The sequence below is a fragment of the Ictalurus furcatus genome, chromosome 20, assembly GCF_023375685.1.
Source record: "Ictalurus furcatus strain D&B chromosome 20, Billie_1.0, whole genome shotgun sequence".
NCBI classification, from domain to species: Eukaryota; Metazoa; Chordata; class Actinopteri; order Siluriformes; family Ictaluridae; genus Ictalurus; species Ictalurus furcatus.
The window spans coordinates 18,035,469-18,301,504 of NC_071274.1; the positions used below are offsets into that span (position 1 = coordinate 18,035,469).

General features: G+C 38.6%; 18 protein-coding genes across 32 annotated transcripts; 12 read left to right on the top strand and 6 right to left on the bottom strand.

Annotated features, from left to right (window-relative positions):
* Positions 1-31,119: 31,119 nt before the first annotated feature.
* On the top strand, positions 31,120-48,193 carry LOC128624285 (protein APCDD1). 2 transcript variants are annotated; one of them, XM_053651814.1, is made up of 6 exons: positions 31,120-31,534; positions 39,592-39,778; positions 40,763-40,973; positions 42,516-42,830; positions 46,770-47,091; positions 47,343-48,193. In XM_053651814.1, the coding sequence occupies exons 1-6, from the start codon at positions 31,468-31,470 to the stop codon at positions 47,798-47,800; spliced, it is 1,560 nt and encodes a 519-aa protein (XP_053507789.1). In that variant the 5' UTR covers positions 31,120-31,467; the 3' UTR covers positions 47,801-48,193. The 2 variants fall into 2 exon arrangements, with proteins under 2 accessions (XP_053507789.1, XP_053507790.1); XM_053651815.1 differs by having other exon boundaries at positions 39,595-39,778.
* A 4,652-nt stretch (positions 48,194-52,845) lies between these two features.
* On the bottom strand, positions 52,846-76,369 carry vapal (VAMP (vesicle-associated membrane protein)-associated protein A, like). The gene is made up of 6 exons (XM_053651816.1): positions 76,142-76,369; positions 62,010-62,162; positions 60,100-60,203; positions 56,662-56,742; positions 54,581-54,763; positions 52,846-54,015 (listed from the first exon to the last, which is right to left on the bottom strand). The coding sequence occupies exons 1-6, from the start codon at positions 76,197-76,199 to the stop codon at positions 53,854-53,856; spliced, it is 741 nt and encodes a 246-aa protein (XP_053507791.1). The 5' UTR covers positions 76,200-76,369; the 3' UTR covers positions 52,846-53,853.
* Positions 76,370-80,242: 3,873 nt separating this feature from the next.
* LOC128623822 (zinc finger protein Xfin) lies at positions 80,243-95,146 on the bottom strand. The gene is made up of 7 exons (XM_053650924.1): positions 93,669-95,146; positions 91,670-92,371; positions 89,784-90,779; positions 85,048-85,082; positions 84,026-84,353; positions 81,799-82,173; positions 80,243-81,132 (listed from the first exon to the last, which is right to left on the bottom strand). Exons 1-7 carry the CDS (start codon positions 93,928-93,930, stop codon positions 80,243-80,245), a joined length of 3,588 nt encoding a protein of 1,195 aa, XP_053506899.1. The 5' UTR covers positions 93,931-95,146.
* A 1,375-nt stretch (positions 95,147-96,521) lies between these two features.
* On the top strand, positions 96,522-108,923 carry ncstn (nicastrin). Its single transcript, XM_053652121.1, has 17 exons — positions 96,522-96,617; positions 96,950-97,051; positions 99,342-99,465; positions 100,135-100,253; positions 100,362-100,507; positions 100,919-101,069; positions 101,440-101,552; positions 103,203-103,355; positions 103,457-103,561; positions 103,636-103,713; positions 103,825-103,994; positions 105,148-105,250; positions 105,464-105,562; positions 105,685-105,787; positions 105,890-106,050; positions 107,145-107,357; positions 107,505-108,923. Exons 1-17 carry the CDS (start codon positions 96,560-96,562, stop codon positions 107,625-107,627), a joined length of 2,121 nt encoding a protein of 706 aa, XP_053508096.1. The 5' UTR covers positions 96,522-96,559; the 3' UTR covers positions 107,628-108,923.
* Positions 108,924-113,107: 4,184 nt separating this feature from the next.
* Positions 113,108-116,920, top strand: LOC128624462 (uncharacterized). 3 transcript variants are annotated; one of them, XR_008388770.1, is made up of 11 exons: positions 113,109-113,564; positions 114,578-114,627; positions 114,705-114,770; positions 114,897-114,940; positions 115,016-115,085; positions 115,173-115,259; positions 115,711-115,809; positions 115,939-116,019; positions 116,130-116,228; positions 116,344-116,636; positions 116,708-116,920. XR_008388770.1 is itself a non-coding variant. In XM_053652137.1 (10 exons), exons 1-10 carry the CDS (start codon positions 113,432-113,434, stop codon positions 116,351-116,353), a joined length of 708 nt encoding a protein of 235 aa, XP_053508112.1. In that variant the 5' UTR covers positions 113,108-113,431; the 3' UTR covers positions 116,354-116,477. The 3 variants fall into 3 exon arrangements, 2 of the variants coding, with proteins under 2 accessions (XP_053508112.1, XP_053508111.1); XM_053652137.1 differs by lacking the exon at positions 116,708-116,920 and having other exon boundaries at positions 113,108-113,564; positions 115,939-115,988; positions 116,344-116,477; XM_053652136.1 differs by having other exon boundaries at positions 116,344-116,920.
* A 3,150-nt stretch (positions 116,921-120,070) lies between these two features.
* On the top strand, positions 120,071-131,878 carry si:dkey-10o6.2 (uncharacterized protein LOC100124608 homolog). 6 transcript variants are annotated; one of them, XM_053652131.1, is made up of 18 exons: positions 120,071-120,158; positions 121,726-121,832; positions 122,021-122,086; positions 122,777-122,822; positions 123,778-123,919; positions 125,058-125,332; positions 125,437-125,561; positions 125,644-125,710; positions 125,812-125,965; positions 126,304-126,379; positions 126,500-126,601; positions 128,326-128,601; positions 128,706-128,830; positions 128,913-128,979; positions 129,081-129,234; positions 129,880-130,025; positions 130,516-130,626; positions 130,729-131,878. In XM_053652131.1, exons 12-18 carry the CDS (start codon positions 128,446-128,448, stop codon positions 130,906-130,908), a joined length of 939 nt encoding a protein of 312 aa, XP_053508106.1. In that variant the 5' UTR covers positions 120,071-120,158; positions 121,726-121,832; positions 122,021-122,086; positions 122,777-122,822; positions 123,778-123,919; positions 125,058-125,332; positions 125,437-125,561; positions 125,644-125,710; positions 125,812-125,965; positions 126,304-126,379; positions 126,500-126,601; positions 128,326-128,445; the 3' UTR covers positions 130,909-131,878. The 6 variants fall into 6 exon arrangements, with proteins under 6 accessions (XP_053508106.1, XP_053508104.1, XP_053508105.1 ...); XM_053652129.1 differs by having other exon boundaries at positions 122,777-123,919; positions 126,500-127,261; XM_053652130.1 differs by lacking the exon at positions 123,778-123,919.
* A 3,332-nt stretch (positions 131,879-135,210) lies between these two features.
* On the top strand, positions 135,211-143,376 carry fcer1gl (Fc receptor, IgE, high affinity I, gamma polypeptide like). The gene is made up of 5 exons (XM_053652138.1): positions 135,211-135,370; positions 136,721-136,812; positions 138,523-138,543; positions 138,984-139,016; positions 142,259-143,376. The coding sequence occupies exons 1-5, from the start codon at positions 135,319-135,321 to the stop codon at positions 142,322-142,324; spliced, it is 264 nt and encodes an 87-aa protein (XP_053508113.1). The 5' UTR covers positions 135,211-135,318; the 3' UTR covers positions 142,325-143,376.
* Positions 143,377-144,561: 1,185 nt separating this feature from the next.
* On the top strand, positions 144,562-161,549 carry nectin4b (nectin cell adhesion molecule 4b). Of its 3 annotated transcripts, none has more exons than XM_053652124.1 (12): positions 144,562-144,945; positions 145,109-145,183; positions 146,044-146,238; positions 146,355-146,522; positions 150,002-150,280; positions 151,684-151,801; positions 153,679-153,830; positions 154,958-155,126; positions 155,264-155,339; positions 156,823-156,885; positions 157,040-157,165; positions 158,658-161,549. In XM_053652124.1, the coding sequence occupies exons 1-12, from the start codon at positions 144,903-144,905 to the stop codon at positions 158,910-158,912; spliced, it is 1,719 nt and encodes a 572-aa protein (XP_053508099.1). In that variant the 5' UTR covers positions 144,562-144,902; the 3' UTR covers positions 158,913-161,549. The 3 variants fall into 3 exon arrangements, with proteins under 3 accessions (XP_053508099.1, XP_053508097.1, XP_053508098.1); XM_053652122.1 differs by having other exon boundaries at positions 144,565-144,945; positions 157,040-157,228; XM_053652123.1 differs by having other exon boundaries at positions 144,567-144,759; positions 157,040-157,228.
* On the bottom strand, positions 161,422-164,580 carry LOC128624459 (zinc finger protein 200). 2 transcript variants are annotated; one of them, XM_053652128.1, is made up of 2 exons: positions 163,959-164,580; positions 161,422-162,541 (listed from the first exon to the last, which is right to left on the bottom strand). In XM_053652128.1, the coding sequence occupies exons 1-2, from the start codon at positions 164,233-164,235 to the stop codon at positions 161,616-161,618; spliced, it is 1,203 nt and encodes a 400-aa protein (XP_053508103.1). In that variant the 5' UTR covers positions 164,236-164,580; the 3' UTR covers positions 161,422-161,615. The 2 variants fall into 2 exon arrangements, with proteins under 2 accessions (XP_053508103.1, XP_053508102.1); XM_053652127.1 differs by having other exon boundaries at positions 161,422-162,544.
* Positions 164,581-166,106: 1,526 nt separating this feature from the next.
* Positions 166,107-173,266, bottom strand: LOC128624458 (zinc finger protein 12-like). Of its 2 annotated transcripts, none has more exons than XM_053652126.1 (4): positions 172,880-173,266; positions 170,614-170,753; positions 170,321-170,405; positions 166,107-170,116 (listed from the first exon to the last, which is right to left on the bottom strand). In XM_053652126.1, the coding sequence occupies exons 1-4, from the start codon at positions 173,091-173,093 to the stop codon at positions 169,065-169,067; spliced, it is 1,491 nt and encodes a 496-aa protein (XP_053508101.1). In that variant the 5' UTR covers positions 173,094-173,266; the 3' UTR covers positions 166,107-169,064. The 2 variants fall into 2 exon arrangements, with proteins under 2 accessions (XP_053508101.1, XP_053508100.1); XM_053652125.1 differs by having other exon boundaries at positions 166,107-170,122.
* A 1,384-nt stretch (positions 173,267-174,650) lies between these two features.
* On the top strand, positions 174,651-185,420 carry si:dkeyp-68b7.12 (rho GTPase-activating protein 30). The gene is made up of 14 exons (XM_053651996.1): positions 174,651-174,684; positions 175,720-176,094; positions 176,274-176,376; positions 176,491-176,635; positions 177,926-178,008; positions 178,115-178,222; positions 178,332-178,462; positions 178,593-178,758; positions 180,135-180,229; positions 180,365-180,436; positions 180,733-181,443; positions 181,518-181,681; positions 181,862-182,553; positions 183,464-185,420. The coding sequence occupies exons 2-14, from the start codon at positions 176,007-176,009 to the stop codon at positions 184,956-184,958; spliced, it is 4,053 nt and encodes a 1,350-aa protein (XP_053507971.1). The 5' UTR covers positions 174,651-174,684; positions 175,720-176,006; the 3' UTR covers positions 184,959-185,420.
* A 585-nt stretch (positions 185,421-186,005) lies between these two features.
* Positions 186,006-191,649, top strand: si:dkeyp-68b7.5 (zinc finger protein 614). 2 transcript variants are annotated; one of them, XM_053652144.1, is made up of 5 exons: positions 186,006-187,119; positions 187,990-188,054; positions 188,147-188,216; positions 188,638-188,694; positions 189,085-191,649. In XM_053652144.1, exons 1-5 carry the CDS (start codon positions 186,846-186,848, stop codon positions 189,636-189,638), a joined length of 1,020 nt encoding a protein of 339 aa, XP_053508119.1. In that variant the 5' UTR covers positions 186,006-186,845; the 3' UTR covers positions 189,639-191,649. The 2 variants fall into 2 exon arrangements, with proteins under 2 accessions (XP_053508119.1, XP_053508118.1); XM_053652143.1 differs by having other exon boundaries at positions 186,007-187,119; positions 188,144-188,216.
* Positions 191,650-193,234: 1,585 nt separating this feature from the next.
* si:dkeyp-68b7.7 (adult enhancer factor 1) lies at positions 193,235-197,689 on the top strand. Its single transcript, XM_053652116.1, has 2 exons — positions 193,235-193,732; positions 194,808-197,689. Exons 1-2 carry the CDS (start codon positions 193,483-193,485, stop codon positions 195,749-195,751), a joined length of 1,194 nt encoding a protein of 397 aa, XP_053508091.1. The 5' UTR covers positions 193,235-193,482; the 3' UTR covers positions 195,752-197,689.
* Positions 197,690-207,132: 9,443 nt separating this feature from the next.
* Positions 207,133-214,413, top strand: LOC128624152 (inositol-3-phosphate synthase 1-A). 2 transcript variants are annotated; one of them, XM_053651550.1, is made up of 11 exons: positions 207,133-207,230; positions 207,472-207,595; positions 208,732-208,893; positions 209,547-209,676; positions 210,109-210,302; positions 210,407-210,556; positions 211,586-211,801; positions 211,913-212,077; positions 212,553-212,666; positions 212,943-213,160; positions 213,559-214,413. In XM_053651550.1, exons 2-11 carry the CDS (start codon positions 207,482-207,484, stop codon positions 213,746-213,748), a joined length of 1,653 nt encoding a protein of 550 aa, XP_053507525.1. In that variant the 5' UTR covers positions 207,133-207,230; positions 207,472-207,481; the 3' UTR covers positions 213,749-214,413. The 2 variants fall into 2 exon arrangements, with proteins under 2 accessions (XP_053507525.1, XP_053507526.1); XM_053651551.1 differs by lacking the exons at positions 207,133-207,230; positions 207,472-207,595; positions 208,732-208,893 and adding an exon at positions 208,964-208,972.
* A 98-nt stretch (positions 214,414-214,511) lies between these two features.
* tpgs1 (tubulin polyglutamylase complex subunit 1) lies at positions 214,512-218,915 on the top strand. Its single transcript, XM_053651552.1, has 2 exons — positions 214,512-215,713; positions 216,894-218,915. The coding sequence occupies exons 1-2, from the start codon at positions 215,415-215,417 to the stop codon at positions 217,438-217,440; spliced, it is 846 nt and encodes a 281-aa protein (XP_053507527.1). The 5' UTR covers positions 214,512-215,414; the 3' UTR covers positions 217,441-218,915.
* Positions 218,916-223,953: 5,038 nt separating this feature from the next.
* Positions 223,954-227,070, bottom strand: plekhj1 (pleckstrin homology domain containing, family J member 1). The gene is made up of 6 exons (XM_053651553.1): positions 226,539-227,070; positions 226,336-226,403; positions 226,161-226,227; positions 224,940-225,030; positions 224,774-224,837; positions 223,954-224,310 (listed from the first exon to the last, which is right to left on the bottom strand). Exons 1-6 carry the CDS (start codon positions 226,630-226,632, stop codon positions 224,233-224,235), a joined length of 462 nt encoding a protein of 153 aa, XP_053507528.1. The 5' UTR covers positions 226,633-227,070; the 3' UTR covers positions 223,954-224,232.
* Positions 227,071-228,345: 1,275 nt separating this feature from the next.
* sf3a2 (splicing factor 3a, subunit 2) lies at positions 228,346-234,269 on the top strand. Its single transcript, XM_053652011.1, has 8 exons — positions 228,346-228,409; positions 229,026-229,289; positions 229,378-229,424; positions 230,307-230,416; positions 230,525-230,574; positions 230,677-230,817; positions 232,055-232,123; positions 232,381-234,269. Exons 2-8 carry the CDS (start codon positions 229,092-229,094, stop codon positions 232,663-232,665), a joined length of 900 nt encoding a protein of 299 aa, XP_053507986.1. The 5' UTR covers positions 228,346-228,409; positions 229,026-229,091; the 3' UTR covers positions 232,666-234,269.
* Positions 234,270-236,374: 2,105 nt separating this feature from the next.
* LOC128624389 (uncharacterized) lies at positions 236,375-243,562 on the bottom strand. Its single transcript, XM_053652012.1, has 7 exons — positions 243,109-243,562; positions 241,162-241,259; positions 240,679-240,707; positions 239,195-239,258; positions 238,038-238,172; positions 237,665-237,768; positions 236,375-236,716 (listed from the first exon to the last, which is right to left on the bottom strand). Exons 2-7 carry the CDS (start codon positions 241,256-241,258, stop codon positions 236,375-236,377), a joined length of 771 nt encoding a protein of 256 aa, XP_053507987.1. The 5' UTR covers position 241,259; positions 243,109-243,562.
* Positions 243,563-266,036: the final 22,474 nt, after the last annotated feature.

The window sequence follows — 266,036 nt, forward strand, 5'->3', positions numbered from 1 at the left end:
GTGCCCCTCCAAAGAATCCAAAGATATAATAATATAATATAGATTTCAACTGAATCTTTACCTACCACATCTGTCACCTATACTCACCAACCACTTTTACATCTGCTCATTCATCCAAAATTGGACAGTTCAAGATTGGAAAAAGACCAGGTGACCCAGTTTCTTTGCCTACTGTACATTTGGATTCCTGTTCTTGGCTGGCCAGAGTGAGATGAGTGGGCTTTTTTGCTGTTGTAACCCTTCTGCCTCAATGTGTGATGTGTTTTGATGTGCTCTGTGATGCTTTTCTGCTCACCATGGTTGTACAGTTGTTATCTGAGTTACCATAGCTTACGTCTGTCAATACACCTCTGACCTCTTTCATCAACAATGCCTGTGTGTTTTTCGGTTTTCACACCATTCTGTGTAAACTCTAGAGACTGGTGTCCACAAGATCAGCAGTTTCAAACCAGAACTACTTGAACCAGCCCATCTGGCACCAACACCCATGCCATGGTGAAGGCCACTAAGATCAAACCTTTTCCCCATCGTGATGTTTGACGTGAACAGTAACTCAAGCTCTTGACCTGTATCTGCATTATTTTGTGCATTGCACCGCTGCCACATGATTGGTTGATTGGATAATCGCGTGAATGAGCAGTTGTCCTGGTGTTCCTAATAAAGTAGTCGGTGGGTGTATGTGCCATTACAAAAAAAACACAAGGAAATAAACCATGTTGCCTTGAAACTCATTTATAATGAAAATCTCAGGGAAGTTGTTGACTTAAACATAAAGGTTTTGAAATGAAACAGACATGAGAGAAAGCTGTAGTTTGTAGCAAGTAATTATGGTAATTATGCTTAGGCTTACACAGTGGAGTACTTCTTTAAGTCCAGAATCTGACACAGCAGCTAATATATTATCACATGCTACTATTTTGATCATTTTTCTACAGTCAAAAAATAAAAGTTGTAGAGTCTATAACAGTCTCTGAGTAAAAAGATAGGTGATTTAATTTGTTGTATTTACGTCACAAACAGCCTGTAGATTATGTGTATTTCACGGAAATTGGTATATGAGTGTGTGTGTGTGAGAGCAAGTGTCAGAGTATGTTCTAGGACATTAGGAGAGTGTGTGTGTGTGTGTGTGTGTGTGTGTGTGTGTGTGTGTGATGGAGAGAAGTAAAATATGGGCCAGCAATAAATCACAGTTTGCTGTGCTGACAGACAGGCAGGAAACACTTCACATCAAACGCACAGGGTCACATACCTGAGCATGTTGTGTGTGGATGGGCGTGTACTTTCAGTGTGTGCGCCTACAAAGACTGCGTGCTCGATAAAAGCACTGTGGGAGACCCAACGAAAGATTATATGCCATACCATGAGCACTGAGCACACAACACAGTTCTCAGCTCTTGGGCCAAAGCTAATATTTCCCCTTCACTGTTTTCGCTCATCTATCACCGACCTTTGGCACGCTTTCTTCAGTTTCTAATACATCAAACAATGAATATGTGCTAAACCTTGGACAAAAGCTGCTTAACTTTGCCACATCGCTAAGCCAAGCATACCATGTAAAAGGATTTCAATTCTCGAAAAGGCTTGAGAGTGTGTAACACCTGTGTGTAGCAAAAGTTATATATCTGATTGGGTGTGTGTCCTGGCAAAACACCTTTTTAAAGAAACACTTCTGTTTTTCTTCTCAGGAATGTGGCAGTTCTTTTTTCTGGCATTCATAGATGTGTATTAATCAGTCTTACTCTTTCCCCATCTATCAAGCTCATTCATGAATATCACAGTGCAGTCCTGCAAGTAACAGCTTCTCCCTTTTCTTGCGTGACTAGATTTAATCTTCTTAGTGTGAATCTAGAATCTAGGCCTTAATGTAAAAATGGGTGACAGTAATGAATCATTTTTCCTTCTTTCATTGCCTACCAAATGTAACCTAACTTACTTAAATCAACAGTAACCTAGCTAGCTAGCAGAGCTAGCAAATGAATGCAGAAAGAAGGGGCTAGCCAGCATGACTGCTAGTTTTAGTTAAATGCAAATAAACATTTTATTTAACATTAGCTAGCTTGCTAGTGAATATCGAGACTTACTCAGACCCGCTGAAGAAGTTATTTTAACATTAGCCAAGTTATATAGTTAGTTGACTAATGTTAGTACAGTGCTGTCTTTAGGTAGCTAGCTAGCATACAATAGCTACTTTTGGTAACTGCTATACAGGTAAGCACTATGTCAAGTCAAAAACGTAAATAAAGTCTAGGGGTTATATAATCAAGTTTGAGCTGGCTTGTAACTTAATGTAACTTAAATGTTAATCCATGTCAGTGTGATCATGTGTAACTTGGCAAAAACAGTTTGAGTCTTGACGTGAAGCCCTACTAATGTAAAAATGGATGACTTTTTTTCCCTGTGCAGTCACATTTTGCAGTCAAATGTCACAGTGGCCCAAATTCAGAAACATCAACATGAGCTCAGAGCTGAAAGAGTAGGTCCTCACTGATTCTCATTACTGTACTGTATTGTACATCTCGTATGACGATCACAAAGAACAGAATCGTGCTTTTTCAGTCTTGCAGTCTCTATCTACAATTTAATGCAATTTATTATATTGAGAAGTGATTTGTTGTCCTGAATAACTCCTTTAGACAGGGTTTCCACCTTCTCATTTTCATATTAATACCATGCAATGTGGACAGCATATCTAAAATAACATAATATGAATGCCCTGATTTAAAAAAAAAAAAAAAAAGCAAAAACATACAAATAAAAGGATCAGTAGATTTGTTTAGTCTCATATTTCCTCATACTGTAAACATCCTCCAACTGTTTTCTGCAGTGTCTCAGACTGTAGCCAATCAGGAGTGAGCATGTGATGTTTAAAGGACCAACCCTTTCTGTTTTGAGTTAATGCTGTTGTGTTTCTGATTTGCTGTTTTTTTTTTTGTTTTTTTTTACTGTTGTGATTTCAGATATGTTGTGTTTCTGATTTACTGTTGCATTGTCTGATTTACTGTTGTGTTTTCAGATTTACTGTTGTGTTTTCAGATTTGTTGTTGTGTTTCTGATTTACTGTTGTGTTTTCAGATTTACTGTTGTGTTTTCAGATTTGTTGTTGTGTTTCTGATTTACTGTTGTGTTTTCAGATTTGTTGTTGTGTTTCTGATTTACTGTTGTGTTTTCAGATTTGTTGTTGTGTTTTCATATTTGTTGTTGTGTTTCTGATTTACTGTTGTGTTTTCAGATTTGTTGTTGTGTTTCTGATTTGTTGTGTTTTCAGATTTGTTGTTGTGTTTTCATATTTGTTGTTGTGTTTCTGATTTACTGTTGTGTTTTCAGATTTGTTGTTGTGTTTCTGATTTGTTGTGTTTTCAGATTTGTTGTTGTGTTTCTGATTTGTTATATAGTTTTCTCATTTGTTGTTGTCAAACAACAATCGCTATCATATACCAGAGAAGTCATTTTAAAGATTTAATGAGCAACACAATATCATACCATACAGTTATACCATACAGAGCTAGAAAATGATCGCGTAACATCTGGTGATCAGATGTAGACTATTTCTGTCTCACATGTATTTTCCTCAGCGTTTTTTTTTTACTATTACTCAATTAATTGTATTTATTTTTGTTATAATTTAAATCTCATCACCTCATAGACCTGCATTGGTTTTGTTTTTTTTCCAAGAGATTTTCTTTAAGATATATCATGGAATCAGAGGTATTTAAAAAACAAAAAATGTCTGAGTCCATAGTATATAAAAATATACACTAAACTACAATTTAAAAAATTAAATATATATATACTCATAAATTCAGTCTGTCTATAACAGTGACATTTCTACCAAAAGTCAGCTGACCTGTTAAAATGAACTTTGTCTGATGATCAGTGTAATCTAGTAGAGCTAGCAGAGAAATGGGCTAGCCAGCTTTAATAGCTAGATTATCTAGTAAGATTGGCTACTAGTTTTAGTACACAATAAATTGTTGTTTAATGCTAGCTAGCTTAACATCTGCTGAAGAAGATATTTTAACATTTGATAAGTTATATAATTAGCTCACTAATGTTAGGTAGCTGGCTAGGATAGTTACTGTACTCGTAAGCCTACGTCATACCAAAAATGTAAAGAAAGTCTAGCCGTTATATGCTCAAGTTTCCAGCTGGCTGGTTAAATGTAAATTAACTGTTCATTAATCTCAATCCATGTAAATTGTGTAACAAAAACAGGAAGTTCAAAAGGAGAAGGACACATCAAACAGGATATCAGTTCATCACAAGGTATCACACACACACACACACACACATACTCATTTACTCACTCACACCTAGGGTAATTTAGAAGAGCCAGTCCACTTACAGGCCTTTTTAAGAGGTGTGAGGGAACTGGAGACATTTATTCAGTGTTTATAACCATTTATCCAATTCATGGTGTGTTGAATGTTGTTTGTGCTTCTTGTTATCCATCTGCTCTGGTTGTGTAATGTCACTGTTTGTATTGAACATTAATCTGGACCTAAGGGTGGCTAAAAGCATTTTGTTACATTGTACATCTGTGTATGTTTAACATATAACTAAGTTGACTTAGAGTTATTAAGGGAAAGAGAAGAGAAATTAACAACACCCTAATTTCTCCATCTGGGGATTAATAAAGTATTATCTTATCTTATCTTATCTTATCTCATTAGTAAGTGTGATAAAATCATACCACACTGCAAAATAATTAATCTTAGCAAGTAACAATATTTTGATATCAAGGTATTTCCACATGCTAAGACATACATTTTTGCAGTGCAGTGTATGAACATCCCTCTATGTAAACGCTATCACCCACTTGCCCTATTGTCGAGGGGGAGAACGAAGGAAATCAGCTTCTCTGACGCTTCCCCACATCTGCTGAGAAGAAGAGCCAAATTAAAGAGGGCTCTTTCAATGAAATGCATTCTTCACCCTAACATACAGGACAGAGGGAGGGACGCGAGGAAGATCAAGTCTTAGGCAGTCCTATAATTTAGTCACTTGGTTCCTTTGATTCTGGCATCTCCCTAATCATCTCCCAACAGCCATGCTCGGGGGACCCTGAGGGGGTGTGTGTGTATGTGTGTGTGTGTGTGTGTGTGTGTGTGTGTGTGTGTTTGTAGTTAACACACGTGTTTCTGAGCTGCCTTCAAGGGCACTGGCCACATGTCTTTCAGCTGCTATCACCCGGCTGAGTGTCTGTTGGCGACGAAACCCAGCAGTCTCTGTTTTCCTGTCAAGAGAAAGAATGCAGACATTACCGAGGAGGGGAAAAAATGGAGCAAAGGATGGTGAGGAGATAAAAAAAAAAAACAGAGCGTGGGTGTCGAGCTAGAGAAAGAGCTTTTCACCCTAAATTGACCTTTTGGTGGGAAACTGTCAGAGGCAACAAAAATTATAGCCAAGTAGCTTATAGATTCGCTAAAAATGTCAAATAATTTTAAAGGAGAAATAGAGACAGACTTGCACACATAGTCCTCTGACATCTGCCTGTGGCTTACCGGGGACCAGCAGGACTGAACATTTATTTAGCACTTATAGATTAATATACATGTATATGTGTATGTATATGTATGTATGAGTTTAAATATATTTTTTCCCACCAATTAGAAGTATAGACTTTTCACTTTTATGGATTTTTTTTTTCTAGCGAACATTAAGTAATAAATACATCTTGATGGCATGTTCTAGCGTTTTTCGAATTAATCATTATTTATTGTGTCTTAAGTGTATGTACGATAACTACAGAAATATTTTACCCATGTTTTACTGTACTGACGGAAAAAACACCACCACCAAAAACAATATCAAGAATCCTGTTCATTTGCAATTTATTTATGAGTGATGTCTTAAGTCAAGTGTTGAATTCCACCAATAAACATTTAAGCTTATTAAAGTACATTGTTGATTAATTCTTCAGTTAATTGTATTTTAATTAGAGTCTAAATCTATCTATTTTGTCCTTTCAGAATTTTTTTTTTCCCCCAGAAAATTGTAAGCAACTTTTTTTATTATTATTATTGTACTCATACAGGCTTGGAAATATGGATAAAATTACTATGGTAAGAATTTGTTGATGGAGTTCAACAACTGCCCTTTGACATCCATTAATACATTTCTGGAAAACGAGAAAAAATTTCTCAATACAGGTAAACATGTCAACATTCTCGTCTGTAGTAATCACATATACTGTATATAACAGATGCAGTGAATCGAAATATGATTTCAGTATTCCTTTAATACTAAGAATCACCCAAACAGACTGTAAACAACATGCCTAACTATTCTACACAATGCTGGTAAAGTGTTTGTGGATGAATTGGTAAGTAGGTCTCCCTCTCTCACTATTTCTCACTCTCTGTCTTTCTTTGCGGAACAGATGCAGGTGATTAACTGGGGCGCTGTCAGATTAGCCCCTGTTTGAAGTTCAAGTTCCTTTTTTTTTGTGTGACATTTTCCTCTTCTCGCCCACTAAAGCAGTGTAATCTGAGAACATAAAACAGTGAAAGGGCGTGGGGGAAGGAGAGAGGGATGGAGAAAGGAGGTAGAGAGGGTTCACTGGCCATACTGGGTGGTCTGGTCTGTTGAACGGGATCCTGGCTATTTGCGCTACAGAGCCAGAGCCAGTGCTCAAACAAGCCTGTCAATGTTTGCAGCAAACTTATACAATTCTACTTTTTCTCTTCTACACAGATGAATGTTCTATCTATAGCAACGGATCTCCAATTCAGTCCTGGGTATCCACTTCCCTGTACAGCTTGAAGTTTCCCCTACCCTTAACAAACCTGTACAGGGTAGGACTGAAAATCAGTACTCTGTGAAGTATACTTATAATGTTAATTTACATTAAATGAGCTGTTTGTCATTTTTACAGCCCTTAAAAAAAGGCAAATGTAAACAGAAGCTTTAAATCCCGAAATTACACATATCTGTTGCATAGTAATATAATGAATTACATGTATTTCCTAATATATGTTTGAAATTATATGGATTTTATTGGAATACAAAGAACTCTAAACATTAAAGAGTACACCTTTAACCATCCGTGCACTTGTCATGCTCTTATGGTTGTGTTGAATGTGACCTTGAATAAAGATGTGGACATATTGGCTTAATTAAGGCCTGGGAGTTCGTGCTGTGTTTGAATATGATTATGCCATCATAGGAAGTTTGGTGTGTCAGCATAATGACTGTTCATTCAGAATCATTCAGAATATATGTGCTGACATGGAAAGACACACACACACACACACACACACACACACACACACACACACACATGAATGTTTATACGAGAGAAGAGCGGCAAGATTTTTTCATCTGTGGTTTTTGCTTTGCACAGGATGAAGCCAAGAAAAGTATTCCACGTCTTCCTTTAATCAGATAAAAGCACTACAGGCCAAGGCTTCAAATGAATGAGATCAAGTCAAGCTTTTATTTCTTTTCATTTCATTTTAACAAGCAACAAAGACAAATGGTAATTATCTCACAAAGAGATAATAGACACAAATAGTGACAGATACTGAGTGAAGCTGAAATTTATTTCACAAATAACCTGTACAAGTCTGGATTTGTTAGTAATCCTAAGACCCTTAAGAGAGGGTGGATAATTTTTCTGCTGTACTAAATACCACTTCTCATTGCCCAGAAGTAATCTGACCCATTCATTTTCAGATAAAGTCTTCACAGTTAGTTTCATGCACAGATGTTTACAGGACACTTTTTGCAAGGTTGAGCTCTTTATTTAACACTCAAACTGTTAGCTGTAGGTGTTTTATAGCACATAAGTAAAACACTGCTTTATTATTTCTAGGAAAAGCCCTGTAGTGCACATTATACAGGGTACAGACTTAGTCCTGTGTAATGTCAGAAACTATACACATCATAACTTAATTTTTTTTAAATGATATCACTCTAGATAAATAACACACTTGCTGTCCAAACTAGACAACATTTCTGGGTGTGTTTTAATGTCTGTTATAAAACTTGAAGTTTGAGGTACTATAGCATTTCCGTCATATCTATCACAGTGGCAGTTGTTTTGTATCCAAATATCATTTTAACATTCTTTTTGTGCCAGGGGATTTCTAGGATTAAAAAATAATAATAAAACAAGACTTGTAGAGGGATCCTATTTATATTTTAACATATCCAACTACCATTTTCTAGCTGATACTTATCTTATTTGAGAATACGAATCATTCGAGTACTTATAGTGTTTCTACTGAAGATAAGAGTCATTGAGTACTGATAGTGCTCTCTGTAGATTATGAGAATCACTCAGTCTATTAGTACTGTACTCTATTGAGGATGAGATTCACTCAGTCTGTTAGCACTGTACTCTTGAAGATGAGAATCACTGTCTATTAGTACTGTACTCTACTGAGGATGAGAATCACTCAGTCTATTAGTACTGTACTCTATTGAGGATGAGAATCACTCAGTCTATTAGTACTGTACTCTGTTGAGGATGAGAATCACTCAGTCTATTAGTACTGTACTCTTGAAGATGAGAATCACTCAGTCTATTAGTACTGTACTCTATTGAGGATGAGAACCACTCAGTCTATTATTACTGTACTCTTGTGGATGAGAATCACTCAGTCTATTAGTACTGTACTCTATTGAGGATGAGAACCACTCAGTCTATTATTACTGTACTCTTGTGGATGAGAATCACTCAGTCTATTAGTACTGTACTGTACTCTATTGAGGATGAGAACCACTCAGTCTATTATTACTGTACTCTTGTGGATGAGAATCACTCAGTCTATTAGTACTGTACTCTATTGAGGATGAGAACCACTCAGTCTATTATTACTGTACTCTTGTGGATGAGAATCACTCAGTCTATTAGTACTGTACTCTATTGAGGATGAGAACCACTCAGTCTATTATTACTGTACTCTTGTGGATGAGAATCACTCAGTCTATTAGTACTGTACTCTATTGAGGATGAGAACCACTCAGTCTATTATTACTGTACTCTTGTGGATGAGAATCACTCAGTCTATTAGTACTGTACTCTATTGAGGATGAGAATCACACAGACTATTAGTACTGTACTCTTAAGGATGAGAATCACTCAGTCTATTAGTACTGTACTCTACTGAGGATGAGAATCACTCAGTCTATTAGTACTGTACTCTTGAAGATGAGAATCACTCAGTCTATTAGTACTGTACTCCATTGAGGATGAGAATCACAGTCTATTAGTACTGTACTCTAGAGGATGAGAATCACTCAGTCTATTAGTACTGTACTCTGTTGAGGATGAGAATTACTCAGTCTATTAGTACTGTACTCTTGAAGATGAGAATCACTCAGTCTATTAGTACTGTACTCTACTGAGGATGAGAATCACTCAAATGTTTTATTTTTATTGATACACGATACTGTTCCTAATTGAGGATGAGATTAATTCAAGGTACTGCTACTGACTTCTGCTGAAGATGAGAATAAGTCATGCACTGATAATGATCTTAGTTGAGGGAAAGACTTACTCCTATGTCTGAGCTCTATTGAGGATGGGAATCACTCAAAGTACCAAGGTTGTATTCTACTGAGAATGAGATTATCTCAGAGTCAGATACTGTTCCTGGTTGAGGGTCAGTGTCACTCTGTCAGGTGGTGGGGACGACTGCAGTTGCAAGTAATGTTTTTATTCAAAAAGACAGGCAAACAGAGCCAAATCTTCAGGCAAAAAAATGTCAACAAGAAACAGGCAGAAGGTCAGGTGATCAGCAAACAGAGTTAACAGGGCAAAACCAGAATCAAGAAACCAGGAAACCAAAAACAAGAGCACATACCAGAGAATCACACCCTATATACAAAGGCTTATTATGTCAGGTACAGAACACTGTACCTGTACCTCACATTGTTTATGAGCGCTTTATATATGTACACCTGTACACCTGATCATTTATGCAATTATCCAATTAACCAGTCATGTGGCTGCAGAAAAATGCATCAAAATCATGCATCAGTTAATGTTCACATCAAACATCAGAATGAGGAAAAGTGTGATCTCTTGGTTGTTGATGCCAAATGGGCTGGTTTGAGTATTTCAGAAACTTCTTATCTCCTGGGAATTTCACACACAACAGTCTCTAGAGTTTATGCACGCTTTCTTAGCATCCTGAACTGTCCATGGCAGTCACAGAACTGACAGACTCAAGACTTCATGGTCTGATAGCTAGTAGAAATTCCCAACATTTTGTGTTTAGATGGAATCTTGGGTGTAGCTATAACTCTTAACATTGACTGGTTTATCAAAGGGCTTATTTTCCATGTGTATGGAAAGGCACTTTTCTTGTGTCTGCATCTCATTAACCTAAACACAAGAAAGATGACACTAATGACCGCCAGGTCTTTTCCATCTGGCATACATACGTTTGGATCTGCATACACGCACATATAGTGCTACAGAATGGTATAGGTCTTCATTCTCTTTGAAGTGCGTAGCTATGCTGATTGGGTCTTGATTGTTCACAGTCGTGTAAAGGAATCTACAGCACGTCACACACAGATACACACTAGAATGGGAGGGTAAATAATGAAAAGTGTGTCTCTTCACATTCAGAAAAGCAAATGTGTATTTATGTGTGCATTAAAGGAATAATCAAGAGTGTTTTTTTTTTTCTCAACTTGAAATGAATACAAACAATAAGCAAATTTTTACTGAGAATAGAACAGACAACTGTTTATTCACTCAAAATGGAAGTCTAAGGCAGTTGTGGCAGCCATTTATATTGAATGCTCTTTCTGAGGATTTTTATTTTTTCTAGAGAGAAACATTTGCCGTTTTGTGTTACATGTGTAAACGCATGGAGTTGGAGTGCCTCCAATTTGCCTGATCATGCATCATTACCATAAACCTTTGGGAAAGCATAGATAAGTTTGGTAAAAGTTCACAGAAACAGCTTTTTGTAAAACATTCTTTCATGTCTGTCTTATCCTAAGGCCTTTATTGTTTGAGTTTAACAGATGTAGCTTTGAATACACGTTATTTGTTGCATATTTTAAACATTTTAATGAGTTTTGAGTAAAAATAGGTTTTACATTCTTTTCTCATTATAGGTAAACAAAAGGTTCTCGATTTTGGTTAATATGCATTTGCTGCAGATTAGATTGAAAATTGCTGGAGTATTCCTTAAAGTTCCCTGAAATCCAAATTGGTGTTTCAGAAATGCTTGTGTCCATCCTATAGTGTTACGGTCACTAAGGGTGCATCTCAATCAGCTCCCTAGTTCAGTAGTCAGGGTACTGATCAGGGAACCTGCCATTTTAAAGGCTGTCTCAATCACAAAATCCTTCCAGTGCATTGGAATGCTCCCTCCCTAAAATAATCCCACAACGCATTGAAAAAACCAGGGAGCATCAAAGCTCACTCTGTTCCTTTACTGGAAATGATGTCATGTTTCCTGAAGCCTCTCAGCTCAAAACAAAACGGGAGATGAACCATCAGCCAACTTCATTGTACAACCTTCAGTATTTTTAATTTTATTTGATGTTCTATATACGGTTTGTTTGAGTATAACGACTTTTAAGTGTTTAATGATTTTTTTAAAAAATCCACTAGCTTGCTTATAATCCTACTTGAAGTACCATGACAGAAATGTGTGTGATTAAGCTAACAAACTGATATGACATATAAAACTTCAATATTTTTAAGTTAAAAATTTTTGGTGATGTTTTACCACGTGAGTGTGTAGTCATGTCACCAGAAATTGAGTTATCAGTGTCCCATTGTGTAGTGAGCCAGGTGCCCAAATTCATGTACACAAATACTGATTCACGACCAAAAGAGCTGATTGGGACACACCCTAATACAATAATATATCTAGAAAAAAAAATATTTTAAATACTTTTTTTGTTTGTTTTTTTAGATATACCCATTGTACTTTCATAGTTCATCACCTCCAGGAAAATGATTACGTTGTTGTAACGTTATTGGTTAAAAACTGGAACTGACGTTACCCTAGCCTACTTCGTGGGTGTGCAAATATCAAAAGTTAATTGACGTTCTTAAAAACAAACCAAGCCATGGTATGATGCCTTCTATACTAAGCTAAGGTTACCTATATTTAGGTATCTAGTTACTTACTGTCTGAAAAAAGCTTGTATGTTCTGCTGCACTTTTCTACGCTTAGCTGCTGTCTCCATTTCTTGCAGACTGTGCGGCTAAAATATATCAACGAACTTGCGTTGAGTATGGGCGCAACCAAGAGTACAATTGGAGGGGGGCACACACCGATTTTCCTGAACAAACAGAAATATATTAAAAAGGAATAGACATAAATAAATAGAATAGATGAAGAAAAGACAGCTCCGTTGGCAGGGTTCATTAAATGGGGACATATAGAAAATATTTGTACTGTATATTGGGGGGGACAGATTGGTATTTCCTCAACACTGGGGGGGACACAACCCCCCCCACAGAATGCGTGGTTACGCCCATGCATTTTTTTGCTGATTCAGCCTGTACTAGTCTTCTGTTCATCTAGTTAAATGGTCTCTGGAATGTATATATCTTCTGGTGCAGGTCTGTCACAGGGCAGCGTAACCTGCTTGGAGGAAAGTGCTATCTATTGTAGAGCAAGACCTAACTCGGGCTCTTGTTAAACTCTTCACAGTTCTCCGTATTTAACTAGTTTGCTAATTTACTGTCAAGTTTGTTTAGATTTAGTAGGGGTGTGGCATATCTTGAAAGCTACATTTGTAAATAAGTCAAACACTTCGAAATTCCGTCACTCCGACTTCCTGTTTCAAAGGGAAATGCCTCAACATACGGAATCAAATGACCAGACAGAAATAGTTCATTGAATGCAATATGACAGACGAGCGCTTTTTGCTGATCTGAAACCAGTTCTGCAATTTCTCCTACAATGTTTAGGCTAGCGATTGCAGGCTTAAAAGGGTTACCATGTTAATACCATCACTTCCCTGCTGCATCCCATAGCAAGCGGTGCCATCCGGGCCTGATGACAAACAGGCCTGAAATATGACATGTTTAATCCAGACCTGCATTGTATTGGGTGTCTCTGATGGAGGCTTGATCCCAGCATGCAGACAAGGCTGCGCTTGTATAAAGCATGACGGGCACAGAGCTTCTCTTCAGCTCCCCGAGATGATATCAACCCTCGCTGTCAGCACCAGAGCCGCAGGCAGCCCAAACAGAGCTTCATACTCCTGCGCCACGCGTCAAGGATATTTAGAGATATGACACACAAAGCACACTTCATCATCGGGAGACGCATGGAATATTTTATAACAGATAAATATTGACTTGTGTGTTGTTTGTGGATGAGGTGGGACTCACACCTTGACGTGCAATAAGATGGAATTTTTTTTTTACTAAAAATATATTTAGTAAATGAGTCACAGAGGCATTGCAGTCAAAAGTCAGTCAGCAAAGCCAAAGCATACAGTAGGTAAGTATCCATGGATGGTTCCAAACTAATTCATACAGTATTTCATCTGTGTCTCTGTTGAGAAGCAGTTTTATTTGACAAGCAGTTATATCCTGTCTGTCCTGATAAAACCACATCTTGACTTGTTTTGGTTTTGCTCTATAAAAGACCTTTGAAGAGAATGTGTAGATTTACACAAAGTATGGGCCAAACTCTCTCTTTCTCTCTTTCTCTCAGATTGCAGGCTTCTGGACATGTTCTGCTGTTGATTTAGCATCCACTAAATGCATTCTCTCTCTCTCTCTCTCTCTCTCCATTCCCTCCAGGATTTTGTGATTTTGCAATCGCAGAAATTAACGCAAAATCCAGGAACTTCTGCAGTATTCGGAGGAGCTTGCAATTTTTCTAAATTACCTCATATTTTCCGCAGATTTGGGCCAATACGTGTCATGTAACGTCACCACAATGCACATTCAGTCAAAGCCCTCTTCGATTCACGTGCATTGAACATGAGTACAGCTAGAATGTCTCATCTACCAAAAAGAACATCACTGTGAAAGACAATTCTGAAAGACAATTTTGTGCAATTGCAATTTAACCAATTCAAGTGGTTTTCCACAAAAAGCCACAGCAAAATCAAGCATTTTTTCCCACAACAATCCTGTACGGACTGTCTCTCTGTCATGTCTTTCTGTGAACATTCTTGGCCTTATCCCTAGCACTAAGGTTGTTTTCAAGTTGTAACCAAGTGTCTCTCTTGATTGCAAATGGCATCAGGATAATGCCGTACATGGACTACCACGTGCCCCAACAATAGAGCAAGCCATCCAGGACATATCCAGCCTGCTTACCCCCATTACAGCTCTGAGTCTCACTGTGAACACGCAGAAGAGATCCCTAACACTAAAATGTGTGAGGGATATTATTATGCTTGCCAATCAGAGTCAGCCAGGCTTCTGTTGAGTTTGCTAGACTGATGACGGCAGCCTCGTCTCTGATCCCCCCCTAGGCCTGCTGGAGCTGTGGACATTCCACAAGTAAGTTATCAGCCCGCAGCTAGAACCTAAAACACCACAGACTGAAACGTGTCCCTGTCTCAATGAAAGGAATCCAAGCATTGGATCACTGGCAATGCAGGACATTCCAAACAGAAAAAAAGCCCCACTGTAGAGGTATAATTACCATTATCACTTCCCTTACAGGCTGGCTAGCAATGTTATCTTATTTTGCTGCTTTCTGAGAGCACTGTGCTGCTGGAAATGTGTACAACATTTTACATATTATTAACATGTACTGGATATTAACAAACCACACAATGACTTGTGAAAATTCCTGCATGCTTTTCTTGTGTTAGCACTAGCACTGTTCCAAAGATGCTGGCTAGCTGCCACAGTACTATCAATCACTATGAGATATGGCATGCCCCCACAGGCAGAAAATAGCTTTTCTGTAGTTTGAATGAAATTGTAGTTAGGTGGCATGGTGGTGCAGCACATAGTCTTGCTGCCTCACAGCTCCAGGGTCCCTGGTTCAAACCTGAGCTGGGGTTACTCTCTGTGTGTAGTCTTGCATGTTCTGATATGCCCCCATGGAGTTTCTCTGCGTTCTCAGGTCTCTTCCTACCTTCCAAAAACATGCATGTAGGTACATTGGCTATGTTAAATTGCCCCTAGGTGTGAATAAATGGGCATGTGCATGGTGACCTGTGATGACCCATCCAGGGTGTATTCCCAGTTAGGTTCTGGATCCACAGCAATCCTAACAAGGATAAAGTGGTTGCTGAAGTCAAATGAATGAATAAATTGTAGTTAGTGATAAATATTTCTTCAGTCTTCTACTGATAAATGATCTTCAGTATATTAAGATATATTTTTTAAGTTCCCATTAAAGTTCACCGGCTGACTGAAATGTCTTAGTAATCATGCTGGATTCTTTTTGTTGCTGGATATTTCTGTGCAGTTGTTCAAAACCACAGCAGTCATTAAAACACCTAAACCCCCCTCCTCTTAAAGTATTTAGATTGAATTGTACAAGAGTAGTTTCCCAACTTGCTAACTCCTGCAAGGCGAACGTGAAAATGTATCCCATCGTTATTTTCGTCATTATTTACATCTACTCAAAATCTTACAGTCTGCAATCTGCAAATCTTATGACCACACTTCGTCTGTGACATGTTTAAGATAAAAAAAAAACCATGCCTCACTCCACCTGTGCTGTGTGAGAGAATAAAAATGCCAAAAGACGAATGGTGGGGGAAAAAAGACAGGAGGGATGTAGGAGACTGCTGAGGCTGGCGGGCCGCAGCTCATCAGTAACACACTGTTTGACATGTCGAAGAGGCCCTGAGGAGGAGAGAGCGACACTGCAGTAATCCACACACACACATTTCCCTCCCAACCTTTACCAGTCTCATATATAACACTTTATATATCACTACATACTCTTGTCTGTTTACACAGCACTCTGATAGATATGGCCATCCCTGGAGTGTGAAGGAAGTGGGGTGTTAAAGTCTTGTAAAGGACACCGCTATTGTTGCTAAAAGGTTGTTTGGGGTTTTTTTTGCAGTACAAGATCGCTTGGCCTAATGAAATCTTAGAAAAATGAGAAAATTTTTGAAAAATGAGAAAAACAACATTTGTTGCTAAAGAGACTGCCATACCAGGCAATAATCTGTAATTTAGTTGTATATAATGTGTTTTCTGTTTGTGGTCTTAAGGGATATTCAGTGTTTATAATAAATGTGTTTGAAGTACATACAGGAAATACAGAATGCTATTTTGTAATGTGTATATTTTGTAAAAACTCCTGATTCATCAGAGAGGAAATGGAAAGGTAGTAATGTGTCCACTGCTTCAATTCTATCCCAATTTCAATCAATCTATATTTAAAACAGTTGATTAAAAAATGACTGATGTTACTGGATGTTTTTAAAAGGTGACATGCAGTATAACAAGTCCTTTGTTATTCGCATGCTAGCATGCTAGCTAGTCAAGGTGGATGCTAGCTATCAAGCAAAGCTACTATGATCTTGTAGCTATGCTATGCTCTCCCCAAACAGATGGGAGAAAAATATCAACAGGTAAGCATTTGTGGCACAACAAATTTGCAGAAAATGACTGTATAATCGAATGACCCTTCATTATTTAATGCACACTGGTTTGTGAAGGACACCTAGTGCTGCTGTTAGTTATCTTCCACCAGAACATTACCTCAAGTGAAATATCTCAAAATGCTGTATTTGCGATTTTTTTTTATTAGATGGTGTTTGTAGTATGTATCAGGATTTTAATGTATTTTTGTTTATCCGTGGTCAGAGCTATAGCATTAAGACTACTAGTCTGAGTATGTCCAAGTGTTTGAGTGAAGGTTTGACCCAAGGTATGGAAAATTCAGGCTGAAGTGTGTTAAATCGAAGTGACGGATGTTTAAAGGACACCGTATATCGTCCTACCGACCTTCAAGAATGTCATTACAAGAGGTGGCTAATTTCTTAAATCAAAAGATCAAATGTTCAGGCTTGAATCCAGTATCTGTAGTAACTATGATTTGTTATGGTACAATGCAGAACAATGAATAAAAATTGTTATAACAACATTTCAGATTTTAGTCGTAAGCTGGTTTTACACTATACAGTTTTGATATTTTGCTGTCACAGATGAAAATCAACAAAAGAATTCTTAGGTCATGAGTTGAGATTGGCTGCCTGAGAACATATAATGTGGCCCATGTGACCAGAGGCGGTTGGCAGAATTTTTTTAAATGACTATATTAGTGTGTGACCACTGCAGAGCTCAATTAAAATCCACCAAACAGGAGGATAGCATAGGATAATGCGAAACTCACAGGACAACTACAAATACGGTAATGGCGATGGAGATACGTAAGCAGAACATGCTAATGAACAGAAAATTTTGATACCAGACCTAAGCATAACATAATCATTTTCTTTAATCTAAAATCTATTGAGGATCTTCACTGTATAATCTGACATGTAGAACACATGTTATTGCACTTTGCCTGTTATAGAACTTTGGCCAAGATTTTATTGAGGTCATCTCAGGAATAATGACAAGTAATACTCTTACAAGACTCTTGAAATCACACAGTTTAAAACCAGCTTTAACGTTTTCCGTTGGCATTTTCATAAGTTAAGAAACATAAGTCACAGCGAATGGCACTATAGATTGTAGACATTTCATCTATAACCTCATGCACTGCATAGCACACTGATTTAATAAGCTGTTTTTCCCCTTCTCATGATAAGTTTATAACACAGTCTTAATAGAAGACAGATTCTGCATTCCCCCACCAAGGCCTGGGCTCTGAAAACATATTGTTCACTATAAACTTGAAAGATGTATTATTTTTTTAAATGACTGTCCCGTGGTCTCAACGGGAAAAACATGGATCCAACTGTTTCCAGAATGTATCTGTGGAGTCAGCATTGATTGCCACATCCATGAATTGCTTTTAATTACATGATGAATACCATTTGGTTTTCAAATCTGTTACATATTTTGTATGATGCGTCATTAGATGTTCAATATATTCACATAATCACCATCATGGCTAGATGGAAACATTTCGGTGTGTTCAGTGGGAACACAATTATGGCCCAATGAATACTAAAAGTAACTCAGATTTCACCTTGAGTCTTGATGCTTGCTATTTTTCAACCTCGTCATCTACCTTCTCTTTAGCATATGGATGATTACAAACAAAGCAAACAAAAACTTAGACACATTTAACCTGTACTGAGAAAAGAACAACAACAACAAAACAAAACATATAAGAGAAGTCTAAGGGATTCTGTTGAAAATATTTGACTATGCAACACAAATTCAAAACTACAACCATTAAACTTACGATCAAACAGACATAGGAGAAAGTTTTCAAATCTGTTTTGGTTTTATCCTAATTTCCAATACTGGAGCAATAATGTAAAAAGTAATTCTGGTTACTTGAACTTGATCCCATGAGTAAATGCCTAAGAATTTGCAAGAGTGAGGATTTTATTTCATTTGGTTTCATACAAATAAAGTCATAAGTAAAGGTATAAACACTACCGCTGTGCCAAACCCTGAACATAACCATAAATTCTTCCCTGAGACGGGACGGAAAAAAGCAGTCCCATATCTGAAGAAATTTCTTCTGAAGTATTCGCTGAATCATTCTATAATAGATGTACATTAACAGTTTATTGATGCCTCAACAATAATAAATGACTTTTAAGTAAAGAGGTTTTCTGTTCAATTCTCAGTACAGGGAAATGTGTCTCTATTCTCGTTTTGGTAATCACAATATTGGGAAAAAAAAACATGCTGGTGTAATCCTTTAACTACCTTGGTATCACTTATATTTTGGTGTCACCGTTAACTGTCATTTAAGAGACATAAAAGTATTATATAAAACAGCTTAACACCTACGCTATCCTTTATTAGTTCTACTCATTTATTAAATGCAGGTCTTGAATTTAAAAAAAAAAAAAAAAAAACCTACAAAACAAGTATTTCACAATTTACTGTAGATTTTACTTGAAAAACTGTTATATACACTGACCGGCCACTTTAATCTCGTGGGTTCTTCACACACAACATTCTCTATAGTTCACACACAGAATTTTGCAATTAAAAATAAGCAATAAAAAAATAACAAAAAGCATCCAGTGAGAATTTCTGTGGTAGAAATGCCTTGCTGATGAGAGAGTTCAGGAGAAAAAAACTAAGTAACTAAGAAAGTAACTCAAATAACTACTCTTTATAACCATGGTGAGCAGAAAAGCATCTCAGAACACATTTTTCATTATTTTTCAGTCTATACAATTTTCTTTACTTAATGTTTCATAGTATGTAATGTTGCCTTACGAGTCTTTCAAAGGACTAAATCCAATATATAAAGTTTAGTTTAGTTTAGTTTAGTTTAATGATTCAAGATTCAGTGCATTGTACATTAGATACTTTCGAACTGACCCTAAACCTCTGGAAACTCCTTAAAATACCACAAAATCTAAATTTAGAGATGCAAGTGTTAATCACATTTTATATTACACTGTCACATGCTCCTTCTCTGACCAAGATAAGAGGATTTTTCCCAGGATCTACTGATATACAGTGTACGTTGAGACACATACTTCTCTCTCTCTCTCTCTCTCTCTCTCTCTCTCTCTCTCTGTCTTTCTCTCTCTCTCCTTTTGTCTCTCTCTCTCTGTCTCTGTCTTTCTCTCTCTCCCTTCCTCTATCTGTCAGTCTGTCTGTCTATCTCTCTGTCTGTCTTTCTCTCTGTCTTTCTCTCTGTCTCCCCCCCCCCCTCCCCCTCTCTCTCTCGCTCTGCCATGAGTTTCTTCTAACTTGGTCTTGCCATTTATGTGGTCAGGTCATGCACAGTGATATATTGCTTCCTGACTGAAGCAAAACACTAAAGTATCAGTGAAGAACCATGAATCATACAGTAATGAGATTTTATAATGGTGGTAGTGGCCTCGTGAATAACCAGAGTGAAAGAGAGAGAGGGAGAGAGAGAGAGAGAGAGAGAGAGAGAGAGAGAGAGAGAGAGAGAAAGTTTGATTCAGGCTGTGAGGAGCAACTCCCACTCGTTCTCTTTTTCTACTCATCTTCTTTGCTCTGTCATTTACTTGTTTCTCTATAAAAGGTCAACTAAAGCTGTTTCTTCATTTTCTCATATACAAAGCCACATATTCATCACATATTAAAAAGAGACCAAATAAAAAATAAAATAAATAGAGAAATCTCCTATGTGCTACAAATAAAACTGAAGAGAGGATTTATGAGAGGATGAGGTTGGCACTAATATTTGTTTTACATTAGAAACATTTTGTTTCCATGGTAGCACTGGGGTCCTGAAGGGGTACGCTTGGGCAGAACTAATTTTGTGGCTAGAAAATGTTTTGAATATATTTGCTCTCTCATAAACACTAGGAGGTTTTGGGAGGGGAACATAAAAGTAAACTGCATTGGCATGAAAGGCTGTTTTTTATTTATGTATGTAGACTTGAGTCCTCCGGTTCTAGCCATGCTCCAGAGCATCTGCTGCTGCACAGACAGCGGTTCAGACCATGACTGAGGAGACACAGAGTAAGAGGGAACAGGAATGAGAGTGAGAACGAGAGAGAAACAGGGACAGGAAGGAAGAGAGGAGTCTGGGAGAAATCGCTGTTCACTCAACTTGCAGTCTGCCAGGACTTATGGAAGTAATTGTGGTGCACATAGTTTAGGTCACACTGTGAATCGATAGATTCCAGAGCCTCTGCCACTTGACATGCACAGATCAGCTTTGAGGGCCTCCACCAACTTAATTTGGCTTAAAGGTTACACCGCTTTGAGTTTTGAGCAAAACAAAGAGATTTAGTTGGACAATGGGTAAATATGTTGTAATTACATGTCATTTTTGTGCACACATAGCATACATATGATTTTAAACTACATAACGTAAACTTATGTTTAAAGAAAAACATTTGGGTGTTACATAATGAATAAAACACTAAAGCGGCATGTTGTTTTAAGAAAATAATCAACAACAGGGCATTTGATGAAACCGCAACGATGACAGGTTTCCATAAACATTATCCTGCAGTGTTTTATTCCTCTTGCACCACAGTAAAATTACAACAGCTTAAAAACAATTAAAATTGTTTGTTTATTTATTAAAGAACAATACATCATACATTGTATGATGTACATACATCTAAATACTACCAAATCCTACCAAAAGAATTGAATTAAAGAGCTACCAAAAGCTGAAAGTGCTTGAAAGTGGATTTGCTTGTATTATTTTGATTGTTTGTTTGTGTGTTTTACCCATTTTTCATGATTAATATGCTTTCAAATTAAATTCTGCGTAGACCTCTTTTTTGAGTCTCTTTGTATGCTGTATGCTTGAAGCATCTCCAGGAAAAATATGACACTAATAATTACCTACCTTTTAATTACAGTGCATATTGAAAACTCCACAGCACTGCAGAATTCCCCCAAACATCTTTTCACAGTATCTTTACAGACTGCCACATTGCTGTAAACACACACACACACACACACCCACACACACAGATACACACACAGAGCTAACTGCAGGTTCCTGCCTGCTTTACTGTCAGGTATAAACTGCAATATAATTACATATATGCAGAAGTCATAACAAGTGAAAAGTGAATATTCTTATATGGAAGATGATCAGTTACATTCAACCGCCATCATCTTTCTGTCTCCAGTTAAGCCTTCATCATCGGAAATGTTTAAGATTGCACTGGCATGCTCGGAGTGTAATAAATCAAAATACATACACATGCTCACGCACACACATTACTAAACCTGGCAGAGTCTATATCTGATAGTGATCAATTTGAGTCATCATCCAGACAGGAGTATGTTGTATGTTGCAGGCACTTCAGTACTGCTTCAGAGAACTGTTTCCTCTTTGCCCCCATCATGTCTGAGCCTTTGACCTGCAAAGGGGCTCATCACCTTTTGATCTGAGTAAAGTCCTGACACAAACTGTTAATAATCAAGAAAGAGTATATCAGACATTTCTGGGTTAAGTCACAGCAAAATCCCCAGTGTTGAATTAACATCTATGCAATTTGTATATGTCTAATTGGACACTAATGAACTCTGAAAGAGTTAAATCAATGCTCTAGGTCTTAATTCAACACTGAGGATTTTGATGTGTATTCACCAATGACATTTAAAGGACAAGACCTACTTCCACCAAAAAGGCCAGTGTTACTAATAGTGAATTAACATAAATGAGTGGCAGTTATGTGCAAATGCTAATTCATTAATACACTGGAGTTAGCTACATTTACCACTGGATAGATTATGAAGTCTATATGAAGTTGGCCTGACACAATTTTAGCATAGATTTCCCAATCACCGAATTGAGGCTTGGGCGAATCTGCTTTCATTCACCACAGATCTCTGAATCCAGTTCATCATCTTTCTATTTGTATGTTAGGGTGAGGACAAAATGTAAGCACAGTAATAATGCTTCTATAAGAAATTATTTGGCATGTCATACCAAATGGTCATTAGGAACAGCAAACAGAGTTTGCATGTTCTTCCTCTTCGAGGGTTTCCTCCAGGTACTCCAGTTTCCTTCCTCCAGTCCAAAGATGTTGTCCAGTAGGCTGTTTGGCATTTTAAACAGCGAATGTTGTTGATGTGTGAATGTGTGTGCGATTGGGCCCTATGATGGGTTGGTTTTATGCCCCGAGTTCCCTGGGATAGGCTCCAGGCGACCCTGCGACCCTGTGTAGGATAAGATGTATGGAAAATGGATGGATGGATTAAGTTTCAGTTCTCAATGAAAGGAAGAGACAATCTCCTCAACCAATATTTCATTCACAATCTTATCTTTTTTTCTTGATTCTGTACAAAATAAGTACAAATAGATTGAGAGCACGTGCATTTATTTTTGAGAAAGCAGGATTTGGGGATGAGGCATGCTTCCTTGATGATCTCTCCTTATAAAAAGCAAAAGTGAAAGGGAAAACTCTAGTAAAATGTACCGTACAATACATTTACTGTAAAGTACAGTAACAAAGTAATTGCACTTGTTTATGTTCCACTTCTGCTGTGGATTAAATCTTGGAATTCTGTATTTCTTTAGTGAGCTAGCGAAGAAAATTAGCCTTTTACAGTTTTCCCATTTCAGGTAAACACTGAGCAATCAGACAATTACTGTAAACATCAGCATCAAAGCGAGCACTCCAAGTTTTATAGGAATGGCATCACCTGTGAAATAGAGAACAGGCGAAGGCTCAGATGCAGATCCAGTGCTTGGCTAAATCTTCCCATTAAACCACATCAAACAGGAGAGAAAGAGAGACGCTTTGACAAAGCTCACCCACGGAGGTCTGAACCGTGCAGGGCGGCCGTGGTGGGGCATTGTGGGATTGTGGCCACACTACAGAGAGATTCCATTTCTGGAGCAGGGATCTGGCAATGGCTGGCAAAGAGCAAAAGTGAAAGAGGGGTCAGCTCTCTGTCTCTCTCGCTCTCTCTCAGTGGGACGTTTGAAAGGGTGTGGGCTGCTGTGTGAGGAAGATGGAACTTTAGATGTCTCTCTCTCTCGCTGTCTCTCTCGCTCTCTCTCTCTCTCTCTCTCTCTCTCTCTCTCTCTCTCTCTCTCTCTGAGATATTTTTATTTGCTGTAATGTTTGTGAACCTAGGTAAGATTGTGTAGGCCCACATCACCAGAATCTCCTCTCTCTATCATTGGGCTCTCACTCTAAATCTGGATTTGTTTAAACAAGTCTCAGGCTTACTCTGCGCAGATGCTGGCCATATTGAAGCTCAGCTCTGGCTTGATGACTGCCAAACAGTGTTGATCTCATACCCTCTTCCTTCTCCTCTTTTTCTGAGCTTTGAGGGCTTATTGTTCAGCTATCAGCTTCTCCAGAAAGTTCAGTTCTCCTCCAGTCTTTTAATATGATTGATTATTATTTTATTCTATATACTGATTATTACTGCATATTTACAGTATTTGGTTTCTTTCTTTGTCAAAGTCAGAAAAATTGTTTTGAACAGGCATGTTCTGTATGCATACTGTTGCGATGGAAATGCAGTATGCCTAAATATGGTAATATATAAAAGACTAATAAATATGTCTATACTCTTTACAGCTCATCTTAATGATATCTTGAATATCATTATGATTTAAAAAACAAAACAAAAAACAATTGAAAGCAAGCCACTATAATAAACAACGTTATTATCTTTGCATATGAAGCTTAATTATTTATCTGAGGTTTGGCTAAACACATGTCCATGTTTCATTGTTTTTCAGGACCACCAAATACACAAGTTGATACTGTGCCTTCAAACTGACACAAATGTACTCACATTAATGGCACAAAAACAATGCTTTTTACAATAATTTTTAAATATTTTATTTAGCTATTTAATTAATAGCTACATTTCTTAATATCATTTGTTGTGTTTTTATTTTGCCAATTCTGAATATGACCCATACTGGGCAAAAAACTGTGACGTTCACTTGTGCATTAGCAGTACAAGCTCAGAAGTCCAGTGCTAGTATCTCAAAGGTTTATAAGTTCAAATCCCAGGACTACCAGAGAGTTGGAGTCTTAACTTTTCAACTTTCAAACACTGTGCTTGGATTGTATCCTGTCTCACTTGTATGTCGCACTGAATAAAAGCATCAGCCAAATGAAAAAATATACATGTAACCTCTGAATGAGTTATAGCGTTTTATAGCAAATGTTGGTCAATGTGTCAATGGGTCAACAACAATATTCCAATCTCTCCACAATTCTTCCTACATGAAAAGAATCCCTGACTTAAAAAGGCTACATTAAGTCTCAGTTAGGTTTAACTTAAAATGCACCTTAGATATTCTCTAGCAAAGTGAAAACAGGTGCTGTGGCCAGATGAAACTAAAAAAAAAAAAAAAAGCTAAAGTTTTGGATGTCCTCCAAAATACTATGTCTGGAGAAAAGCCAGTATAGTTAACCATCATTTAAGCAGTAAAACACAGTGGTGAGAGGATCCTGTTGTGCAGGTGTTTCTTTTTAGCAGGGAGTGAGGTACGTGTCAGGATTTAAGGGAAGATGGATGGCACAAAATACAGGCTAAGTTTTGAAGAAAGCCTGCAGCCCTCAGCTAGGAAGTGAGAATGAGAAGATCACCTTTCAGTGTGACAAGTTCAACAACAAAGCAACCGTACAGTAGCTGCAGGACAGAAACGTCAGAACGTCCAATTTTACTGAAAAGCAAATGTTTCATGGTGACAAGTTAAACACCCAAGCAATAACACAGCAGCTGACGGACAGAAAGTTGAATATCCAACCTCAATCTTAATGATTTAAAAGGGGCAGTTAATCAACAGTCACCACACTTTTTGACAGTTTAAACAAATATAAGATGGAATATAAAATATTTCTTTTCATTTAATTATATACATTGAGCAGCCATAACATTAAAACCACCTGCTTAGTGTTGTGTAGGTCCAACTTGTGCCACTAAAACAGCTCTGACCATTCGGGGCATGGACTCCACAAGACCTCTGAAAGTGTGCTGTGGTATCTTACACAGAGACGTTAGCAGCAGATCCTTTAAGTCTTATAAGTTGTGAGGTGTGTCCTCCATGGATGCTTGATCAGACTGAGATCTGGGGAATTTGGAGGCCAAGTCAGAACCTTGAACTCTGTGTCATGGTCATCAAACCATTCCTGAACAGTTTTTGCAGTGTGGCAGAGCACATTATCCTGCTGAAAGAGGCCACTGACATTAGGGAATACCGTTTCCATGAAGAGGTGTACTTGGTCTGCAACAATATTTAGGTAGGTGGTACGTGTCAAAGTAACATCCACATGAATGCCAGGACCAGAGCATCACACTTCCTCCGCCAGCTTGCCTTTTTCCCATAGTGCACCCTGGTGTCATCTCTTCCCCAGGTAAGCGATGCACACACACTGGCCATCCACATCATGTAAAAGAAAACATGATTCATCAGACCAGGCCTCCTTTTTCCATTGCTCCATGGTCCAGTTCTGATGCTCACATGCCCATTGTAGGCACTTTCAGCGGTGGACAGGGGTCAGCATGGGAATTCTGACTGCGGTCTGTGGCTACTCGTCCCCATACGCAGCAAGCTTCGATGCGCTGTGTGTTCTGACACCGTTCTATCATAGCCATTAAAGTTGGTTTATATAGAGTCAAGATTCTGATTCAAAGCAAAATGTGTAAGGAACAAAACACAACTTGGCGTTCAATATCAGAAAGTCCTATAGTGTTTTTATTCCTCTTTTCCCACAGCAGAAGGATACACCTTCTGTCTTAAAAACTCTTCTGGGTTGGAAAAACTTCTGACCATTACAAAGTGCTGACAGTGCTGCCATAAAAATGTTAATGTCTGCTTAGAGAAAACTTATATATATATATATTACTGATTTGAATCGCTTTATTCGTCTATTTATTCTGTTCATTATTAGCCTTAGATTATATAGATCGTCCTCCAGACAAGTTCCTGTGAATTAGCTGTTGCTATGAAAACAATAATGTATTAGAGCAAGCACATTAAAACAAACCTGTGATTTTCTGTGCAGATGAAACTACTGTCAGAGATGTTGTTATAGAAAATGAATCACACACTGACCAATCAGTGACAAATCAAATTCAGAAATTCAATAGCACTGTGGTATAATATATGTTATAACACTTGTATAAGGTTAATTTTAAGTATCGAGTCTTAAAATATAAGCATACATAATTATTCTTTCTATAGAAACCTTGTTGTATAACTTCTTTAGGCATATCCTGATTCTGAAAGAGGAACCGCAGAGGCTTTGATTACTGAACGCAGACATGGTTAACACACCATGACTACTCTGTTTCCCTCGCTCGCTCCCTCTCTCTTCCTCTTCTCTCATTTCTAAACCAGGCTGCTAAATCCCTCCTCTCTCTGTGAGCATTGTTCCGGATCCTGCCTCCTGCCTATCCGTAATCTGGGAAAATGTAGGAGAGAGGGAATGAGGGGATGTTGGGAGCAGAGCGGAGAGTGAATAAGGGAGGGTGAAACCATGACTAACTCCATGGTAACGCAACAAGAGAAGAAATCCCCCAAATAATAAATTCAATTAGACACTCTGGATGTGGGCCAAAATCACTTAATCACTATTTTATGAGAAAAAGAGAAAGATAGAGACTGACTGGCAGACAGACAAACAGTTTTAGGGGGGAAAAATGTAGAAAGTGTCAGCAAAGAAGAAGGAACCAAAACCACTTATACTTACTTTCTTATATGTTCACCTGATGTCCTGATTCCCAAGTTATCATTCTGAAGTCTGTGCATTCAAATGTACTGCTAATATTAGTAATCTAACCTGATCTATTTTTGAATCTTCCTCACATTTCTTCCTGTCTTAAAAGTCTACATAATGATTATAATATTTATTGAATTATAATAGTTGATTTCTAAAAGAAAGTTAGCTTTAACAAAAAGATAAACCAACTAGACTTGAGGGTGGTCCATCTGGCCCTGAAGTCCTTCTTGCAAGTTATCAGATGTGACTGTTCTGATCCACTCAGACCATCAGCTTAGCCCATAGATGGGCTAGACGCCACTCTCTGAGGATCTCCTGCTCATGGGGCTTATTTAGAGGTGTACCACACCAGGACATCTGGGCTGCTGCTACCTGGGTGTCATTGTGCACCTTCTCCAAGTGTTGCAAGGTTAACATCGCCCCTCTCGGTAGTGAATGTGTGACGGTCATCTATGAGCACCTTTCAAGGCAGTCCTAGGGTCAGGCCTGTTCCTTGTGACATTGCTGGCGGATGTAATCCAGGTGTTATAGCTTGGATTTAAACCTGAAATGGGTCCCAGTCCTAGTCCTGATACACACCTCTAGTCTCCACCAGATGCCATGTGAACCTTTCTCATAAGCTTTTTAAAAAATTTAAAAAACAATAACATGCCTTTTATTCATATCTGTATTTGGATCTGTTTAGAACGCATTATCTGGTCATTCTGAACCACAGTTAAATAAGTAGCTAGCATTATTATAACTTTCCTTTGACCAGCATCCATTTTGGGCAGACTAAAAAACACCATGGTAATGTGTACATGGCTACATGTCACTATGTAAACAACTATATAGCATGTCTTATTTCCAGCATACACAGCCAGCCATGGCGTTATGACTGTGAGCTGCAGACCAGCAGGTTGAGTTAGTGCTCAGTTAGCGCCCAGAGTAAGGCAGGAACTCATCTCAGAGGTCTCTCTAGTGCCTGGGGTGTTTCTCTAGGCTGGTGTTTGTTTTGGATCTCGAAACACACATATGGGTTAAAAACATCAGAGAGGGTGTGTAAAAGCTATTCATGGATCAGTGCTACAGGTCACACAGATCAGGGGTCAAAAGTCAGGGTAAATCAAAGTGTGTGGTGCGGTCTGTAAATGAATTTTTGCTGTGCTTGTATGGATCTCCACCATGGAGGTATCAGAGAAGACTAATAAAACTGATAGATTAGAATGTGCACCAAGCCTTGACACATACAATCCTCCCAACCCTAAATACACACACAGACACACACAGAGTCTTGGCTGAAATAATTACGACTATAAAAAGTCACTATATTTTCAAGAAGAAATGCAAGAATGTTTCCTTGAGAGGTTTTTAATATTTTTATTTATTAACGGGATTAAAATATGCACTGATTTATTGTTAAAGGTCCATATTTATGCTGCTTTTACTCTCTGAAGAGAACTCTCCATACTGAAGTTAGCTCATATCCAGGGTGAGGTCACTGGAAATCCACAGATAATAAGCTCTGTAGGCTTTTTCATCCCTGCCAAGTGGGGTTTTTTTTTTTTTTTTTAAATCTCAGCTTGTCTTTACTTGTGATCTCAGATGCTATTCACTAGAGAACACTCCAGAGAAGTGTGTTTGAGAGAGGGGTGGGGATGCCACTTGTTCTAATACCTGTGGTTTTACTACGCTGAAAACATTTAGTTAGAACAATGGAGAGGGTGAGGGAGAAAAACCAAGTTTGACAGAAACGGATATGTATGAAGTCACTACTTTACAGACACCATTACAGCCTCTCTATTTTCTCACTTTTACAGCTGCAGGGTCTCTCAAGATGGCAAGAGACATAGAGATAAAAAGAGAAAGAGAGTGTGAGAGAGAAAGAAAAGCCATGTCTGATTGTGGCCAAACTTTGAGATTAAAGTCTTTTGAATGCATAGAAACCAAACCCAAATTTTGGACGCTTGTACTTTTTCCCTTTCCATACGGTCACACAGTTATGACAGTTGCAGGAAATTACACAGCTCTTCCCTGAGGCACTGCTGTCTTTAGAATACTTATGCAACTATATTGTTAATACCACAGGGAAAGAAATGAAAGGTTTTAGATCGGATAGTGAGAGTGGGGGACTTTCTGTTTTCCTGTACAGTACCAAAATGAAATTAAAGTTTTAAGATAAAAAATTGTTAGATAGGTTTTCATGTTTAATATCATGTAAATTACATTTGATTGTGGATATATTAAAAACATATATACATACTGTATGTAATTACAGTATGTAATTACATACAGTACTACATAACTGTATTATAATATAATTTTAGAAAAGTCCAGTGTTTCCAATCCTGCTCATATAGGATCTCTATATTTTAGAGATTTTCAGCTCTTATATTCCCATTTTCTAATTCACAGAAGAGTTATCAATGAGCTGATGAGTTGAATTGGGTGTGTTAGAGCTGAAAAACATTCAAATGTGCAGTGCACATTGGTCACATGACCAGATTAATTTGATTTAAATATGTACCCAAGACTGCAATAGGTTGGCACCCCGTCCAGGATGTCTCCCGCCTTGTGCCCCGAGTACCCTTGGATAGGCTCCAGGCTCCCCTGGATAAGCAGTACAGAAATGGATGGATGGATGGATGGACGTAACTGAGAAAGATGATGTCTGTATCAGAACTCTATAAAAGGAATTATGTAAAACCTGTTATAAAACAAATAGGCTATGTTTACCTTATTTGGTAAATGTAATTTTTAAAGGGGTTGTTATTGATTATTTTAATAAAAAAAATTGTAATGAGTGCCACATTTATAATATTCTCACATGAGCTGTAAACGTGAAGAGTCACAGGTGAAACTGGTGGAAACACCGCAGCTCACTGCTCATAGATAATTCTGACTATCCACATTATATATGTATATTAAATGTATCAACATTAACATTGTGGTTAGTTTGCAACATGAAGAAGAAAAAAAACAAGTTAGTGAATGGGTTTCATTTTTAAAAACAATTGGATTTAATTGTGTATGTTTTGAGACTTTCCTTTCCTAGCGGTCACAATTGCGACAGTACATAAATCGTCCATCCAAACATCCATCCATTTTCTGTACCGCTTATCCTACACAGGGTCGCGGGGGAGCCTGGAACCTATCCCAGGGAGCTCAGGGCACAAGGCGGGGGGCAACCTGGACGGGGTGCCAACCTATAACAGGGCACAATCACACACACACACACACACACTATGGAAAATTTGGAAATGCTAATTAACCTACAACGCATGTCTTTGGACCGGCGGGAGGAAACCGGAGTACCCGGAGGAAACCCCCAAGGCTCAGGGAGAGCGTGCAGGCTCAACACATATAGGGTGGAGGTGGGATTCAAAGCCCCAACTCTGGAGGTTCGAGGCAAATGTGCTAACCACTAAACCTCCTTGCCACCCCCCAAATAAAACTTATATGTACACAAATGTATAGTTTTTGAAAATGTACACAGTTTGTACAACAGGGCTGTAGGATGCACTCATAACTGGGAGAAACTGGGGATTACTGTAAACTGCTTAAACTCTATTGTCAGTAGACTATTGGTGTTAACTGTTGTTACATAGACATAATAAGAGGATAAAACTTGTGTGGATTATTCCATGGTTTAGAATTGTAGCCTGAGCCATTAGCCATGTAGAATTGAGTATTTTGGTGGATGTATATATATATATATATATATATATATATATATATATATATATATATATATATATATATATATATATATATATATATATAATTTTTTACAGTAGTAGTAATCTACTTAGACTATTTTGAATAGTATGAATAGTAGTCTATTTTGGATTCTTCTCTGAGTGGTGAATCAAACGAATCAACCCTAGCATGATTCGATTCACTCATAGCATAATAGTATGTTCAAAAGAGTCGGATCAGTAAAGTGAATCTTGTCACTATAGTAAAAGGCTCCGATTTTAGAGATCAGCCTCCAGTGGTGATGGCGAACTTGGAGTTGAAAGCACGCTAACGGAAGTTGTCTCAGCTCATCTAGTCCCGGTGCAATGCGCTCGCTCTTCTCCGCGGTCTAACGACTCCAAACACTCCAAACACCGACACGGTTCTTCGGCTCATCGGCGCTGCACCAGCCGCAGTTCATCGGGTGATTCGGGGCTCTGGAGGCTCCCTCTGAACCCGCAGAGTCCCCAGCGATTTCACTGAAGTCTGGATGCGCGTTTTGATTTGCGCTTTATTTTGGAAGTGCATGAAGACACAATGAGGAGCTGTGATTCATGCTGCAGGAGAATGGACGTTACTGTAACACTGCTGCTGGTAACCTTTGGTGAGTCCGAACCACTCATTCATGTTTCCGACGTTACTGAACACATTCTTTTAACAGTCCAACCTTTCTAAAGGGGTTCTACCCTTTTCTCAAAGTTGCAGAGTTATCCAGGACAAACAAACAAAAACCTTAAGGGTGCTTAAGTACCCAATATCTGTATATAGGATCATTCTGTTGGACACAAAAATGTGCACATGTTACTATGCGCAAATGTGCAGGGTATGCATGCAAAAAAAAATAAATGAGCACATTTGGAAAATTGCTCACTTGTTTGTGTGTTTAACTGCTCTGAATAAACCTTTTTATATATATATAATATCTGATCATAGGCTATATCCATCAAAAATGAGGGGTGGCATGTTTCATCCACCCAAACAGAAGAGTCAGATACATATATTTTTCTTTATGTTATGAATAAGACTAAGATTGTAGTCAGGCTTTGGAATATTTTTTTTTTATTTCATTCTCAGTTAATTCTTAATGAAAATTTCACACAACAGATAACCCTGTAGTCTCTATAATCCAAAGAGTGTTTGAGACATGTCACATCAGTAATGCTGTTTTCTTTCTTTCAATCTTTCTTTCTTTCTTTTTTTTTTGCCATAATGCAAACTACTTTTCATCTTCCTCAAATCCCATAATAGATTCTTCAGAATTCACAATTTTTTTGGCTCACAATGTGCTACCAAGTCATTACGCATCACATCATAAACTGCTGTATCTCTGTAATATGTAAAGTAATATCATAAGTTCTGCATTACAAGATGTGCAAACTGTCTCATGGCTCATGCAGACAAAACATGTTACAGACGTAATGCATAACTTTACTGCTAGATGATCTTCAGTAATTTGTTCCTTATTTTTATCGCACTCTCTAGATGTTGATGAAATCCAAAAGGCATCCTAAATTTATTGATATTAGTCTTCAGTTGTTTTGTATAGGATCCATTTGGCTAATGTGGTCAATCTGAAGAGGAACAATTTTTGAAAACTGTTTTCTAGACTGTTGTTTGGAAAGATGAAAATACTGGTGGTCTGTCATTTCACACAAAAAAAAAATCTGAGGAAAAGTGAACCTTTGCTTTTGATTCTGTCCTGCGTTCCTTCTCGAAGCCTGCACTTTGGTGATGTTGAGGGGTGTGAGTGATCACACTGATAAAAATTTAAATGGTTGCATCATGATGAACTCAGCGGATTGCGTGTTGTAGTTCTTTCTAAAACGGAATACGATTTATAAATGTGTAGGCTATACAGATTAATTAGATCACTGATCACACTCTGTATAATCAATTTCACATCAGTTGTTACTCTAATGGTAAATGCTGCTTGATGGCAAGTTAAATGACTAACAAAAGACACATCTTTTTCACTGTTGTTGGCTTTAATGTTGCTGCATCAGCCTTACAACTCATCTGCAGTGATTGGTCTTCGATAATTGCAACAGGTTTTGGGTCATAGACAGCTGTTGTGTCTGCTTCAGCAGGCTCAGTAAGGTCACACAGAGGGTGCTCGTGAGCGTCCGCTGGTTCTGGAGTCGCCTCCTGTCTTGAACATTTTAGCATTTTCTCTGTACCCAACACACCTGATTAAGTGAACAGGCTAATTACCAGCATTTACTGAGTTGAAGTGGGTGTGTTAGAGCAGGGGAAACACCAAATGTGCTGGACCAGGGGTACCCTACTACATCACTGACTTTTCTTCAGTATTGCTTTCTCTTTTCCAAAAGGCCTACAAGCTCACATTTGTAAGAACAATGTTTCCACGCTATGGAGGTTCAATGGGGAGATTATGTTTAAATCATTTCTTTTCAGAGGAAGAGACAGTAATAAAGTGCACTCCCTGGGGCTCTTGGGTAGATGAGGGTCATTCAGGAGTTGAAGGCTTCACTTTAGCACTCTGTAATGCTGGCCTGGCATGGTAAGCACAGATTACTGCATTGCCCCTGACCCGTTCCATTTGCTAGAAAGGACAGCCGGAGGCCAAACATTCAGCTCTCACTTCAAATGGGGCCCAGAGATAAAAAAGTGATATTCTCAAATCCACTGAACTCTCAAGTGTGTTTAAAGGAATCTAACGTTCAATTAAGTGGCACGTTATTGCAGCCTTTCCTGGCACCCATAAAACTGCCGATGTCAGGCTGGATTAGAGTGTACTGTAAATTTATGGGGGGGAAAAACCTCAGGATAAGGTCGAAGAGAAACCAAAGGAGCAGCTTAGAGCTCGGCTTGATGTTATGCAGAGCCGTTTTCCTACACACTGACACTAAAGTTGTGAAATCCTACTCAGTAGACTAAGAGGCAAAAATAATTAGGCTGCTGGCACATACGAGTTAGCAAATCTCAATAAAATGTATAAAGTAACATTAAACAAACATAAAAACAATATTCAGTCCAAATCTAATTAGACACTAAGCAAAACAGACATGAGGCAATGTAATCTAATACATACACTTACTCCTGTGCACATTAAGATCTAATTCTTTTTTTATATACATCCAATAAATTTCCTGTGGATACATAAAACTTGTGTATATAACCTGTATTGACACAGGAACTAATAAACGGTTTCTTGAGAGAAGGCTATCAGAGACAGGCTATCCCTCAGACATGAAGGGAGACACGGTAAAGTGCTTTAGAAGAGAAGCAGCATGTCACCGAAGTCCTGGATTTCTCTCACCAGATTTGGTCGATTCAGAGCTCGTCTGTCTGTTTGTGAGCTGTCCCAGGACTGTTAGCTCACTGATGGGATCCGTCCAACTGGAAATGTTCTCGGTGGTTAAAGCATGGGGAACTGAGTGGGTGCTTTGAATTAGAGCTTGAGAAAAAGTGGTTATGAGCCTCAGGCTGGAGTAGAAGGGGCTATTTGGCTTCCAGGTATGGAGGTTTGACAATTAACCTCATATGAAGGATTTTAAAAAGCAGATTTGTTAAGCGAAAGCAGAAAAACAGGCAGGGTCAGACACCAACTCATTTGTGATACACTGGTAACATTTAAGAGTACAGTAGACAAAGGCTGGCAGCATACTCATGCATGGGAATTATAATGAAATCATGTCCAGTCATGTCCTCTCTGTACCCAGGCTGCTGGACGCCAGTAGGTTGTAAATGCCCTCAATGGGTCATGGGTCATAAATACACTCCATGGTTCAGTGCCACTGTATATTTATACTGTAGGTTTTGGCATCATGTATGCGTTCATAATGCTGGATGATCTTATTTATTCCAGTGGCTCATCACTGTACTGGCTTTATTCTGTCCATGAGCGTCATGCAATATCAGATTTACATTAATCTGTCTAAGTCTCTGTACCAACGTCAAGTCAGGTTGGTTCAGATTCCTAATGAGTCCATGGATATAAACATAACATCAAACTTTACAATCTTTGAATAAATAGCAAGGTTTTCTGTTTTTTTTTAAAAAAAAATACTGTGAATACAAAATTGCCTTCCTTGAAAAAAGTGAAACTGTGCAACTCAGTGACAATGCAGGGGGCTAACATGCCATTAGAAAATCTCCCAACAGCAGACATGTCAAGTTGCCTTTTCATGTTATTGCAATATGTTTACATAATAGAAGCCTTCCGGGTTTTGCTGTGGCCAACTTCTCCACAGTGGTTTCAGATATCACAGTTTAGAATTATTCACTTGGCAGGCTTGATGAGTGGGAGTAGGTGCAGGTGCAAATGGAGCCGGTATGTCCTCAGGGTGAAGAGAGAGAGAGAGAGAGAGAGAGAGACAGACAGACAGACAAATGGGGGGGGGGGGGGGGGGCACTTGGGACAGAATACTGTACTACTGTTATTTTGTCCTCACTGGTCAACATGCTGCTCACTCTATATGAAAAACTATGGTTCTAAAGCCCTATCTGGATGGGATTAGTTTAGTTGAATAGGTGCGGTAATGTAATTATAACCTAAGAATCTCTGTGATTTTTGTTTTATCTGGATCTGCAATAGCATAATTTTTCATGGACTGCACGTTCTCATATGTGGAAAGATTATACTGTCCTTTACCTACTAAAAAACGATCTCTAGAAGTAACTCCAGGTAATTTAAATATCCGCTGCAAATTTACACTCCATTATATCCTATGCCTTTTTCTTAAGCATGGAAAGTGCTGTTTTTTTATTGTGTCTTGCCTAAACACAACTGAACCCTTGTTGAATATGGTAACCAGAGTTGGGTAAATTACTCAAAAAACGTAATCCACTACAGATTACTAATTACTACTTTAAAATTGTAATCTGCTTACATGACTGATTACTGCGTGTAAAAAGTAATCAGATTACTTTCATGTTACTTTCAAAACCTATCAAGCCTACAAAAATACACTACAAAGTGAAATTCATAGTTCTATCAGTAATTTTAGCGCGTATCAATGTATGACTCGGGTATTGTTACTGCTTGTAGGACTACCAGAACGATAAAATATTAAAAAACTTTTCTACCTAGGCTAGTTTGGTGTCGCTAGCCAAGGGGAGGCACAGCTAAGCTATCATGCTACTACTATTAGTTGCTACAGTGCTATGCAAAGTACAGTTGTGCCCAAAAGTTTGCATACCCCTTGCAGAATCTGCTAAATCTTAATACTGTTAACAAAATAAGAGGTATCATAAAAATCTCATGTTCTTTGTATACATATGGTCCACAAGACAATATAATAGCTGAAGTTATACAAAATTACCCCATTCAAAAGTTTACATACCCTTGATTCTTTATACTGTGTCGTCACCTGGATGATCAACGACTGTGTTTATGTTTTGTGATCGTTGTTCATGAGTCCCTTGTTTGTCCTGAGCAGTTAAACTTCCCACTGTTCTTCAGAAAAATCCTACAGGTCCTGCACATTCTTTGCTTTTCCAGCATCTTCTGCATATTTGACCCATTTCCAACAGCGGCTATATGATGTTGAGATCCATCTTTTCACACTGAGGACAACTGAGGGACTCGTACACAACTATTACAAAAGGTGCAAACATTCACTGATACTCAAGAAGGTAAATGGTAAAATAAATGGTCTGCACTTATATAGCACTTTTATCCAAAGCACTTTACACTGTGTCTCATTCACCCATTCACACACACACTCACAGTAGCAGAGCTGCCATGCAAGGCGCTAACTTGCCATCGGAAGCAACTTGGGGTTCAGTGTCTTGCCCAAGGACACTTCGGCATGTGGAGTCATGTGGGCCGGGAATCGAACCACCAACCCTACGATTAGTGGACAACCCGCTCTACCACCTGAGCCACAGCCGCCCCAGAAGGTAACACGATACATTAAGATCCAGGGGGGTGTAAACATTTGAACAGGATTTGGGTTACATTTTAATAAAATGTTTGCAAGCTGATGCAATCACAATCACAGACGAGCTTGTATGTTTTGGATCATGAGCAGATCCTTTCTTCCTCTACACTTTGTCCTTTCCATCATTTTGATAGAGGTTAATCTTGGTTCCAGAAATTTTTTGGCTCATTCCTGTATTTCTTTGCAGATTTCAATCTGGCTTTACGATTCTTACTGCTGATGAGTGGTTTGCATCTTGTGGTATAGCGTCTATATTTTAGCTCTCTATGTCTTTTTCAAATGGTGGATTGTGATACCTTCACCCCTGTCCTGTGGAGGTTGTTGGTGATGTCACTGACTGTTGTTTTTGGGTTTTTCTTCACAGCTCTCACAATGTTTCCATCATCAGCTGTTGTTGATTTCCTTGGCTGAACCATTTGGTGTGTGTTGCTCAGTACACCAGTGGTTTCTTTCTTTTTCAGAGCATTCCAAATTGTTCTATTAGCTATGTCCAATGATTGATTTTCCCTCTTTTCTCAGCTTCAAAATGGCTTGCTTTTCTCCCATAGACAGCTGTCTGATCTTCATGTTGGCTTATGCTTTTTAACAACAAAGGCAGTCTTCACAGAACCAAGAGTAGTTGTTCAGAGATATTTATTGTATAAACTATCAATCTAACAGGACACACCTGGGTAACAAGAAACACATGTCAGTCACATACATTTACATTTACATTTATTCACTTAGCAGACGCTTTTATCCAAAGCGACTTACAAATGAGAAAAATACAAGCAAATGTTCCAATATTTTTGTTATATGTTCTATGTTGTTTAACACATCTACATATAAATACCGGTAAATAAAAGCTAAACTCTCTTCTCATATTCATCTTTTGATCTCAAACCCGAATGGCTTCAATCAACAGCAAAAATAAATGCTGTTGCCTTGCTGTTCCAATAGTTTCTGAGGGGACTATAGCTCAAAATACTGTTATTAATGCAAATATTTCAGCAAGGTTAATATTGGCTTACTTTCATTTTTTGTGGTAAAATATGACAAACTTTTCCATTCCAGAACTGTATATTTCCAACACATTGCATATTTCCAAAAATAATGGCTTTCAATAAGGGGGAGGAAGGCAGCTAAGACCGCTGCATCCACAAGAGCCCACACACCTGCATCTCCTAAATTTACATTTATGGCATTTGGCAGATGCCTTTATCCAGAGTGACTTGCATTTACCTCATTTATACAACAGAGCATTTGAGGGTTAAGGGCTCAAGGGCCCAGTGATGGCAGCTTGGTAGTGATTTGTGGGATTTGAACTCATGACCTTCTGATCAGGAGTCCAATGCCCCCATCCCATTATTCTCCTAAGCCTGGTATGAACTGTTCTGCTACAACCATTGTTTACAAGTCAGGGAATGAATGCAAACTATAAGTGGGGTTTTGCCATTCAGCTACATCACTTAGATGCAGTACTATATCTGAAGTTTGCTTTAAGATAGATTTTAATATCCTGTGGAGATAACCTTTGGTTAGCCTGAGCCTGTTTACTCCATGTTACATGCTATTTGCATGCAAGTAAATGTTGGAAGACATAAATTTTGGACCTGTTACCCCACATGCATGGTCACTAATGATTTCACTTGAGCTGGTGAGATTACTGAGTGCTTTACACCATGGAAAACAGACTATTTAATCCTAAAAAGATAAAGTTGTGTTTGAAATGCAATCATTTGAAGGATATACTATGTTTTAGCTCTTTAGAGAGGTCTCAAATGTGCTAACAGTGTTCACTGTGTTTTTTGAGAGTAGCACAGACAGACTAGCATTGTCTTTGGTCAGCATTGGCACACAACTATCCCTAATAACGATTTCCAAACTTACAATAATCTTGGTGTATGAAAGACATCCTCACACATGGATTTTTGCCCAATAGCCTCAAGCTCTGATGCTCTTTCATTTCGGATATGTTTGCCTTTAAATTCCTCAGCTTTTTGGGGCTTCCTGGTAACCACAGAGGTGATTGTAATATATGAGGTAAGAAATGTGCCCAATGTTATCCCAAAATAAAAGTTCTTAGAAAATAATATGAGTCCATATATCAGCAGATGTGATATAAATGATAATCTAATAGCTGACGTCTACACCTTTCAAAACTCAATACTTTCCAACTCACATTTTTGAATCATCACAAGAGTGGGCTGTTTTGAAGGGTTCAAAAAGTGTTGCTTACAGAACCTCACACTGGGAAATCAATATGAAAGAGTCTATCATTGGGCCACTGTGGTCTGCCATTAAGTGTTAGAACTGCTCTGAAGATTGGAAAAGTACCAGGTGACATTTTTCAAATCTTCAGCTGTCCAGTTTTGGTGAGCCTGTACCCACTGTGGCCTCAGATTCTTGGCTGTGTCATGTCCTGCTTTCTGAGATGCTTTTCTGCTCATCACAGTTGTAAAGAGTGGCTATTTGAGTCAGCCTCCCTATCAGCGCAAACCAGTCTGGTCATTTTCCCCTGACCTCTCTCATCAAGGTGTTTCTGCCCTCAGAACTGCTCCTCAATGAATGTTTTTGTTTTTCACACCATTTTGTGTAAACTCTAGAGACTGCTGTGCATGAAAATCCAGATCCTAATGAAGTGAGTGTATAGAATCAAGTCAGTACATCCCACTTAATAAGCAGTGCTTTATTTTATAACCCTTAAGATTATGACTTAAAATAATACAAAATAGGCAGAGGGCTAAGCATGTCTTTCATGTGGTTGTGTGTTCAGCAGGCTGGACAGTGGGTTCATCTCTGTATGTCGCGGATGCTCGATCACCTCGTCTGGCTCTGGAGAACAGCTTGAGTTGGCCGCCCAAAGACACACAGTGCCAGCACATGCTAAAGCGTCTCCATAATGGAGCACGTGTTACTGTGCCGATGCCCCCTAACATAGATGGCCTCTGGGTCTCCACCAGGTGAGCATGTGACCTGAGATCAAATCTGCTTCTGACCTGTAATAGTGAAAAGTACTGAATGTGAAAATAGATGCTTAATGCCGTACAGGTAATGAAGAAAATGATGGATTATTTAAGGAATATCTAACCCACATTGGCTTTCACTGTTTGTTTGGAACATTAATATTTTATGGTACAGTCTGGCAAAGACTTGGGCATTATGTAATTCACAATATAAAGAGGTTCACTTGGATTTTTTTTAGCTAGAATGATTGTTTATTCTGTGGAAGTAATTTTAGGTAGTAATGACAATTTTCGTCAAGACATTCATTTTCCAGATATACTGTAACTAGAGTGGAACCACAACAAAAAAAAAATTTTTAAAACCATTATTCTCAACAAAAAAAAAAATTATTCTAAATTCAGAACCAAAAATCTCTGTTTTTAGATGATCTGCTTTCATTCCTGTTCCTAATGAGAAGGATATTACAGAAGAGTTTCCCAAAATTGTGATTATCACGTTAGATTTTAAAGTAAAAATAGTGAAAAATATTTTTATAGTGTAAAGTATTTTTTACACGATATTTTCTTGACTAAATAATAAAGAAATTATTTTCCAACAAACTTATCTTTCAAAGTTGTCCATTGAGAGCACCTTCACAGTGAAATAAAAAAAAAAAAATTAAAAATCATTAAAATGTAATATTTTACTGTTTGAAAAATTACATTTTTGAAGAAAAAAAACCCAATATCAATAACAATATCAGCCATCAATTTTCAGAGATCACATCTGGTGTCTCACGTTAAAGTGAAATTAAAATCAATAAAAGGTCACATTTTTAAAATGTATTTTGAACAGTTTTTAATTGTGCATTAATGGTATTTTTTATGACTTCATATAACTGATAGAAAATAGGAACATGTGTGCTTGTACACTTAGTTCTAGCTTCCTTTCTAACCCTCCACAACTTGTTTCCTCCATTCATTTTCTGGTTTCTATGGCAGCTGCGAGGTACGTCCTGGCCCGGAATTCATCACCCGCCTCTACCACTTCCAACACAACCACACATTTCAGGCCCACCAGTTCTACTACGCTGACAACCACTGCACGGTGCCCACCTACACACTGGTGATCCAGGGTCTTGTGCGAATGCGCCAGACTTCATGGGTTATTCGTGGTGGCACAGAGGCTGACTACCACATCCACCGCATTCAGGTGAGACAGCATGACGTTACACTGTAATAAGGAAATCTGTAACACCATTAATAATGTGCTATAGGCTATGAGTAGATGGGGATTTTACAAAAACATTTCTAAAATATAGCTGCGAGCAGCAATGGCGGATTCCTCCCCAAGATTGCGGACCATTTAAAAAATTTACATGGTAGAGGAATGTATCCCACAGATACAACATTTCAACGCATTTGGATCAATGGCAGATTTTAAGTTTATTTTTGGAGTTTTCCACAAATGATCATTGTAGAGAAAAATCAGGTGTCAGTGAGAATTTTGGAGCACGTGCGGACTATAGAGGAAGGGAGACATCCACTGGCAGAGTGTAATAGCATTTAGCCAAGCATGCATATTTCAGATATTCACAATAGATCTATTTTTCATTTTACATTCAGCCATTTCTCAGATTGGCTACACAACATTGTCAAGAGTCTTCATATAAACTGGTGATTGAATCGGAGTATCCGTTTTATGACTAGCGGATGTGTAAAGCATTATTTTAGCGTTATCAATAAATTATTATTCCTTTTAATGCCATTGTTTTTAGAGATATGAGGTTGCCATCGCACATGGTAATATACAGATCAAGTCCATGGGTTAATGTTCCATTGATTTACGGACACAAGAACTAGTTGTCAATTGACAGTTGACAGTTTTCAATTCACCAATATGTAAATAGTTCAGTCAATTTATATTTGATTCCTTATTGCTTATCACCCTATAGAAGTACATGTTTCCCCACACATATGTACCACAGTTCAAGTCAGTTGGACCTACGGTTCCTGAGGAGAAGACTTTTTGTAGTTTTAGACAAATTATCAATGTACCAGAAAATCTATCATGGCAGATTTTATGGGTCCCAATGGCTTTTTTGTTCCCCATGAGAAATGGGGAAATGAGAAATAAGGCATGTATACCAATTTTCAGACATTTTGGACTTATGGGGCAGAGGGAAAATCACATAGATTTGGGCATGGCCTGTAGCGCCACCTATGTGCTCATGTGGGCCATTTGTAGTGTGGGAGTTACTCGTGGCCTGTAGTATCAATGTGCCAAATTTAAAAACTTTTTACTATTCAGATCTTAAGTTTTTGGGCACTTTACGGAGATAAGGAGAATAATAAGAAGCAGAAGAAGAAGAATAATACTAACAATAACAATAGGTTTCCTCCTGACAGAGGAATCCTAATTAGATGTCCTTTGTAAATATGAGAGAGAATGGTATATATTGTTGCTCAGACTAATTTAGTGAATATTCACCTTGCTGTTGCAGGGTTTCATGACATTTAATGTTATATAAAGCAACAACAAACAAAATTGAGGCAAATCAGACCACTAGTGGGTTTTCCTCCACAGAGTCTATTGTTTCAGATATTAATACACTTTTTTCTTCATATATACCATGTTTTGCTTACTCAATCAGAGTTTAGCCGATGTTTAGCCAATCAAAGACTGTGGCTAAGGTTTATTGTTATGTATATGTGATGTTATGAGTGATTTCTTACCTTTCTAACCATAATAAAGGTGGTATGCCACTCTACGGGCACGGCAAAGGAGCTGAGCAGGCGTTTGGCACAGAGCTGCGAGGGAATGAAAGGTGCCTCCTTGGAGCCAAACATAAGTTATGAGTTGTGTAGCGAGGAAGGAAGCTGCAACTGCTCTCACGGCCTGAACTTCGCCATGCACGAGCTGCAACTGCTGCGTGTTGAGAAGCAATACGTGAACAGGAACATGGAGCAGCCCGTGGAGGAGCTCTTCCTAGGTGATATCAATACTGAGCTGAGCCAGAGGATGAGCCACAGGCCCTCCAGCTATCAGCCGCCACTGCAGAATGCTAAGGTCAGTGTGTGTGTGTGTGTACGAGTGCATATACGTACATTCATGCACTTTTCCATATGTGCATATAAAAATACTGGAAGGTGATTTGAGAACTTCGTGACTTGACATGAGTTGAGGAGTGCATGAAATGATTTTAATATTGCAAATCAGATTGAAATCATATGTACGTGTCTGTGTGTGTGTATGAGTAAAAGTGGAAAGTATGCCTTCCCCAGCTGTTGAGGCAGAAATTGGAGGGAACAGGCAACCAGCTGTGGTTTTAGTATCATTTAGTCATTTAACTTCATATAAAGACATGAGATATATATATATATATATATATATATATATATATATATATATATATATATATATATAAGGAAGGAACTCACAACTTTGCTTCAAATGAATCATTAGGATTGCTTCGGACAGGATGTTTGTTTGTTTGTTTATTTATTTATTTATTTATTTATTTATTTGATTTTTTTTTTTTGCATAGTTACTTCAGTCTGTTTACCTCAATAAAATGAACCCGCTACAAGATCAAAGTTCTCAATAAAACTTTAGAAACACTGGTTTTTGTTCACCACACTTTGGCACTGCTGTTGCTATGTCAAACACTCAAAATAAATCGACAGTGAAATTACCCTGATTTGAGCTTTGATGAGCATTTCGGTTGGTTTACACTTTGGCTCATACTCTAGACCTTCACAATCACTCACATTGTCTGTCTCTTTATCCCCGAAGACAAGTGTGTGCATTCCTGTCCAGCAGTTGTCTCATTTGGATACATGTCATAGCACAGGTCACATCATTCACTAGCCCCACATTAAACAGCTGTCTAAATAAACCGAGCCTTGTATCAGATGATTTCGATGATTTAACGTTTTACAGATCAGTATAGGGTCAGTGATGTACAAACAGGGTGGGAACAGTGATCAGATGTTATTTCCAGCGACAAGCTTTGCAGTGTTAAGCTCCTCCATGCAAGGACACGAAAGGCGAATCCTATCCTATCTCCCAGAGCAATCAACATGTGGTATTTGTAGAATTCACGCGGCCATATGAATTATTCCGGCAAACACATTCCGGGTCTGATTTCACACATGCCTGGGGCAGTTTTGGAAAGTTCTCCGTTTCTCAGCTATCGCTCTCCCTCTGTCTTTGTCCACAATATGAAAATAAAAGCCTCATTCAAGTCTGGCCTTTGAGTTTACAGAATATAACACCTTTCAAGTGTTTGACATGGGATCCTTCAGAGACACAGCAAAGAACAAGCAGACTGGCCTTGGACACAAGAGCTGTACAGTAAAAAGATTTTTTTTTTTTTAAATATATGGAAAACATTCTGCATTTAAAAAGATGTTACTTTTTTTAAGTCTGGTATAATTTCAGATCTGCTTAAATGAGACAGAAAGCCCTCCTTACAGAAACGATATCCACATAAAAAACGGTTTACACAATCCAGCCACATGGAATTCCAAACAAGAGTTGCTCTAAAGACTAAGCCAAGGAGAAAAAACCCCCAACCACCGTAAATGAGCTCCGAAGCATGTGGCACTCATTTTCATTCTAATCAACCCTAACGATTTGGTCTACACTTTGATGCATTGTGACCACATCAGCCAAACATGGCAGAACCATGAATAAAAGACATTTAATTAACAACTCCGCCATCCACAGGAGGAGGGATCCTTCCTTTTTTTTTTTTTAGATCTTTTATTGCTGTAATGACAATTCCAGCCATAAATCGCAAATAGCTGCTCATGCCCAGCTCCGGATCTGTTTTCAGAGGATTCGAGAGTGCCACTCTGTTCATTTGTGGTTATTGGGTGGATCAGAGCAGCCTGAGCAGAGGCCAGTGGCAGTCACAACTGTTTTCCTCTCGTTTCCCATTCCTCTGCCACTGCTTTCCATTGTCCCGTCCCAAACCAGTTTGGACCAGTCTGCAAGTGGTGTCAATTGTTAATTGACTGGCACAACTGAGTAAGTCAGCGCCCAAATGAGATGTTGGCGTTATCATGTTTTAATGGTGCAGAAAGGAAAATATACGTTGTTTTTCTTATGTGGTGTTTTTAACTACAATAATCACAACTTCCAAATGACTTTGGATAGGCTTGGCTAAATGAAACAGAAACTGGGGCCAGGCAGAGTGAGACAGGGAGAGAGAGTGAGACATGTTGTCAGATGTGTTCCATTGCCAGAAGACCAGGGATTCATCAACTGAAATGTTCATCAGCAGGATGGGGTGAACACATCTTGTCCACACATGCAGTCTGTCTTTTCTTTTCTTTCCATTGTTTCCTGTGTTGGAGTCTGTACCGAGTAGAGACGCCTCGTTCTAGCACATCATTAAATATTTGCTCGAGGAAAGAAAACATGCACACCATTTACTGCCATTCCATAAAATAAAATAAAAAATAAAATAAGCGTAAAAGGAAGACATGTCCAGCTCTCTAGTCAAAACTGTTTTTCTTCTCCCAGACAGAACATATAATCCTTTGGACACACACTGGCATGGGTCCGTTAGACACTGCAGCCTGTTTAAGCATTTGAACAAAGACTGACGATCCTGTTTCACAATCCGTTTTTGCTTGTAAAGTCTAAACATGTGGCCAGTTTTGTTTGACCTTAACTGTAACACATATTCTTTCATATTCTTTTAGCATGTGGGAAACACGGACTAGAATTTTAACATTTCCATATTTTGAGAAAACAACAGATAACCCGTTTGCACTAAACTCTGTTATAAATGATGTCTAATGGCAGATGTTGAATTCCACTGATGTTTATGGGAAACATATTTAGAATGCTTTTTCTTGGAGGTGGCAAATCCTACAGTATAGCTGTAGCATTTACGATATTTGATTCCTTCCTACTGCAATACAGGAGCCACCTGAAAAAGCTAAAGTAGCCGAGCAAACACCAATAATATGCCAGGAACGCCAAATCACTCAAGGGGAAAGGACCCGGAGACCTTAAGGGCACACTATTTTTTGGTAGCGATTCATTTCACTTTTTACACTGGTGACCTTTGACCTGAGAATTCATGAGCCACACTCTTTTCAGCTAATATAAAACAAGTGGGTGCAAATGTGGTATCTTTGTTCAGAAAAATAATGGACCTGCTTATTATTAAGTAGTAATCATAGAAAAAGTGGAACTTTTGCCTTGTTTTTTTATTTTACTGATGCTTGGCTGAAAAAAAAGCTACCTTTTCAGAGATGGGACTACTTTTCACAGTGAAGAATTTGTGCTTGTTGTCTAGGTGCATGGATACCACAGGAAAGCAAAAAGTAAAAGTTAGATAAAATTAGCACGTAACTTGTCTCTCATATCTTTTTCATCCTTTGTTAGTGTTTAGAATGTTTAGTTATGCAAAACTGCCTGTAGACTTTCCTTCCGTTCAGCATCCAGGTGTTAGACACTGTCCTTGGTGGTTATCTGGATTTTATAAAAACAGCAGTTACTAGTGTTGTGATTAAATGGGATTTCCAATATTTTTCTCACGCCAATGTGTCGAAATTCTTGAATATGTGATAATCACCCACATGGCCTGCATTTGTAAGTCAGTGTAAGTCACAATGTTATGCAAAAGTGTTTAAAAAAGTGTTCGCCATCATATAAATTAGCTTAATAAAAACAAAATGAAGAGTCAGGATGAATTTGCAATTCTTTTGGGAAAAAATGTGCCTCCAGATATAATGTGCGTTCTTGTTCTGGTAGATCATTAAATACTTGATCCTCTTTTGTAATCATCCAGCATTTCTGAATCTTGAAAATATTTCTGGACATTACCACCATGCCTATGCATACCATTTAATGCCTTTAAACTAAGGATCATTGTTGCCAGCATGCTCAAAAGAAAGCAATTCTAGCTGTTAAATTGGTAAAAGATTTCATTTCTTTGTCAGATTTTAGTTCTGATCTCTCTTTCTCCACCTTTCTTGCCACCTTCAGAGTCACGAGCAGAACTGCATCGCGTGTCGGATCATCTCGCACTCGGACGAGTTCCGCCCTCCAATCCTGCCGCCACGGGCCGAGCTCACTGTAGACCTGCATGGCCAGTGGGTTTCCCAGCGGTGCGAAGTTCGGCCAGACGCACTGTTCCTCACAAGACATTTCATCTTCCATGATAACAACAACACATGGGAGGGTCACTACTATCACTACTCAGATCCCGTCTGCAAGCACCCGACGTTCAGCATCTTTGCCAGGGGGAGGTACAGCCACGGCGTGCACTCCACACACGTCATGGGGGGAACCGAGTTTGTGTTTAAAGGTAAGTATGGGTAAAACTTGTTAGTTAGTTCACTGTGAGGCATCAACTCCCCTTTTTTGACAAGATACAGAGTTTTCAGGGGGATGATTTCAAGGCCCTGACTAGACAGGGTACCCCACAGAACAAAAATTGTCTAGTATGGGAGACCCAACAATCCTACTGATAATTCAAAAGGAATTCATATTTAATCTATACATCAGTGTAAAATGAAATATAGATAATATTATCTAACTCGCTCTGTCTGGTTTTAGTGAACCACATGCGGGTGGTACCGATGGACCCGGGCACTACATCTCTCCTGAACATCTTTAATGGGAATGAATGTGGTGCTCAAGGCTCGTGGCAGATTGGGGTGGAACAGGACGTGACATTGACCAATGGCTGCGTGGCGCTGGGGATCCACCTCCCACACACCGAGTATGAGCTCTTTCACATGGAGCAGGACATTCACGGTCGCTATCTGCTCTACAACGGCCAGCGGCCCAGCGACGGCTCCAGTCCTGACCATCCCGACAAACGTGCGACCTCCTACCAGACGCCGTTGGTGCAGTGCTTGGCCAACAGCCAGAAGTCAGAGGTCAACCTTGGTCACCATACAAAACAGCAGCAAAAGTTGAATAACCGCTGTTACCCAGCTCACCAAAGCTACTTGATGGAAACTGTGGTTCTTGTGGGATTAAACATGCTGATTATGAACTTCTTTGGTTGAAAGAACACCACCAGAAGCTGAACTGATATTTCTGTACATGTTTGTACATATTGACACAAGGAGGACCAGAAAAACGAAAGAACGCACTCTGGCCATTTGGGAACAAGTTTACTTGACACACTTGGGCATTCTGCTCATTTTTCTGGTTTCTGGCCTACATCAAGGGTAGATTAAATGGAGATGGAGAAACGTGTGGAGAGGCAAGATTTCTTTTTTTTCTGCCTCTGTATTGAAAAGACTGCAAAGAACTGAAACTGCTGCACCACAGTAACTGCACTTTAATAAAGCATGACTTGCAACTTGTACAGTTTCAATGAAATAAAAAACAGCGTTTGATAGCCCTTATCTTATCAGCTTCATCAAGGAGGGTTTCCTGTTTATTTTCTCAACCTTTACTGTATACATATATGCTAACAAAGAGATATTTTTCTATGATATGATGAGCGTGAGAGTGTGCAAGTGCATTTGAAATAACAAAATGAACCAATTCAGGGTTGTGTAGATAGCAAGGGAATGACAGTGTACCATATTGTCAGTGATAAATAAACTCGTACAGCACGGTAAAGAATTAACATTTGTTTTTCGTCTGTGAAACAGGAAACTGTGAAGCTGTTACACAGTGTTCATGTTTAGCTTGGAGCAAAGCTGGAACAGGGCGGAAGAAGAGTGCCAGTTCTGATTTCCTGATGGTTTGTGATGTCTGCATGCATGCTGTAAGCTATCATTTTTGCTTACTGTATTTGGTTATGGCATAAATATTCCAAGCAATTGTGGCTTCGGATGTCCCACCAAAAAACTGACATTCTTCATTGCAGTTTCCAGGACTGGATCGGACATGAACCGGCAATATTAATTTCCCCCACTGGTATGAACTGTATTGGCTTAAAAAGCAAGCAGAGTAAAACATGATACTCCTTTGAGACAGAGAGGATGTGAGGCATTCTAGATTATGTTTTGTTTTGATACAGAGTGCTATATTGTTACTAAAGCCTATGTAGATCCACAGCTGAACTACATGCATAATTACCTGCAAGTGCCTTAAAAAGACATTGTCCTAATAACTGGATTGTAAGAACAGAAATAAAATATTTGAATGGGTTGTATATAATGATTATTATTATTTATCTTTAAACTGTGGTAATAACAAATGCGCCTGGAGGTAGTAAGATTACTAGTAATAATAATAATAATAATAATAATAATAATTAAAGCTACATGCAGTGTTTAACGGGGCCAAGCACCAAAGGCGCAGCAAGCGCAATGTGGAGCCTGAAGAGCACAAACAGGAGAAATAGAATGTACATGAATGAATAAAAGATAGGTTCAGAAGCACAGCTGAGAATAAGATCGAACAGGAAATTAACAGAACAGAGGCATTTATTTGCATGCCAAGAGGTTGAAATGTTGAGCCACAAAAGAAAGGAACCGAAAGATACGTTACACAAACTTTTAAGAACTTGCACCACACATTAATTAAACCCAGGACTTTCGGAATTGGTGCTTGTCGCTTATCACAGTGCACCACACAGAGAATGTACATTTGTTTTGATGCTGAGGAGAGCTTCCAAGGTGAGAATGAGCACACAAAATGATTAGTTAGAATGTTAACAGATACTGGATCATAACTTTTGAACAAATATGAAAATCAAAATTCTGCTGTCATTTTTGTGCACTCATCATCTGAGCTAATTTTGGTAAGGGTTCTTTTAACAACAACAAAAAAAAAAACCTTCTCTCTAGAACACTAGGTGGCGCTGTGTTAAAATTTCTCAGGTACCTAGAGGACATGCTATGAACAATCACTACCAAATTTTGTGCTGATATGTGAAATATTTTAAAAGAGATTACAATATGACAAATTTCAAAATGGCACACAGGAAGTTCGTCCGATCCTGGCAAAATTGGTGTCCCTGGATTTGCCATGACCCAATGAATCCGTAGACACCAATATCATAATTTTCTGACAAACTATTCAAAAGTTATGAGCAAAAATTTTTCATTTTTCAAATCTCAAGACCTGTAGGTGGTGCTGTTCTCAAATGCAACATGCACCCTCAGATCATGCTGCTGATGAAGTTTTGTTAAAATTGATCAAAGTGTGGCCAAGATACAGCCTCTGATCCAATTTTGGGTCAACATTGTTAAATTTGAGACATCATAACTTTTGAACACATATGAACATCAAAATTATATTCAGTCATTTTTGTGCAGCTCTGTCCTCTGATCATCTGAGCCAACATTGGTAAGAATCGGACAAAATTTGAACGAACCATAACGAAAAAATTGAAAATGGTGACTGCAGTAATGGGTGGAATCTTAATGTAATATATGGATTGTGATCAATGTGAGAAGATTAATCTGACGAACTCAATTTCTTTCTCTAGGACAAAGTGTTCAACAATTATAACCATTTGAAATGTGAATTTTTGAACTACTGGTGGCACTATAGAGTTTGTCCTAGAGACCCCATAATTGGTACTCATAGTATCAATAGATATGATACTATTCATGGTCATATCTATGAGTGGGCCAAATTTAATCATTTTCCTACTTACAGTTCAGAGGGCTACCACAGACTCCCAGTGGGGAAGAAGAAGAAGCAGAATAATAATAAGAAAACTAACGGATACGCACACCTTCAGTGCTTGGCCCCTAACAAGAATTCCTTATATTTATATAGCACTTTTCTAGGCACTCAAAGTGCTTTACATTGTATGGCGGGGAAATCTCAACCACCACTAGTGTGTAGCACCCACCTGGATGATGTGACTACAGCCATAGTGCGCCAGAACGCCACCACACACACCAGCTATTGGTGGACAGGAGAGGAGAGAGTGTTGTAGCCAATTCAGGGATGGAGATTATTAGGGGGGCCATGATAGTGAAGGGCTAATGGAGATATTTAATGACCTCAGAAAGTCACGACCTCGGTTTAATGCCTCATCCGAAAAACAGTGCTGTTTTTACAGTATAGTGTCCCCGTCACTATACACAGACCACAGGGTGAGCGCCCCCTGCTGGCCGCTCTAATACCACTTCGAGCAGCAACCTTTGTTTTCCCCAGGAGGTCTCCCATCCAGGTTCAATCCTGCTTAGCTTCCGTGGGAAACCAGGAAAGAGCTGCAGGGTGATATGGCTCTGGCAATAGTAGCCATGTTTCACTTTTTAACCCTATATTATCTTCTCACAACTTCAAGACAGAACCCTGACGTCCCAGCCGGACACGAGTTTTACTTTTAGTCATATGCTAATCACAGGTATTGCTAAGTGACATTGTGATGAAACTATATAGGGTTAAACCATGAAAAAAGGCACAAATTATGGAATCACCACACTTAGAGGCTCACCCAGCTTTTTTACTTTTGTAGCAAATAAACAAATCACAGATATCACACAAAACGTTTTTTGTTTGATAGCTGAACATTCTTGCTTCATGAAACATAACGCAAACAAATTAAAATAAATTACTTTCATTAATGGCATATTTTTCCCCCAGATAAAGTAGAGGAAAAAATTATGACAACAGAATTTTTTTTTTTAAATCATAATTAGTACGTTGTTGTCCTCCTCTGGCTTTTATGACAGCCTGAATTCTTTGCAACATGGACTTCACTAACGAAAAACAATATTCTCCATTAAGCTGGTTCCAAGTTTCTCCAATAGAGGCTGACAGTTCAGCTTTGCAGGACAGAGCCTTGTCATGGACCAATTTTTTTAAATTAGGAGATTCGGACTGTTTGCTGGCCAGGTCACGGAGTTGTTCAGCCTTTCCTGAAGAAACACTTTAACACACTGCTCTTTGGCAAGATGCATTATCATCCTCAAAAATGACTTCATCACCAAACCTATTTTCTATCGATGGAATGAGAAAAGTGTCCAACATTTCAATGTACACCTGTGCATTGACTGTTGAGGTCTCTCCTGGTCCTCTACCTGACATGCAACCCCATATCATAAATGAGTGGGGAAGTTTGATGGTTTTCTTCTGGACCAGAAAAACATTCCAGCATCGTCTCCTTGGCAAATGTAGATTCATGATTCAACAGTGAATATCACTTTCATCCAATCATCCACACTCCATGATTGCTTCTCTTTAACCCACTGTGACCTTGTTTTCTTCTGTTCAGGTGTTAACTCTGGTTTTCATTTGGGATTTTCTATACGTAAATCACATTTCATTCAGCCAAATTCTTACAGTTCTGTCACAAACATTGACTCCTGTTTCCACCCATTTGTTTTGTTGTGCATTTTAAATTTTCAAGGCATACTGCTTTAAGTTTTCTATCCTGATGCTTTGAGGTCTTCTTTGGTCTACCCGTATGTTTTCCTTTTATAACCTTCCCATTTTGTTTATACTTGCACCAATTTTTAGACACAGCTGACTGGGAACAACCAACAACTTTTGCCACACTCCGTGCTGGATTTCCTTCTTGAAGGCATTTTATAATCCTTTCCATTGTTTCAACTGACAACTCTCTTGTTGGGGCCATGTTTCTTTTCAAAAAGTCCAAGGTTAACGTCTGTAAGCACTCTCTTTTAACTGCAGACTAATTTGCACCATTAACCTTGTGCTGGTATTTGTTTTAGAAATGCAAATTACAAGGGGATTCCTTAATTTTTTCCTCTACTTGATCTGGAAAAAAATATGCCATTAATTAAATTATTTCATTTATCTTGTTTGAGGTATGTTTCACAAAGCCAGACTTGTTCGGCTATTAAACAAAAAATGTTTTTGTGTCATATCCGTGCTTTGTTTATTTTCAATGAAGTAAAAAACCCAGGTGAACATCCTCAGAGTGTGGTGATTCCATAATTTGTCCTTGGTGTTGTAGTTACTTGACAACCTAAAAAGAGCTTCAGTGTTGCAGAAAGTTCTATTGCATATATACACAAGTGAGTTCTTAAAGTTTTACACAAGGAGACTATGGAAGATAGCCATCTGAAATTCTTCTGGAAACTTAAACATGGTGGTTTGGATGTGTACACGCGCATACATGTAGAAGAGGACATGGATGGATCAGACAGAACACATGGGGGGAAAAACCCACAGCTGTACAAATGGAGTTTTTTTTTCCCACTTTATTTATTTCTTTAATGTTGAATAGCATTGAACAGGACAGGAGAGGTGTAGACTCGAACTTCAGTCAACATTTGCCTCAAGTAGGGATAAATGCTTTGTATTGAGGGAAAATAAAGAACAATAATATTAATAATATGATATAACAGTAATAAAAGTCTGCATTGGTATCGTTAGGGACAGGAAAAAAGACAAATGTACAAAAGGAGGCATCTTTGTTCCCAGCCCAACTGTTGACGTTCCCGTGGAAATGGAGAGGCAGCGAAGGGTAGAAATATCTGCCGTCTTTCTGAGGCTGCCGGGGGTGAAAAGGGTCACAAGGTCTTTTTTGTTTTGATTGATGTTGCTTTTCCTTTTCTTAAAAAGGATTAAAATTACATTTACAAGACACCTAACATTCCATTGAACTTTTAATAAAACGAGAAAGAGAGAGGCGAGGAGTGTGGTGGTGGTTGTAGTGGTGATGTGGGGGACAAAAATATTTATATTAACACATTTATAATTTGGATCTCTGAGATGTGTCTTTTTTCTTTGTGTGATGGTCTCAACACTCTCTCAAACCATTGCTGTGTTTTAAGCCTGTTTGCTGAGTTACCTTCTGTCCATTGCACAAAGAAAAGAACGGTGTGGGAATAAAAAGAGACAGAGAGGGGAAAGAGACTTACTTCTGCTCCTGCTTTTTGTTCTCTCTTTCTCTCCCTCCATCTCTCTCTCTCTCTCTCTCTCTCTCTCTCTCTCTCTCTCTCGTGTGTTGGACTAACCGTATGTGAGGCTGAGGACGTTATGATGCCGCACAGATGTGTGTTTCTGCCGCTGGCCCAGCTACCAATGATATGGCAAAGTCAACAGAAAGACATTCTCCTTTCATCCAGGCCGTGTGAGCTCTCCCTCTTTCTTTCCCTCTCTCATTCCCTCCCTCTCTCCGGAACCGGTTGATAGGCAGGCAGACACATCAGACTCCCCTCCACGCGTCCATCTACAGGATGAACTTGCCGAGGAAGAATCCAATGAAGATGGCTGCTATGACGACCAGGAGTGATGGGATGGAGCTGGTGGCCACCTCTCGGCCAATCAGAGAGCTGGAGTTGGCGGCCGTATGCTCGGGTCGCTGAGCTTTCCTCAGTCTCAATCCATCATCCTGAGAAAGTAGGGTAAACACAGGATGTGATTTACACACACCACCAACCGTTTTTCACTTGAAAGTTATAAAATTATGGTAACATACCCAAAGCCAACAAAATATTAGAATGCATAAGGGGTCTAATGTCATACTCTATTAAACTGTGCCAAATAGTAAGCCAAATATATTATGTGTAATACTCCTTAATATTCATCACAGCGTAACCAGTTTTTCTGCCATAATTCCACTGGCTTGTCTTCTCTTTACTTGTGTATACTTGCAAAAGCATAAACACAAAGCCACTTCCTGATTGGTCAACGCAAGTTAAAATGCTATACTGACAATCACACACCACAAATTCAAGCAGACAGCACTCAAATCTTTTTGACATTTTAAATTATTATGAGGCTATAAACCACTCCGGGTTTCATACTGTTATGAGTTCCAGTGGTCTCAAAGTGGTTGAAAACTGAACTCCAATTCCAAGTTATGTTGGTTCATGTTTAGGCCTGTTTTTATTTATACAATTCAGTCAAACATTTTTTAACTCCACCTCCTCAGGGCTGTGGTCTCCTGATGTTACCTTAAGCTGCCGGTTCTCCTCCTGCAGCTTGATCATTTCCGTCTGCAGTCGCTTGCACTCTTCAATAACCTTCTTCATCTCCGTGTCATCCAGGGCAGCGCTTGCGGGTTTGGGTGCAGACGGTCCTTCCACCTTGGAGGAGGCTAACACGGGGGCAGCCTTGTTCACAGCATCCACATCGTTCTGTGATCGCCATTAAAAGCACAGCGTTAATAAGTGTATAATGGTAGTAAGTCAAAGTGTCTAGACTTGAATAGTACTGAAGTTTCAGATTGGCTGAAGTGAATGAAAACTTTCATTAAATCCAGTATTACGCATGGCAATGAAAGTCATGATAGTCAAGGTAGTTAGATTAGTACTTATGCCACTGCTGTGTATTTAAGATGAGGAAAATAATGGAAACACATAGAATGGGGAGGGGAATGATGCAACAATCTGCTTAAATGATATTCAGTACATTCACAGACCAAGCCAAGACACAACCTCATCTAGAGTCCCAAACCCACCACATCACAGAGGCAGGGAGGGAAATCTGTCGCTCACACCATGGGAGCGGTACTGGCGCTAGAAAGTCCCAGCTTGCAACTTGATGTGGGCCGTTGCCAGGGACAATGCTCATGATGACATCACACTGCGAAAAAGTGGCCGTGAAGGGTAAGAATGCCTTTTGAATAGTAGGTCAAAGTTTTGCTACTTTGTTATGGAGATAATAACCAAACTTTCAGCCACTGACATTCTTTTTTATTAAATTCTTTTTTTTTTTTTTTCAGAATGTCTCCTGTCTGTCAATTACACTTTGTACTGTATTTGTACACCGCCTCATCTTGACTGACTGACATAAAACTTGACCTATGACCTACCCTGTATCCGTGTGCCAGCCCTGGCCCTGCTGCTTGCCTGCCTGTCTGACCCTCACTCACATGACCTCTCCTGTTCTTGATCTCTGAACTGGGCGCAGTCCTGAAGCCCTGCAGATCGCTCCTACCACTAAGGCTGCTGGAAGTTGGGGGGAATGGGGGGCGGGCTCTCATCGGGGTGAGGAACTCGGCCCAGGTTGCGGTGGGTGTGGCAAACAGGTGAGGGGGCTGCCGTAGTGGCCTCTCAGTGCCAGGCTCAGCTGCATGGGGCACAGGCACGGGAGTTCCTAGGCCAATCTGTAAGAACTGAGACTGAAATGAAACACTGAGGGGCTTAGAGGAGAAAAGGTGAATAGAAATAAAAAAAAAATTTAAAAAAGTGTGTGCAGTGTCTATGGTATTATATAATATACGCGCGCACACACACACACACACATAAAATAATGAATGTGGAGAAGAAACTCCATGTATGTGGCTGATGAGTCAAATCCAATGAATCCAAAAATCGTTCCCTCTATTTATTTCCTACACCTCTTCCATTCTTTTCTCTTTGATTCTGTCCCTTCCTTTTTTCCTTCCTTTACTTCCATACCTTCCTACGTACATTTCGTTCTTTTCATTACTTCCTGTTTTATGCTTCACCTTTCCTTCGATTTTACTTGCCCTTATTTCTTTCCTACACCCCTTTCCATCTTTCCTTCCATGTCCTTCCTTCTTTTGATTCCTTCCTTCCTTTCAATCTTACATTTCATTTCTTATGTCTTTTTTTATTCCTTCTTTCCCTTCCATCTGTTCCTATCCCGGTTTTCCATTCCCCAGAGTTTTGCTTCGCTCTCCTTTTCATTCCTTCTTTCCATTTCTGAGCTTCCTTCATCCATTTCCTCCAATTTCTCCCTTTCCCTCCAACTGTCCCCCCACACTCTTCCTCTTTCCATCATTTCCTTCCTTTCCAATATTTTTTATTCCCACCTTCCATCTCTTCCTTCACATCCCTCCTCCATTTTCCTTCTCATTTTTCTTTCCTTGCTCCCTTTTTCAGCCCTTCCTTCCTTCCTCCATTTCCTTTTAAATTTCCCATTTGTACCCTTTTTCCCTAACTTCTCCTTTCCCATCCATTTCTTCATATTCCTTCCTCTATGTTCCTCTTCCTTGAGTCCACCCTTTTTTTCCTCCTATTCTACCATTTCTTCTCTGTATCCATGTCTCCATTACGCATATACTCACCATTTTATCGTTTTCAGAAGGCAGCTCAAACACACATCTCAGTTTGGAATCCATGAGCTCATCGGGTTTTGCGTCTTTCCACTGCAGGGTTGAAACACAGACATGCAATTCATCAGCCTCGACAAGCTAGCAGCTGGAACCTCATCCCACACACATGCACACGCTATACAAGCAGTCACAGCAAAACAGTATCACATCAGACACACCACATGTTTACACACAGGCTTGTGCACAAGCGCACATGCCAGCACACCTAGTTTAAACCGTGCCTCCCCCCCAACCAGCAAGGAAGAAATACCACTGACTATGTCTTTTTTGTTCAAGTCTGAGGTTAAACTGTAGCCAGGAAAATGTCTGACACGTTACTGTAGTGCAGGTGCAGTGAATGGCTGAATAAGACCCAGCACCCACAATTCTATTAAATCAGTTAAACCACTCACTGTGGTGTGGTTTTGATGTGTAGACTTTCTCTATATCCCCAAGTGGAACTTTGGCTCAATGTAAAATGTTAAGACAATTTACCTTTCAGTCATTCTTCAATAACAGATATTAAGGTATTAAACTGCATATTTTCCTATTGCACTCGGTCTGCGATGGGAGACCTTTAGCCCACAAATTTTACAGAAATGCAAATAAATCCACCATCTTGTTATGCTTTTAAATAAAGCATTAAATTTGATTATGTTTCCAAAATTAACAGATCTCTTTGATCTCAACATTGCACTTGCTTACATAATTTCTATCCATAATTTTCTAAGGATGTAACAATGCCCGAGATATAAAAGTGTCATATAAAGACACGACGTGCGTCTTCTTCAGCACAATAACTTGTGCGTGAGCCGTTCCGATTCTTAGCAGCATATAGCTCTCTGTAGCTCGAATGCGTTTTTGAATCTTGTTTGTTTTGCAGATGTATCGATTCCTGAGCCTTGCATGGAACGATAGGGTATATGGTTACACCCCAATACACTCAATGTAAATGCTTTACACTGTGTGGTAAGAGCGGTTTGAGTTCATTCCATGCCACACAGGACAAGATGATACCAATAAAATCTTCGTCAAATACTGCGGCAGACTGTGTGAGATCAGTTATGGTCACGTGCGCCGCACATCAGATTACACGATTCAGATCCTGTCATGATAGTCACATAATGCAACATTGACATGTACATTCCGAAATGTCTGGCACTGCCATGTTTTGTCGACCATCTCTGATTGAGAAGGCTCTAAATCATATCAAGTGATCTGAGACCAAGGATGTTAACTCATGACAAGGAATCCTTTCATGATTTGCGACAGCATTATCGTTATGAGAAGTCGCAGTGTAAAAGCTGATATGTATGCTTTACGTGTAAACAAGAGTGTGACCTCTGCCGAGTCTGACGAACAAACAAAGGCACACCGCTGTCTAGGCTTTGTGGGTTTATTATGGAGTGGTGTCAGGGAGTTTTCCTGAGCTACATTTAGTCTAACTGGCAAAACAGTAAGAAGTGTGATTGGTGTGATTTACAGTCTCCTCCGGAACAGCAAGACCAATTTATTTGTTTCTGCTGTACACCAAAGACATTTGATCAAAACACAGAACAAAAGATGGATTTCCTGGTATTCACTTCTAGGTGTTAAACAGCATAAAACCTTTGTATTAGACCACCCGATGTTTAGGCTGTATAGGAACAGAAGTTCTATAGTACTGTAAAGGAACATAAGTATTGAAATAAATGAAAGTAAATAACACTTAATATTTGGTTGCATATCCCTTGCTTGTAATACCTGCATCTGAGACTCATTAACTACACCAAATTGTTGTTTTCTTCTTTTGTGATGTTTTTCCAGGCTTTTACCACAGCTGCTTTCAGTTGTTGTTTGTTTTGTGGGGTTTCTCTCTTCAGGAGGTGAAATGCTGCACAGGTGGGTTAAGGTCTGGTGATTGACTTGGCCAGTCTAAAACCTTCCACTTTTTCCCCCTAATGAAGTCCTTTGTCGAGTTGGCGGTGTGTTCTTCCCAATTAATTTGGATGCATTTCTCTGTAAATGGTCAGACAAAATGTTCCTGAAAACTTCTGAATTCATTCTGCTGCTACCATCATGAGATACATCATCGATAAAGATTAGTGAGAACGTTCCAGAAGCAGCCATGCAAGCTCAAGCCATGACACTACCTCCGCCATGTTTCACAGATGAGCTTGTATGTTTTGGATCATGAGCAGATCCTTTCTCGCTCCACACTTTCTCCTTTCAATCACTTTTGCAGAGGTTAATTTTGGTTCCAGAACTTTTGTGGCTCGTTTCTGTATTTCTTTGCGAATTTCAATCTGGCTTTCTGTTACAGCTTATGAGTGGTTTAAATCTTGTGTTTTGGCCTCTATATTTCTGCTCTCAAAGTCTTTTTCAAATAGTGGCCTGTGATACCTTCACCCCTGCCCTGTGGAGGTTGTTGGTGATATAACTGTCTGTTGTTTTTGGTTTTTTCTTCACAGCTCTCACAACGTTTCTGTCATTAGCAGCTGTTGTTTTCCTTGGCCGACCCATTCGGTGTCTGTTGCTCAGTACATCAGTGGTTTCTTTCTTTTTCAGGACATTCCAAATTGTTGTATTGGCTATGCCCAATGTTTATGCAATGCCTCTGATTGATTTTCCCTCTTTTCTCAGCTTCACAATGGCTAGATTTCCTCCCACAGACAGCTCTCTACAAATATAGAACAACAAATATAGTCTTCACAGGTGAAACTGAAGGCTAAAACCAAGCAGAGATCTTCGAAGCTATTTGTGTTTAAACAATCAACAGGACACACCTGGGTAACAAGAAAAACCAGTCAGACGCATGTTCCAATATTTTTGCTCGCCTACAAATTGGGTGGTCTGATACAAAATGTGCCATGTTCCATGTTATTTAACACATCTACATATAAATACCAGAAAATAAAAGCTGAAATTCTAAACGCTCATGTTCTGATCTCAAATCCAAATGTCTTCAGTCTACAGCAAAAATACATGAATTGGCCTTGCTGTTCCAGTCGTTTCGGAAGGGCCTGTATGGCTCTGCCCGGAATATTTAATGACCACCTAAGCTTGGTGGTATGGACACCTGAGAATGTTTATTATCTGCACTGAAAATGTAACTGTCTACTGAAGATAAATTTGCTACAATGAGCTTTCCATGCTGTTCACACCCACTTGATAAGCATTCAACCTTCATTCAGTGATGAAGTTCAGGACGTCATCTTGTTAAACATGTTCTTGTATGTTTACAAAATTTCTGTCATTTTAGTTGGCATAAAGTACATTTCTTATTCACAAGAACATCTGCACATATCCTGCACAAGACATCATGGGACTCTGGGATATTGTTGATAAATACACAGGGCCACAGAAATGTCTTTGCTGCCCTCTACTGATTCAGAAGGAAGAATACAACGCAGACCTCCACTTCATACCTACCATGGTCTCTGTGTCTGTGATGGCGGCCGGTGCAAAGATGGTCTGCACCATGAATTTGTGTTTACTTTTCTCATTGGGATCGTAGTCAAAGGGCTGTAGCATAACTGCAGAAAAAAAATTAATAAAATCTGAATTAATGTAAAACAGATGGGACACGTTTCTAAGCTAAACAGTTTTGACACAATTTAAGAAAACACTCCATGTTTACTAAAAAAACATTAACCTCAGTATCTAAATACGTCACTTGGATACAAGGATCACCTGCTTCCCTGTCACGTCATGTGTTGTTTTTTCTATACGATACTGTCAGAGTAATACCAGCTCAGATTCAGCTACCCATGATCATACTTTTAACACCTCTATGTATAGCAGCCAATATAGCTACTAAAAATCTGTAGATCCATTCAGCTGTTTTTCCCCCTGAGAAATAGTGCTGCAATTTTGCTCAGTGTTGCTCAGCACTAATTCAACCATTTTAGAACACACAGGCTTTACATTCGGTTTATTGCTTTAGATATGTAAATCTCAATCAAAGGAGACTGGTCTTTAGTCACACTGGGCCTTGTTTCCCAGTCTTTTAGTAAAGCTGTGTGTAAATGTTTTCATAGGCCAAACCCAACTAAAACTTCCCACCAGACTTTTTTTAAAAAAATTTTTTAAAAAATAAACAATTTGGTAACACCAATTCCCTTCGTCTTCACATGCACACATTGTTAAATGGCCAAGCACGTTCACGGTAGATTTACATTTAATGACATCCACAAAACTCCATAAAAGGCAAAGCTCACGGAGAGCTGAAAATAACAAGACGACGACTAAACGGTGAAAGAGCACCTCTAACATGATATGCTCTAAATCTTCCAGTAATGCAGCTCAGACACTGCATCAGCTACACAGTAAATAGCCACAAACTGAATCCTCCTCCTTTTATAGGGTGTGGCTATTCCTCCTCTTTTTCTATTTTCTTCCCGGAAGGTCGGAAAAACATGACAGTTTCGCGTTCATTTTATACGTGCAACTGAAATAAATAAGCGATTTAAACTTGACAGCATAATCTGCATCAACTTCAACATATAAAATACAAAACACTATAACAAAACTGCTGTAACTCACGCTAACCACAGGATTCGAAGCCGCTCAATCAAGGTTCATGTTCATGAGCATGAACCTTGATTCATGCTCATGAATCAAGGTTCATGAGCAGGTCTGTATTCGTAAATACAGACATGCTCAGAAGATTTTTGTAAACTACAAAAGTGTTTCCAATCTAAATTGGATTTTCATGGATAGCACGTTTTCTGTGTATGTTTCATGTTCATATTCAGATTGATAAAAGAAGACCAATGTGTGATAATACACCATCGCAGTTGATTATGTTTAACTGACTGAGAAGTGATCAATCGTGATCATGTTTTAAAAAATTTATCTGTAATAAGGTAATGTTTGAATTTCACAAAAAAAAAAAAAAAGAAACCTAACAACAAAATCCTAGAAATAAACCCAGTGACCATATACTTATAAATTTTATACACATGAAGGACGTGGATACATAACAGCATTAAAAGAAAAAAAATACAAAAAGAAAAAACAAAAAGAAATAATAAAAAGTGATTAGGATTTCAAACCAGGAAATCCGAGTGTTACTTGATTAATAAATGATGACGTTGCAGGTATTTTAGTGGCTCGGTAACCAGACTGCATCAGCCTTTTGAATATTCACAGAACAGCAGTTGAAATATTAATTATTCACATTTCTTTTTAGTGAATTCTCAGGCACTTGCAACATTTGGATGTAAACATCTATGCTTTTTCCAACTCCCTTACGTAACTGGTGGTTATGAAATATGATATTAAAGTGAGATGAAAGGACACTGAAATACACTGGTTTAAGAGCTACATGTGAAGTTGACCTGAGATGCTGATGGAGGCGCCAGGGTCAATGGCGCCGCTGTTGGGCCGTACGCAGTACCGACGTGGTGCTGTGGTCTTCACTTTGAAACACACTCTCTTGTCTGACGGGTTCGTCAGCTTCAGGGTCGCCGTGACGACATCTGTGAACGGACCTGAGGGGATAGGAGAAAATTTAGGTCTGGTTGTTGCCATTCAGTCATGACAGTTCCCTTTTAATGCGTAACCATTAATAATTAATTTATAGCTATAAATAAGACATTGATTTAATTATGTGGTTAATGTTTTGTTTCATAGCAGCGCTTCACGTTACATTTGAATAGAGCCATGCACTGCGAGTACGATACACATTAGTTTGAACTCAGAATAAAACACAATACTTTGTCAATAAACACGTTCATCTTTAAAACATTTTGTTTTCATCATCTATTTTCTTATAACAAAGTTGTCATTTCACTAATCAGCGTAGAGAGGGTAAAAGAGAGCAAAAAAACTCTATAACATTCTCTTACTAATAACTCTTGAAGAGCTGCCTTTAGCGGAAGAATTTATGTAAAACCGCGTGTGATTGGCCGCAAAAAACGTGCAAGAGCAGACCTGATACAGATTCGTGTTTACAATTCTACAAAATCGCTGACAACTATGGCCAGAAATACTTTGCTGGGTCCACATCAGGACAGCCATCCACCCTCAGATACCGGTTTCTTTCTCCAATTAAGTAGTATTTCATGAATTTTTATCGCATTCCTGCTTTCTGGCACAGTACAAAAACTCGACTGATCATTGTGGAAGAGTCCAAGCAGATTAAAGATATGTTTATACTCTAGAAGTGTACAGCTTCAGAAAAGCAATCATACACGCTAAATTGTTTGCGACTAAATACGTAATTACATATTCTGCAACCGGGCTAAACAAAACAAAAAAAACACCAGCAAAACATGTAGTCAAAGAAGTACAGTTCACAAATTTCACCCGGGGGGGGGGGGGGGGGGGGGGCACTGCACTTTCAGCTTGCACATACTGAGTCCCTTGTGCTCTAACAGCTTGCAGTTCAGTGTTACTCACGTAATTACTTCACAACCGTGAAATCTCCATTTCACGCCTATTTGGATCAGTGGTTACATTTTGAGAACTCTTGAAGAGGTGTACTGGTCACCATCTGACTGTCTTTTCACAGGCTGAAACTGCTGTTACTCACACCATCTGAGGAGCCCCGATGGGGAAAATTTACTGAGAAAACCCCAGAGAGAAGTGTTCAGGTTGAATTTGTTTACACTTCACCAAACATTGTTAGCCTATTCCTAGTGTATTCTCTCACGCTTTCTTTTCCTATTTTTTTGTGAGCTATTCAGTGCTTGGTGTGAATTGAACATAATCTGGCAGATGGAAGAAGTGCATACTTGCCTCATACAGCAGTCATGCAATGGTCTCTAGAATGAGATTCACCAGTTTAAATACTGGGAAAACCCAATCTGATGATGGGTTTTGAAAGTAGAATTTTGCGGGGGTTTCACGACCAAAACAATTAAAATAAGCACTACACTACTGATGACTTTTATTAACCTATACGTTAATAGCTAGCAGTCGACTGGTTGAACGTGGGAGATTTCCAGTACTTCCCAATGATGTATTTACTTACATCATGTAATGCCAGAACAGTAAAAAGAGAAACACCAACTACTATACAAAATTATGGGTTGTCAATGCTATAGAGATACAAATGTTGAGCTAAAGAATATTACATTACAGTTAAAAATTATATATACACACACACACACCGTACCAAGACATGACTAGCACAAGTACTCTAAAATAAAGCAAGTGAGTTACTGATCAACAGTCAATGTACGAATATGAAGTCATATAAAGATTAGATTATATAGGCAAGGAGGAGAAATCAATTTATTAACTAGCCTAATGGGCAAGTGGACATTCTAATATGCTTGTGCAATCTCTGTCAAAAATGGTAACTAATGTAATCTAATACGAAGTTAACGGTCTTGTCATAAATTGAGTATGTTGACACAGACTAAAGGAAAAGAATTTTAGACATATGTTTATCCTGTTCAAACAAAGTTTGTAATATGCCATTGTGTTTGAAACCTCGACAAAAAGTCAGCTGGGAAATGTATCGGTTGTGTTGTCGGAGGTCGCAAGTTTGAAACCCAAGGATGCCACAGCTTTCAGTAACCAGGAGAACAAAACAAGCGGTGTTCGAATTACACTCTGTCCTCTGTCAATCACAGCAACACTAGCCAATCACAGGAATCTGTGAGCTTATGTATGTGGAAGAGGGTAGATGCAGCATGAGCAACAGTTTGGGGAGATGCACCTGGCTGGCTTCATGTGTCTCAGAGGAAGCACGTTAGCCTTCGCCCCCCCTCAGGTTGGATGGGACATCAAGTCAAGGGATGTCATGAGAACCGATACTTCTGTACCAAGTTGGTACCAACATTCTTAAAGCGTGACGGTACTTGTTTTTCTGCAGTAGCGTCCTTACCGGTAGTAATGAAGGTACAGAGGTTACAATTCTTCTGAAACTGATGGGGGCAGCGTATACGCGCAAGTGTTTTAGTCGGTCCACAAGTGGTAAAGAAGAACGCCTACAAACACACAAGAAAAACTACAGAAGACGGCGACAATTTTAGCTCTGCCCCGACTCGTTGAGAGGAAAAGAGAGGAAAGGTAGCATCGGTTGACGGTGTGCAACCGATGCTATCGTTCATTTCAAACAAAGTGAGGAAACAAATGGAATTTGGCAAAACACCTGAAAGTCGAGCCCTATATTATTTTTGTTTGAGGCAGCTGGCAGCCGTGAAACCAGCTAAGGTTATGCTCCATGTAATGTTTGCCATAGCCAGTTATTTGTTAACAACGCTAACGCATTACAGTGTTATAAACTACCTCCTAATGGGCCACCATGCATCTCCATTCAGCCCGTGTCCTGTCAGCCAAATGTAGCCTAATGTCACTAATAATTATTGAAATGTTAATGGTTTCAATAAATCTTTTTGGCCTGCCACCATATCAGTGAATTTAAACTAATGCTTGCATTCAGAGTATAAGGTAGGTGTGTGTGTGTGTGTGTGTGTGTTTAGGAGTGCACCTTAGCACTGTTTTATTATTCATTGTCAGACAGTGTTTGATAACTAAAATATCCCCATCTCTCTCTCTTTTCGCCAGTATTATCCAGAGGAGGATGTCCTCCAGGAGTTTCTTTATGTAACTTTAAACCACACCGTGGTATCGCCTTTACCGACTACTAGATTTTTGGTATCGTGACATACCTATTCAAGTCTAGTGGCTAGTGTTTTAATTTCCCAAAATGTATAACTGCAAGCAGCACAGTAAGGTAGGAAAACATCCAAGTCCAATTGATTTTGTTTCATCATTAATCAAAGTTTTCTCAACCTCTAAAAGGTTAGATAAGAATCAAAAGGGAAGATAAGACACCTCAGAAAGAACTGCAGTAAATGAGTCAGCATGCCATGTTAAATCATTAAGGGTTAATCATTAACCCTGCACATTAAAAGACATGAAAGAACTATGTAGTAATAGATTATAACAATCTGAAAAAAAAAAAAAAATGAAGCTATTCTTGTTTAAGCAGAATATCCAGCTATATTCAAGTTTCATTAAAAGATTCCTTCACTGAAAATATATTATTGTATAACAGACACTGTATGCCCAAAGGTTTGGGGACACCTGACCATCACATCCATATGTGCTTGTTGAACATCCCATTCCAGATTTAATCCACCTTTGCTGTTATAATAACCTCCACTCTTATCCAAAGGTGTACAGTGGGGTTGGGGTCAGGGCTCTATGCAGGACACTCGAGTTCTTCCACTCCAACCTTGGCAAACCAGGTCTTCATGGACCTCGCTTAGTTCTTGTGTGGCATGGTTTGTGGTAAAACGTTGTGGCAGCAGTTTGGGGAAGACCCACATATGGGTGTGATGCTCATGTGTCCATAATCCTTTGGTCATATGGTGTTTTTTGGTAGTGGTGGAGAGTGCTATGCGCGGGCTCATCCTTGAAGAGACCATGCTCATCAGGATAGAAATGTTTCATCATAGGACAAAGGTGATCAGTTGAAGGATTTGCAGTGACTTTTCCCACTAAGCAGACAAGCTGCTTTACACATAAGCCAGCTAAACACAAACAGCATAGCAGAACCAGCGTTTGTTTTGCGTAATTTGTCCTGTGCCTGTGGAGCAACTGATAAAAATAGTTTAAAATGTTACTCATTGACATACTGAACGTACGGTTTAGTGACTGCTGAACCAGCCTCATTGTTTTCCAGCGATTGTTTGCTTTACAGTTGGGTGTGGTGAAGGAGAGGGTGTTTCACTGTTGACATTCCAACAGTGTAGAACTGTGCAATGAGACTTGACTCCAGAATGTGCTCTGCTTTGCTCTAGATGGCACCTGTCATCAGAAGATGCTAGGAATCCAAAACATTGACAAACTTTCTCTACAGAATATAAGCAGACACCAAGTTGCATGCTTCAAGAATAGTTTTGAAAAGATTTTTTAACCCTGCCTGCACGATGACATCCGTGTTACTACTAATAAAACATGGGCAACCGGACCCCACTCAAAATTTGTGAGACTTTACAGAAGACTACTCAACTGTTCATAATTTACAACACATCAATTAAAGACAAGCTAGCTATCCTGGAATCAATGAGTCACTGTATATCAACCTTTAATGTAGTTTAGGTAGTAAAATCCTATTATACCACACTGCTGTTGAATTCTCAATGGTGATGAGTCAGAAGGTTGATTAGTTTTTTATTAAAGCAGCTCTGACAGTAGCTCCGGCGGTAATTCCAGTGAGAGGTTTACATTAATTCTTATATGTTCTAGTTTCTGTAGTAACAGCTTACACAAGGGCTTGTATGGTGTGTATTTGATTTGGTAAAGTTTTCTCTAAGGAGATGATTGTAAGCATTTTTGGAAGGAGTCCAAAGCGTTAGCGCTTTGAAACAGTCTGAGATAAAGCTTTAACTAAGGCTTCATGATGGAGGGCTTTGCACTTTCTCTGTATGATGACAAACTGCATTTGTGTCTTATTAACTACAAGAGAGAAGAAAAAAAAAAAAAAAAGAGGCTTTATTTTTGTTTATATCTGCTGTAACATAAGTGTTAACAGGAACTAACTCATCTCATGGACATTCCACAACTTTAAACGTAACTGTAAACATATGATATGTTCATTAATAAATAAATAAAAATGTTAGTACTGGCAATAAGTATAAGTGGAATAGAACATTTTCCTGACAGCGTTAAAGGGCACCTCCCTGAAAAGATATTGATTATTTTCCCATCACAGCATGCCCTGTTGAGATTTATTCCTTACTTATTAAATCAGTAGCAATGTCTGAACGTTCTTATTCTTTCTTTTTACACCAGCCACCACTGACACTGTCCAGTGATTCAGACAGACGGTGGTGTTCAAGAGTGTTAAGGTCCATCAGTTCAAATCCATTAACCTGATCTCAACACTTATGAAATGGCCTTACTGATTCAAGCTGTGAGAAATGTTGTGACCATGTGACTATCGGTGTCTATATTCTGGTACCGCATTAATCATTTCTCAGTTAGCAGTATACTATTACTTACAAAATTCTCCTCCTCTTTGGTTCTCAGAGTCTGCCAGGAACGGCTTTAGATGTTGATCACATAACAGGATGTGCTGCATATTGTTCACACCCTTTGTGGTATTAGACTGACCCACAATACCCATTTCATTTTATTCATGAAGCTTCAGAGGTTTCCATGTGGAGGATAATTAAGTATCCAGCAATTCGATACAGTCACCGGTACACTGGATACGCTACAGTTTAATAAAAGGTTTCAGAGAAACCATCTCACGGTCTTACATTTCCAATGGAGAGATCGATTTTTATTTTTTTTTCTTAATATACATTTCCACTTTTAGCTGATTTAGCTTCCACTCACAAATACATACACACATACATCCCTTCTACTGAGCTCCACGCCAGTGACCGGCACGTCAATTAATTCAATTAAAAAGTTCAATTAGAACAAATCTCTGGATCTTATGACCGAGCATGACTCGTATTAGCATATTAGCCACCATCTGGTGCACTCCAAAATGATCAGATGACGTTAGACTTGTTTTGAAAATATAGAGCTGAACGTTTGATGTTCAACTTTGTCAACTTCAGAGAACAAGAACGCTTGTGTTGTGCAAGCACTAAACAAATTTACAACACATATTTAATTTTAAAAAATGTAAAAAATAAATAAGTAGTGTAATAACATCATCATGAGCTACTTCTATCTAAACAAAATGCCCTACAGTTCTCTCCCTCAGTTTAGTTTGTATCTTGTCCAAAATATGCTGCATGCTCGGTGCAGTTGGCTTGATACAGGGTTGACTCGCTAAAAGAGCTAGAGTTTCCTTGCTGGTGGACCGAGACAACATCGCTCTGGCACTTCTGCTCCAGTTGTTTTGGTTCACACCGGAGTGTGATTGTTGTGTTCTCACCTGCCCAAACAAATCACGTTTGATGACTGAACCTTGCAAACGTGAAAAGCAGCCTGAAAGCTGAAATCCTGTCCGAGCAAACAAAAAGGAGAAAGTACTGTTGAAGTTATATTAGTGCCAGGTCTAAGTCTGCCAATCCCACCCAGCGAGTAACCGCAAGCCCACCCATTACGGAGTCATCACTCAGCACTAACATCTGTAATAGCTGAACGGCTGATGTTAAAGCTAAACTGCATCCGCACATAAAAGACACATTAGCATGAATGCACTTGAAAGTTGAACTTAAAAAAAAAAAATACAATAAAAAATAGCCTAATCACCCTGGAAGACCACAAACACTGGTCCCATATATACACTTACTAAAGGGGAAAACAAAAGCTACATTTTCTATCAAACTACCCCGAAGGCATCCTGCACTATCCAGAGTTAAATGAGCACACCAAACTGGTAAACAGAAAGAAAACGAGCCAAGGATCACAGACTTTTTAGATGCTCAAGTAAAACAGCAAGCATCATTAGAGAAGAATTCTTCAATCGTGTACAGCACTGACCATCTTGGACTCTCTCGGGTCATGGCACAGCGATTAAAGGCATTCCAACCGATCCAACAGTGGATGAAAGATCTCCTCCTACACTACATGAGGAAGCAAAAATAATTGGACAATTAATAACTTATTTTTAAGGAATAACAGACAGCAAGGTGTTCGTTAACATTAATTAATTAGCTGGGCTGGTAACATGGCTACTATATGATCCGAATACACTGCCTAATGTATTTGTATGAGACAGATCGACAAACTGGTGTGTTTTGGTTCAGGAGGAAAAATGCACAGCTCAAAAAAATAAAACAAGTCACAAGATTGTAGCATTTGCCTTCCTTCCAAAGCCTGAAGAGGTGCTAATTCCAGCCACAAGATGTTTAGATGTCATGTTTCATAAAACTAGGTCGGAGATGATTTGTAGTCAGACTTTTTTTATTCAGTCTATTTATGCTCCAGTGTCAAGGATCTTCTGGGGAAGATCATGATATGTAGTATATTTCCACTAAATAGCAAAACACAGCTTGTTAATAAATCCGAACTAGCCGCGTTCTGGTCGAGTGTGTGTGTGTCCTTTTCCCATTACATAACACTACCAGTGAAAGTTCTAGTGATAGTGATGGGTAGGAGTAGTAAAATGCTTCTCATAACTCCAAAAAATTATATAAATCTGGCTGTCTGGTTAAAATGTGTGTGGCTCAGCCACGTCTCTCACAGGATGAACCACTCAGTCTGATGCAGTTTGTTTTTTTGCAAGAACATGCAGCAAGAAACTAGTGGGCCAATACTTTAGGATTCACCTGAACAGCATTTAACAGGTTTAGATTGTATTGTAAAATCATGATATGATACATCTGCCACATTGCCCATCCCTACATCTGTATTCCATTACTAACCAGCATATTAACAGTTAATATTAATATAATAATAGCATCCATTTTCGATATAGTCCTTTCACAAACCACTGACAAGTGAAGTGAATAACGTTGATTATCTCATTACAATGCCACCTGTCAAGGAGTCGGATATATTAGGCAGCGTGTGAACAGTCAGTTGTCAAAGATGATGTGATGGAAGCAGGAAAATAGGCAAAGGATCTGAGCGACTTTGACAAGGGCCACATTTTGATGGCTAGACGACTGGGTCAGAGCATCTCCAAAATAGCAGGTCTTGTGGGGTGTTCCCGGTATGCAGCGGTTAGTACCTAACAAAAGTGGTTCAAGGAAGGACAACCGGTGAACCAGCGACAGGGCCATGGGCACCCAAGGCTCACTGATGCATGTGGGGAGTGAAGGTTAGCCCGTCTGGTCCGACACCACAGAAGAGCTACTGTAGCACAGACTGCTGAAGTTGTTCATGCTGGCTATGATAGAAATGTGTCACAACACACAGTGCATCACAGCTTGCAGTGTATAGATAGGATAGAATTCCCATGTTGACCCCTGTCCACTGCCAAAAGCACCTACAATGGGCACGTGACCATCAGGACTGGACCATGGAGCAATGGAAGAAGGTGGACTGGTCTGATGAATCACGATTTCCTTTACATCATGTGGACGGCCGGGTGCATGTGCATCACTTACATGGGGGAAGAGATGGCACCAGGATGCACTATGGGAAGAAGGCAAGTCGGTGGAGGAAGTATGATGCTCTGGGCTCATGTTCTGCTGGGAAACCTTGGGTCCTGGCATTCATGTGGATGTTTGACACTTTCCACCTACCTAAACACTGTTGCAGACCAAGTACACCCCTTCATGGCAATGGTCTGCCCTGCTGCCACAATGCAAAAATTGCTCAAAAATGGTTTGAGGAACATGTCAGTGTGTTCAAGATGTTGACTTGGCCCCCAATTTCCCCAGATCTCAATCTGATCGAATCCAATGCGTAAGATTGCTGGACAAACAAGTCCGACCTATGGAAGTCCCACCTCGCAACTTACAAGACATAAAGGATATGCTGCTGACATCTTGGTGCCAGATACCACAGCACAGCTTCAGAGGTCTTATGGAGTCCATGCCTTGACAGGTCAGAACTGTTTTGGCGGCACAAGGGGGACCTACACAATATTCGACAGGTGGTTTGAATGTTATGGCTGATCAGTGTTTTACAGTAACTACCAGGCACTTGTATACACACTAAACTATGCAACTGTACAACCCTGTATATAAATGCACTTTGGTTACTACCACGATGGGCTTAACCATGCAATTTTAATGCATCTATGCTGAAAGGCACAGGAGTACCTACAGCATTTGTAATCACTTTCCTATTATCAGGACCATTACAACGACTCGTAAAGTGTTATTTCTGACACTTCTGCTTTCATCTTTTCTGCCAAAAAATTGCTGAGCTAGATCAGTTCAATTTAAGAAGGCTCAAAAGTGCATTTTGAAAATATATCCAAGTAGTACATGTGATGAACTGTCTAGACTGAAAGCTGAGCCTCAAGTAGAAAAGACCATAAAATAATTGTCATTTCAAACATATAAATCAGCTTAGCATACACTTTGTACTTAGCCAGGTGAGATGCTGTCCTGTATTAAATGCCACAATTGATGACCAGGGCAATCAAACCGATTCACATTTCCATACTAGTCTTCATTCCTCTGAAGGGTCTGGGTCTCATGAAGCAGCCTAAATATTTTTTTGTGAAGGATTAAAAACCCCGTGACTCACAGTGTTACACAATGCAACAAGTTATTTTCGTCACCGTAAGTCTCTTTACTCTTCAACTTTCTTAAAAAGAATAAGAATGATTGTTTCACACATTCGGATCTGAAAAATCGAACATGCCAAACCTAGGGCTCGGCTCATTACGACTCAGACCATAGCCTACTACAATCACAGTTGCTTTCTAATGGTCAGATTTGTAACAGATAATAAGTATACTACTTAAGGATGAACTCTTGATCTCACAGAGATTTGGCTTTGGTCCTTCATCCATCAGTGTAGTATCCATTCTTTATAGCATTCCTACAGTCATACAAACAAATGGGACTTTACAGATCTGCACCGTTTCCTCTGTAACATGGCATCCACTGAGTCCTCTATTATTTGTCTTTAGAGCTCCTGACAGAAAACAAAACCTGAACATACATACCACACAGAAAACACTTTAGTGTTTTGGTTGTGGATAACACTACGATGGTACGATGTTTTCTGGAATAAATGGATTGGAATTTCTACGCCTCTTCAAAACAACGCCACTCTTTCCTCAAGTGGTCTCCTAAGTGGTCAGTTTTGCATGTATTTTTATACAGCATACTACACAACATGTGTGATTTATATTTTTCCACCTTCTGCTTTTGCCTGGTCACCCACTTTTACATTTTCCAGCTGGGTAAATTATCCCAAAAGTGGTTCTTTTGCAGAATTCCTAGAGATAAGAGTCGGTTGATTTTTTTTTTTAATGAGAACCAAGGTCTCGTCATTCTGGCCTGTTAAACCACTCGTATCATGAGGTGAGGTCGATTCGCAGTTCCCTTCCAGTTTCAAATCGGACACTGAAGAAAAACAGGGTTCGGAAACCTGCCCGTTTGATAAATGGATTCATGATTAAATTCAGTTTCCATTTGTAAATTTAATTCCTGAGAAACGTCCGTGCCATGCCACTTAGTGAGCAAGTCCACTAAGATACATGCTTGTGTGCTGGTTACTCATCTTGCTCTGCGTATAATGTGTTATAAATGCCCACACAAGGCTGGGTAGGGGGCAAGAAGATACCCTTATACATCTGAACATTTTGTCTTGTATCTAGATTGTATACCGATAAGATTTTAATTAAATCCAACTAAAATCTGATTGGTGTATGGCAGGTTAATCTGCAATTCATGTCATTACATTTGAAGAAAATATCAGTATCCTATCTGGATATAACCCTGAAAATCAAGACGAATTAAACAACCAATATATTTCTTCCTTACCTGTAGTCTACAGTACACTAGAAGCTGTAACTGTATATATTACTGGATATTCTGTCTCACAGGAGGACAACATTGCAAAACTACTCTGTACTAAGCAGCCTGTGTCCTTTCTCTACGGCGGCTTCACCATCTCCTCCACTCTCACTCGGTACCAGTCTCCCAGGCCTCCCTGTCTCTATAAATAACACCGAGGGGGAGAGGGAGACTGAGGGGGAGAGAGAGCACGACAGAGAAAGACAGACAGACAGAGAGCACAAGAGAAAAACACACACACACACACACAGAGAGAGACTGATAGCAAGAGAGATGGAGAAAGACATGAGACTCAACGAGAAATAGGGGGCATAGAGGGAAAGAGAAAAACTGAGAAAGAGAGGTAGATACAGAGCAAGAATAAGACAGAATGAGTCCAAGTACTAGAGAGACAGAAGAAATTAGACACACACAAAGGAGAACTGATAAAGATAGAGAAGCAGACGAAGATGGAGAGAGAAAGAAAGAGTGGATGAGAGAGAGCGAGAGAGAGATATCTCAGTCGCCTGGAGCAGTCCTGCTGCTGTGCTGCTGTTTTTAGCTCAGTGGACACAGCCGCTCGGGCCCGCTCGGGCCCTTCCAAAGCTCGAGCAGCAGTTCGGTGCTGAGAGAATCGTGTAAACAGGAGCTAAACAAAGCCGCTCCCCCTGGACCGGTGGACTAGGGGAGATCTCTGTGTTAAGTGATGCAGGGATACTCGAGTCGACCTGTACCTGTAAGCAAGGTTCACTGCCAGATCATGTAATTAATGGTGGAAAACAAAAGCATGATGGGTGGGGTCAGTTAATGTATGACCACAGGGATGAAATGGTTAAAGTGGAATTTTAGTAACGTTGTAGCGTAGTTTTTGTGTTGGTGAAGCGGGGACGAGTAATTCAAGTGGGTCACTAAAAAGATTAGTTCTTTGTTTATTTCTTTTCCAGCAGAAACTCAAAACATGGATGACCACAATTTTGGGAAGTACCTACAATCTGTAACATTTTACACCATAGATACAAGGCCCAGACCTGTAGAACAGCTACATTAGGCTACAAAGTTTGCAAGTGAGCTGAGGTATTGAGCATCATGTTGAACATCATTAAAGTCCTAACCACCCCATGACACTGATTATAGAAGAAGACAGAGAGAGAGATTGCCAGTGATGTCCAACAAAAACTCCTCAAGACAAGGTGTCTCACTAGACCTGATCAACTGATTTCCTGACATTCTGGTCTAAGTACATGTACTTGACCAAGACTTGGTCACAAACATTTGTTAGTCAGCTATCTGACAGCATGGAAATCTCATTGTGAATTATGTTTTACATAACAGCAAAGTCCAATCACAGTTCTTAAGCATTTGTCACAGGGAACAGTGATGTATGCCATGTTTGCTGCTGCTGGAACCACAGATACTGCAGTTAGACAAGGTCCAGCTCAATGTCCGTACATAAATACACAGTCTACTGTCCTACCCTGACCTGCCTTTATGATATTTGCAACCATGCTGTTTTTGTTGCAAATCCATGACATCAGCACAAACAAGACAAGTAAAAAAATAAAATAAAATAAACTGAGTTGACCGGTTGAGTCACATTTACAAAAAAAAATCTCTTTTGAAATCATATACATGTCTGATAAGATCGGATTTCACGTTCATGCAAATGAGATATGCTATGAAAATTTTTTTTTTTTTTTTTCTGGATTTCAGCTATCTGACAAAATCCCTGCAGAATAATGTGTCGGGCACAAATACCAACGTGAAGAATTAATGATGATCTAAACCTATAAATCTAAATCCACTAAACGTTTTGAAAATATATTTACATTTTCTAATGGTCCGATTATATCTGGAAATAATTTCCCATTATAAAACCTCTTTTTAATTATATTTCTTCTCGTTACTGCGTTGATCACGTGACAACCCACACCGTGACTGGTTAAAGAAGACGTCATGTGACATGTATAATGCGATTTAATTGGCTGAATGTTTACGTTGTCCTTTTCGGTCATATTCGTGCATTTAATCTCGCATATTAACCTAATAGCATGAAACATGGCATACAGATGATGATCCTATATTACTTTTATTGCTCGAGTAACTGTCAGCGATGTTAAATTACAGGTTTATGAGCCTGTGTCTTATCCCCCCAGACTGCGGATCTTGCATAATTTAAAGCCAATCTACAGACTGCTGAATGTAGGATAAATGAGGCGTCTGTAATGTACAGATGATGATGAGGCAGAATTGATCTGTGCACACACCCTGGCTCCATGCTAAACCCATCCTGCTAAAGTCCCATTTGGCTAAAGAACCCCGCCCTCTTCAGATACTTCATTAAGGCGAGCCTCCTAGCTAAATTTAACAATTAAATTACTTTTATAAATAAGCATAATAACCAAATGTAATGGGGACATAAACACAACAGGTTTGCTTCAAATTAATATGAAACGGGAATATTATCTTCTTGTAATGCACCTTGTCTTGCATAGCATCAAATATTTATTGAGCTATACTCGCTATCTGACAACCTTCAATTCAAACCCGAAGAGTCTAAACTAATTAATTAAACACACATTTTGTAAAACACACGTCGTATTTATTTAAGCATACAATTGTGTGTGAAGTGTACAACTGTTTTTTTTTTTAACTTTGCTAAATTACGACAGCAAAGTAGCCCACATCAGCACCTGCTAGTTAGCTAGCAACATCCACGTCGTCCCTGTAACCCTATCCACACTGACTAGCTCGTGCTAACGCTAGCGTCAGATGCTAGCTAATCAATTCGGTGCCAAAAAAAAGAAGCCGGGCACGGAAATGACCAGGGTGTATTCAGAGAAAAAATGACCAAGAAATGACATAAGATACCAGTCTAGGACCAAAACAAAAAAATTTGTATCGTGTTTGCTGTATTGTGTAATGCATAAGCCGAGCTATCCGGTGAAGCTAGCCGAAGTAAGGTGAGTGCTGGGCCGCATAGCGACGTCACTCGAGCCCGGGGATCCGCAGTTGCCCGAGTTCCCCTGCCTCAAACATGGCGGCGGGTGCAGGCTGTGGGAGTGTGAAATCTGTGGTTTACTTTATTAAAAACATTCTCCAGATCGGATGTCAGTTGCGGGTCGGAAGCGCTCTTGCCTTACCTTTAAATTTGAGATCAGTCGGAGGATCGAGGATGAGGACCTGCTCCAGCTTGGACATGTTTGCCGGGGGGATTTGCAGCGCCGGATCGCCGTTTCTAGAGAGCCACCGAGCGGGAGCGCGGAGAAATCCAAGCCCTCAGCACTGACACACACACACATACACACGGGAGCGCGCACGCAGATCCCACACGCCAAAACACGCGTACAACAACACTGCTCTCAATTATCTTATACCTCTGTAGTTAAACAAACTCAATTTATCTATCTAAAATCCAATATAGCCATTTCCCTAATTGTGTATAGACTGTAAATACATGGCCAATAGGCTTATTCTCTATTCAATGTAATTAACTGAACCAGTTCACTATATAGTGTCATATTATATAATGTATACTATTGTATTGTTTGTATATTATATTTTAATATTGTATACTAGTCTTATTCCCCAAGTCATATATGTCTGAAAGGTAAATCATTTGGATATATATATAGTGTGATATTATATAGAGAGATATAGTGTGGTATTACACGGAGAGATTTTTCTTTTTTATGAGAATATAACTGTGCTCAGGAAATCCAACAGTGCCCTGCAATGTGTTACTGTATAATAATTTACCCCTCTGTAAAGATTTATTTGACAAATAATTATTAAACCGTTATTTAAACATTATTTAAATGTCTGCGTTATTGTTAAAATGGTGCAGCAGGTTACAGTTATAGGAACCCAGGTTCAAGCCTGACCTCAGTCTTCATGTTTCCTCTGGGTTTTCAGGTTTCTTCCCACTTCCCAAAATCATGCATGTAGTTGGACTGGCTATGCTAAATTGTTGTTAGGTGTAAATGAGTGTGTGAATGTGTGTGCGCATGGTGCCCTGTGATGGATTAGTGTTCCTGCTTGCACCCTGGAATAGGCTCTTGACCTACTGTGACTCTGATCAAGATAAAGCAATTACTGACAATGACTGAATTTTAAATGTGTACAACACTGTTTTGTCTACTTATTGGAGCCAGGGTGTTTTTTCTGTGCTTTCCGTCCATGAAACCTGTTTTTTATTATTAAAATTGTCATTAGAGTCCAGTTATGTATATGCATAAATACTTAATTATACACAATTTTACATAAATGCATAATTGTGGGTTATGGTTTCCACCACTATAAAAAAAAATTAATAAAAAAATTATAATTTAATGGTGTGGATCCCATGGCTATGCTGGACAGCATCGCTGAATCGAAATTTTGTGTTCTGCAGGCAATGGGCATGGCTATAATAAAGAAATACGATGATACACATGCCTCATGATCATAAAATATATCAATCATGAGGGGCTCTGTGACTTTCAGTATTATTCATTCATTATTTGTTTGTTTGTTTACACCGAAAGGGGCATCTGACTGCAAAAGGTTTAAGAACCCTTTGGCCATAGTAGACTTTGTCATTTGTGGTGAACAAGAAGTAGGGCATCATTTCAGACCCATGGCTAGTTCCTTATCATAGAACACTCTTCACTACACAAAGTTATTTATAGAGCTTCAGGAAGACCAATCCAATGTTCGGTAATAATTACAAGACACATGTTATATGCAAATATATGCTATTTTGTCAGAGTCATAGTGTAATTGCTGAAACTATTTACATAAAAATCTTCCACTTTTTCTAAATATATCTATTTTATTCAACAGAAGAAAAAAATGTTAGACATTTTGACAGTATTCATTACAGGCAATGCAAATTACAAATAATTTAAAGCTGTTACGGGAATATGTTATTCATGGAACATTTTTTCTGCTTTTGAATGCAGAAGTCTGCTTCCACTTTCACTATTTGATTGGTGTCAAGCCTGCCGCTTTGTCATATTTTACGATCCTGATTGTGAGTTTGATGTGACAAAAAAAGACGCCATCCCATAGGTCAATTTAAAAGGTGTTTTGATGAGAACAGATGGTGCATGCTTTTTCCTTTGACACCAAGAACACATTACACATTACACTTTGATCATATCAGTCTTTGTCAGCGTCCAGCATTTCTGCATAGAAGGCAGTTAGTTAATGGGCCATGTAACTATATCTCTCTATATTGTTGTAGTTCATATTTCAGAAAGTTTAAAAACTGGTTCTGTTACTCTGTTACTGACGGTCAGAAAAGCACTGACACTGGAGACTCCTTCCCCCTTAGCTTCGTCATTGCATATTAATTGTCTGTTTTATATGTCTTGGTTAAATAACATGTTTTTTTTAATCCATTTATTATTGGTCTTAGTTGACATGAAGCATCCACAATACAAGTCCCTGTGAATGAGTTGTTACCATAGTAACAATGCCATATTAGAATAAATGCATTAATATAAACCTGTGATTTGAATTACAGTCTGAACTACCGTTAGAGCTAGAGCTGCTGTTATAGAAAATGAATCAACGTCACATTAAAGAATTTAACAGCACTGTGGTATAAATTGTGTTATGCACATTAAACTGCTTTTTGTATGAAAGGTTCTGTATAAATAAAGATTTGTAACATTTGATTATTATTATTATTATTCCTTATATTAACATCATATTAGTAAACAGTTGCTGTTAAATGGTTTATATTATATTGGCTAGGATTATTTCTGTTTAATGTATCAGCACACATATTTCTGAATGTTGAGGCCTGCCACATACCTTACATGGTATTTTCTTCCTGTTCTTATTAACATTCACACAACTCTAAAACTATTGCATGGTTTTTTTTTTTATTACAATGTAAGCTGTGGATTCCTGTAGTGTATTATCCTGTTTTGTTTTGTTTTACTATTAATTTACTGTTAGATTGTACTTTTACTATTAATTTAAACTTAGAGACACATCCCTCATGCAAACAGAAATACCTTGTTTGCACATATGACAAGACTAATAGACAATAGCTTCCTGAAATACCAGCGTTTCTCTGGAAATACAATTTTACATTTGATCTGTTCAGAAAACTGCGTGCCATCTCTTTACTCATATTTACTTATGACACATGTTTCAAACACACCATATAATAATGAGATCACATTAATTAAAAAAATAAATATATAAACTATCATAAAAGCATCCTAAATATAAATACAAGCTAAAACGTCTGAACATTCAGGAAAACAAATTTTGAACTACAGAATATTAAGAGTATTATTAATAAGCATGAATTAACCTTGTTCAAACCGATTTTTATTTTTTTATTTTTTGCAGTGAAATGTCTCCATCTAGTGGTGCTTCACAGAACACATGTTTTTAAGACTGAAAATATGAGTATAACCTGGAGAAACACACAAATAAAGAAACCATGTGCAAAGGTGTGTTTGAAATATATATATATATATATATATATATATATATATATATATATATATATATATATATATATATATATAAGGCTATTTATTTATATAGTGCATGTTTGATTATGAATTGGTCATTCACAATAGTAATTATCAGCCTCTGAATTTTGACTGTCATATGTGTTGGAAGCTCCAACTGTCATATTAACAACTGGGAGTAAGTGCCTAGGAAGAAGTATCCCAAATGTCTGCTTCCAGAGTCAAAAAGCTGAGAATGTGTAAGCAGTTTTGTGGATAAAGCGCCCACTATGGAAAAAAGTCCAAGAACTGCAGGAAGTGTACCTACAAAGTGCAAGGTGACAGTGTCAATGTGCTTTCCTCGATGTAAACTTTTGCTTAAAGTATGATATTTACACTGCAAAAAAAAAAAACTTTCGATGTATTTGGATGTCATGGCACGTCTTTAAGGCTCAGAAGCCTGAAGTATCGGACAAAAAAAATAGGAGAAACATCTATTAACTAGGTTTATTAGTCATTATATTTATTAGGATAGTCAATTTTTGATAGTGTGTTTTCTAACAAACTAAGACACTCATTCTAGGCCTTTCATAGCATATTATCTGGACTTCCCATTTCCTGGTGAAAGCTTCCTTTGCTAAATAAAAAATTTTAAATACAACCACAGTTACATTGAGGTACATACAGTATTATAGTAAGTGTTTGTTTTTTGTTTGAAAGCCTGTGATGGTCTGCAAGACAAAACCTGGCCTTGAAGATGTTACTTACAAAAAACCACAAATGTAATCAGGAGTTTTGACCATTCAGAAAGTGCAAGCTGAGGTGTCTTTTGAAAGGGTAGTACCAAGCAAACGTCTTGTCGCACAGAGAGCAGTGAAAAGGCCTTTCTCCAGTATGGACACGCTGATGGGCCCTTAAATTGGAGCCATGGGCAAAGGCTCTCCCACACTGGCGGCAAATGAAGGGCTTGCTGCCACTGTGTGCCCTCTCGTGGGTGACGAGGTTCCCCCTGAGGGAGAAGCGCTTCCCACACACGGCACAACCATACGGCTTTTCACCTGTATGAATGCGCTGATGTCTCTTCAGGTCAGCACCACTCTGGAAACTCTTAGGACAGAACGAGCAGGAGAACAGCTTATGCCGCATGTCAGCTGTTGGCAGAACCTTCGCTTTTGTCAACATTGTGGACACAGTGGAGTTCTGTCTAAGTGCCGTGGTTTGAATTACATCCTGTATATTTCTTCCGCCTGCCTGTTTTGCTTCAGGCTCAATTATATACTCAATCTCACCAGTCATACTGAGATGAAATGCAGGGTGTTCAGGGTGGGAAGCATGTATAGCCTGTTGTAGCATAGAAGAGCAGCCTGGACCTCCAACACTTACCGGATAGTTCACTGAAGTCAAAGACGGCCATGTCAAAGCCTCGCCGTCTATCATTCCACATGGTGCCAGTTCATTTGCTGTCTTCGTTAAAGGCTCCTCATTCTCCTCAGTCTTTAGAAGCAAACCATTAGGGTTCCCTTCATTGCTCCGATGCCCATTTATATGATTAAAGTCTGTCTCGTATTTGTAGTTTGATTCTTCTTCAGAGAGTTGTTTGCTGTTATGGAAATGCGCTGAATAATGAGATTGTGGCCAAAGCTGTTCTGCAGAGCCAAAGTTATTGCTGTTGTCTCCTAAAAAACATAATACGAGGTCAGATTTAACATACTGAGCTCTACTACACAGTAAACAGTATGAAAATTGTCAACAGCAAATAAGGAACAACTAACAGAAACCTAATGAGAACAAACTGGCTTATGTGCAAACCTGACAGGATTTCTGAGAGGATTTCAAGTCACATTCATGTATGATAATAAATAGGCTAATCTGACAGGATATTCAAAAACATTCATGTTCGTCACTGCTACAGTGAGCCAGTTAGCTAACATGAGTGAGCTAGCCTGACAGGATTTCAGAGATTTTTAAACCATATGCAAAAGCATTCACGTTCTTCACTGCTACAGTGAGCCAGTTAGCTAACATGAGCTCATCTTGGAGGTTCTCTGACAGGATTTTAAAAAAAAAACCCACCACAGCTTAAATATCAATATATTTTACATTTGCTATGGTGGTACTGATAATGAAATGCATCACTCTTGCATTTTGTTTCAAGATTCCTGAACTTGTTGAAAACAAGCCAAATGTCACAAACTCTCATCAGTACCTCAATTCAACTTAATGACTTGCAATACTTACACAAAATTCAATATCTTTGTTTATAAGGATTAGTGTACCTGTGTGAATGTGAAGGTTGTGTATATATGAAGGTCCTGCATGATCCCTTTGGATGGTCTACCTACCTGCTGCATGGCTGTGTGTGTTTGTGCATTGCTCATCGTTAGCTTGATAGACCTCTGAGACACACTCGGTTGTGGATACAAGTGGACTCGCACCCTCCACCTTTATAGCTGCAGTGTTGAGTCCTCCAATGTTGGCTATAGCTTCAGTGGTCAATGAGTCCATAAGGATTTGAGATTCCTTCAGTGGAACTCCACTTTCAGATGGGGAAAACGTACTCGTCTGATTCAGTTTACACCCAGAGCTTGGAAGAGAATTCCTGCTTCCTTGAACCTCATTCTCCTGCAAGTTCTTCATTGGTGCTGGAGTATTTGTTTTCTTAATCCTTTCTTCATTCTGACAATCAGGCGCTGTGCTGAGATCATCAGCTGTCTTATCTAAGGAAGATGTTTAAACAAAACAACAAGAATTTTATTACTAGGGTTGATAATGTGGGTAATGAAGGAAATTGTTTGCCAGTGAAAACAGACTGACATGTCTATGTAAGGCTTTAAAAAATCAATTCAAAATGAAGCCAACTCATTACAAAATACATTTTGGACACCAAGTCATTCAGGGTGGATCAGTGTTGCCAACAAGATTTGGAGACTTTTTAGAACTCTTTAGCAACATTATTTTTAAAATGTTAGTGACTGCATTCGATACAGCTCTCCAGCTCACATCACAGCTGCTGGTTCTACAAGTTGAGAGAGCAACTTACCACAAATGCAAAGCCTGACTGAATTAAGCTAGCAGTTGACGTACCCTGACCAATCCCTGATCACCACTGTTCCCAAATACCATTCACTGATCGCCACTGTTCCTAATAAACAACCACTGATCATCATTGTTCCCAACAACCAAATCACTGATCACCATAGTTCCCAACGACCAATCACTGATCGCCATTATTTTCCAATAACCAATCAGTGATCGAAAATTATTTCCCAATGACCAATCGGTGGTCGCCATTATTTCCCAATGATCAATCACTGATCGCCTTTCCCAATGACCAATCAGTGATCGCCATTGTTCCCAATGACCAATCAGTGATCGCCAATAATTTCCAATAACCAATCAGTGATCGCCATTATTTCCCAATGACCAATCAGTGGTCGACATTATTTCCCAATGAGCAATCACTGATCGCCATTGTTCCCAATGACTAATCACTGGTCAACATTTCCCCTCCCCCAATGACTAATCACTGACCACTATTGTTCCCAACAACCAATCACTGATTACCATAGTTCCCAATGACCAATTACTGATAGTCATTGTTCCCAACAACCAATTATTGATTGAGATCATTCCTAACAGCCAATCACTGATCACCACTGTTTGTTTCAGCTATGCATTTCTGTGTTCTTCATTTTAATCTTTCTTCTTATTTATATTTACAAATAATAAAAAATTGTATTCCCATCTGTAACCGTTCCCTTCATATCAATTTACAGACTGCTCACTACCACAATTGTATAGTTTTTTTTTAGCAAACGTGTAAATAGTTACATTGACCAAAATCTTATAATCTATTAAGTCTTATTCTGCCGATTTCTATTCTTCAGAAAATCTTCCTTCTTCTTGTAATTTTGCCGACGAACACGAGGATCAAATGAACATGCAGATTAGTTCATTACGCCAGTGGTTTTCAAAGTGGGGGCCGCCAGGGGGGGCCCGGTTGGCCTCAACAATTTGGTGTGTAAATAAATAAATAAATAAATACATACATACATACATACATACATAAACATTACTATATGTTATTTATAACAATACATATTAAAATCACATTTGCTATACCTAACTTTCTAATTGCTAAACAGACAAAACCTCAACGTAAAAAAGGGGGATATATTCAGAAGTCTGTATTTTTCATGTGTTTTAAAGACATCTTGCAAAATGGGGGCCTCGGTCAAATGTTCATGCCATTTGGGGGGGCCTTGCCCTGGAAAAGTTTGGGAACCCCTGCATTACGCCATCTGGCACCTTCTAGCGAAATTGTTGGAGCACGCATTATCTGCTTGCTGGTAACACTGGGATGGATTTTTCCTTCGAGTCTGTTGTAATGTGATCTGGGGTTGCATTCGGGGTAGAAAGCCTAAATTCAAGGTTGGCACCTACCACCCAGTGCCAGCCAAATGGACACGCCCCTGGGCCAAACCTACTGAGATTATATTCCAGATGTTTATTTATATAGAGAACCCGCATTTGAGTGAAGGAGCTCTTCAGGTCTTAAATGAACAGTACCTCCATCTCGCAGATTTGCCTGAGGCTCGATTAAAGACACTGCGACCAAAGAAGGATTTTGCGCTTCTCTTTTCAGATCCCGTATTTTCCCCTTCAAGGCTTCGATCTCTTTCCGGCCCCTGCGGATCTCTAACCGCATCTCCACACACTCGGTGTTGATCAGTTTACAGATCTCCGCCACCGCCGCTTGGGTCAGATTCTCCATCACGGAGGAAATCTGAGTCTCCAGAGTCACACACGTCGGCATCTTGTCAGTCCTTATTGCATTCAACACTCCTGTGTCCCTAATAAACAAACGTCTCCGCCACAGAAATTGGGAGTCCTCTGTCTTTTTTTAACCTGCATCACTGGCTTCTTCCGCTTTACGCAGGCTGCAACCAGGGTTGCCAGATTGTTCTGACTACCCCACAACGCTACAATACACCGATCAGCCATTACATTAAAACCACTGGCAGGTGAAGTGAATAAGCTTGATTATCTCATTACAGTGGCACCTGTCAAGAGGTGGGATATATTAGGCAGCAAGTAAATAGTCAGTTCTCGAAGTTGAGGTGTTGGAAGCAGGAAAAATGGGCAAGTGTAAAGATCTGAGCAACTTTAACAAGGGAAAAATTGTGATGGTTAGACGACTGGGTCAGAGCATGTCCAAAATGGCATGTCTTGTGGAGTGTTCCTGGTATGCAGTGGTTAGTACCAAAAATGGTCCATGGAAAGACAACCAGTGAGCCAGTGACAGGGTTATGGGCACCCAAGGCTCACTGATGTGGGTGTGGAGCGAAGGCTAGCCAGTCTGGTCTGATCTCACAGAAGAGCCACAGTAGGCTGTGATAGAAAGGTGTCAGAGCACACAATGCATTGCGGCTTGCTGTGTGTGGGACTGTGTATCTGCAGACCAGTCAGAGTACCCATGCTGACCCCTGTCCACTGCCGAAAGCGTATCTAATGTGCACATGAACATCAGAACTGGACCATGGAGCAATGGAAGAAGCTGGCCTGGTCTGATGAGTCATGTTTCCTTTTACCTTATGTAGATGGCCAGGTGCGTGTGTGTCGCTTACTGGGGGAAGAGATATAGTGAGTGCAAAAATTTGAACACCCATAACTTCAAAATGAAACCATTTAACACGAGATTTAATATTTTTTTTATTTAGATATTTCATTATTAACAGTAATAAAGTGGTAATTATATGTAGAAGTAATAAAGCAATCAAAATATGTTGATGTAGGCCTAATTATTATTATTTGGAAATCATTTTAAAGATATGACCAAAACAAACGAAGAAAAGTAGTGGATGGAAGTAAAATAACTGAAAAATGTTGATATGTTGTAACAGTTTTCCCACAGGAAACACTTTTAAACACCTTATCTTAAAATGTGCGTGCTGCACATTGTTGAACCATTTTTAATGGAGTTGTTGGATTTGTGTAGCCGAACCAATCTGGCAACCCTGTCAAGTGTTACGTTGACGAAGAGAAATTACCGTAAAACCTTGAGTGTGTGAACTCGTCCACCGTAATTTCACCTCATTTTAATCCCGAAAACTGTACAATTATTATCAAACACGAAAGCCACCATACGAAGATATTAGTTAATTGTGGAAAAAAATAATACTTGAGATAAAATTCTGATATGTTTTCCATCTTCTTCGTTCAAAATCTGACTCACCTTGGAGTTTTTATTCCTAGTTCAGTTTAAAGCTAACAGCTAACCTCTTTATGTTTACAATGTGTAGTGTACACTATGCATTCAATTCAAATTTCAGTAATTGGCTTCACCTTAAGACAACCACCTACAACGTTTCTTATAAGAGTGAAAAAAGTAAATAAATCTCATTAGCCTACATTATATACCAGCGCAAAGCTCTGAAAGCTGAACTGACAGTCAAACATTCTGACCAAACTATAGTGCCCTCCACTAATATTGTCACCCTTGGTAAATACGACCAATGAGGGTTGTGGGAAATTGAATTTATTGTTTAACCTTTTGATTTTTGATTTTTTTTTAATTTTTTTTTTTTTTTTTTTTTAAATCACAAAAATACTCTTCTCTCATGAATATCAAACAATTGCAAACAAAACACAGGTTTATCCAAAATAAAAATTGTTAAATGTAGGTGTGCAAGAATTATTGATATTTAAACAATTTTAGTACACCTGGGTGACTAGGAACAGGAAATTGGTCAATCATGAATTCCTGTTCCACAGGGGTATAAATATGAAGTAACACATAGGCCAAATTCCCTTAGTCATTCATAACAATGGGTAAGACCAAGGAATATAGCTGTGATGTGCAGCAAAAGGTTGTTGAGCTTCACAAAATGGGAAGTGTCTGTAAGAAAATAGCACAAGCACTGAAAATGCCCATTTCCACCATCAGGGCAATAATTAAGAAGTTCCAGTCAACTGGAAATGTTATGAATCAACCTGGAATCATACAGTGTATGTAAAGAATGAAACACAACTGGGTTTGCTGTTACAGGAAATTAATCAATGACAGGGTGCTGTGATGTGTCCCAAAATGGCTTTATTCGTCTTGTGCCACAGTGATTTGCTAACAGTGATTTTTAATTTATTATTGAATGACACATCATTTTTTTTATGATTCATTTAATGTGGTGGAATGTCTGCAAGTTAGTTCCTATGTTCACTTATATTATAGCAGTGAGTATAAACACTTGTTCCGTAACCAACCTCTCTTTTCAAGTTAATAAGGCAAAAACGCAGCTTGTCATGTTACTGAGAAAACAGAATATCCTGTCCTGAAGACTTTCCCTTGGTGTAAAACGTATTAGCCTACAAAGCACTGACAATGGAGACTACTTCCATGAATGTTAAATAAAGGTCTTCTTACAAACAGCTTCACCATATCAACAGTTATATTTTTTTCTTTTTTTAAACGACAGCACATTTTCTTAATCTGTTTAATATTTCTCTTATTGTGGAGCATCTGCCATCTGCCATACAAGTCTGAATGAACTGTTACTATAGAAACGATAATGTAGGCCTATTAGAACAAGCACGTTAATATAAACCTGTGTTTGGAATTACAGAGCCGTGCCTTTATAGAATATTAATCTTCAGATTGAAAAATTCAACAGTGCTGTGGTATAAAATAATGTCTGTCCATGTTGCATGGGGAAAAAATAGTCAAAGTATTCAAAGTCAAAAGAAACCTATTTTATTGACTTTAATTGTCATTGTGTCTGTTGTGCTTAGTCAGTCAAAAAGATAGAACTTATTTAACCAAAATATTTACATCATCTCCACAATTATTCATCCGTGAACGTGCAAGATGATTGTATAAACATAACACAATGATTTACATTTTTCACTTGAATAAACTACTTCGCTTTCTTCTAATGAGAAAATACTCCTCATAAGGAATTATTTTAAATAGTATTATTATAGTATTTTAAATAGTTTTTTTTATCTAATAATGTGTGAACAAATTATTGAGACCCATAAATAATATTTTATTTTCAAAAAAATGCAAATATATTATAAGAAAATTTATATTTTCAAAATTGCTCTGAAATTCCAATGTTTATTGTTGCCTTTTACCATGTACTGGTTTTCTGGGGTTATAAATATGAGGTTGCAAACACATGAAATCTCTCTGAACATTTTGTAAGGCTCAATTAGCCTGACTTGTATTTTCAGTTTTCTCTCTGTCTGTGTCTGGAACAGTCATCCGATGAATGAAACCCAAAAGCATAGCAATCTCTTGAAAGCTTTAAAGGCTTCACCCACAGGTTACAAAATGTTTGATGTGTTTTGAACACTTTTCTGGCTACAAGCTTCAGGATCTTGAAGGTTGCAATCTGACTGGCTCGCTGCACTTCTGCATATACACATTTCTGTGCACAGGTTTACAGCCAGAAAACAAACTTCTGAACACCACAACACAATTAGCTTTTCGGAGCAGGGTATAATCACTGGACTGAAATAAAATACATGGAATTATGTCTGTAAGAGTTAAATTAAAGGGGTTTGTTAGTGTGTTTGCTGACAGGCTGTGGGAAAAGTTCTGTTGGTTCATCTATTATGGCAGTCAAATTGCATATGAAAGTAGGGGTTTGTAGGCCACAATTAGTGATAAAGTGTAATCTCTTGTGAATAATATATATGCCTAGCCTGCAATAATAAAAACCATATAATTGTCCTACTATGTGGGTGGGATGAATGGCTCTTTTCCCTTCGTCGCAAAGGTATGCTAGCTCATGTAGAGTGGCAGTTAGTGCTCTATTCCACACCGCTGCCCTGTAACAATGCATTGGCAGGAATTTAAACAGATATGGTGGCTTTAGATGACTCAGGGGAAGCATGTGGTAACATTTGTCGTCCCATATTTGTGGATGTTGTGAGATAGGAGATATCTAGCTAGTTGGTGAGAACTGGCTATGAAAAAAGTGAGAGAAACTTGGGTTTAAAAAAAAAAAAGGTAGATTCTGGGTTACCAAGAATAAACCATGGCATTTCTATAAATCTTCTCAGAACCATTGACAATTATCAAGCAAAATAAAACAAACTGTTATACATTAGCAATTCATGATTTAATAGAATCTGCAGAGAAACTATTACAACAATGACCAATCTTGTTCTCAGTTTTCTGATGGCTCATAGCATGTTTCCAGCTTTCCAGTAATGAAAAATACACACCATGAAACATGTGATTACAGCACCAAAATGACATATACTGTATTCCTGTCCAATCCTGACAATTAGCTAGAAATCCTATTCCTAATGGACGAAATCTCTCTCTACACTAAATTCCTGCCAAAAATGAAGGCGTTAAACAGGTTTGGCTGCTAAGACCTGACAACACGTTTAGTGAAAATTGACAGTACATATTCTGCAGCCCAATCTATGATAAATAGATATATGTTCATAATTATTATGGTTTATATAAAGACAAAGCACAAAAAAATAATATACCAAGATCAAAACCAATGGATGTTTCATGCCATCCCAATTTTATCTGGGGAATAAGCCCTGAAAACACTGACCTCCACCTTGGCTTCTAACAGCCACAGAAAATGAACTCTGCCTATAAACGAATGATAAATGGACATTTGATTTGATACAGCTTACACAGCAAAAATCCCACCGCATACACTTCCTCTTCATGTTGCCTGATTGAGTGTATTTCTCATATTTTATGCCAAGAAATATGGCGAGAAAAGTGTTTCTCCAGGGCTAGTCAGGGCACGTTGAGCTTATGCTTGGTTAAGGCAAGTCTGTGTCCATAATTATACGTTTTGCAGTTCTGACGCTGTTGTCTATAATCATGATTTTTACATCAGTGTAACAACTTCAGGGATCTCATTGGCATCAGAGAGCAGCACATTCTTTTTGGATATGTATCGCATCACCAGGCTTTCACATTAACAGTAAACACAAAATCATTTAAAATTGGTCCTTGTGGTAAAGTCACCATTAAAATGTGTCATTTTAAAATGGTTGTAAACTTTCAAAATTGTCCATGATGTAGTGTTTCCCAAAAAATAGAAATACTTTGTGTAACCCTTCAATGCAGGTTGTTGGTTTGCACATGATTAATATCTGAAATGTAATTTATTTTACAGTAAATGTGGTCTATTACAGAGGAAAACAGCTGTATCAATGTGCATAAATACGTACAAAGCTAATGAGTTATAAGATTCTTCCTAAAAGCATTTTTCCAGCAAAGTCTGCACTGTTTAGTTCATACAGCCGGAACTTCGAGATTAGCTGTAAGACACAGGTCATGGTTAGTTACAGTGGTGCCGGTAGCGACTGGCTCGTGTGGGGAAGCTCATGCCACACAGCGAGCAGCTGAAGCCGCGTTCGCCGGTGTGAGTTCGCATATGACCCTTCAGGCTGCTTTTCTGAGTGAAACTCCTGCCACATGTCCCACAGCTGTAGGGCTTCTCTCCGGTATGCACACGCTGATGCCGGTCCAGGTGGCTCAGACGGTCGAAACTCTTACCACAGAGAACGCACAGGAAGCGCCTCTCACGTCCGTTCAAAATATGCCGCCTCCGAGGTAATGTGTCATATGGAAAATCAGGCACCGCTGCAGTCTCTGTGGTCCTGAGAGCATCTGCGGTCAAGTTCTGATCTAAAGGTGATGCCGTGTTCGGGTCATAGGAAGCCTCTGGATTTGGATTGGACTCTTCTTCATCCAAGCGAGACGCATACTCTTCCTCCTCTTTCACATGAATTTGGTTCACAGCAACACTTTTGGCCTCGGAGACCCCCCAAGTGTGTAGGACTGTCGAGGTAGATTCTAACCGGCGTTGGTTTTGAGCTGAGGTTTGCTCGGTTATGCTAACGCAGTCAGACTCCATCGAGTCTTTCCCGAGGCTTGCTGCGTTCAAGGAGTGTGCCTGAGCATCCTCCTCATCCAGGGCACTCTCAGATCCAGAGTGCCTAGGCTCGTCCAGCCGACAATCGGATAACACCTGATCTTCGTCTTCCTCCTCTTCCTGCCCATTCTTCTCATATAGGTCAGGTAGATCAGCTGGCTTGTTGTTTTTTCCTGCAGGCAAGTTTCTAATCTTTTGATCTTCGTACGCTTGGTGCATGCTTTCTTCATCTGTGTTTATGAAGTGAGCTCCTTCTTGGCTCAGGTAGGACGAGTGTGAATTCGGTTCTTCAGTGTTTTGGTCAAAGTTGTGCTGCTCTTCACAGTGAGTCGCCATATTCCACTCATCAGTGAAGAGATTGTTTTCACTCGGCAACAAAGATGCTGCGTCTAAATCGCCAGTGAATCCTGAAACAAAAAATTGGGACATTACAATAAAAAACAAAAACACAAAATGAGAGCTAACTATGTTTTCCACGATACAACATATTAAAATAATAAACGACAAGGTGGTGTGATGCGGCCCAACATGAAGTTTAGTTATTGTTACTACCCCGATATTGATTATTTTCCAATAACAGCACGTCCCGAAGTGTTTTATTCCTGTGCAAACCACAGGAATTTGCCAACGCTAATCATTTTAAATTAATTAATCCTTGACACATTTCACCAAAACTTGTCTGTGAAATGATATTTTCACTTCCTGTATGGCATAGCAGGTATAAACTGTCGTTCCCCTACCAGCCTCTCTTTTTTTCTCTCTCGTAATGTTAAGACAAAAAAGCACTGAAACTGGAGACTCCTTCCATAAATGTTAAATAAATGAAATAAACATCCCCTTTCAGAAAGCTTCAATATAGCAGCCATGATTTGATTCTTTGTTTAATAACATGTTAATATAACTCATTAATAATAGAAACCTGTTGATTATAGTAAGTAATAAATAGTAAGTTATATTGTATAAAATGAAAAGTAAGTTATATAATTATGGTAAGTTTCTATGGAAGTATAGTATGTTTCTATAGTAATGATAATGTAATAGAACAAGCCAGTTAATATAAACCTGTGGTTTGATTTGTAAGAATTGCTGCCAAAATTGCTGTTATAGGAAATGGATCAACACCTTCTGGCCAATAAGAATACAGTAGAAAAGGTGAATTGGATTTTTTTTGGTTTTCATTCCAACATGTCCTCACTTTCCATTTCTGATTCAGCCCAAGAATTTTCATCGGGTGCATCACTAGTATTGTGATGTAACTTATCACGTCTATGCTTAACCAATACCTGACAAGTCTCACCTCGGTGGGTCTTCAGGTGACTTTTTAAGCTGCTTTTCTGGGTGAAGCACCGGCCACATAACATGCAGCTGAAGGGTTTTTCTCCTGTGTGTATGCGCTGATGTCTATCAAGATGACTGAGTCGATCGAAGCTCTTACTGCAAAAGGCACAGGCGAATCTTCTCTTCTGCGAGGCTGCCCCAACCGTTGGTCTCCCTCTGGAAGCTATGCTCAGTGCAAATGTACCGAAATCACCTTGACAATCGGGAGGTGGGTGCACGAGCGCGTTGTGCGTGTGAGAACGTGGCTGCGCTCTCAGCAATTCATCCGTAACTGCATGCAGGCTATCCGCCGACAGCTCCTCTTCTCCACTCAGGCCCTGTGTCTCCGCTCTGCCCCCGAGCGAGTCGTAATTCTGCTCGACCTTAGAGCAATGCTCCGACCTGTGCTGAGATTGATCGTGTTTGGAATAGAAATGAGGGTCATGCATCTCCGTGTTGTTCTCTGATGACCACACCTGGGCCAGTTGGTCATCATCAGCAGACCCAGAGTGTAAGTCAGGTTCTGTTCTCGTGCACTGGTTTCCATCTTCTACCGCCTGCTCGTCATCCACGCTTTCAAGCTTTACAACCACTCTGGATGCTGATGCGTCGTCACTTGGCCTGTCTGAGTCCTCAATCTCAGGCTCCCTTTCTTCGTCTCTTTGATCATTTTCTTTGGCACCTGTTGAGGTTCAGAGAACACAGATTAAAACCAACAGCAATGTTTGCTTGCTACTCACTGCCAAATTCTCGTACCCTTATATCAGCTGTTAACTCTTTAACAACCTCGGAGCAACTTCTGGTTATTATTCTGTTGATTTAGCTTTAAGATTATTATCCACTCCTCCAGGATTTAGCTTATTTTTGCATTTGCAGAAATGAACGCAAAATCAAGCAGACTCCGCAATATTCAGAGGAGCTTGCAATTTTTCAAAAATACCGTACATTTGGGCCAAGATGCGTCATGTCACGTCATGACAACGTGCATTCCTCCAAAGCCCTCTTCGATTCACGTGTGTCGTACACGAGTACAGCTAAAAGGTCTCATATACCAACAAACATTACTGCAGAAGACCATGCAAAGCAGTTTTGTGCAAAAGCACACAAAATCTCTTCAAGTTGCAACGCAAATTTGGAAAAAGCCACAGCAAAATCAAGCATTTTTCACTGCAATGATCACAAAAAAAAAAGAAATTTCTTAAATTAATTTATTTACACTGGAAGGGGTCCCTGGCCTGAAGAACAGTAGGTACTGTGTGCAAAGGTTCCGTCCACGCACACGCAACACACACAGGTCAGACGCGGGATTTGAACCCCCAACCCTGGAGGTGCAAGGCAAACGATGTACTAAGCCACTAAGCCCCACTATTGCAATTGAAATATATGTAGTCATAGTCTCTGTATGGGTTTCCTCCCACCTCTCAAAAAAATTCCAGCAGGTGGATGGACTAGAAATTGTCCTTGTGTGTGAGCAATTGAATGTGTGTGAGCATCGTGCTGTGCAATTGACCGATCCAGGGGGAATCCCCAAATCTTGCCTTGTATTCCCTGCATAGGCTCTGGATCCACAGTGACTCTGACTAGGATAAAGCAGTTACTGAAGATGAATGAATGAATGAATTAAAAAAAGTTTGTAAAAAAAAAAAAAGAAAGAAAGAGAGAGAGATAAGGACAAATTAACAGAAGAAAAGTCTTAAAGGAAGTTTTATTGTTACAGTGTATATGTTACAAAACATTTAAACAAATTTAATTTCATTATTAATATCTTAGCACACATCATATGACCATTTTTACTTGTGATAATTAAGGAAACTATAGGACTTGAGCTTAAACTCATCTCCCCACCTTCTCTAAGGGTATGTAAACTTTTGCACACAACCGTATACAGTAACCTGTGTAATTTATATCTTACATAAAGAGCAACAGAATCAATAAAACATCATGCTGATCATGTGAAAGGATTGAGGAGTTCACGGCACCTTTGAGCGGCGGTCTGGGGCGCGCGGCGCTCACACACTGGCGGACGAGCGCGCGCCGCGTCTCGCGCAGCTCCTCGGACACCATCTGCAGATTCCGCTTTAACGAGTCGATCTCGTGCTCGCGCTCGCAGATCTCCAGCCGTAACATAACGACGCCATCGTCCACCACTTTGCTTATTTCAGCCACCGCGGCTTTAGCGAGCTCGTCCATGATCGATGCTATTTGCTTTTGAAGAGCGACACCGCTGGACATGTTGTCCATCTCATTTACATAAATACACAACCGATTCCAAACCGAGAAGTTTCCGTCACCTCTAATATTCAGCGTGTCAGTTCAGCAGGAATGGAAAAGCGGGGTTTTTATTACTACACACTTTGCCAAAAGACAAGGATTGCGTTGTTTTATGCCAGGACAACCACACAACGGAAGAAGAGACAGTAAGGCGTGGTTGCCAGATCTGTGTAGATAATTCAAAACGAGACCCCTGCTAAATACATAACGATGCCATGATTAGTGTTATTGCCTAACATAGTGCATACTATATACATTATGCAATAATTACAAAGCTACACTTATCAGTTTCACTAAAAATCTCGTCCACTAAAATAATCATCTCATTTTATTCCATATATTGTCATAAATAAATTAAAGTTATGAGTCTACCAATCCACTCATCCATCCCATCCATTTTCTATACTGCTTATCCTACTGGGTCATGGGGAACCTGGAGCCTATCCCAGGGTGCTTTGGGGACAAGTTGGGGTACATCCTGGACAGGGTACCAATCCATCGCAGGGCACAATCACAGCACATGCAAACTCTGCACACGCAGAGCGACCGTGGGAATCAAACCCCCAACACCCAACCCTGGTGGTGTGAGGCAAACATGCTAACCACTAAGCCACCATGCACCCTCCAATCCAGTCATGCACAACATAATACAGTCATACAGTATCTCTATATACACTATATGGCAAAAAGTTTGTTGACACCAGACCATTACACCCATATGTGTTTTTTTGAACATCCAGTTCCAAAGTACTTTCCCCTTTGCTGTTATAATAACCTCCACTTTTCTGAGAAGGCTTTCCACTTGATTTTGGAGCATGGGTCTGGGGATTTGTCCTCATTCGGCCACAAGGGCTTTAGTGAGGTCAGGCAGTGATGTTGGGTGAGGAGCCCTGGGGTGCAGTCAGTAGTACCAGTTCATCAGAAAGGTGTACAGTGGGGTTGAGGTCAGGGCTCTGTGCAGGAAACTTGAGTTCTTCCATTGCATTCTTGGCAAACCATGTCTTCATAGAGCTCACTTTGTGCACAGGGGCAATGTCATGCTGGAACAGGTTTGGGCCTCTTGAAAAACTACAGCATACAATGACATTCTATACAATTGTGTGCTTTCAACTTTGTGGCAACAGAACCACATGTGGGTGTGATGGTCTGGTGTCCACATACTTTTGCCCATATGTATCTTTAATTAAGTATATTAAGTATATTATATACCAAAGTCTATTTTGGGTGCACATGTTTGCCCTATATAATGTGGTGCCAATGCTGGCAATGTGAATTTAAAGGACATTCATCCAATGATGGCACGATAAACAAAATTACATCAAGCCAATATTGGCACCCAGTGTTGCTAAAATAGCTGATGTTGGAAAAGGTGCACTTTTTTACCTAACAACACAGGTAAGAAACTGCTGTTGGGCCAGTGTCAGCCATTTCTTTGGGCCAGCATTGGGTGTCATTGTTGGCTCAATATAATTTTGGCCATTGGGCCACCGTTAGCACAATGTTACTTTGCTTCCTGGGTTGTTAGGAAAAGTAAACCTTTGCCAACATGAGCCATTCCACTGGTCAATGTTGGGTTGTTTTAAATTACTGTACTGACAGATCCCCTAACCACCCCCAAACCCCCTCCCCGGAAAACAGTACCCTCTAGGGTGCCCGAATGGTAGATGGTGTGATGAAGGGCAATAAGTGTTGAGAAAGCACCCTTATAGCTGCCCTTACAAATGGAAAAAAATGTAATGAAATGCCTTTTGGGGTGCTGCTGTGTGTGAGAAAACTTGATGAAGTGACCTCTAGGGTTTCCATACATGTAAGAAAGCATGCTCTCTGTGGTGCCCTTCCAGTGGAAAATATATGATGCAGTGCCTTCGAGAATGCTCCTACTTACTAGAAAACATGACGAAATACCCTCTAGCAAACCCTTCCAGCAGAGAATATGTGATGCAGTGCCTAATAGGGATCCCCATACGTGCAAGGAAACATGATGAGGTGCCATAATGGGTGCATATCCTGTGGAGACCCACTGCGTGTAGGAGGGTCGCTTTTTATTTTTTCACCCCTGCCTTCCAGACAGCTTGTATCCACCCTGGATCTCTCGTGTGCCTAACGCCCTAATGTAAACCTGGCAACCCTGCACTAAGGTTAAGGCGCTGCCGTAAACAATGAAATAAACTCGCATAAAAAAAATACAACTGGGTTATAGAGAAGAAATATTATTTAATTGAATTTACAGCTCATTTGAAAGACCAGAAAACAAATCAATCAAAGCGTCGCACTTTATCCAGCCAAAATACCAAAGTATTTTCATACACACATCATGTGTTTGACCAAACGCTAAAAAAAAAATAATAACCCACCACTAAGTATCAGTAAATTTCCTTTGAAATATTAAAGCAATATTTTTTTGTTTACAGAAACTCTGACTCTTCAGTTATTACCCATATATTATTTTATACCCGATTTAGAAAACCTAAATAGAAAATAAGAAGTTATTATTGTATTAGGATACAGCCTGAGCGTCAAGAAAACACACCAAACCGGAACCGGAAAAGACCTTATGGACTTCCTTTGTTTTGTCAGAAGCGCAGAAAAAACCAGGAAGATGGGACCGAAATCCTCAAAATGGATAGAGTTGTTGCTCATTTGTTTCTTTTATTCACGTAAGTCATCAAAAATGACGCCTTGCTTTTTTCACATTCGACACAATTTCTGTCGTAATTTATACATCAGCTTCTCTCGTGCTAACTTTCTTTGGAAATCCGCAGCCATGGCTGGTTAGCTGAGGGAGCGCTGGCTTCATTCCACTTACCATGTTTCCCTTAAGAACAGACATGTTTTAATAATAGGTTCTACTTGTCCATGCTTTTATGTCGAATTATTGATCATAACACCGTTTATATACGTGACTGTTGTTGTACAATAGCATAAAGAGTCCCAGAAATGCGTTGTACATGAGCTTGACAGAGTGCTGTGTCATTTCTTTCTATCTCAGATGTAAGCTGTAGCTCTGTGGAGCAGAAGATCTATGTGGTAGTGAACAAGACGACTCCTTGTGTTCGGCTTCTCAATGCCACCCATCAGATCGGATGTCAGTGTGAGTACAGTGCCAGTGACCGGGATAGGATCATCCAGATAACATGCTGTGAACCTATTTCTACAAACAGTTAACACCAAGTTAATATCTGACTGTTTTATTTAGTACAGGATGTCATGTGACATGAACACCTACTGTTATGTCTGACATAGTTCAGTGTGATGTTACTAGAGTCTAGGCGAACCCGCTGAAGCTTTCTTTCGCCTTACGGAGTCAAGTTTTCCCCTACGCTCGACCTTTCCTGCTAATAAAACTGTAAAGCAATAAAGTAGACTCACAGGTGATGTGTTAGATATGTAAGGAAGAAAACATAACATTGCGTGCTGGTGTAGGATATTGATCAACGATCGGGTGGTGTGATGCAACCTGATAAATCGGTTACTGGTCGAAAACGTAATACAGAGTGTCCTAAAAGTCTCCATACATAGGGGACTATGTATAGCAGCACCACGTCGGTTGTGCCTTCATCGTTGGTTGTTCATGGACATCCATTTCTCGGTCGGTCCTCAACACTTCCTGTCTTTTTGAATTTGTTAATAAGTTTGGGAACAGTGTCGTGCGTGATGTGTTCGCCGGGTTCCCTGGTAAAAGTCCATCGCAACCTTGCGACAGCTTCCTGATCCAGCCATGAGAATGATTTCAATTCGTTCTTCTTTTATCAAGAGCATTCTTAAAGGTTATCTGAAAAAAAAAAAGTTTACACACGCTCGTTCTTTATTTTTATGTTTTTCGCCCACATTGTAGAATAATAATAAAGTTATCAAAACTCTCGAATAACACAAAGGGAACTATGGGAATTATGTTGTGATAAAAAATCCAAATTAATTTAGTATTTTGGCATCTTTATAGTAAACACAGTTTTTGCCTAGAATTTCCATAAATGTATTCTTGGCATTTTCTCAACTGATTTCTTGAGGAATTTCCCTGAGATGCTTTTTAAACAGTATTAAAGGAGTTCCCATCTACGCTGGACACTTATTAGCTGATTTTGGAATATTTCGCTCCAAGTCATCCATTTAAAAAAAAAAAAAATTGTTTGCAAATAAAATTAGTTTTCTAATTAAAGAAATGAATATGTCGGCACGATAATATTTTTTCTTTACAACGATTTCAAACATTTAATCATACACCTTCAGATCAAAATGTTTTTAAGATCGTGAGAAACATTTCAGTCTCCAAAAGTGTCTCCAAACTTTTGACAGGGTGTGTGTGTGTGTGTGTGTGTATATATACATATAATGTGTATATATGTATGTATGTGTATATATGTGTGGGTATATGACATTTTGGTAAAAAGTGTTAATTTCCCCAATATATGGAGACTTTTGGGACACACTGTAGAAAGAAAATCTAGCTAAGACCTACAGTATATGTCTGTACAGGTTGTAGGATACGGGGGAGACGCTTTCGTAATGATCGTTAAAGAAGTTTTATAGTACAATATCCATCCATCCATCCATCCATCTTCTATACCGCTTATCCTCTTCAGGGTCACGGGGAAACCTGGAGCCTATCCCAGGGAGCATCGGGAACAAGGCGGGGATAGTAAAATATACAGTATGTATATTAATAAAACAAATGCAGTTAAAGGAAAATAATCAGTGATAGCATGGTGTGTTACTGGAGTTACTGTTACCACTTTGAAACAGCACATACCAGTGTTTTATTGCTCTTATTCCACACTGATTAATTGATTAATGACACTTCCTACTTTTTATCTATTTATAGTTCCATTTAACATTGTGGAAGGTTGTTGAGACAAGTTAGTTCCCGTTATCACTTATTTCATGGTACTGGTAAACAGTCATTCCCTCACTTAACTCACTTTTACTCTCTCAGGAAGTAAAAAAAAAACGCAGCTTGTCACGTTACTGAGAATGTGCAATGTGCTTCATCTGTCCTGAAGAATTTCCCATGGAGGAAAAACATACTGCCTGTTACAGACCAATGACACTGGAGACTCCTTCCATAAACATTAAATCAATAAAAAATAGAAGTATGTTTATTATTAGTTTTAGATTATGTAGAGCGTCTACCCTACATATCCCTGTGAGTTGTTACTATAGAAACGATAGCATAAACAATCAAAAAAAGCGCGTTCGTATAAATCTGGGATTTGACTTACGACTGGAACAGTCAGAGCTGATGTTAGAGAAAATGATTCCACCCCAGTGCAGATGCTGTAATAGTCTGCAAAACATTAATACTTGTGTGATTTGGCTGCCACTGTACATGAACAGCATTTATGTGACTAGACATAATGTTTCTTGTGTGTGTCTGTGTGCTCCAGCATCCATATCAGGAGACACAGGGGTTCTCCATGTGCTGGAGACGCCGGACGATCTGGACTGGATCACCGAAACGGGACCTCACGCTCCATACATGGTGCTCATGGAGACGCCTGCCTTCACCAGGTGCTGTTACCCATAAACACACACACTTTCTTTCTGTCTTCCTGTTCCTTTTTATGTCTGCTTTCATTTTGTTCCACAATGTCTTAGCTTGTTCTGTTCCCTTCCTTTTTCATTCTTTTTTATTCATTTGATTGGTTTTCTTTCCTTTCTTTCTATCCTTTTCTTTATTTTCATTACATTTTCTTTTCCTTCTCTTTGATTTCTTGCTTTCTTTTACATTTTCTTTCATTTTCATAAGTTTTATTTCCTTTTTTTTTATTCTTTTTTCTTCTTCTTTTCTTTCTTCCTTTTGGTGCTTCCTTCCTGTATTCTTTCTTGGTTTCTTTTCATTACATTATTTTCTTTCCTTCTCTTTGATTTCTTTCTTTCTTTTTTCATTTTCTTTCATTTTCATTCCTTTTATTTTTTCTTTCCGTTTTTTTTTACATTGTTTTTCTTCCTTCCTTCCTTTCTTGCATTTCTTTTCTTTCTCCTTCCTTCCTTCCTTCCCTTCCTGTGTTCATTCTTTCTTTCTTGCTTGCTTGCTTTACTCTTTTCTCTCTTCACCCCCCCCCCTTTTTTTCCAATTTCACTTTTTTCCTTCCTTCTTTTCCATCCACTCTTCATTTGTCCTCATCCCGTTGGTTAGTACTGAGCGTGTTCTCTCTCTCTCTCCATCTCTGCGTGCAGATCCACGATGATGAGGCTGAAGAACTCCACCCGGGTTGCAGGAGTGGCGGTCATTCACACAAGCACACCTCCAGATAAGGGGTTCTCTCCTCACACGTCGTGCCCCAACCAGAACACAGGTTTGTAAGCACAGGATTGTGTGTATGTGCGTATTGTCATTGAGATTATGTAAGCAACTTGTTTTTGTTCTTTTTTGAACGTGTCATTTTGTTCTTGATTGCTGTCAGGAGTGTACACTCAGAGCTACGGCCCAGAACTGGCCAACTGCAGCACTACAGTGTGGAACCCTCTGGGTAACGGCTTGTCCTATGAAGACTTCCCTTTCCCTATTTTCTCTCTCAAAGATGACAATGAAACGCAAGTCATTCGCAAGGTGGGTGTTTGTGCCAGGGCAACTTACAGGCATCCCATGATGTGGGAAGAGTTAAACAATTAAGGAGTATTTTTTTTTTTAACCTTGTACATGCTCTTTCTGAATCTCTTTTTATTTGGTATATGATGCACCACATTGATGCTGGAACACCACTATGTTATAAATTGTGTAGTGAGCATATATATAGTGAATACAAAGCCATTTGGGATTTGGCCTATATGTTTGGCAAAGGCTTACACTTAAACAAAAAAGACAAGTTGAAGATGAAAGGTCATTACATGGATTCAACGTTGCCTAAGAAATAAATTATTCGATTCTTTAAAAGATGGTTATGAGCAGATATTCTAGGCAAAAAATAGCCATATATTTATTGCAGTTTGTGCAGTAGTCTCTCTGTCTCTCTCTCTCTAGTGTTACGAGGATCACAACATGCGTGTGAATGGCAGTGCTCCTGAATATCCACTGTGTGCCATGCAGCTCTTCTCTCACATGCACGCAGTCACAGACACAGTGACCTGCATGCGACGCACGGACCTGCAGAACAGCTTCAGCATCAACCCAGGTACACACATACATATTTGGGGCAGTAGTGGCTCAATGTTTACAGCTCCAGGTTACTGATCAGAAGGTCAGGGGTTCAAGCCCTTAGCACCGCCAAGCTGCCACTGTTGGGCCCTTGAGCAAGGCCCTTAACCCTTTCTGCTCCAGGGGTGCCATATCGTGACTGACTTTGCGCTCTGACCCTAATTTCCTAACAAGCTGGGATATGCGTAGAAGTGTATTTCACTTTGCCTTAATGTATATGTGACAAACGAAGGTTTCTTCTTCTTCTTCTTCTACAGGTATAACATATGGCTCTCACTAAAGAACAACCTGTTGCCCAGACAAACAAGGTGTATTTACCTACACTGTTTCTGTTTCTCCTCCATCAGAGCAGCTGTGCGATCCCCTAATGGACTACAACGTGTGGGCGACCATACGACCTATTAACGCCACCGCCAAGGGACACAAGGCGAATGAGAGCATGGTCATTGCAGCAACCAGAGTGAGTGCGGAGATTGATGTGGAGATGAATATTTCTCTGTCTCCTATAGCTTATCTCTTTGGTCCACGTTGCACTGCCACAAACATACTGCTAAATTTAGTTTTGGCGTTTTTAGCTGTCAGAGTGTCATCGGTATTAACTTTGTATTTTGAAGAACCTTCAGTTTAATGTTTAAACAGTCAGAAAGGAGTTAAATGAGCCACCATTCTCCAAACCTAAAGAAATACTGACTCCTCCACCACCACTACTGCGACATGGCAATGGTCTTGTGGTTGTGTAGGGCCTTGTGACAGGGTTGCACTGTGTTCCTTAGTAGTAGACAAGCAAGCTTTGTTCTGGCTGTCTATACTACTCTTTGTCTTCTGAATGTATGTGTATACACTACCAGTCAAAATTTGGAGACTGAAATGTTTCTCATGATCTTAAAAACCTTTTGATCTGAAGGTGGATGATTAAATGTTTGAAATCAGTGTTGTAGCCAAGATATTCATTTCTTTCATTAGAAAACTAACATTTTATTTAAAAAAAAAAAAGGCTAAAAATATTCCAAAAAGCAGCCAATGACTACTTTTACATGGACAGCAGTAATCTAATTATTGACCTTACTCTGAGTAAGATAATAATGTGATTAAGGTGTTTACATGAGTCACTTTTAGAATACTCCTTTCATGTACCCGTTTTACGTATTATAGAATATAATTAGATTAACGGCACACATCATTACATCCCCACACCACGCCGTCCGACGTCCCTCCAGAATTTCACGTATCAACATACAGTTTGTCTTCGTTATGGTACCGTATACAGTTTTGGGTGTTTTTATTTAATTTTTTTACGAACGCTTTAAGTGCAGTTAATTATTTGTCATGCTATACGTGCTAATAGACAACTGCTTGAAGCCGTAGGCTGCGTCCCAAACCGCGTACTTACCGACTATATAGTAGCCCCCACTACAGGCCTATAGTAGGCAAGTATGCGGTTGGGGACGCAGCCGAACTCTCTTGTTCGCCGTAAAATGTTGAGCACTGCCCTGTGTGAATGTGTCCTGTCGCAAAATGCGGTGAAAACTCTCACACGACGTTAATAATGTGATTAAGGTGTTTACATGTCTGTAATACACGTCCATAATGCGACTAAAACAGGAATACTCCACGTCTTAATTCGATTAGTGCTTACTTCGAGTATGACCTTAATCGGATTAAGGTAATTAAAAATTGCTGTTTACATGGTAGTGTCTTAATCAAAGTATCGTCTTAATCGGGTTAAGAGTGGATTATTGTTGCCCATGTAAACGTACTGAATAAGTGTCCAGCGTAGGTGGGAACTCCTTTAATACTGTTTAAAAAGCATCTTGGGGAAATTCCTCAAGAAATCGGTTGAGCAAAATGTCAAGAATACATTTCTGGAAATTCTAAGGAAAAAGGGGGTCTACTTTGAAGATGCTAAAATATCAAATTATTTTTGATTCATTTGGGATTTTTTTTATCTCAACATAATTCCCATAGTTCCATTTGTGTTACTTCAGAGTTTTGATGACTTTATTATTATTCTAAACTGTGGGAAAATAAAAATAAAGAATGAGTGTGTCTAAACTTTTGACCGGTAGTGTATATCGCTTTGTTTTTCATTCTCTCTCTCTTTCACACTCAGTTGGACGGCCGATCCTTTTTCTATGACCTCGCTCCATCCGCAGAGGGAACAGTCTCGGGCATCGTGACGCTGTTGGCCGCCGCCGAGGCCCTCCGCTCTGTCACTCAAGTGGCGCCGCCCCCACGCAATATTTTCTTTGCCTTTTTCCAGGGGGTGAGTGTGTTTTTGCGTATGTGTGTCAGTGCCGTTACATTCTGTGTTGTGCAGAAAACTCTTCAGTATTTGATTCTTTCCCCACTCACTGTGTATCTTAGGAAACATTTGATTACATCGGTAGCTCCCGGATGGTGTACGATATGCAGAACAATAAATCAGTGATTGATTTTGACAACGTGCACTCGTTTCTGGAGATCGGGCAGGTTTGTGATGTGCCAACACACCTGCACATTCATTGCATACACACACACACACTCAGTAACTGTTGTGTTTGCAGGTGGGGCTGTGGAATAAACAGAGCCTATGGATGCATTCGGATCCCGTATCTCGGAGGAACGACACAGTGAATGAGGAGGTGGGTGACGAAAAGAGGCAGTGAAAAAAAAATCGAGCAAAAACAAGTGAAAAAGTTTCGCTGCCACAGTGTTCTTGTTTAACTCACCTGGCTCACTTCCATCTTTTCAAGGTTTCATCTCTGGTGGCCAATATCAAGTCTGCAGCCTCCATGTTGAATCTCTCATTGGACGAACCAAATGCCACTCAGGCCTTACCTCCCTCCTCCTTTCAGCGCTTCCTGAGAGCTCGGCCAATCCCGGGAGTTGTGCTGGCAGACCATCAATCCTCGTTTGTCAACAGGTAGGCCGATTTGTCAACAGATTTCACCAATCAAATACTCTTCAAATGTTTATAATATTTACCTTTTTTGTAGGTAAGTGTTCAAGATTTGCTTGAATGCTAAATAATAGTCCATTGAAACACTGATTTAATGACATTGTTTAGCTAAATGACACAATGTTGCTTATCCACATTAGTTGTGTTAATGTTGTGTTTAAACACATATGTCTTAAACATATAGGTACTTATGATATATATTTCAGGGCTCTATGGTGACAATTTCTTTTAGGAGCACTTGTGCTCCTAATTACAAAAATGTAGGAACACAGAAATTTTGGAGCATGGTTGTAGTTTGTTTGTTTGTTTGTTTGTTTATTCATTTTTTTTTTTTTTTTTAGAGATGGTAGCATTAATGTGCCACAATATAACACACAAGTAGGCATGAGAAAATTTGAGCCTGTCAATTATGACAGAATTTAGGAACATAGTGTGAGCCATGACACATTAATTTACCTTCTGATAAACTAAATTTAATATTTTCAGTTAATTTTACAGGATGTATACAAAAAAAATTCCACCTTGTAAACAAATACAATAAACCTCAATGTTCAGTGTTTGAAGTCTGCTCCTCTTAAATATATTTAAAGCTACACTATTAGACATTTTCCACTGTCATGGTTCTGGGCGATCCAGTTCTCGAACCGTTCTGTGTATATTGTATATATGTGTATATGTATGTGTGTGTATATTTATATATATAATATATATATAAAGATTATATCATGCAAGCATATAGATAGTTAATTTCCACTTACTGGAGTGTGTGGTTTAATCTCAAATATAATTCTTTTTGATATAACATACACTAGACAGTGCTGTTCAAATATATACATAGTGACTAGGAAGCCAGTTTAAAGAGACCTAAAAAAAATTACTGTCTGTAAAATAACATTTTGTATGATGTTTTTTATAAAATATTTCCTGCTCACGCATTTCTTCAAAGGGACAGTTTTCACCATATGTGCGTTACATGATACAAATGCAAAGCAAGTGTGTTGTTTAAGTAATTGTCAAGGAAAATTTTGAGGCAGGTTGACTCAAATTAGTTCTTGCATACGTTGTACATACTTCTTGACAGAAAGTTTTATGAAATGTTTTTGCCTATGTCATATAGGTATTATGAGAGTCTGTATGACACGTCAGAGTACCTGAACGTCAGCTATCCTCCCAACCTGAGCCCAGAGGAGCAGCTAGAGTATGAGACAGAGGCTGCCAAGGTACCATTACCTTAGTCAGATGTACAACTATGTCAAAAAATTTCACCACTCAAATACTCTTCAAATGTTTATAATATTTATCTTTTTGTAGGTAAGTGTTGAAGATCTGCTTGAATGTTAGATAAATGTCAGTACAACCATAGTGCATGTTCCTGTTCAATCGCAGTGGAGGCGTGCTTAGTATCTCTCTCTCTCTCTCTCAACTTTTTCTAGTCCCTGACTGAAGTGGCTACTCTGGTAGCTCGCTCACTGTATAAACAGGCTGGAGGGGAAGACGGCATGCTCAAAAACATCACTGCTGATACAAAGACTGTGAGTCACATGACTCACTGATTCACTCACATGATCACATGATCTGTTCCTCCAGCGACAGATCAAGTGATCTGTCGCTGGAGGAAGTGGAGGCACTGAGATCATATCTCTCTTTATTTCAGATGGCCAAGTTGCTGTATGGCTTTCTGGTTAAGTCCAATAACAGCTGGTTCCGTTCCCTGCTGCCCCGTGACTTGGTGTCAAGGGAGCGCAATCCCATATTAGGTTTGTTTGTTTGTAAGTTTATTTCCTGAATATACTTTCAAAATACACACTCTTGAATGCTCCCTCATTCATTCTTGCTCTTGTTGCTTCCATCCTCTGCAGAGTCAGGCCCTCCTCAGTACTACGTCAGCCTGTCGCAAAGCCAACCAAAAAGTGTGACCACCTTTGTGAAGTACATTCTGGCCAACATGACTGGCACTGCCACCCGCCTGAACCAGAGTCAGTGCCAGAATCCGAAAGACATTTCCGGCGAGAGCAAAGATGTACGTCTTCATCTAGTCAAATGAATACACTTGAGTACACTGAAGCTGTCAGAATCTTGCAAGTTTCATTGTCTGTGCACACGTTTATATCAATGTGATGAGGGGAACACCCTATATGAATATAGGAAAATAGAGCATCACAGTGGCCCTTCTAAGTCCCACAAAATGGGGGGGGGTGGGAATGAGTGTTTGGGTCATATTTAATAATGTGTTGTAATTAGTTTAATAGTGTAGCATTTCTGGCATGACACAAATATGTCTCTGAAGTCATTAAACCACAAATATAAGAGCCAGATTATGCATAATGAACTCCAGACACCTGTTAAATTTGTGGTTTAATAAGAATAATGACATCCTTGCTTTGTTTCAGAGGAATATGTTAAAGGAATTACAATGTTTTTAATATAGGGGAAAAAATATGATAACTGCAAAGTATCAGAATTTGGTAATCTATCAACGCATGAACACTCAGCATTCTGATAAACTCTGAATGTACATGCATCAGTAAATAAGTGGATTTCTTTCTTACAAACATTTGCTGCTGTTTTGCAATTTGTCTGCAAAGTCACTAAAGACAAAGGAGATGTTATACTTCTTCCTGGGCATCTCGTTTTTATCCAGTTATACTAGCACTCGTTCACAGAATTCAGTGATGTACAATTACAATCAAAATGATTCAACCCCCATTGCAAATCAGGTTTATTGTCAAAACTTACAGACTTTCAGCAGTTTGCCATGAACAAATCAAACAAAAACAATTGAAAAAGTTCAACACAATGAATGTTTCAAGTGATTTCCTCAAATTTAACTGAAAATGCAACTTATAATGACTTTTCCAGTATTAAAATTATTTTGTCTGTAAATTTTCACAGTAAACCTGATTTGCTGTGGGGGTTGAATAATTTTGATTGCAACTGTACGTGCACTGGAGGACCTGACTATTAAGCAATAATCCAGTATAAATTGTTTTTCCGAATCATATGCTGTATAAAGGGCCACCTAATTTAGATAACGGTCATATTATTACCATGTGGGTAAAGACATTTGCTCAGTGTTAAACTGTACTGAGAATTTCTCTCTTGCTGTTCTCTCAGCTGTACTCATACGATTGGGTGTCTGGCCCTGCGTCAGAGAACCACACAACAGGGGAACCTTTTTGTGTGCGCGCACCTGTGCGCCTGGCAAAAGCAGAGTCCCCCGCCTTCGAGCTGCGGCAGTATGGTTCCAGGGAGTACTCCACATGGACAGAGTCACGCTGGAAGAACATCGGAGCTCGTATCTTTCTAGTCGCAAGTCCACAATTACAGGTAATGCGTTGAATCCAATATAGAGGAAAACGATAGTCATAATTGAAATAAGATTTGTTGTGTAGCTCTGTACACCCCCAACATCTGTGTTGTTTCTATGCAAACTGTCAAACTTTAAGGTCCCCCCCCCTTCATCTTGTCTCACAGATGCTGACTCTAGGGGTGGGCATAGCTGTTTTGCTGGTGTCTCTAGTGGTGACGTACTTCATCAGCTCAAAGGCAGACATTTTGTTCAGTTCTACCCATGATGCCCCAAGCACCACCTATTGAACACATTTATACTCAGCTCTCAGAAGATCTCACACTCATACATTCATACAGACTTTATTACCACTATCCAGTCTCCAGCATTAATTTATAACTCAGTACCACTGTTCAGTCTCTGGCATTACAACGTCATACGCAGACGTCTAAGCATCAACCTGTCATTGTGCAAAGGACTTTCTTACAGGAATGTTTACTCATATGCAGACCTGGGTTCCTGAAATAACATTAATCCAAGCTGGTAGAGGAAATACACGATAATATTTAAAGACCTTAACTAGACCTGGTCTCACTGGACTAAACTCAACGTTTTAAGGCCAGGTTTACAGGCTGTACAGAAAATGTGGGTAGGAGGAAGATGTGCATAATTTCCATTGTTCCTTTTTTTTTTTAAACTGCAGAATTTTCATTTGTGCTTACTGTACTCTGGGACTAATCTGAAGATTTTTTTTTATGTATAAATAGTGCTTATGGAATTTGTGTGTATATGAATATTAAAGAAGTGGTTTGTAATTTTTAAAGCCCTCTGCTGTCTGTAAGGTAAATAATTTGCAATTAAAAAACGATTAGCCCTGTGCCCAAATGACCTCACTCATATGTTGAAGCTACTGTTGTATGACCTGCAAGTTGCCTTTTTAAGGAAAATTTTCAGAAGGTTTGCTTCAAATAGTGAAAGAGCTCATTTCTGGGCCAGAAATCGGAAAGGAACAGACTAATCAGATCTATTACATCATTACAATATTGTGAATCACACGTTTTGTAAATGGCCTTTGAGCTTTTATGGTTATTACAGGTTTAGAACTGTTTTTAAAAATTACCAACTACATCTTTAGTGTGTGTGTGTGTGTGTGTGTGTGTGTGTGTATGTATGTAAGTGTGTGTGTTTGTGTGTGTGTGTGAAAGAAAATGAGGAGTGAGATAACTGATGAGTATTATGAATATGATTGCATTAGTCTGTATGATTATTTGTCTATCTGTAAGCAGTATGTGCAATAGTTGTACCAGAATCCACTGAACTTTCTGTGTAAGGTCTCATAAAGAGACTCCATTATTTCCTGTCCAGTCTGAAAGACTACTTGTAAACTCTAAAGATTGCTAGGGGAAAGACATAGTTTTTTTCGTCTTCTGTAACTACAAATCTCTGCAGTTACCAGAATTACATATTAAACAGTTTGAGAACACTGAGCAATCAAATTAATAGTTGAGGAAATTAATTTAATTTAATTTCTGGTGTGTTTTTTTTTCTGTGAGAATGAGAGTAGAATTGATGCCTTGATTACTGAATAAACCTGGATTATCTGACCAAGCTTCCATGTAGTATTATTTCATTTGAAAATTTTTAATTACTTTAAAAGACTAATTTGTTTATATTTTGAGAAATAGAACCAATTTCATTTAGAAAATGTAAAATGCATTAGAAAATATTGTGGGTGGGTACAAACAAAAATAATAACTGCATGTGGAAGTGTTCAAAATTCCACTGGGAGTGGGATTTAAAAAGTCTCCCTTTGCCACACACACACAGACCTCTAAGGTCTAACTACATAAATGAGTTTTGTTGGTGCAACATTTTATATAATATTTTTCTAACAAGATTGTCATTGGTTATGTTATTATAAAAAGGAACATTGAATCACTGAAGAAAAATGGTCATTTTGCTAGAGTATGTTTTACCATTTCAGTAAACGCTCCTCATTGTCAGAGTCGCAGTGGATGTGAAGCCTATCCTGGGAACACTGGGTATGAGTTGGAAATACAGCCTGGATGAGACAATAGTCCAGCACAGGGCACCATGTACACAGACTTAGTTTCATTTTGCTCTAGTTTTAATTTACTTAGTGCAGTTTATTTTTGCAATCCACTGGCATTGTTTTGGGACAACGGTAGGAAACCTCCGCAGAAAGTAACACAAGCTCAGGATTGAACCCTGGACCTTGGGGCTGTGAAGCAACAATGCTTTCCACTGAACCACAGCTCATGTTCCTTCTTTCCAGAAAGGAATTAGAAGATATTTTGTTGCAACCCAGAATACAGACAGCTTAAGATCTAGCCATATAGTTAAATCAGGCCCTTAACGCCAAAACATACACTGAACTATTTTAAATCAAATATCAGTTCAAAGCTACATAATGTTACATTATTTTGCACCCAAATAGAGCACTGCCAATTCTTAAATATGACTGTAACTTTGTATACTTTGGGCAACCTTTGTAGTAATATTTTGAAATACAATTTTGATCCATCCATCCATCCGATAGAGTTCTAGACTGGAACACTGCTGCCTTGGGTTCGAATCCTGGGTGAAGTGTCCCTGTCCACATCGTTGTAAGAGCCATTTTAAAAAAAAAATGGTTGGTGTTTTTTTTTTTAATGTGTTGAGTTTTTAACATCTGTCTGACAGCTACATGAGCTTGGTTTTGTAACCTGTAGACTCCTTATTGTGAATAACTATGGGTTATTTTGGTCATGAAAAATGAAGATTAATAAATGTAAAACTCTCCAAATTCTCTCTCGCCTATGTAATAACCTACAACATCTTGCCATGCCTTTTTTATTTTTATCAGGAAATTTGGTGGGATTTCATGTCAGATGATTAACAAGCCATCCTGAGGCAAGCACTGACCTTGGATCAGGCCAAACACTATTGAATCATTTCAGTTTTATAAACCTACATAATAAAACTGACCGGAGAACAGTTAAAATTATACATTAAAGAGCACCTATTATGGTTTTGAAACGTGCCTAATTTTGTTTTAAAGGTCTCATACAATAGATTTACATGCATCCAAGGTCAAAAAACACTTTAATGTGCTCATAATTTAAACTGCAGCATTACCTTTTTTTTCCCCAGTGTCAAAAACGACTCGTTAAATGATCCGTTCTAAAGGATTCATTCTAAACTCCTAATTTCAGGGAGCATACTCTGCTCTGATTGGTCAGATGTCCCAGTCTGTTGTGATTGGTCTACCGCTGTTAGCGTGTTTCAAAAAGGAAACACCCACTACCATAACAAGTTTCAGCTCCAAAAGATTCATAAAGGTTTCAATGGTTCGTGAAGCAGCATTTTGAAAGCGGCCATCACTAAATAGCACAATCATTGAAAATGCCCATTTCCACCATCAGGCAATAATTAAGAAGTTCCAGTGAACTGGAAATGTTATGAATCAGCCTGGAATTGGACGTGTGTCTATATTGTCTCAACGCACTGTGAAGAGGACGGTTCGAGTGGCCAAAAAATCTTCCAAGGATCACAGCTGGAGAATTGCAGAAGTTAATTGTGTCTTGGGGTCAGAAAGTCTCCAAAACTCATTTTGAGTCTAGTTCCTCTCAAGGTTTCTTCTTCATATCATCTCAGGTAGTTTTTCCTTGCCATTGTCATCTCTGGCTTGCTCATTAGGGATAAATTTATAAATGTAAAATTTATATCCTGAATTTATATATTTCTGTAAAGCTGCTTTGTGACAATTGTTAAAAGTGCTATACAAATAAAATTAGGAGTGTGTGGTTTGTGTCCTTTTCATCTCAGGAGGCCGCTGTATGTTAAAAGCTTATTTAAAAAGTACAGTTAGAGTTACTATGTACTCAAGTACTGTAATGAGAGAAGATGTCGTCTGCTACCTTTACCTCCTGGAATAATTAAGAGGACATATCTAACAGGGGAAATCTATGTCACTAGATTAGTAAAAAACTAAATATTCCAAGCATGCATTATCATTGTATATGATCACATAAAGTTTGTTAATCAACTGAGATTTTCATTTTACGCTCTGTGGCAGTTTAGACTTTCACAAAGTTTGGATTATAACTGATGGCACAGTGTGCAGTGCTGCGGGGGCTCCAGACTGAAATATCGCCTGCGTGCTGTTTAGATTGTGGGCATGCACTGCAATAATATAGCATGGATATTGTAGTTTGTAGCGTTTAGTTAGACGTTAGAAACCATGACCATACCACAATAATATGAAGACAAAGTTAGAACCGAGTGAAGCCGGAGTTAAAGCTGAGTAGAACCGACGCTGTTAATTGGAGCTGTGATGGAATTCGTGTCCAGTCGGATTTTTTAAATTCACGTTAATTAAAGAGATTGAAACGTGGTGAAATGCTGATCTTAGTAAAGTGATTTAAAAGGCTCCCATAAGTTTCTCGAGCTGCTGTTTATTCTGTTTGTTTACAACGAGGCTGAACTTTCATAATCGAATTGTTCGGTTCACTTTAAAACGCTACTGAAGTAACAATATGTCGCCGGTAGATGGCGATAGAAGCAAGGACGTACATCATGTCAGCCTTCGAGCACAAAATCTGAAACTAGAAATAGGGACCTGCGTGAAGTTGGCCCCCCCACCAACGCAAAACGTCAGCAAAATATTCTCAATTGTTTGTGCTTCGTTTGTACTGGTTTGTGCCGTAAAAATTTTCGTTTGTGCTGCTTTGGTTCAGGAGATATTAAAAGAATATTCAAAGGTCATTCTGGGGTCACTCAGCCCCCCCACATGCTCCAGGCTACTGAATTTTGAATCATGAAAAAAAGAGAAATAGTCTTCTTTTTCTTTAATTATTATTAACACCAAAATGAAGTTATGGATATGAAGAAAGTGCTCACATCAGCATTTCAGTCATTTTGACTATGCCAGTGCCTCATTGTACTCCAGCCTTACCAAGAGAAATAAGGATTGTCTCCAGGCTACCCAGAACAAAATTGTTCTGTACCTGATAAATGTCCCCTAAGGACCCACAGAAGGTACAAGAGTTCAAGCTGGTTAGTATGCTGCCAGTGAAGCTTAGAGTAAAACAGGTGCAAATAAATTACATACATAACATTCTTTAGAGAAACACGCCTAGATATGTAACATCCTCCTTAAGTCTTTGCACATCTTAAACCCAATATTCCTGTTAAATCCTTAGGACTGTCCTCACTTTTTTACATTGGTATCCTCACTTTTTACTGGTCATCTGGAATTCATTACCTAGTCATATTCAATCTATTAATGTCTATCTCTTTATTTGTATTATTATTATTATTATTATTATTAATAATAATAATAATAATAATAATAATAAATACACTAATTTTATTTTAAATAGCCGCTCTGTGTGTTGGCAGTGTCCAGTGTAAAGTGTGATTAACATGACAGCAGGTTGGACTGCATTCTGATGTATAATGGGTGTAAGAGGAACTCCAGCTTAAAATGGGGCTAATGAAATTTTTTTTATTATAATAATAATAATAATAATAATAATAATAATAATAATAATAACAACAACAACAACAACAACAACAACAACAATAATAATAATAATAATAAGTATAATTAGTATAATTAAAATAATTTAAAAATAGTATAATTATTATTATAATCTGGTAACTTTCATTATTATTAAATATTCCACAGGTTTCTATTTTAATAAATAAATAAATAAATAAATAAATAAATCAAACAATCCGCATCTCAGGTGAATTCAACGTGATGTCGTGAGTCTTATGCGTCATCTGCGTGTTTGTTGCACTTCTTAAAATTGTGTGTGTTTAAAATGTCTCCATGGTGATAAATGCGTTCTGGCGAATTATTTTAAACCAAGACACAGCATCGAGTTTCTGCTTCGCTACGGATCAACATCATCTTTATCAACTCTACACGAAGTGAACGAAGACTTCAATCTTTATCAACTGTACACGAAGTGAACGAAGACTTCAATCTTTATCAACTGTACACGAAGTGAACGAAGACTTCAATCTTTATCAACTCTACACGAAGTGAACGAAGAAAGTTGGGACGAAAACAGCGATTTATTTCGGAAGATTTGTGCCAGATATGAAGAACTGGATTCTGCGGGAGATCGCCTGTGCTGCGGGGCTGTTCGTGCTCTCTGCTGGTGCGGGTTACTGCGTTTACCGCCGCTTGCGGAGAGGAATCGCTCCTCCTGAGAACATTCAGCCTCCTCACGGTAGGAGAAGCTTGATTCGGTTGTGTGGCTTTACTGCCTCACTGCTTTTACAATAATAAAACATGTTCAAGTCACAGTGTTCTCATTTGTAAGTCGCTTTGGATAAAAGCGTTTGCTAAATGAATAAATGTAAATACGGTACAGTCTCATGTTGTCTCACTTACAAACCACATCGTCTGTTGCTGTGAATTAGCCTAATGCTAGTTACCATGCTAGCGGACTTGGCTACTGCTTTCATTTACACACTAAAGTCCTTCACCGACTTGATTAGCTTGGTTTAATAATTTAGTTTATTTCCACAGTATAATATTTACCCCATCAGAAGGTCACTTTAACAACCCTGGTTTTACACTAAATCATAATTAACCTAGTGATTAGCCAGCTAGCGCGCTAACGAACTCTGCTACAGCTGTATGTTATCTCCCTGGAGAACTTAGCTAATTATTTCATTTACAGTGTCATAGTGAGTATAAAGGTAATTAGTCTGCTGAACTCGGATAAAGGTTATAATAATTCCACAGTATAATATTTATATAGATTTGGGTGACGAACAGGAGGTTTTAGAGAATTTAATCGTGTCACCTGTTCTCTCTCTTGCTCTCTCTCTTTCTTTCTTGTTCAGACGTGTTTTCATTTAACATCAGTAAATAAAATGCGTTTTTAATTAGAAAAAAACTCTACTTGTTAACACCAGAGCATCATCTGTGTGTTTGGGGGGAAACTCTGGTCTAACATTAGCTACACTGCTAACAAACCTAGCTACTTTAAACCTAGCTATTTTAAACATTAAAATGAGTAGCTGGTAAAATATTTTCCTTCCCTATTAATGCTTGCTTGGACATGAATTATACAATTTAATAGTTAGCTGAATGCTGGTGCACTGGAAAACATGGCTACCAATTTTTAAGGGTTCAACACAATACAATATTGATCGTAATGTTACTAACTAATAAACTTGGTCAAATTGGTTTTAAATATACAAATGAATTTAACATAAAACTAATTTATTGCAGAGCCTGAGAACGTGCTGGGAGACACTGTAGATACTCCCTCTGTCCTCCAGGTATGTGTTAGTTATAAAGTTGTATTTGAAACCTGTAGACTGCTTCTGTCTAAGTGTGTGTGTGTTTGTGTGGTAAGGTTGTTGAGCAAAACCTCGATCTGCTGCCCACCGAACCCCACGATGAACCTTCAGCTGTCATTCTGGTAACCAAACATTTCAGACCTGTTTCAGACCTGATGTGTATCTACATATGCTTCTATTCCCCTGAATGTGAGGCTGTAAAATTTACTGTGGGAGTTTTAATGACTCATTGCTAATGTGGCTTGCAGGAGAAAGAGGAGAGCTTTTTGGAGTTGGATGTGCCCTTTATTCGGTATGAGCCTGTTCACTGTTTAATGGTGTAATGTATGTTTAAGGCACACTAAGTATTTACACCTCTTGTTTTTAGCGAGCATCTTTTAGAGAGAGGGGTTACTGATATCGGCCTGAAGCTGTGTGCTCTCCGTAAGGCGTTCTCTGTGAGTAAAACCGTTGTTTAGCTGCTGTCATTGTGCAGGTAAATTACACTCTGCTTTAACTAATATTGTGTGCTGTCTTATGTTCAGACTCTGCTTGCCAGCATCCACAACCAGAACTTCTTGTTTGTGGTGGGAAAGAAGATCGTGATGCGTCTGGCAGCAGCTAACAACCAGGTGACTTCAGAATGATGATAGACTGTTTTATTTTTGTGCCCAATTTACTTTTAGCTAATGTTTTAGTGGTTAAATATAAAAACAACAACAGGCAATTAAGCAGTGAAGAAAACTTAATTAGCATACATTTTAAAACACAAGTGCAATGTACATACAGTAACTATTGGAATAACTAGTGTTAATAGCCAATTTTCTGTTTATAATAATCACAGCCTGCTAAGAATTAAGGAAAAATATTAAAACAAAATGTATGTGATGAAGATGGCACTGGGATATACAATACTTGCAAATTTTGTCCCATGTAGTACATCATCTGTGTATCTTTAGTGGACTACTGGACACACTTAGTGTGAGTAGCCGTATGCGTCATGTAGTTCACGTAGCGTGAGTAGTAGTATGTTGAACACCATAGCCAAAGTGAGTTACAGAGATTTTTTGTTTGTTGTAACAGGATGTGGTTGGTGTGCAGCTGGCCTATGAGTCACTGATTCAATTCCTGAGAAGTCCACCTAATCAGGAATCGATTGTGACAGAGCTCTTTGGGGCCCAGGTAAGCTTGCAGATGCCTGTGTAAAATGACAGATTTTTTTAATTATAAAAGATTTTGATTAGATATAAAACAAGACTACAATATATATGGCAAATTTCTTTCTTTTCGTAACCTTTCTCCTCTGTGCAGCTCCACCATTACAACTTCATGGACATGTTTTATGAGCTGCTTATCTTCCGGTACGTCACGAACGACTCCGCTCCTGAGGCAGTAAGTGTCTTATCAGGAGATTTAAAAGTGATACTTGAATGTAGTTTCAGAACATGGTCTATTTTATGTCATTTTGTTTTCCCATATTTTTAACCCTGATATTCCTAAAGTGTGAGGGAGGATTCTTGGAGGGGCTGTTTGCGTTTATCAGCATGTGGAACCCAGACGAGTGGGAGCCTGCAGCAGAGCTGTACTTCACAATGCTTATTGTAAGTGTTCAATACCTTCAGATACGATGATGCACAATTTCTCAGTATTGTATCTCTAACTCATTGACACTATGTTGGATTTGTGTGTGTATTTGTGTGTGTAATTTGTCAATAGGATCAGCTGACAGTGCTTTGTGAAGTACTGTTTTCTCAGCCCCTGGAGCTCTACAGCGACCCAGCAGCCTTAGCCAGTCCAGTTTCGCAGCTCCTCTGGCAGCATGTCCCGCTGATGATGGACATGTTGGAGAAGCTCTGAGCAATGTCCTTCCCTCTACCCTTTACCTGATCGCAACTTGAACACTTTCTTGCTATAATTAGACCCCCAAAATTAATCTTTTCTTTCTGTTGCATTTCATATTTGTTCTTTTCGATCACTGGTTTTCCCTACATTGCTCAAGCTCTCCCCCAGTAAGTATAAATTCATTTTGTTCTTTTTTATTAACTTAATATTTAAAAGAGTCTCTTTTCTTCATTAACAGGTCTGCACCGAGAACCCAGGACTGAAGACCAGTGCAACATATCATCGCTCATCCCTCAATACTCATCCCTCAGCACTCTATCCCTATACCCATCACTATTCCTTTTAGTAGCCTAAGGATCCTGTATAGATGATTGCTGTAAATAAATTGATTTGTAAATAGTTGTTACATAGCGTTTATATTGTTTGCTCAATTAAAAAAGGTTTTCATTTGCTCTTATTTCAGCCTAATTGTGATTATTTTTAATCACCAATGTATATAATAATCCTTTAAAAAGCAACAACACAAAATGAATTTCTCACTCGTATACAAATCCTTTTTTAAAGAATTTCTGAAACTTTGAAAAGGTAAATAAAATGTGAAAAATGACAAATAACAAAATTAAGATATTTATAGCCCTGAAAAATTTGTTGATGGCCCCAAACCGTAGAAAAGTCCGTAACATTCTGAGAATTGTGAATATACAATTAAGTATCCATAGCAAAATTGTATATATAAAAAGTCTGAAATCTTCATATTATAGTCTGAAAATCTAATTGTTGTGGACATCAATTCTGGGAGACAGCACCATTTTACCCACTAATTTACACCACTGTTATATCATTTATATTAGGCAATCACTCTGAATTCTCAAGGTCCTCTTTTAAGAAGTAATATTTTTGAATTTTGAATATCTTTGATGATTTGGGCTTGTTTTGCTGCCACAGGACCTGAAAAACTTGCAGTCATCGATACAACAATGAACTCCACTTTATACCAGAATATTCTTGAGACAAATGTCTGGCCATCTCTCAGCAGCTTAAGCTGGGCTGAAATTGGGTCAAACAACAAGACAATGATCCCAAGCACACCAGCAATTTGGCCAAGTCAAAGTCCAGACCTCAACCCCATTAAAATGCTGTGGTAGGATCCTAAGAGATCTGTGCATAAACAAATGTCCTCAGACATCAATGAACTGAGGGTGAGCCAGAATTTCTCCAGCACAATGAAGAGACTGAAACTCCTACAGAAAATGTTTGCTTAAAGTTAATGTTGCAAAAGGTGGTTCTACATGTTACTGAATTATATGGTGTACTTATTTTTTCACACAAGTGTGAATGAGATATTTTACTGAGAATAAAAACTTAGAATTGAAGGAAGGCTTACTTGTACTTTCTTTTCCCCAAGACTGTATCTGTGTGTCTTTATTATTGACTAAATGTTTATTTCTATATATGTTCATGTAGGTGTGTTTTACGAGGACAGATACTGTCGTTTTTCCACTGCTGTGTTGTCGATGGTCCCACAGTTTTTGAAGACCAGAGTGCTGCTGAGAAGAACAGCCAGACAGAAGATCCAAGCATAGGATCAACACAAATATTATATACTGCAGCTATAATATAATATATTAATATAATATATAATATAAGTTACAGTTATAAGCATGCTGTTTATCTAATATTTATTGTGATGCTGTTATTGGTCTTGTTTAGTGTCCATGTACTGGACACTGTTCAATTAACTATTTTCCAATTTTACAAATTGTTACATTTCTTTCAATTAGATACTTTCATTTCACCGTATGTCAGACTTTTTAAATGTTTAGCATTAATTAAAAATATTAGACTTTCTTATAGCCAGGAATTGTAATCATTTTTAGTGGAGCCATCCTGCCTTTTAGCCTACATTTTATATATATATATATATATATATATATATATATATATATATACATGTGTGTGTGTGTGTGTGTGTGTGTGTGTGTGTGTGTGTGTGTGTATTAAAAATCACTAAACCAGGTTCTCTTTATAAATGTACGTGAGAGTTATATTCTAAAATTGTAATACTATTTAAATCGTCTCTGTTGACTTTCCCTCAGGGAAAATCCATTACAATACATTATTACCTCAAATAAATTTTGTTACATGAGAGAATTAAGCCAACTTGAACATGATACGTAGACTTCAGGACCAGATTTCGAAACTAATGCCATTTCCTTTTCATGTCAGCAAAAATTGTAGATGAAGCTATTTATAAATGTAACCACAAACATGGTAGATTTAACTCATGAGGAAGTTCCATATGTACTTGTTTCAATCAAATTATAACCACTCAATGTCTATATGATAAAACTGATGTAATTTCATGATTTTATTCTGCTAGCAAGTTAGGAAGATGGCTGGTTATGTCTGTGTAGGAAATCAAATCTGTACAAATGGTCAAGGACATAGATTAAACTACACTGTGCATCATTATTCAAATTTCCAGGTTCCACTACACACTCTACACCTTGTTTTGCAAGCAGCCAACTGAAAGATGTAAATGTTAAATGCAGTAAGGGTGTAAACCTCAGGCTTCCACATGCTATGATACAATTTAGATTCTTAATCAAATGTTTGATGATACCACTGAATCTGCTATGAAACGATACAATGTGATTTATTAGCTTCTGGTCGATATGTGACCAATTTTTGTGATGTTGTGATTGGTCTACTGCTGTCAGCGTGTTTCAAAAAGGAAACGCCCACTACCATAACGAGTTTCAGCTCCGTCTGTTTGCGAGCAGCTGATAAAGACCAGAGGCTGGGCTTTTTATTACAAACCTACGTAGGTTTGTACAGGAAGTAAGTCTGGAATTACTAACCACTCATTTTGCAAACTTTTTACATTCACAAACAGCTCTATAACACACTACATGAAAAGTAATAATTGAAAAACCATAATACGTGCACTTTAAACACTGGTTCATTGGTTCACGTGGAAATCAACACCCCCTAGCATCCAACCACCAAAATTTCTAAATGTTTCAAACAGTATGACTAATGAAACTTCGTTTGGTGAAATCACGTGACTTGGGCAGTTTGATACTTGCTCCGAACCACCGATCCGAAACAAAAGATTCATAAAGGTTTCAAAGCTTCCTGAAGCAGCATTGTGAAAGCGGCCATCAGTAAATAGCACAAGCATTGAAAATGCCCATTTCCACCATCAGGCAATAATTAAGAGGTTCCAGTCAACTGGAAATGTATGGAAAATTAATTTTCTGTCGAAAGTATTGGTCACGGATCGAAAAAAAAGCGTGAATTTAAAAACACATGCAAAATTATATTGCACAAAACTGAAACATGAATTCAAGGTTTTCTGAATCGCACACAAAATCGTTTTCCTTGGTTATATTACTGTGTTTTTTGTGCTCTCTGACATTTTCTGCTCATGTTTTCTTTTTATGAACGTTTGCGCTGTTTTTCCCTTCGCGCTTGTTTCCATATTCTCCGCTTTTCCAAATGTTGCAGTTCGAGTTTCATGTAAATGAGGACGGGCTTTAGCGTCACCATTGGTCCACTACAGCTCCTCCTCTAGCCAATCAATCGAAGAGAGGAGTTGACGTCACTCGCCTGCGACTCATGGCTGTTGTGTTGACGGGTGAAGAGAGATAGATAACCGTCAGGCAGCAAATCCCGGACAATTACAGGTGATTTAACATAAATATATATAGTGGGGGGGGTGGGGGGGGGGGTTTGAATGTTCTCCCCATGCTGTGGGGGTTTCCTCCGGTTACTCCGGTTTCCTCCCCCAGTCCAAAGACATGCATGGTAGGCTGATTGGCGTGTCTAAAGTGTCCGTAGTATATGAATGGGTGTGTGAGTGTGTATGTGAGTGTGCCCTGTGATGGACTGGCACCCTGTCCAGGATGTACCCCGCCTTGTGCCCGATGCTCCCTGGGATAGGCTCCAGGTTCCCCCGCGACCCTGAAGAAGGAGTAAGCTTGAGAAGATGGATGGATGGATATAGTTAGTGGGTGACAGATACACTAAGCTACCAGCAACGAATTTACCTCAGCCTGTTAACACTCCCCACATTAAACGGCTAATTCAGTTAACTTTCCTGATGTGCATTGTGCCGTTAGTGCAGTTGCTTTAATCTGTTGGTCCCGTTAAGATTTTTGTGTTTATGATGACGTCGAAGGTCACATGACAATGCTAACATGGCGGATGTAGTATGTCCGGGATTGTAGTTATACTACACACACACACACACTATCCAGCTTGCGGAGTACTTTTTAACGGAATACTTTTTATTTTATTTTATTATTATATATTTATTTTTTTAGTAATGAAATAACAGTAGGGGAATACAATGTCATTGTATGATGACATGGTTTCGTTTATAGAGTGTGATACTGGTTTATTGGAAATGAACAATATAATTAAAATCCTTATTTTATTTGGGGAAACAGCATATACATAAAGCAAAGTATATGTTAACTGTACCAAATGGTAAGATATTTTACGACTCTCTAATGTCAATACAGAACAATCATAAAGCTGTTAAGACATCTCGGCTGTTGAAAAGGATACTTGATGTATGATTGATCTCATATCCTCGTATCCTTTTCAATATGCTGTTTCCCAAATAAAATAAGAATTTTAATTATATTGTTCATTTCCAATAAACCAGTATCACACTCCATAAACAAAACCATTATATCAGTTATGGTGACAAACTTGTTAAACCACTCAAAAAGAAATAAAGAAATTTGGGACCAGAATAGTTTGGTATAATAACAACTGAAAAATAAATGTAAGATTGTTTCTGATTCTAATTTTACAAAAACATAATGGCATAATGGCGAAAACCCTTCTTTAAACTTACTAATAAAATAATTACGTGGATGATATCTATTATTATTTTAAAGTGAGTTACTTTGACTTTATTAGGAATTATATATTTATTTATATCTGACCACAGATTCTGAAAAGAAAAGGAAGGTTCATTCTGTTTCCACTTCACCATTGCTTTAGGTGAAATGCTTTTTTCTTTGGTTAAGATTTTTCGAATATAAAGGTTATTACATTTTTATCCCTGATGGAAGGGCCCCCAACAGTGAGATCTGGTATAGAACCAATTACAGGATTAAACATATTTAAATTTTTAACAACGTGAAGTAGTTTCTGGGAAATACAACGAATGAGTTTTGCATATTCTTTTGAGGATACATTTATCCCAAGATTATTAACAAATTCAGTCTAATTATATAGGTACCTTAGCCTACTCTCAGCAAAGGTGAAGCGCTGTTGTGTACGGCATCAACATAGCAGCAACGGACAGCTGTCCTGATTCAAAACAGTGCCCATGGCCAGATAAGGTAATTTTTTATTTCATGTTGTCACATTGCTTCGTATTACATGGTCATTCAAATGTGTGAATTAGTAAGATATTACTACAATTAGATATTGTAGATATTACTACAATTAGTAAGACTACATACATATGAAACAGTGTCACCTGTAACACTATAGCTGTGATCAGCAGCAACGTGCTCCATGTTTGTAGGTCCAGGGATGCATCGTGGTGCAGGGGCCTCCTCTTTTTGACCAGAGGACGATGCACAAAGATGGTGTAAGTAACATCTGGTCTCAGCCTAGTCTTGGCCTTTTTGGTCCTGACAAACGTTTCTGCCTCATAAAATGTATATGATTGTGTATGAATATGTGTTTAAGTTGAATATATTACTTATTAATGTATATTTAAATAAGTGCAGGGGTACATAAGAATTGTAAACAACGATTAATTTAATTTCAGTTAATTTAGTTTTACATTTCACTTATTTGCAGTGGATTCTCTAAGACAGCACACTGATCATGCTGCTGCTAGTCCATTAACCCACTGCGCCATGAGTTGACAGTCACTGATAGTCTCCTGTCTCTTGTCCTATCTGAAAGTCATAAAGATGACGTTAGTGATTGCCCTTTGACTAACTTACGAGTTTAAGAACATAAAAAAATATTAATTTAAAACAACAGCGACACAGTTTTTAACCATGGTATGTCGACAAGGCAGGTAAGACTAACTGACCACACTAATCCTCAAATATTAGTGGATTTTATTATACAACATTGATGTAACTATATATACATACTACATACACGTCATCGTGTTATATCAATATTTTAAATCAATGCATTTATTGGCTACTAATTACTGAAAATTGCAATTCTCTACGGATTCAAATAACTATCTGAAGTCTAAGTGAATTACGTGATCAAGCGTTTTGAACTTCACATCTCTCTCTCTCTCTCTCTCTCTCAGGCCCGCCCCGTTCTGCAGAGAGAGGGCGCGCGTATGAATCCGGAGGGTGAGTTAGTATAGGACGTGAATCTTATGTGTAGTAATTTGAGATATTTACACTGTTATGTTTAAGTAACACTGTAGTACATTATCCTATTGTTTATATTAATCCTCACGTAGCTTTGTGTTTTAACGTGTTTATTGTTTGTTCGTTGTTTTTTTTTTTTGCTTTGTTGTTTATGGAGTGCATGTCGGATTTTGATTAGTTTGAGCAGTATTGTACTGAAGCCCTAAGCGACCATGCATTATTAATGTTGTTCCTTTTGTTGTTTTCTCGTGATCTCGACTTAATGTTTCTGTGCACTCGACATCCATCCTACTGAAGTCAATGGGTTTATTTGGTAAATGAAGTAAATAATATCAATTTCTCTCCCCCTTTGTAGTTTCTTTTTGCTGGGAAGGGGCGGAGCTTAGCCCGCATTTTATCTAGCTGTCAGTGCAGACCAGTGTTGCCAACTTAGTGACTTTTCAGACCCCTTTAGCGACTTTTTTTTTCTCAAAAAAAGCGCCTAACGACAAATTTAGCGACTTTTTGGGCAAACATTAACAACTTTCCAAATGTCGTCTCGACATCCATCCTACTGAAGTCAATGGGGTGTTTTTTTTTTTGGTTAAATGACTGAAATAAGGTATGTGGTTAACACAAGCTCAAGATTATGTTCACGTTTTATACTACGACATAAAATATATCAGCTTTCACGTGACTTCAAAATGGCGGTTGTAAACAAGTGTATAAATTAGTGGCTCTCAACACGGGGCGGGGCGGAGAGATCAGAAGAGTGACGCAAATTGTTTTTTCGTTTTTTTGTTCTTTCTCCCTCTGTAGTTTCTTTTTGCTGGGAAGGGGCGGAGCTTAGCCCGCATTTTATCTAGCTGTCAGTGCAGACCAGTGTTGCCAACTTAGCGACTTTTCAGACCCTATAGCGACTTTATTATTTTTTATTTTTATTTTACAAATTTAGGGACTTTCCAAATGTCGTCAGTACTGACCTGCAAGCGCGAGGCCTTGCTTTCCCGCTGCACTCTCACCTCTCTCTGCGTCTGCTCTGTTCAGTGAGAGGCTGAGAGCCGGAGCAGCACATCCCGGTGATCACAGACCTGAATGTAAAAATAAACTATTTCCCTTCTTCCCAATTTACATCATTCTTATGCGAATGTTTTTAGAATGCAACATGCCTTACATGTATAATAGTCCACGTTATTACAGCCTAGTTCTCTTGTTCAAAGTAGTTATAGTGTTCAGAAACATTTTTGATCGTTCATGTTCCATACCTGTCTGTTATATAGATTTATAAAAGTCACAAGTTATTTTAAAAAATTATAAAAGTTATGAAAAGTAATTTAAAAAGTACAAAAACAAAAAAAATTAAGTGTACGTATGTAAATATTGTGTGTGTGTGTGTGTGTGTGTGTGTGTGTGTATATATATATATATATATATATATATATATATATATATACACACACACAATTAATGTATACAGCAAAATAGTCTTCTGTTTCATCTTTAGAATAAAACCATAATAGGCTCAATATATTGATTGTACTGAATTTATTTTGCACACTTTTTTGTTCATATAAATGGTAAATGGTCTGCACTTATATAGCACCTTTATCCAAATCACTTTACACGGTGTCTCAATTACCCATTCACATACACACTCACACACCAGTGGTAGCAGAGCTGCCATGCAAGCTGCTAACTTGCCATGGGGTTCAGTGTCTTGCCCAAGGACACATCGGTATGTGGAGTCATGTGGGCCGGGAATCTAACCGCCACCCCTATGATTAGTGGACGACCCACTCGACCACCTGAGTCACAGCTGCTCCAACTATAAATCGACTTACAACTTCTTATTTCTGATGACAAACTATTTCACCTGGTAATTCAGTGGAATCAAATAATATATAAGCTCTTCAAAATGGTCCAAAGTGCAGCAAAGTTTGGTAGAATTAATTAATTTTTTTCACAGCATTGTTATTCTGTGAACATCTACATTTTGGAGGGGCTGCATGGACATAAAATACTTATAATGTCAAAATGAGAAGTGTAATACAAAAAAAAAAAAAAAAAACGGCTAGAGTGAGTAAGAATTAGAATTAGGCATATAATTAGAATTAGGCAATTAGAGGAGGAAAATGTGCCCCACCCTTGGGACTTTTAAGATCATGCACTATGGTCAGTTCTTTAGTGTTCATTCTTGAAACCAACCTCCTTTATTTTTCTTGTCAACCCTTGCAGGTATATTCCACAGAATAACTAAAGGTGATTGGAGTCAAGGGGCCTGGCTTGAATTTTTTTTTGATGATCCACTGTGTGCTGGTGTTTATACCTGTATAAACTTGGCCAAATACCACATCATGGCATTTATACCTGTGGTTGACTTTGATGTCTACAAACGTAGTAATGGGGACATCACTGACAAGAACCTGCAAGAGTTATGCAAAGAATTTTGAAATGCCTTCACTGAAGTGGGGTTTGTGTATCTCAAAAATACTGAAATAGATCAGAACGAGGTATGTGTATTTCCATTTTAACAGTTTTGTTTACAGTGTGATTACAGTACATTACAGTGCAAGTTCATTGTAAGTGTTTGCAGAAACTCTCTTGTCTTTATTAGGTGGCTCAGGTCATAGATATTTCTAAGAAGTTCTTCCTGCTTCCTGAAGAACAGAAAAGACCCTTCACAAGGGGCAGTTACCCAATTAATGTTAATCATGGCTGGGTGCCCTCAGAGGTAGAAAGGTAGCTGTCATCTACATAAAGACACCTGGGTTGGAAATATTTAGGATCATTTAAACTGAAATTTCCCTCTCACTTTCCACAGGTTGAATCCTCAACGTCCAGGTGACTTGAAGGAGGCATTTAATATTACATCCTTGAGCAAAGATATTGTAATTGCCTCTTATTTTAAACACCACCACAACAGCTAGTAATGTGTAATTTAGAATATGAAGAATTAAACTCTAATTGTTGTGGTCTTCACCTTGCTTAGAAATGGCCCTCTGATGGTCTTGATGGCTTTCATGACATCCAAGTCAACTTTTTCCATCGCTGTAAGGATCTCACTCTCCATGTACTCAAGATCATGGCTCTCAGTCTAGGCCTGGATCCAGAGATTTTTCTCCAAGCACACAGCTACATTTGAAGTAAGCCGAACACACACACACACACACTCACATGACCAGCGCTATGCAGTACATTTCCAGCAAAGCAGTGGGATAAGTTGTTAGTTTTGAAATCTTTGAGTCTTTTCAGTGACTTGAGTTCATTCATTTGCACCTCCAGTCTGACTAGATGTTCAGCCTGATCTTGCCATAATCTAAGACTGTTAAAACAAACAGCTTCCTTAATGTAAAAGTAGCTAATAATTGTTGTGTTGGTTTATAACAGGCTTGTATGTTTAGAAAAAACACAGACTACTATTGCTTAGTATCTCTCTCTCTCTCTCTCTCTCTCTCTCTCTCTCTCTCTCAACTTTTTCTAGTCCCTGACTGAAGTGGCTACACTGGTAGCTCGCTCACTGTATAAACAGGCTGGAGGGGAAGTGAAAGTATATTTAAGTATGATTACCGCACAGTTGTTTTGATGTTCTACTGTTTTGTTCTATTTAGATTGCTCCTGTTCATTTGAGCCAACCGTGTTTGTTTGTTTTTTTCCTCTGGCCCCGCCCCTTACTGCAGGCTGCAGCCAGGACTTTCTCAGAAAGTTCAGTAGCCGTGTACAACTCTAGTGGACTTTACATTACTAAACTTACAGAGTGCAAGCGCGTGTGAGACCGGAGGGTGAGTTAGTATAGGACGTGGATCTTATGTGTAGTAATTTGAGATATTTACACTGTTATGTCTAAGTAATACTGTAGTACATTATCCTATTGTTTATATTAATCCTCACGTAGCTTTGTGTTTTAACGTGTTTATTATTTGTTCGTTGTTTATGGAGTGCATGTCGGATTTTGTTTAGTTTGAGCAGTATTGCATGGAAGCCCTAAGCGGCCATGCATTATTAATTTTGTTCTTTTTGTTGTTTTCTCGTGATCTCGACTTAATGTTTCTGTGCACTCGACATCCACCCTACTGAAGTCAATGGGTTTATTTGGTAAATGAAGTAAATAATATCAATTTCTCTCCCCCTTTGTAGTTTCTTTTTGCTGGGAAGGGGCGGAGCTTAGCCCGCATTTTATCTAGCTGTCGGTGCAGACCAGTGTTGCCAACTTAGTGACTTTTCAGACCCCTTTAGCGACTTTTTTTTCTCAAAAAAAGCGCCTAACGACAAATTTAGCGACTTTTTGGGCAAACATTAACAACTTTCCAAATGTCGTCAGTACTGTCCTGCAAGCGCGAGGTCTTGCTTTCCCGCTGCACTCTCACCTCTCTCTGCGTCTGCTCTGTTCAGTGAGAGGCTGAGAGCCGGAGCAGCACATCCCGGTGATCACAGACCTGAATGTAAAAATAAACTATTTCCCTTCTTCCCAATTTACATCATTCTTATGCGAATGTTTTTAGAATGCAACATGCCTTACATGTATAATAGTCCACGTTATTACAGCCTAGTTCTCTTGTTCAAAGTAGTTATAGTGTTCAGAAACATTTTTGATCATTCATGCTCCATACCTGTCTGTTATATAGATTTATAAAAGTCATGTTATTAAAAAAAATCATAAAAGTTATGAAAAGTAATTTAAAAAGTACAAAAATCACAAAAGCAAAAAAAAAAAAAATCTATCAATAACATTATAAATTAGGTGTATGTATGTGTAATATATATATATATACACACACACACACATGTATAAAATATATGATGTACAATTAATGTATACAGTAAAATAGTGTACTGTTTCATGCTTAGAATAAAACCACAATAGGCTCAATATATTGATTGTCCTGAATTTATTTTGCACACTTTTTTTATTCATATAAATCTACTGGACTTACAACTCCTTATTTCTGATAAACTATTTCACCTGGTAATTCAGTATAATCAAATAATAACTATGCATGTATGTGTAAGAGCCTATGCTTTTACTGTTGGCATTGCAAATTCAGTTTACATAATTGCAAAAGAGTTTATATAATGTATGCAAAAGACCATCCCTAACTCCAGGACAAAAGTCAACCCAGATAGCAGGTCAAAAGTTACACAATCCATGGGAAAACTGTCAACTTGGCAACACTGATATAAGCTCTTCAAAATGGTCCAAAGTGCAAAGCAGTCCAAAGCAGCAAAGTTTGGTAGAATTAATTAATTTTCTTCACAGCATTGTTATTCTCTGAACATCTACATTTTGGAGAGGCTGCATGGACATAGAATACTAATAATGTCAAAATGAGAAGTGTAATACAAAAAAATAATAAAGGCTAGAGTGAGTAAGACAAGTTAGAATTAGGCAATTAGAGGAGGCAAATATGCCCCACCCTTGGGACTTTTAAGATCATGCACTATGGTCAGTTCTTTAGTGTTCATTCTTGAAACCAACCTCCTTTATTTTTCTTGTCAACCCTTGCAGGTATATTCCACAGAATAACTAAAGGTGATTGAAGTCAAGGGGCCTGGCTTGAATTTTTTTTTTGATGATCCACTGTGTGCTGGTGTTTATACCTGTATAAACTTGGCCAAATACCACATCATGGCATTTATACCTGTAGTCGACTTTGCGGTCTACAAACGTAGTAGCGGCGACATCACTGACAAGAACCTGCAAGAGTTATGCAAAGAATTTCGAAATGCCTTCACTGAAGTGGGGTTTGTGTATCTCAAAAATACTGAAATAGATCAGAACGAGGTATGTGTATTTCCATTTTAACAGTTTTGTTTACAGTGTGATTACAGTACATTACAGTGCAAGTTCATTGTAAGTGTTTGCAGAAACTCTCTTGCCTTTATTAGGTGGCTCAGGTCATGGATATTTCTAAGAAGTTCTTCCTGCTTCCTGAAGAACAGAAAAGACCCTTCACAAGGGGCAGTTACCCAATTAATGTTAATCATGGCTGGGTGCCCTCAGAGGTAGAAAGGTAGCTGTCATCTACATAAAGACACCTGGGTTGGAAATATTTAGGATCATTTAAATTGAAATTTCCCTCTCACTTTCCACAGGTTGAATCCTCAAAGTCCAGGTGACTTGAAGGAGGCATTTAATATTACATCTTTGAGCAAAGATATTGTAATTGCCTCTTATTTTAAACACCACCACAACAGCTAGTAATGTATAATTTAGAATATGAACAAATAAACTCTAATTGTTGTGGTCTTCACCTTGCTTAGAAATGGCCCTCTGATGGTCTTGATGGCTTTCGTGACATCCAAGTCAACTTTTTCCATCGCTGTAAGGATCTCACTCTTGATGTACTCAGGATCATGGCTCTCAGTCTAGGCCTGGATCCAGAGGTTTTTCTCCAAGCACACAGCTACATTGGAAGTAAGCTGAACACACACACACACACACACACACACACACACACACACACACACACACTCACATGACCAGCGCTATGCAGTACATTTCCAGCAAAGCAGTGGGATAAGTTGTTAGTTTTGAAATCTTTGAGTCTTTTCAGTGACTTGTGTTCATTCATTTGCACCTCCAGTCTGACTAGATGTTCAGCCTGATCTTGCCATAATCTAAGACTGTTAAAACAAACAACTTCCTTAATGTAAAAGTAGCTAATAATTGTTGTGTTGGTTTATAACAGGCTTGTATGTTTAGAAAAAACACAGACTACGACTGCCTGCATTGAACTGTCGGAATTCACTTGGAATAGGGCAATATAGGACACACACTGACCCGCTATGTGACCGAGGTATGAATGTCGGTCATTACTGAAAGATTCGCTAACTAAACCCTGTCCCAGTGAACAACAGTAATGAATATCAGTAACAACTGAAGATTCATTACTCAACACTAACTCACTCAATGACAGAGGAGCGAATCTCGGTCATGACTGAAAGATTTGCTAACCCCAGCCCTGACCCACTGAATGACAGAGTGACTCTCTGTCATAAACCAAAGATTTACTACCAAACCCTGAGCTACTGAATGACATATGTTCCTGTCGATGTTAAGGTGATAAGAATGACACCACCCTGCGCACTCTCTATTACCCTCCGGTGAAGGCTGGGAGTGTGAAAGAAGGTCAGCTCCGCTGTGGTGAGCACTCAGACTATGGCAGCATCACGCTAGTCTTCCAGAGCCATGAGGGAGGCCTGCAGGTAAAAAAGATTGCACAGCAAACTTGCAAATGTAATGCTGGACAAATGAGTTACAATGATCAAGAGCTATAATATATACTGTATCAATTTTTCACCAATTTTATTAAAGGAGCAGTTAGAAAATTTTGGAGCCCTTTGCTGCTAGCAAGGTGACATGCACGTGCAGTGAAAATGATAATTTTTTCCCTGCCCAGTCTGTTAAAACTATGCATGGCCACATGATTAGCTGTTCTGACTGGGGGTGGAGCTAATTCCAGGACCAGAAAACAGAACCCTAAAGCACCATTTCCTGTTGTCATTATTATTATTATTATTGTTTTTAATTTTCTTGTTATTATTGGTCTGAAAACACTTTTAAACATTACAGACTGCACCTTTTTAAATAAGCTGCTTATGTTTTAACAGTTCTATGCAGTAAGTTCATGCCCTTGTATACTTCCATAGTGAAATAAGTAAATAAATATTTCATTTGCTGTATTTTTCCTTGTAGGTATTAAGTCGTAAAGGGGAATTTATCTCAGCCCCAAGCATTCCTGGAACCGTACTGATCAACATTGCAGATCTAATGCAGAGGTGGACCAGTGACGTGTTTGTATCTGCTGTAAATATGTCCATTAATTCCAAGTAAAGCCAATAATAATCTTGTTTTATACAAAACATACATTATTAATCTTGTATTTAATGTTACACAAACCTTTTTCAGGTCCATCGAGTTCTACCACCTCCTGAGGGTGACTCAAGCACAAGGCAGTCTTTGGTGTTCTTCGTGCATCCGGACAATGATGCCATCATTACATGTTGTGATGGCTCAGACAAATATCCTCCAGTGAGATCCTTGGATTATCTCCTGGCAAGATTCAGCGACTCTTATGGCAGAAAATAGATCTTTGCTGCTCTTTGTGAGTTGATGCTCAGCTGCATTTATTTTCATGTTTTTGCAGTTTAAAGCAAATGGTACATATTAAAGAAATCATTAGAGAAATCAGTATGTTAAGGTTAAGCAATCAAAAGTAGGATCCAATCATGTGTAACCAATATATGAGATCATAAGAGAGAATGTGTTAATCAAGAAGCTAAACTCAAAAGTTGATAACTGGCTGGTGAGATCAATGAGCGACCATTCTTCAGTAACAAATGTATCTTTTTCTTCTCTGATTGCTGTTATTTCTTAGAAATATCACCCTCTGCACCTGCATAAAAACACTGAGTTTTTAAGTCTGTATCTTTAAATATACTGAGTTTGTACTCTGTCTTTTTAAATCTTTGTCTTTAAAGATACTAAATTTGTATTCTCTTTTTAAACCTGTCTTTAAAGATACTAAGTTTGTACTCTCTTTTTAAACCTGTGTCTTTAAAGATACTAAATTTATATTCTCTTTTTAAACCTGTGTCTTTAAAGATACTAAGTTTGTACTCTCTTTTTAAACCTGTGTCTTTAAAGATACTAAATTTGTACTCTGTCTTTTTAACTCTGTGTCTTTAAATATACTGAGTTTGTCTTTTTAAGTTTGTATCTTTTTACCAGTTTGATGTTAGTGATTTCTTAAGATGTATTGTAAAAATCCATGACGTAAGTTGGTAAAATAAAAACTTTAAAAAAAACAAAAAAAAAAAACTGACTGAACTTGCACCACCATTATAGATAAGATATAAAGAAAGAAACAATTGTGGCGAGTCATCAGAAATGTGATCAAAGAAAGGTGATCAAAAGAAAACATAGGAAAACCTGTCTAATGAAATCATTGTTTTAGTGTTGTATAAAAGCATGAACATTGATTGTGCTCATCAGATGATCTGCAGACATCTTGGCTTTTGTGATTCTTCAATAAAATTCAGATTTTTGGCATCTTAAACCGCTGGACTGTGAGAGATTTTTATTTTGGCTAAGGTGATTTTCCACGACAAAGTCCTATATGGAAAGTTACTCACCAGAGGGCGCTATAACTTTACTATCGGGATGTCTGTATACAAATTTATATGGCCGTCTATTGGTTTAGTGTTGTGGTACTAAAGCCTGCTGTTTATCTAATATTTATTGTGATGCTGTTATTGGTCTTGTTTACTGTCCATGTACTGGACAATTTTACAAATTGTTAAATTCCTTTCAATTAGATACTTTCATTTCACCATATGTCAGACTTTTTAAATGTTTAGCCTTAATTAAAAATGTTAGATTTTCTTATAGCCAGGAATTGTAATAATTTTTAGGGAAGCCACCCTGCATTTTAGCCTACATTGTATATTATATATGTATATGTATATACATATATATATAGTTAGTATCTCACAAAAGTGAGTACACCCCTCACATTTTTGTAAATATTTGATTATATCTTTTCATGTGACCACACTGAAGAAATGACACTTTGCTACAATGTAAAGTAGTGAGTGTACAGCTTGTGTAACAGTGTAAATTTGCTGTCCCCTCAAAATAACTCAACACACAGCCATTAATGTCTAAACCACTGGCAACAAAAGTGAGTACACCCCTGAATGAAAATGTCCAAATTGGGCCCAATTAGCCATTTCCCTCCCCGGTGACATGGGACTTGTTAGTGTTACAAGGTCTCAGGTGTGAATGGGGAGCAGGTGTGTTAAATTTGGTGTCATCGCTCTCACACTCCCTCATACTGGTCACTGGAAGTTCAACATGGCACCTCATGGCAAAGAACTCTCTGAGGATCTGAAAAAGAATTGTTGTGAGGGGTGTACTCACTTTTGTGAGATACTGTGTATATATATATATATATATATATATATATATATATATATATATATATATATATATATATATATATATATATATACAATTTATTTAAAAATCACTAAACCAGGTTCTCTTTAAATATACTTAAGAGTTATATTCTAATATTGTAATACTATTTTAATCGTCTCTGTTGACTTTCCCTCAGGGAAAATCCATTACAATAATTATTACCTCAAATAAATTTTGTTACATGAGAGAATTAAGCCAACTTGAATATGATGCGTAGATTTCAGGACCAGATTTTGAAACCAATGCCATTTCCTTTTCATGTCAGCTAAAATGGTAGATGCTATTTATAAATGTAACCGCAAACATGGTAGATTTAACTTATGAGTAAGTTCCATATGTACTTGCTTCAATCAAATTATAACCACTCAATGTCTATATGATAAAACTGATGTAATTTCATGATTTTATTCTGCTAGCAAGTTAGGAAGATGGCTGGTTATGTCTGTGTATGGGAAAAAATCTGTAAAATGGTCAAGGACATAGATTAAACTACACTGTGCATCATTATTCAAATTTCCAGGTTCCACTACACACTCTACACCTTGTTTTACAAGCAGCCAATTCAAAGATGTAAATGTTAAATGCAGTAGGGGTGTAAACCTCAGGCTTCCACACGCTATGATACAATTTAGATTTTGATGATACCACTGAATCTGCTACAAAACGATACAATGTGATTTATTAGCTTCTGGTCGATATGTGACCAATTTTGCTCAGACTCTGGGGTAGGCCTACCGTTAATTCACGAATGATCATGATGTACAGAAGGACTGTCATAAGTATCCGAGTTGCAGGCAAATCAACTTGCAAGCCATTTTACACATCAGTTTAAAAATATGAATTATTTTTTACACACCATTTTTCTGTCTCTTCTATAACACTTGATTTATAATCAATTTTAAACGTAAATCACTCTCTGGTTGTTGCCTCAATTAATTTCAATTATTGTCTTTTAACTTGATGCATCAATCCTAATCGTTCAATCATTACACCCTTGTTATATACCTTACAGAATAATGAAAGTTAGGGCAGGATTTTGTAAGTTAAAATAGGGTATTGCTTACGAGCTTGCTTGCTGAAGTAGCTAGCTAAGCTTGCTTTATATTTTAAATATGTTGCAATGCCTAAATATTGTTCTCAGGTGTATCACATACTTTTCAGACTGAAAGCAAGCAAGAACTATCTAACTGCTAAAAAAAAACTATAGGTTCCACACCCTCCTCCTCACTCCAAAACCCCAATATATACAATGTGTTACATACAGTATGTAACACACTGTATACTTGCTCTCTGGCTCTTCCTGCTTCATCATGACGCTCTACGTCTGAGTGGAGCTTCTTCACTTTTAACTCACTTTCTGCTGTTGTTGACAGTTCTACATGGATACTCTAAAGATTTGAACTTCCTAAAAACCATTTATGTCCAAGCCTCTCCCTTGCTTCAGTGAATAATCTCAACTGTATACTGTAGGTTTGTACCTAGGAACTGCTGCTGTAATCATAACCACTTATCACACAAGTCTTATTTTCAACAGAATTGTGCTGAACTTCCTTTCAACACACTTCATAATGTTTGAGTTTGTAGTATACAGTAGTAGAAGAGAAATGATTTATAATATTGCTCTACAGTGTTACCAAGAAGAGGATGGGTTCCCTTTGAATTTGGTTTCTCTCAAGGTTTCTTCCTCATGTCGTCTCAGGGAGTCTTTATGTCCCCCTTGCCACTGCTCTTTGACAATGTCTTTTGTTAAAAGATCTATGCAAATAAAATGTAATCTAATTCATTCAACAATGGGGAGTTTCCTATGTGAGATAAAGCACAATGAGAAGATAATTGCTTTCACTGTAATGTATCTATTGATATAAATCTTATAGAGAAAGAAGTTTAACAATTTAAAATATACTGACCAATGCTGTCAATTCTTCATATAAATAGTATTTTGAGTCACACACATATCCTCACCACACACATACACACACACACACCAACACATACACACAACATAACGTTACTTCCTCTGTGAGCTGCCCTAGCCTAACATTCACAGGCACATTTGTTCATTTTTATTTCTGGCTAGATATGCGTCAGTAATCCATAAATTACATTGTATTGCATTGTATAATCTTGCAGAATTACTTTGCAGTCTCTGTCTGTTATATTTTGAGAAGGCTACGAATGGGTTCACATGCTAATTGCAAAGTGTTTCCTAGATGGTTCCTGGTTCATTTCAGCAGCTTTAGTTATGCAGGCATTGTGAAAATTCAAACACTGTAATGTAAATCAACGATGAATTTGCATGTGAAAACTGACAGAGTAAGAGGCTGAGATACTGTGGTGTGAAATTGTGGGCAGCCCTCTTCAGCCCTCTGCCTTGCAGTACCTCGGAAAGGCTACTCTGTCACAACCCACAGTTTCCTGTTTCAGGGACTGCTTTCACACTGGCTCTTGCAGAATTAACACACACACCATCTATCTCATCGACTATCGTTTCGGCTTCGGCTCTACTCAATTGCCACAATGTATGGATCAGGGATATTTATCCTCCTGCTCCTGAATTTTGGAGCTGCCGGTGAGACACTATTGACCTCTCTTACTCCCTGATTGCTTTTGATTAGATATTGACTCGTGTTGAAGCTCTATTTCATCTCTAAATTGTAATCAATTTCAATTTCAGATGGTAATTTGCTATTATAGTTTATGTGTTATCATTAAAGTGTATTTGTAATGATACAAAGAACAGATTTTATAGATGTTTATAGATAGAGATATGTGTTCTGCTGATGACGTCATACGATGATTAACATCCGCTATATACCAAAGAGATATAGATATAATATATACAGAATTTTTAGCCTCAGAAACACTTGCTGTGAACAGTCTAAAATGTCCTGCTTCTCTGGAAACCTTACTGTACTACGATTAACTTTTAGTACATACGCATTCTCTATTTGAAATACACTGCAGTTACTTCCTGGATTTTTCTTTAGATCTATACATGTATACCGAAGTGTATATATCCCATGCTATATAGGATGCTTAATTATTATACTATGTTGATAATTTTTTATGCTTTTTTTTTAAGTGATCAAATGTTTCTATTAGTATAGCAGACTGATAATTCTGAAAATGTGGAAGTGTTTCAAAGAAAAACTGAAGGAGTTTCTTTGGTTGTTAGGGGCTAAGGGTCAGCTCTGGATGTGGTCTCACTGGAAGTATATGAATATTTCGCTGTTTTGATACAAAGTTCCATGAAAATCCCATGGAAAAGTAATCAAAGCATGTGCTTGGTGATGGGGGTACATGTTTTTCATGGCATACATATGATGAATGTTAATTTTAACATTGTGTGGACATTTGGATGATTAATATAAAGAGATGTTATTTTGGGTACTATTGGGGAAGGTTCAGGGTTTGAGTTTTCTGCCTACAGTAAAGCACAAGTCAGTGAAAATAAGCTACAAAAATAGTTACACTGGTGGTTCTCAAACTGGTGTCCACGGCCCCCTGGGGGGCCGTAGGATGCCACCACGGGGGCCACATAGAAATTCTAGAACGTTTAAAAAATATATTATTTTACCGGTATCTAAGTCGGGATTGTCAACCTTTGAACTATGATGTACATGACCATGAGAAATATTAATCAATTAAATCAATTATACACAGCACACTAAGACACACACCAAATAGAGACATCCGTTGATATACTGCAGTACTGTTAGCCACACGCTGATAAAACCTAAGATTATTTAAAATGGATAATGCAGAAGAGCCTAGTATGAAAAAATGCAATTGTGAAAATTTGACGACTCTAGGGGGGCACAAAGGGATGCACTCTAAACAAGGGGGGCCTCATGCTGAAAAAGTATGAGAACCATTGAGTTACATAAGGTTGTGTGTGTGTGTGTTTGCACTCTTCCAGAGGCCATTGCTGAGGGTGGATTGTGTTATATCCTTGATGGGGTTTTGATTCTCTATGGCATTGTGCTGACGATCCTCTACTGCAGACTGAGGGTGGGTCATTTATGACTTCTACATACATGCAGTCAAAATCCAATTTTTCACACAGCATTTACAACAGCCTTCAAATCATTTTTATCATTCTGTACCTTTTTTACTAAAACATTTGACACATTTGACAGGCTGTTCGTCCTATTATTATAAATCATTTACATTATAGTTCATGTTACAGTTTTACTTAGCGTTATACAGGAAAAGTAACGACTTATCAACACACTGGTATGTTAAAACGTAATTTAACATACTCTTAAACATGGACGGATCTATGAGCAAAACATCTAAATGATGCTGTTCATTGACGTTCTTATAGAAAACTATTTGGTGATATAATACAGCAATCACAAGCTACTTCTAAACGTTCCGCCATTGCGGGTCACCACAAAATTTGCAATATGTTGATTTAAAAAACACAACAAAAAAAAAACGTATGGTTCACAAACATTTATCAACCAGGGGGGAAAATTCTGACTCCTCAGAACAGATTTTTTTATAAGCGTAATCCAACTAATCAACTATTAACTATCAACTATTAATTATTTAAATGTGCATAATAATATTTTGGCTATTTATTGGGGCATTAAAGATTTCAATTCCTGAACTATCCACTTACAGAACACAAATTTAACAGATCTATTATTAGTTGATATTATTTATATACTTGTTTTTGACTTAATGATGTTTGGATTAAAATTGTTCCATTTAAATGATTGGTTAAAACGGTGTGATGACTATAAGGACAGTAATAAATAGAACATTGAAAATGATAGGTGATGATTTCCAGGACTGTAATAATATTTTTAAAAATGCAGACTGGCTTTGTTTCACGGATGCCAGTGAGACCTATGACGCTAAAGTGTTACAACCAAGTGCAACAGTGTTAAAGCAAAGTGCAAAAAAGAAAAATTAAACACGTATCTCTTAGAATTTATGTTCAAAACAGAATGTTCATGCGATTGGGTTTCCATCTTCAAAATCTGCCAGTTGTTTTATATTATTTGCAGTAGTTAATTTATTTGAACGTGTCTCATTAAGGAGTCTGTGACGTTATATGCTATGACGGTGAACATAGGTTTACTTATGAGTCAATGCAATCAGAAAAAATAAATTAGAAAATATTAGCTTTTTACAGAACTGGAGGTGAGTATTAAAGGATTAGGGACCATTACAAACAGTCTCAAACAAAGCCATAATTCTGAAATGGTAAACATGGACATAAAATCATAAATGGTGTTAAAAAAAAAAAAAAAAAAAAAAACAACAAAAAAAAACCCCCCAACATTGAGAAATACTGAGAAATAACCAAAAGTAAAAATGCAGAACAGGAGACAGAATAAAAGTCCATATTTATGTCACATTTACATTTATATAATTTTATTGTTTTTTTAATCTTTGTATTCTCTATAGCGTATCTTTATATTCTTTATAACATACACGTTTTTAAGTGGTGTTACGTGTGATAATAACTGAACAGCGTTATTATCATAAGTAAATATCTTCTTGGTTTCAGAATTTCAAGTAAGTGCTCAGAAACTTTTGTACTCAACTGTACTTTTATCATTTGTAATGCATTTACTAAATTAATAAAACAAGTAAATTAACAAAAGGAAATTATATAAATTAATAGAACAAACACTCTAACTGATCATTAAAGTTATAATCCGATATTATTATTAATAATGATCATTTCTCAAATATGCTTCGCAGATGCGTTCTGGAAATAATGAGGTAAGGACTTGGTTTGAGTATGGTGTCTAACAGTATGTCTATAATTGGTGTGTGTGTGTGTGTGTGTGTGTGTGGCCCTTCTCCCCTCCTCACTTCCCCTGTGCACTTCTCTTTCCGGTACATTACTGACCACTGACAGTGTTATTTATACTTTCTTGCTTGCACAAATTCCCTGGTGTCCGTGGATGCCTCATATGTAAGAATCAGACATTTGAAGTCTCAAAAAGTGCAGGCACTTTCAATTCCAGTTTTATTTGAGCCTATCCCAGGATTCAATATCTCAGTAGGTAGGATGCAGAAACCGGAACTATCTGTTCTGTGTGGAAGGATGGTGCAATACAATGGAAAAGATTATCACACACTGTTGTGACACTTTGTTCTCAGAAACGTCCCTATGTTTATCCTTAAGTTCATGCTCAAATACTGTCTTTCTCTTACAGAAAAATGAAGAGAATCCAGATGGCATCTACCAGGTACAACCATTTCTAAAAATATGAATTCTGACATCCAGTGTGGACTGTGTACAGGGGCGCCGTAAATGGGGATGGGGGGTTAGGGTGATTCTAAGGGCCCTGGTCAGACAGGTGTCCCAGCAGAACCCCATACTTTCCTGTATGATTTTGGGATTTAAATGGATTCTTTGCACAATAATCTATTAAGAAGTACGCTATAATGAATGCCCTCAGACTTGCCAAGTGCACATGTGTGTCCCCTTAAGACATTAGCGGATTGTTCAGAAAAGCGTTACATGCATCAGGTAGATGGCAAGAGATGGCGCAGACAAAATCGGGATACCAAAAGAATAAAGACATGAAAAAGAGGAGAGAGCAAGATGGTGAAGACAGCTAGTCACCCATTTTTTTTTTCCAGAAAAAAAAGTTGATTTATGTTGCCTGTTTTGTGCCATGATTCTGAAGCTAGCCCTTATGAAGCTGTTATAATTAACATAAAATAGAAATTCTATCAGTTACAGACCCCGATGTTTATCCTTGGAAGTCGGAACACAATATTTCCATAAATGTACTGTATGTTTTTCCACGCAATCGAGCAATAGTAATGGAGCCATGAGCTTTAAAAAGGACGGAAAAGCACCAAGCGACAATAAAACTAGTCCAGTGTTGTATATATTCAAGCTTTCCAAAGCCTTGCAACAGCTTTCTTTGAGAAATCGATCGAAATTTAATGTAATCATATAAATCTGCTTTAATTGTCCCGAGTGAGTTTATGAGAGAAGTGTTGTATTGATTTCCGATTCGTGAGTGAATCGTTTGTTTGAGTCGGTTCAATGAATTGGAGAATCCCATTGATAAAACCAGTCTGAATGATTCATTCACGAATAGAACCTAGTCGATTCTCAAGTTCAACTCACGGATTCAATGATCCTGCTTTAGCTAATTTCCACATTTCTTTAGAGCTGCTGGTGTGTGAAATTTATTATTCACTCAATTAATAATAATAATATTTAATAATAATAATAATAATAATAATAATAATAATAATAATAATAATAATAAAGTTCATTGTTCATTGGTTCTTGGGGAATAAGAAATTACAAGTCGACAGTTTATAAAGACATCCAGACAGAGTTTCTATAGTGTCTGTGTATGAGAGAGAGAGAGAGAGAGAGAGAGAACAATGGTGTTAATTAGTTGTACTGTGTGTGTATATATATTATATCTATCTATCTATCTATCTACCTATCTATCTATCTATCTATCTATCTATCTATCTATCTATCTATATATATATATATATATATATATATATATATATATATAGTTAGTATCTCACAAAAGTGAGTACACCCCTCACATTTTTCTAAATATTTGATTATATCTTTTCATGTGACAACACTGAAGAAATGACACTTTGCTACAATGTAAAGTAGTGAGTGTACAGCTTGTGTAACAGTGTAAATTTGCTGTCCCCTCAAAATAACTCAACACACAGCCATTAATGTATAAACCGCTGGCAACAAAAGTGACTACACCCCCAAGTGAAAATGTCCAAATTGGGCCCAAAGTGTCAATATTTTTGTGGCCACCATTATTTTCCAGCACTGCCTTAACCCTCTTGGGCATGGAGTTCACCAGAGATTCACAGGTTGCCACTGGAGTCCTCTTCCACTCCTCCATGATGACATCAAAGAGCTGGTGGATGTTAGAGACCTTGTGCTCCTCCACCTTCCTTTTGAGGATGCCCCACAGATGCTCAATAGGGTTTAGATCTGGAGACATGCTTGGCCAGTCCATCACCTTCACCCTCAGCTTCTTTAGCAAGGCAGTGGTCGTCTTGGAGGTGTGTTTGGGGTCATTATCATGCTGCCCTGCGGCCCAGTCTCTGCTTCAGTATGTCACAGTACATGTTGGCATTCATGGTTCCCTCAGTGAACTGTAGCTCCAAGTGCCGGTAGCACTCATGCAGCCCCAGACCATGACACTCCCACCACCATGCTTGACTGTAAGCAAGGCACACTTGTCTTTGTACTCCTCACCTGGTTGCCACCACACATGCTTGACACCATCTGAACCAGATAAGTTTATTTTGGTCTCATCAGACTGCAGGACATGGTTCCAGTAATCCATGTCCTTAGTCTGCTTGTCTTCAGCAAACTGTTTGCGGGCTTTCTTGTGCATCATCTTTAGAAGAGGCTTCCTTCTGGGAGGACAGCCATGCAGACCAATTTGATGCAGAGTGCGGCATATGGTCTGAGCACTGACAGGCTGACCCCCCACCCCTTCAACTTCTGCAGCACTGCTGGCAGCACTCATACATCTATTTCCCAAACACAACCTCTGGATATGACGCTGAGCACGTGCACTCAACTTCTTTGGTCGACCATGGCAAGGCCCGTTCTGAGTGAAACCTGTCCTGTTAAACCGCTGTATGGTCTTGGCCATCGTGCTGCAGCTCAGTGTCAGGGTTTTGGCAATCTTCTTATAGCCTAGGCCATCTTTATGTAGAGCAACAATTCTTTTTTTCAGATCCTCAGTGAATTCTTTGCCATGAGGTTCCATGTTGAACTTCCAGTGACCAGTATGAGGGAGTGTGAGAGCGATGACACCAAATTTAACACACCTGCTCCTCATTCACACCTGTGACCTTGTAACACTAACAAGTCCCATGTCACCAGGGAGGGAAAATGGCTAATTGGGCCCAATTTGGACATTTTCACTTAGGGTTGTATTCACTTTTGTTGCCAGCGGTTTAGACATTAATGGCTGTGTGTTGAGTTATTTTGAGGGGACAGCAAATTTACACTGTTACACAAGCTGTACACTCACTACTTTACATTGTAGCAAACTGTCATTTCTTCAGTGTTGTCACATGAAAAGATATAATCAAATATTTAGAAAAATGTGAGGGGTGTACTCACTTTTGTGAGATACTGTATATATACTGTATATATAGTTATTTGTATATAGTTATAAATGCATAATTTCAGTTAATTTAATAAACTGTTCAAATGTAGTTCTTTATAGTCTCTTATTGAATATGCACTAATTGTAATGCTTATTGATAATGATTGTTTTTACAATGTTACATGTTAGACCGGTGTAACATGGCAATAAGAAAATAAAATTGGGGGGTGGGGGCTTGGGGCCTGGTGTACAGTTTAGCCAGGGGGCTCCAGAAACTCTAGTGGTGCCCCTGACTGTGGATTTATCTGCGTATGTAACATCTCTTGTAATATTTTTTTATTATTATTAACCAGGGTTTGAAGCATAAGAATCAGGACACCTATGAGACACTCCATATGAAGAAGCAACCTTTGGCATAATTGTCTGACATTTTAATCTGTTTTCTGATTTACAACAACTCTGCCTGTCTACTAACCATTTCCTTTCTGTTAAATTCATGTACATCTGTTTTATGTTTTGATTACTAACACATTTTATTTTTACATTTGGTTATACAGCTTGCTTTTCACCATTTGTTGTTTTTATTATTTTTATTATTATTATTATTATTTTAACCATTTTACATAATTACCAAATTGCATAACTTACTAAGGACTGAATGTAAATGTCTTTTTTTATTTTATATTTTATATAATTTGATTATAGGTTAATCACTATATAATTATGATCTAGCAGACATAATTATATAATTATGTCAATTATAATCAAAACACAGTGCTATTAAATATTATTACTTTGCTTTAAGGCCAAAGGTGATGAATGTACAGAAAGCAGCCTTTGAAATGAGATTAAATCATTGATAAGACAAATAAAGTATTGGTGGAAAGAAAGTGTCTATTCACTGTGTGGTTCTATTTACAACAATTTAAAACGAAATGTGGATGTTTCACCCAAAAAAGACAACAACTGACAGAAAAATTATTTGAATACAGGGCAGCATGGTGGTACTTGGCCATTAGATGTGAATGAGTGAATGTGTGTGAGCATGGTGCCTTGTGATGGATTGGCTTTCCTGCCCAGGCAGGCAAATGATTGGAAATGATCACCTATCATTTTCATGTTCCTGGGCAGGAAAATGGGCTCTGGATCCCCCATGAATGAATGAATGAATGAATAGTTTGCAAACAAACATAAGAAAGAAGTCAAAAACTAAAGCCATGACTCACCCAAGAAGAAGACTGCTCTTTGAAGAAGGCAGTGTATGACATCTGGCAGAGGTATAACAGATGTGTCAGAAAGAATAAGGGCTTGGAGGATCAGAAAAGCATAAAAGCAGTTATGAAAACAAAGGCTGGGCGTACACATCACTAAAGAATATTTATATCACTTTTTGAATGGGTGTCACATTTATGTTTGTTATTTATGAATGTCTTCTGTCCAACCTAACACATTAAATGTCTTCTTGATTTCGTCATGTTTGTTTTTATTGTTTTTTTTTTTGTCTCAGTGGTATGCAAACTTTTGCATTCAACTTTATATAATAGCTGTGACCCGGTTTTCAAAGAGGGATGTTTTTTTTTTTTCCCCCCCACTGGTAGAAGGTAGAAATAACAACCCACCATTATAAATGTTATTATTTAAGCCTAAAGAACAAATTATCATGAGCCTAAAGAATAAATTATCCTATTATTAAGATAATTTAGTTATTAACAGGTTTTGACTGGTCTCTTGAATTAAATGGGTTTAATCCAAACTTTAATAAGTAGGAAAAACAAGTAGGTCTATAAATAATCAAACTGGATCTAAGGTGTTCTGCCAGTGGAAAGTACAGGAGAAAATAAATAAATAAATAAATAAATAAATAAATAAATAAATAAGCAAGCAAGCTCAGTGGCTCCAATAAATAGCCAGAATTTAAATAATGAATCAAACATGTTAATATTTCAATCAAATAATTCTGTACTGAGGGGGTCCGTGGATTGCTTTTATTTGTATTTATTTATTTTACAGATAAAAAGCCCCTATGATCAAGTTAGTATATAAAAAAGGGGGTCATGATCTTGGAGCAAATTTATTTGACACATTTGGCCTTGCATGCCTATGGCGAAGTCTACAGCCACTAGATGGCACTGTCGCACGGTGTGGACCTTTTTCTCGTTCTAATAAATGGGAATAATAAAAACTCTAAAAGAGAAGATTTTTTTTGGGGGGGGGGGGGGTTGTTTTGTAATGTTTTTTTTCCGCTCTGCTTTGCATTGGCATTTAACGCCGCTGGTGATTCATTGGAAAAAAGGCGCTCGCATGTAAACTGGTTTGGCTGGTCCGGGTTCCCTTGAGCAAAAATATCTCTGCAGACCTCCCTATCAGCTATTGGCAACACAAACATGAGCAAACATACAAATATGAAAACGCATGACGGTATATAAATCTTCCCCTTGTTTAACTTTTATAGGCTACACCTACACTCTTTTAGAAAAGAAAAGTTCAATCTAATATTATTATTATAATTATAATAATTATTATTATTTAAGGAAATTATATTAGCTATGTACAACGCTAACAAGTTTCCCTTTAAGAAAGAGCTCCTGGAAGACCCATTTTTACACGCACACAAACATTTCAGGAACCATTTGGGAGTAGTTTTTATCAACTATTTTGTTCTATATTTCAATTTAAATTAAAAACTGACCGCAGTGTCATGATGTCGCAAAAACTTCCGGTTTTTCAAAGGAGAGATCAATAGGGATCTCTCCTTGGTAGGCGTGGCCTGCGCCACACGCGAGGGAACAGGTGTTGAACGTGTTCACCTGTGCGGGAGCGCGCGAGCGTCAGCGTGTTGGACGCTATAGCCTATGTAGGTGTCGGTGCGTTCGTTGCGGCTTTTACTCCGTGAAGTGGTTAAACCAACTGAAAATGTCATGTTACATTTGAAGAATTTGTTTGTGTGGCGTTTGCGAACGTTTTATTCCGTTTCTGTGGGAATGTGTTCACTTTTCTATGGCTAAGAGAAGAACTGAGGCGTCCGGCTACTCGAGATACAGTTAGGTTTTAATGAAAACAGTGACTTGGGCTAGTTTAGAAGTGCCATATTTGATGAGAAACTAGAGAGTGAAATAACAACAACAAAAAAATTGTTAATGTATCTAAAAATATATCGAATTTAAAACTGGTGATTTGGCAAGTAGCCTGTTTAATTCTTACAGAGTTCGACCAAATGGACGAAATGAAGAAAATGTCAAAACCCGCCTGCTTTGCCCTGTTACTGACCGCAGTAATTGGTGAGTAAAGTTTAATAGCTTAATAAAACCCTGTTAAGAATAACCTTAGTGTGTGTGTGTGTGTGTGTGTGTGTGAGTGTGTGTGTGAGAGAGAGAGACAGAGAGATAACACGAAACCACAAGTAGAAGAGTGACATTCTTAGAGAGGTGACCATGGGCAAGTGTGGTGCAAGAATGAATAGTGATTAATGATTACTCACCCATTAAACACCAGCGTAAAGGAAGTGTTTAAGGTGTGTGTGTGTGTGTGTAAATAGTAAGCATTGAGATTATGTGCTCCTTATTTTCAGTGTAAATTTGTGCTTGCATCCAGGAGTTGCGTGACAAGTTGGAGCACTGTCTGTTGTATGTTCTTAATGCAGTGGCGTCACAACCACTGTAAAATCAATATGAACAGGAAATGCCAGTAGAACAGCCAATGCTTGTGAACACAAAGTGAAAGAGGCAAACAGAAAGTTCTGTTGTGCAGGAACTAAAAACTGAGCAAGTCTGAAAAAGTTTTCAGGTAGCTTGCAGTTGTGTGTGTGTGTGGGAATGTCCTTGTGTCTGAAAGCTAGTGAGTCGCTAATGTCCTTGTGTTGTTAAAATGTGTAGACACAGTTGAACATTAACTGAAAAGTCAGGTTATTCACCTTAAAATATCCCCCCCCCCCCACACACACTAATCTTTGAAAGCCACAATCACTGACAGTCTAGAGAATGAGAGTCTTCTCTTCTACTAAGACTATACACACAAACCTGTTTCTCCCCTACCCCCACCCTGTTCTTATGCCAACATAAATGAATGATCTTTTACACATTTCTCTTGTGTTGTCTTCCTCAACATCACGCGGCATACACACATTCTGGGACACTACCAGCCTGTGTGTGTGGCGAGTTTATTCAACCCCCTCCGTCCATGGCACTGCGTGCCTTCGCTGAGGATGAGACTCGACTGCCGTGTGAGTTTAAACCACAGGACGGTGCCAAGGTGATACAGGTGACCTGGTCTGCAGAAAAGACCAAGGGTGTCAAGGAGCAGGTCATCACCAGACACATGACAGAGGGACTTCAAGGTACACGTGTACACACACACACACACACATACACCTTGTGTTTAAAAATGCATTCTGATTCAATGTTGCCTTCACCTGAACCTTTGGTGTGTGTGTGTGTGTGTGTGTGTGTGTAGAGTTTCCTAGCTTCGCGGGCCGTGTGCGCTTCACAAGTTCTGATCCGATTAAAGACTCAACGCTGTTGATTCTGAGCACAAGGGAGTCGGATCAAGCCACGTACACCTGCCACATCACCACTTTTCCTTCAGGGAACTTCGACAGACAAATCAGCCTCACTGTCTGGAGTAAGAAAAGTCTCTCACTGTTTTTTGATGACTTGATCTAACGCATAATTATTCGTACAAATGATTATGAGCAGCAGTCTAAGGAGTGGTTTGGTGAACAATCAAACATAAATATTTATTTTCCATTATCCCAAATATAGTCAGACAGCATAGAGCAGCAAATGTCTCTGACATTTGTTGTATTAATTTTGCACTGGAGCTATGATGCTAATGTAACCAATTAGTAATGGAGGTCTATAACTCCTAAAATACTGTATTTTTATACATTAGTATTCATTTAGACATACTCACTTCTCAATATCCTTGCTTCAACTGACATTACATTACATAATCTCGTTTACATTTTTATAAAATACCCCTGATAATCTGAATAAAAATGGCTGCATTTATAGAAATGCCTCCAAGTATCATACTATATACTTTTTCCTTATACCACAGTGCTGTTGAGTTCCTGATTCCAAATGATCAGAAGGTGTTGATTTATTTTCTATAGCAGTAGCTCTGACAGTAGTGCTGGATACATGGCAAATCACATATTAATGCATTCATTTTAATACAAAATGTTTATTTATAAATGATGTGATTGTTGATATGGTGAAGTTGGTTTTTTTTTTTGTTGCAAGGACTGTTATTTAGCATTAATAGCAGGACTCCAGTAAAGCTAAAGGATAAAGCTGTAACTTGAAGTTTTCTGACGTAAGAAAGGACGGAAATTTTTGTTGTATTATCAGTTGTTTATAGCTGTTAAACAACATGGACTAAATTATTTCATGGATATTCAACAACATTATAGTTAACTATAAATGGTTAAAACATGATGTAACGCTTTAATAAGTAAAATTTAAAAATGTTCGGATTGGCAAATTGCTGTTTTAGAAAAATAATGAACTTTGTGGTGGTAAGAGTAGCTCTGCTTTATATCAGTAACTCTGCTTTATATCTTTCACACCACTTTGTTGATTTATTTTCCCATAACAGCATGGCCCATTGTGTTTTATTCCTTTCATGTCACCCACCCTTACTTCCATTGCTTGGGTACGTTATCTTTGTTGTTCCAGTCCGAAATCGGAGAAAAAACATTTGAACTTTAAACATGTTGACTACATTTTACATGTGAACTTTTTGACAAAACATTCTAATCTTTTGAGTTGTCTCATGCAAATACTTAACATTCTTATGTAGTTTCGACATACAGTTGGTCTCCTGTTTTCATGAAACAGGTGCACAAAAAGCCTAATTAGAGGATTGAATACAAGGAAAAGAGGCTAAACACCTCTGTTCCCGAGATGTGGGACACCTGGCCTAGCTGTGATACTACAGTATTCATACAGCAACAATCTTATAACTTATTTTCATGGACGGTCTAAGATGTATCCGATGTATTGTTCAGCAGCAGTTTTGCTTTTTTCCTACAGTGCAGGGACGTGCAGAGTTCCTCAAGAGAAGGGGCTAAAAAGTGTGTGTAAAATAAAATAAATAAATAAAAATGGCTATATCACCAAAGAGCCAATTTTACTACTTTAACTACTTTACTAACTTTAATTTAACTACATATTCTTATCACCCTGGTAGACATTGTACTGTAAACAGACTGTGTGTGGTCACAGTAATGAATATGAGAATGACACTGCTAATATAACCTTATGGTATTTTATTTTTACATTTATAGAAATAATTACAATAAATCTTTTAGTGGAGAGATGAATCCAAATAATCTTTAAAAGAAAATGTAAACATTGTGGGTGTGTTTTTTTAAAAAAGAAAAAAAAAAAGGTGCAGTATTACCATCCACAAATGTAGTAACACACCCACTGTATGTCGCCTGTTGTAAAAGTCAATAAAACTATTAATTAGTTTGGCAGCAGCACTTTGATTTTCATAAAACTGCAGCACTCCTTGCTGAACTGGCTTTTTAGTCTCAAAGCTGGTCATTTTTGCCTTCTAAATTTCATTTTGAACAGATAAATTGACATTGTAATCATCTTCTATCACCATTTTTTTCTAATCACTTTGGCTACAGGACTAAATTTACCATATTAGTAACAAGGGGCAAGTTACTACATGTATATAGCGTCCGTTGAACGTTCTCCAACTGAACTAAATGGTTTTCATTTATATAAAAAAACAAAACAATGTAACACTGACTATCACTGTTTGTAAACATATGATGCCTTTTATTGCAACTATCTGTCTATTAGCTCAACTTTTTCACCCATTTTGATAAGGAAGCTGTCCCTTTTGCTGCATCCTTCAGTTTTACTTAAATTTTCTGCCATCTCTGTTTGGCATCGTGCCTTTACTATAACATAATATAACATACATATAATACAACAAGGCTATCTGTTGTAGATCTGTTGCTATACGACTGTAGACTCGAGTCGGACAGATAAATAGGAAAATTCTGACTTTATTGTGATTAATTTGCTACTGTTTTGTGCACGTTCTCATGTTAATTTGAATTCAAATGCTTTTTACCTTGTATAATTGTTTAATTAATGTTGAAAGGGGCACTTTTAAAATGCAGGGGTTCGAGCCCCCAGAGGGCCCCCTTCTGCACGTCCCTGCTACAGTGGTTTACTAAACTGCTTAATTAATGTGTCTTGTGGGTTAACAGTCAACATGTGTATATTGTAAGTCATATTTAAAGTATAAAAAGTCTCAAAATGCTCAAACATTTTTTTTTCTGTGAACAGTCAAGTGGGATCGGTAAACTAGCTTTAACAAGACCTAAAAACAGAACTGGAGATGGTTAGATATCACAAAATGTATCAACGTGTTTAGGGACATGGAGAACATTAACCACAATGAAAACCATTCAGAAATTAGAGATACAAAGACATGACAAAATAATGAAAGGAAAAATAACTAAAATTGCCAGAGAGATTTTCAAAAATCTAAAACAAGGAGCAAGGGGTGTGGAAAAAGTCCCTAGAGGCAAGTGAAATAAACACATTCAGAAATATCACTTTTGATTGTTAAACTGTTAATATCTTAGCACACATTTTTTTTTACCACTGCATTACCACCATAACTTGCATTAAATGTTGGTTGTTTTTTTTTTTTTTTTTTTAAACTTTTGATGTTGGTTATGCAAACGTTTGCACTGTAAATATACTTTGCATGTATTTTGTTCCTTAGGGGCAAACCTAAATCTTTTTGCTTGGCTCCTTTTTCAACTTAACATGGGATCTAATTTTCAAAAATCATGTTTAAATATTGCAGGAGGTGAAATTGATTATTTCGTTTCCAACCTCTCTTATTTTATACTTGCACTGTACCCACTGTGACATCAGGACAATATAGCATGTATAGGAAGTGTTTTTGTGGGAAAAATATTGTTTATATCACTAATAACCCAGCTGAAGGTCAACTTTGCTTGATATTTTAAATTAGTGTGGCCATAGCATGCGTCAGAATGACATACTTTTGCTAGGTAGTGAGAAGTAAATAAGTTAAAACATTCCTCTCCTGCTCTTCAGGGATTCCCATCTCCACACTGGAACCGGTCATCCTGGAGGAGGGTCAGTCATTCCGAGCGGCTGCCACCTGCCGTGCGATTGGTCTACCTCCACCACGTCTTACCTGGGACACCGATGTCCCCGGCCAATCACAGAACAGGAGCTCAGAGGACGGGGTAGTCACCTCCCAGTACTCGCTGCACCCTCTGCGCAACATGAATGGCCGCAAACTGGACTGCCTGGTGTGGCACCCTGCTCTAGAGCACCCCCGCAGGCTGAGCAACACACTGGTCGTGCACTGTGAGTCCACTTTAATGCCTACTACAGACTATTTGGCATAATGCTACTTCTCTGTAGAGTTCTTTGCTTCCTAAAAAAGGGTTCTAGGTGTAGATTTAACCTTTATAACTGTACTTTGTATGTCTAATTTTGCTCATCTGAATTTCTGGGAAAGGGTCACAAATTAATTGGCAAAATGATCTTTTTTTTTTTTTTTAATTCTGTATTGTATTTATTTATCCTCATGAGCCTGCAATGTTTCTTAAGATGATATCACTTCCTCCCAAATCACTTCCTGTTTGATTTCTTTGCATAATATCAGGTACTAGAAAATACAAATAATAAGGAGAAATCAAAATTCCTGCAAGATCATGGTTGTAGTCATGTGGATATGCAAGACCTCACTTTTAATATTATATAAACATTTCTCAAGTGACTTGGAAAGGGGTTTATTTACTATTTAATCTTGTCTAGACTACTTGTCTGACTGCAGTTTGTCCTGTAGTTTAGCTAGCTGAATTTAGCATCCACAATATTTGAAGGCAGAAGCTTTATTTAACCTTCTGGCACCATAAAGTTCCCACCTATTGTGTTTGACATAATTGCTAAGTTTATTAGGCCAACACCTACATTTGCTAGTTTATGCTTGTTAGTGCTGGTTTAACTGGGCATCGTGGTAAACTACCAGAACATTACTGGTCACAGCCAGAATACATTACGCTGGTAAAAAAAAAAACAAAACCCAAAAACTGCAACCTGTAATTAGCTATTCTGGTCTATTATAGCAGTCTGAGTGCGTTACGCTGCCCTGTGTTGCAGCATGATGTTTGAAAAGATGTGGTTGGCTGATATCATGTGTCTTGGAGGAAGTATGTTGTAACCTTCACCCTCCCTGGTTGTTAGGTGTTATGTGGTAGGGGAGGGCTGGCTGGTGGGAGGTAATTGGCAGGTGACCAAATTGGGGGGAAAGTTTTACACACTGTAACAAGACACATTCACATAAATTAACTAGAACATGCCAATGGTTATGCAGACCTTTGAGCTTGGTAATAAAAGTGCTGCTTAGTTTCTTAGTTGCTATACTATTGTGACTGTATGGCGTAATAGTCTTAAACAGGAAGACACCATTCAGTGAACGTGAAATTACGTTTTGTAGCTGTAAAAGAGGTTCAGGTGTCACACAAAAACAAAGGCAATGCAAATCTTTGCACTTAGCTGTAACTATGAAAACAAACTTCAAACAGCAGGTTGATTGGTGAAAAAAAAAAAGTGAGCCGTTTTCCTCACAAGGCAATAAACAAGGTGTTAATGGGGTGAGTGATATCCTCTTATAAGGACAGTTGGGGAAAATTAATGGATGCAAGTCTGTTGAATATTTGGCCTCAATGTGTAATAAGTGTGTGTGTGTGTGTGTGTGTGTTTAGTTCCTCCTGATGCTATGGTTTCTGGTTACGATCAGAGCTGGTCAGTCAATCGGAAGGGAGCTGAGCTCAAGTGCGAGGGTGTAGGAAATCCTCAACCACACAACTTCACCTGGACCAGGTACGTCCTGCCTGTCTCTGTCTACCAGTGTGTGTTTGTGTGCGTGTTTGTATTTGCGCTACAAAAAACCTGACTTCCTGGCTGTCATGTCTGTCTTTGCATTTCATTGTCCACAACACTGTTTGTCTTTACCTTCCTCTCATGACTCTCACCACCATTTATCTCCATATGAGCTGTTTGCTAACAAAAATCCATGACACTGCAAGAATCTCTGTACAATCAGGAGAAAATGCACACTCACACTTTGTTTCACGTCTAATCATACACACACATACAAAAGGAATTAAACTCCCTGAGCGCCCCTTATTCAGATGCTCTTTTGAGGGTAAAATAAAAGCCATGGTGTAGCATTACAACCTATTACTAAAGAGACAGTGGGGAGACCTGATTTCACATGAGGTGAGAGGGGGTGGAGGGGGGGGTAGATAGAGAAAACAGTCAGCGAGAGAAGAGACAGAGGAGAGGAGGAGGGAGGAGGACAGGGAGACGCTTCCTAAGCCTTAAATGACAGTGCTCTACTTTAAATATCATTTCAATGGGCACCAAAAGACAGGGTTTTAGTTTGATTAGAGAGGGTATATCAAGAGTGAAGTCTGCACATGCAAACTTAACAATCTTTCATCTTTCAGGTTAGACATTATAGCAGGCACAGCCTTGGTCAAGAAAGTCTGTCTTTTTGTTCCCAAAAACAATGCAGAGTGTCTGCACTTAGTGACACACATCTTCAAATATGCAAAATGCTCTCAAGCTTTGGGCTGGTCAGTTTCTTGGCGTATCATGGTTCTGGTATTCATGATTACATTTTAGTGCGCAGTTGTAATTATCACACAATTATAATTAATTATATAATGATTATAGAAAGGAAATATTCTGTGTGTTTGTGATTGAAGATGTGGAACCTGAGAACCCTGGTTTTATTGTGTACATGGCAATGTGGCCCCTTTCACTACAACAATGGGTTCTTTCTGATGTTTGTGTGTGTGTGTGTGTGTGTGCGTGCATGCACACAGTATCGGGGTGTGTCTTCTGCACAGCAAAGTAGCTGTGTAAAGGATTTTAAGGCTAAAAGACATTGCACTCATGTTCAGTGCATTAGTCAAAGATGCTTATTACAGGCCTAGGGAACAAAGAAGAAAGATATTCAAGCTGAAGTCGTTTATTATTTCGTAGATCTGCTGGCCAAATGACAAGATGCACCACAAATAGAAATTAGAATATTAGTATTATGTGCAATGGCGGAAATGACTCACTTGAATCAAAAGCTCAGCTGAATCAAAGTGCACATTTACACTCTCAGAAAAAAGTGCTGTAAACTGTAGATTTCCTTGTCACTTTCGGTGGTACCTTTAAAATACAAAAGGTAAATGTGTTTCTTTAACCTTGATATAGTTTTATCTTTAAAAGATTTAAGGTGCATAATTGGACTATAATTACCGTATAGAGTAAATATTTAAAGGTACACTATATGCACTCTTCTAGGTAAAAGATATGTCTTAAAGGTGCAGAAGGTGTATGCTTGACGGTACCACCACTGTGACAAGGAATTGTAAAAAAAAATTTCTGAGAATATTGACTTGCACGACTGTGTGTATATGAGTTTCTGATCTCTGTTTGCTTCATGTTTGTCTTATAAAATTATTTAACAATATTAATTTCTTGCCTTCATGATGCTTATTATATAAACATCTTAAAGGTAGTAAAAAAAAAAGTAAATAAATCAATATCAATAATAATTCAATATTTTAATAAGAAAAACGTACATAACTAAACAGTGTTAAAATACTGATCATAAGACATTCAGGGACTTTGTATCAAATTATGTAATAAATATGTAATTAAAAATGATTAACTGATTTATTTTTATTTATTTTTTCCAGGAAGGGTGGGGTTTTGCCCAAGGACGTATCTGTGGAGGGGAACAGGCTCATTTTCACTCGTCCCCTAAATAAAACTGATGAAGGAGTGTATGAATGTGAGGCCAGAAACACAGTGGGATCGGTGAAGACAGAAGTTAATGTCAAGATCCCAGGTAAGGTTAGCTCCCTCTATGACCGTTGCAACGTGACATTGTGATTTACTTTGTCAGTGTTAAGTAAATTAATTAAAATTATGCACATGATTAGTGACCTACATAATCCCTGTGTCCAAAATTTTGCCTTATGCTTTAGAACCTACAAATAACAAAGTGGGTATTTGCTACCATTTAAGGTATATCATTTGGGCACTAACCTACTGTATTGCATTGTGGGATTTCATGAGCATATGAATATTCTTCACTATGGTTACAAAATCACAAAACTCCCAAAGTAGTGTACCTTTCTTTGTTTCTGAGGTGGTACCTTTTAGTACGTCTTTTACAAGGGAAGGTATTGATGTAGTGTACTTTACTTTGCAGTAGTCCTTAATATCCAATTGTGTATTTTAAATGATTTTTAAAGGTGCTCTATATTCATACTGCCACCTGAAAGGTAAATAATAATGGTACAAAAGATGTACCTTCAAGGTTCCTAACCCAGAAACAAAAAGAGGTAGTTGGGTACCTTTTTTCTGAAAGTGTATAGTGAGAAGGTTCTGGCTTAACGTATCCTACAGCCCACTCTTCCTCAGATTTGAGTGCTTTCTGTATCACACCACAAACAAGTGATGTTGTTCTTTAAATGGATGGTGAACTTTAAGAAAACCCTTGCCCTTTATTACAAAACAGTCTGTCTTGTGATTGGAAAAACTAGGATTTTCCCCTTCACTTCAGCTTCCTCTTTCTGTAAGAGCAACTGTCGCCTTCAGTCATGGGACAGGACAGTTTGTATGTTTCTATGATGGACAACTGTAGTAAGAGTAGTCAAAATGATTAATCAAATGAAAGTCTGTGCTTAATTAAAGGATTTAATGTGACACTTTTTCTTAAGTTCTTAATAAACTAGTCACAGTATTGTCAATGTTTGCTTCTTAAATTGCATATAAGAAGATAATTAAATTGAATGTTAATACATTTCTTAAAGCAAACAGTGAATCAGACTACTGTAAAAAGTTCTGTAAAACATATTGAAATAATAATTTATCACCTGACGGCTATTTATTAGGCATTCGTGTACACACATTGCCCCCATTTGGTAGAAATAATGCATTTCAACTTTTTCCTTCCCCTCACATTTCAAGTGACCAACTATTCTTCCAATCTCGAGGCCTCTTTCAACAACCTCCTCCTTATCATAGTGGGTGGAGCTGCTGGGGCTTTAGTAGTCGTCATGGCGATTATCATCCTTCTGGTTACCTGCCACCATAGACGCAGGACCAGGAAACTTAAAAGTGAGCTCACAGAGAAGAAGTGAGTCTGTCATCCTTATGAGCAACACTTAAATAATACAAATCTGGCGAACATTTTATACAATAAAATATAAAGTGTAATTATAATGTTCCTACTATTGCAAATTCACCTCTCTTTGTCTACTCTTTTTCTTTCAGGGAAGAGATCAATAATCTTTCAAGACAGAACTCTATGAGGAGACTTAACTCAGTCAGTACTGACCCCAGGATACAGGTACCGTTGTCAAATGTGTAATTTTTAATAGTACCTGAAATTTTTTGGTGTATTAGTTATTTTATAAGTCCATGAAACTACTACAATGGCCTAAGAACTTTTTTTTTTTTTTTTAAAACACATGTACAGGTATATATCTATGAACAGACATGACTATAGAGTTTGCGAACACCCCTCCGTCCCTAGCCGCTAGCAGCAAAAAAAAATGCACACATTTGTCAGTTAGATAGGAGTTGGTTTTCAGTATCTGAGTTTTGATTTGCTTTGTCATTTTCTCTAAACCTGCCAAAAAAACACCCATGATTTTGTTTCTCCCTAACTTGTCAAGATAGCTAGCTAACCACTAGTAAACTAGCTAAATCCCACAAGTGGGATTTTAATATTTGAGTTTTCATTTGCATTGTTTGCAAACCTGACAAACTATATCATAACCATGATCACATACATCGGCTAGCTAACTTCTAGTAGGGACAAATTCATTAATTTAAAATTTCTATTCTGAATTTATCTATTTCTGTAAAGCTGCTTTGGGATAATGTCCATTGTTAAAAGCGCCATACAAATGAAAAGGGAATTGAATAGTAAAGCCATTGTGCATTTGTCACAGGTAGACACACATGGGATTCTACTATCCAAGTCTCAGTTTATATTATAAAATTCTCAGCAATTTGTTTAACATTAGCCACACCTATCATATCTTTTCATCTCCAACCTTGGTTAACAAGCCTAGTACATAATGTGCTGGTCTATTATTTTGCACATTCACAGAAATAAAAAGAAAAATGTGAGATCAGGATTGTTTTAGCAAATTTGGCCCAAACAACTCTCTATAAAATTAGAATCTCAATTCAAGGTGAGTTAAGTGGTTAAAAAGGTATGTTTTGAAGGTTTTGGGGGTATTTTATTAACTGTGAGCAATCATCCTAAACCTTAAATGATTGCTGGTTAGATCATCCAGTATTATTAATGATTAGCTCATGGAATTATTTCTAACCTACTTTCAATAAATAAAAGCTGTGTTTGTGTTGATGGTACGTGTGAACATGGAGGCAATAATGCTATAAATACAACATGAACACAGACACCTGGCGTGTGATAATGGACAAGTTCCTGCATTAGTAAACACAAAGCTTGTATTGTTTGCAAATGGAAGCTTTTTCGGTAGTGTCTGGGTAACATGGCATAGGCTTTAATTGCTTTAAAACAATAGTGCTCCTGTGCTTAAAAAGATGAGCCCAATTAAGTTGTCTCGGAAGTGTTTTTGGCTTTTTGCTTAATTCCAGCTTTAGACGTATGAACCAGGTCATCAAGGGCAGTGTTAAAAACCACACACAGATGTGCCAAAGGCTGTCAAACAAGAATGTGGATTGGCTTGTTGGCCTCAAAGACTGAAACATGAACTTCGTTGCACGAGCACAACAAATGTACATGGATGTACAGTGATATGAGATCTTATGTTGTCTCACCTTGTGTGTTTTTGTAGACTGAAGAATCCACCCTAATCAGGATGAGCTCTCCTATAAAAAGCAGTGTCTTTTCACTAGAGGTACTGTATCACGTGTGATTGCAATGTCCAGACAGCTCCTGTAATCATTGTTTTATGTAATAATATAGTGGGTGACATGCAATAATTTTATGATGCGAAAGTGAAACCCGAGCCAGTATTGATGTGATGCTGACTGCAAGCACTTGTTCATCAGGAGAATTCCATCATATGTGAGCACAGAGATGGGTTCAGAGAAGGAGAATACGACAGCCTCGGCCGTCCAGCCATCTACCCGTCTTGCCACTTCGAGCGAGGGAGCGGGAGGAGGAAAGAGACAGAGGTGGAGAATCAAGACCACATTCAAAGAGTGGCATCCTATATAAAGAACTATAGTATGACTTTGGTGAGGCTTCCTGTACACACGTGTGTACAGTATACATGCATGTGTTAATGCCATTTACACCACAGCACTGTAGAATTCTCAAATCTGAAAGTGTGGATTAATTTTCTGTAATAGCAGTTCTGGCAATAGTTCTGGCTGTAATTTAGATGATCGGTTTTTATTCATATCCTCATTCTAATATGTTATCATTTCTATAGTAACAACTCAATCACAGGGACTTGTGATATCTTCACATAATAATAATAATAATAATAATAATAATAATAATAAAAACTAATAAAAAACAGACTTAAAAAAACCCATTATTTAACAATGAAACAAGTATAATCATTGAAATTGTGAAGCCTTCTGTTAGATGTCTAACTTTTATGGAAGGAGTCTCCAGTTTTAGTGCTTTGAATCAGTCAGTCAAGACAAAAAGTCTTTGTGCTTTCTTGGTCAAATGACGAGCTATGTTTGAGAGAGAGAGCGAGCATAACCTTAAATATAACTACAAATGATTAAAAAGTATGGCATCGTTCACTAATAAATTAAAAATGGAATAGTTGGCAAGTCACTGTGGTACAAGAGGGAAAAACACTTTGGGGCATGCTGTTATAGGAAAATAATCCACTTTGGGGTGTTAACTCCACTGTTTCTGCATGTTTTGTTCATTACATATTAATAATTATTTGTAATATTAAAGATTCAATACTGTATATACGATAAGAGTTTACCAAAGGTACATTCTTGGTCAGATCAGATAATGACGCATGTGTCTGATCAGATAATGGACAAGGAAATGTTGGTAAAGAAGGAATGATTGAGTTTTTCTTTAATGTTTTAGTCTTAAATATTGCAGTGTATAGGTAAAATCTGTACATACAGTGTTTCTAGAGGCAATGTGCTCAGGACAAGTGTAAAAAAATTTTTTTAAAAAGAAGCACATTGCAGTTTGTGTGCTGGATTACTGCTTCCAGCTAGTTTAAAAACTGTGTTAAACAGGCTCATTAACCTGAGCATTACCTTTCACAGTGCTATGTGTAGGCGTCTAGGCCAATTGCAGAAGACAGTTATTACAGTATCTTGCCATAATCCAGCCACTCTTATTCCTGTTTCTATCACCACTTAAAAAATGCAGAGTAAAACTGCTTGCCTTAACTATTCATTAACCACTGTGTGAAAATGGTGTATGAGAAATGCTAGCTAACTGTATAAATGCAGTTTTGCTCATGGTCACTTGGACACAAAGCAGCTGAGTGTTCAGGAAATGTCATTTCAGTTTCGGTGGCTGGGTTGATGCAGGTAACGTCAGCATATAACTCTTTCTTTTGTAGTAGTAAATACACCACTAATGCTATAAATGCAGTAATAGTAACAATGTAATTATGAAAATGAGTTGTTTGGGACTCTGGAGGAGCAACTTGATCTTTTTCTTTCTCTTATTTAGGATGCAGAACTTTGCAGGGACCAGAGCCCTCCACCCTTGTCCATTAGCTCAGGGGGTTCAAGAGAAAGAGGGACGGGAAACGACGTATGGGGACAGAGAGAAGGCATGCCAGAGGGAGAGGAGGGAGACTGTACCTCAGACTCGCATCAAATTTCAGAGGCAATCTCAAACTACTTCCACTACAGCAACGGTGTCCTACAGCCAAAACCCCACCCAAACGCTATACTACTGCACAAACGTGGTCAGATCATATAATGATGAAGCGAAAGTGCTTCTACACAGCAAGTCATTCCTGCAATCTTTTCAGGCCACCAGTAATGAGCTTTGGGGTCAAGTGGAGCTCATCCTGCTTCCTCTGACCAACAAATTCATTCAGCACTCCCTGGTGCACGTGTTAATACCATAAGCAGGTTAGCACATCGAGATCAATGGTCACTTCAGCTTTTTACTCTACTCACAGGGTCATGGGTCATCTACCAGCAGTCTACAAGTCCAGATGTGGATCCATCAAGAGATTTAAGCAGATCAACAACTTGTTGAAAGCCTGAGCTGATGAATGCATCCAAATATGAACTAGCACCACTTATGTACTGTAGCAGTTCCTCAGTTGGGTCTTGTGCCTACATTTGGAAAATTGCCTGATTTTGCCTGAAATGTTACTCTTTGATATCTGCTGATACTTTTTCCACAATTGATAGTTCATTCTGAATACAAGACAAACCTTCATATATACACCTTATTCAGAACAGCATAAACTTTTGAATTACATCTGTTCAAAAGAGGTAAATCAGCTGGGTAATTAGCCAGTTACTTTCATAATCGATTTCCTTGCATGTATTTTGCAAAATGATGGTCAAATGTTTATTAAAAAGGTTTCTTCTTTAAAAAGATTAAAAACAAAAACAGAGCAGATGGAATGGAGGTGTGATGGACAACCAACTAGTATTTCAGGACACAAACTCTTCACGCTTTTGGGGGGGGGTTCCTTCTTTTTTTTTCTTCTTCATATATAAAGTGTTTTGCTGAGACTGACAATTTAGGACCTGTTAAAATTACACACATTTGTTTTGAATTTCATGTCCATGGAGAATTAAATAGGCTGCTGAGTTTACGGCATGTGAATAAACAGCATTTGGAAACCTGAGTGATTTATAAGAAGATTGACAGAAATCTCTACAGCTAATAATGAAGGCGGGACATTAGACAGTTTATCTAGACTTTATGAACTTTAATGTCTGCGGTTAGCAGATGTTCTCTTTTGTAACTACAGTCAGGTCCATAAGTATTTGGACAGGGACACAATCTTCAGGATTTTTGCCTCTGTCCACCACCACAATGGATTTGAAATGAAGCAATCAAGATGTGACTGAAGTGTAGACTTTCAGCTTTCATTCAAGGGGTTTAACAAAAATCTTGCATGAACTGTTTTAGGAATTACAGCCATTTTTTGGAGTCCCTGCATTTTCACAGGCTCAAAAGTGGTGACATCGTAAATATTAGGATTATTTTTCATACTTGGATGCAAATCCTTTGCAGTCAATGACTGCCTGAAATCTGGAACCCATGGACATCACCAAATGCTGAGCTTCCTCCCTTGAGATGCTTTCCAGGCCTTTACTGCAGCTGCCTTCAGTTGCTGCTTGTTTGTGGGTCTTTCTGCCTTCCATTTTGTCTTCAGTAAGTGAAATGCATGCTCAGTTGGGTTGAGGTCATCGGACATTTGAGAACATTTAATTTCTTTGCCTTAAGAAGCCCTTTAATGTTTTTGGTTTTGTACTATGAAGCACCATCCTATCGTTTTTACGGCATTTGACTGAATCTGAACAGAAAGTATAGCTCTATACACTTCAGAATCCATCCTGCAACTTCTATCAGCAGTTACATCATCAATAAACCCCAGTGGGCCAGTTCCATTGGCAGCCATACATGCCCATGCCATGACACTACCTCCACCATGTTTGACAGATGATGAGGTATGCTCTGGATCATGAGCCCTTCTTTCCTTCTCCATACTCTTCTCTTCACATCATTCTGATATAAGTTCATCTTGAATCAGAACTGGTCAGACTTTTACAGCTAAAAAACTTTATTAAAAGAAAAGTTTTTTTTTTTTTAGTTTGTAAAACTCTGTTAAAAAAAAAAGGTTGTAATTCCTAAATGGTTAATACAATATATCTGTTAAACCCCTTTAATTTAAGCTGAAAGTCTACATTTCAATCACATCTTGATTGATTCATTTAAAATCTATTGTGGTGGTGTACAGAAGCAAAAATATGAAAACGGTCACTGTCCAAATACTTATGGACCTAACTGTATATTATCTCCAGCACAGGCTACATCATGTAGTGGAACAGAGCTACTTACATGACAGAGGGAGAGCCTGAAGGAAGCAGGGGTTTGAGTGATGTTTATTCACATGCTGAAAAACCATTTACACCACACTGAAGAACCTGTTACACAAGTGACTTTAAAATTTGGAGCTAGCTTTTGTGGCTTTAACAACTTGTGTTTTCAGAGGTATTTTTCTCCATATTAATTACCTCAGTGTGTTCTGATTTTCATTACCTTTCAACACTGAATTACTGCATACATATTACTGAATATCTGCAGTTTTCATCATCAAATGAGGATGCATGGAACCTAATTTAGCACCTGGCTGCTCTCTGGATGCCTTATAAATATTTTGCTTCAAAGTTCACCAGTGCCATACACCATGCTATAATTGCAAAAGATTTTCATGTAAATATGGCGAGACAAACCCATCGAGCAATGTATACCTTTTCATGACTTTTGTGTATTTTTTTCCGTATTCTACTGTGCATTTTGTAAAGACAGTAACAGAAGTATTGGCAACTTTTTGTTTATTGTAAAAAATAAAATGAACAAAACCAAGATGGCTAGGTGTTGGTTTACGTGCTAGAATTTGTTTTTACTGACACACATGTTCTAGTCTTATTTTCAAAATGTTTTGCTTTGTGTCCTGAGATCTGTGTGTGTTTTCTGGTGTGTGCGTAAGTTGCTTTGCTGAGAGAAACTCTTCCCGCACATGCCGCAGTGGAACGGTTTCTCTCCGGTGTGAATTCTGTGGTGCATCTGAAGGTGGCTAATACGGTCAAAGCTTTTCCCACAGAACGAACACATGAACCATTTCTCTCTGACTGGCCTTCTCCTCTGAGGTAACCTGGCTATAGCAATGTCATTTACTGTGACAGTTCCTCGGTTCTTCGGGCTTATGCTACTGCTTAAGAGCGTGACCCGTTCATGAGTTTTTGAAGGAAGTAAGAGCCTGGGCTGGACCGCTGCATTTGCTCTGTGTTTTACCTGTCGTGATGGGTTTAGGTCTGTTGATCCTCCTGCGCTCCTGGGCTGCTGTGGCATCATGTGCTGTCTCATTTCTTCTACATTGACTCTGTTTGTCATAGTCATATCACCAACAGGACTGGATGTACTAGAACTGACACTCCACACGGAGGAGATCTGCGGATGTCCGTCTTGTTCAGTTACAATAGAGCAGTCAGGGTCCTCTGCATGTTCCACGCCGTTCTCCGTGGATGACCAAAGCTGTGTTTTTCTGTCCTCGATCACCACACACTCAATGCTCTCATCTAAAATAACTGTCTGTATCCCCTGTTCTGTTTCTTTCAGAAACTCTGCTCCACTCTCTTCCTCGCAGAATGCTGGCTGGTTCAGATCCTCTGTGGAAGGTTGTGGCTCTGTAGAGGTGAGTGCGGTTTCCTTTGTGAGAGTGTCCTGCGAATTTATTTCTTCTGAGGATCTGTAGTTCATTTCACCTGCATGATCGTTTTCCTTACCATCGCACACATCAATAGCAGGTTGTTTCCAAGAAAGATGCTGATTTGTCCTCTCTGTGCATTCTACAAGGTCTGCTGAGTGTGAAGAGAAGAGAAAGATGAAGAAAACTGTTTTTGCATGTCCTTATTTGAGACTGAATCAGCAAAGACATTCTACTTTGGGAAATTGGTCTAATGCTATGTCAATTTAGCATAGACAATTCTCCTGTGGCATGTTTTAGCACGATGGGAGAAAACCAGAGATCCCAGAGAAAACCCATGCTCTGTGGAGGAAACTCAGGAGAGTCATTTCTGAGGTCAGAGTGTCAAATCTTGGTCCCTGTCCTTGTTTGTATGTACATTCTTTCTGTTTCTAACTCTTCCCCCTCTGTTTTTAACAGATCTATGATGACTCTTTCAGAAATTCTACTATTGTAGTCATATTTAAGTATTGTAAAAATAAATAAATACACCGCATTTTCCCCCCTCAAAATCAAATTGAAGTACTAGACTCCACAGCCACTGGTCAATTCATCCATCTATTTTCCATACTGCTCATTTCTACACAAGGTTGTGGGAAAACTGAAGCCTATCCAGTGGAACTCTGGGAATAGGGTGGCGGACACCCCGGACGGGGTGCAAACCCATCGCAGGACACGTTCACAAATTATGGCCAATCCGTCCATCTCATGTCTTTGGATTGGGGAAGGAGGAAGCCAAGGGACAACACGCAGACTTCACCCACAAGGGAGTGGCAGGATTCAAACCCCCAACCCTGGAGGTGTGAGGCAAATGTGCTAACCACTAAGCCCCAGATCACATGTGCTCACTGTGTAACTGAGGCTTTCCTCCCTCCTCCCAAAAGTGAGAGAGAGAGGGAGCGAGAAATTGCCATCCCATACAGCAGGGGTTCCCAAACTTTTCCAGGGAAAGGCCCCCCAAATGGCATTAACGTTTGACCGAGGTCCCCCTTTTGCAAGATGTCTTTAAAACACATTAAAAATACAGACTTCTGAATATAACCCCCCCTTTTTTTTTATTAATAATTACATCTTACATCTTTACATCACATTACAATACGAATTGATTGTGTGTGTGTGTGTGTGTGTGTGTGGTTGTCAGAGTGAGAATTTATTTTTCACACCAAACTCTTGAGGCCCCCCGGGCGCCCCCTTGTGGCACCGAAGGGGGCTTCGGCCCCCACTTTGAAAACCACATATAATCTCTTGATTATATGAAAAGGAGTACTGCAAACAGGTTATTCTAAATGATTCCACTTTCAAGTTTTCATTTCCTAATTTGTCCCCCATCCCCCTATTTATTGATCTCCTGCTTTATTGTCTTTAAATTCATTTCGGTATCGGTGTGCCTTGCACTGTTTCCAGAAACTTTGTGTTACAATGATCAATTATTAGTATTGTGTTCCCATGACAAACCGAGAAGGAAAACTGTTATATGTTCTATATGATAAACTATAATATTCCCGGGCTGTAGAGAGGTTCAGGTTTACCTTGTCTGTGTGAGCAGGCAGCAGGGAGCAGGTTGGTGATCTCTGGGCGCTGACAGTCTTTCAGAAGCCGCAGCTCGTTTTCAACCGTCTGTAGTTTAATCTTCAGCGCCTCGATTTCAGAGTCTTTGCGGCAGACCTCCAGGCGCAGCACCAGCAGCCCGTCATCGTACAATTTGCTGATTTCAGCCACAGCCGACTGAGCCACCACGGCCATGACCGAGGCCAGCCTACTATGGAAAGAAACGCTGCTGCTGGTCGCCGTGTCCTCCGAGAGCATCGTCCTCTTCGATAAATCAGCCCCTCATACACCCGAACTTCAGTCTCGACCTTTTCTGCTGAGATATTAATATTAATAATAATAAAAATACTTATTTTATTGTTATTATAGCAATCTTCCCAGAATCTCTACAACATCAAGCGCGTCTACTTCCGGTTTGTCTATTGCTTACCGTAAATACGGGAATAGATGGGATAATTATTGAATGCAGACTAAATGAAAGCACAACATATAAAACAGTACACATTAAAAGAAATAATGCAAACATTAATGTGTGATCATTGTGAAACGGCTTTTCTTAAATTATGAGCAAAATATTTGATGAATTTCTGGGCCCTATGCAAATGCTGTGTCTGTGGCCCGAGTCTTCAGGGGAAAGTAGCAGTTAATGCAGCTAACGCATGGTCGCCGGATGTGTTACATGAAGAATAAAACGAATAGAAAATTATGTTCATACTTATTTCTTATAATAAAAAGTGTTTGGTCATTGTGAACAATGGTGATCAGTGATTGGTCATTGGGAAACAATTCTGATCAGTGATTGGTCATTGAGAAACAGTGGTGAACAGTGATTGGTCATGGGGAACAATGCAGATCAGTGATTGGTCATTGGGAACAATGGTGAAAAGTGATTGGTCTTTGGGAAACAATGGTGATCAGTGAATGGTTGTTAGGAACAATGATGATTAATGATTGGTCATTGGTAAATAATGATCAGTGATTGGTCATTTGGAAACAATGGTGGTCAGAGACTGCTCATTGGGAACTTTGGTGATCAGTGATTGGTCGTTAGGAACAACGGTGATCACTGATTAGTCAAAACTCAGCGAGGCTTTACACACTTATGGTAAGTCATAAGGTCAACTTCCAAACCAAAGAATGTTGTGGTACTTGTTTGTTCATTTCATCACTACAGCAAAAATGCAGTTTTTTGTTGCTGTTCACGATGCAAGTGGCCCTGCATTGAAAAGCTTTTTCAAAAGAAGCAAAGGTCCTCTCACAGTGACATTTTCATATGGCCCAGAAATTCACAGAACACCTACACAACTTTGAAATTTGTGATAATGTGGGTTGTTTCAGTGCAATGAGAACAGTGTTCTGTTCAAATAACAGATACAGCTGACCTATTATTGACCTAAGGGCATAAAAGTTGAAAAAAATCTGAACTAAACAACTAAACTTGTATTGTGAATGTGGCCAAAGATAACATTACATCACTCACCTACAGCAGTCAGTTTTCTTTGTTTTACAGCCAGATACCAATGTAGTGTATAACATTTATTTACCATTAGACTAGCCTGGCACCTTCTTAAGAATAACTTACGTCTATGAAAATAAATAATTCATAATTTTTAGTTCATGTCACGTGGACATCAGTCATCTCTTATCAGAGATCTTGTTATGCATAGGTGTTTGTATAGAGAACACTGAGACAGGACTATGAAAGCTCAGTGTCATGTCATTTTTTCAAATAATACGATGAGGAATAAAAGAAAACAGAAAAAGAAAAACAAAACTCAAAGGTTAAAATGAATGTGCTAATTTCACTTTAACATTGAGGTTGCATTTTTTTTAACCGCATGTGCAAATGTTGGATCACAGCCAACCATGCACTACAAAATCCAACACTGAATTCCACTGTTGTTCGAAATGTTCTAATTTCCTGGTTCGTGTCAGAAAACTGATCATGCGTTAATGTGACTTATTGTTGGTGTGAGGAACAGTATAAAGAAGTTTATTAGCAGAGAAGCTACACACATAAAAGCTCTGCAATCAAACCATGAAAGGAACAGATGCTCTAAAAAGATTTTTTTAAATCATCAGTAGTAGTCATTATAACGTCACAATAATAATAAAGAAAAGGCAATATAATCGTTTATTTATTTATTACAATTTTCATACTGTACTAGCACTGAGAAGTTGTTGCCTATTAATTATAGTTGCACAATATCCATCCATCTTCCAAACCGCTTATCCTAAACAGGGTCGCAGGGAGCCTGGAGCCTATCCCAGAGAACTTGTGGCACAAGGCAGGGTACACCCTGGACAGTGTGCCAACCCATCACAGGGCACAATCTCACACACACATTCATTCACACTTTATGGACAATTTGGACATGCCAATCAGCCTACAACACATGTCTGTGGACTGGGGGAGGAAACCAGAGTAACCTGAGGAAACCCCCGAAACAGAAGGAGAACATGCAAACACTGTGCACACAGGGTGGAGGCGGGATTCGAATCTCCAAAGTGTGAGGCAAACATGCTAACCACTAAGCAACAGTGATGTTCAATAAAAACAAATGAGTCTTCTAACAAAACACATACAGATAATTTTTTCTCAAATTATGCAGGGGATCCATCCATCTTCTATACTGCTTATCCTTCTCAGGGTCACGGGGAACCTGGAGCCTATCCCAGGGAGCATCGGGCACAAGGCGGGGTACATCCTGGACAGGGTGCCAATCCATCGCAGGGCACAATCATATACACATTCACACACCCATTCATACACTACGGACACTTTGGACATGCCAATCAGCCTACCATGCATGTCTTTAGACTGGTGGAGGAAACCAGAGTACCCGGAGGAAACCCCCGCAGCACAGGGAGAACATGCAAACTCCGCACACACAGGGCCAGGGCGGGACTCCAACCCCCGACTCTGGAGGTGTGAGGCGAACGTGCTATTATGCAGGGGATCATCACCTGTTTTAATGTTCCTTTCAAATAATGAAAGTTATCATATTTAATATCACTAAACGCAAATCCTTCACACTTGTGTACTTGTGCCCTTCATTTCCTCAAGTCCACTGTTTTCTTTTTATTAACAAAAATGTTTAACATTTACTATGTCCTTACCAAAATGACTTAAAGGGACAGTTCACCCAAAAATGAAAATTTTATCATCAATTACTCAAGCTCATGTCGTTCCAAACCTATTAGACTTTCGTACATCTTCAGAACACAAATGAAGACATTTTTAATGAAACCTGGGAAATTTCTGTCCCTCCTAATACAGTCTAGAAACCAAACCTTTCAAGCTCCAAAAAGTTCATAAAGGCATTGTAAAAAAGTAATCCATGTGACTCGTGGTTTAATCCCAATTTTATGAAGTGATACGAATGCTTGGTGTGCACAAAAAACTACAATGAAGTCTTCATTCACAAAATATTTTCACTTCCGCATAGATCTCCGACACGCATTCACGAGAGAGCCATGACGCAACCAGCGCCACATTGTTTGTGCCTTTATCAGTGGATGTTCGTGGACGTACACTTCATGGTTGGTCTGCAACCTTTCGTCTTTTTGAATTTGTTAATAAGTTTGGAAACAGTGTCGTGTGTGATGTGCTCGCCCTGTTTTCTGTTAAAGTCCATCGCAACCTCGCAACAGCTTAACGATCCAGCCATGAGAATAATTTCAATACGTTCATCTTTTGTCCAAGGCATTCGTAAAGGCTATTTAACTAAGTATGAAACATTTTGGAAGACATTGTGCTACAAAATGTTAATTTCCTCTATGTATGGAGACTACTGGGACACACTGTATATATGCGTTTTGTCAGAACCTGCTGGTTCTTGTAACAATAAATCAGCTATTTGAGAGAACCCCCTTGTGGAGAATCTTCAACCTGCTAAATGTAACTGAGTAAGTAAATTCCTTCACATGTAAAAATAATAATAATAATAATAATAATAATAAATAAAAAATGCTGCACTACACTTCTACTAGGTAAGCAACTCTACCTGACCAGTTAAATCAGAGGTTCGTCAGAGGTTCCCAACCTTTTAAACAATGCAAACCAGAACACTTGCATTTGAAGGACATGAGAGGACAGGAGACAGGGGTGCACTAACCGTCAGGAAATGGTACACCGTATGTGGTGGAAATGGATCACCATTGGTGACAGTGGTGGAGACCCATCCAAATGATTTCATGACATTGTGTTGAATCAATACACTATGACAAGCACAACTCATATACAGCCAATATGTGTGACAGACAGAGTGAGCAAGTGTGCAAAGATCCTGAGATGCAATATTTTTGCATCATTGTCTCTAGTGGTGTAACGAGAAACATGTTTCACAATATCATACGTATTGTTGTTTTTGCACCACAAAATAATACACAGTGTCTGACAAGAGGCAAGATCATTTCTAGAAGACTATGCTTTGGGATGTTGGCTACTTCAAATTATTATTTGATGTGACAGAGCGCACTGCTGCAGGAGAACTACAGGCTGAAATGTAGCTGTGCACTGTCTAGATTAAGAGCCAAGCCTAGCTTGAAATCCCAAGTGTGACCCAAATGGAATGCCGTAATAACAGAACTCAAGTGACATGCACCGCTCATAGCATGCCAAGTCTGGTGAAAAAGACCGCAATGATTAACGGACTGGGAATGTATTGGAGTCTGGTGCTTAAAAGAAGTTGAAAGCTTAATGCCACATTGTGGCACAACCTACAAACTCTGACCTACATGACCTGTTAAGACACATTACATTAGCTAGCTAGTGTTTTTTGTTAGGTTAGCTATCGATCATACTTTCCAAACTTTCAATAGAACTCTTGTTCATGAACAGTAGGTCCTCCTCCGAGAACAGCACATGATATTCCTTCATGTCTGACCAAAATAAAGAATTTTAGAAGACATCTGTCATTATGCTGCCTTCTGAAAAGGAAAGAACGTTTCTAGGGAATGTGAACACTGGGCAAACATACAGCTTCTTTAGGCAGCTATGTATTGTGAAGTGTCAAGGAATGCTGCTGTGTAACTGCTTATAACATGCCCATACAAGTTATAATGAAATCGATGCTGGGTTGTTGCTATACAAAACCCCTGGTTTGTGTGACAGCCAGGCTGTCGTGCTGCTCTCTGACTAGCTGACGCACAGCTAATCCTTGCAGAACAGTGTCTCTGTCTGGCATGTGTGTTTTCTGATGGGACTTTAAGCTGGAGCGCTGAGTGAAGCATTTCCCACACAGGCTGCACTGGTATGGCTTCTCTCCGCTGTGCACTACGGCGTGCCGGATCAGATTGCCTTGTTTGGTGAAGCTGCGGCCGCACTGGCTGCACGTATACGGCCTCTCGCCAGTGTGGCTGCGCATGTGCTCCTTGAGCTGGCCAAAACGCACAAAAGTCCGCTCACAGAATGAGCATCTGAAGCGGCGCTCTCCGTCCACGCTTGTTACCCACTGAGTGCGGAAACGTCTGAGTCCACCACGGCCACGTCCCAAAAACGCCTGGTGGGGTATGTTAGATCCGGTCTGGGAAGCCATGCCGGCTCCGACTTCGGCCTCACTGGGTCTGGATAAAGTCCTGTGCTGCTGGTGTGCGCTTAAGCCATCATGCCTCTGTCTTTGTACCATATGTTCTGCCTCGTGTGCTCTGTCCCTGCACCAGGTTGGCTGTGTTTGCTCATGGACACTGACCTGTCCGACACCATACATCTCTATCTGGTCATTCTGTATAGTTTTGGCATCGTTTCCGGATTGTTCCATGGCCACTTCCACAGGCTGAGAGAAGAGTGAAAGGTCACATGAGAGTTGAGTGGATGTGAAGGACTTGTCTGTTCTTTCTGCCTCATTACTCTTGTTGTTATAAGCAAACTCCGGGTGATTAGTATCGTCTCTCCTTTGCTCAGAGCCTTCCACCACGATGACTTCTGCTACTTCCTTCTCTTCCGCTTCCTCCTTTTCACTTTTTACCTGAAGTCTTAGACTGCTTGGATGCTCCTCGTTGCTTGTAACCGGAGAACCGATGTGCGTGAGGTGCGTCCTCTGTCTCGCCATCTCTTCACTAAATCGGTTTTGTTCTTCACTTATCTCCTGAGCTGTGTTGTGTGGCTTATTGCCATGACACCCATAAGGAAACTGCCCTGCAGCTTAAAGAGACACATTATTTATATTACATTACAAATGAGGCTTAATCCAAGCCAATCATACAGCTGAACAGTTGCGGGTTAGCGGCCTTGCTCAAAAATGCTCTGGGATTTTAACTCAATATTTCAGACAGTATCTTAGAATCTACTATTAAATTGGCCATTGTGTGTATAAAGCAGTGTATTTTCCTATTTTCTTACCCTCTCCGCTACTCCATGGATCATTTTCATTTCCCTCCTCTTTAATGGCTGTTGCCGCAGATCTGTCCTCCAGTATCTGGATAGTCTACAATAAAGAGCAAAAACTGTTTCATGAACATATACCCTCACCTGGGGTACAATAGCTACAACAAATAATTAGTATCATTATGTCATAACCGTGTCACAACCAGACATGAAGACTATCTCATTGATGTTAAGCTAGCGCAGACATTCATAGTAATAAACATATTGGGTTTAAATCATCCCAAAAACAGCAAAGGTGTTTTTCAGACCTGACGGATCTGCTGCGTAGACCCTTCAGGATCCTCCTGTGTTGGTGGAACAGGCTGTTCAGCACTGCATGCATTTACACCAGAGTCTCGGGCACAAGCACTCTGAAAAGGTATCTTCTCAGAGGAGCTGCAGATGAACACTGAATATAAAAAGAAAAAAAAAAAACATATTTCAACTAACTTTACATTAATTCAGGTAAATGAATTAGGTCAAATATACCATTGTTAATTGTGTGGTATTAAAGGAAAAATCTACCCTGAATGGCTTACATAGGAATATTTATAATCAACATTTGATGTTCAGTTGTGAGAAAGATTTCGTTTATGTTTAAAATCTGAAATTACTTTTTCAGTTTATACAAGCTGTGCTGTTTTCACTTTGGTTTACGGTTGCCCCATCCTGATTTCTTCTGCTTTTGAGTATCTCTCCTACTAAATAGTTTAAGATCTTCAAACGAAATGCAGCATAAAACAAAGGCAAACGGAGTAAACACGCAATACATTTTTTATTATTAGTCTTTTTATTGAAGCAAAAAAAAAAAGTTTTCCAACACCTATCACCCATGTGAAAAACTAATTGCCCCCTTAAACTTAAAATCTGGTTGTGCCACCTTTTGCAGCAAACGCTTCTGATAACTGGAGATCAGTCTTTCACAGCACTGTGGTGGAATTTAGACTCACTATTCTTTGAAGAACTGCTTTAGTTCAGCCACACTGGAGGGCTTTCAATCATAAACTGCCCATTTAAGGTTCTGCCACAGCATCTCAATTGGGTTCAAGTCAGGACTTTGACTACACTACTCCAAAACTTTAATTTAATTTTTTTAAGTCATTCAGAATTGGACTCTTATGTTTGGATCATTGTCTTGCTGCATGATCCAGTTGCACTTAAGTTTCAACTTACGGACTGAAGACCGGACATTCTCCTTTAGGATTTTCTGGTAGAGAACAGAATTCATGTTTCCCTCAATTATTGCAAGTTGTCCAGGCCTTGAAGCAGCAAAACATCCCCACAACATCACACTTCCACCACCATGCTTGACTGTAGGTATAATGTTCTTTTTGTGGAATTCTGTGTTTGGTTTATGCCAGATGTAACGGGGCCCCTGTCTTCCAAACAGTTCTAAATTCAACTCATCAGTCCACAGAACATTCTCACAAAAGCTCTGAGGATCATCAAGGTGTGTTTTGGCAAAATTCAGATGAGCCTTAATGTTCTTCTGGGTTAGAAGTTGTTTTCACCTTGCCATGGTTGCCATTTTTGCCCAGTGTTATCCTTGATGTTGCCCTTGGCTCTTTTGTGACTTGCTGGATGAGTCGTCACTGTGCTCTTAGAGGAATCTGGGAAGGTCAGCCATTTCTGGGAAGGTTCACTACCATGCCGAGTTTTTCCATTTGGAGATATTGGCTTTCATTGTGGTTCTTTGGAGTACCAGAACCTTTGAAATAACTTTGTAACCCTTCCTGATGAATTTCAATCACCTCATCATTTCTAGAATTTGGCATAGTGTTACTGGGTAAGACCTTTTAACCAACTTCATGCTGTTGAAAAAGTTCTATTTAAGTGTTAATTTGATTGAACAGGGTTTGCAGTAATCAGGCCTGGTTGTGTCTAGTCCAGCGGAACCCCGTTATGAAGGCAGTTTCATAGATTTGGGGGCTTAGGAACTGGGGGGAGGGGGGCTTTCTTAGCTTTTGTTTTAATTTCTGAATCAATTTAATATGAGATATACACAAAAACAGAAGAAATCAGAATGGGGCAAATACTTTTTCACAGCACTGTATGTTATTGAGATCCCTCTTTTCACAATTGAGGGAATCGTACACAACTATAACTATACAAAACAATACATTCACTGATGCTCAAAAAGGCAACACGATACATTAAGAGATATCTTTGTTGTTGTTGTTGTTAGTACTGCCATTCAGAAACTACATAAGATATTTACATGTTTCCCAGAAGACAAAATAATAACAATTTACAGCGATCATCCTGTTCAGTAGTTTATTTACTACAACCAAAATGCAATTTTTATGATCCCTCTTTGTTTTTGTAAATTATTAGCATTTTACAGATTTTGAAAGTCATGTGTAAACTTATACCTATGTATACATGTAAACTTAGACCTCTGCAATATATGTAACGTGATTCACAGTGGAGTTTCCCATTAAATCTGTAACACTAAATATTCATGATACAGACACAAAAGATGTTTTCCGCAAGAATGATCAAACTTATTTGTGAACGAGAGGAATTGTTTAGTACCTTTCCTCCTCCCTCTTCCGCGTACCTTCTTCAATTCATTCTCCATCACCTGGCATTTCCTTTTCAGGCTGTCGATGTCCCTCTGACTGCGGGAGAGCTCGATGCGGATAACCGCACAGCTGTCGGCCACACGCCGGTTAATTTCCTCCGTGGCTGCTTTGGCCAGAATCTCCATGACGGACAACAACTGCTCTTGGAAAGTGTACTGAGCCATTTTGGGCTTTTCTAACGTGCCTCCGAACCTCTGTACGCAGTTACGTGTCGATATGTCCACTTTATAAAACACTCTTTCTGCGAAATAAACTGTAACATGTCACTATACACGCCTGTGAATGCTCGCTTTAAACATACGCAGATTTTTACTTCCGGTTGTGTCCTTACGTCACTGCCGTAAACATTGAACTTTTATCGCAAAGCACTGGTGCTATTTATAAGTCCCTAACTGGAGTATTATAACATGTTATAGACGCATTTAAGACTGTACGTGATAACAGTAACACTCAAAATAATCAAAATAGCGAAATAAATAAAGAACGTTCATCTTCATTCATTTAAACAGTCATAGCCATTAGCCTGAATATGTTTGTGTGGAAAGCCATAGTTGTGTTTTAGACTCATCTTAAATGTTTGTAGTTTGATTCCTCAGACCAACTACATTATGAACCAGCAGGCCTGGCTTCCAAAAGCCTTTAAACATTACTTTTGTCCATTAGGGTTTGCTGTAAAGGGAGGAATGTAGGTGTTATTCTCTTCTCCATAGGCGCTGTATCATGGCTGACCCTGCACTCTGACCCCAGCTTCCTGACTGGGATATGTGAAGAAAAGAATTTCACTGTGCTGTAATGTATATGTGATTAATAAAGACTCATTATTATTATTATTATTCCAAGATTTCAAGGACCCCTTAGTAAACAGGGAGCCTAACGGGATCCTAGAGAGCAAAAACTACTTGTCAGGTTATCATCATCATCATCCTTAAGTACTATATCGTCGTCAGGGCCATGGTGGATCTAGAGCCTATCCTAGGTCCTAGGACCACTGGGCATGAGGTGGGAACACACCTTGGATGGGACGGCAGTCCATCACAGGCCACCATGCACACACACACACACACACACACACACACACACACACAGACATACATTCACACACTCATTTACACCTAGGGGCAATGTAATGTAGCCATTTCACTGGCTGACATGCACGGAAATAAGACAACCTGGAGGAAAATAACAAGGGCACAGGAATTTCACACAGAGAGTAACCCATGCTCAGGATTAAACCAGGGATCCTGGTTACTTTTGGTCATTAAGTGTGATCCAAAATTGGAGGAGTTATGGATGAGCCTAAAAGGACCCTAATGAACAAAGAACTCCCAGAAATCTCACTGGTGCATCTACATATATTATATAAAAAATTTTTATATATTATATAGTTTTGTAAAAACAAAAACAAAAAAATGGAACGTAACACTGATTTGTGGCCACAAATGTTCTGAATAAATTGTCTTGTGCTGCCTGAACAAGAAACCAATAGACCTCTTTTCACAAATAAATGTACACTATGAAATGTGGTACAGTACCACATATTTTCACATCATAGATAGATAGAGAGATATAGAAACAGACATACTGCACATACATAAGAATATACATGCAGCATGCTATGATGAATGTAGAGGATTAAAATGGAGAATTTAGTCAAAAGAGAGACCAAGAAGTCAGGAAGTTACTAAGGGAAGTTTGGTGGTTTCTTGCGTCACAGATGCTTTCTGGGGCTGCTTCTTGTGCCGGTGGAGCGAAAAGGTAAGGACGGTTAAGTCAAGTCTTTTTCTTATTTAGTTGCTGCTTTTTAATACCAACTTAGCACTGTTGATGTTGGAGGTGTTGGGGGGGTCATCAACTGAGGGTTTCTTTTACTTCAAGCACAGTGTAGTTTAGAGAAATTTGATCGTTGTTTGACACCATATGCCTGATGCAGAGGGAGAGGCAGGCCTTACATTGAGGTTGCTCATTTCCGTGCAACGTTCGACAGAAAGAGAAAGGCAGATAAAATGTAACAACATGGCTGTGTCTGATCACAAAAAGTCAAAATGACTCGAGCTTCCTGAACGAATGGCTTGAGTGATACAGCCAGTGTTGAAAAAGTGATGTTTTGTACTGATGTTTTGTAATGAACCGATAGTAAAAGTGAGATAGATCGTGAGGGTGTGGCCTTGATAGTACTCAAATCTCACACAACATGAAAGTAGGAAGTCAAAGACTGTGGCACCGCATGCTCATCCGTGGTCCTCAGAATGAGGGTGCCTACAGAAACTGCGGTTAAATACTAATCAACTGACAGCTCCAGATTTGTGATAACCAATCTGAGGATTTAGACTCTGGAGCTTATTAGTTACTGGTAGTGAGAATGTAGGAATTGCAGCATAGGCACCAGGAGATCAAGGTTGTGCTATTTAGACGTAAGAGTAATAGTCTTATACACAACAGAAGCAATTTTTTGTTTTTCAGCTTGTATTTTACAATGATTTTGTGCATATAGTGTCTTTCTGGGCAAAAGCCTGGCACTTAAAAGTGTCTGTATAATCAAAGGAAAGTTTGTGAAGCTGAAGTTTGTATTCACACAGACAGTCTGCATACATAGACTTTCTGTGGATATTTGTGACAGAAAACCATAAAATGTATATATTTAATCAACATACAGTAATACAGCAAAAAAAGACTGGTTATTCTGTGTAATTATGCCTATATACGCACTCTGTGATTGAACACATCTTGTTTTTTCACTTTCAACTATTTGAATACTGTTAACGTATTTCCTGTCTTATTTGTTTTGTACAGGCCACAAGCATCCAGCTCCAGGGCAACTGATCTTTCAGTAAAATCAGATTTGAGTGAAATATGAGATTTACAGTGTAGTGATACAGAATGTAACAGAAGCATAACTGTGTAACAAACCAAGTAAAAGTTTATTAGAGGACAGGTACAACACTGCATATTCCAACATACAGTATACATCACCATGAGTGGTTTAGGTGTTGTGCATCACTAAGAGCACAACAGCAAACTCATACACACACACACACACACTCATCTGGATGTAAGAGTGGTGGTTGAAGTGGTGCATAATGAAGAGAGGACGAAGAAAAGGTGGGAGTAAAGATAAGGTGTTTGGCTGTGACCTGATGGAGCATTTAGCTGCGACCAATCAAGAAAGTGAGTATTATTTCCTAATATGGCCTTTAAATTGTAATCAATATAGTAATAATAATAAAATGACTATAGTTCTAGTTTCATAGTTGCTGATATCATTTTACAGTTATATGCCAATATTTCTCATGAACCAATTTCATTTCTTTTCTCTCTGTCCTTAAACATCTGTCTTTCTCTCACAGTTCCTCATGTACTCCGTAGCTGCAGTATATTCATTGAAGAGCATGGCATCGTTGATGGGATCTACCGATTGTCTGGAGTGTCATCAAACACACAGAAACTAAGGTCTGTGTACATAAAGTGTCTGTTCAGAGTTGTCTGGAGTCATATCTCCACTTTAAAACACTGTACTCAAGGCTGCTGTGTGAGCTCTTAGTGTTTTTTTTTTTTTTTACACAGGTCAGAGTTTGACAGTGAGGGGTCTCCAGACCTGTATAAAGAGGTGTATCTGCAGGACATTCACTGTGTCAGTTCCCTCTGTAAGGCGTACTTCAGAGAGTTGCCGAACCCACTGCTCACATACCAACTGTATGATCACTTTGCTGTGGGTATCACACCAGAACAATGATTTCACTAATACACAAACACATACTACGTAACCCCAAACCCCACTGCCCTCAGATGTGGATAAGGTGTTTCAAATTTCTCTTTTAAATGGTGAAACAATTCGATCATGTGATTATAAGTGCCGAGTTGTCAGTTGCTGTAATTAATGTGGGAATTTGATATCCATTCTGCTGTCGCTGAAATGTTATCGGGTCTACAAAATAAGCTTTAAAAGATAAAGATGGTGTCATTTTAAACCATAAAAATAATCTAACCAGCTTAATATGTTTTAATGGCCAAAAATTTTGAAAATGATCTTGGAAAATGGTCTTCTAATTTAGAAACTCTCCCATCTCTTCCTGCATCCCCAATAGCTAGCTGGCTAGTTAGTCACTATTAACATTCATCATGTAGATGAGAGTGGGATTTAACTATCTCTGGTAATGAATTGGAATTATTTGTCAGCAGGCAACTCTAATACCAATAAAAAATAATAATAATAATATTTTTATTACTGTTGCTAGCTACGCAGCTAGTCAGCTTGCTAACTACTATTAAACTAGCTTGCATTTGTTACAGGTAAACATGCAGGATTTCAATATTCTAGGCCCACATTCTCAGTTGTTTTATTTAACAGTCAAATGTGTGAAAAAGTAGCATTACTATCAAATCTAACATGAACTAAGTTAGCTAAGATACCTTTGTTTCACATCATCTGGTAATTAATACAAAGATTATTTACTTGCATTACAAAAGTAAGTTCATTTGTAATACTCCCAGAATTAATTTTTATGGACATGCTAAGAAACATTTGCACTTAACTAAGTTCACTCAAAGACCAAACTATATAATCAAAGTTTGCTACCTAAGAAGACTTAAAAATATTTTTTAGTTCAGGAGTACTAACTGACTTATAAGTTATCACAAATATTTTATATTCCATTTTGTGGTGCAAGGAGGCACCAGGCAGACACACACAATCACATGTAGGACAATTTAGCATAGCAAATCCATCTACAGACATGTTTTTGGGAGGAAATTAGAGAATTAACCAGCAAGGTGTATAAATCCTTTGGCCAAAACAGTGTCCTTACTCCCTATTTCTAACAAATGTCAAAATGCATGATGGGATATTGTCATCGGTGTATCATTATCATTTAGACATTACTGCACTTTTTGGAGTTAATGAGCCCACTGAATATTCTCACTACAAAATATGATTTATTTTTAGTTATCTATAAAACCTTATGGTAGTCTTTATTTGTAATTACATTTGCAAACGCAATAGGAAGCCGTGGCTGTTCAGTTAGAGGATGAGAGACTGGTGAAGATCAAGGAAGTGTTGAAAGAGCTTCCAGAGCCCCATTTCCGGTAAACACACAATCCTGATTGGTACAAACCGTAGTAAATATCCACAATAGAAAATTTGGAATAGTCACTCTGTTCATTTCTGGGGTTTAACTGTGTTTTCCTGCAGGACTCTGGAATATTTGATGAGACACTTAGTCCGGATGGCTAAATATTCTAATGAGACCAACATGCATGCCAGAAATCTTGCCATTGTGTGGGCTCCCAATCTCCTCAGGTGTGTGTGTGTGTGTGTGTGTGTGTGTGTGTGTGTGTGTGTGTGAGTCATTGAAATCTATAGTACAGTTACACTATATCCACTGCAACTGTTCTGTGGTTAACTATAGATCGAAGGACATTGAGGCATCTGGTTTTAACGGCACTGCAGCTTTCATGGAGGTGCGAGTCCAGTCCATAGTGGTGGAATTTATTCTGACTCATGTGGCTCAGTTGTTTCCTGAATCAGATCCTGAACCAGGTACTCAGCAAATTAATATGTGTCTCATTTTAATGCCTATCTTAACATTTCATTGCAATCAATGTATATTCCTGAAATGTTTTCAAAAATTAACATTTGGTTATTTTTTTCCTCTACACTATCACCACAGGACCAACTTCAGAGCGCAGGAAGTCTCTCCCTTCACCATCCATACTGACCAACCAGGACGACGCCTTCTTTAAGGCCTTGCCTTTTCAATACCCAGGCAACATGAGTCCTGGAGACGGTCCCCCAAAGATGAGACCTTACCATGCCATCATTGATGGCACAGACAAGTAAGTCTCAAATCTCCAATCACAGAACTGGTTTTTATGTAATCTACACTATATGGCCAAAGGTTGGTGGACACCTGACTATCAATGACCATCGTCTTCCTCAAACTGTAGCCACAAAGGTGGAAGCACATCATTGTATAGAATGTCTTTGTATGCTGTAGCATTAAAATTTCCTTTCACTGGAACTACGAGGCCCCAAACTGTTCCAGCATGTCAGTGCTGCTGTGCACAAAGCAAGATCTGTAAAGACATGGTTTACTAAGGCTGGAATGGAAGACCTTGAGTGTCCTGCACAGAGCCCTGACCTCAACCCCACTGAACATCTGTGGGATGAACTGCACCCCAGGCTTCCTCACTCGATGTCAGTGTCTGACCTCACTAATGCTCTTGTGGATGAATGGGCAGAAATCCCTACAGCCACAAACCAGAATCTAGTAGAAAACCTTCTCAGAAGAGTGGAGGTTCTTATAACAGCAAAGGGCGGCTCGATCTGGAATTGGATGTTCAATATGTCAGTGTGATGATCAGTGTGATGATGTCCACAAACTTTTGGCCATATATTGCACTTCTGTATTTCATATAGAGTCGATTCTTTAAAGTTTAGTTTATTGAAATGTCAAATTTACATAATTGTCAACACAGCAGTCAGCCAAGTCATGCTTTGTGTCTGACGTTTGCTTCTTTAGTTTTGCACTCAGCTTCAAAACTAAAGTAACCAGCAAGTAATGGAAGTCTATCACACCCAAATGTTTACTTACTTGCTTGCTTCAAACATATTGTTAAGTCATGTATTTATAGCAACCATTTTGTCAAAAAAAAAAAAAAAAGGTTTACAAATTAAAGGTCAAATTCATCATCTGTATAAAATCTCTCTTTCAAACTTGTTCTGGGCCATAGAGCACAAAGTGAATAGCACTAATGAAAAAAAAAATTCAAATTGTCCAAGATGGCCACCTCCATAACTTTACAGTGATCTGTGTGTCATTACTAATGAACGGAATGTGGTTTGAAGTAGATATTTTGGGTAAAGATTTTGGAGAGGTTAGACATCTTAATATATAAGGTACTTGTTAGATCATTTTATACAGCCATTTTATATGTAAGAATTACACAGTAAGCTACTGTGGATTAAAATAGTATTATACAGTAGGTTTTACAGTATATTGTACCCATACACAGTACATGTTATAAAGAAACCAACTGAGGATTTTAAAAGCAGTTATTTCTGTTAGCTAGTTAGTTTGTTCTCTTCTGTTAGCTTGAGCCTCCATATTTTATATAGTATTTTTTTTATTTAGACAACATTAACCCAGTATCTCCTTTCTGAAGCAGTATTTAAAAAGTGTGCATCACTGGCTCTTGTTTCTTTCCGTCAGGAGGAAGGGATCACTAAAGGGCAGAAAATGGAAGTCTATCTTCAATTTAGGCGGGAGACTCCATGATCCTCGCAAAAAGAAGTATGCACCCAAAGGTAAGTGCACTTCCCTACATACGTTTTCACCTTTATGCTGACATCATCACTTCTAATCATTTTTACTTTATATTGTAAATTCTTCTTCATGCATATATTGCTCTCTTATTTTATTAATCCCTCATCCCTGGACAGAGAAAGAGAAGACCACTCTTAGGCCTGCTAAAAGTATGGACTCTTTGAGCTCAGGACCTTACACACAGGAAGGTATATATAAAGTTCTATAATGCAATTTATATTTCAGTACAATTTCTTGGCTTTTATAACCTTATGGATTCCAAACTTGTGAACACAAGAATGAAATATAAAGAATTAAAGTATACATCAGTTTAATTTAAGGAATGAAAAAATAGCTAGAAAAAAAGAAGATCTTTTTCCATTTTAACAGTTTCAGCTAAGTAAAAGCTTGTATTAGTTTTGGAAAAATCATGAAATCTTCTTCTTAGTGGGTTGATATTTTCAGTAAGTTTATATAACTCAGGATTTCTTCATTTCTTTTTCAGATTCCAGGCACGGTTCTCCACACCTATCTCCTTTAGCCATACCCTCTGGAACAGCAGAAAGCGGGCCCGCGGGGGGTGGGAGTGTGGCTAGTGGATATGCAGTGACATACAGGCGCACGGGTGGGGCTAGTGTGAGCATGGTGAGTGGAGGGGGTGGGGCTCAGGGCACTTACAGGAGCCTGGATCCAGGGTATGGGGCCAACACAGACAAATCACAGACTCCATCTCAAGTGACTCAAAGCAGGGCAGAGCGCCGTGCAGGAATGCACATTTCTGGGCCTTTTTCAGTGACCGTTCCTCTTCATATAACCTCGGGGCTGGCGCTGGGCGTATTACAGGGAAAAAGAGCTGAGGAGGAAGAGCCAAGGCAGGGGCAGAATGAGGAGGAACAGCCGAAGAAAGACAAACAGGAGAATGCTGAAGAGAAGGAAACAGAATTGGATGAAGGGAACGTTCAAATAGACAGGGAGACAGGAAGCCTGAATGACAACAATGAGACGAAGACAGATAACATAAGTGAAGGAGATGGGGAGAAAGAAGTTCAAAGAGAAGACAGAGAGCTAGAGGAGGCCAGGCCTGAGGAGAGAGAAGAGTCTAGAGATAAAGGCAAAGAGGATCAATATTTGAGTGAGGAAGAAGCATCAAATGAGGTACAACATGCCACAGATAGACCTTCGCTCAGTGAAAACATAGATGGAGAAGACTACATGGGTAAGAGGATGAACTAGACTTATAGATTGACTGTAACTCTGAATAAAGTTAAATCTATATTTGCTTTCCCTCAGTCATGAAAGGAGGAGTGATACAGTGTCCTGAAGGAGATGGGGGTCAAAATGAGAGTCCCAATCTCCTGTCTCAGGAAGAAGAGTACCCTGACCACGAGCTCCCTCTGGATTTCCAGGACACTTTTGGATTCTTGGATCTGATGGATATGCCCACCACAAATCAGGTATATGTGTAATAGAATGTATCTTTTGACCTCAGTTCTGTATTAAAGCCAGAATGTTACGTTGTTAACATTCATGTTACCTTATAAATGCTGAATTTTATAGTTTTTCATCTTTCTGTCCTTTTCTAATAATATCCATGAGTCTCTTGCAATCTTATCATGTTTTGTGGTGTTTCCCAGCTAAATGAGTTCTCAGTGGAGCCCCCTGCCTTTGAAATGGAAGAGTATGAAGAGGATGATATGCAGAGTCCGTCACAGAGCCTTCCTCATATGGAAACCTCCCAGCTGAACTTGCCCGTTCACACAAGCAGGCTGTCAAGCAAATCACACAGCCTTCCGTATAAATACTCTCCTTACCAGACAGTTTGCTCCTTTTCTTCTGATGAAGACTGTTACTCAGGACCTAGCGATGATGAAGATAGTATTGATTTGGACAAGGATGAATATGAGGACATGTTCATTAAAAGTCTACCTTCTGATACCTATTTTCGGGGGTTGAACTTTGCAACCCCAACATTAGACTCTGACAGCAATGTAGATTCTCACAACAAGAACCAGTCAAAGTACTTAAATCAGACTCACACCATACCCGAGGACATTCAGGATTCACCCCCTGCCAGTCAATCATCTGATACGGAAATGATAGCCAATAATGCTGTTGATCAGTGCTTAAATGAAAGGGATCTCAGCCCGCTTCCTTTAGAGACAGAGCACTTAAATGTGGAGAAGAAGAAGAATGAAGACAGAAGCACAGAGAATGATGGAGAAGATAAAAGTGGCTCAGAAAAGCTTGGGAATGTAAATGAACCAATTCAAGAGGAAAATAAAAAGATGGAAAGTACTGACAGCAAAGAGGAAGCACTCACCTGCAGGTAGGTTGCTCACAAAGAAACGCACACACATACCGAATGTGGCTCATGGCGTTTTAAAGTTTGGGGTTGGGGGTTCAATTCCCGCCTCTGACCCGTGTGTGTGGAGTTTTCATGTTCTCCTTGTACTTCAGAGGTTTCCTCCAGGTACTCCGGTTTCTTCCCCCAGTCCAAAGACATGCGTTGTAGGCTGATTGGCATCTCTAAACTGTCCATAGTGTGTGAATGGGTGTGTGAGTGTGTGTGCTATTGTACATGCGATGGGTTGGCACCCCGTCCAGGGTGTTCCCTGTCTTGTGCCCCAAGTCCCGTGGGATAGGCTTCCCATGACCCTGTGTAGGATAAGTGGTACAAAAAATGGATGGATGGATGGAAACATTCCTCTGGAAAAAATCTAAATCCCTAAAGAGTTCTTTCCTTTTCCTTAAAAATTTTATTCATATCCTAAAACAGAGGTTTCCCTTTTAGAAAAGGTTCCAAGTAGGACCTCTTAGGAATTGAAGAACTCTTAACTATCAAGCAAACGCCTAAGGAACCCTTTAAAGGGTATAACAAACCCCAGTACATATATAGGACCACAATAAATCACCATTTCTAACCCATTTGTTTTACTTTAGAACACCATAAAACTATGGAAAATGTTGACATGAAATGAATCTTGCTGCTTTCGTTGTTATTTATATTTTTTGGCCTGGAAATTGGGTCTGCCTCTTTTCTTTAAAAGATGCATCACAAGGCACCTCATAAAGTCTCAGCATACAATGCAGGGACATATGAGGGGGAATGATTGTCAGTGTTTTCACTGTGATTGCAATTCATTTAGAGGGCTCCTCTACTCCTCCTCTACTTGTTTAATAGAAGTATATAAGCTAAATACTCTTGGTCTGACATTTTACCTTGTTTATGTTTACAGTCAAAAAGATGAAGACCAAGAGGACACAGAAGATGAAAACCAAGAGGACACTTATTTTGGTCCAGACCCACCTTCTATCATAGTGGAACCAAGCAACAGTGAAACTGTTGAGACATCCTGCACAACTGATCCTGTGATCAATGAGGAACCTGCAACCTCTAATGATCAACAGGAGAGTACCGATAGTTGTGTTGACATTGCTGAAAGTGAGACTATAATAGAAGTGACAAGACCTGAATTAGAGACAATTCAAAATAAAACTGAGACTGATGAACTCTCAGTGGAAGCAGAAATAATTCTGCATACCAACATGCAAGAACAGACAGATGGGAATGAGCTGGAAGGTGTGGTGTTGAGTGAGGAAAGGGAAGTTGGTGAAAAGGGAGAGGACGAGAGAGACGCAAGGGAGACAGAAGAAAAGATTATTATAAAGGGAAATAGTATGGAAAGTGAGCACACTGAGGGAGAGAAGAATGATGAGGGTCCTACAATTGAGGTAGATGTGGATAAGATGGGAAAAGAGAGCAATATGGATTCACAAGAGGAGCAGACATATTTACAGAATAAGATGGAAGATGGAGATGTTGAAAAGCAGAAGGAAGGCAGTGACAGTGGAGAAGAGAATGATCAACAAATGGAGGAGGATGACGTAGAGGAGGAAATTGAGGCTCAGAAAGACTGTCATTTAGAAGCCATTGCAGAACTAAAAGAGGGAAGTGTTCCTGAAGAGCTGAGTGAAGAAGATGAACAGCTTTCGGAGGATGGCGAGGAACAGCATTGTGAAAAGGAGAAGGACAGCATGAGAGAGGAGAAACATGAAGATCCTTCTGAATCAGATAGGGAGAAACCAGTGAGACCACCGAGAAAGAAAGATGGAGGAAGAGGTGCAGAGCTTGGCCTAGGCGTGTGCAGGACAGTGATTATATCCAAACAAAAAATGTACCAAGTGAAAGCTGTTCCTGTTGTACCGCCTAAACCACAGCATTCCAAAATCACAGCTTTCAGACAACAGTTTCAACAGAGAGACACTGAGAGACAACCGAAACCCATACCGCCTACATGTACAGAAGGACAACAAACAGACAGAGAGCTTCCAAAGAAAGAAAATGAAAATGAAGAAAACAGACATGCAGAAATAGGGGACTTAGCAGAAAACCATGACTGCCAAAACACAGAGCAGGAAAAAGGAACAAGGACAGACAAGGAGAAGCCAGAGGAAAACAAGGCAGGTCAAGTTAAAAAACAGCTGAAGGACACAAAGTCATGCCATGGTTTGGAAGGGGAAATAGAACAGGACAAAGAAGAACAGAAGCAAAGGAGAGGGACCTGGGATGGAGGGAGTTTGAGAAAGGATGGGCAGAAGGAGTTAGACAAGGAAGCAAAAAGAACCAGTGGCATTAGTATGTGCTTTGATGAAGCTGTCGCAAGGGCAACAGGTAAAAGATACAGAGAGAAGGAATCTATAGAAAAAGAAAAATTCGTTGATTTACAGTAGGAAAGGAGTCAGCAGAAAGAGGGACTGAACCAAAGAAAGGAAGAGGAGGAACAAGAGAAAACTGACTGACATAAAAAAAAAGTGTATGAATGTGTAAAATAGGATGTTTATAGCTCCCCCCCCCCAAGAAATTCTACATAGGCTAGGTAAACAAAAAAGGTAAACAAACATTTTCATTTCAAGGCTTTGGAATTTGCTGGAGATTTTAGCATATCTTTTTCATTCTAACCTGTAATTACACAAGGACTATGTGTGTTTTTGTTGTTGGCACAAATAAATACTTTTCAATTTTGCCCATAAGTAATCAGCATTTGTGCATAGTTTATTGTATATGTATGTTTAAAAACATTACTGTGTGTGTAAATGCAGTGAACCACAAAAAAAATTACACTTAATTTTTTTTTTTTTTGAGAAATATTGGTAATGTACACAAAATTAAATAAAAAAATGTATTTGTAACGGTATGGACTTCGTGTCTTCATATACAGGCTTGTTTACATAATATATGATGAATCTATTTTATCATTTAACAATGTAGTGGAAAATCACCTTAGCCAAAAATAATAATCTCTCAGAGTGATGTCAAAAATTAGACTTTTATTGAAGAATCACAAAAGCCGAGATGTCTGCAGATCATCTGACGAGCACAATCGATGTTTATGCTTTTCTACAATACTAAAACAATGATTTCATTAGGCGGGTTTTCACATTTTTTTTTTTTGGATCACATTTCTGACATCTCGCCACAATTACGTTTCTTTCTTCATATCTTATTTATAATTGTGGTGCAAGATTGGCCAGCTTATTTAAAAAAAAAAAAAAGTTTTTATTTTACTGACTTACGTCATGGATTTCAACAATACATCTTAAGAAATCACTAACAACAGATTAGTTAAAACATACAGACTTAAACATACAGTACAGACTCAGTGTCTCTACGCAAGTACAGAGAGTGATTTTTCTGAGAAATAACAGACCCTAGACGAAAAGGATACATGTGTGACTGAAGAATTTCACCAAAATGATATCACTAGCTGGACCTCCTTTGAGTTTAGTTTCTCTGAGTAACATACTGATTTCTGTCTTATATCTCATATATTGGTCCCACATGATTGAATCTTGGGGTGCATGGTAGTTTAGTGGTTAACACGTACGCCCCACGCTACCAGGTTTGGGGGTTCGATTCCCACTGCTGTCCTGTGTGTGTGGAGTTTGCAGGTTCTCGCTGTGGGGGTTTCCTCCGGGTACTCTGGTTTCCTCCCAATCCAAAGACATGCATGGTAGGCTGATTGGTATGTCCAAATTCTCCGTGGTGTGTGATTGTGCCCTGCGATGGATGGATGACTGGATCTTACTTTTAACTGCTTAAACTATACAAATTGACTTCTTTAATATATTAAATTTGCTTAAAAATATACCATAACATCTAATAAAGTCATATTGTCTTGTAAAAGTGAAATGTATGCTTTTTTATTTGTATTTTTTAACCAGTTTCCAATCTGAGCATGAGTGCGGTTACTACCTTACTAAATAGTACGCCACCTCTGATAACTATAGTAGCTTGTAATATCGATGGAGTACTGTTCTGACACACTGTTTAGTATGGTAGTATAGTGTCATTTTGGCCGTAGCCAATAAAACATCAGTGTTTACGGAAGTGTAACACTATTGGTCGATGTAGGGCGTGTAGCGTGACGTCACTGAACGCGGAAGTGAACGCTTGGTTCTAAACTAATGTAAACATTTCGTTAACCGAGTGCTCTTGAATTTTCGTTAGTCTTTGGACACATTACGCTTTTAACAGAGGGGGTATTATAACTATATTATAATTATTTCGTCTTAAAACCTTCAACAGCGCGACACAGACCTCGAAAATTCCCGAGAACAATGTCTTCTGTCGATATCCATTCCCAGTTAGCGTCCATACTAGAAAGGTTTGCAAAAGGTGCGCTGGTAGAGATGACCAAACTCATAGACAAGGACTCGGCGCTTTTACGCGCGGAGATAGCGCGCAGACAAATGGAGGTCGAGGCGCTTTTGTGTAAACTGCAGTTCGCAGAGAGTGAGCTGAGATCGGCGCGCCAGGCAGCAGCTTCACGCCAGTCCGCTCCCAATCGCCGATCGGTGGCTGTACAAGTTACCATCACGGCTGCACTGCAAGGTAAGCTGGATTATGAAGACTTTAATCGCAGTTGGGGATCATCAGGGACCCTGAGTGGACAAGGGGACTCTCGTCGTTCTGGGATTAAAACCCATAATCATTTTACAGAGTAAACTCAATCAATGCCTTTCCATGAAGGTAAAGTAAAAAAAGAGAACAGACATGTACAATTCCCCATATCTACAAAGAGTTACAGGAGGAAACTTTAAAGGGGGTGGGGGATGAGGTGTACGTGATGTTCATCATAAGCAGTTCAATTCCAATGCAGTCAGATCCCATACCTTTTTATAATATTCCACATGAGCCTTATCTGTTCTCTGGATAAGAGCATTAGTTAATCAAATCAGCCAAGTCAGCATTCTCCTTTTTTGGGAAAGTGGCCCATATTTCTCTATAGTCTTCTCCTGTGTCCCCCTGGGTTTCCTCCAGGGTTCTCCGGTTTCATCCCACCTCCCCAAAACAGGTTAGGAAGTCGATAAGCAACTCTAAATCACCCCTAAGTACGTGAATGCGTATGTGTGCATGGTGCCCTGTGATGGACTGCCGTCCCATTCAGAGTGTATTCCCACCTCGACACGAGGAAATCAGAAGCCATCTGGGAAGATATGAAGAATAAATAATTATGATTAAGAGGGACATTTTTGTTAATAATTATTGAGATTAAATGAATGACTCTTTTCCAGTAACCCAGGTCATTCCCATAAACAATGTTTACATTGGCTATTTTAAAGTTAAAATTTGGCTGGAGTAATATACAATATGCTTAAACACTGGTATTGGGGGAGTTTAGTTAATATTTATGACCTTTTGAACACCATTGACTGCAAAATGTAAAGAAATAATCAATATTTTTTTTCCTCCTAACTACAGACTGTAAGGAAACGCACACAGACACGCACATAGATACTTCTTCAGTGCATTCTTCTAATGCAAAGGTAAAATTTGTCTTTAAAAAAAAAATTCCCTTTACTTGTCGATGCTGCTCTTTTTTTTTTTTTTTTTTTTTAAACGTTTCCTGTTGTAGCAGGAGGATAGAGCAGAATCGTTTCAGATCAAAGAAGAGAGGACCGAGCTGATGCCATGGGACAATGCAGATGGTAAATTAAAATCCTCTTTTGTATTTTCACTTACATTATATTTACACTCATTAGCCATTTTATCAGGTAAACCTGTGCATTGAGCCAACATTCATCCTGTCCATGAGCAGAAATGGACTACCGCTGATCAGGTATAATTTGGATGGTGGACCATCCACCTGGTACACGTTTTGTTCTCATACACATACTGGCCTCTTTATTGAACACACTTCCCATTACTCTAGCTCATCTTTTTCAATTCGCAGTGTGTGGTAGTTGGATGGATGGGTAATTCTGTGACATTAAGTTGTTGAAAACCCCAGCAATGCCACTATGCCCGACTTCCTTGTAGCACGTGTACCCGATAAACTGGTGAGTTTGTGTATACATTAATGCACTGGCATATTAAAACAGTCGTTTCACTCTTTTCTTCTTCATATAGAGATAGAGGAGACTCGTGTTTGCTGGGAGGATGAGCGAAATGCATCCAACACATCAGGTGATTGTGAGGCGTAGAAGTATTGTAGTCATCCTAATGATGTTCTACGCCAGTTTATTTTCTTATAAACTGCATGAAATGAATAAATTTAGTTGTAGTGCATAAATAATAATACCATAAATGACAAAAGGCAATCAATACAAGGAAAGTGCAGAGAAAGTGAGATGCTGGCCTAGATCCTATCCTACGCTTTGAGCTAAAATGCATAACCCCAATTTTATATTCTGCCTAGATTTGCAAGAGTTGTGTGTTCTGTAAACTGTATACATTTCATAGTAGAAATGGTTATCACAGGGTAGTACATCATTATAGCTCATAATAGCAGTTTAGGCACCATTGTAAACGAATTTCTCCATTCATGCCGACTCAGGAACTTCCTTTATTTTGCAGGTCGTAATGAAGCCAAACCTGGTGTTATTTGGGATTCGCCTGATTTAGAGGATTTCACCATGAGACCTGAGGCATCACAAGACACTACTAATACAGTTCCTGGGCATCACAGCACAAATGCATCCCCAAATCCAAGAGAGGATAACAGCGTTCACTATGAATATCAGCAAAGCACAGAATGTGATGCTGGACAACAGAGACTCAGTCGGTTGATTAACACTAACAATACAGCGCTTCCTCCAGTCAGCGAGCAGAGAGGTGATGGGGTGGGGACGGGGGAGAAGAGTTCATGCTGTGCTCAGTGTGGTAAAACTTTCACCACGCGCTTCTACTTGAAGATCCATCAGCGCATCCACACGGGCGAGAGGCCCTACACGTGCCTACAGTGTGGCAAGCGCTTCTACTGTAACTCCCACCTCATTTCACATCAGCGCTGCCACACAGGAGAGAAGCCCTATAGCTGCGAGGAATGTGGCAAGTCGTACTCTCATTTAAACTCATTGAAACTGCACCAGCGCAGCCACACCGAGGAGGAGGTCTGCAACTACTGGTGACTTTGAAAGCCAGATTTGGCCTTTTGGCCGATTGTCTCACATACAGCATTAACTGATTATACAATATGGCACAAAATTTTACATGCACAATATGGTTACTGTGGACAATGTATAATCTTGACTTCTAAGTTCAATTTGAAAGCAAATGGACATTTTTTTTGACCAAGGAATTGCTAACTATGGAGTAAAAAAATCCAGTACTGTGATAATGTAACCCCTGATAAAAGTTTAGGCAAGAATCAAATTTCATTTAGTCACAAAGCCTAGTTTTAAACATCAGTATTGTGGAGAAATAGCCACCTTATCTTCCACTTACAATAAATTTATTTGATTAGCCAAGACTTGTTTGGTGTCTAAAGTTTTCTTTTCTTTTTTCTTTTTTTTAAATTACTTTAATATAGATTTGAAGTAAATGACATATCCAACAGTTTAGCATTGTGTAAACTGAATGTTTAAATCATCACACACCTCAAAAGACATAACAATCTTGTACACTCACTCACTTATACACTTGTCACTAGCATTTGTACCTTTATTATGTATCTTTTATGTAGAAAGGTGCATGTAGTGTACCTATAACGCTTTACTTTAAACACAAATTATGTAATGGACCTAAAATAATTTTTAAAGCTACACTATATAAAAATAAACATATTAAAGGTACCAGTGACAAGAAAATGTACAGTTTAGTACAATTTTTTTTTTTTTTTTTTCTGAGTGTAACATAAAACCCCATCTTTCACAGAGAGTGACCAAGTGCACTGAGAAAGGAAGTGATTTGGCTTCAAGATGGCTGCTATGATTATTTCTTGTTCAACATACGCTTGTTCATTGTTCTAGATAACCATGTCAGAAACCACATAAACATGTCTAAGTTTCTGAACAACAATTAAACATACACTGAGATGCGAGTGTGATGATATATGCAAACAGTTTGAACAATGCTAAATTGGTAGCTGCAAGCTTCCTTGTTTACATGTTAATTACATGAGCCTCAGCTCCAGTCACTAAACGTGTCTTGGCTGATCGACAACATTTGGGATGAGAAGACATTTTAGTCAATTTCATTTTGACGACTGTTGAAACAGATTTGTTCATTTTGAGTTGTGGTTACTTTAAATATTTAGTAAATATTTCAATACATTGTGCAAAAGTTTTTTGGTGTCATGAATATGTTTAATTTGAAAGAACTTGAAAGATATATAGCATATAATTATTGACATTTTGCTTTTCATTTGTCATAAAGTAGAGAGCCTCCCAACCATTAACCCAAAAGAGGATAAAATTGAAATTTCATTTAAAAGTTGTACACGATTAAACCTTAAGTCTTAAGTCTAAGGTTTAAAGTAAGACAGTGAGAGAGTTCATAGTTATTTATAGACCTAGACTCTTTTTGAAGAATGTGCTATTGATTATCCAGGTGGACAGCTAGAGTTATAGTTTAACTCTGGACATGCCAGATTAAGTACTGTTAACCAAAGAGAATTATGGGCTTTAATAATGACGTTTTATTACAGTTGTAAAAACACTGTAACTTTTAAAAGGATAAGACAGTAATGATAATGAATTAATGTTAAAGAGGCGCTCTGTGAACTGTATGGGGCTATTAGCGAACTGCAGAACACACCCCTGATGTTATCATCACCAGAGATTTCAACCATGCGAATCTCAAATCAGTGTTCCCTAAATACCACCAACATGTGCAACAAGAGGGGTGAACGCGCTGGACCTTGTTTACACAAACATCTCTGGCGCAGCCCCGCCCCCCACCTCGGCTACTCAGACCACATCTCTCTTATGCTAATCCCAGCATACAGACCGGTTCTGAAGCAGGTGAAAAACAAAACCTGGCCAGAAGGACCCATCTCTGCTCTTCAAGACTGTTTTGATCACACTAACTGGCACATGTTCAGGGAGCCTGCAACCGGCAGCAACTCCACCAGCTTGGAGGTCTAGAGTGGTGCAGGGATGACGTCATTTTGTAATACCAAAACCCGGAAACGAGTTAGCATAGTAGCCCTTCCGGTTCCATATACCCGAAGTCAAAAGGGTTTTTTTTATGGGATTTTGGTTGAAAGCCTGAAATAAGGTCTGTGGTGAACACAAGCCCCAGAATATTTTCACGTTTTATTCTACGACATAAAACACGCCAGGAAAACCCCACTCATGATTTTTAAAAAGCTTTTACGTGTATTGAAAAAGGCGGTTGATAACAAGTAGCTAAATGAGACTACATAAATTGTCGGGGACATTAAACGTCATCACGCCGAACAGGAAAAAAAACTGCAGATAAACAGGTTCAGGTATGCTGTGCACAATTATGGAAAATGTTTTTAAATCAAATTTGGAAAAGTTCTTGGAAGCTAACTTCCGGGTTCCGGTACAAAATGTGACCAGATACATCAGCAAGTGCATTGATTACATCACCACACGCTCCAAGCAGAAGCCGTGGCTGACTGCGGAAGTGCGTGCACTCCTGAGTAGTTTGGGAAAATTATGATCATTTTACTGACTCGGATCTTTGAATCTCGTTCAGCAAAATGAACGCATATTTTTTTCCGAGTCATTTTGTTCATTTCAGCAGAATAGAATTAAAATGTTACATGTTAAATTCCCCAACACATTTAGTATTTAATAAACTATAGGCTAATGCAAACAAGCCGAATTATGAGAAACAGAAACGATTAATTAATAGCTTAGCTGGGTCTTCAGGCTATGCAGTCTGTTAGTTCAGGGGTTTTCCAGGGCAAGGCGCCCCCCCCAAATGGCATAAACATTTGACCGAGGCCCCCTTTTGCAAGATGTCTTTAAAACACATTAAAAATACAGACTTCCGAATATATCACCTTTTTTATTGTTAATAATTACATCTTACATCTTTACATTACATTGCATTACATTAGGAACTGATTGTGTGTGGTTGTCTGAGAGTGAGAAAGAGAAAACATGCATTTATTTATTTTTCACACCAAATTGTTGAGGCCCCCCGAGCGCCCCCTGGTGGCCCCCACTTTGAAAACCACTGTGTTAGTTTACCTCATCTCCCGAACCGAGTTGTTCAGTTCTAATGCCTCCATGTTTGAACTCGGCCTAGTATTTTCCTCAGTAGGTGGCACAGCAGAAAGTGTTTCTTATAACAGTTCTAGACTCCCCGGATTGACCCTGAGCTCAGTCTGGAGCGTCCTCTAGATTCTCCACTTTCCTCCTACCTTCCAAAAACATGGTGGTGGGTGGATTGGCGAATAAGTATGTGTACGAGTGTGTACATTGCGCGCTATGATGGATTCATGTCCCATTCAGGGTGTGTTCCCAGGATAGGCTCTGGCTCCAGACTTGTGTAAAGTGATTATTCGAGATGAATGAAAGATGCAATGTAACCTCCAGATAAAAACATTTGGCATAAATCTGGTGTTTTAGCTGTTCGGGATGTGGATTGCTTAAATTTTTTTTTTGAATAATCAGTACCTGTATGTTATTATAAAGGAGATTAACCTACATCTTGCTATATTCGTATACAATGCATGATTTATGTATAAATACAATACAATAATAAACAACATTATCATGATTATTATTATTATTATTAGTAGTAGTAGTAGTATAGATAAACTCTTAAATAGTTTATTTTCCATAAAAAATAAAATAAAAAATAAAAAACAGAGTCTTATATCGTGACGGGCTTTTTTTTTGGAAAAAAAAACCGGAAGTGACCTCAGCTGTTGTGACTCTCTCGCCTTACCTACCATTTCCTTAACTGTAATTTCACCGTTACAAAATTACTGGATGGACATTTTGCCACAGGAGCTCGACAGTGTGTTGATAAATTGTGTTACTAATAACGAAAATGGCTGCTGCGGTGTTACAGACGAGGATAACCGCCATATTGGACGTGTTAACGAAAGCAGCAGTGGCGGAGATTAGCCAGCTTATTCAGGACGACAGCGCTGTGTATCACCGGGAAATGAAACGAAGGGAGGATGAAATTGAGGGACTGAAGAAACGGCTACAGGTCACCGAGAAAGAGCTGAAGAAAGTGCAGGCTACGGTGTTAGCCAGGTGTTCAGTCGGTGTGCAGGTCGAAACGCTGGCTACAGGTCAGTGTGGAGGGGTTTATTATATCTCGCGCTCTCATATCTCAGGGCTACTCCACGATAAACCAGGTTTATTACAACAATCCTAACTAATTTCTGTCAATTTCGGTTCAACGATTACACCCCGCTCTTTTATTATGGTACATTAAGTTTTTGGACAAACCTGCTCAGTTTCAGTCTAAAACAAACAAAGTGACGTCATGGTTACACTATACACGATATGGCCAACAATTTGTGGACACCTGACTATCACACCCATGTGTAGAACTTCCTTAAACTGTTTCCACACAGTTGGGGACGCATAATTGTATAGAATGTCTTTGTATGCTGCAGCATTGCAGTTTCATTTCTACTGAAATTAAGAGGCCCATAACTGTTCCAGCATGACATTGCCCCTGTGCACAAAGCGAGCTCCATGAAGACTCCATGGTTTGCCAAGGATGCAGTGGAAGAACTCGAGTTTCCTGCACAGAGCCCTGATCTCAACCCCACTGAACATCTGTGGGATGAACTGTAACGTCAGTGCCTGACCTTACTAATGTCATGATCACAAATCCCCACAGCCACAATCCAAAATCTAGTGGAAAGCCTTTCCAGAAGCGTGGCGGTTATTATAACAGCAAAGGGGACTGAATCTGGAATGGGATGCTCAAAAATCATATATAGGTGTGATAGTCAGGTGTCCACAAACCTTTGGCCATATTTGGCCTTGTATTCTATATCTTTATAGAAATAAAACACACTTCAGGACGTGCTGTTGTAGGAAAAGTATCAATGACAGAGTGGTGCAATGTGACTCGTAACACCCCAAGCTTGAACATGGGGTGAAATGTCTTTTTCAGTCATGGTACTGAGAAACCATAAAGCGCAAAATTTTCTGTCCTGAAGACTTTCCTGTGGTGGAAACTGACACTGGAGACTCCTTCCATAAATGTTAAACATCTGACAGACAGCTTCACCATATCAACGATTATATGTTTTAATTTTTACACAACATGCTTTAGCTGGATTATTTAGCTTGTCCTCCATGCAAGTCTCTAGTGACTTATTGTACTAAAATGCTTTATTTATTTGACAGATTTGATGGCATGCAGAAAAGAATCGCTACCTGTGAACCATGTGGAAACATTCAAAATGAGTTCAGCGCAAGAGCTCAAAGAAGAGAAACCACAGCTTCCTGACAAAACGTTGGCATCTTCGCACCATATCGCAAAAGAACCCAGAGCTCCACTGGCAAAGCAAAGAGATCCAAGGTCTGATGAAGATGAGTTCAGCAGCCTGGAATTTGAAATGAAAATTGAGCAGGTGGAAGAGCTTGTGGATCAGGAGCTGAGTTTTTCACGAGCAGATTACAGCATGGCAGATCCAAACATCCGGGATCCAGATCCTAGCTCTGAGCACAAAGCAGACCAGAGAGACACGCATCTGTGGCCGTCCATGGACGACAACGCAGCAAACGAGTTCTCCATTCCTGATGGCTGTATCGGGTTAGAGCAGTATGAGCAGATTCCCACAGACCAGTGTCTGGCCCAGGTGATGAAGGATCCTCTGAACTTGCACCCTGACAACACGTCCAGTAATAAACACGTTGATTCGTTTGGTTCTGTACATGTCAGGATTGACAGAGAAATGCACTTTGAAGGCAACATCGCAAAAGACTCTGAATATGGACAGATTAGAGACAGTCTGGGTCACGTCAAAGCATCAAGGCCAACAAACAGCAACAAGCACAGACACTCGTTCAGTGCAGTGCCGCGCTCACATGCACATTCATCCAGCAGTACTTTCTCAATGCCGGACATGGTTCCTATGCGGCAAAACACACAAGCTAGCCATGTCGGGTCAAAGCCCTTTCGTTGTGAGGAATGCGGTAAAGGCTTTACCCAGAGGATGAGACTGATCACGCACAAGAGAATACACACGGGTGAGAAGCCGTACCATTGCCAGCTCTGTGGCAAGATGTTTTCACGGCAGGATAACTGCCTCAGGCATGTACGCCTACACAGTGCACAAGGGTGGTAAAGAGGCACCTTTGATTGTTGGATTGTGTTTCTAATAATTATAAATACTGTAATGATAAGAGATCTTTATTTCCTGTAGATCATCACAAAAAATTACTATATATCTAGTGAACAAAAAGACTCTGCGTCCTCCAGTGGCTGGCTCTGGTTCAGTTTTTACCATGCCCACAACTAGGTTTTTAGCTTTTCCCTATAGTCGGATTTTGAGCTTGATCTTCGTGCGTTTTTATTCTCTGTTTCAAATTGATATTTTGTGATACACACAACTATGTGTTCTAATCTCAAAGGCTTGTAATATACTTTATTCAGGAGTAATGCAGGGCTGTGTCCCAAACCACATAATGTGTAGTACGTAGGACATGATTGATGTATTGAAAAAATATTTTGTAATTTTTATATATATATATATATATATATATATTCAGGGGTTCTCAAACTTTTTACATCCAGGAGCTTGCATAGAACCTGCTGTACAATAATATGCTTGATATTTATTGGAGCTTTTTATTCCTGAACCAACACAACACATTAGTTCCTAGTTGACATGATTCATATTTGTTTTATGATTATTCAGTTATTAAAGTGATCAACAGTAATGGTGTGTTGTGATTTCCACCACTGTAACACTATATATATATATATATATATATATATAATCATGGACAACCTGAGTGTGCTTGACAGACCCCACTTGATATATAGTATACAGGTTTGGGACAAAGCCCAAGCCGGAGGGTGTAATTATCTGCTGACATCATCATAGTTTTTCAGTATTACAGAATTATGAAGATGAAACCTGTACACTTCATTGAGGTTGTCACAGTTGGCAAGTACTAGCTAAAACACAAGGCCTTGTTGAAAGGGAAAGGCTTTCTTTAATTTTTCTAGAGTTAGGGTACTCGATCCCAGACTCGGACTCAAGTCCGGACCCGAGTCCAATTATGAACGAACTCAGCTTTGTCATGCACTCGGGTAAATTTTTACTCAGAACTTGACATGGACTCTGACATTTTTCGAGTACCATCGAGTCCGCGTCATGTGTAACGTGAAAAGAGAGATAAAAATAAACATACATCATAAAATGAAGATAACAAGAAATTAATAAATGTCTCCCTGCCGGACCAGGGGCTTTCTGTGCGCACACATCTGAAGCTTGCGCACAGAAAGCCGCCTCATCGTGCGAGTATCGAATTGAGTTCTCTTTAGCGGCTTATGCTTGGACGGTCAAATAAATACACACACATATCATGTCAAAATTCAGGTCTGGCCGAGAATTCATGCAAACACAGTTGAGGGAAAAATCGGAGGTGTGTCAATACAGTATATTGGATCTGTGCATTATGTCTTAATGTGACAGCAGCCTAATAAACCTGCTGCTGTCTGTGTCATTAATGTTAATCAATGAACAAAAGACAAAGAGAAAATCATTCACTCATTTTACTGAATAACTTCAGTACATTTAATAAGAATCACTGTATATTTTATTTTAGATTTAATTGTTTTGTTCAATTTCTGTGGTATTTCTGACTTGAATACTCCTGAGAAAACATATCATTATTGTGAAATAAGATTGTAGTTATATCGCCCAGCCCTAAACATCATTCCAGTCTTGAATTTCACATACAATGTGAAATGTACTTCTTAATGTAGTAAATATCATAAACCCTGCTGATAGGGATTTTTTTTTTTAGAATTAAAATGAAAAAAGTTGCAAGAACAGAGCTGTGTTCAGAAATGAGTTTGTTGTCATTAATAGACAGATTAAAAGCAGTAATAAAGCATGAAGCTTATTGTTATGACCTGCTGAGACTCATCAAATCATTGAAATATAAACTCGAACTGGAGGACACAATATAGTGTGATACAATAACAAAACAGGTTCATTTGTATTTTCATACATTTGTAATATAATAAAAGTTCTACATATACCTCTATATCCATTGTTTTTCATTGAAACCATTTTTTAAAATAGGAAACTAGTTGAGGTGCTGATGACATGAAATAAAAATATTAAATGGCAATGGCAAGATGCATGAGTGGTATTTTTTGTTACATTTATGTTGCCATTGGTTTGTGAAGGTTAAAATTTTAATTTAACAGCTCAGTATTGTGTTTGTAATTGCAATTTCAAATCTTTTTTCAATTTAATTACTTTCTGGACTCGGCCGGACTCAACTCGGACTCGGCCATTAAGTCCAACTCAGCCCCTTTTGGACTCCGACTGGATAAAGGTGGACTCGGACCCAACTATATTTTTCTGCTTGTGACTGTGTTATGCCAGACTGGAAATTTGGTGGCAGTTTTTTTGGCCCATACATCTTTCGAGTGTGATGATGAAATTTCCACCAACTTGACATCAAAGGGTACTTGACTCAAATCATTGAGTCAGTGATGAAAAATGTACCATATTTAACAGTTGGGTCAACCTTCACCTTTTTTTGTAAAACACACTAAAACAGGACAAGAGTTCAGAAATAACCAGAATAAGATACAATACCATTAACATCATGTCGTTTTTCATATAATTTGCTCTTTATGTGGGAGGAGGAAGAAACCAACAACCTTATCAATTCAGATCAATCCCTCCAGGATTTAGCAATCACAGAAATGAACACAAAATCAAAGAAACTCTGCTATATTCAAAGGTGCTTGCAATTGTCCTAAATTACCGGAGATTTTCCACAGATTGGGGCCAAGACGCATCATGTGATGTCATCACAACGTGCATTCAGCCATAACCCTCTTCGATTCACGTGTGTCGAACATGAGTACAGCTAAAAGATCTCATTTACCAACAAACTTCACTGCGAAAGACTGCACAAAACAAGTTTGTGCAACTGCAATTTTGCCAGTTAAAGTAGTTTTCTGCAAGCAAAAAAAAAGCACAAAAAACTTCCAAAACAATTTTTTTTAAAAAGCTGCATCAAAATCAATCATTTTTGCCTGCAACAATCACAAAAAAAACCCTGTGAAATCCTGTACGGACTGTCAGATGAGAATAAAACCACAGAGTTTAAAGCTAGATTTAAAGTTATTTCCATTTAAAGCTAAGCTATTGCTGTCCACACATGTATTAGTACATGCAAATCCTGACAGGCTGCATCATTTTTCTCTTGGCAAAACTGTATTGCAACACCATTCCTCTTCTATTTCTTACATCTAACATAATGCACCACCTGGATAATGACAAGGAAAGTGTTTTATATTCATACGTTATTTATATATATTTGAACAGTAGAGAGAAGGACAACCCAACAGGTTTATCAGTGGTATATTTTACATAATTTAATTACATTTTTTTAAAAAAAAAATAAATCAGTCAAAACCTTAATGTGATTTACTATACTTTGAATCATGACTTACAGTTGAGTGCAAAAGTTGAGTGCACAGCCAATGGACAAATTACATTAGAAGGGCAAAATATGTTCAAGGGACCAGTCATAAAGTTATTAGAGAATATTTATATATTGAGAATAGGAGATGAAAATATTTGTGATATTTAAATACATTTTTTAAAAACCTAACACTATTAATGTCTTTTTCAATTCAAGTACATTATTCAATTTGTCCTAAGGGTATACAAAAGTTCCCACACACCCTCAAAGTTAAAAGATAAGCTTAAAGTATAAACAATTGTATATCTTTAAACACATAATATACAACACATATTTGATGTTCCTTTATATCTAATCTGAATAATTATAAAGAACCAATACATGTGTTGTGTGCTTTTCTATTCATCAGTGTACTTGCTCAGTTTTACTTGCGTTGTGTGGCGGTATTCAGAGGTTTGACTTTCACAAAATGAAGAGGATCTTGTCAGTACCACCTTCCTGTCTCATCTGCTCCAGCTGAATGGAGTGGCGACGTGGAGGCCTCCGACCTCGGATTGTGCCTTCCTGTCTATGGCCTTTGGTCTCTTCAGCTTTTGGAGCAGTGCTTGCCTCGTCACCACAAGAGCATGTGGATGTGTTTGCAGTGGAGCTGACTGAGAGAGGAGGTAGGAAGGTAGTATTACGTGCCTGGGGCTTTAAACTTAACTGCTGTTGTGGTTTCCATATTCTCATGGTGTTAAATCCGCATTGAGCAGCTGGAGGTGCCAGAGAGCAGGAGCTGGTGTTGCTAGGGGAATGGTGGAGGTTTCTGCTGGTAGGAACTGGCGGTAGTGTTATATTGCAGGGCTGGTCATGTAGGTGTGTGTCTGAGCTGGAGAGATTGAGTGATAAGGTGGGAAGCTGAAGTAAATTCTTCCCAGAAAGAGCAGGTAAAGTGTTACGTCGATTATGTAGATGTGCTTGAGTTGCTGGAGCAAAGTTCTCTGCATGGTTCCTGAAAAACGTTCCTCCAGGTTTGAGGTTGGCAGCTTTAGAGGAGCTAGTCGGATCCACTTGCCGAGCATGGGAGTCATGGCTGATGTGCTGCACCTCTTTATCGTCTTCTTTCTGCACAGCTCCCTTCGTAATCCTTTCTTCATACGTGCAACTGAGGTGTTCTAGAAATAGAGGTGAGGCTGCTCTGCTCCCCTTCCTTCCTGAAGCTCTGAAATTGAAGATACCCTCTCCCTCAGTCTCAGAGTTTGGTGACCCTGTCTTGAGCTCAATGTCAGAGGGCGACATGCAGGTGACAGGTGAGGTGTCAGGTGACAGAGGTACGTTCAGATAGCGTTGGCTAACAGTGGCACCACCTGTGCTTAGATCTGTGGAGATGATGATGATGTCACGCCCCTTAGCCCTGCAAGCATCAAGCAACACATGGATAGTATCTTGGTCACGGGCGTTGATGCCATAGACCAGGGCAGAACCACCAGCATAGTCCTCCAGGCTAGGGTCAGCGCCAGCAGAAATCAGGGCTGCAGCCACCTCCGCTCCAGCATGCTCCATACAAGCGTACATGAGGGGTGTGCGTCCAGACTTGTCCTGGGCGTTGGGATCAGCATGGTGTTGGAGAAGGAAACGGATGAGCCTCAGAGAGGTAGTGTTTCCAGACTGGTCAGCCCTCAGTGCTCGGCATGTAGCTAGAAGAGGTGTCTCACCTCGTTGGTTGCGCTCGTTGACTTGTGCGCCCCCTTCCACCAGCAGCCGAACCAGACGCATCTTGCCCAACTCGGCTGCTTTGATAAGAGGGCTTCCGTCCTCCAGGTAGTCCTGCCGCTCAGCCATGGTGCCAAAGATCTGAGATAGAATCTTAGATGGTTTTCTTATCAGTGATACCTTATAGATGTAATCCGAGACAAAGTTTGATTAAGATAATCTCATTGAGAAGATTTTTTAAAAAAGATTTTAAGATTTTTGTCCTCTTTTTGTGCTGATTGGTGGAAAAGGAAGGGAACAAAAAACAGGACATTTCAATCAGCCAGAACATTAGGTATACCAATTTAGTAACTGGTAAATCAGTGTATATAAATAAAAATTTAGTCCATGATGAAAAATCTAAATCAGAAAACCTCAGCTTGTGGAAGGAGGCCAGCTTGGTTAGGCAATCTGTGTTGTTTCTGAAAGTGCCTGCGAATGATTTTTAAGCTTAAAATGTCGAGCCCTGAAGGCAATACTGTAAAAGCGTTGGACCTGTTTGAATGTCCGCTGCTTTGAAATGCTTTCATGTCAGTAGGAAGGCTGACAGAGTTAAAAGGGAAAAGAGGTCAGCTGTGCTGGCTGAGCCTTCAGAAACATTGTGTAACCATCCATTTATTTTACAGTTCACCAAGTTACAACACACTGTGTCACCCCCTCACTAAAATTTTATACGATAATATTATATTTAATATATTTACAAATTGTTTTTACATTTTTACCTGATTACACATGGCATAAATAAAAAAATATACAGGTAAGTGTATGGTTATCTTTAGTCCCTTATATTTCCCTACTGATATTTCCTAATAAGTCATGGCTCATCTTTATTACATATATTTATTAGTTTAATGACACCATTTCTTTTTAGTAGTAGGTCTTGCAATGAACAAAATGAACCCTAAATTAATAAGAAACATATCCTATGCTTTTGCATCTGAGCATCAATAAATATCTTCCTTTTTCTCTTGTCCTGTAACTACAAGAAAGTTGGAACTGACCTGCTGTTTCCTTTGAGATCCCTGATACCTGCCACAGGTTCTTATCCTGGCTTTGTGCAAGCAGACGTGCTTCAGGTCAAATGATTTCGAGATCTGTCAGAGGGAGTCAGGGAGCATGTTTTTCTGATAGGGGAGGGCATCCTTCCATGTGTCCATGCACATAAATGCATATGAGGACAAAAAATTAATTAAAAAAAGACCAAAAAAAAAAAAATTTGACTAGAGAAGAGGTTTGTAAATTCAGCAGTAATGTTTTTTTTTCCATGAGTAGATTAGGTTATAAGTGTAGAGGTAGATTCCATCTTTCAGTGGAATCTTTAAATGCAGTTTTCCCTTTCTGCACTTTTCTGGCTGAGATAGATGCCTGACCTTCCACAAACCTTTGCCACAAAGCTGGAGGCACATAATTGTCTAGAATATCTGGAACTGGAACTTTGCTGGAACTAAGGGGCAGAACCTAAAATTGTTCCAGTGTGACAATGCCCCAGTGCACAAAGTGAGTTCCACAGAAGGGCTTTTCACACTGAGCTTAACCCCGGGTTATCTTCATTCTAAACCCCACATTTAACCCCAGGTAGAGGATTTAGAAGCAGTTTGCATTGTGTAGTCCCTCCAGGATTTCAGGATTTCATGATTTTATGATCACAGAAATGAACACAAAATCAAGCAAACTCCACAATATTCGGAGGAGCATGCAGTTTTCAGAATTACTGCAGATTTTCCGCAGATTTGGGCCAAGACACAGCATGTAACATTATCACAACACGTATTCAGCCAAAGAACTCTTCAACTCGTGTGTGTTGAAGATGAATACAAGCTAAAAGGTCTCATTTACCAATAAACAACACTCTGAAAGTATGCACAGTGTGAACAGATTCATTGTTAACCCCAGGTAAAATTTGAGCAGTCTGAAATATGAAACACGAAAGATAACCCAGGATTTCTTTTACCCGGGATTTAGGTTGAACCAGGGTTAACTATTTCAAGTGTGCAAAGCCCTAAAGACATAGTTTGCCAAGGTTAGTTCAGAAGCACTCAAGTGGTCAACTTTGGAATGTGATGTTCAACAAGCACATATGGGTATGATGGTGAGATGTCCACATACTTTTGGCCATAGAGAGTATCTAGAATAGACAATGTAAAAATTTGACATTTCACACGACCACCGTTCTAGTATGCAGTGACGGCTCAGTGTTTTAGATCTATGAGCCAGCCTGATTCAAGGTCAGTTGGTTCAACACCTGCAAAAACATTCCAGATTGTGTTATTCACAGATGCTGCAATGAAACTTAAAAGGCAAGCCAAAGTGGATTCACACCACACACGTGAAACTTATTGCAACACAGAGAGAGGAGCAGTGACTACTTGACAAGAAGTCAGCTTGATGATGTACTGGCTGACCTTTAACCAACTGAACTTTGCATGCCTTGTTCTAAGCTGTATAAAGTTGCAGACATTCTAAGAGACTGAGGAGCATTTCATTATTGATATATATATTTTTTATTTATAAACCTCCATCCATCCATCTTCTACCGCTTACTCCTATTTCTAGAAATTTGAGTAGGTGACATTTGATTCGTTTCATTCATTTATCTGACATCCAATATTATAGTGCAGATGATGAAGGTAAACGCTGGAGTATGAGAAAGTATTGTGAGAAGGTATTGTGCTATAATGGCAAAATGTTTGTTCAGTTCCTCCAGGATTTCACGATTTTGAGATCGCGGAAATTAATGAAAAATCAAGCAAACTCTGCAATAAACAGAGCAGCTTGGAATTTTGCAGATTTTCGGCAAATTTGGGCCAAGATGCGTCATGTGACATCATCACAACGCACATTTACTCAAAGCCCTCTTCGATTCACTTGTGTCAAACATGAATACAGCTAAAAGGTCTCATTTGCCAACAAGCATGTCTGTGAAATTTTTCACATTTTTGGTCGCTACAATCACAAAAAACTCAGCGAAATCGTGCACGGACTGCTTGATTGTGACAAGTATGCTTATCCTCAATTGCTAGCTAATTGTTTCAGCTTATGTTGCATATCCCAATGTGGTGCGTTCCCTTAGACAAATTTGAGAACCCAAAAGAAGCTCAACCTTTTTTAGCCAGTCCAAATTGTTGTAGTATCACAGTATGGCATGCCCATAGCCTTCTTCTCCACTATGGAGTGAATTGGCAATGTCAATGCTAAGTCAAGTGTACAGACACAGGTATCCACAGAGCTACCTTATATCTTTCATTGGTTTTGCTGCTATGCTGAAAATCTGCATCTACTCTTATCAATGCTGTAATGAATGTTTTTAGAATTTTCAGATGAGCAAGATTAGCTATATATATTTTAATTCATTGATTATTTTTATTTTATCAAGTGGTGTTGATTAATTTTGTTATTAAGTAACAGCAGCTCTGATAGTAGTGCCAGCTGCAAGACAAATCACAGGTGTATATTAATGTGCTTATTCCAATGTTATCATTTCTATAGTAACAACTCTTACAGTAGATGCTTTACATAATTGAACACTAATAATAAACTGATTGAAATGTGTTTTTATTTAACAACTGAAAATTGTGTAATCATTGATATGGGAAAGCTTTCTGTAAATAGTGTGGAAGAATCTTCTTCAAAAAAACAATGTAAGTGATTTGAGGTCTTGATGCCAAAAACAGACTTTATTATAAAAGCAACAAAGTCATGAGCTGGTCTGCAAATCAAATAACATATCCTTCTGAAACACTGATCTGATTGGCAGAACTTTTTCTTTTTTTATTTGGACACACTTTGGTCTCACACCACCATTATATTCAAATCTCAGGTACCTCTTGGCATGTTACCCCCAGCTCTCTCTCTCTAAAAATAAATGCATTCCTAAAGTGTTGCATACATGCCCAGCACAGACAAGTACCAGGCTACTGATTAATTTTTGGTTACACTCTTAATCATAGTCTTAAATAAAGGCATATATATATATATATATATATATATATATATATATATATATATATATATATATATATATATATACTAATCAATTAAGATGCACGGTTTATATTTTTTAGTTTCATATGAAACTACGTTTTGTTTCTTTATGACCCTTTTGGAATTCCACACACAACAATAACTTCAGTGATAGCGAGAACAATAAGATCCGGGTGTGTGATGGCGAGACAAAAGTGCAGAGGTTTCGAAAAAGTCACTCGTTACTAGAAAAGCTACATTACTTCGAAAATAACCCAGGTACTACCGCGATACTACAAATGTAGGGAAGCTAACAGCGTCGCTGCATGTATTGTATGTAACATGGTAGCTATGGTAACAGGACTGGTAACTGGAAATTTCCATCCTCACCAACACCCGATCCACGTACAGCGATCTTTTACCGAATGTTTAGTGATGAAAAGCAGTTATTTTGTTGTTTTCTTATAACAGATCGCATCCATTTAATCAAACATAACCGCCAGGTTTGTTTTATGAGCTTTGGATTTATAAGATAAATATAGGATCTGCATGATGGGCATTTTGTAATGAACGCCAAGCATTTTTGTCAAGTCTGGAAACCAGTAAATAATAAATAAACAAATAAATAAATAAATCCTGTTGTTCAGTGATTCAGCAGGACATCCGGGTGGTAATTTCCATACCCACCAAAGCCTACAGCAGAGATCAACCATGGTCTTGTGTGGGAATTTTCCACACCACGTGATCCCCTCTGAAGGATCTGATCTGTGAAAACAGATCTGATTCAGGTTTTTTTCTCTTTTTTTAAAGTGCAATCTTGGCATGGTTCCAGGTCATGAATGGGCTAATTTAGACTCAGAACTTATGATGTCTAATTATATTTTACAAAATGTCTTGTCATTCTTTGCCTGTATCCAATAAGGAGTGGACAGGAAATTATCTTTTTCAGTTTTCTAAATTTATCTGAAGCTTTTATATGAAGTGATGTCAACTTGGAACCAGAACAATGAGAATGAAATGGCTTTCAGTAGATAATAAACACAGGGTTTAGTTCCCTGCTTTCATGCCCAGTTCCTCTCATTATACGCAATGTGGACAAAAACATCAGATGCATTATCTTGGCACATAGTTTTCTCAAGAAAAAGAACAGGACAAGTTAAGATCAGCCCATTAACTCATTTGCATAACAGTGGTCACAGGATTGTGTACACTTTGTCATCTGACAGCAAGAACCAAAAAAAAAAAAACCCAGAATGCCTGATCGCAGTGGAAATGTACCAGTGGTGTGACAAACTTGCAGCTTGTTACTAGAAAATCTACATTATTTTTAAACTAGCTCAGCTGCTGCCATCCTACTAAACAGTGTATTTAAGCTAGTAGCATTGCACTTTGTAGCTAACTACTCCCTAACAATGGTTATAAACATGTTATTTATGTATTGTATGAGGAAAAACAGTTTTTAGAATATAAGTGATAACAGGAATGAACACCCATGTTCTTTTGTTATTTTCTTATATCAACCATTTAATATAAAACATTACTGCCAATTCTTGATTTCCCTTTTACTTGGAGAGTTTGTAATTAAACTCAGGCCTAAAATGCCAACTCTGAAGATAATCTTTTTAAGTATTAAAAAAACTAAAATAAATGAATAAATAAAAAAATAATAATAAAAAAAATTAAACCAATATGACTGGTTTGTTCAGTGATTCAGCAGGACACCCTGGTGGAAATTTCCATACCCCTCAAAGCCTACAGCAGAGATTAGCCTTGGTCTTTTGTGGAAATTTACCACACCACTTGATCCCCTCTGATGGATCTGATCCATGAAAACATATCTGATCCAGATGTTAACAAAATTGTTTGTTTCACCTTGGCATGAAGCCACACTGGATGTAGATCTCCAGAGTCAGGATGGGTCTAGCTTAGATAGATATTAAGCACAACACTTTATCATACTTTGTCAGATGATGTATGCTATCACAATAAGGTTGCACGTGATTCTGTTTAATTATCTAAAGGAATGTCAATAAAAGTACAATAAAAATGGAGTTGCTTAGGGTGTACTTATGATTCAGTAGGTGAAACAACAGGTTTATTTGTTCGATAAGGAATGTTCTCACACCCAATTCCTCTCATTACACACACCAGATTTCTCATAAAAAAAAGAAAAGCTAACACCCTCCCACTAAACCATTAGTACAACACTGGCAGTATAAACTAATGTTTTGCTAGCAACACGTGCAGCTTACGCTTCTAGAAGTTTCTAGAATATACACGAGCGTGGATTTGATTGGTCAGTGGGCGGGGCGTCAGCGCGCGCAGGAACCTGGCGGAAATGTATAAGTAGCGGAACTAAAACGTCTCAGTCATTTTTTTTTCAGAGGAACTGCCAACTTCCGGGACGTTGATTCTCCAAGCAAGCTCATTTTTTTGTAGCATCGTATAAAGGTTGGTTGGCTTTTAAAACTAATACTAAAAAATAAGTTTTTATACCTGTTTATTACATTAGGCATTTTGTGCAATAGGTTTGTTAAAAGCAATGCCTTGAGGAATGTAAAATGCGCTAATGCATTGTGTTTACATTATATTACAGACGGTTTAGCAGTGACGATGTTATTAGTTGCATTTCCTTATACCGATAATTCATGCATTATTTTAGATTTCATGCCCTGATGCTCGTGTTTTGCAGGTCCCGAATAATGCCTGAGAAAATTCGCATCAACAGCCCCAGTGTGCACTACACTGAGAAGTTCATCGAGTCCCGGTACTCGTACCACACCACCTCAGTGACCCAGAACGGAGACACGTACACGGTGAGTCTCTAGCAAGATTTAAATAGGATGTTTTGTTTACTTAGGACATTTAGTTATTTAGAGCTATGTGATTAAATCGTTTTGAAATTAGATTGAATTAATGAGCACTAGTGACAGATCCGGGGTAAATACCCCCGTCTTCCGCCCACTCTTCCTTGGATAGAGCAGGATAAAGCGACTACTGAAGATGAATTAATGGACGAACGAATGAATGAATGAGAACGGTCAGATTAGGTCGCTCTTCAGTGCGCATGCGCTTACTGCTAAAGCCATGCCTCTACTGCTCACACACCCCTTTCAGCACAGAAGTTTCAGTAATAGCTGCTAATAGAGCAAAATTTTTATTATTATTATTATTATTATTATTATTATTATTTTACCTTTATAAATATTAAAAAATAGGAATTCATCACTAATGTAAACATAGCCTGGGTTTTGGCAAGCCAGCAGAATACCACCACTGGGATTTCTGTAATGGTATCTGACCATCCTTGAAAAGGTTCTTATGATACACAATACTTAGTTTTGCTAATAGTGCCAAACAAACAGTAGGGCCACTTTATTGAAAACTATAAGTTCAGTCATTAAAAAAAATTCAACAATTAATATTTAAACTGGACACATGGTGGCTTAGTGGTTAGCACGTTCGCCTCACACCGCCAGGGTCGGGGGTTCGATTCCCTGTGTGTGTGGAGTGTGCATGTTCTCCCCGTGCTGCTGGGGTTTCTTCCGGGTACTCTGGTTTCCTCCCCCAGTCCAAAGACATGCATTGTAGGCTGATTGGCATGTCCAACGTGTCCGTAGTGTATGAATGGGTGTGTGAGTGTATGTGATTGTGCCCTGCGATGGATCGGCACCCTGTCCAGGGTGTACCCCACCTTGTGCCCGATGCTCCCTGGGAAAGGGATAGAAGATGGATGGATGGATATTTAAACTACAAAAACAAGATAATTAGTATACAACAATCCACTGTATCTACTGTTATTAGTCAAAGATGGCTGACAATATGCACAATGCTCATGACAACTTATCGCAATATAGATATGGTGTAGTAATATTACCAATTGCTATTTGAAAATCCTGTTCAAGTAGCTCCTGACTTTACCAGCTACCATGTTTCCTCTCCATACCTCTAGGTAACACCCCATAGTACTGAGTTTACATTCCGCACAGAGCGCCATGTGCCCAAGCTTGGTGTCATGCTCGTGGGCTGGGGTGGAAACAACGGCAGCAGCGTCACCGCCGCTGTGCTGGCCAATAAGCTTGGCCTGACCTGGAAAACCAAGACGGGTGCCAAGGTAAAAAGAGTCATTTTTGGTTTTTTATTTTATTTTATTTTTTATAATAACGGTGGTATAACACAGGACGGGTGCCAAGGTAAAAAGAGTCATTTGGGTTTTTTTTTTGTTTTTTTTAATAACGGTGGTATAACACAGGGTTGTCCAATCTTGTCTGAAAATGGGTGTGGGTGCAGGTTTTCATTTCTTTCCAACCAAGCAGGAGCCTCACTCACCTGAGTGTATTGAAAGCCAAGATCAACTGATTAAACAGGTGGAATCAAGTGTGAATCTTGCCTGATTGAAAAGAAAAATTGCACCCACATAAGCTCTTTGCGGATAACATTGGTCACCCCTGGTATAACGTAAAACAATATTTATCTTTCGTAAAAATCAGTACCTTCAGTACTACTGCTTCTGAAGGAATTTTTGATGTTTAGAAATAGTTTATATACTTTGCATATATTATTATTATTATTATTATTAATAATAATAATAATAATAATAATAATAATAACAACATTTTGTATAGTGCAGTCCAAAGAAAGAAAAAACAACAGAAGTATAATCTGACAATGTTTTATCCAGAAAGTGTAAATCCCAGCCATTAATGTCTCACCTGTAATTCTCACATCTCTTGGGATTTTTCCTTTTCTTCCCCATTCCCCCCCCAGTGTGCCAATTACTATGGTTCATTGTTGGAGTCTTCCACTGTGTCTCTGGGCTCAGGACCAACTGGGGAGATCTTTGTACCGTTCAGAGAACTGCTGCCAATGGTGCACCCTAATGACATCGTATTTGATGGTAATGACAGAAAACATGTTGTGGATGCAGTGTGGTGCAACCATCACTGAAGGTCTACCATCATGTGTTTTACATTATTCAGCATCACAACTACCAATTGATGTAAATAACTTTGTTTCTTGCAGCCACTGTTATGCTGCATGAGGCAGAACAGAAAGAGTATATAACTAACCTTGAAGGTTTTTTTTTTTTTAAGTTTAGGTGAAAATTTCCATACCAGTCCAAGCTTGCAGCAGAGAATAGGCTTGGATGGAAATTCCCATTCTGATCTGTTTGCCCACTAGGGCCAGAGACCAGAAAATTGCCATTAGATCTCCAGATTCATGCTTGAGCTCCAGAATTGTGACTGCAGAAATAAAAACATGACTGATTTTGCAGGAGTTGTGTTTTTATCTACACAGTTTAGGAAAAGTATCATTATGTGTGTTTCAGGTTGGGATATCTCCTCTATGGATCTTGGTCATGCCATGGAGCGTGCTCAGGTTCTTGATTGGAGCCTTCAGGAGATGCTTCGCCCCCACATGAGCCAGCTCAAACCAAGGCCCTCCATATACATCCCAGATTTCATTGCTGCCAACCAGGATCAGAGGGCTGACAACATCCTCACAGGCACCAAGGCAGAGCAGGTACAAAGATCCAAATGATGTATATTAATACATGTTTGCATTTGTAAAATAGTTTGGAGTATTTTACAGCGAACTAAAATTGAGTGACATGGGTATTTATGCAGATGGAACAAATCCGCAAAGATATCCGTTGCTTCAAGGAGAAGAGTGGTGTGGAAAAAGTCATAGTGCTGTGGACGGCAAACACAGAGAGATTCTCAGATGTCGTGACTGGTGTCAATGACACTGCCAAGAACCTTCTTGCTACCATTCAGGTAACTGATAGGCACATAATGTCTAGCACTGATCTCAACTTCATGCACTTCACAGAAATAAGGAGAAGGTTTTAGGTCCTCAAGACTTCAGATTATCAGATGAGCCTTATTTGTTGCCATGAAACTATTCAAAGTTTTATGTTGGTTATTAGTATAATTTAGTGTTTTGTCGTATAATGTCACATAAACAAGCCAGTTCCTTAAAGAGAGCTGCTTATAGGTACAAGTTCAATAAAAGCTTCTTAGGCATGCATTGTTGTAATGATTGACATTTTTAAAATGTGAACGCCCCTGTTAATTAGAACAGCTATGATGCCTGAAGGCAAGGGTGTCCTTAAAATATCCCCACCCTGCGTTGTTTAAAATGTCAAATCTGAGGTGGGGTTCTCTATTTTGAGCCAATCAGTACACATTTAATATTAACAAATAGGCTTGCTATGATAATTATAATGTTGTGAAACCACGGGTTATGAGAAGTTCTTTGTGATGCTTGGTTTATACTTTGTTATTACTCATTATAACTTTTTGTCTGTTCTGACTCATCATTGCTTTAAAGTGTGGCATAACAGTTTATCAGGAGATCTTGGGTTTAAATCTCAGCAATGCCACAGCCACCCAATGCCAGAAGTCAGTGGAGCAAAATTAGCTATGCTCTCTGCGTGAGAGGGATGGCATATACTCTCTTCCCTGTCAATCACAGCGAATATATGTGGAAGAGGGTAGATAGCGCTTTCCTCTGAGTGTTGATGCTGCTGTGTGACGCAGCATGAGCAGCAGTTAAAAAAAGATGGCTGGCTTCGATGTCTGTCTGAAGGAGGAAACACATGTTAGGCTTCACCCTCCCTTCTTGGAAGTTGACACATGACTGGGAAAGTGTTTTGCTGGGAGTTGGCAGGTGCCCAAATTGGGTAGAAAAATGGGAAGAAAAATAAAACAATACTGACTAATACTAATACTGATTCAAACTTTGATGCCTGTTTTAGAAACCTTGATGTACTGGTTAATCATTTCAGTGACACTTCTTTATAGAACGGAGGAGATGTATCTCCATCCACCCTGTTTGCCGTGGCTAGTATTCTGGAGGGCTGTGCCTACATCAACGGCTCCCCTCAGAACACTTTCGTACCTGGAGCTGTAGAACTGGCTGTTCAGCGAGGGATCTTCATAGGAGGAGATGACTTCAAATCAGGTCAAACGAAACTGAAGTCCGTTCTGGTGGATTTTTTAATCAGTGCTGGACTCAAGGTAAGAGAGATGTAGTTAAATGTGCATTTTAGTGTCTGCGTCAATGCAGCATGTTTTCAGGATATGAATCCCCTACATGATTCTTTACTGCGCATGTCCTTTTCATTCCAGCCAACCTCCATTGTGAGCTACAATCACCTGGGAAACAACGACGGTATGAACCTGTCTGCCCCAGCGCAGTTCCGATCTAAAGAGATTTCCAAAAGCAATGTGGTGGATGACATGGTGGCGTCCAATCCAGTGCTCTACAAGCCTGGAGAGAAACCCGACCACTGTGTAAGAATGATTTCTATGACATTTGTCACAATTGTTACAGCACAATAGCTGGTTAAACCTTATACTGAAATATATGGTGCAGTATTTTAGACCAGTGGTGGTGAATCTTAACTGCAAAGGGTTGCAGGTTTTCATTACAATCAAGCAGGAGCCACATCTGTCCTATATAGCATAAGTTGTGCAGAAACGTTTCAAAACGGTATTGTGATTTTATATTGTACGCAACCTAACTAATAGTTACAGCAAATAAATATGGCGTGATTTAATGCACAAAATTTTCAAGCGTGATTAAATTACAATACATTATAAATGAATAGATTAAGACTCGGAAAGTATCCTTAAGACAACAGATAATGGCAGCAGACCAATTCGGTTAATATTAGTAATTATATCATTATGTGTTCGTAGTTTTAATGGGTGGGTGCAGTTCTGCATGCCTTTTGAGTTGTGACATGTAGAATTTGTGTCAATCTAGGTGGTCATTAAGTACGTTCCCTATGTGGGAGACAGCAAACGAGCAATGGATGAGTACACGTCAGAGATCATGATGGGTGGCACAAACACAATTGCTCTTCACAACACATGTGAGGTGAGTTAGAGTTCATTACTGGGTCACTTATGAAGTGCATGAATAGTTTACTAGTACTTGTTGAATGAGTTCTTTATTGAAATGTTAAGTTACTAAAGGTTAAAAATATGTGGCCAGTTTAAACCACCATGATGTAAAAAGCCTGTTGGACAACCAATTTTCCTGAAAGTGGTGTAAATTGGGGCTTTTAAAAAGTTATTAGACATAGGTTTCCATGTAGATGTGTCTCAGTGACATTGACGTAATGATTTTCTTTTTTTTCCCCTCATAATTCAGGACTCACTGTTGGCCAGTCCCATCATTCTGGACTTGGTCATTCTGACTGAGCTGTGTCAGCGAATCACGTTCCGCACACAGCAGGACTCATCCTTCCAGACCTTCCACAGTGTTCTATCCTTACTCAGCTTCCTCTGCAAGGCCCCACTCGTACCGCCCAATGCACCGGTTGTCAACTCGTTCTTCCGCCAGCGAGCCTGCATCGAAAATGTCATGAGGTACAGGAAAGTTTGTGTGTTCATGGGTCATACAGATTTTTACCATTTTTATAGCAATAAAAGTGTAAAATTTTGTTTATAAAATGTTTGGTATCTGATTCTCATTTTAGTCATTAGCAGTATAACCAGTTTTTATGGAAATTTATGGAAACCATTTTCATGCTCGCGGATCATTCTGTATATATGGAGATGTATACAGATACAGTAGATACACAGTATATGGTGTATATAAAGATAATCCCTTAAATACATTTTTACTATTAGTTTCAGTTCAACTAAGAAGAACGGAATAATATGCTTTGATATGAATAACTTGATAATAAACTTGGACTAAGGAGAAGTGCTTTGCAGTGCAATGTTGCTGAAATGGGTCGTCTCTCTTGGGTTCTCTCACACAGGGCTTGCCTTGGTCTTCCACCTCAGAACCACATGCAGCTCGAGTACAAGCTGCAGAAAAGCTTCAACATTTGTCAAGACAAGAAGGTTCACAGCCTTGTAGCCACAAAGGTGAACAACAACATCCTCACCAAAGCATACCACTGCATTGAGTGTAATGGAGCCAGTGAGCAGAAGAATGTTGAGAGATAAAAAAAAAAAAATCATCCCATAACTGTGTTGATCACTCTGTTTAATAGAAAACAGAATTTCTATCTTTGCATGAATCCTCTGTCACCATTTACTATTAAAACATCGTAATGTGATTTACTTGCTCTAAACAATACTAACTTTGGAAATGGGTTCCTTTGTGGATTGAAGTTGTTATACAACTGCTTTAGCTAGTCTAAAAGGGAGAATAATTCTTTGACTAACGTTTGTATTTTTAAAGTCGTTTGAATGTTTTTTCTAACCAATTACCTTGAAACATGAATGCTAATATTAGTATACAGGAAGGTTGAAAACTTATACACAGTAGGGCTTAGAACCCTTAAACACCCAAAGAACTCTTGATGAACCATTTTACCACAAGTGTACTGTATATCATTATTTTGGTCTGATAGAATTTGTGGCTTTAGAAGCAGAACCCATGTAATCAGAGCAGTGAACTTATGTAACTGCAAATGTTAGCGATTTCTATGCAAAGTGTGCACAAACAGCAAAATTCACATACAAGAAAATGTTTGTTGAAAGTGCTGTAATGTACAAGAAACTTATTTTTATTGACAGTATTGTGCTTAACTTGTATTTTTAGGTCAGTTTCAGAAATTATATAGGCTTTGTGATGTCAAAATAAACATTTTTGTTTCAGTCAGAAATGTGTCCCGTTTCTGGTCCATAAAACATTACCAAGGATTACAGGAGCTATGTTCAGACATGGATTATTATTGATTTATTCGTAAATAAATTGCTCCTGCATTTACACAAGAAATGTGTTCATATAAATCCAGTTAGTTTGAGAAGAATACTCCTGAGTTTGTGTAAATTTTATGGACACTGCTATTTTGCATACCCTTGCATCCATAGACATTGTTTGTTTTTAACCTCCACAATAGAAACCCATTTGATTATTTTAGAAGATAAATTGTCAAATTTAAAGGCACATTTTAATATTTTATCCAACACTATGGGGGATGCAAACTTTTGTATTCATCGGAATGTGTGTGTACATCTGAAGCTAAATAATTTAATAGCTTTTTTAAATATAATGTTTCTATTTATTTTATTATTTCATACGTATAGGTTAATTTTCGAAAAGTTTCTTAAAAAAAAATTAATTGTAATGGCAATCTAAAGATAAAGTAGACTATACTGTTTTAGTCTGTTTAGGCTGATCGGTTGATTTTTTTCCCCTAATAATTATTTTAATATTTTTTTCTGTTTCATGAAAACTGAATTAAGAAAAATACATTCGAAATAAATAAATAAAAGAACGCATATGCAAAAAAAAATGGGCTCTTTAACTGATTTCTCGTGCTAGGTTGTGGCTGAATCCCAAACTGCTTTATGTTGCACATAAGTGCACTACATAGGATGCGGAAGCTATTGTGACCGTACACACTACGTAGGAAGTGTGGAGGCATTTGATTGGTGGAGATTGGCGGATATTTGCGCCTGACTTTTCGAACAGCGCAACTGCGCATGTCAGCAGGGGTGTCCATAGCAACACTGTGTCATTACTTGATGTCTAGCGTAGCATGAATCAGAACAAACCGGAGCTTCTTTTACGGCGTATTTTTGAACTGAAATGTTATATTGGGTAAATTTAGTGATTAGTGATTAGTCCAGCCTTAAAGTATAAGCTTTAAAGTTCGTTCTCATGGCTGAAAAGAGGCGCTCGGGGGTCGCTGCGGAGCCCAAATCAGCCAAAGCCGAGAGCGACGAGGAGTTTCTGTCTCAGGCCGGAGTGGACGCGCTGCTCCGCAGCACGCTGCTGAAACTAGTGGAGGCCCGACCGGAGGATCCGATAGGATTTCTGGCTGAACATTTCACTATCGAGGCCTCGGAGACTGAGAGCGGTGGAGGAGGAGATGGAGAAGGGAAATATCAGGACGCGCTGGAGGACCAGCAGCTGAACAAGGCGCTCTGGCATCTGAGCTTAGCGCATCACTCTCAGAGGTCTGGGGTCTTACTTACATTTGTGTCAATATATATGAGATTTTGAGGTTATTTATGTGAAATGCCATCTTTTTTTTCTTTTTCTTTCTTTTTTTTTTTTTACACAACTGTCAGTCATGGGATAAAAACCACACACACACAGCGATGATAAAAAGATGAGGTTTTAGGTATACTTCATTACATAAATTCCCATAGATTTCCATGCACAACTTGTCAGTTAATTATATCATATGGAAAGACACAACTATAACACCAACTCTGATCATATGATATTTGGATGGTGGATCATTCTCATGCCCAGCTCAGCAGTAACACTGACATGGTCATGGCATGTTTGTGCCATGTGTGCTATATGTTCTTGTACATCTACAAAATAGGTGTGTATATTAAAGTGGCCAATACATGTACAAAATCCCAGGAATACTGCTATCTGATACACTCATACACCACACCATGCCACACCACTACTACGTGAGCCTTATTGCATATGCCGAAAATAGTTTATCACCCAAATAATATCATCCATCCATCCATTTTCTGTACCGCTTATTCTACACAGGCTCGTGGGGGAGCCAAGAGTTTGTCCCAGTGGACTTGGGGCACAAGGTGGGGGACACCCTGGACTGGGTGCCAACCCATCACAGGGCACAATTGTATACACTGTCACACACTAAGGACAATTCAGAAATGCCAGTCAGCCTACAACACGTATGTTTGGACTAAGGGCGGAAACCAGTGTACCCTGAGGAAACCCCGAAGCACGGGGAGAACATGCAAGCTCTGCACACACAGGGAGGAGCTGCAAGGCAAACATGCTAACCACTAAGCCACCATGCCACCCCAAAAAAAAAAAAAATTTTATTAGTTGTCCTATGATCCAAAAATTACATCCAAATAATAATAATAAAAAAACCTCAGTAGCCAAATCAAGCATGTGCCCAATAATTAAAAAGAAAAATTACGATAAATGTTACTTTATTAAAAGTTAGATTTTTGTCATTTTCAATTAATAATTTCTAAGCATTTTAAAAAATATTTTCATTACCATTTTCACCTATTTATAACAAAGGAACCAATTATTCTGGAACTGACTGTAGGTATATTTCTAAGTCCATGCCTGCATATTTTGTTTCCTATCTGAATGAAACACACCTTTACCAGCATCTTTGTTTATTTTCAGATCTGCCTTCAACAGCAACATCCGTGTGGCTTATGATCTGCTTAGCCAGTGTGGCTCCACCCGGAGCATACCTGGTGGAGTCCAGGGTCGACTCTACACTGAGATGCTGCGGTGTGTGTGTAGTGACAGTGGCCTGTCGGAGGCAGCAGCTGCCCCACTCCTGCGCCGCCTGCGGTGCCATGATTATGAGGCTGTGCCCTTTGAGCTCTTCCGGCAGGCGGTGCTGATGTGCTCGGCGTTCTCCGAGTATGTACGCAGAGCAAGGTGCCTGTACACTGCCGTGGCGTGCCATCCTGAGCGGCCTGCGGAGCGGGAATTATGTGTTGCTGTCCTCAACGCTCTGCGAGAGGCACTGGACACCTCACATGGGCCTGATGCTACACGTTACCTAGAGGCCAGTGCCAAGATCTCACCTGCTGAGCTGGCACGGGCCATGGCCGAAACACGAGGTGCCAGCAGGGAGCAGGAAGGGCAGAGCATGGACATGCATGAGTTTGAGGACGCCGCCGCTGCACTCTTTATAGCTAGAGTGCGAGTGGTAAACTGAGTTAGAATGCAGATAAAGACATCTGTTATTAGGACTGAAGTATTGCCAATGAGCTAGTTAATAACTAGTGCATTTGGACTGAATGTTCTGACATCAGAACATATGAGTAACTCCTCACGTCTCCAGATTTGTCGATGAGAGAGGTCAGAGGAGAATGGCCAGACTGGTTTGAGCTGACAGGAAGGCTACGGTAAATCAAATAACCACTATTTACAACCGTGGTGAGCACTAAAGCATCTCAGAACTCACATAGAACTGTGATGAGCTACAACAGCAGACCACATCAGGTTCCACTTCTGTCAACTAAGAATAGGAATCTGGGACTACAGTGGCAAAGAATTGCTGAAACTGGACAACTGAAAAAAATGGTAGCCTTCCTATCTGGCCATTCTCCTCTGACCTCTCATCAACAAACACGTTGAACTGCTGCTCACTGGATGTTTTTTTGTGTGAAAGATCATGAATCACCTTCTGACCAGTCATATTGAGCAGCTCAACAACACTGTGGTATAACAGTTAACACGAGTCTTCATGCAACTGTCAACCATAAATCCAGAATTATTTCAACTTGGTTGAATAATCAGTCCCTCCAGGATCTCGTGATTTTGCGAGCGTGTAAATAAATGCAAAATCAAGCAAACTCCACAGTATTCGGAGGAGCTTGCAATTTTTCCAAAATACCGCAGATTTTGGCCAAGTCTCATCATGTGACATCATCACAATGCGGCATGTGATGTAATCACAACATGCATTCAGTCAAAGCCCCCTTCGATTCACATGCTTCTAACATGAGTACAGCTAAAAGGTCTCATTTACCAACAAATATCACTGCAAAAAACCGTGCAAAACAATTTTGTACAATTGCAGTTTCGCCAATTCAAGTAGTTTTCTGCAACAAAAAAAGGACAACAACTCAAATCACATCATAAATTTTGAAAAAAAATCTAAAATTTTTGGCCACAGCAATCACACAAAACTCCTATTCCAGACTGAATAATATATACAGGTGCATCTTGAAAAATGAGAATATAGTAGAAAATAATTTTTTTTTCAATAATTTAATTCTAAAAGTGGAACTTTCATGTATTCTAGATTCATTACACATAAAGTGAAATATTTCAAGCTTTTTTTGTTGATGATTACAGCTTACAGCTCATGGAAATCAAAAATCCAGTATCTCAAAATATTCAAATAAAGATTTCCAAATGAAATTGATTGTGGTTGTGTGTACTGAACCAGACCGAGAGATTAAAGGCTCAGGAAACCATTGCAGGTGTTTTGAGTTAATTAGCTGATTACAGCTCTTCTCAAGTTGACATTTCTGTATTATAAATTCTTTATTCGAATATTTTGAGATGTTTTGGAAAAATTCCTCTGGTCGGTGATAAATTTATGCTTATATTCATTTAGCTAATGCAGTGAATTTATTTTTTTATGTTAATATGTTCTTTTCAATAAAAGACTCAAAAACTTTGGGTGAGGCTTGGTTTTCAATATCTGAAATTGAAAGACTTCCGAATTTCACTTTGAGTATAGCTTCACTTTTAGTTCTTCTTACATGCTGACACTGCTCACTTCAAGTGTAAATCCTATCAAACCAGACTGTAAATTAAATATGTACATAGAGTACATTCACTTAATTATATGCAATTATGTAAATACTTACAGTCTAGTTACCTTCTATTAGAACTTTCCCTAATTTCACTAAATGATGATAGCTATTGATTTAGCAGCTTCTCAAATGGGAACAGTAATTTAGGGAAGCTGATCCAGATCAGCTGTTTGAGAAAGGACACGCATTTTATCACAGAGCTATTTTGGGCTGTGCCTTTAGCCATTAATTAATATGTTGCTAAGGTTATCAGTACTGCTCTTTTAATAGAGCAGCCCCAAGACGCATTAAGTGCAACACAAATTAATCATTCCGAGTATGAGGCAACAAACTTGCACAAATAAACCTCCATATTTCTCTTCAGAGTTGTGCTTTGTGCACAACAGAAACCACAGAATCCTTTTGTTTCTCTCCCTTTGTATCACAAGCCATGCAGTCATGCGTCTCCACAGACAACAGGCAGGAAGTGAGAAGGAGAAGCATCAACTTCCATTGTGAGCTCCTTCAGCGGTTTGCTGTAGATCTGTTCCAGATGAGGTGGATGCACTACTGCACACGTTATCAAACCTAACGAGGATCCGTGTGTAAATAATTCAGCAGGGTGTTTGTTACCAGATCATCCTCACTGCCCCAGCACGAAAGCCGGACTACTGGGTTCACATCGATGGGACTTTTTGCAGTGAATGTCAGCTGTAATCTCTTCAGTATCCTCTGGAGCCTGTCTCAAGCACTCCTGTCCCATCTGCTCGTGTTCTGTGATACAGGGCTTTACAATTAACGCCATGCAATGCTGCACCGATCAATTGATCCGCCATATTGTCTGCTAGAGCTGTTTGTTTTCATTAAGCAGATACATCACATGATTAGGGAGAGTTTAGGAGAGCAACAACTTCATAGGAATAAACTTTTTACAGATGTATAGACAGGGTATTTTAATACAACGGAATTAATTAACAATGTCGATCCTAACTGGCAAATGATCCAGAACTGCTACCTATTATTTTCCCCAGTATTAAAAAAAATATGTTATCTCTCACTAATCCCTATTTTTTCCTGTCTTGACATTAATAAGGGGCGCACAGTGGCTTAGTGATTAGCACGTTTGCCTCACACCGCCAGGGTTGAGGGATCGATTTGCATGTGCTGAGTTTGTATGTTCTCCCTGTGCTGCAGGGGTTTCCTTCCGGGTTTCCTCCCCAATCCAGTGACATGCATGGTAGGCTGATTGGCATGTCCAAAGTGTCTGCAGTGTGTGAATGGGTGTGTAAATGTGTGTGATTGTGCCCTGTGATGGATTGGCACCCTGTCCAGGGTGTACCCCACCTTGTGCTCTATGCTCCCTGGGATAGGCTCCAGATTCCCAGTGACCCTGAAGGATAAGTGGTATAGAAGATGAATGGATGAATGAAATTAATAAGACAAATAAGTGCAGAGTCTTCTGTACTGAACACTCACCTGTGGCAGAAAACTTACTATTACAACGCGCTAATACTGGAGACTCCGTTCATAAATATTAAATAAACATCTCCTTACAGGAAACTTCACCATTTCATCAACTGTTTATTTCTTCATTACATAACAACACATTTTATACTCTGTTTATTATTAGTCTTGGATTTTGTGGCGCGTTCCTCCACAGTACTGTAAGTCTCTGTGAATTACTATAGAAACAATAATGTGCTTTGGTATAAGCAGTAATTAACTAAACCAAATCAATATTTGATGTTGCCACCAGTTCTCTTATATATGTTTGTCCAAGCATCTTGTAGAATTTCATCTGAAACATTTCATCTGGAGGACTGCTTTTGCACTCGCTTCTGTTTCTGCATGTAAAGCTAGACCGCATCCTTTATGGTTTTTATATGAAAAGTGCTCCATTAGTTCCTTCTTTATTGACATACAAACATTTCTTTTTAACATTTATCTTTTTGAAATATTTGGAAGTCTAAAATCTTTGAGGGGGGGACCCCTTTTGTACTGACACAGTAATGTAGACATCATCAAATTAAAAATTTGTATTAAAAATTATAGTGCTCAAGCCTTTTGATACAGTACTTTAAATGTTTTCTAACACCATTTAGCTTTATGGGTGACTTTTTTTTTCTTTTCCTTTTTCCACTCAGAATCCATGGAAAAAACTAACTTTTGCACTCAACTGTAGAGTATGATCTGTTAATATAAGTTCAGGTAATGCTGACATGCACAAATTTATTTAAACACCCATCTACTCATTGCTTTCAGCGTCATATAAACAGGAGCAGCTGACGGGTGCAGAACAAGGCCAGGCTTGCAACAGTGTGTCAAAGGCATGCAAAGTCAGCAAAGCAAGAACACTGAACAGAAACATACAGTGCTCGAATGCATCCATCAGCTCTTAGTTAGTGTACACATGTTTGTCCTTCATAGACTTAGTAACTGATTAATTGTGGATGTTCTCAGAAAGAAATAGGGAAACGAGATTTCCAGGAGAGGCTTTATTAGAAAAAATAAGACGTCATTTTTAAAATTTTTAAAACGATACACAAACTTACAGATAGTTGTAAAGACATTTCTCTGTAAATGACTGTTCACTTTGTGATTTCTAATGCAGCTGAACGGAACTAACTATACCTCAGGCATTCAATGCGATGTCTGTTTCCAGCTGTAGAACAAATAAGCCTCTGTATGCTGTTATATTACTGTTATAACAAGCTACATTGCCATGCCATTTCATACACTCTTAAAAATAAAGGTGCCTGAAAAGGCTCTTCAGAGCAATGCCATAGAAAAACTGTGGTTACTGTGGTTTTGTTTTCAGTACCTCAAACTCTGTTATTCTTTAACCATTTTCTTGGAGTAATGAGATCACCCAAATCTTTTTTAGTGATGTACAGGACGATGATTTAGATACATTTTTGATGATGGAAGGTCACATTACCGTCAGTCAGTTTATCGGCTTTGGTCGGGAAAAACAGCGAATGTAAGTGTTTAATGACTGATATGAGAAACAAACGAGGAAGTTAGTTTTGTGAAGATATCATTTGTCTGCAATTTGGTTGAATGGCTGATTTTGCGAAAATGAACTGAATCATCATTTTCCACATGGATCCTTCTATATAATGGTAACACTTGTGGTGTGGAACCAAGACAAATGGTTAACGATCCAGTAATCAAAGGCTTCTTTATGACACTAAAAATGGTTCTTTTTGGGAATCACTCTATAAACCTGTTCTGGCACGTTTAAGAGTGCGGGCAGGGCTATGGGTTCCAGTCACCAGGTTCTGCTGTTGTACTTACAGGAATGGTTTCAGCAACAAACAACAAAACAATCAAAAACAAATGTTAATTTTTCTCAAAATGTAGTTGAGAAGCCAAAGACCACTTTGATGGCTGATGCCTGCTTCTTTAGCTTTGCACTGAAGCTAAGTGCCTAAGTAGCCAAAAAGTAATGGAAATCTCTCACTCGTAAAGTCTTTCTAATGTGATCTAAATGCTGTAATGTTTGCCATCTCGACCTAACAAAATTACTTTTTCCCTTAGCACAATTTAATGAGTCCATGCAGGACAACAAGAGGTGGATGGAACTGCACCCAAAAGCTAAGATAATATATAGTTCCAGATGATGTTTGAAGCAAGTATATGAAGTTCTGGGCATGCATTTACAGTTTAGGACTTCCTTTACTCATTAGCTAAATTGGCATTGTAACTCCAGTGTAGGCTTGTGCGCTACTGATTTTTTCCCTGTTTCCGATTTACAGAAAGAAAAAAAAAGATTTAATCATCCAGAATCAGTGGCCTTAAAAAAAAGACATGGAAACAACCATTTCCAACATGCCAGGGTTAACGAGAGTAGGGGACGATGTGACATTAGCCGTAAAATCGGGAACTGCTTGGTGGAAGTGACAATCAATACTCAATGGCTGAAACCTGAAAGTGGCGTTTTTGACCATTTTTGGCTGAAACATTTCAGTGGTGTCCATAATAAATATAGTTAACTGATCTTACATATGTAATTGTTTAATATGAGGCAAGTTCGGTTAAGTTCAATACACTTGCGCAAATCATTAATTGTACTATACCATAGTCTGATGTTAAATTTGCTGAGCTCCTATACAAAATACATACATATAGCTGGAACAAACGTCATTGAATATCATCAGTGTATTATCGAGCAAATCATTAAATCATTATCTTGCACAAGCCTCCATTGTGTTGGACTTAGCATTTTGTCAGCATCTAAGACACAAAAAGGCCTCCACTCAATAAAACCTTCTCACTGGGTTGGACATTGTGAGCATGACACACTATTTTCTGTCAGTAAAAAAAAACAAACAAAAAAAAACAACCATTTTGACACCTTACTATAATTCTACACAGGGAAAAAATAAATTTGTCCAAACAAAAGGAGTAAACGTCCAACATCAAATATCTGTAAGTCTGAATTTTGGTGAATTCTTTCCCTAAGACAGTACAGTTGCTTAGTTTTACATTTAATGCCCATGATATGCAAATACTTGTTATGATAATTAATAGACTGACCAAATGTCTGGTGTTACAGATTAATAGCTTAGTAGCTTTGCGCTGTGCAGGCATGAATTTACTAATTAAAATAAGGAAAGGCAACATTAGGTCAAAATTAAGACTGGTCTAAGCTAACGTTCTGCCGTACCTAAATCACTGAATATTAGGACTGATCAAATAATTTACTGCTGCCTCCAACAAACAAACCATAAAAGAGAGTCACATATTAATAATAGGAAGTGGTTCAGTGTAATTCACTGTGTGGCACATCATGCAAAATGAAGAGAAACCTACCAGACTCCCACACACACAACAAAAGATCAAACTGCTTCTGTATACAGCAGTGACCAAATGAACCTGTGCGTGTGTGTGCGTTTTTTTTTATTTATTTTATTTTTTACTGATACGTGTGAAGCTAACAGAGAACTACCTCTGAAAATGAATAAAAAGAATGACCTTGTCAAAACACATTGCTACTGGCTCATTCTCAGCTCACATTCTTAACAGTACGATAATTAAAAGATACACAGCGATAGTCGCCTTCTCACATAACAATTAAATGAAAAGTGTTGTGGCCCCATGATACCACATGAAGAGAAAAATATCAGCAGTGTATCGATTCGTTTGAAATGAAAACATTCTGTACAAAGCAGATTGACGCGCAGACTTGCTGAGCGTCGTTAAGGAGGTGGAGGAGGGAGCGCATTGCTCACCTGGAAGCGTGTCTCATCTGAAATCCCATACTGCTCCAACGGGTCCTATCATAAGGATAAGGAGTCTTTATTGGTCAAATATACATTATAGCACAGTGAAATTCTTTTCTTTGCATAACCCAGCATGCCAGGAAGTTGGGGTCAGAGCGCAGGGTCAGTCATGATAGGGCGCCCCTGGAGCAGAGAGGGTTAAGGGCCTTGCTCAAGGGGCCCAACAGTGGCAGCTTGGCAGTGCTGGGGCTTGAACCTCCGACCTTCCGATCAGTAACCCAGAGCCTTAACCGTCAAGCCACCACATAATAGTAATAATATAAGCCATCATCAAGAACAAAACCAAACTGGACTCAGTAAAGCAACCTTTATGAAAGGCACAATATAAATTATTACTATTATTATTATTATATCATATGTTAATAAACACTGATTTGGAAAACTAAAAACTGGACATGGATATAACTGTATTTGGGGAATCAGTTGAATCACTGAGTGTTAGGGACTCGTCCTTTACCTTGCCAGTCAGTCGATGGATCTCAGATCGATAGAAGATGAGGTTCTTGCGCATAAACTCATAGCTGCGGGAGAAACAGATGTGGCAAATTGGAAACATTATGTGACCGGCACGAAGTGTGGGCAAAAGGTAAAACAAACAAACAAACAAAAAAATTTTTGCAAACCTGGCTTTTACAATAGCATCCATCCATTCCACGCATTGCTCCCGAGAATTACATTCAAACAGGTACTTTCTCTCAGCCTCATCTAGGAAAGCTGATGACAGAAAAAAGAAAATGCATGGAAGTGTGTGTGTGTGTGTGTGTGTGTGTGTGTGTGTGTGTGGAATAAAAGAAAAACTGGGAACAAAGGTCTGTTTACTTAGAAAAGGTACAAGCCAAATCAAATACACACATATGCACATGCACCAGAGTATGTGGCATACATGATTATTTATCTTTCATCCATCCATCCATTTTCTACACCATTTATCCTACACAGGGTCACCTGGAACCTATCCCAGAGAAAATGGGGCACAAAGTGGGGGGATCCCCTGGACGTTGTGCCAACCTATCGCAGGACACACGTCCACACAATATGGACAATTTGGAAATGCCAATCAGCCTACAGCACATATCTTTGGACTGAGGAAGGAAACTGGAGTACACCTAGGACACCCCTAAAGAACGGGGAGACCTTGCAATCTCCGTGCACTCAGTGAGGAGGCAGGATTCGGACCCCCATCCCCGGAAGTGTGAAGCAAACATGCTAACCACTAAGCCACAGCGCTGTTAAATACACGAATATGAATAATGGTCAGACGGAGTTGATGAATTGTCTACAACAGCAGCTCTGACAGTCGCGCTTTATAATTTCTATTGTTACAACTTACACAGGCACTCATATGGCATAAACGGATTTTTTAAAAGTATGCAACTGTCGACACGGTGAAGTTTTCCGTAAGGAGATGTTTGTTTACGGAATTTATGGAAGGAGACTTCAGTGTCAAAACTTGTCAAAGACTGTAAGATTATTTTTTCTGAGAGGGAAAAAAAGAGATGCTGGTGAAGGAAACCACGGTTTATGCAAGCGATAACAGGAGCTAACTTGTTTCACAGACATTCCAGAACATTAAACTCATTGATAAACCGATTCAAAAATTTGATGTGTTGTTCTTTTATTAATAAAATAGTAGCAATCGTTAGCAAACGGCTGTAGTATAAGAGGAATAAAACACTTTGGGACGTGCCGGTGCTGTTGTGAAAATGTTCGGCTTCAGCGCAGTCACACCAGCCCATCGCTGTGTTTTATTACCAAAAGCTTTTCAACGTATTGTTAAAGATAATGCCAATAATAATAATAATAATAATAATAATAATAATAACGATGCAGAATATTTTACTCACTGATGGAGAAGGCGAGATCATTTTCTCTTTCGACTCTACACTGCTCCAGAAGCAAAGCCCCAATTGGCTGCAAATATATATAATTCCCAGTATTATATACATATTTGAAGCAAGTCAGAGGTTTAGGAAATAAATGTAATCCTACTAAAATAACACAGGAAGCTCAAATTGTCACCTCCTCCTCATAGGTGCGAAAGTAAAACAGGAAATTGACTATAAGCTTGACGAGTCTCTTCTTCATAACTATGAGGAAGAAAGAAAGAGTCGTTGTTATAAACCAAACAAACAAACAAACAAACAAAGCAGATGTACAGTGCAGGAGGATGTAGATAGAGAGATAGATCATATAAAACAGGCTTGTGTGAGCTCACATCTTACCGTCTCCTTTCTTCGGTCCCTTCATGCTCAGCTCGGCCGCTCTCTCTGACGGCTGGCGGCTCAGGAACACCAGCTCTTTCTCATTAAACCGCATTATAAGCTGTGTCTACTTCTAACTTCCTAACAGCTCGCTAGCTAGATGATTAACACGACCATCTTGCTAATGTTAATGTTAGGATGATTTGATTTAACTTAACCCACTCAGTTTACACGGCGATCTCCAGAGATGATCCTTCTCAGCTGGATTATTCCAGTTCATCCATTTTGCTCGCTATTCCACTGATTTAACCATCGGACATATTTCTCTATAAGCACGGATCATCCATTCTGCTCATAAAACTCTACTGTTTTATTTTCTCCCACCCTTGCTCGCTGACAGAATCTAAAACCGGCGCCTGGGAAAACTTCCACCCTGAGAGCACACGAGCCAACCCGAGTCTCCTGAATCCATGCCTGACTCAGACCACGCATGCGCAGAATGATCACGCACGAGTATCTGCGGCCGCGACCTCGTCTGCACTGCGCATGCGCACAATTTTCCCAAACGAAACCATTTTGATTGTAATGATTCTAAATAGTTTAAGGTAATTGCAATCAAAATGTTTTTTTTTTGTCATTACACTCGTGTAAGGAAACTTTGGAATTATTTTTTGCTAGATTTATAATTGATAATATTGTCCCCACTTTTTCTTTGTGCTTAGGAAATGCTTTGTATGGAATGAAATGGAATGTATGGAAGGAGACTTCAGTGTCAAAACTTGTCAAAGACTGTAACGGTATTTTTTTCTGACATGAATTAGAGAGGGGGAAAAAAGAGATGCTGCTGAAGGAAACCACGGTTTATGCAAGTGATAACAGGAGCTAACTTGTTTCACAGACATTCCAGAACATTAAACTCATCGATAAACAGATTAAAAAGTATGATGTATTGTTCTTTTATTAAAAAATAATAGCAATCGTTGGCAAACCAAACTGATGTAGTATAAGAGGAATAAAATACTCTGGGATTTATTTATTTTGTCATTGCACTCATGTATGGAAACGTTGGAAGGATTTTTGCTAGATTTATAATTGATAATGTTTTATTTGGTCTTACTAATTTCCCCTCTAACAAAACATAAGAATAAAGAACATTATATTATTTAATTTAATTGTAATTTTCGCTAAATATCATATACATTAATTTAAATATAGTAAGCATTTGTTCAGAAAAGTTTACAAGGCCGTTACAAGGGTGCCTAGAACAACGACAAACTGCAGTAGTACAAAAATAGAACAAAATAAAAAATAGGGAAAAAAGAAAACAATTTAATCGGATATTTTCTTAATAAAAACAGGAATAAAACACTACATGAGCCTTTAACATGGTTATATAAACGTAAGTGTTTTTGGTAATGTTCTTTCCATAGTCCTGCATGATTTAAAATAACTATCCTTTTTTTTTTTTTTTGAAACAGTAAACTTGGATTGAAATCTCATTTATTCGATTTGTGTATAAGAAGCATACATTGAACAGATATTCCACTTTTTGTTTTGCATTCACATACCACACACAACATCATTTCTACGAGTTGTTTCAAATTTTATTTTTGTTTAAATGTTTTCCTAAAAACGTTAATCAAGTGTATCCAGATGTTTCTATGTCCTTTGAACGTAATAATCAAATAACACTTAAAAATGAGGTAAATACCACATCGTAAAGGGCAACAAATATCAACAGATCTGATCTTACTTTATTTAGAGTTATATAATTTCATGTTCCGGTTGTTCAATAAAGTTTTATATGTCAAAACAACAGGAACAGGAAACGCACCGTGTAGCGCATGCGCATTGTGTAGGTTACGGCGGCAAGGCGCGAGGTGGACGTTGAGGTACCTAAACAATAAATATTAACAAAAACTTATATACATTTGTTATAATGTACCTATATAAATGTTTTTATTTTATTTAAAATAGGCGATTAAAGTTGATGTTTGGATATAATTTCACGGAAATATGTAACGTTAACTGGCGGCTCTGGATGAATAGAGGTTAGCTTGCTGCGATAGCCGATTAGCCGCAAACACAGCGCGTGAATCCAAACGCCTCCTAATTGAGCATGTAGTGCACTAAATAGGGCGCAGGGAAGATGATTATTTTCGCTTTGTAGAGCAGCTAGTGTGTAGGAGTTTTTGTTGGATGGGGTTGAGTCCTTTCAAGTTTTGTATGCTTACCGGGTTGTCATCTTAGTTATATTATTTTATGCAAACTACTTTAACTATGCTACAAATAGTAGCACACAAATACTAGAATTGTTGATTCCCCCCCCTATTGTATCATATTTGATATAAAAACGGAGCAATTTTGATTCTTTGATTCAAACACTTCAGTTGAAACCAAAATGTCTAGTTGCTTTGTTTTTCCTCTGTATACAATAGTACGACCTTGTGTGTATACATGCTTTATTATTTGTTTGTGATTAATTTGTCTCTCTTGTGGTGAGTGCAGCACTGAGTGAGTTCTGACAGAGAGAAAGGCTCCAGTCTTCCTTGGTGATTCCACTGCTCTGTAAAGATGGACTTCCAGCACAGAGCCGGTGGAAAGACCGGCAGTGGCGGGGTGGCTTCGGCCTCCGAGAGCAACCGGGACCGGCGAGAACGCCTGCGCCAACTCGCTTTAGAAACCATAGACATCAACAAGGACCCTTACTTCATGAAGAACCATTTGGGCTCTTACGAGTGCAAGCTGTGTCTCACACTTCATAATAACGAGGTACGATTAGAAAAACTAAATTTATTAATCTACTTTATTACCCATGTTGTCTTATCCATATTTACTTGATTCTGAACTGTTTCTTTAGGGGAGTTATCTGGCTCATACACAGGGAAAGAAGCACCAGACTAATTTGTAAGTGTACAAATAGCATCTCAGTGTTTACCTATGAAACTTATTTTCCAATAAGAGCACATTGTGTTTTATTCCTCATATACCATAGCAATTTGCCTTTTTTATATATACTTTTCTAGTTACATTAACGGTTGTTAATAAAAAAATGACGTTATTTTCTGTTATCGTAGGTCTTATAACAACTATAAACAGTCATTCCTCTACACTCGCTCTTTTTTCTCTCAAATTAATCAGGCACAAAAAAAAAGCAGTTTCTCATGTTACCGAGAGACCGGAAAGCTCAAAAAAGCTCAAAGCTCCTCCGTCCTGAAGACTTTCCTGTGGTGGAAAACATTCTGTTAGATACCGCTGACACTGGAGACTCCTTCCATAAATGTTAATCCTCACTGAAAACTTCTCCATATTAACAATTGTTTTCCTTAGTTAAATAACAGCACTTTTAATAGCCTTAAATTATTGTGGCGTGTCTGCCATATAAGCCCCTCTTAAGGAGTTGCTACTGTAAAAATGAAAACTTGAGTGCATTAAACTGGCAGAGCTGCTGTTATTGAAAATTAATCAACACCATCTGAACGATCAGATTTGGGAATTCATCAGCGCTGTGTTACAAGATATAATATGGATACATATTATATCATGAATTACATCACAGTACACTTTTCTTATATATTGTATGCATCGCCTGTACTTTTCAAACTCAGAACAATTCAGTTTCTTACAATTTATGCATATTAAAATCTACACACACTTTCACTCATTAGTTCTTGCATACATTTGTCTTGCACTCTATCTCTTATTTATTTATTTATTTATTTATTTATTTATTTATTTATTTATTTATTTATTTTCTACCCTTAACCCTGTTTATTTTTCCTCTCCTAGAGCACGAAGAGCAGCTAAAGAGGCCAAAGAGGCTCCGGCCCAACCAGCGCCTGAGAAAGTAAAGGTGGAAGTGAAGAAGTTTGTAAAGATCGGGCGACCAGGTTACAAAGGTACAAGCCCAGACCGCTGTAATTGTAATTGATGCAATATAAAATGTGTTTGCTGTCCCTAGACAAAAACATTTTGTTCATTCTGTTGTTTTCTTCCGTCATTAACAGTAACGAAACAAAGGGATCCAGAGATTGGTCAGCAGAGTCTGCTCTTTCAGGTACTATAATTGGTACTTCAGTCTACTTTGAAAAACAAACCTGGTACAAAGTGTTAGTTCTGACACTGATGCACATTGTGTTTTTTTTCCTTCTCTCTCTAGATTGACTATCCTGAGATTGCAGAGGGAATTGGACCCAGACACCGCTTCATGTCCGCGTATGAGCAACGTATTGAGCCTCCAGACCGTCGCTGGCAGTATCTGCTTCTGGCAGCCGAGCCCTACGAAACTATTGCATTTAAGGTCTATTTTCAGTCATTAATATTCCCTTTAGTCAATAATCATTATTAAATGATTTTCATAATGTATGAGTGATGTCAGAACATGGCCTGGCGTAATACAGTACATGGCCAAATGTACCAAAAATAACTACATTTGTGGACACACCCATCACACCCATATGTGGTTCTTCCCCAAATTGTTGCTACAAAGTCTGAAACACACAATTGTATAGAATGTCTTTGTATGCTGTAGCTTTATAGTTTCCCTTCACTGGAACTAGGAGGCCCAAACCTGTTCCCCTGTGCACAAAGTGAGCTCCCAGAAGACAGGGTTTGTCAAGGTTGGTGTGGAAGAATTCGAGTGTCCTGCACAGAGCCTGACCTCAACCTCACTGAACACCTTTGGGATGAACTGGAGCACCTCACCTATCCTCTTGTGAATGAATGATCACAAATCGCTACACAGCTACACTCCAAAATCTATTGGAAAGCCTTCCCAGATGAGTGGAGGTTGTTATTATTACAGCAGAGCAGGAATAAATCTGGAATGAGATGTTAATAAAGCACACATGGGTGTGATGGTCAGGTGTCCACAAACTTTTGGCCGTACAGTATATGTTTTTATCTTTTGGTTGCTATCTTGATGTATTGGTTAAGGTTGGATGATAGGGTGATGCACTAAGCTATCAGTGCTGTTCAGCATGTAATCGGCGCTACTCCCTGACACACAGTGACCACTCATTTGTGGAAGGAAAAAAAGAAAGAAAATTCTAGACAGGCATGATTCTCTTCTCTTAATCTTGTATATGAAGCTAATATTACCCAAAATAATGTTTACGGTTTATTTATATTTGCTTGCTCTACAAATAAGAAAAATGACAGCTGTGTAACAGAAATGCATTTTAAATATAAATTATACGTACAAATTATTTAGCAAAGGGTGAACAGGCGACTTAAATAAATTCCTTAAAATCATCACATGAAAGTGGGGGGGATAGGCTATATAATGAACTTATTCATGAGGTATGTATCTATAGATGAAAATTGTTCTTAAATTGAACTTGGATGTTACCACAATTGAAATTGAATTAGATGTTACCACAACTGATTTTTTAACAAAAGAATATAGTTATTATTTTAGATATCAATCCTACATCTTGATCATATCTGTGCAGTTGCTTTCTTATACATTGGGGAATAATAATAATAATAATAATAATAATAATAATAATAATGCTTTCTTTCTCTGTATGCTTCAGGTCCCGAGCAGAGAGATAGACAAATCAGAAAGTCGCTTCTGGACTCACTGGAACAGAGAAACGAAACAAGTAAGAGTTGGGAAGTGTTTGTTCTCTACCGGAGTTGACACTGATTCTCTTTCAGTTCCATTTGGTTCCTCTTTGTGTATAAATAAAGTTGATTGGGAAGTGTTTGTTTTCTACCAGAGCTGACACTGATTTTCTTTCAGTTCCATTTGGTTCCTCTTTGTGTATAAATAAAGTTGATCAAATTCAAAGTGTAATGTTTTAGTCCTGCTTAGTGTTTCACAAATATGACCTGCTTTTCCCGTTTTTTCCCCCTCTAGTTTTTCCTTCAGTTCCATTTTAAAATGGAGAAGCTTCTGCCTCAGCCTGGCGGACAGGCAGCTCCTGCCACCATCAAGCGCCCGCCTCCTCTGATGACCGGCCTCGGTGCTCGACCGCCCACTGACGCCATGCCCCCACCACCACCCGGAGGAATTCCAGGGATGCCCCCCCCTCCACCCCACGCCCCTCCACAGATGTCCCATGCCTCTGGCATGCCTCCTCCTGGTGCTCTGCCACCCCACCTGCGTCCACCGTTACCTGCTGATGGACCACCAAGCAACTGAGTGTGACGCTTAGGAGTTTTTATTGGATTTGAGAGGATTTTTTTTTTTTGCAGGTTTCTGTGAACTTCCTGAATCGGTCTGATTTTTGTATATAAGAACAGTGGGTGTGCATACATCAGGTGTGTGGGTTATTGTTGGTATTTGTATAACTGCATTCCTGCTCAGATTAGAGCAGCCTCCTGTTGGATGGCTTGATCTTCAAGCTCTACTCTACAGTTTAAAGTATTTTCTTTGTTTATTGATATTTCTGATGTGAAACCATCTCAGCCACCTCACCCTAACATCAACAAATTGTTTGTAGCTTTTTTTAAATTTTTTTTTTATATATATATATAAACGATTATTAAAATCTTATAGTGGTTCATGTTTTCTCAAGTGCTGCTGTTTTTGTTTGGTCTGACCGTTCTGGGTTGCACTCTTGTTGCTGTGTATCTAACACACCCGATGATAATGTTCAAAAAGTCATAAATGTGCTTACAGTCCTGCATCGGGTATAAATGTTATGGTAAATGGTCTGAACTTATATAGCGCTTTTTTTTTTTTATCTAAGCAGTTCCAAAGCACTTTACACTGGTTCTCGTTTACACACACGCACACCAATGGTAGCAGAGCTGCCATGCAAGGCTCTAGCTTGCCATCGAGAGCAACTTGGGGTTCAGTCTCTTGCTCAAGAGCACTTAGGCATGTGGAGTCCTGTGGGCCGGGAATCGAACCGACAACCCACTCTACCACGCTTTACCAGGCAGCAGTACATAAATTATATATGTGCCATTGAAATAGCTTTTGATTTGAAATAATTTGATTGTAATATCTTGAAGGCTGGTTTCAATAAGATGTACAGTAGCTGTAAAGAAATTAGAAAGAAATTAGGTTCTGACAAAATCCAATAGGATTATAAATACCCTATTTAAAATGCACTCAGAATCTGATACAAAGTTAGTTTTTGACACTTGGGATGTAGTGGCGTGAAATGTCAATAATGTGAGCAATCAATAGAGATATTGGCTAGCAGTATTTATACGTTTATGAAAAGATTAAATATGAGTTATAATTGATGCACTGCTTTAGAACTGTTATTTTGTACATTTATTTAGTACACAAAATAATGTGTTTTGTATAACATGGAATAGCTAATGCATTATTATACAACAAACAAATCTTAATGCAGGTATGTGATCAATAAATACTGCCTAAAACTAATAATAGGTGAGCCAGTAGTGCTATATTCAGTATAGATCTAATATCGTTTCACAAAGTGATGTTAATTCCAGCTAAAGGAAAAGATGACAGCTCTACAGTTTCTGGATTGATCCGGAGTTTCTCCATGTACTCCATCTGTCCATGTGGATTTCCTCTGGGTTCTCTAGTTTTCTTCTACCTCCCAAAAAACATGATGGTAGCTGAATTGTCTGTTATGTTGCTCCTAGGTGTGTGTGTGTGTGAGAGAGAGAGAGAGAGAGAGAAAATGGAGTCCTGTGATGGAATGTATTCTTGCCTTGCATCTAGTGATCCTGAGATTGCTTTGGATCCACTGTGACCCTAACCACGATAATGCAGTTACTGAAGATAAATGAATGGAAAACGATCATGTCCTAAAAACAAAGCTGGTTCTAAGATTAACTGTGTTGATTTTCCATAAAGTTTATTTAAACAATGTTCCCAATTTACCAAAAAATAACTAAATAGCTAATGTTTTTTTTTATATGCAACCTAGTGAAAATTTTATTGCATTGCAAATTGATGTATTATTGGAAACATGGATTTTTCTATTCATTTTTTATTGATTTTTTTTTAGATCTGCATATCTGCTCATTATTAAAAGACCAAAAGCTTTTCAACTTCTTGATCATCTGAACATCAGCGAAGTAAAGAACTCTACCATACAATCACTATAGAGCTACATCATTAAAAAAAATAAATAAATCAATCAGACCAACTCAAATTAAGAGCTCATGCCTACCTGAGGAACCTTTCATTTCACCCCTAAGACATCACCTTAAATGAAAAGAAAGTTCCTTCTCCTAATTCATCTAGTTTTACCAGTAATCTACAGTCAGTGAAAAATTAAGTACACCCCATGGGGGAAAAAAATTTGGACAAGCAAACATTTGATCCTCTTTGAAACGGTGCCTATTAATAAAGTTGATACACTATCAAATGGCATTTTGGAAAATTTGGAAAATTTTGTAGTAATTTTTCCAATTAACAAAACAAAACAAAACAAAAAAAAAACAACAGATCCGTCACATGGAAAAAGTAAGTACAACCCTACATTTATCACACCTTCAAATCCATAAAATTAGAATCAAGATTTTCAAGATTGTGTGTTGGTGATTAGAACCTGTTTAGGGAGTGCAGGTGGAACCTGTCTTATTTATATCTATCTCATATCTAGTGTCTGGTGTTCCCTTTGTTATTGAGGTGTGTGGCATCATCATGCCAAGATCTAAAGAGTTCTGTAACCTATTTTCAGAAAAAAAGGTTGTGGATGTCTATGAGTCTGGCAAGGGATTTAAAAAGATCTCCAAATTATTTGAAATACATCATTCCACTGTAAGGAAAATAATCTACAAATGGCGCAGGTTTCAAATGACTGTCAATTTGTACAGGACTGGCCGTCCCAGTAAATTCAGCCCAAGAGCAGACCATCTGATGCGAAAAGAAGTCTCCAAGAACACCAAAATTTAATCACAGGATCTGCTAGTAAGTGTTGCAACTGTTGGTGTAAAAGTGCATGCTTCTACAATCAGAAAGAGATTGCACAAATTTGACCTGCATGGGAGGTGTGCCAGGAAAAAGCTGTCTGAACCTTTGCGGTCTAAAAAGAACATTAAAACAAAACTACAGTTTGCCAATGAGCATATAGGCAAAGACCAGGCCTTTTGGAATAATGTGCTCTGGACAGATGAATCAAAGATAGAGTTGTTTGCTCACAGTACCAGCAGACATGTTTAGTGCAGACCAAAGACAGCTTTTCAGGAGAAGCACCTCATACCAACTGTGAAGCATGGTGGTGGAAATGTTACGGTTTGGGGTTGCTTCGCTGCCTCAGGGACTGAACAGCTTGCATTCATTGATTCTAGGAATCCTGTGTCATATCAAAGAGTGCTTGAAGATAACATGAAGCCATCTGTCCAAAAGTTGAAGTTGAACCGAAAGTGGATCTTTCAACAGGGTAATCATCCTAAGCACACTAGCAAATCCAGCAAGGAATGGCTCAAAAAGTAGAAATGGAGGGTTATGGAATGGCCTAGTCAAAGCCTGGATTTGAATCCCATTGAAATGTTGTGGGAGTATTTGAAATGGCCAGTACATGCAAGAAAACCCTCAAACATCTTGCAAATAATGGAATATTGCATGGAAGAGTGGTCAAAAATTCCAGCAAGCTGATGTCAGAGATTGGTAGACAATTATGCAAAACGTCCACAAGAAGTTATTTCTGCTAAAGGGGGCAGTAGCTTCTGAGGCCAAGGGTGTACTTACTTTTTCCACAGAAAAATATCACATCTGTTGTATAAACTATTGAAAAAGCTATTTTTCCTTGTGGTTTTGTTCAAGTATATCAACTTTATTAATATGTTTGCTTATCCAAATATGTCAAAAAAGCCATCAATTTCCATGGGGTGTACTTAATTTTTCACATGACTGTACTCACCATCTTCACTGCCTTCTATATAGCAGCACTTTGCTTTATCTTTTAATTCCATTTCTAATTAGCTATCTTCTTGCTCTCCTTCATTATCATCTTCTTTTCCGCCCTCTCTTCTTCTTCCATCTTCTTCTCTCTGAGACTCTTCATTTTCTCTCTTTGTACCTTCATGTTCTCTCGACTCTTCTTTTTGTCCTGTCTTGCTTTATCTCTCCGTGCTTTAAATCTGCCCTCCCGTCCCTTCAGAAGTTTCCTGTCTGGTATGGCTTTGTGTCTGAGACCTCTAGTAGCTCTTTCTCGAGTCACCTTCCTTGACTTGCCTCGTCTGCTTCCTTCTTCATCGTCATTATCTTCATCGTCACTCACCCACCAGAAAAATGTGTCCCACAGAGACGTCTCCGGCTGAAGGTTAAGAACAAAAAGATGATCACCACATAAAGCCTATATACATATATACATATATATACACATATCTGTGTGTGTGTGTGTGTATATATATATATATATATATATATATATATATATATATATATATATATATATATATATATATATACACACATACATACACACACACAGCTTGTTTTTTTTTCTTCAATTAAATAACCTGACACTCATTTGTAAAGCCTTTCAGCTCTGAGTTTTATTTTATTTCATATAATTAATGTGTCAAATAAATGTGTCCATTTGTATAGATGAAACACCTACAGGACTTTTAAGTCTAGTTAAGTGTTGCTGCCATAATCGGCTCACATAAGCATTGTATATATTATATTATAAACTGACAAGCAAAGGATGAATATTTATTGATGCCAGTACAACCACTTTGGGAAATGAAGAACCCATGAGGAACCCTTTTTCTAAGAGTGTAGCTGAGTGGTTAAGGTTCTGATTTAATGACTGGTACTTAACCCTCAAGTGCAACTCTTCTAAAACATTTATTGTAATGGAGGTGACATGAAGGAGGTGATTGTGAAACATGACAACCTTAAGAATCTAAGCCAAATTGTTCAAATGCGAAATATAAAATTATATTTGTGTTTGTTTGTGTTGCTCAGTGTTCATATTTCCATTTGTTTCATGCACTACCAATAAATGATTTGCAATAGCGTGCCATATTTTCTGGAGTTGTGCTTGGAGAGTAAAGAAAAATGCTTTGTTGTCCCTTTTTTTGCCATTAATTGACTAGTCTAGAAATAATTTTTAAACCATATACAAGGAATTTTAAGATGTTTAATGAGTTTGTATTAAATAAGCTTTAGACGCATGTTTTCTTTTTTGTAAACCAAATGAAGGTCACTCTGAATTCATCATGTGTGGCTATAGACAAAAGTATGAAGAATATTGTACCTCAGGTGCTGGTAAGCGATATTTCCTCAAAGCAGTGTGCCTGACGTTAAGCACAGAACCTATGGGCTCTAGATCTCTCCCATCTTTGCGACCTCTTAGAAACTCTAAGAAAAAAGAACAACACTCATTGCCATTGTCAATTGTCATACATATATGTATAACAGATTAGTTTCCAGCAGTTCGGTGATTTACTACTGGGGGAAAATGTATTTTTGAGAGCAATGTTGGGATGAAGTCTTTAATTGTCAATGTGGAAAGAAATCTGACAAGAACATTGAGCAAAAGACACACAACTGTGCCATGTAACAAAAACTAAAACAAATATGAGAAGTAAAAGGGATTTGTAAGCACAGTGTAAGCACGTTGCACTCACCGTGTAGCCTTTGACACCCTGAGGAGAGGACCAGAATAGTGATGGCTATGAAAAGGCAGCGGTTAAGCGTCACTCCCTCCCATGGTGCCTCGATCTGGGCCACGTTCTGAACAGACAATGACTTTCGCAATGACACTGTGAACAAGAGGTGGAAAGGAGACGTGTTATTAAAAAATGAGATTATTGGTATATGTATAATAGTATTATTGGGATGGCAAAAAAATTAAAAGAATGAAGACATAAATAGTTTGACAAAAAATTACAAGACTGAAAAATTGTTAAAGGAAATCAGGGATCTAGAAAATTCTGAATTCAGGATGAAAACTAAACACAAATATATACTTGTATAGTCTACTTTATGCAGAACTCTGAATTCTCATAGTAGGTCCATGAAGTATAGCCAGCGTCTTTAAAAAAATAAAATAAAAATGTTGTTACAATGAATTATATTTATTAATGAGCTCTTATAGTTATTAATCTGTTAGATTGGTTGAATTGAATGGGTTTAATCCAAACTTCAGTAACTCATACCATAAATGCCAATTTGGATGTAATATGTTCTTTGGTGGAAAAGGTCAAGAATAAAAAGCTATTCTGGTTCCAATCTTCTTCTTCTTTTATTTGCTCCCATTAGGGGTTGCCACAGCAGATCATCCGTCTCCATTATGGAAATCCAGGTTTTATGATCCAGATATTTTGATTTGGCACAGATCTTATGTCAGATGCCCTTCCTGACGCAACCCTCCAATTTTATCTGGGCTTGGGACTGCCATTGAGAGTGCCGGTCATCCCAGTGGCTTGATTTGGTGCCCAGAAGGGGGTTCAAAGCCACAATCATGAGATTAAAAGTCTTCTGCTCTACTGGCTGAGCTAGCCAGGCACCTATTCTGGCTCCAAAATAGTATGTTATACATTTTATTAATCAACATGTTATTTGAATAGTTGGATTACATTCTTAAAATAAATCTGTAGTGAAACTGAGGTGCCCCTGGTTTGAAAAAGTTTGACAACCCCTGCTCTGTAGAAAGAAAGATGTCCAAGAACAAAGTTGGTTATCAGTGTATTAGCAAATGTCCATTGCATCATCCTAAGTAGCTAAAAAAAAAAAACCCTTCTAGTTTTCATGCATTATTAGCTTTATAAATTAAACGCCCTACCGCCTCTTGTGACTGGAGACTCACGAGGTAGAGACTTTGGGATCTGCTGGATGACTAGAGGTTCCTGTTGTGAGCAGACAAGATCATGAATTCAAAAGAATACTGGTGGATTTTATTGCTACTGCATTAAAAATGCTTCTGTAGGAAACTAATCTTTCATTATCAGGATGCTTTTCTGTCCATGTAGAATGTAGCTTAGAATTTACAGTAGGGACAGGCATGTCTCAGCAGTCAGGACTAGTTCAGAGAGAAATCAAATTACACCAAATAACTCAATCAGCCAAGAAATGATTGAAACCCCAAATCCATTCTGTAATATACACAGACCAGCTGATTTGGTTTAGGACACTGCGTTACGCATTGCAACCTATAAAATGAGCAAAACATCACACTGTAATGTCTAGCTTAATCAGAGTTCAAAATTCGAACAAAATTCTAAATTCTTCCTATTATTTTACAAATATTTTAAAATCATTTTATAGCTTGTTTTTAAAAAAAGGCCATGTATTTATAGGCCATCTCTCCTACACTACTCCCTGCAATCACACATTTTTAACACATCCCTGTCCAACGGCACCTTCCCTAACTCATTTAAGCAGAGCCGGGTTACCCCACTGCTTAAAACCCCCAAAAAAAACACTTACTGTAACTGCTGCTGTTGACAACAACAGACCTATCACCTTCCTCCCTTTCCTGTCCAAAACCCTTGAAAGAGCTGATCCTCCTGTCAATTCTCTCCAGTCTAGGCATTAGGAATGGCTCTGCGCTGGGTGGAATCCTATCTCTCGGGCAGATCCTTCAAGGTATCATGGAGGGGAGGGGTGGTTGAATCTCAGCAACTCACAACTGGGGTTCCCCAGGGGTCAGTTCTGGATCTACTGCTCTTTTCTCCTTATACTACATCTCTGGGGCAAGTTATGAAGCTTCTCATATCACTGCTATGCTGATGACACTCTATTTGTCCTTCCAGCCTGAAGATCCATTGATCTCAGCATGTATCTCTGACTACCTGTCTGACATCTCAGACTGGGTGAAGGAACGCCACCTTAAGCTCATCTTGGCAAAAATGGAGCATCTCATCATCCCTGCCTGTCCCTCAATCAACCACAACCTCACTGTACAGCTAGGTTCAGCCACAATCAAGCTACCAGGACAGCCAGAAATCTTGGGGTGACGTTCGATGACCACTTGACCTTTACAGACCACATTTCAACATCTGCACAATCCTGTAAATTCATTCTGTATAACATCAAAAATCAGCCCCTGTCTCACTGATCATGCCACACAGCTACTAATCCAGGCTCTTGTTATCTCAAAACTGGACTACTGCAATATATTTGTGATATATTTGTTGGTTACATTCACCTAGGTAAATCAGGAAAGCTTTATTTCTTTTTTTTCTGTGATAGTGACCAGAACATTGTTCATTTCACCTCTTTTCTGTTAGCATGCAAACATTCACAGTGACACCCACTCACACTCACCTCTCTCACCCTTCTTTGTGGATACATTTCTGAAAAAGATGGGATGAGAATTAATTAATAATTTGGGAAAAGTCATACTATGAAGAAGTGAAAAGAAGATGCAGAAAAGGAAGTGGGCTAACTTTAAAGTGTTTGTCATGCTAGCCGGTGTCCTGTTACAATTGCTTTGTGACTATGCTTCAGTATGTGTTCAGTGTTGGTCATGGCCACTGTGGTGTATAATTAGACACACAGGTGGTTTTAGGACCTTAAATATCACTGCTGCTTTAAAGTGTGAGAAGACAAGCAGCATTGTTTCCCTTTAACTCCTCAGGACAAGTCCACTTTCCTGCTTAAAGGTTTGACAGGAATTCAAGGCTAGGTTACAATGCTTCTGTTTGCTTCAGGTATTAAAGACCTATTTAACATTTACTATGCAGTGCTAAGTTTTTAGTAGTGGTCTGTAGAGAAAAGATCTAGCGGATGCTTGGGGTAAACTAGTACCAGGCCGATGAGATTGTCTGGGATGTTTCGGTTGAGGAACATCCTGTTGTGTTGCCCCAAGCTCTTCCTCAAATGTCTCAAATGTGCTCTCGTCCATTCTGTGATTGATAAATTGAGAGAGAGAGAGAGAGAGAGAGAGAGAGAGAGAGAGAGAGAGAGAGAGAGAGAGATGTTTATAGTTAATTTTGTTAAAGAGCACAAGTTTAGACAGATGTCAAATCACCCACAAAACAAAGCAGGTAAGGTCCAAGTCAAGTACAAAGACTATATGATGCTAAACAAATTGAGTCAAATCCAGAAAGGGAAATAACTGATTTGTATGTGTGGTGGCCTTGGAAAACCCTTCATATGATGAAAGTGTGACATTACTACTATATGAAAACTAGGTTTTGCTGAAGTGAAATGTGTTTCTCTATTACATGTATAGTTATAGCATTTAAAAAATCTTATTACATCACAGACACTTTGACAGCTGGTATCTGATTACAAACTGATTGATTAGGCTTGTGTTTGTTTTGCAAATACATGCAGAAAACCTCAACTTGATCAAATCTTAACACTCAGTGTGTGAGTAATTCCCACTTAGCTAGTAAGGTTTTTCACAATGCAGCCACAGTGCCATCCACTATGTTTTCACAGAATGCCAAATATACTTATTAGGGGAACTCTGGCAACTGTAATGAATTTTTGCTGAGTTTTTACACTGTATAGTCTTGCCTACCGTTCTGTGTTGCACCATGGTCGAGGAAAAATGACATTTCGTTCCAGTGTATATATGATATATAAAGGAATGACAATAAAAACCCACTTGACTTGAATTGCAGTAGGTATCATTAGTATTGTTGGAGTCATGCTGTTTTAATGCTGAAGAAAGACTGGTTAATCACGTTACACATCCATAACTTTGATGTCTTGCAACTGGCCTCTTTTATCTGGCTTGAAATTAAGCCATGAAAACCTTAAGTCAGGTTTAAATTCAAGAGTTCAATACTCAGTGCTATTTTTTTATCTTTATGTCATATTCTGGTCATACATTATGATCACTCTGTCATACACTATGATCAAACTAAATTTACTCTTCAAAATCACACCATTTTACCATCTACTGATTAATATTAGTATTATTGGGGTTTGCATCATTTACAAGATGGAAAGCTGAATTGTCATTAATCACCAAAACCCCAACTTTGGTATACGGGTTGAAAACCACTTAGCAGAAACCACTATCTCTCATGGTTTTGTAAAAAAGATACAATCATTTTGAAGATAAAAAGTTACTGGTTTAAAACATCATATAAAAATTTCAGGTAAATTTTGAGCAGCATCTTAAGCAAATCCAGCAAAATATTCCACATTGTTGTTTACATAGATTAATAGCAAGAAACATAAGACTGTGTACAGAGTGGGCAATATGGCAAAAATATCATATCACGTTATTAGAAGATATTTTCACAATACAACAAATATGTTATGATAGTTCTTTTGGATGAGGTTAAACTTGGAACACACAACAACAACAACTATTTAAAAAGGAACAAAGCAGAAAATGTTAACATCCAATCAGCTTCTTTCTCTGAGTTACAATGGAGTTGGTCATTATTGTAAAAGTCCTGACAACCACAATACTCTCTGAAAAGTGTTATAAAATTGTATCAGTAATTACAATATCAGGTCATACCGATCGCCCCTTTATATATTACAAATACTCATCACAAACCATTTCATAATTTCAAAAAAAAAAATCTTACTTTGTCACATACTTCGGATTCATAGTTTTATATCTAGGTTTTTATGGTCAACACATGAACAAACCACACAGTGGTGTAGTTCCTGAAACAGGACCATTGTCTCTATACACTCAGAATCCCACACAGCGATAGAAGAACATCTCATTCTGGCCCAGATTATGAGGAACCTTTGCCCTTTCCAGAAGCACATAAGACTTACCTGACTAGACATGAGGAGGAGTCAGCAAGGAGGAACGGTCACCAAAGGCTTTAGAGTCATGGTCCTTCTGAGGGACATGCACATACCCACACACTCGCTCACACTCGCTCACACGTCTGACAGCCAAGAACAGGTGCAGAGAGATGAAAAAGCCAAAAGCCAGGAGGGTCAGGCTATAGAGGGTGGCTGCTAATGCGTACCACAGTGCTTCCTGATGCCAGAATAACCAGCGCAGAGGGAATGAGCTACAGCCAACGATGATGCCAAACAGATAGAAATAACCTGCGTAAGCCACATGTGCAGATTTTAGTTTGACAAAGTCGCATACACTCACAATCAATTCCAGAATCACAGGCACCTTTCAAGGAAAAAAAAATGATTGTATGAAATAAACATTATATGTAATGAGTTGAATTTGTGACATCATTTCAACATTTCAAGACACCAATTTCCTTTCCTCTAACCTTTAACACAAGGTTTCAAAATCTTTTTTTTTTTGTTGCAAGAACCTCATATTGGAAATAATGTTATTTTCTCTCGACATGCCTCAAACCTTAACATTTTTATTAAAAAAATAAATAAATTTGTAACTGCTCTCAGTCAGCAGAAAATCAGATAATAGTTGCACATATATAAAATCTCCTTGTCATCCATCAATTCAGAAAACTGATCACAGACTATTCAGTTGATTTCCAACATAAAATAATAATCAGTAAGACGTTATTTCCACTGTTCCACTAGGGGTCGCTGCATCACCACTAGCCTTCCTGCTATGGCGCTTGCAAACTGCCAAAAGTATTTGAAAATTAATTTCCATCCATCCATTTTATGTACCAATTATCTTTCACAGGGTTGTGAAACCCTGGAGCCTATCCCAAGGAACACAGTCACACACTCATTCCATCCATCCATCCATCCATTCATTTTCTGTCCCACTCATCCTTAGTGGTGTCACGGGGTACCTGGAGCCTATCCCAGGAGGCATGGGGCACAAGGCAGTGGACACCTTGGATGGGGTGCCAATCCATCGCAGGGCACAATCACACACACATTCACACACCCATTCATACACTTTTTTGGACATGCCCATCAGTGTACAATGCATGTCTTTGGACTGGGGGAGAAAACCAGAGTACCCTGAGGAAACCCCTGAAGTACGGGGGGAACATGCAAACTCCGTGCTCACAGGGCAGAGGCAGGAATCGAAGGTCCGACCTTGGCGGTGTGAGGCAAACGTGCTAACCACTAAGCCACATTAATACATTTCTTTTTTCCTGTGTTGCACTTAATACATGTAATTATTTTTTAAATAAATTTTGATTTTTTTGTTCTGAACGTGCCAGAGGTAAGATTTTCTTCCAAGCTCCATATCCTCCTCATAAGTTGTTTCACATTAAGCTCAACAGTATCACAATGTGCAGTGGCATTTATAACCAGTAGAGAGCATAACAACGCTGCAATTTCAGCTAGCATTTGTGACAGACTCTTTGGTTGCATCAGGTAATGAAAATGTACAAAAACTGATGTGTATACCCACTGCTTAAAGTATGGTTTTTAACTGTGAATTTGAATTGATTGCAGTGGGTGTATCTTGGAACAAAAGCCATTTCTGCACTAGTCCAGTTCTACAGGGTGGCCCCAAAATCTCCATACATAGGAGAAATTAACACTTTCACATCAAAATGTCTAAAAAAATGTCTACATTGTTTTTTCAGATAGACTTTAAGAACGCCTTTGACAAAAGAAGAACGTATTGAAATCATTCTCATGGCTGGATCAGGAAGCTGTCGCAAGGTTGCGATGGACTTTTAACAGGAAAGCTGGCGAACACATCACATACGACTCTGTTACCAAACTTATTAACAAATTCAAAAAGACCGAGAAGTGGACTTTCCCGAACAACCACTGACAGAGGCACAACTGACATGGTGCTAGCATACGGAGTCCCCTATATATGGAGACTGTTGGGACACCCTGTAGTCTGTTTATAGCACTAGCCTAGTTCAGTTTGAATATTAGTGTTGATTTTATGAAGATATTTTCTGGTGAAACTGAAAGCGTAGACCATTTCTAATCTTAAAGCAGCCTCTGTAGTCTATAAATTCATGAGATGACTAGCTAACATTGCTTGCTCGACATAAACGCTTGGTTTTCTGTTCTTCTAAAATGAGCCCTGCAGGATAAAAGGCACCTTTTGCTTTTTTTTGCTCTGCCACATGGGGATTGTGTCTAATTTACTGACCTTTAGTGATATACTTTGTTCTCTTGTGGCCTGGTTGTGATGTTAGATGAAGGAAAAACTTTCTGTTATGAATAAGACATAAATATAACAAATAATAATATGTATAGTATAATGTCCTTATGTGAGTTTGGTTGGAATATATAGAGAACGGATAATGTACAGTTGGCTAAGGCTCAGTTTGATCGCAGGTTCTACATCTGTCTTGTCCAAGGTTGGAGAGGCGTCCTCTCCTTTCATACATTGTCCTGTGCTCTACTGAAGCCAAGGCTGCATGTGACCTGAAACTCATCTTAAGGCATTTTGTCCTTACTGTAGCTGCCTGAGAGAGCTTGGCGTTGGCTAAGAAAGTGGGCTAACGTAGCCATGGGCATCCCAGTGCTCTATAAACCGAGCACCAAAGGAGCAATGGTGCTACATCCTACAGCATCCCATATGAGGAATGAGGTTCTGCTTGCTTTCACTTGCTCTGTAAAGTATAAAGGACACAGAACAGAGAAGAACTCGGTGAAGGACATAATCAGCTATAAAGTTTCAGTGGCAAGGGTAAGGATATGAGAAAGTTTAAGAAAGTGTCCAGAATGAATATGGGTAATTGTTAGCGTGCTGTTTACTCTAAGAGCCACCTACTGATCATGAGTGTGTGGACCACCATCGGTTGTTTGGCTTTTGAGAAGAATTGCAATGATTCGGTTCATCGGTAACAGTGACGCTTAGTTGGATGAAAAATGGTTCTTGAGTCCTGTTGGTAGGCTAATCACACCGGGCTGGGTGGAGGGAAGTGGAAACACTTGTGACATTCACAGTTGCTGAGTGAACTTCCAACAGCAGGTAACGAGCCAAGTGTGTGTCAATGTAAATGTGTGTGGATGAGAATGTATTAATCAAATACAGTGCTCATCATTCCAGGAAAAGATGATATATAGGCACGGTGTCAGCTGCACGAAAAGGTGTCAGATCATCATACCTGATGTGTAGCAATTATTTCTATGAACACACCAATATACACTAGCTGTCTGTTACATGAAAATAATCATCAACAGGGTGGTATGCTTACCTCCCAAAACAGCATGTCCTGAAGTGTTTTACAACAACAATTTTCCAGTGGTTGCTATTTTTTATTTATTAAAGAACAACACATCATAAGTTTTATAGTAACATTTAATGTTTAAAAAAATGTTAACAAGTTCCTTTTATCGCTTAGTATAGCAACTGTAAGTCATCATTTCTCATTTTCTTTTGATGATTTTTTTTTTTTTTTTTTTAGGAAAGAAACCAGCAGCTTACTACAAACCCCAACCACAAAACACAACATCCTCTACCCTGAAGACTTTCCTGTGGTGGAAAACTAAAAGTCACAGCCTTTTTTCCTTTCAGAACAATTCACCTTATCAAAAAGAAATATTTGCTCAATTATCCATTAATTCATTGTAATTCATATTTCACTACTACTCTTTCCTTCTCATAACAACAGTTATGCCTCTTGCTGATCATGCAATATACCAAACAGCTAATGTTGAAAAAAAAAAAGAAAGAAAATGATTTTAGTCACAGTAGTCACATTGGATATTATAGCTATTAAAGTGATTACAGTAAATAATTACTGTCAGTATTAGCCTGATCCCTAGAGATCCCTTCAGGATACACAGTGAATCAACATACATATATTTATTCATCTTCGGTAATCTCTTTTAGTTGTAGTGTGTATTCTATATAAAAACAAAGATCAGTTGTTATGCTATAACATGCTGTTCTGAGCTGAACTAACAGAGTCTAGCTTAATCTCATTCTCTTTTCCACACTGCAGTATAACAGCAGGGCTTTGATATTCTTTTAAGCGAATGTTGCTCACTCAGCCACTGTGTACACAATTAAAGCATCTAGAGGAACCTCACAGGCAGGGGCAGCAGTGTAAACCTGGGGCCTCGTGATAGGTTAACGCACTATATACTGCGACCCAGGCAATTTTCGTTCTCCTGGACAATTTCCCCCAGCCTCTTATGGCACCCCTGCTTAGAACATTGTTTTACCAACAGTAATGATAAACAACTGAAATAGAATCTGGTACAATCATACATATGGGTTGCTAAGGGTTAATAATCTTGCTAAAGACTAGCCTTCTGACCACCAGCTCAGACTGGTTTGAGTAGAAAAATTAACCCATAGGTGTACACTTACCATCATCTTTATTGGGAGCACCTGCTCATGTATGCTATCCTAACAGCCAGCGTAACATCATATGGAAGCAACACAATGCAAAAAAACAAGCAGATCCAGATCAAGAGCTTCAGATAATGTTGTTCTCAGTGACACAGACTGTGGCATGGCTGACCATAGCATGGTGCCAGATGGTCTGATTTGAGTATTTCTGAAAATGCTGTTCTCCTGGGATTTTCACAAAGTACAGTCTTTAGAGTTTACACAGAATGGTGTGAAAAACAAAAGACATCCAGTGAGTCTGCGAATGGAAATGCCTTGTTGATACGTCAGCCAAGAACAGGAACCTGAGGCTACAGTGGGCACACATTCACACCAAAACTGGACAGTTGATAATTCCTGAAAAGAAACCTCTCTTCATCCTATTGTAGTGTATTTATATAGTTTTTCATGAATCAATGCTTCATTTCTGGCCTTATTTTCCCAGCCTCATTTTGAGTTTTGACCTCTGCTAGTTCGATCTTGAATTATGATAATAAATTTGCATACATTAACTGCATAAGCTGTCTTATGACACATGCCCCAGATCTTGTAAAGAATTATTTAAAACGTCTGCACAATAAGACATCCAACCATCTTAGATGCTACTGCGATACAAACTGTTAATAAAAGATCATGGATTACATGCTGAGCATTTATTTTAACATTACCAAGGTCAAAGTGGATCCCCTGCGGGCAAAGGGCCAAATAAATAAATAAATAAATAAATCATACATATAAACTTGAATAAAATCTGTATCCAAGATATTTCACATTGCCTTGCATACAATCTGATTTTGAATGAAAATTTTATATTGTGTCATATTGTGTAATTTTTGAATGGTTTATTTTTGTTGATTTTCAGTTTATTACAAAAAAAATTTGATTAATTTCCCAGAAAAAAAATTATTTTGTTTTAGGCCATAGAAGACTAATAAATATTCATTAAACATTTGATGAACACACTCTAACCCAGACAATCTCCATTCTTTGTGAAGTCTCTCATCTGCATTCAGGCACTAATGTTACTAAGCCTTGTTCTTTTGTGTTTTTATATCCAGGGTTTTCCTTGATACTCTTGTTTCTGTCTAACCCATTTGCTTCTCTGTGGGTTACCTGTCTATCTGCTTGTTTCTCAGCTCTGACTAGTACAACATCATGCACTTTTTTATTTTTTTGCATTTGCATCCAAGCCTGTGTGATTCCTGATTTTGCATAAATAGTAGGTTACATTGAGTTAAGGCAGGGGATTTCCGTTCAAAGGCAAGTACTGGGACAATCACATAAACATATGATCATTTTGTCAAGCTCCTCTGCAATATATTTGATCATCCTCTTAAGGACAAAGTGGACATTTAAAAATCCGTACCCTCAAACAAGGTCAAAGAATTACCAGCTGAGTATGCCCTTGAGTTCCAAACACTAGCAACAGACTGAGGCGGGAACGAACCAACTCTCTGAGCTGCTATCTGTCTGGGACTTTGGAAAGGGACTTTGTCATCAGTGAGTTAGTGTGCAGAGATAACCATCCATCACTAGAGCCTTTCATTGACCTTGTTATTTGTCTTGATAAACTGTTGATGGAGAGAAGAAAAAGTCTCACCTTTCAGCACTCCTCCTTTCTGCAAGTAGAGAATCAGGTGTATGACCCCTTGCATCTAGGTCACGCTTGGCTTATTCCATCCAAATGGCAGGTGAGGGGGGGTGGGGGGTCTGCTATTTTGAGGTTGAGGGGCGACCCATATCATTGCACTGTTCCCATACTTGTCCTACAGTTTCTGAGGCTCCTTGAGATGGAAAACACTTGGTGGCTCAATCGCAGTTCCCTAAACCTAACACTGTAATATTACATCATTCAAACACCAAGTCTATTATTGCAGCACTGACCAAAGGAGTAGCAGGGAACTTCATAGATGAAGACCTGACTCAACAACTCCAGCTGGAGCTTCAAATATTAGATTTGCCCAGGCATTTTCAAGCCCTGTTTGGTCTACCCATAGGGTAGAGACGGGGCCCATTACACATCATACTGCTCTGATGTACCTGGAAACTAATGCTCTTCATGGACTTCCCTGGCTTCAGTCTCACAGTCTACTAATCTCCTGGCCAAGCAGAGAAATTCTTGCATGATCACATCATTGTCAAAGCTCAAACATACCTCATTCCATAGTCCACAATCATAGAAAGCCCGTAAATTGCTTGTGCTCGCCCAACTCGTCATCAGTATGACTGCACTAAAGATTTATTTTCTAACACAGCTCCACTTCAATCTCGAATTCAAAAAACAAAGCCATGGAAGAATACATATCTGAAACCTCTGAAAAAGGGTTGATTTAAGCCATGCATAGATAATCATGGTCTATACCAGATCATTGCCAAATTCCATTATCCCTTCCCCTTAGTCCCAATGGACCTAGAACAGTTGAAGTCAACCTCCATTTTCACCAAATATGAGCTCAGAAGTGTATGCAATCTAATCTGCATTCAAGAGGGTTAGAATTGGAAGACTACCTTTGGTACTGCCTCTGGCCACTTTAAATAATTGGTCATGCCATATGGCTTTGTCAATGCCTTGCAGTCTTCCAGGCCTTTGTGACTACTCTTGTTCCCTGAAAGAACAAATTAAGCATGTCAAATGTGTCCTCCTAACATTCTTGGATAGACACCTCTTTGTGATGGCTGAACAGGTCTCCAGAAAAGCCTTTCAGAGCTACATCATAAGCAAGGCATGCATGACTCACATGTGTGCTCTGTCAATGAGTGGACTACATGTAGTCAAATGTACTCAAGCAAAACTCCCCTGAACTCTTATTCAAGTTGTTGATTTTTGTGAATCATGTTTCAGTACAAAAACATCACTCAGTTCTTAAAGGGAGGAGAGTGATTGGATATCACAGTATCACAGTAACCACACCCTCTACTGAATTATCACATTTATATCTAAAAAAAAAAAATGTTTTTATGGATTTTTTATGGATTTTTATTACAAGCACTATGAATGAAGATTCATTCATATTTGCATCGCTCTATGAAACTTGCAATGCCCTAATCTTTTGCCTTGTTTCTGTGTATGCGCTATGATCATGGAAATGCTCATGTGAATGAACCCACACAGGCATTTTAATTACATAAATTAAATAGACTCATAAATCGAAAAGATCTATGAGACAAGTAAAACAGATCGGTACTTTCTTGCTTTACAACCAAAACGTTTTGTTATTTGTATAACATAATTCAGTCCACAGTTTTAAAACAGCTGGTGTTTTATTACAGTTTAATCGCTATTAGTGTCATAGACAAAACAAAAACATACAGAAAAGCAATTAAATAATGAAGAATATTAGAAGTATTCTACTAAAGATCTAATTATTTTGTTAACAGCACTTGACTCAGATGCACTTGAAGAATAAACTACTAAATCCTGTAGATATTGGCACCCCGTCCAGGGTGTCCCCCACCTTGTGCCCTGAGTCTCCTGGGGTAGGCTTTGACCTTGTGTAAGATAAACTGTACAGAAAATAGATGGATGGATGGATGGATGGATGGATGGATTCTGTAGATAACAGACTCATCAATTGTAAGACAAAGATATGTTGTGTGCATAATTAAAAGTGCATTAGAGTGAGATGAGAATTTATAACAATAATAAATATGTTCTTTTAGCCATTTGTTCTGTTAGATATTTTTGAGTGTCTAAATGCTTCAAGTATAATTACAAATTAGGATGTTCAAGGACTTTAGAGTGACCATGTTTGTAAATCAGACTTTGCAATTTTCAATTAATTATTTATTTTTTCTTTCAGACGATTTTCTCCACATTCTGATTTAAACCCTATGCCACTGCAGGGTTTTGCCTTCTTCATTGTCTATTAATGATGACCTCATTTATACCAAATGGCAAACCTTAAAGCACTTAGAATGTGGGTGTCGTATCCGAGGGGAGAACAGATGAAACATCACCAGCTCCTTTATTACACAACAGTGCCCTCAGTGGTTTCCTGTCCACAGTGGGATGTGTGTTTGGTTCAGATGGACAGCATTGGTGTTTGTACGCAACCCTCAGGCTACAGTATTTTCACATTTCTGATCCGTTGCAACAGCCTGTCATGCCTAACTGCCCACACACTCACTCACACACACTTTCTCCCTCTCTCTTACACACACACACACACACACACACACACACACACACACACACACACAGAGATGTACATCAGTCCAAAGCAAGCTGTATGTTTTTCAGATCCACAGTCACAGAAGGAAGAGAGGAAATAGACAGACGCACTCTACAAATGCATACTTCTTTTGAGTGGGCATGCCAGAAAAAAAATGAAAAGTTCTGCAAGTTGCTTGTCTGTTTAAATTTTTTATAAAGGTTTTCTACCTTGCACTGTATAGGACATAGACGTAACCATGGCAACCTTAGCTATCAGCGCTCTTTCTAAAGAGTTTTGAGGCTTTTCAGACCAAAGCAAGTGTGTGTGTGTGTGTGTGTGGTTTTTTTGGGTGCAGAAAGTGAGTGTCAAAAAGTTCAAATGTTAAAGGATTTTACTATAAATAATTGAAGTGAGAGGCAGAAGGAGGGATTGCAGAACATGACATAGGCCTACTGGAGCGCTTAATATCAGACAGTTTCACAAATATGAATTATTAAACTATTTGTAATTAGTACTGCTACTTAAATATGGAATAACTAATATCAAGCTACCTATTGCTAGTTCTGGATAATAAATATCAAGTTACCTCTTGCTAGTTCGGTTCAAACTTTGATGCTAGCTAATACAGTATATCTCCAGTTCATATGACTAGCTAGCTAAAATTACTGACTTATAATAGATTTTATTTCAACCTGCCTCAATTTCCTTGATGTAGTTTATTTATTTATTTATTTTTAAATGGACTTAAAAGTAAAGTATGGGCTGATTTACGTTTTGTTAGCTGATCTATTTGCTTCCCAGTTCTCTTGCCTTGTCAGCAAAGTTTTGTTATCCATAGAGTGTGGTAATATGGTAGTGACTGATACCAATTAGTTTACCTTAGTGAACAAATGAATAACATGTCTATTGTGTTTGTGTTATTTAAAAAAAAATTTTTTTCCAGCTTGAGGAACCAATCTAGGATAAACAAGAATTGAGCTACTTGTATACCAGTCAACATAGTTACAGTAGCCTAGCTTTTTCCTAGTTCAAAATGTCACTCAGTATCAAATTGACTCAAGTTACATATACCTCAGAAATAAATTTTAAAAGTAAGGTAAAAAAAAAAAAAAAAATTCTGTCTTTTATAGTATTGAAATGCAGAGAAACTTTTGATGACATTGAAGTTGCTATGGTTAGCTATTAAAAATCGTAATTAGTTGCAAGCAGCAGAAGGAACAAATGCAAGTCAGTGTAAAGTACAAATAAAAGAGGTATATCATTTCTTAATAGTCATTACTTTATAGAGGTAGTCATTACTTTATACATGCTAAAGCGTAACTCATTACATTTTTTTTTTTCAATTATCTATGGATAAAATACTGCAAATTTAACACTGCTTTGAGGTAAAAAATTTTTTTAAATAGCATCTGTTTTTCCCCATATCGAACCACTTTACTGGTTTACTGGGTGTCAATGTCATGGATATATAGGCTTTCCTGTGGTGAAAAATGTTACTCTCGACAAGCAATTTATGATCTGCATTCACTTAATGCGCTACTATTTACAATTCATTGTATTTTTACTATTTAGTATATGGTGTGCAACCAAAATTCTACACAAGGTGAGCTTTAAAAATGACTTTTATCAATGAATGGTTTAGGACATTTTGCACTCTGACTTATCGTCAAACTTATATTGAACTTGTGCAGGTGGTTCCAGATAGCAGTCTCATGACACAACCATGTGTAATTGGGGTCTAGGATCTGCATGCCTAATAAGAATATCAAACTTAGGTAGATTAAAGTAGGGAAGGTCATCCACCTTATCAATAGCTTATTTCTGCAGTTCAGATTCACACGGAGTGATGAGCGAGCTGGAGAGCAGAGACAGAACATCAAAAGAGCTAAGAAGAGAGAGAAGGGTGCATCAGTGGTGGCCTACTTAGCACAGGGTGCACAATAACATATTGTACTTCCTTTTCTAGGAAGCAAGTCAAACAGTGAAATATCTGAGAACTACTATTTTTGCATATGAGATCTGATAGAGCAAGAACTTAATGAGGGCCTGAGGGACCTACCATGGTGACGAGCCTCCTTCATCCTTGCAGCCTTTCATTAGCTTGTAGTTTAATATCTACATTAATATCTACTGCCCTGTTTCAGCTGGCGCACACTTAATCCTCAGAGGAGGAGAAGGAACTCGTATAACCCCAATTACTTTTTGTAGAGAGATGTGCTTCATCATGGGGTTTATTATAATGATTGGGGTCTGAATCAGGTGTCAGCGAGACCTCAGAGGACCTCTGGAAAGTAAAGAAGAAATTTCGGAAGCAGTCTGATATTCTTGAGGTGCTCTCCCAGATATGGAGACAACAAGAGAGACGGAAGTCAGATTGGATTTATGAGATCCAGCTGCTGTTCTGAGTCATTCAGGTGCCTGGAGGAGTGTGAGTGTGTGAACATAGCTTCAAGCCGGCGTATGATGTGACACTCTGTGCCCAAGCCAGGCTAGAATTGATGTGCTTGGCAGACGGATTGGCATGACTTTTGTTCTGGTTGGTGTGTGTGGTGTGGGAGAGAGTGAATCACACGGAATAAGAATAAATTGGACATGCGTGGGACAGCTAGCTTGATGAGAGCAGGCTGACATTCAGTAATGACTGTCATTAGGAATAGAGAGAGGGTGGCTGGGAAACCGGGGAGACTAACGCAGAGGTCAGATTCCTTCATGAAACAAAAAAATAAAAATGAAACGAGTATTTTAACACCACACAACTGAGGCCAGAAAAACGTTCTTTCTACATATTCCAGCTTAATGCCTATTAACATGCATTTCTATAAAAGACTATAGTTTTAATACTGCATGTTTACTAAATAATAATTTACTTTTAATCTAAAATTTTGGCACCAGGATTGTACTTTCAAAGTGACTTGTAATAGTCATATACTGTGTGCATGTAGATGGAAAATCAATATTGCTAACTTCACCGATGCTTAGATTACAGCTTTTAGTTTCTTTTACCTACCCAAGAGATGCAGTTTAATCCTACTCTAAAAAAAGATTATATTATACATTATCCTCAGAAGAGTACAATGCATCAGAAGCCTAGGTGTTGAGAATAAAATAATCTCAGTTATGAGAATTTGCAATATGACCTAAAGACAAAAGCTGACAGCAGACAAACAGAGCAGAGCTCTGTGACAGTCACAGAGATGAAACTGTTTTATTTGAAAGACCCTAGCCGTAAAAAAAATCGTCAGCGTGCTCTCTGTGGGTCGGAGATGTGAGTGCCTGCGTGTTATAAGGCAACGTGACCGGTTTGAAAATAACGTTCTCACAGTCGTACACAGTGTGTTGGGAGTTCTTCGTGTCACAAATGCAGTGTATTCCTCTGTGGTTGACTTTTCTGCACTCTGGCTGAGGCAAAGGCCAGGAGTTTGTAGATAGGCTTTTCAGCCTTAAAAAAAAAAACCACAGACGAACAACAGCCAACTTTCTTACCACCGCCGTGCTCAGATGATGTTATGAGCGAGAAATGCCAAAGCTCATTTCCGTGACAGCACTTCAGTCAAGATGGGAGCTGAAGGAAATCAGCAAACCATCTCAGAATAACCAGCTGTGGCCACCATCACCAAGGGATGGGGCTTCTTCTTTCCATCTGTGTTAAATAAATGATGCATCATTGTTTGCCAAGTGTTTATAATTGAGACCAAGACACAAAAATACACTTGTAGTTGCACATATACTCTGTAGTTTAGTATAAATAAAACTATATATCATGGGTTTTCAACTAAAATATGTAAAAGCACAGCTACATAAACTCCTTGCTTATAAAAGTCCAGATAAGCAACTAACATGACTGAATGGAGACAACTGTTTCCTTTTATTGTTTAACCATTACTAAACATTAAATGGTGATAAATAAAACAGTTCAAAGTGGTTATGTTTTGTTTTTGCACTGCTGCTTGATGACACCGTTTTGACCACACCCATGGACTGAAATTCGTCTTGAAACATTCTGTTTTGTCATCGATTGTTTTGTTTTTCAACAAACATGTTATTGATTTGCTAATGAGACAAGAGAGGGTAAATAAAATGAAAAAGAGCTCCAGAGTTAGCCCTAGCAATGTCAGTGAGGGAGGGCATACTCTTTCTCCCATCAGTCACGGTGACACTAGCAAATCATTGACATCTCTGAGCTCTTATACACAGAAGAGGGCTGGTAATGCTCTCATCTGAGGGTGTTACGCTGCCCCGTGACGCAGCACGAGCAGCAGTTTGAAAAGATGTGGCTGGTTGGCTTCACATGTCTTCGAAGTAGCACGTGTCAGCCTTCACCGTCTCCAGCTGGCCGTTGTTGTATGATAGGGGAGAGCTGGCTGGTGGATGGGAGTTCTTTGAAGAATCTGTGAAAGTCTGTGAAGCCCCTTTCTGAACTAATGTTTGTAGCCCTGTAGTTAGTCACGGGTCTGATGCGCTGCCTTCAGCTAAATAATTTACATAAATGCATGTGATTAGATAACCCACATGAGCAGACCTGCTACTGAATTTGAGCTGGTTCATGCTTAGAAAACTAGAATATGGTCTGTTTTTATGGGTGCAAGTTCATGAATACTGCAATGCAGCATTAGCAATCATAGTCTTATGATTGTAAATTTGCAAGAATTCACACAACAGAACTGAAAAGGCGAATGGAGAATAGGTCAAAATTGCACTTAGGCGAAGAGATGGGGTTAAGAGGCATACATTTTATAACTACTTTTTTGTGAAATCCAATAAAACTGTCTAAGAAACTCCTAGAGTGAAAAATAACATTAGAATTACTACAACTTTTTATACCAAGTGGAATAAGCTCTAAAGGTTAGAGTATAGCTGGGTATTTTTATAAAATGCTGGATGATGCTTTGGCTGATATGAGTTTGGCAGTTGGTTGATACTTTTGGGTTTTGGGGAAAATTTGTGTGAACAGACTCCAGGCTAGTGTTGCCAGATTGTACTTTCCCTTCCAGTTGGGCTAAATTCAATCAATAACCTTGTCATTGTAGATTTGAACTGCTTTTGTTCATTATTTATTTGTTTTTGTTGGGTTTAACATTAATTTGGTCCAACTCTCAGTCAAATAGTGAGCTGGATGGTTGTTAAGCCAATCTGGAAATCCTGCTTATGTGCTTTGACCGCAATGTCAAGTGCAGTCTCTCTCTCTCTCTCTCTCTCTCTCTCTCTCTCTCTCTCTCTCTCTCTCTCGCACGCTTGATGAGAACAGCACTCAATTCCTACTCTCCAACTTTTCTGCCACTTCACCATTCTCCCACATCCAGGAGCACTGACTAAAAAATGTAAATGTTCTTGTTTAATGTTAAATGGTTTTAAACTATTAAAACCAAAATTAATACATAAATTCTTGAATTATAGATTGGGCAGTAATATTGCAAGAAAAAGCAATATGATATATATTTTTTAAAACTGAAGAGAGAAAGGGCATTCTCAGGCTCTCTACATATGAAATGAATCCCCAGGTACAGCGTAAACCCACACATCGTCTGCTTAATTAAAAAAAAAACAACAACAACATTTTATTAATTTTTTTTCAGTTTTAGGAATTGTTTCGAAGCACAGATGCATGACTAAAGGTTAGGGGAAAAGAACATTTCCAACTCATGAGGAACCAAAAAAATACCAGGCCAAAAAAAAATTAATTATTTAATCATCTTTGGTAACTACTCTATCTTGATCAGTGTCCATCGAAGAGAAGTGAGACTCTCCACATTCAAATACAAGGTTTGCCAACTGAGAATATGCTAGTAAATATGGATGTTTGTTTCCATTTTCTACAAAGGGTGCATGTTTGAATTACACATACTGTATGTATTCTGTATAGATGTATTGATGAGGAATGTGTACAGAAAAGTATTTTTTTCTATACTCTTGTCATTTCCTCCTTTATTTATTCAACCAGGTTGTTGCACTGATACCAGGCACTCTCTCAGTTTTAGATCTTTTGGATCTGAATAAGAGAAACTGTTGAAACTATTTTGTGATATACAAAAGTCTGCATTATTTTCCAAAGGTGATGAGGGAAGGGAAGGGAAGAAGACTGAATGGAAACATGAAGTCTGATTGGAATCCACAAAAGTCTTTTCTCATTGTTGTAACGTTGGCCAGTATGATAAGTCATGTGCCAATATGCATATAAGCAAAATATAAAAATAAAAATCCATCGTATTGTACAAAATTGTGTACGTTTGGTGCCACCTCGAATTTTTAATGTTGTGACTTCTGCAAACACTGAAACTGAGGTGATTTCATAGTATTGTAAGGTAATATTTAAAGCCTGATTACATGTAAAAGCTGAATGCACAAAATCATTGATGATTTAAAAGGTGGTACAGCAATGGTTAGCGATGCTGCCTCACAACTCCTCGGTTCGATCCAAAGCATGTGTTGCTGTCTGTGAGACGTTTATCATGTTCTCTCTGAGTCTGTGAGTGTGACTTTCCTCTAGGTTCTCTAGTTACATCCCACCTCCCAAAAACATGACAGATGGATTGGCTACTCTAAACTGCACCTACTGTAGGTGTGTTAACATGTTTGTGTTTGATGGACTAGCATACTGTCCAGGGTTTATTCCCACCTCACGCCCAGTATCCCTGGGATAGACTCCAGATTCCGGATCACGATGTTACTGAAGATGCATGAATGTGTGAATGTACTGTAAATGCTAAACTGATGAGAGCAAAATGTGTCAAAGTGGCACTCAGAAACCACTCATGACCAAAAATTAATTTCAAGATACAGTTGAGGTCATAAGTTTACATAGCTACGCCTTGCAGAATCAGCAAAATGTCAATAATTTTTTTTTTTTTAATGAGAGGGATCATTAAAATGGCATTTTTAAAAATTTTGAACTGTCCTGAATAAGCTATCTTACATATTAGATGTTTACATATAGTCCACAAGACACAATAATAACTGAATTTACACAAATGAACCAGTTCAAAAGTTTACACACACGTGATTCTTAATCCTGTGTTTCGTTACCTGGATGATCAATGAATGTTTTTATGTTTTGTGATAGTTGTTCATGAGTCCCTTATTTATCCTGAGTTAAACTGCCCACTGTTCTTCAGAAAAATCCTCCAGGTCTTGCACATTATTTGGTTTTCCAGCATGTTTGATGCCCTTCCAACAGCGGCTATATGATTTTAAGATCCATCTTTTCACACTGAGGACAATTGAGGGACTCGTACACAACTATTACAAAAGGTGCAAACATTCTCTAATGCTAGAGCAAGGCAACATGATACATTAAGAGCTGGGTGGGTGGGGTGGGGGGTGTAAACTTTAGAACAGGATGGTCGATATAAATTGTTGTTATTTTGTAAAATGATCTTATTTTTTTATTTAGTACTGCCCTTCCGGAGTTACATAAGATATGTACATGCTCAAAAATAATTATAATAATTATAAACAATAATTATTCGAAAATAATTATTCAGGGCAGTACTAAATAAAAAACAAAATACATTGTTCATGATTTCTCTCTTTTTTTAAATTATATATATGTTTTGCGGATTCTGCAAGGTGTATGTAAACTTATGACCTTATGAACTTATGACTTATGATATTTCCGTTAACTTTTTATGCATAAAATAAAAATATGTCGTCTTCATATTTATGTTCACTAGTTTGTGTTATTTGGTCATGAAAGTAATGCACTGTGCGGCACTGAACTCAGTCTGTGCCTCCACACTATTTTGGGGGACTTTTTGAGTCTTTGGCTTATGAACAAGTTAATCAGCACATTATTATAAAACGTTTATAATCCTCTCTTGGTCAGCTCATTAGTGCAGAATGAAGATTTACCACGGTTCACTTCCTCATGCCTTCAAAGCTCCTTTTGATGTGAACGACGGGGAAGAGCCACGAGCGCCTCGCTGCGTGTCCGTGACCTTGGCGGCTGTTTAACTCTCGGTAGAGATGCCGGCACGCATATTAAGTCTGGCGCGTGCCTGTTTTGTCAGAGGAAAAAGCTCGTGGACCACTTATCAACCGGTCAATTATAGGCATTAGCGACCCTGACAGCGTTCTGATGCACTGCTCTGAGGCAGCCGAAGTGCACACAGATGAATAGATGGTAATTAATACATACAGCCCTCTTGAGAGCGCGATGCTGTCTCGTGGCAAATTGCACCATCAGTAAGCTCGTGTGCTTTCACTTGCGGCTTTCCCAAGGCGCTTACTGATTAATTATGAGAAACTGATTATTATGTATAAATCTTTATCGTTATTATGTATCTGATGTTGGAAATTTTCTCAGATATACTCTCAAAACAGTCTTAGAAGTCTATATAAGACAGAAAAGATTGTTAGATCGAATCTGAGGGCATGAATGTGTTGTAAAACCTCTCAGAACAACAAGGGAAGAGAGGGGTCAATTAGTAACACTGTTACTTCCTCCAATCAGCAACAAGCAATGGTGGTGACACTGTCCATCCATTTTCCATCCATTTTCCTACACAGGGTTGCAGCAGAGCCTGGAGTCTATCCCAGGGAACTTGGGGCACAAGTTGGGGCACAAGTCCTCAACTTGGACGAGGTGCCAACCCATCGCAGGGCACAATCGCGCACACACTCATACACCCATTCACACACTACAACACATGTCTTTGGACTGATCCACAAGCATTGGTTTACAATCAGGGTGAGGTGAGAGGGCAAGTCCAGAAGAGCTCATCGAGCGCATGACGGCCGGGTTTGCCAAAAAAATTTGATTGATTGAATAAACAAAGTCTATGACCATGGGACTTTGAAAATGATGAACTGAAACATAATGATCTCAGTGGCAGCGCCTGAGGTGACATTTTAGCTGGAACTATGGCTCCAATGTCAACTAAAATGCCCTAACAGTTCTAACATGGCACATATATTATAAACGTGGTTATTGGGCTATCAGTTGCTTAACAAGTGCAGATAAATCCCATTTTGGTGATGGTGCAGTGTCACCACGAAAGAACACGATCATGTGACCAGCGTGGTTGACACTCATGCTACACATGCTCAGAATCTTCCTGCGCTTGTCTACAAAAGATCAGCAACTTGATTTTAGCTCAGCAGAACCTCTCTGAAAGAAAGATTTTGAGAAAAGAAAGAAATCTTCCTCATCTGGACAACATTTTCTATGCAAATGAAACCAACACGGGCTCATTTTGATCACTGGCTAGTGATCAGTTAGCATGATTGATAGTTGCTAAGCTGGTTAGCTAGCATGTGAGATTTCAAAATGGCTGACAGTATGGGATCAGTTGTAACAGTGCTGCCAATACAAGTATTTAAAGATATTTAACAAGTCAAACATGACCCCAATGACGTTGATGGAGATGCCACCAACAAGTCCTGTCCTATTATTACTAAATTGTGTACCAGAACTACCCTTAAAATATACTTCAAATGTGAAGGAAACTACTGAAGAAAAACTATTTTAGATGTTTGACCTTGTGACCTTGATTATGTTTGGATCTGCTGGTTACAGTGATAATTCTATACCAATCCTACAAACATTCAGCCACTTGTTCTTATGATCCACTCAGTGGCAGAGGCATAACAATATACAAAAAAGATTCCACTTACATAAAATGGTTTCCTATCTGAATAGGATGAAGCTGAAATGATTGATGTGTTTAAGCATCATGCAAGGCCCAAAATATATGCATCTACATGAAGAAATGCTTCATGGTGCAAACATTGTAGAATGACATAAGAGTTCTTTACCAATGATAAAATAGTTTGCAGACTTTATGAATTTATATGTTACAACCCCACCCGTGTTGGTCCTTCGATGAAATTTTATATATATCGTTTGATATGAAAATGAAAATGGTATTTGTTTATTATGAATAATTAACAGATAAATATACCTGTCGTGTGTCAAAAGCTGGAGCTTAAGAATATTTTGCTCATGATATTTCATCAGTGTTCAAACTGACCCCGCTCTCCCATACACAGTCACTGGAACAGCCTACCAGTCTGTCAAGATCTAGTGGAAAACCAGAAAACAGCAAAGGAGGATTAGATCTGGAATGGGATGTGGTGTCCGTGTGTGATGGTCAGAGATCCACATACTGTACTTTTGGCCATATATGGTAGCTTTGGTTTGTTTGAAGAGTAGTATGTCATCTGCATTTCTACTGCAAATATTCATGGTGTTCATATACTGTGTACTGCATACTGTTTTTAGGTTTAGTCTAAGTAAGCCAGATTCACTGCTATAAAATGATTTTCCAAAAGGAAGTGTCATCAAACACATAATTAGCCTATGTAAAATCAAAATTCACTTTTTTTTTATATATATTTGCACAGTTATGCTGATTCAGATTCTGTGCTCCCCAAGACCTTGTTTACCAAATCTCACTTCAGTTAATAATGTATTAGAATGGCTCTTAAGAAAGCATCGAGTATTTATCTAATGGAAAAGGTCAAGGGAAAGACGACAAGGACATGTTCAAACACAAACAACAATTCAGCCGAGCTCTTTGCTGACAGACCCATACTGTAAGATGTTAGCTGAGTTTTTTTTTTTTATCCCTCTTTAGGCTAGAGTTTACACATTCAACCGGTTTATAAGGGCAGACTCTATTAACTTTTCTACACACCACATATCAAATCTCTGCTTATTTCTACAGCCACTTCTTCCCATTCCCTCCCATTCCTCTCTGCACTTTCTGATCATTTCTCCATCTCGCTCCACTTCATCTACTCCCTCAGGAACTCTTTTATATCCTCTGTCTCAATAATCGATAGCCCATTTCACTATCACAGCAGTCACGTTATTGATAAATTCGCCAGTTTAATGCGACTTCACTGACTGTCAGTCAAACCTGAGTCTCAGTGGATGTTTATGTCAGATGAGAGCCTTGATGAATGCCTATACTGCAGTTTAAGTTTCCCTGCCTGCTTTCTGATTAGTTCAATGTTTGGTGTCAGGACAGCTCAGCTTTTACAAAAAAAAAATAAAAATAGTTTAATGAAAGAGACTGGAAGTCTGCCTATGTCTGTCTGTGAGGGGGAAGAAATAGGGAAACAGATTTGCTCTCTATTTTTAGATGTGAAGCACTTATTGAATCTCACTTGACAGTCTCCTCATCTGCATAGATTCCAGGAGGGTGACGTTGCTATGCATCCAAAAATTAAAAAAAGAGACTACATAGTTAAACCTCACCACCCAATCAAATATATTGTTAGTTACAAAATATATACTTGTGAAATAGCAGACACTTTTTTGTCTGTTGACAAAATCTCAGCAGTATTACCTAGTAATACTTTTTTTTGGTCTGCTTCTACCGCATAACTATTCTCTCTTAGACTCTTCCTTGTATTACAGTTTACATTTCAGGTAGACATTGACACTAAGCAAGCTTGTCAATTAGAAGAAGAAGAAAAAAAGATTATTACTGATAAATACCTGATCTTACTTATTTATTTATTAATTTCTAATGGCATCGCATATTCTTCTGGTTTCCTGTTACCTTGAAGGAGTACTCAAGCATTTTTCAAGAGTTTATACACCACATCTGTTCACTTTCTTAACAAGAAATGGTTTTACATTCAGTATGAGTGGAAATTAAATTATTTCCTCTGCTTAAAAAAATCCAAACAACTTCCATTAAGCCTCTCAAGGACAGCTTTATAGAAATACTTCTGCTTAACTTTATGGCCTTGAGCTGGCTGTGTACACTCTCTTTTGATTTCACAGCAGTCAGTTACTTGCAATATGTACCAGTTTGAAATAGATCACAGGTTGTAAATGTCAATACTAGACACTGAGATCCAACCCCTGCAAACAGACAGTAGTGAAGTAAATAGCTGATTCCTAGAACAGAAAACAGAAAAAACATTATACCCAGATAATAATAATTTTGTCAATACAAACACTTTGGAGTGAAACTGAGGAGTCCAAACACTTGAATCCAAACCCAGAACTGATTCTTGTTTGGTGGAGTGGCTCATAATCACAGGTTTGTTTTCATTTAGAAGAATTCTAGACCAAACCGTGGATCAATTGTGCAATTTATCAATTGGTGTACGCAGGTTTGCGAAATTGCAGCCACTAGGTTAATCTGTTTGTTGTTGTTGTTTTTTTATGTTCCCTGGAACCAGGACTCAAACAACAAATGAATACGTGAAAATGGATCCGTTCTTGTATAAGAAGTTTTTTTTTTTTTAGCCATGCAGGCCAGCGTGAGATTTCTACAAGTTGTTCCATTTGCTTTTGAATGCCTTATTCACTCCATATATCAATAAAGAATTCGATCTCCTCCCTTTGCCATAATAACAATTTCCCTGCGAAACCTGAAGCAGGAAGTAATGAGACCAAATAAACCAATCACATTACTCAACATGCGGCACTGAGCATGAACAGCTTCCAGACACAATTCTTCCCTTAAAAACATAAACCTCATCACTTTGGCAGTATTTTACTTTGGAAAACATTATATTCCTGTTATAATAGTCATAATAGTGTACTATGGCATTGATCAAAATTGCATGTACTGAACCCACCTTTTCCTGTCCATGAAGAAGGTCCTAAATCATGTGCTATTAAATTTTCCTCCCTTGCATATGCACCACACTTGCTTTGCTATTCCAATTCCTTTTCAACCTATTCACAACATTTTCCCTTCTGATGCGATTGACAGCACAGGGTTGGAGATCTTTGTAGGTGTATACGAGAGACTGTGTGCCATGCTGATGGAATATATATCATGCCTATATTGTGCAATGGCAACCATGTTTGTCTCTGCAAAAATAAGAAATGTTATCATATCAAGAGAGAGAATTCAAGATATTCATGATGTGATCGAGATAAAGAAAAAGAAGGGGAAGTTAAAATGTGTGTGTGTATGTGCCTACTCAATCAGGTTGAGTGCCTGATGCCAAGATACTGATAGGATTTTGTGTCTCCTCTGACACCACAATCCCTCAATACTTAACGGGAGGACAATGAGATGACTGATCCTTGCTCCATTCTGCCACTCCACACATGCACGCATGCACACACTTACACACACACACACACACACACACACACAGACACACACACACACACTGTTTGCTGCTCCACTTACAGAGCGTTCAACAGAATGGCTCTGAAATGTCAGGTGTGTCAAAGACATGTCCAAAGGCCATTAAGACTGACATTATCTTTTACAGAGCGAGAGAGAGAGAGAGAGAGAGAGAGAGAGAGAGAGGCAGTTGAGAACCAAGTGAGTCGATGCCATTTTGCACACCTCCATGAGTTGTGGGACTGAGCTAGAGGTGTTCTGACCAATCTTGCCCACTCCCTCAGACACACTTGACCAATCCCATCCACTCCCCAAAGAGTTCAAAGTAATCCCACCAACTCTTGCAGAAACTTTGATCAATCCCACATGATCCTGCAGCTCTTATTGTTTGCACCTAACTGCAATATTTTCCCACAAACGTAGTTTGTTCTCTCTCATAAAGTATATTCCTGCAAACACCATGTATGCTCACGTTTAATGACCGTGGCACTCTTTGTCCCTGCAAGCTTCATTGTATTGGGTCCTGATACACACATCTGGATTGAGCCACTATACAGTAGACCACAGTGTATCCCACTCTGTTTTACCCAGTGGTCCCAGAATATACAATACTTTGGATTCAACGCAACCTTCAACAGTATAACTCAGTTACTAAAGATGAATGAAAGTTTGAATACATCTCTTAGTACTGTACATATTAAAGGTCACCATGGTGGCTATGTACAAGACATCAACTAATTGGATGAAAAGAGGAGATATGTTTAAGATCATGGTGGAGCAGAACTGATTTAAAATGGACCTTTAGCCAGAGCTTGAGGATGCAAATCAAAAGGCTTCCTTCCATTTTCTCTCTTCTTTTGCACTTGGAGACGAGTAATTTGTCCTGCGTTTCCATGCTAACAGGCCATTCTAACTTTGCGAGCCAGACAAAGCTCCTGTCATCTGTTTTCTTAATGAGGTACAAATAAGAGGCAGTAAAGCTGGAGGTATCTGCGTTAGGGCTCTGTGTGATAGCGATGCGGAACGGATTGGCTCATCACAGATGAGTTACTGACAGCTGCGTTAATATTCAGATCCTCACTGCACCACTTTATCAGCTTATTACTATGTCAGCCGCTCTTGCTCTCTGTTTTCCTGTGTGTCTCACTTCCTGCTGTTTTGTCTTGCTTTTTCATTATACTCTCCGATCACCTATTTTCCCTCTCTCCATTTTTTCCCCTTTGATTGTCTTCTCTTCCCGCTTTGTCTTCCCCCCACCCCGCCACATCGCTTCCCCCCCCCGACAACAGCCACCAA

Coding starts and splice junctions, on each gene's coding strand:
- LOC128624285 (XM_053651814.1), top strand. CDS start 31,468: ATGAGGAGCTGTGATTCATGCTGCAGGAGAATGGACGTTACTGTAACA. Junction 31,535..39,591: donor ACTGCTGCTGGTAACCTTTG/GTGAGTCCGAAC, acceptor TTGTGTGTTCAG/CAGGCTGGACAGTGGGTTCA. Junction 42,831..46,769: donor CGCCACTGCAGAATGCTAAG/GTCAGTGTGTGT, acceptor TGCCACCTTCAG/AGTCACGAGCAGAACTGCAT.
- vapal (XM_053651816.1), bottom strand. CDS start 76,199: ATGTCCAAGCTGGAGCAGGTCCTCATCCTCGATCCTCCGACTGATCTC. Junction 56,743..60,099: donor TCACAGACACAGAGACCATG/GTAGGTATGAAG, acceptor TCAACCCTGCAG/TGGAAAGACGCAAAACCCGA. Junction 54,016..54,580: donor AGGAGAACCGGCAGCTTAAG/GTAACATCAGGA, acceptor CTACTTTCTCAG/GATGATGGATTGAGACTGAG.
- LOC128623822 (XM_053650924.1), bottom strand. CDS start 93,930: ATGGACAACATGTCCAGCGGTGTCGCTCTTCAAAAGCAAATAGCATCG. Junction 90,780..91,669: donor TCACCTGAAGACCCACCGAG/GTGAGACTTGTC, acceptor TTTTTGTTTCAG/GATTCACTGGCGATTTAGAC. Junction 85,083..89,783: donor CAGTCGCTACCGGCACCACT/GTAACTAACCAT, acceptor CTCTTCCCCCAG/TAAGCGACACACACGCACCT.
- ncstn (XM_053652121.1), top strand. CDS start 96,560: ATGGGACCGAAATCCTCAAAATGGATAGAGTTGTTGCTCATTTGTTTC. Junction 101,070..101,439: donor CAGCTTCAGCATCAACCCAG/GTACACACATAC, acceptor CTCCTCCATCAG/AGCAGCTGTGCGATCCCCTA. Junction 107,358..107,504: donor TCGCAAGTCCACAATTACAG/GTAATGCGTTGA, acceptor CTTGTCTCACAG/ATGCTGACTCTAGGGGTGGG.
- LOC128624462 (XM_053652136.1), top strand. CDS start 113,432: ATGAAGAACTGGATTCTGCGGGAGATCGCCTGTGCTGCGGGGCTGTTC. Junction 114,628..114,704: donor ATACTCCCTCTGTCCTCCAG/GTATGTGTTAGT, acceptor TTGTGTGGTAAG/GTTGTTGAGCAAAACCTCGA. Junction 115,810..115,938: donor CAGAGCTCTTTGGGGCCCAG/GTAAGCTTGCAG, acceptor TCCTCTGTGCAG/CTCCACCATTACAACTTCAT.
- si:dkey-10o6.2 (XM_053652129.1), top strand. CDS start 128,446: ATGGCATTTATACCTGTAGTCGACTTTGCGGTCTACAAACGTAGTAGC. Junction 128,980..129,080: donor CATCTTTGAGCAAAGATATT/GTAATTGCCTCT, acceptor CACCTTGCTTAG/AAATGGCCCTCTGATGGTCT. Junction 130,026..130,515: donor GCCATGAGGGAGGCCTGCAG/GTAAAAAAGATT, acceptor TTTTCCTTGTAG/GTATTAAGTCGTAAAGGGGA.
- fcer1gl (XM_053652138.1), top strand. CDS start 135,319: ATGTATGGATCAGGGATATTTATCCTCCTGCTCCTGAATTTTGGAGCT. Junction 136,813..138,522: donor TCCTCTACTGCAGACTGAGG/GTGGGTCATTTA, acceptor TATGCTTCGCAG/ATGCGTTCTGGAAATAATGA. Junction 139,017..142,258: donor ATCCAGATGGCATCTACCAG/GTACAACCATTT, acceptor ATTATTAACCAG/GGTTTGAAGCATAAGAATCA.
- nectin4b (XM_053652122.1), top strand. CDS start 144,903: ATGGCTAAGAGAAGAACTGAGGCGTCCGGCTACTCGAGATACA. Junction 146,239..146,354: donor CATGACAGAGGGACTTCAAG/GTACACGTGTAC, acceptor GTGTGTGTGTAG/AGTTTCCTAGCTTCGCGGGC. Junction 155,340..156,822: donor GTACTGACCCCAGGATACAG/GTACCGTTGTCA, acceptor GTGTTTTTGTAG/ACTGAAGAATCCACCCTAAT.
- LOC128624459 (XM_053652127.1), bottom strand. CDS start 164,235: ATGCTCTCGGAGGACACGGCGACCAGCAGCAGCGTTTCTTTCCATAGT. Junction 162,545..163,958: donor TGCCTGCTCACACAGACAAG/GTAAACCTGAAC, acceptor CTTCACACTCAG/CAGACCTTGTAGAATGCACA.
- LOC128624458 (XM_053652125.1), bottom strand. CDS start 173,093: ATGGCTCAGTACACTTTCCAAGAGCAGTTGTTGTCCGTCATGGAGATT. Junction 170,406..170,613: donor CTACGCAGCAGATCCGTCAG/GTCTGAAAAACA, acceptor TCTTTATTGTAG/ACTATCCAGATACTGGAGGA. Junction 170,123..170,320: donor TCCATGGAGTAGCGGAGAGG/GTAAGAAAATAG, acceptor TGTCTCTTTAAG/CTGCAGGGCAGTTTCCTTAT.
- si:dkeyp-68b7.12 (XM_053651996.1), top strand. CDS start 176,007: ATGAAGAGAGGACGAAGAAAAGGTGGGAGTAAAGATAAGGTGTTTGGC. Junction 180,230..180,364: donor AAAGAAGTATGCACCCAAAG/GTAAGTGCACTT, acceptor ATCCCTGGACAG/AGAAAGAGAAGACCACTCTT. Junction 181,682..181,861: donor ATATGCCCACCACAAATCAG/GTATATGTGTAA, acceptor GGTGTTTCCCAG/CTAAATGAGTTCTCAGTGGA.
- si:dkeyp-68b7.5 (XM_053652143.1), top strand. CDS start 186,846: ATGTCTTCTGTCGATATCCATTCCCAGTTAGCGTCCATACTAGAAAGG. Junction 188,217..188,637: donor GCCATGGGACAATGCAGATG/GTAAATTAAAAT, acceptor TTCTTCATATAG/AGATAGAGGAGACTCGTGTT. Junction 188,695..189,084: donor AAATGCATCCAACACATCAG/GTGATTGTGAGG, acceptor TTTATTTTGCAG/GTCGTAATGAAGCCAAACCT.
- si:dkeyp-68b7.7 (XM_053652116.1), top strand. CDS start 193,483: ATGGCTGCTGCGGTGTTACAGACGAGGATAACCGCCATATTGGACGTG. Junction 193,733..194,807: donor GGTCGAAACGCTGGCTACAG/GTCAGTGTGGAG, acceptor TTTATTTGACAG/ATTTGATGGCATGCAGAAAA.
- LOC128624152 (XM_053651550.1), top strand. CDS start 207,482: ATGCCTGAGAAAATTCGCATCAACAGCCCCAGTGTGCACTACACTGAG. Junction 207,596..208,731: donor AGAACGGAGACACGTACACG/GTGAGTCTCTAG, acceptor CCATACCTCTAG/GTAACACCCCATAGTACTGA. Junction 209,677..210,108: donor TAATGACATCGTATTTGATG/GTAATGACAGAA, acceptor TGTGTGTTTCAG/GTTGGGATATCTCCTCTATG.
- tpgs1 (XM_053651552.1), top strand. CDS start 215,415: ATGGCTGAAAAGAGGCGCTCGGGGGTCGCTGCGGAGCCCAAATCAGCC. Junction 215,714..216,893: donor TTAGCGCATCACTCTCAGAG/GTCTGGGGTCTT, acceptor GTTTATTTTCAG/ATCTGCCTTCAACAGCAACA.
- plekhj1 (XM_053651553.1), bottom strand. CDS start 226,632: ATGCGGTTTAATGAGAAAGAGCTGGTGTTCCTGAGCCGCCAGCCGTCA. Junction 226,404..226,538: donor GGGACCGAAGAAAGGAGACG/GTAAGATGTGAG, acceptor TCTTCCTCATAG/TTATGAAGAAGAGACTCGTC. Junction 224,311..224,773: donor TCCATCGACTGACTGGCAAG/GTAAAGGACGAG, acceptor TCCTTATGATAG/GACCCGTTGGAGCAGTATGG.
- sf3a2 (XM_053652011.1), top strand. CDS start 229,092: ATGGACTTCCAGCACAGAGCCGGTGGAAAGACCGGCAGTGGCGGGGTG. Junction 229,290..229,377: donor TCACACTTCATAATAACGAG/GTACGATTAGAA, acceptor CTGTTTCTTTAG/GGGAGTTATCTGGCTCATAC. Junction 230,818..232,054: donor ACGAAACTATTGCATTTAAG/GTCTATTTTCAG, acceptor TGTATGCTTCAG/GTCCCGAGCAGAGAGATAGA.
- LOC128624389 (XM_053652012.1), bottom strand. CDS start 241,258: ATGGACGAGAGCACATTTGAGACATTTGAGGAAGAGCTTGGGGCAACA. Junction 240,708..241,161: donor CAGACAATCTCATCGGCCTG/GTACTAGTTTAC, acceptor CATCTTTTTCAG/AAATGTATCCACAAAGAAGG. Junction 239,259..240,678: donor CACAAAGAAGGGTGAGAGAG/GTGAGTGTGAGT, acceptor TGCTCACAACAG/GAACCTCTAGTCATCCAGCA.